This window comes from Spermophilus citellus, assembly GCF_964194105.1.
Source record: "Spermophilus citellus genome assembly, chromosome: 16".
Classification (NCBI taxonomy): domain Eukaryota; kingdom Metazoa; phylum Chordata; class Mammalia; order Rodentia; family Sciuridae; genus Spermophilus; species Spermophilus citellus.
This window is the reverse complement of record NC_138196.1, coordinates 67935102-68223459: the sequence shown is the minus strand read 5'-3', so window position 1 is coordinate 68223459 and position 288358 is coordinate 67935102. Positions and strand designations below refer to the sequence as shown.

Sequence of the window (288358 nt, the reverse complement as noted above, 5' to 3'; positions counted from 1 at the left end):
CAAAAATACCTCTTGTCTTTGAGCTTGTTTCATGAGGATTATTATTTCAGTGCTCATTTTTATATTTGCTTCTTAATTTGTTTTTGATAGGTAATTCACACATATTTTTCACTAGGCCATCTATGAAAATAATGTAATTTCTGGTATATTTATGTTTTTTTCACATGATGTGTTTGATGTTCTTTAATAAGTATAAACTATCAGAAAATTTCCCAAAGCTAAAGAATGAAATAGAAAGTCAAGTACAGGAGGCTTATAGGACCTCAAATATACAAAATTACAACAGACCCACACCCAGGCACATTATTGTGGAAATCCCTAACATGCAGAATAAGGATAGATTTTAAAGGCTGCTAGAGAAAAACAGCAGGTAACATTGAGAGGGAAACTAAGCCAGATCTCAGCTGATTCCTCAACCCAGACTCAGAGCGAGGAGGTTCTGAAATAATGTATACCAAGCTCTGAAAGAAAATGGATGCCAGCTGAGAATACTATACCCAGCAAAATTAAGCTTCAGAATTAACAATGAAATAAAAATCTTCCATGATAAAGAAAAGTAGAAATAATTCACAACTAGAAAGCTTGCACTATAAAACATTCTCAATAAAATATTTCATGAAAAATAAAAGTAAAAACCAACCAAGGGAGGAACTACACTAGAAGAATAGTCAATCAAAGAAGAAACTAATTCAAAGTAAAAACCAAAACTAAATCAAAATGACAGGGAATAAAAACAATTTCTCAATAATAACATTGAATGTAAGTGGCCTAAACTCATCAATTAAAATACATAGAATGGCAAATTGGATTAAAAAACAAGACCCAATAATATGCTGTCTTCAAGAGACTCACCTCATAGGCAAAGACACCCACAGAGTGAAGGTAAAAGCATAGTCAAAAAACATCATTCACATGGATCTCACATACAAGCAGGGGTTTCTATCCTCATATCAGATAAAATGGACTTCAAGCCAAAGTTAATCAGAAGGGACAAAGGAAGCCACTTCACAGTGCTTAAGGGAGCTATATCAACAACTCATAATGATCATAAACATTTATGCCCCAAACAATGGCGCATCTATGCATATCAAACAAACCCTTCTCAATTTCAATAATTAAATAGACCAAAATACAATAATACTGGGTAACATTAACATGCCTATATCACTAGTGGATAGATCCTTCAAACACAAACTAAATAAAGAAGCTATAGAACTAAAATATACAACTGATAGTTTAGACTTAACACAAATGTATAGAATATATTATCCATCAATGACTGAATACACTTTCATCTCAGTAGCACACAGATTCTTCTCTAATATAGACCATGTTATGTAAGACATCACATATGTTGGCATACAATTGTAATATTACCTTAGTATATTTTTAGCATCTGTAGGGTTGTTTTGATAGCTCCCTTTTCATTGATATTAATTTTTGTGTCCTTGCTTTTTTATTGATCAGACTTGTTTGGTTTTTATCAAATTTTAGCTGTAATATTTCTTTTCTATTTCATATATTTTTTTCTCCTACTCTTATTTTCCTTCTTATTAACTTATTTGAAAATAATTTGTTATTCTAGCTTCTTTCTGATACAAATACTTTAAGTTTATCCCAGAGATTTTGATATTTTAAGCTTTTATTATTACTTAGTTCAAAGTACTTTTTATTTACTTTTCTTGTGCTTTCTTGCTGAGAGCCATTGCCAAGTAGGAATGACGCATGGCATGACCCAGGTCATATTGCAGTGACATTGCATGTAAGGTGACCTTGCTCAAGGACCAGGGCGGATCCGGGTTTAGGGCGGATCAGGGTTTAGGGTGCTCCTTGGGTTTAGGGCGGTTCCAGGTTTAAGGTGTATCCTGCTGGGAATAGGGCGTATCCTGCTGCTTCAGGCGCCCAGCTCCTTGAGTTCCCCTTGAGTTCTTGCAGGATTCAGAGAGTATTTTTGGATACAGAGCCCAGTGGAGGTGTGGATTTGCCCAGAACGTGTGTAGAGTGCCCGTGTGAGTTCGGGAATAAAGAGTTGCTGTTTGAATCTACAAGGTATGTGGTGGCTCGTGATTTTGCCCAGCCAGACTGCGGCATTTTCTTCTTTGACCTGTGAAATATTTATAAGTGTGTCACTTAATTTTGAAGTACTTGAGATGTGTGGGTGGGCTTCTATGTACCTTAAGGTGATTGATTTCTAATCTAATAAACCATGCAGGAAACACAGTTTGCATGATTTCAAATTTGAAAACAAAGCAATGGAAATGCTTCATGGCAGTGGTTACATATGTCTCAAATGTCAAAACTCATCAAATTGCATATTTCAATTTATGAATTTTATTTTACTTTAATTTTACCTCAATAAAGCTGTGAAAAAAATGAGTATTAAGAAGTGTTCCAAAGACTTAATTTAAAATTTTTTATTCATATGTTTATATTTCACAGCTTCTTCCAAAGCATAATATGACCAGGTTGAAACTGAATCAAGTATTATAATATTCAGTCCTAATAAGTTAATTTTATCATTGCCATTATATTTGTTTCTATTGTGTTCTCAAATTCTCAGCCTTTTGTAAGTAGTTTCTGTTGCAAAGTTTAACATATGTACTTGTGTATGTGTATGTAGATACATATATACTTGAGAAAAAAAATGAAATGTTAACCATTTAAATTCCCATATTTTCACCTAAATCAGCATGAAGCAACTTTATATATATGTTAGGGAAAAAACAGGATGAAAAAAATCCATTCAAGTGTTTTATCAGGGTCATTATTTTTCTGTTGACAATAAGGAATTATTTATCTTGTTTTTCTTCATCTTCCTTCTCCAAAGGACTTTTTCAGTTTACTCTGTCCTTAGCAAAACTTGTACATGCAACTTGAAATAAATCTGTTTGACAATAAATACCAGGAGGAGGAAATTTGGACTACTGATTACAAACTACCAGCCAAACCTAAGTCTAACAGACCGAATTGTTTCTGTTGTTTACTCCAATTTGGTTTGTGGGAATGGGCCAAATAGAAATGAAATATTTATTGGTGATCAAAATAAAACATTTATCTGAAAAATGGAGGAAAATGGAAGGCTCTCAGAAGCATTGTATTAGTGTGACAAGTGACTGCACTATGAGACCAAGTCATGCTGCCCCATGCTGTGATCAGTAAGCTGAGTTCTTTACCATCTGTTCTTTGGAGATCCTGAGTTCAAATCTCAATGGGAGACGAATTAGGACGCCTGGGGAAAAGGAAAGGTAATCTGTAAACTTTGCCTTCTTTATGCTTAGGCAATAAGAATTCTTCCATACATTGCTTTACAAGCAAGATAGCACACCCCTACTCAGCTAATATTGAGCAAGTCAACCATTATTATAAATGGAGATCGATTTCAACTTACCCTGTATATTTCAATTTTCACTTATGATGTTTGGGACATACTGTATACACACAAAGGAAATATCACTGATTATAATAAGTTTAGTTTTTATAAACTAAAACTTTTTTATACTAAGTTTTAGTTTGTGTAACCATCAATGCTTTGGGGATTTTAAAACATTGTTCAGGTTAGTTGATCACATTTAAAACTCCATCAAATGTAATCCTACATTTTCCCCTAATGCCTGGCAATGGAGTAAATTAAGAATTCACAATAAGGTTGAAGTCACTTTAGTATTTAAATATAGTTTCAGATGTAATTTGAAGTCACTTAAGAGATGTTAGCACTTGGTGCTATCTAGACTGGACTACACTTCAGCTGAAGGTAAGGCTCCCAGTGAGTATTACAGGTGCTCAAGAAGAGGGGTCATGCATCTCTATATGTACATCAAGTTCTTTGCATCATATCTATTTTTATTTCATATCATTTCTCCTGGTTTTGGGAATGGAGAGCAGAAAGAATTTATGTCTCAAAAACCTCTTCAATAACAAAAGCATTTACAGAAATTATAGATGACATTTTCTTTCCCAAAACAAATGACGTCAAAATACAAAAGCCTGCTTCTGGTTTCCTTTCCTTTCACTGTCAACATCTACCCCCCGTAACTCAATCTCTTTCTCCTACCTCCATGCTACAAGTATGATTTCATAATAAATTAAATGATCGTGTCCAGACAACCAAGCTGGATCTTTCAAAGAAAATGTTTATTGTCTGTACAAATGAATACATAATTCAATTCCTTACTTAAGAGTCCTAAAGGAAGAATTTGATTCTCCACTTTCCTGGACTGTAGTCAAGACAACCTTGATGGCTCATTGGTATGTAAAATTTTCCTTCTGGTTGCCTATGCTAAGGACAAACATCCAAGACCCCTCATCACCTGGCCTTATTCTCTCTGCTGGGCTTATTTCTCACTACTTTCATAGACTAGGCTCCTGCCAACCTCTTTTGTTTTAACAAGTCATGCCTCTTCCTTCTTTTGTGATTTTGCTCAAATTTGTTCTTTCTAGAGTATTCTTGGGAACTTTCTAACTGTTTCGTTAATTGACATTCTAACAGCTGTTCAAGATCTAAGCCAAATACCACTTCACTAATGAAGACTTAACCAGATGCAACTTGTGAGAAATGATGTCTCCCTTCTCAGCATTTTGTAACTATATTTTAGCAATTATCTTATTGCAAGGATTTTAAACCTTACAATAACCAATTATATTAAGGCAAGGATTTTATTGACTTCATTTTTACTAACTTGTCTATTCCTTTATAGATAGGAAAGACTCAATAATTATTTAACTGAATTTGCTAAAGTAAACAGGTAAGAATCTAGTGCTATAAGTAGATAGAGCAGTCATCCAACAATTATTATCCAATACCTGCACACCACTTTGTGAAGCAAAATAGATGTGATTACTGCTTTCATAAATCACTGCTCAGATTTATGGGGTTTATGGGATTTCAGTTTCTTTATATGTAAAATACAATGTTTAGATTACACTACCTCAGGTTTTTTCCAACTTAAAAGACTCATAAGCAGGACATACTTTCTAATATTAAAGACCTAATATTAAGGTTAAATATCTGTACTATGTATTATATATAATACATATATGTGTTTTTTCTCATAGGTACTGTAATCTAATTTTTTCTCATAGGTACTGTATAATAAAAACATGACAGATCTGAAATTGGATTCTTTTGGTAGCAAAATAATTGTCACTTGCTGGTGAGTATGGTAGTCAAAACTATTATCAGTCATTTGATCCATCTTATTTAGAATTTGGATGAAAATATTGTCCTTCCCTTAAGGAATTAAGAATTTATTGGTGTAAAATCATTAAATTTGAAATTATCCGTGTTTTTGTCAGTTGTCTATAATCTTTGTATATTTTAGCTTCACCATCATATTCAAGTTCCCCTTTATCTAATATGTGCAGTAGTCACCCTTATCTATGATTTCAGTTACTTGTAGTTAACAGTGATCTTGAAATATGAAATGGAAAATTCCAGAAATAAACAATTGCATGCCATTCTGAGCAGCATGGTGGAATCTCATGTCATACTGCTGCATCCTGTCTAACATGTGAGCCATTCCCTTCCCAGCATTTTCATGCGGTATGTGCTACTGTCCTGTTAGCCACTTCACGGCCCTCTTGATTATCAGGTTGACTATCCCAGTATCTCAGTGTTTGTGTTCAAGAAACCCTTGAACACAATGCTTGGACTTAATTATAGCCCCAAAGAGTGAGAGTAGTGATACTGGCAATTTGGGTATGTCAAAGAGAAGTTCTAAAATGTTACCTTTAAGTGAAAAGGTGAAAGTTCTTGACTTAATAAGAAAAGGGGGACATTTTCTATGCTGATGCTATTGTTAGGGAACAGACAGATGAGGATGGTGGGAACATGAGGTTAAGAGAATAATTCTATAAAACGGGCCCACGGTGCTGACCCCCACATGTTTTCTTTTCCAAGAAGAAATTGACCTGCAGCCCTGGTCTAAGTAGACAGGACATGTCACATTCCTTAGCAATCTGACTGTTAACTAGGGGAGAAATGCAGGCCCAAGATAATGTCGATGGAAGAAACTCAGGAGACTTTTGTGACCATATTCTGAAACTCTGGGAGATAAGGCAAGTTCTTCCTAACCAAAAAATCTTTAAGAATGTATGGTTAAGAATCCAATTAGAGGGCTGGGGCTGTAGCTCAGTGGTAGAGCACTCGCCTAGCATGTGGGAGGCACTGGGTTCAATGCTCAGCACCACATAAAAATAAATAAATAAAATAAAGGTACTTTGTCCATCTACAACTAAAAATATTTTTTAAAAAAGAATTCAATTAGAACCAGTCAGTATGGGCCAAGGTGACCTAGAGTTGCCATGACAGTGGGGACTTGAAAATCTGATGTCACCTTTCTCTCAGTCAAGAGATGGACTTGGGATAGGAATCTCTGGAAACTTCTCTAGGATCCCCAATAAAACTGAAGTGCAAGAGAGGCACACTGTCCCTCTCCTTTCTAAGAGGACCCATTTCCTCCCTGGAGAGCATCCCTTTCTCTTTTCCTATCCCTTCAATAAACTCATTCCTGTTACTCTAAGTGACTTATCTGAAAACTTTCTGACTTGGTCACAAGAATTGGGGTTTGAAGAGCGGGTACTCATGCCGCCTCAGTTTCTCAGAAGACCCAAGCTCTGTAACACTGTTAAGAGCTATAATAAGAAAAAAATTGGGAAAAATCATAGTAGATAGTGGGTTTGGTACTATCTGTAGTGTTAGACAAATACTGGGGGACTTAGGATATATGCCCACAGATAAGCAGGAGGCTACTGTATTTGATAAAGAGCATTGGGAATGTTTCCAAGAGAAAATAAAGTAATATGTGGAATCTGTTTAACTTTGTTTTTAAATCACTTATTTGCAGTAGAAATTATACATGGCACCAATTTTTTAAAATTTTCCTCAACACTCTTATAAAAACAGTATTTGCTACCAAGAAATATGGTTAAAAAATATCTCTATAGCTATGAGATTTTCATTAGGCAATTAATCTGATTGTGTAAGATAATGACATCTTATCATTTTAAATCTTTTGAAGTACTTTAAAATGAAAAGGAGGCCTTTGCACACTGTTGGTGGGGATGTAAATTAGTATAGTCATTATGAAAAATAGTATGGAGATTCCCCCCGAAAATTAGAAATAGAGCCACTATAAGATCCAACAATCTCACTACTGGGTATATATCTGAAAAATGAAATCAGTATATCAAAGATACATCTGCACTCCCATGTTTATTGCAGTACTATTCATAATATCCAAGAAATGGAAACAACTCAAGTAGTGAATGGATGAAAACAATGTGGTATACCTACACCGTGGAATACTACTTAGCCATAAAAATTGAAATCGTTTCATTTGTGATGATACAGATAAACTTGGAGGACATTCTGTTAAAAGAAATAAGTCAGGCTCTAAAAGACACATGCTGCACGATCTCACTTATATGTAGATATGAGTTGATCTCATAGAAGTTGAAAATAAAATGGTGGTTGCCAGAGACTGGGGAGAGTTGGGAAGAGGAAGGGATAGGGAGAGGTTGATTGGTGGTACTAAGTTGTAGTTAGGAGTAAGTTCTTGTGTTACTTACTGCACAGTAGGGCAACCATAGATAGCCATAATGTAATACATATTTCAAAAAGTAGAAGAAAAGATTTTGAATGATTTTATTAAAAAAGGAATGATAAATATTTGAGGAGATAAATATGTTTAATCTGATTTAAACATTCTACAACATATAAATGCATTGAAAAAATCACATGCTACAACATTAAATTAACAATTTTGTATTTTTATACATCTGTTAAAATAGATTTAATTTTTAATAAAAGTGAAAAGACAGTGCATTTCCAGCTATGTTCTAACACGGATTATCTCCATTGCTTAAAAACTTCTAGATGACTTCAACATACTAAAAATGAGAAAGAAATTGTTGTGAGCTCTGTATTCTTTGAGCTAAGAAAAGGGAATAATGCAGATCCAGAAATGTGACATCCCTAATTATTTGATCCTGTTTGGGGGGATGTTTGGGGGGAGAGCTTTTGTTTTTTGATTAAACAATCTGGACCTTGCAGGTTCTCTGTGGAAATGAAGTAAAGAAGAAAAGCAGAGAAGGCGATGGGGAAGAATTTCTTAAGATCAAAATAAGATCAAGATTAATAATTATATGGTTAGCATTTAAATAGAACCCTTCTTCTATTCTGAGAAAATGATCAGTCTGAGTGAAGGAGGTGTGTCTGTTTATACAGATGTGGAACTGCTGTCCCAGCTCATTATCCCATCATGATTCATTTAAATCATACTCTCAAAGGGGAGTGATGTGTTGTATTTGTGAACAGGTGGCAGCTTCATCTACTCAGAGAGCAATTACATAGAACAGTATGAGAACAGTCAGGGTGCCAATTCTGGCAGAAAAAGAGGGAGAGAACAAATATGTCCCATGTTACAAAAGCAATGATGATTCAATTCTTCAACAGGACTATTCTTTAAAATAGTATCCAGTGAAATAACTCCCTGCCTAGGTGTATGTCATGTGAAATCCACCTGGATCCCTAATAGGGTAGGGTAGTGATTCTGTTAGTGCATGTAGTAGGAACATAACTTACCTCCATTATATTCCTGTTTTTTTTTTTTTTTTTTTTTTTTTTTTTTTTTGCTCTAGGGTATGCTGCTGAGACTCATTTCAAAGAGTGGTGACCCTTAATTGACAAGATTAGACATTAAAATTTGGAAAGCCCTGAGAGATCAGCTCACAACCTGGCTTCATTGTACCCTTCTTCTTTTGATGCACAAAACATTGTTTAACAAAGCCACTGTTTATAGGTAAAGGTATCTGTTCAGTAGAGATTTGCTTATTGAATTATCACCTGGAAGAGTCCAGAAAATGTCCATAGAGAAAGGAGAGACAAGTTTTGTGAATTCCAAATAGGACATTGTGATCAGAAAAGGTCTAAAAACTAGGAGCCAGGGACAATTTGAACAAAGAGGACTTTGCATGAAGCTGCCTACAGGTGGAGATAGAAGTCAAACGCTTTCCTGGAATCAGTAATAATTGGATCTGCTGACAATTTAAAAAAATAGCTTTCTCTAGTCCTTCTCATAAAACCCATTTATACTATAGTTTGTAAATTTTGGTAGGATATTAATTTATTTCATAATCTAAGAACATTTCCTACAAGCCCAAGATGAGATGAAGAGAAGGTATTATTTATTAGTCCTTAAGCCTGGAAATGATTTGGATGATGGTAAACAGAATAAAGATATTTAGATATTTCAGCCTTAACTTTTATTTTTTGATTTCTGTTACAAAGCTTACTCCCAGGAAGTGAACATATTAACAATAATCAAAATGCTGTACTTGCTGTGAACACTGAGGAAACAACAAAATTCTTTTATTTTGAAAAAAATATTTTTTTTCAATAGTTATTTGGGATTCAAATTTTTTCTATTCAGTATGTTGATTTTATATAATCAGCACCATCAGATTTGACAAGCTTAGAGGATATTTAAAATTCATCAGTAATAATTTTGGTTGAATTAATACTGACTTCACTATGATGCTCTCTGAGATTTGAAAAAAAGACAAATTTCTAATGAAATTTCCTTATGAAATGAGAGATGTAATTTCAAGTCTCTGATGACAAGCAGTTTCTTCTGCATTTGGGAATGTGGTAAAGCTAACTCTGGGAATAAACATCCAGCTGCACCTATCTAAACACACAGTTAGTCTGCCTGAGTGGTCTTTGGGGTAATCTGCATTAACTGAATGTGTTTGTGTTGTAGATGGTGTTGACTAGTTCCTTAATGTCTTATGTGAACACAAGCTTAGACTAATAAGTAACTGGTAAAGTTCCTTTACTATACAGATGTTTACACTTTATTGATATTACACTGCATTCAAATTTAATTTTCATGTCTCTGAATCAATTAAAATTTTTGTATCTGGCTTACATTTAAGTATTTTTGTCATTTCTGTTGTTTTAGATTTGAGTTTGCTCTTCCAAGGTGCTTCCCCCAAGTCTGGCTTGGCTATTTCTGCATAATTACAGACAAATCCCTGAAGTATATTAAAGATAGAAGAATCATAGAGAATTGAGACTATGCTCAGAGAATGTTCCTAATTTTTTTCAAAATTAGTCAGATAGGCATTATTAATATAGCCCTTTTATTTATCTATGAAATTAGTTGAAGAGGAAAGCTGCCGCCACAAATCATGAGCCACTCAACCAGGAACAAACTTTATTTCCGAACTCCCCTGAACGCCACCCACGCGGCCCTCTCAGGAACATCACACACCAACCTGAACTCCCTCCACTGGAACTTCACCAACCAACAGGAACTCCCCAGGAATCCCCATGAGAACTCCAAAGAAGTGGGCGCCCAAGGCGGACAGCAGGGGTCTATATACAATTGAATACACAGCCTGCTTGCCTCTCAACCTTTACTTCTGGCAAAATGCCAGGGGCCATTCCAACTCGGCTGTGGCTCTCAACAGAAAGCAAGATGCAAACTTTTAAAATTGTCAAAACTCTTAATTTAGTATTATTTGTGAATTTAATTAATATGCCACATATCTTTTTAATTAATTAAAATAAGGCTATTCTCATCTCTTTGGTAGTACCTATTCATCCCTTCATTTATCATTATCAACCATTAAGTTCTTCAGTCTGCTTTTATCTATCATTGATGGTCTAGAAACTATGTCTTCATTTTTTTCAAGTTTTAAAAATCTTTTCATTAAGTTCCATTTCAAATAATTAATCTTTAGTTACATTTGCCAATCTCCAGTCTACCATTTTGTTAATGCATGTGCCACTTATTTGAATTCTGTACACACGATTGCTTTGGCTATTCTGGGCCTCTTATGTTTCCAGATGAATTTTATGACTCTTTGTCCACAGTAGAAATTAATGCTGAAATAAACAAATAACAAACAAAAAGTAACAGACACTTGGTAGAAATATTTTAATTTTTTTTTTTTTTTGTGTGTGTGTATGTGTGTATAACACCAGAGCAGGGAACTTATTCTATGGAATATGTTTTTTCAGTAAAATGATTGTTTTATTTATCAAAGTACTTTAAATTTTGTAAACTGCTAAATTTTCTTTTCCTTTTATGTGGGAATGTGCATAGTGGGTATGGGAATGAGGTGAGAACCTTATAATTACAACTATTCCTTTCTTGGGTTTATCTGGTTCACCTGTCTTAATGTCTCAAGATATGTAGTCAATATCTTTATAGAGCTGGACTTAGGTTTTCTAGTTGGATTCTGTGATAAACACTAATACTTAGCTGCAATATTTTTTTCTTTGGGTAAATTCAAAGATTGGTAATGGGCATATTAATAAATTAAAGCATTCCTTTGGCTTTCATATATATTCAGCACTGGATGGACAATATTTTGTATATTTTGTAGGTTCTTTTTATCTTTTCAAATATATGTTATGAATATGCAAATGACACTTTTCTATCATTCCCTAAATGAATATGATTTCTTTTTCTTTTTCTTTTTTTAAAAATATTTATTTATTTACTTTTTAGTTTTCGGCGGACACAACATCTTTGTATGTGGTGCTGAGGATGGAACCTGGGCCGCACGCATGCCAGGCGAGCGCGCTACCGCTTGAGCCACATCCCCAGTCCCTCTTTTTTTTTTTTTTTTGTATTATAATTGCTTTTCCCTGTAAGAATTAACTGCATGGAGAACCCATGAAAGCCTTTCTTATTCATTATACAAAAATGGTTTTCATAAATACACAAGTGACAGCATTTTATATGAGTAATAAATACTAATTTCTACATAGGAGCACAACAATTTCCCTCAAAAATTTGAGGACTCTCAGAAATCAAGAACCTAGAAGTTAATAAGCCATTAACTAAACATCAATGTCTGCAAATTCAATAACTATATCTATCTAGTAAGTATATACTTCAAAAAATTACATTCTAGATGGCAACCAGGGTCTTTCAGCATACCTTGACTTCACAAAGATATACAGCACATATATTCTCACTTTCCTAGTTAGTCTCATCTGTAAGTTGCCTTTCAAATATATCAGGTTAAATGAACTTCTTAATCAGTTTGTGTCTCATAATTATTTATATTTGCATACATGGAAAAGCACAGGTTCCCAATTTCTTCATTTCCACGATGTATTCATAACCTTCTTTCCAACATTCCACTTTACTTTTTAATAGCAGTGAAAACAACTAGGATAACTAGTATTATAATATGAATACATGCATGTGTATGAATATACACAAACACACAGAGACACACACATAGTTTATAAAATTTTTGTGTAAATATTTCTTGTCCATTTTTAAGTGAACATCTAAAACTTTCATGAAAATTAAAGTCTGACTTAACAAATCACTGTTCTTCACACTAGAGATCCATCAAATAATAAAACACACTTTTAGTTCATTTAAATGAGGCAGTCGCTGTGGTGAGTCTGGAGACAATTTACTACCATGGAAGGCAGCCAGCTGATTGTGCCAGAGCATTCTGTCTCCGTAGTCATTGGAAATCTCTTACATGGCGATATGAGAATCTTTGGTGAGAGTAATCACGGCGTAACCTCAAGAAAAGGCTAGCAGTGATTGGTCACATTTAGAATCTATCAAGCTGTTTACAAATTGCTCCACTAATATATCTTCCATGAGTATAATTGGGAAGGAAGTCAGGCAGGCTAATGGATGTCTCCAGGATTTCCCTGTTCCCCTGAATTTGGCATCTGCCTCCATATCTATTTTTCTTCAGTTGTATTGTTACCTGCTGAAGATTTCTTTTTAAATGTATTTTTTAAATCCTCGATTTAAAAATAGTACATTGTTTGACTTATATCTAATTCCCATTTTATCCACCTATGTATGTCAAGATAAAACAAAATTATACAGCACTATATAAGATCTTTTATATTTTAACAATCTCAACCTGGGATGCATCTCTATTCTTTCTGTAGCTTGAGATGATTACAATTTGTCATTTCGGGCTTTCACTTTTCTAGAGCCAAATGACTGTTTTTTCTTAAATGGTTCACGAAATGATCATCCAATTTTATGATCACATTAATCAGAGTAATTTATACTTCTGGAATCCAGAACACGTGTAATGATAAGTACTGTGTGTTATGTTGTTCAATCTTCCGAACAACACCCTTGGCATAAGTTCCATTTTAAAGAGGAGAAAATCAAGGCACAGTGAATGATCTGCCCCACGTGTTCAGTGGCTCTCCAGTTCTTCTATTCGTTGGCTGATGGATGCCAAAGCTTTCTTTTTAAACAATGATTCTCAACCCCTGCAGTTGTCTGGAGCTCTTTGCTGGCTCCTCTCTATCATTTTCCTGCACTGATTTTCCCTGATACGATTCTGTAGTTATACTTAGTTCCTTCCCAATCCTCTTTCCAATCTAGTTATGAGTTCTTTTTCACCTCACCAATCCCTAGGGATTATGTGGGAGTCAACAGTAAGTCTGGGAGTACACAGGGCCCTGTTGACAGGTGCGTTATTAGATGGCCAGATAACTGGAAGCTGGGAAATTAGTCCTAATGCTTCTGACAGGGGAGGACAGGAAATTGTACTCCCTCAGTCCTGTTGATTGTAACTGCCTGGAGTTCTTGCTGGGACACAAGGCAGAAACAATAATTGTTGATATTTGATTTGCCTTGGTGGCAAACTAGAGTTGTATTCCATTGAAAATGTTTGTTATATATGAATATAACAGATTGTTTGGTAAAGGGTGGGAATAGGGTGAAGGGAGGGAAAGTTCACTTTGTTGTCTTTCCCTTCCTCCAAACCTGGTGTGAAATTCCACTTGGCATGCTTTCTAAAATTCATCCTGAGTAGCACACACAATGATACAGAGTGTATACAGGAAGCAAAATTCAACAGAGTACCTTTGGCTGCCACCCATGCTTACATAGAAGAGGAAATGGGCCATTATCCCACTCTCTACTTGCTGAACTTTGGCTACCATCACTGTGAGGACAATATTTATCCTCATCTCACTTCATTCAAACTACTGTATTGTTTTCAAGGCACAGTATGAGACAACAGGAATAAGACCCAAGCAAAACAAAAACCTTACCTACCACAGCCAGGCAGCTCTTAAGTCTAAGAGAAAAATAACTTTACTAAATCAGGTGTGCTTAATCATTGGTAGCATTTGGAGAAAAAGTGATTAATGATATGGGAGTGATAAACCTCCAAGATTTACTCCCTTGAGGGTCTATAAAATTCCTTAAATCATAAAATTTTTAAGTGAAAAAGGACACTAGTATTTGTCTAATTCATAGACAATTTTTTGAGTCTATGAACATTCTGAATACAGATGTACAGAAATTCATTACCAAGGGTATTAAATCCATAGCCTGGCATTCAATAGTAAAGGTCACAACCAAGACCTGGACCAAGGTCTCTGGATGCTGTAACATCCTTCTCATATTTTACATGCCTAAATATTGCTCTTCATGGTCGGTAATAGGGAATGTGAGTAGTTACGCATTTGATCATTGTTAGTTTTTGCTTATTCACATTTAATGTAACCCATTTATAAATTTTTCTACCACAGAATTTTAGTCCTGTGCCAAACTTCTCCATGATGGAGTGCAAACCATGCCACCTCCAACCTCGTTTATACCAACATTATTTCATTATAATTCAAATACTATCATTATACTCCCTCAACAGTAGTAAAGAGGGATTATTTCCATATGGAAGAAATGGGGGAAGCTCTCAGGGAGAGTTTTTTTTCTTTTTTGAACTCAGAATTCAAGAGGAGAGGAAGATTTCTAGAAGGAGTAAGAGGAGAAATATGAACATAATGTTTTATGTGCTCAGGTGTAGGACAATGCCTGACCCACGTGGGTATTAAGTGGAAAAAGCCAGAGTTATAGAAACCTACTCCACTAGAAGAAGAAAGAGGGAAGAAAGATGGAGAGAATTAAATGTGTGTGGGGGATATGTAGGAGAAAGAGGGGAGGAAACAGAGAGAGGAGGAGAGGAGGAGGAGGGGGAAGAGGAAGAGAGAGAGAGAGAGAGAGAGAGAGAGAGAGAGAGAGAGAGAGAGAGAGAGGGGAGAGAAAAGAAAAATCTGGAATACATCAGAGAGACAAAGCAGGCATTTCCACAATTAGTGACAGACTCACCCTTAGTGAGAAAATAGTTTGGTTTGTGAGTACATCTGTGCATTATGAAATATTTTAATGGGTCATTTAACAGTGAGATGATAGTCAAATTGAGGCTAGGTTCTAGAAGGATCTGGTATAACAGTGTGTTAAAAAGCATATATAACTACACTGCCTTTAAAAGTATAAGCCAAAAAGAAAAATCCTTTCAGAGAAATTCAATTGAATTTATATGATAAAGCCAGTGGCAGAAATGAACAATGACAAAAAAAAAAATACTAATACTGCAAGGCCAATTCAGTTTTGCTTATAAATCTAATAACATTCTAAAATGCCAGAATAATAGTATAATAAAATTAGTATCATTAAAGCCCCCATTTAACCAAAGACACAAAATTACTTTAAATAGCAAAATTAGTTCATATCTAGGGTTAGCATGCAGAAAACCTCAGTCCTGTGCTGATGGCTTGTTCTGTTGAACATTGGGTGAAGGGCAATTGTACAATGTGACATGACGGAAACGCTTTTGGAAATCAATCACAATGAATTCTCCAAGAAGCTCTTTGAATTTAAAACAGGGTGACCCTGTGTAAAACTAAGACTTAACCTTCTAAGTCTTAGTTTATTTAATCAGCAAAATGGAGATTAAAATGTTTAAAGATCTCTTTTTTGTGATATTTAATAAAATAAGTTCTGGAAAATATCTAGCTCAGTGCTTGGTGCACATAGGATGTGCTCAGGTATAAACTGTCTTTTTTTCTCCTGACTTCATGTAAAAACGGATATTCATTTTTTGTTTTTTTAAACTGACAGAAAAAGAAAACTCAAAAACCTCAGGAATCTGGGTTACCTAGTCAAATTGGGCTGGAGAAATAACTTTAATTTTTTTTAATATTTATTTTTATTTTATTTATTTATTTTTATGTGGTGTTGAGGATCGAACTCAGTGACTCATGGGTGCTGGGCAAGCACTTTACCACTGAGCTACAACCCCAGCCAGGTAACTTCAATTTTTAAGGATACTTATCTTTAATATTTTAAAAAAACTGCAAAACATTCAAATAGATTTGAACTGATAAATGCTCAGCTTATTTCCTGGATAATTCTGGAATCATCACTGGGCACTAAATTCTGTTCTCTGGGTGAATGAGGAGTTTTGCCCCTGGATTAATGTATTTGGTTGGTATAAGGAGCAAGAAAGGAGAATACAAAACAAACATATGTAGAAAAGGCAAATATATGATAACCTAATAGCCTACTTTACCTCCCTTTCTAAACAAAATAGAATCTAACTATAAAATCATGCACTGGCTTATTGATCATTTTCTAAAATCATAAGCATTAAATACTGAAAATTCATACTTTTTATAAAATTTTTATTAAATAGACATAAAATTTCACAAAATTTTAACTCCTCCCCATCCGTACTGTTCCTTCCCCCAAACACATTCAAAAGGAAGAGAAAGCCTACTTTACTAACAATTATCTGAGATTTATTTCACTTCTCACTATTGATTCAGCTTGGGTGAACTGAATGGATCATCAATAGGTTAATGTCACTCAAGGACACTGTAGATCTCTGAATACATTTCCATCACTGTCAAGGAAGAATAAATGTCCTCCACAGAGAGTGACATTTTTGTTATCTTGATCTGATTTTATTCTAAACCCAATTGTCTGGGGAAAAGGGTGTCTGATTTCTCACTGCAGCAGAACATAAGTGCTAGGTGGTTCATTGATAATCTTGTAGGGTTTCTGGTTAGTTACACTCTAAGAGGAACTAAACTCCTAATATCCTGTATGCCCATCAGATCAAGTTTCCCTGTAGAATTCGAACCTCTCTTTGTATAAAGATTCATATAAAGATTTCTCATTAAAAATAAATTATGATAACAATATTCCTATTAAATGAAAAATCAACTATAGTAACCACATTCATATTAAAATGCTAATTAAAATAATCTCACACTAGTTTTCCTCTATTTTTTTCAAGTTTGACATATCCTGAGTCAAATGAATTTTTTTTAAGATAATACCCTCTCAGAACCACAGAATCCACATCACTTTTCCTGCCAGAAGAAGCATCCCTCTTATGGGAAAGCCCCACCATGGGGAACATGATGTCTGAGCCACTGACTCATGCTGTGGTCCTCCAGCATATCCTGTCCTTTAAGCTCCCTTACCAAGTGCTGCACCATCCTGGAATACACACCAAACAGACTGTGCCATGCCATGGGCAGTAGCAATGCATGGGTTTCATTGGTTTTTCACTTGATATTGTTATTTAATAAATCAATTATTTTATTTAATTTTTTGGAAAAAAACTTTGATGGATATGTTTAAAATTATTTTTTTAATTTTTTTTTTTTAGTTTTAGGTGGATACAATATCTTTATTTTACATTTTTATGTGGTGTTGAGGATCGAACACAGTGCCTCATGCATGCTAGGCGAGCACTATACCACTGAGCCACAACCCCAGCCCTTAAAATTAGTTTTTGAGTTAGAATTAATATTTAATATTCCCAGACCTCCCTCCAGCCTCACCCCTGCCCTCACATGTTAAAGAAGCTCTTAACTTTCTGACTTCACTCTCAAGTTCTATTCAGATGGCCCTGTCCTCTGGTATCCCTTCCTATATACCCTCTTGCCTTTCGATAATGCCTTTTTAAAAATTTACACTAGAACAAACACAATTTGGAAAAAAATAAATTATTTGTATTTTATATTAATTTTATACAAATATTGCTTGAATAGCACTTTTCTTCATACATAGACTTTTTTGGAACATTTTAAAATAAATATAAAAAATGTCTAAAGGGCATATTTTAACTTCTGGGAGTCCTTTTTCTGTAATGTGAAAGATATCGTGCCTGTTTTCTTCTTGTGTCTGGCCCTATGAATAAAACCATGTTTGACTCTGCAGTCTAATTAATGGAGTTCATTTTCAGGCCAGGTCTCTATTGGCAGCCTAGGATGGATCAGGGCCAAATTTCTAAAGTTGGTTGCTCACTGAGTAGCCTAAACACACACACACACACACACACACACACACACACACACACCATCAGCAAAGGGGATTTAAGGTGGTAATTCTGGTGACAGCTTCATTGCAAATAGTAATTTCTTCTATCCTCCTGTCCAAAAGCTCTACTTTGAATTATTTTTAGGCATAAAAACTTGCTCCTGAGTTCACGCCCAATCACAGGAGACACTGACATTGCTGGATGCATCTCCTCTTACTTACTCAGATACTCGTATTTTAATAATTTTAAATGTAAATTAATTTCACCTTCTTACATTGGTTGTATAGTGTGTTAGGAAGGGTGCAGAGGTCTGCACTGGGCAAGACTGTTTCATGCCTCCACTCCATAGCTGCAAGACAAGGGCTGTTTGTTACTCAACCTCTGTAAACTTAAAAACTTTAGTATCTACCTCATGGTGCTATGGCATAGAATAAATGAGATTTAGCACACAGTCTAAGCACTCGTTAAATGGTACTTGACATTATTACTATTATTACTGTTCAAATTGTTAGGCTTATCTCCATGACAAAGACAAGGGCTATAATCAAGAGTATACTGTTTAACCTGGCTAAAACTAATTGTTGGTCTCATCTGACTTGCAGATATTTTAGCTCTGAAGATCTCTGAAATATTTATAGCAGCTAATGAAATTCTACCCAGGCTTTACAGTGCACAAGATCACAGCTTAATATCTCTCTGCAGACAACCATAGTCTGGATGATTTTTAATTTTTTTTTAAGTTAGGAGATGACTATGTTCTGTCTCAGAACATGAATATTTTTGGATTATCTTATAAAAGAAATGTTTTCTCTCTCATCATCATAAAAAAGCTATTAGAAATAGTATAACTAAATATAGAATTTTTAGATATATTACTGTAAATAAAAATCAAAGATGATATATATCCTTGGGGGGAATATGTTAGATAACCTCATGGAACAATGTTTCTGTAGCAACATGCACAAATGTATAAGCAAACATGCAGCTGTGAAAGTCTTCAAAGACAGTGAATTAAGGTGATGTGTTTTCAGACACAGTGACAAAGAATGTGGCTTTCAGGAGTTCAAAATAGTCTTGTGCATAATAGTCTGAAATTGAAACATTATACCAATAGGCAGAAGCATCAAAATTTATACAGAAACTTCTGAGATACACTGTCATAATGATGGGCCTTTCCCAGGGGCTTCTCAAAACATGATCAAATGGATTTGAATGCTCCTTAAATTGATTTCTTTGGAAAGCAAAGATCTGAGAGTCATTCTTCCTCCTTTATTCTTACCAGGTACACAAAAAATGTTTCTGTTTCTCAAGTGTCATATTTAGGGTTATAGAATATCAAAAATAGAGAAACTGTTTATAATATGATTTTAAAAATGTCATTCTATTTAAAACAAACACACACAATAGGGCAAAAAAGAGAATAACCTGACTGTAAATTTTGAAGATTTATTTATTTACTAAATTTACACCTAGTAATTGTACATATTTATGAGGTACCCTGTGATATTATATATATAATACATAATATATATAAAATTCTTAAATCAGGGCAGCATATCTAGCCCCTCAAACATTTGTTTCTTTGTAGTGAGAACATTCAAAATCCTGTCTCTAGGTTTTCTGCAATATGCAATCTGTTATCCTTATCCATAGTCATCCTACAGTGCAATAGAACACCAGAACTAATGTATCCTAACTAATTGTAGCAACATTCATGAACCAATCTTTCTCCATCTCTTCCCCCCCCCCCTTACTTCTCCCAGTTTTTGTTAACTATCATGCCGCTTTCAATGTCTATGAGATCAACTTTTTTAGATTCAACATATGAATGAGATCATTCAGAATTTGTCTTTATGTACCTGGCTTACTTCATTTAACATAATACCCTCCAGTTCTATCCACATTGTTGTAAATATTAAGATTTAATTCTTCTGTGGCTTAATATTATTCCATGGTGCATATGTATCACATTTTTAAATTCATTCATCGGTTGGTGGACACAGGTTGATTTCGTTTCTTGGCTACTGTGAATAGTGCTGCAAAGTATATGGAAGTGTGGATGTCACTTTGAAATAGTAATTTTATTTCCTATGGATATATACTCAGGAATCAGATTGCTGAATCATTCAGAATGGAATGGCAGCTTTGTTTTAATTTTTTTAGAAAAATCTCTATATTATTTTCCATGATGGCTATACTTACATATAATTTATATTCCCAACAGCACTGCATAAGAGTTCACTTCCCTTCATATCCTAATATCAATTCTAAATGTAGTGAGATGATATTTCATTTTGCTTTTAATTTGTATTTCCCTGATGATTAGTTAAGACCACTGAGCCTTTTTTCTTACACCTGTTTGTCCATTTGCATGTCCTCTTTATATATATAGAGAGAACATATTTTAAAATCAGATTTTTTTGCTATTGAGATTTTTTGCTATCTATATTCTAGATATTGACCCCTTATAAGATACATAGTTTAAACATATTTTCTCCTATTTAATAGATTTTCTCTTTACTTTGTTGTTTCTTTTGCTGTGCAGAAGATTTTTATTTGATATGATCCCATTTGTTTTTTTGTATACTTGTTTGCTGTTGATTTGGGTAAATCCTTGCCCAATCCAATGTCCTGAAGCATTTCTCCTGTATTTGCTTCTAGTATTTTTATAGCTTCAGGTGTTAAATTAATGTATTTTACATATTTTATTCAATTTTTGTATATGATGAGAGATTGGTTTCAGTTCCTTTTTTTTTCTGGCATATGGACATTCAGTTTTCACCATTTATTGAAGAGACTGACCTTTCCCCTAATGCATATTCTTAGCATCAATGTCAAAGATCAATTAACTGTAGATGTGTGGGTTTACTCCTAGACACTTTATTCTATTCCATTGATTTATGTGTCTATTTTTATGACAATACTATGCCATTTTGATTACTCTAACTCTGTAATATTATGAAATCAGATAATATAATGTCTCTTACTTTTTTCTTTTTGCTGAATTGCTTTGGCAATTCAGAGTTTGTTTTAGGGGGAGGAGTACCAAGGATTGAACTCAGGGGTACTTGACCCCTGAGCCACATTCCCAGTGTATTTTGTATTTTATTTAGAGACAGGGTCTCACTGAGTTGATTAGCACCTTTCTTTTGCTAAGGCTGGCTTTGAACTTGTGATCCTCCTGCCTCAGCCTCTTAAAATGCCTGGCAATTCAGAGTTTTTATGCATGTTTTTTACCAGTTTTAGGATTGCCTTTTCTGTTTCTTTGAATGATGTCTTTAGTATTTTGAAAGATATTTCATTGAATCTGTAGATTACTTTGGATAGGATGGAAATTTTAACAATATTTATTTTTCCCATCCATGAACATGGAATATCTTTCTATGTTTTGGTGTTCTCTTCAATTTATTTCATTGATGTTGTATACTTTTCAATCTAGAGATCTTTCATCTTCTTGGTTAAATTTATTCCTAGATAGTTCATTATTTTTGTAAGCTATTATAAAATGGAATTTTACTTTCTTGAGTTTTGTTTCAGATAATTTGCCATTAATGTATAGAAACACAACTGATTTTTGTATGTAGATTTTGTATCTCACAACTTTGTTGAATTTATTTATTAGTTTTTAATTTTTTTAGTAGTGTCTTTAGGATTTTCAATGTATAAAATCATATCAGCTACAAACAATCATATGACTTCTTCTTTCCTAATTTGTATATCCTTTATTTCTCTCTCTAGTATGATTACTCTGGCTAAGACTTCTGGTACTATATGAATAAAACTAGTAAAAGCAGACATTTTTTATCTTTTTCCAGATCTTAGAAAACATGTAGCGTTTCCTCATTTAGTGTGATACTAGCTATTAACTTGTTAGATATGTTCTTTATTATGTTCATGTATTTTCCTCCTATACTTAATTTGTTCAGTGTTTTTAATATGAAAATATGTTGAATTTTATCAAATGCTTTTTCTACATCTATTGAAATGATCATGCATTTTTTTGCCCTTTGTTCTTTTGATGTGGTGACTGACATTTATGGATTTGCACATGCAGAACCATCCTTGTATCTCTGGTGTAAATTCCACTTGATAATGGTGAATAATCTTTTAAATATGCTGTTAGACTTGGTTTGCTAATGTTTTGCTGAAAATTTCTATGATCCTCAGGGATATTGGCCTGTAAATTTCTTTTTTTGCTGCTGTTGTGTCCTCATCTGTTTTTGGTTTCAGGGTATTGTTGGCCTCATAGAATAAATTTGGAAAAATCTCTTCATTTTTTTAAAAAATAATTTGAGAAGAATTGAGATTTCAATGTATAAGTTCAAAGAAACACAGAAAGAATTGATATATTTAGAAGCCCTGAGCAACAGATTTTTTGATAATATGCTTCTTTTATGTCTTGCATTCTTACCTGTTAGCCAGAGATCTTTAACTTAAATACAATCAAGTGGAGAAATACATTAAAAATTGTATTCAAGGGGCTGGGGATGTGGCTCAAGCGGTAGCGCGCTCGCCTGGCATGCGTGCGGCCCGGGTTCGATCCTCAGCACCACATACCAACAAAGATGTTGTGTCCGCCGAGAACTAAAAATAAATATTAAAAATTCTCTTCTCTCTCTCTCTCTCCTCTCTCACTCTCTCTTTAAGAAAAAAAATTGTATTCAAATTTGTGAACTGCTAGGAACCCCAAATTCTATCTAATTAATTCAATCTCTTTGGAAAAGTCCTATCTATCTACCTATCTATCTATCTATGTATCTATTCCTTTAGAAATTCCAGAGCATGCTTTTTTTTCCTGAGATCAATGATTTCTTTTTGGTCCAAGAATATTTAATAACAAAACACCATCCAAATGAGTGCACATCCTTTAAAAAATGTTTTGCAAAACACATTTTCTTTCTTTCTGTCTTCAAGCAGTTAAAACCCACAAATGAAATCCTGGTGTGTATTTGGCCTGAAATATGCACTACATATTTTTACTAAATAACGTATCTATACTAAATAACACATCAATGTGTAATGTATTAAATCAGGGATGATAATTTACAAAAAGCAATAAGAAACCCAAAATGCAGCATTAGGCTTTATATTTTACAAAAGTTCAACCTAAAAGGAAATAGTTTGTATTTAATTTTTTCCCCCTAAAAACCTGTTGTTGTTGAATAAAATATACTCTGCATGAATTACTGTCATTATTAGTTCACATATTTTTATTCCAACAAAAAGTTATTTAAACAACTTTTGTTTTTCTTAAGCAATAAGACATGGAAGTTGTTGCCAAATCATAATGTGAAATAACATTAATTAATTCATATCACTAATCTAGGTCAGACTGAAACCTTTAATAAAACAGTAACAACTCAAAACTATGGGATTAAAGACATGACATTTAATGTTTGATAAAACTTGACATTTTGCCATAGATCCTAAGATAAAAAATACTTTCAAGTAAATTGTTTTTCTTTGCAATGGCAACAGGACCTGGAATTCTGTAGGGTCATCTCAATTTGCATCTGGACCCTAAGCCTTCTATCGTATCTGGGAAAAAAAAAAAAAATGTCAGTTTTCCTGATGCAATACTAATTGGCCTTCAACAATAATAGATGAAGTCCAATTTTTAAATAAGTGTTTGTATGTGGAGGTGGGGAGGAGTGGATATAACTGGTATTTAAGTTCTTTCCAGTATCAAAGTCTGGGATTCTTGTTTGCCTTTTCTCAGGTCGGACATAGGTCTCCGTCGTGAACAGTTAGTTATCATGGGCTGCCTTCATAGGATCAATTCAGGATTTTCAAATCACCTGGGCCAAATATGCACTCCGATTTAATCATCTGTGGGTTTTGATTATGAAAGAAAGGAAGGAAGGAAAGAAGAAAAGGAAAGGAAAGGATGAAATTCAGTATGCCTTGCAAAATATGTTTAAGGGATGTATGTTTTGTTATTAAAATCTTCTCAGACCAAAATGTAATCATTGATCTCAGAACAAAAACATCCTCTTGAAAACTCTAGAGGAGTAAAGGAAAGCTAGTGAAAACTGCCTGAAGAATAACTGTCTGGCTTCTTCATGAGAATAGTATGCTTTTGTTTTTCTTTTCTTTTTTTAACAATAGTTTTTTTTTTTTTTTTTTTTTTTTTTTTTTTTTTTTTTTTTGCAGTTCAAATGCATACACACAGGAGCACACACACTCTCAAAGCTATGGGGATGACAGCCATGTCAATCTGTTTGTATGATCTGTGGATCACATGCAAAGGAAAATCTGCTTCCATACGTGGAAAAGAAAGCCTTGCTATTATTCCTTAAAATTCCTGTAAATTACATGTTATAAAAGGGGACAAAACAAGAAAGGTGTATTTGAAATTCTTTCAGCAGTTGAACCAAGTTCATATGAGGTGCTGAAACCTGGAAATCATATGATGTGGATTGACAATCATTAGTATTTACTGAATGCCCATTGAATATGTAGCATTGTTATAAATTACTTTTCACCAGGCAGTGTGGTTTCTAAAGAAGATATTTAAAAGTTTAATAAAAACAAAAATAAAATAATAGTCACATAAAATACCTAGTTAATGATGACCCTCTTCAGAAAACTTGTTTAAAAATCCTGAGTTTGCCAACTTTACATATTGTCTAGAAAATTTAAGCCTAAAGTGGCACCTTCTCAAGGTCCATGTTATCTACGTCTCCAGAGCTGAGCAGCAGACTTCCCTCAGTCATTTGTATCATTCTTGCAACACATAACTAGTCAGTTTGATGAACAAAAAGTAATATATTCCCACCATAATCTTAACAATTTCATAAACTGTTAAGATGGATTGATATTTGCTATTATTCTTATTAATTAGTCCTAGAATTCTTTTTCCTTAATGAGAATTTAGCTATATTTATGGAAGCTAATTTTACTAATTTGAAAAGTTTCCATCTTTCCAAAGTGAATTTAACAGCACTTAAAACTAGAGAGAAAAAAATAGCAGCTACCTTGTTGAAAATATTAATTTGGTATTGTACCTTATAGAGAAGAGTTTTTTTCATATTAAAAAAAATTAATTACAGATTATAACAAAATTTCTTTCCTTAGGCTAGATTATAAAAAGTTCTGAGATATATCTTTGTCAATGTATAATGTACATATAAACACTATGCTGATAATTATGTATCTATGCTGATATTAATATATTGGGTACATTCAATTAACATAATATGTGTTAGTATGGTATTTTTATGTAATCCAGATTATTATATGATAAGAAAAATTCCTCCTTCTTTGAAATATTAGAAGGAACCCTCTAATTTTTTTTTTCCAGCAGAGTTGATTGATGCCCATAAATATATGGAATATATGCTAAAATAATTATCAAATTGTATAGAAAATTTAAGCATAAGGTGGCCAAATTCTCAGTTCCCAAGTACATGTTATTTAGTTCTCCTGAGCTAAGTAGTGGCATGTCTTCAGGGTCTCAGGATAATTAGGATATGTTAGAAAATATGAGTAGTCCACATCGAGGAAAGAATGTGGCCAGACCCTCTCACTGTGGCCTTGGTGAGAACCTTGGGTCCACTGTTGGGAAGTTCAGAATCCACACAAAAAGAGGTGGATCATGAGAGAAGGTATGTCCTTGTGAATCTCAGGAAATTAAAGTGAAGGCTGATGTTGGCTGCACGCAAGAGTGTCAGGATTCCTCAGCAACCAAGATGATCATCAGGAGCTTAAGGGGAAGATCAAATGTGAATATGTGTGTGTTTTTTTTAAAAACACATTATAGATAATTATCATTTTAATAAAGTCATCAACATTATTGAGTAACTCTTACTCAATATTCCCTTAGATATCACTATGAAAATATAATCTTAGTTTTTTGGCCCTATCTAATCTGAACACTTCAGCAGATTAGTTTCTTCTTTAATATTAGTATTCGTTATTGTAGTTCAGCTTACAGTTTGAAATATTTGACCAGGGTTCAAGAATAATGAAAGTGCTGCAGGCCCAACATTGGGCAACAATCAAAAAAGAATACACGTACAAGGGCCAAATCATTTGATGTCATAATTTCTGGGCCTGAAAATGAGGCAGTGTCACAGACTATTCTATGACATACTTTTGTTTGCTGTTTTTGACTTTGTTATTTCTCTTCTCTGCATGCAGGTAGACTGCATATCAACATTATTTCTTTGAGATGTGAAGTTCTACAAGTCTGTTTCCTGATATCATCCCTAAATGTCCCTTACTCATGTGAGTTTGACTTGTTTATATTATAATAACTTGATAGAGTTAATATTTTGTATAAAATATGGTGTTAATTGTAAGAAATTCATTCCTCCCCCCCCCAAGTTTCCCAACTGAACTCTGAAAAATCACACAGGCCTCTTTGGAGTCTTTTGTGTTAGATTAATATGGCACCAGTCGAATGAAATGTTTTATCATTAATTTTCTTAAACAATATGAAAAAGTACATGTTGATTCCTTTTATTCTTATCTAAGAACATACTATGCCAAGAATATTGTTGTACGCTAGCATTTTAACAGTGTCAACATTCTCTGTCACAAACTTTGTTTCTTCCAGTGTAGAGGGGAAATTTTTTTTCCCCTCTTAAATCATTTCTTTTCCTGTGAACTGCCATGGTGCTTGGGTTGGCAAGAGGGGATGGGAATGTGATTTTTCTTTCTCTTTTCCACACGCACATAGCCATACCTAGACAGACAGACAGATGGACAGACAGACACACACACACACACGCCGTACATACACACACCACATTAAAAACCACTACTTATCTGCTGTAATGACAGAGAGGAATCCTAGGTGTAAGAATATTTGCACTGCCCAGAGAAAAATGAACACTCTGTTCACTACTTTTCATATAAGGGCTTCTGTGACCACATAGATGCGAAACACAATTGCATGAAAGAAGTTGTCAGAGCTCAGTTTGCAAATTATTATTATTTATCAGTAGCCATACAACTTTCAGCAGCAATGGAGATATCCTAGTGCCAGTAAAAGAGTATGCAATTACATATGATTCTGAGAATTGTTCATTATCAACTTTGATTATCTCCAAACCTCAAATTAAATAATTTAAGATTAAAAGCTCAAGTAACATGATATTTAAAAATTAATATTCACAACATTTTAAGTATTCCTTAAAAGAGAGGTTGATACAAACAAGCTAATTTTATGCATTTTTCTGCCAACTGTAGTGTCTGAAGACCCTGGCCAACGTTTGAAAGCTCTTTTAACTCAGAACTCCCTCAGATGTTCTTTTATGATAAGGAAGAAAGGAGAAAGCTGAACAGCTTTGTGTGTGTGGTAATGAAAGAGGGTCAGAAACCACAGCCAACTTTCAAAAAAGAGCAAGACTTTGTAGAGAGAAAAGATAAAGATTATTTAGGGACATCGACCCTGTGATTGATCCACTATGACTGTTTTTAATGCTAGACTCAAGACTTCATGGAACAAATAACATGTTGACCCCTACATAATGTCATGACAAAGAACAATAATGAACCACTTACACAGAGGTGAAAAGGGATTTAATTTTAAATTATAGCGGCAACATTAGAACCAGACAATAAACTCTAAGCAGAATGGTTTGTCCTTTTTTTTTTTTTGCAAAGTACGATTGTACATACTGTGTTTTTCTCATTCGAATATCTCTGTTTTAATCATATAAATGATGATCTAAACAGATGTATTTTTTCTTTTTTTTTTTTTTGTACTGGGACTTGAACCCAGGGATACCACATCCCCAGCCCTTTTTATTTTGAGACAGGGTCTCATTAAGTTGCTTAGGAACTTGCTAAATTGCTGAGGGTGGCTTTGAACTCACAATCCTCCTCCACAATCTTCACAGCTTCCTGAGTCTCTGGGATTACAGGCATGTGCCACTGAGTCCCAATAAATAGATACTTTTGAGAGTGTCAAAGGTACTATTATTATTCTGAAGCAGAAGAAATTAATCAAGACTGACTAGAGGAAATGAGGATACAGGGCCACTCTAAGAATATATTAATGATGGAAAAAATATTTTATCATAGAATAAATGCCACTATCCACCCTGCAGAATCACAACAACCGTTTCCATTGATTACCGGAAAAATCTAAAAATAAACCAATTCAACTGGTGAATTTGATCAGCTTCAAGGTTTGTTGTCAGGAAGAAAAAGTGAATCAGTTTTTCACCCAAGTTTCTGTGGTCATGCTGAATTGTCTAGTATCTATCACAAACTGACTTGCACTGAAGAGATGAACTGGGTTCAAGGGATCAGGCTGCAACATCAAACTAAGAAAAAGGCAAAGAAATCATGAAATACACACAAACATGAATTTCTCAGATGAAGGGTGGGACTGCTCTGCAACCTCAAGGGTCCTTTTCCACTAGAAGGCAAGAGAGAGTGCACCCGGAATCTCTTTATTTTTATGGGGGTGGGGGGACACACAAAGGAGCTTTGATGGAATATTCTTCATCAAATAAGTAGAGGGATAAGGTTTCAAGGGGGGTGGGGTTGTCCAATCCCATTGGGTAACACCCAAGTCCAGGGCTAGGGCAAACTTCTTTGCTGAGCAAAGTTAGAGGCTGCTTTCTTTGCATAGACCAAGGCTTGTGGTGCCAGACCAAATACCTACCCTTACTCAAGGCAGAGAGAGGATGCTCAGCTCATGGGCAGGGCGGCCTCCCACAAGTGAGTATCTAGTAAATATCACAAATGGAGTCTCATGTATAACTATGGAAATACGTTATAAAACACTGAGGTAAATACAGGTCTATCAATAGAATGCTTCCACTGTGTAGCTTTTGTTTTATAGACCTATGGAACATTGTGGGAATTTGAATAAAAATATATACATGAATCTTCACACAGAATTCCATTTTGTTTCTGTTTGGAGGAGGATATTTGTACTTAACATTTTTCATCTAGTTCATCAACAGTTCTTTTATCTAGTCTAGAGAATAGCATAGTCTTAATAATGTTGAGAAATTATTCAGAAAAAAAAGAAATTTCTGTGGACATCATATTAAAGTATATATGTGTGCACAAATTGAGTTATTCCCCCAATTTCCTGCCTTAACGTTTAAGGTTGTTTTATGTGAAACTGTGGCATTTCACTGAAAAATAAAGTATCTCAAGTTAATTTATTTGATTTGAAGGACAATCAGTAAATGTATAATTTACTTTGTGCTTTGTTTAAATTGGCAAAACAGCAGAACCAGTTGTGTGCAGGGGTATAATCTGACCCTTCTTAGATATTCCAAGTCCACAGTTGACCTGTAATTTCATGGAATGAAATGAATACTGAAATAACCAGAACTGGTCCTGTGCTATATGGGAGAGTAGTTAAGCCTCTCTGGATTTTAATTTTCCATTCTGTACAAATAAAAGAACTGGATTCCATTATTACCTTATGTGCTTCCAGCTCTGAAATTCTCTGCTATTCCAGTGATTCAAAACACCAAAATCATTTTGTTGTCATCTGGCCATTAATCTCTAGAAGAATATCCTATTGACCTCGTAAGTATCAGAGAATGGCTTTCATTGAAATGCGCCAAAAACTAACTATCTTTAAGTGAATACTAGAAGAAAAAGCTTTGATTTGTGTTTGATCCTGCTAGGAGCCACAAGCAAATATACAATGTATGGCACCTTTGGTTGTAAAGTGACGCCAGCTAGCCACTGAGATGATTATGTTAAGATTTACATTCATATGCAAATTGGACTCCCGCTGTTCACCTTGGCCTGCTACCGGACTCATGTTACGGACTCATGTTACCAGACTCTTGGAGAGTTCCCATTGGTTGGGGAAGGATAGTAGGAGGAAATTCCGGGGGAGGTCCGGGGGGACCCCGGGGGGTTCCGGTCGGCGCGCGGTTCCGGTCGGACACCCTCGTGGGAGGACCGGTTTTTGACTTGCTGGCGCTGAGAGTGTTAGCGGCTTTTTCAAAATAAAGTTTTGTTCCTGCTTGATTGGCTCGTGATTCTGTGCCCAGCCAAGACTGCGGCATTTGGCGGCCCGTGCGGGGAACGCCTGAAGCTTAGAGGTGAGTAAATTGCTCGCCCCTGAGGGAAGGCGACAGGATGGATGACCTTCTCAGAAAACAATGTGTTCTTGTTTTGATTTATTTTGTTTTCATTTCGAGCTCCCTAGCCCTAGAATTTTCTCAGGCGAACTGGAAAAAATGGTTGGCTCAAGGTTTGAAGTTATTCAGCCCTGAGAAAGAGAAAATTGATACAACCATTGTCTGCTCCGTCTTTGTTTCATTCTGCTTCGGCTTTGTTTTATCCTACCTTATTGGGTTAGGTTATAGTAGATTAGAATCCAATAAAAAACAAACCGAAAAACTGTTAAGTAAATTGTTAGAGGTCCAGACTATGGTAGAAAAAACGCTAGGTCAAGCAAAAGAGAAGGTCTCTCAAGCTAGTCAGACAGAGGAGAATTTAAAGAAAGCAAGCTTAGAGGACAAGCAGCCATCAGGTGGAGAATTACAACAGGAGGTTGCTACCAACTCCGTTCTATCACCAGAGGGCGTAACTCAGCCAACAGCTCCATCTACCGCTGAGCGGCCCTCAACTACCGTAGTTGATGGACGGAATTCTGAGGCAGGACCCCAAAGATTAGCATGCCCTGTACTTGAGCAGGCAGGAGGGCAACGAATTCACCGTGCTTTAGATTTCAAAACAATAAAGCAATTAAAGGAGGCTGTAACGACCTATGGGCCGCAAGCTCCCTTCACAATAAGCATGGTTGAATCTGTTACCAACTTGGACATGACACCAGCAGATTGGGCTAACATGTGTCGATCTGTGCTAAACGGAGGACAATATTTGTTATGGAAGGTTGCCAATGAGGAATTTTGCATGGAGACAGCTAGGCGAAATGCAGAAGCTGGGTACCCTCAAAGAAATATGGACATGCTTTTGGGGAAGGGACCTTATGAGGGTCAAAGACAACAAATTGAATATGACCCTGGTGTGTACGCACAAATTGCTGTAGATGCAGTTAGGGCATGGAAAACTTTACAGGGGCATGGAGACTTACAAGGTCAATTATCTAAGGTAATACAAGGAACTAATGAACCTTATGCTGAATTTGTAGATAGACTTATTCAGTCAGCCTCTAGGATATTTGGAAATACAGAACAGGTAATGCCATTTATAAAACAACTGGCTTATGACCAAGCAAATCGTTGCTGCAGAGAGGTCATTAGACCATGGAGACATGAGGATTTAAACACATATATTAAATTATGTAGAGACATTAATGAACAGGGGCAAGTCTTAGCAGCAGTACAACAGGCTTTAGATGCCAGGCCAAGAACATGCTATAATTGTAATCAAACAGGACATTTTAAAAGGAGTTGCCCCATAAGAGGAGGGTTTAACAAAGCTGGATATCAAAGGAATAGAATACCAGGTATTTGCCCACGATGCCGTAGAGGGAGACATTGGGCTAATGAATGCCGTTCTCAAACCACCATAGAGGGTATTCCGTTATCAAAAAACGGACAAGGACCAAGTGTTTACCCACGATATCGTGGAGAAAGGTATCAAGCTCCATTGCCAAAAAACGGACTAGAGGGCCCAATGCCCCGGGGCCCCAAACCACAAATATATGGGGCAATGGAGGAACCCAACAGCCCCATCAAGGTAGTGCCCAGGACGCATTATCCATTAAATCCCTCATCAGACAAACTAGAGGGAGCGCAGGGCTGGACATCTGCGCCTCTGCCAGAGCAGTACTAACCCCAGAGATGGGAATTCAAATCATTCCCACAGGAGTAAAAGGACCTCTTCCCCAGGGAACAGTAGGCTTATTATTGGGACGCAGTTCTTCTACACTAAAAGGACTTATGATAAGTCCTGGGGTAATTGATCCCGATTATGAAGGTGAAATAAAAATTATAGCTAGTTCTCCAAGAGGTATATCAGTAATTTCACCAGGAGATAGAATAGCACAGTTATTAATAATACCCAGCCTGCATGATAAATTTTCCAGTTGTAATGTAGAAAGAGGTTCCAAGGGATTAGGCTCCACAGGTGTAGATTGGGCTATGCTGTCTTTAAATTTAGATTCTCGCCCAATGCTAAAATTAAAAATTCAAGGACATGACTTTAATGGGCTGCTGGACACAGGAGCTGACCTCAGCATCATATCTCGTCAAGAATGGCCAAAACATTGGCCATTACAACAAGCCACTCAAACGCTTCGAGGCCTAGGAGTGGCAACAAATCCCCATAGAAGTGCTATGGTATTAGATTGGAGGGATCCTGAAGGATGTGAAGGAACTATACAGCCCTATGTATTGGATCATCTTCCTGTAAATTTATGGGGACGAGATGTCCTAGATCAATTAGGATTGACATTAACAAATAACATCAATCCTAACGCGCCCACTACTAGGGCTAAACAAGGCTTTAGGAAAGAAAAAAGATTAAGAGAACAAGAACAAGGTATGACAGCACCTATTCAAATAGATCAAGAAATAAATAGACATGAATTGGGTTTTCAGAAAGGGCCACTGAGACAATCAAAATTACTTGGAAATCAGAAAGACCAGTGTGGGTTCCTCAGTGGCCCTTGACTAAAGAAAAGATACAAGTAGCCCATGACTTGGTCAGACAACAGTTAGCGGAAGGACATATACAACCTTCCGTATCCCCCTATAATACTCCCATTTTTGTCATTAAAAAGAAATCTGGTAAATGGAGATTATTACAAGATTTAAGAGCCATTAATAATGAGATGGTTATTATGGGACCTGCTCAATCAGGGATTCCTCAATTGTCTGCTTTACCAAAAACCTGGCATGTTTTAGTTATAGATATTAAAGATTGTTTCTTTTCAATTCCAATTCATCCCGAGGATAGTCCACATTTTGCATTTACTATCCCTGCACTGAATCATGAAGGTCCTGATCAGAGATATGAATGGAAAGTACTCCCTCAAGGGATGGCTAACAGCCCAACTATGTGTCAAATTTATGTTAATAAAGCAATCCAGCCACTTAGAAACCAAAATCCTGAACTACAAATATTTCACTATATGGATGATGTGTTACTGGCACATAAAGATAAAAACACATTACTAGAATGTTATGCCACACTTACAAATTTATTGAAAAATTATAATCTAGAGATAGCAATAGATAAAGTACAATTAAATCTTCCAATTAATTATTTAGGAGTTCTATTATCCTCAACCATGGTCCGTCCACCAAAAATTCAAATACGAGTAGATCAACTCAAATCACTTAATGACTTTCAAAAGTTATTGGGAGACATAAATTGGATAAGGCCTTATCTAGGCATACCAACAGGAGAGTTAGGACCTTTATTTGATATTCTAAAAGGTCCATCAGATCCAAATTCACCCCGCATGTTAACGCCTGAAGCAAGAAAAGTATTAAAAATCATTGAAACATATATGGAAAATATGCATTTGGATAGAATTGATATAAGTTTGCCTTTATTATTTATTGTACTACCAACAAAAAATATTCCTACAGGAGTATTTTGGCAAGAAGGTCCATTATTGTGGATACATTTATCTTATTCCCCTAACACTATTCTTACTAGATATCCTGAGGCTGTAGGACAATTAATACTCAAAGGAATAAAAGCAGCTAAGGGAGTGTTTGGGATTTCTCCCAATAAAATTATTACTCCATATACTATGGATCAAATTGATGAGTTAGCTAATGAGTTAAATACTTGGGCAATAATCCTGTGTAAAACTAGTGTTTCATTTGATAATCACTTACCATCTAATCCTTTGTTGTCTTTTTGGTCTAAGCATCCTGTAGTTTTTCCAAAAATGACAAGAAAAACCCCTATCATAAATGCTCCAAATATATTCACTGATGGGTCAAACAATGGTACAGCAGCAGTAGTTACTCCTGATCAAACTTTTACATTTTTAGTACCCAAACAATCAGCTCAAAAGGTAGAGCTTAATGCAGTATTACAAGCTTTTATGATGTTTAAAGATTCTGTATTTAATTTATTTTCTGATAGTCAGTATGTAGTTAATGCTATTAATTCCCTTGAAGATGCTGGTAGGATTTCCCCTTCCTCTACTGTTTTCTCTTTGTTTTCCGCTATACAAAGTCTAATCTGGGACCGAAAAGATCCATTCTTCATAGGTCATATCAGGGCACATACAGGATTGCCTGGAGCCCTTAGTATGGGCAATGAACTAGCAGATAAATCTACACATGACATACATATTTTCTCCACAATAGAAGAAGCTATAAATTTTCATAAAAGGTTCCATGTCAATGCTAATACTTTACAAAAGCGTTTTAAAATAACTAAAGAACAGGCCAGACATATAATAAAACAATGTCAAAATTGTGTGACATTTTTACCACAAGTTAATCTTGGAGTCAATCCTAGAGGACTAATACCTAACCATATTTGGCAGATGGACGTCACACACTTGCCAGAATTTGGAAAATTAAAATATTTACATGTTACAGTTGATACCTCTTCCGGATTTTTGATGGGCTCCCTTCATGCCGGAGAAAAAACTAAAGATGTTATAGCTCATTGCTTACAAAATTTTGCCACTGTGGGCGTTCCAAAACAGTTAAAAACGGACAACGGTCCTGGTTATACTTCCTCCTCTTTTAAACAATTTTGCTCATCATTTGGTATTACTCACATAACAGGAATTCCATACAATCCACAAGGACAAGGCATAGTTGAAAGAGCTCATCAAACTATTAAAATGTACTTATTAAAACAAAAGGAGGGAATTGGAAAGGGGTATATATCCCCCAAAGATAAACTTAAAATAACCCTTTTTACTCTAAACTTTTTAAATTTAGATTCATCGGGACTTAGTGCTGCGGAAAGACATTTGTACCCCAAAAATGTACATAAGCCTAAGGTACTTTGGAAAGATATTCTAACAGGACAATGGAAAGGCCCGGATCCAGTGATAGTCTGGAATCGGGGCGCTGTCTGTGTTTTCCCACAGGATGAACAGCAACCAATTTGGATTCCAGAGAGATTAACTAAAACAATTTCTACAGAAAAAGAAGATGATTTGACTCAAATCCATAACAGCTGACATCCAGAGCTCCAGCTTGGCTATTCTTACATCGGCGACAGTGATTAACCAAGGTGTTTTTTTTTTTTTTTTTTTTTTCAGTATCTATTTTATTATTGCATTTTTCCACATCATAAAGTTCTATTTTATTTTTGAGCTCATACAAACCTAGGTTAATGTTTTTCTGATCAGTTTTATTTTTTGACTGTGTTTTATTTTTTATTTATTTATTTATTTATTTATTTATTTTTTGACTGTGGAGTTTTTAAACATTGCAATGGAGATTTCACCTAAGTATAGTTACAAGGCCTTTATTTACTATTGTCTTATGTGTTGTATGTTGTGTGCACACTTCTGTTTTGTGTTGTATGTCTGTATGTGTGTATGTCCATATTTCTTATATGAGGAGCGCTCATGAAAAAATGGATCCGAATTTTTTCTTTATTCACGTGATTTATATGGTTTAATTTAAATTAGGTGAACAGCTGTTTATGATTGTTGTTAAAGATGGTTAACAGATCTGTTTGTTTACTTTCACCATTCCTTTTCATTATATTTAATAACTCTGTTCAGGATAATGTCTCTTTAGCATCATTGCCAGAATTTCCATCTCCATCCCAATTCCGGTGAAGACTGAGATAAAACCAAACTACAGCTTCTATGATAGCTATCACAGTAAACTGTATAAACTGATGCATCAATGAATATAACTCAACAAGTAATGCTCAATCAAGGACTTGATTTACTTTGGGAGGAAATGGACATATTGATAGACTCCTCCAATTTGAACTGCTTGCAGAACTTGCCTGGACTATATATCAGTTGTATACATTGTAAAATATCATCTGGTGCACCGAATTGTGGTACTGCTGGCATATCTTTGCTGATGGTGTCACCAGTGATGCAATTTCCTTGCCAGCTCACCCCATGTTTATTGTGGTAATACTGGCATATCTTTGCTGATGGTGTCACCAGTGACGCAATTTTTCCAAGGAGCCATCAATTGGCTTGGTGTCGTGGCATTTCTGTATCCTCCTCCCTTCTACTAGTGATGGTCTAAAATTTGGGGGCCAACAGAGGTGAGGCAAAGAACCTCACCCCCCCACTGGCACCAAGGCAAAATTTGGGGGCCAACAGAGGTGAGGCAAGAACCTCACCCCCCCACTGGTGCATAGGCCTATCCACGAGCATGGCTGAATGCTGGACCGGTAGTCAGCGACGGGTTGCTCTGATTACAGTGGATTCAACCTAAGACAGGAAGCTGACGCCTAAAGGTCAGTTCTCCCATGACGGGTAAGAACCATATGTTAAATTGGACAACCTACCAGGCACGGTCCCTAGCCACATTGCTTGTTGCTTAATTAAACAGAAGGGGGCAGATGCTAGGAGCCACAAGCAAATATACAATGTATGGCACCTTTGGTTGTAAAGTGACGCCAGCTAGCCACTGAGATGATTATGTTAAGATTTACATTCATATGCAAATTGGACTCCCGCTGTTCACCTTGGCCTGCTACCGGACTCATGTTACGGACTCATGTTACCAGACTCTTGGAGAGTTCCCATTGGTTGGGGAAGGATAGTAGGAGGAAATTCCGGGGGAGGTCCGGGGGGACCCCGGGGGGTTCCGGTCGGCGCGCGGTTCCGGTCGGACACCCTCGTGGGAGGACCGGTTTTTGACTTGCTGGCGCTGAGAGTGTTAGCGGCTTTTTCAAAATAAAGTTTTGTTCCTGCTTGATTGGCTCGTGATTCTGTGCCCAGCCAAGACTGCGGCATGATCCCACTCATATGTGAAATCTCAAAAAAGGTGAACTCATAGAAGTAGAGTAGAACCAGAGGAGGGTGGGGTGAGGATGGGGAAAGAAGAGGTATTTGTTAAAAGGTGAAAATTTACAGGTAGGTAGAAGAAATAAATTCTGCTGTTCTATTGAACAGTGAGGTGGAGTTAAGAATAATGTACATTTTAAAATAGCAAAAGGAAAGAATTTTAAATGTTCTTTCCACAAAATTGATAAATATCTGGATAGATGTGCTGATTAGACTGATCTCGATCATTCTGCAAGGTCTACATGTATTGAAACACCACATTTGTGCTTTACACATATAGTTATTATTTTTCAATTAATAACAAATAGTACTTCAAAAGTACATTTTGGCATGAATTTCTAATCTATAAAGAACATGCCTCTTTAATAGTTCTCTAAATAGCTTTGTGTTGGCTATTGACTGCATATAGTGCATTCTCTAAGTGGAGTGTTAGTATGCTGCATTTTTATTTATTTTTCAGATGAGAAAATATTCAAATTTGGCTTGGAAGGGTTTGTTTTCTGAAGAAATTTCTAGTAAGTTTCTGATTTTTTTTTCTTTCAAAGCCTCTCTGCCAGCTACAAGTGAGATTCCATATGTTGTGTGGTATTTAAAGAGAAACAGCTCTTGGAACTACCCAATTTCAGATGTTCCAAAGAATGCCTACCTAAAAAGGAGTTGCAAAATAGATTATAAAATTATTTTGGCATCATTTGCTGAGGAAAAATGGGTAGTATTTACTAACATTTTATCACACCATTATATTTAAAAGAAGGAAGCTAAGAAGTTCCCTAGTTACTAGAGCACCATTTAAAGCAATCAAGTGAACAGAAAGCTTCATTGTATCCCTTTATTTGTCTAAAATGACTTCTATAATGAATAGATACACCTGGCTATGTGCTTTCTAAGACCCTGATTTTTCTCTATTACATCCATAATTATAGTAGTTATTTACAATTTATAATTTGCAATCATTTACAATTACAAATGCATGTTAGCTTTTTTTTTTTAATTATTTTATTGTTGGTTGTTCAAAACATTACATAGTTCTTATTATACCATATCATGTTAGCTTTTTGATTTGGGTCTCTTGTAAGTATTGGGCCTCCATAGAAATTCCAGCTTGCTCCTATTATCCACTGTTCTGGAGACAATGAAGCCATGCAGGCACAGAAATGTGCCTCATCACAGTGGCTTCCCATAGAAGACCTACTTGCAGGTGCAAGTTCAGATGCACAAAACATTTATTAAATCAGATTCTATTGCTTCAGATTCTATTTACTCATCTCAATCTCTGAATTAGAAAATTGCTCCAAGAATAGATGCCTCCTTAGTATGAACATAAATTTTACCTGTCTCTCTTTTTAAAATAGTGCTCCCTGGATGGAATACTAATACTATTTCATAAAAATAATTAGTTTGAACTGTGTGCACAGGGATGCAATGGCCACTCCAGAGTGCTAAGTTAACTCTTCCCCCAACAACAAATAATGGAATGCCATTCTACGTATCCCAACTCCAATTACATTCTTTGGGTGTTGTGTACACATTTTCAAAGCATCTTATTTTTAAATACAGAAAATGCTGTGCAAAACCTTGAAAGTACTAATCCATATCTAAAGAAGAAGCATAAACTTCCACGTTATTCCAAATTGAGATTTAATCATAAAGATGTAACTTACCATTAACAGATAAAGAATAATCTATGACATTCTCAATATTGCAGAAACCTTTCTGATTTTCAAGTAAGAATTTAGCATAAAAGTAACATCCTAAGACATGATGAGAACACAGCTCTGTGCTCAGGACTATTACAAAGCAATGCTGACACCTACAGAGAATGTACGCAAATATCCAAGTTAATTGGCATATATTTTACTGATCTTACTGATAGGTGCTAATACTTTAAATTACCTTGATAAACAAAAAGTAAGTTTGATGTGCTGCATTTAAAAAGGGAATTTGGTTTATAATCAAAATGCACAGCTTTTGTTCTTCCAATAAACTTCATTGTTGTGACATTATTATTTAATTGTTGATATTTTAATAGTTAAGGGGAGAATCTACCTTAGCAATCCCATTGCTGTAGAATCATATGCTGGTGTGAACAATAACATATGTAAAATACACAGTGAGAAACAAACTAACCTGTTTATTCTTTTCCCTCCTGTATTTGGGTAGTATTTCTAGCGAGAAAGGAAAGTTTTCTTCCTCTCTCTGGAAGAGCTATGTTAGAATGTTCCAGAATGACTACCTGGGGATGGGGGACAGGTAAAAGGACAAACTATCCTTGCCCAGTATTATCTCTGTTGCCTCTTCAACACCATGTGGTAGAAGAACTAGTCTTGAAAAATTAAGGTACAATGTAAATGTAATTCAATGAATACTTTTTAGGTAAGTAAAACTCACTACTCTCCTAATGAGCATTAACATAAAAAGGCAAAATTCATATCTTGTATTTACCAAAAATTTAGCACTTGCAAGTCATCATGTGAAGTCTCTGACAATGAAGACAATTCAGAGTCCATTAACTGATTGTAATTTGAAGCTGAATATATTACCAGCAATTCTGTTAGAAAATATTCCACTTATTTGCATTAAAATACGCATTAATAACTTTGATAATGATAATTCAGTAGCTTTATGGAGAAAAAGTACAAAACTTTACTGAGAGGTAATGAATTGACTTAATGAATACAAGAGATATGCTCCTGAATAAAAAGATTAGGGTGGAGTTGACAATTACCTCCTAATTATTTTGTAGATTTTATACAATTTCCAAAAAGGAATTCTAAAAAATCTTCATGATGGTTTTATATCCTTACACTTTTTAGAGTTCACGGGCATAACAGGTAAGTGCATTTATAGCAAGATTTACTAACAAGAGAAGAGTGTTGGCAAATAATTATATGCTTAATAATATATATGTTAGATAGTATAGGCTATATGCCATATTAAACATATATATTGTGAAGCCAAAACAATCAGAAAAATGTAGATCTAGCATTATATAGACAGATACTCCCAAAGCACAATGTCTATGATTTAGAAATAGACCCACAAAATATTGTAAAAGCAAGAATATTAAATATAATGATATTAATAAAATTGATTTCCCAATTTACTAAATCAGGAAAAAATACCATAGAAAATGCAGAAAGTAAACCTCATATGTCATCTGATCTTTAGATATAAACACATTACAAAGAAAAATAAGATCACAAAGTAAAAAGTGAATTAAAGAACATAAAGATAGAAATGTCGTATATCACAATATATCGTACAAATTGAAAAGAAAATAACAGACGTAGGGAAAATATTTGGAATTATTATGAAAAAAAAAAACCACAAATCCTTAGAGGAAAAGAAAAAGTCCAGTTGAAAACTATGCAAAGATTACAAAAGATAATTCCCCAAAGAGCAATTAGCAAATGTTTTACAAATAAAAGACAAAAGTGTTCAACCTCACTCTTCTTCCCATTGTGACCCATGTTTTAGGAAATCTGTGTTATTGGCTTTAGCAAATGCTCCCTGTATCATCAAAGGCTCATCCATGGCTTATTTGTTCCCTTGGACTATACCTCTTCTTCTTCTATGACCCAAAATCCTACACATATTTTAAGAAACACATAAAACATCATGTCCTATATGGTGTCTTTTTCTAGTCTCCATAGAGGAAATGTCCTCTTAATAGTGAACTTTTATGACTCCTTCTTTAAATCTGAGATTACACTCACCCATACCAGCTTATATCTTGCATACTTATTTAATGTTTTACTCTATAGCTTAATTTATTAGGTTATTTTTTTTAACAAAGTTAGAGTATTCTTCACTTATCTGTAATTGACAGATTTGTCATGCCAAAAAAAGTAAAATAAAATAACGACAAGAAAAACAAGACGAAACCAAGAGTAGTGATAGTTTGACTAATATAAATAGAGACATTAACACATACAAATTAAGTTTCTTATGCTGCAGCAGAAAAAAAATCTGCTTCTTTCTCATGCCTGAGGGGCTTTTTGATGAAAAAAAAAGTCTTAATACATTTTAAACAGAAAAAAAAATATGTAAGACTACCTTCTTTTGATCAGTCCATAAAAGAATGAAACAAAAATTAACAGTAAATTAGTGAGAAAAAAAGAAAGAAAGAAAACTCCTTTTGGATTGGTAACATTTACAATACTCAGAAACCACACGTGGCTAGCGGCTGTTGTGTCAGGCAGCCGAGGCCTATGAGATGAAAATGACCGAGACCATTTTAATTGCTATGATTCTAATGATTGATGCCAAAAATAGTATCATTAAAATGTTCAAATAATGTGTTTTAAAAATTAATATAAAGTTAGTGATTATGTATTATAATTGTATACATTATGTTTAGTTTAATTGTATTTTGTTGACTATGATTGATTTTTAAAATCACTAATTACAAAATTGGAAGTGAGCCCAGCACCATCATATATGATGGAGGTTAACAATCATATAAATCCCTGCTTTCTTATTATACCTCTGTTTAGTTTAAAAACCAACTTTGGGGGCTGCTCAGGGGCAGAGCACTTGCCTAGCATGTGTGAGGCACTGGGTTCGATCCTCAGCACCACATATAAATAAATAAAAAATAAAGGTACATCAACAACTAAAAAATATTTTAAAAACTACTTTAAAAAACTTTAGGAAGCCAGACCTATAAGAATAATTCCAGAACTATTTATACACTCCATACCTAATAAATCTAATAAACTCAAAGTGGAAAGAAAAAGGATAGGAAAACAGGGAGAGAGGGAGGGAGGGAGGGAGAGAGGCAAGAAGAAAATAAAAAAGGAAGAGAAAGGGAGGGAAGGAAAAAGATAATCTGTTTCAAAAAAACAAAACAAAACAATTTCTCAGGGCGCAGTAGGGTGCATGCCTGTAATCCCAGAGGATTTGGTTTGGGAGGCTGAGGCAGAAGAATCATGAGTTCAAAGTCAATCTCAGCAATTTAGTGAGGCCCTAACCAACATAGCAAGACCCTATCTCTAAATAAAACATAAAAAGGGCTGGGAATGTGTCTCAGTGGTTAAGTGTCTCTGGGTTCAATCTCTGGTACCAAAAATAAAAAAATCCAATCCCTAGAACAGAAGTTTTAAGAGATTGTCAAAAAGTTTGAAATTAAATTCAATTAAATAAATTTACTTTGGAATAAAAATAGATACACACACACACCATATATATATATATTTATCTTATATATAATATATTAATATGATTATATTAATACAATACAATATATTACACATAGTATAACAAGTTATAATATGATACAATATAATACATATATTATCCAAACAGGATTTATTTGATTAGGGAAACTTACCTTTTCTTTCTTTCAGAAGAATTTTTTTACTAAACTCAGGTTTTTTGGAACATGGTGAAATATTACAGTACTAAAGAGTAGGTATGGAGTGTTCCAGATTTTTTAAATATGGATCAATTTTATAATTTCCATAGCAACAGTAGTTCTGATATATTGGAAGAACTATTTATAAATGTTGAAGTGTACAATCCATTTAAAGTATTATTTATACCAAATGCTCTGGTGCACACAATGTATTAACATATTCACTGATTAACCTTGGAAGGATTAAAATGTGAAAGATATAACATATAGGCAAAATAGGGGTGGGGGAAATAAAAGATTGGTACCCAAATTAAGAATCTAAAGAGAGAACATTTTCCATAAGGCTGAAGAAGGGGGACAGAGTTGACAGAGCAGCACAGGAAGCAGAAACATGCTCATTCCTCCTCAGAGTCTCTATTTAGGTCCAAGTCATGTAACACCTTCTATAACAATTCTTCCCTCATTTCCTAAAGTGGAAGCAATCATTTTTCATAGAACGTGTGTAATTTTTTATTTGTTCCCCATGTGAAGTATCACATTCTATTGGGATAGACCTGTTGCCCATTGTATTCCTTTGTATGGTCAATCTGGGTGAAAACCAGGCATCACATTTCTTTCTGTGCCTGTATTTAACTGTTAACAGATATACATTGACCTTAAGCAGGCAGGCATCATTATAAAAATTATGGCTATTAGAAGTAAAGTTTTCAGTGTGAGCAGTATACCAGGTGAGAATTAAAGTCATGCTAGATAGCTCTTACGAGCTTATTTTTGCATTTATACTTTACATTGAAATGCACTTAAATATTTAATATCTTGAGAGAATAATATTAAGCTTTGTAAATGCAGTATAATTGAACCATTCTAAAATTTGACCATGTAATTTGCAAAAATGTTGAGTGCAAAACATGTCAAATCCCTGTTTTCTTTTACTAATTTCTAATAGAACTGAAACTCTTTTCATATTGCCATTTGGGGGCTTTTAAGCATTTTTTTCCTTTCATTTTTATTCTCTCCAGTGTAGTTATGCAAGGTACTGTAATGGCTAATGAAATTTCTAGAAAATTTGAAGAAAAATTTTTGAATAGTATTTAAAACATATTTTCACCCTCTCAGACTTGAATTTATGCTGTGATCTAATTTCAAAATTGGATTAAGGACATTTTCTATGAGCATCACTGAGGTTGGTTTTATGTGTGTGTGTGTGTCTTTGTCTTTCTCTACAGTTCCTATAGACACTCAGACTGGACAAGGAAATTTATGTTGGCTGACAACTTCTGGTTCTCACTAGGGGTCGCAGGATGTCAAAAAACTGATCAGCCAACAAGGACGCAGCTGCCAAGGTCTGTCTGCGTAACACATACCATACTCTTTGCACAGTCTGGGAAGTGCCTCAAACATCAGGCCACATAGAACACCATACCCTACAACACATTACAGCCAATTAGTGACTTGACTCCTACACCCTATCTGTCTTTGAAATTAAGAGCTTCAGGGCTAGGGGGCCTTTGAAGGCCTAGCAGCAAAACAGGATCCTCTGAAGGACTGATTTAACATTCTCCAGAGCAAATGTTTCCATATAGTTGAGGTTATCTGAAGGCTTAGATTATTATCATATTTTCTCCCTTTTATGATGTGTTAGAGACATTTCATTAGCATCACAATGTTATAGGCTCAACACTTACAAAATTAGTATTTTTAAAGACTTTTACTCATTTTGCTAAAAACTAGAAAAAAAGGTAATTTTATTCTATCTTTATGATACTTTAGTAGTTTTCATAGGTACATATTAGTTTCTTTGCTAATCTCAATTTTCAAGTCTCATCTTGAAACAGTACTTCATATAGTATTCTTAATATTCAAACACTCATAAATCTTTGGCCATCATATTATCTAGACCACTAATACAACAAAACAATGCTAAAAACACATACAAAAATCTCTTATACTTGTGGTACAAAAGTAGCAATTCTTAGAACTTTTAGATATAGACGTCATTCTGAAAATTTACCCTGACATAAGGAATGTGATGAAAGGATTAATCTTATGGAAAAGTATGTTATGCAAACTGGGGAAGGTAGATTTTCATCTCTGGTAGAAATTTAAATGAACACAAGTAATCTTATGAATCTAAAACATAGTCATCATTTTAGCCTATAGCTATTGATCCTGGAAAGAAAATACAACCAATTTTGCAATTAAATAGTTTCTGATTTGCTAACTTAAAAATGATCACATTTCTCATTTTTATGCTTAGAAATTATTTATTAGAAATAACTCAGGGACTGAGGTCAAAACACTAAATATTGAATTAGACAGGAGCAAGGTAATTTGGGGGGTGGGAGGAGGAACACAATTTAGAAACTGGTCTACTCCGTTGTGCTTTTTGTACAGTTAAGGTCATTACCAGGCATGTATGCCCTCTGTTTTTATGAACTTCTTGTTCCATGATAATTTTATTTATCCTTGGGAGGGGGGCATGTCCTGTGAACTGAAGCATTTAATACTGGATTATTAGAAGAAAATAGCCAATAAAATGCCCCTCTACATATTGAATTAATTGCTTTACTAATTGCTTTCCTGTTTTACTAGTAATTAAGAGCACACAGCTTCAGGTTCTCTGCAAGTGGTCTGATGGTTTTAAAAGAGTACGCCATAAACTTTGCACTGATTTTAAAGCCAAGCACATGACAATTTCCATTTCACATAGCAATGGTTACTATAGAGCAAGAAAACAAAAGAGAATCAACTGATTTTATAGGTTTTCTAGAAATATTTAAATATTTTGCGATTCCTCCTCTAAATCATTCGTGTTTTATTTTAAAAGGGTGCTGTACTTAGAAATTATTCTAGCGTCAGAGTTTAATTACTTTTTATGTTGATGTTGGAACCCAAATAAATGAGTGGACTTTTTCGAATCTTTCTGAAGGGGAGAGAATGAGAGGAGAGAGAGAGAGAGACAGAGAGAGAGAGAGAGAGAGAGAGAGAGAGAGAGAGAGAGAGAGAGAGAGAATATGAGCAAACCACTGTTACAACCAGAATTTTTTTTTTTTAATTTTTATTGTTGGTTGTTCAAAACATTACATAGTTCTTGACATATCATATTTCACACTTTGATTCAAGTGGGTTATGAACTCCCATTTTCACCCCATATACAGATTGCAGCATCACATCGACAACCAGAATTCTTAATGCTGAGGAGTTAAGAGAGTAGGCTCAGCCTCACAAATCAACTGTGACCTCAACTCATAAGTGGTGGTGTTTTTAGAGGATTGATGATAACGTAGAAAGCACTGGGACTAACCTTCAATTGAATACATACAAACTAAAATAGAAAACCAAGGAAATCGTCCAGAAATGTCAGCACTTTCCCGCTAGCAAAAAAAAAAAAAAAAAAAAAATTAAAACACCACACCCATCTGAAATAGCTAGATAATTGAGGATCAAAACCTTGTCTGAGTAATTAGCTCTTGATAACCCAGCTCTTCTGTGTACCCTGGCAAGGCAAAGTGGATATGCTAGTGCTCTGCTGACCCGGAAGTTAATTAGAATCTGCTGTGAAGACAGTGCTTGCCCTCCCTGGCCTAGTGGTGCTTGGCTCAGTTGACACAATTTTCTTTTCTTTTTTTTTTTTTTTTTTTTGGTTCTTAAACATAGAGTAAAGCTGAATGAAGTCTTTTCTGGAAGGTAGAGAAGAAGGAAAACATGAAGGACATTGTCCCCTCTGAGTTGTGACCCCTTCAGTGTCTCAGGTTTTCAGAGCTGGTGTAGCTAGCTGAGAACAAATCATATTCACCCATTTTAGGGAACATTAGTTAATGTCCTTAAAGTGCTTTGAAGATGAACAGCAATAAATATATAAATAAACACACCTCAGATGTTTCCTATTGATTGGAGGTTGGTTTTATAGTGCAAAACTATTGCCTTAGTGGTTGGAAAGCCACCCAGAGTGAGTTACAATACCTGAAGATTAAGGTCAAGGTCATTAATTATTGCCACCTAAAAGCCCAGTGTAGCTTACAAAATAAATCTGGCCTGGTCCCGGAACTAAGCACAGAGCATAATGGAGAGTTTAGAAATACAGGAAAACTAGTGTTCTAGTGCAGCTGCATATTATGAATAGAGTTAAATAAGTTATAAAATAACTTGGTGATTTTACAATGCATCATAAAAAATGAAGTCACCCAAGTTTTAAATATACACAAACCAATTACCCAAGAACTCATTCGAGAGGTTAGTGAACAATGTCAGCTTTTTCCATGGAACTCATTTCACTATGTTGTGTTTTTATTATCGATCATTGAAAAAATGCTTGCTCTGATAAGTCTGTGCTTTCAGAAACTTATTTTGCAAAAGTAAATGGATAAAATTAGCTTAGGGTATTACTATTATTTGGACATTTTGTTGTTTGCGGGTAGGGAATGGAGAGATGGAATCTTTTTGTGAGTCCTGTTAGGAATCCAGGAATTCTCCTTTTTCATTCTTCACTTTTTCTTTCTACTTGTGAAGAAAAAAAATCTTATTTTCCCAGTCATTTCATAAGCACTCATTGCAATTTTCTTTCAGAGTCAGATTTGATTGTTTCTGTTCTCATGGATAGGCACCATTTGTAGGCCATAGGCCAGGACTTCATAAAAGACTGATCTCTTGTCATGTACCAGGCTCCATGCTGGGTGATTCAAATTCTTGGTATGCTCATACTGCACAATAACCATATTAGGTGTTGTCATTGATATTAAGTGTCCCCCAAAGGTCCACACTTCAACCCTAGTGTGACATTATTAAGAGGTAGTGGACTTTAAGAGAGGGGCCTTATGGGAGATCCTCAGGTCACTGGGGTGTGTCCTTCAAGGGGAGGGTGGAAGCCCAGGCCTCCCTCTTTCTCTCTTTTACATTCCTTGTCATGAGGCGAGTGGTTTTGCTCTTTCACAGACTCCCAATGTTATGATTTGGGTATGAGATGTCCCCCCAAAGAGCTTATGTTAGGCAATGTAGCAATGTTTGCAGAGGAAATTAGATTATGGAAGCTATAATCTAGTCAGTGGATTCAACCATTGGATGGATTAATAATTTGAAAAGACTATAGTACGGGGTGGTAACTATTGGCATGCAGTTGTGACTGCAAAAAGAAGGTTACGTGTGTGCGCGCAAGCGCGCCTTTTTTGGTTTGAATTTAGTCCCTGGCTCCGTGCTTGCTGTCTCTGCCTCCAGGCTGCCCTGACCTAGGCAGCTTTCCTCTGCCACACCCTTCCATGATGTTCTACCTCACCTGGTGTGCACCCCCCCCCCCCCATGGAGTTGGCCAACCGTGGACTAAACCTCTGAAACTGTGAGCCCAAAATAAACTTTCCCACCTTTAAGTTGTTGGTGGGGTATTTTGGTCACAGTGACAGAAAAGCTGACTGATATACCCTACCATGATGTACCTGCCTTGACACAGGCCCCAAAGCAACAGAGCCATCAATCAGGAACTGAAACCTTTGAAACCATGAACCAAAGTAAACCTTTTTTTTCTGTATAAGTTGATTAGTTCAGGAGTTTGTTGTAGTAATGAAACACTAACACATGAAGTAAACATTTTACTTTAAAAGTGAGGACAATCTAACTAAGAAAGGCTACATGTCCAAACCCATCTTACAAGAAGAATAACAAGGACGTAAGCAAGCTTTCTGATTTCAGACCTTGCTTTTACACTCAATGTATAGATTTTTAAAATTAATTTTCACTCATATTCTAACATTAAATGTTTCCAGTGCATAGAATATTAGAATATACTTAGATTACTAAAATGGAACTCGATTTATTTTTGTCAATAAAACCAAATTTATCCAGTATGTGCAAAGTATTTTGTAAAATTTTTAAAAATTCATTAATGGAAAATATATAGCTCTTATCCTCCCTGAGATAAATGATTTAAATTCAAGGCAGAATAGAGGGACTTTTGACTAGAATAAAATCCATGGAGTCAGGAAGGATATGATGCACTGAGGTTTGAAGGAAGAATGGTTTGAACTAAAGGCTATCAGCCACTATCATATACAGAGTTCTCTACTGATCAAAACTTGACAGCAATATGAACAGAAGTGCAGTCCCCTCAATCAGTGGGCAACTGAAAGAGTCAGTGGAAGGTTATATATTATGAGGTGATAGTACTGTGTTCATGAATAGCTTACTCATTTTAGCATATATTCTCCATCTTTAGCAGAGCACAAACTAATAAAAACTTTGGCAAGTGATTGGTCTTCAGAATTGGTCTTGTGGAGTTGGGTCTTCCTTTCTCATAAGAAGTTGATACTATTTTTTTGTAATATTTAAAAAATTCAGTTATTCTCATTGCATGGTATGTTTATTGAAGGTTTCAGTGTCTAATTTTTTTTTAATCCATGAAGCAGAATGAAATGAAGCCATAAGAAAGTGGGCATCTCTGTCCCCCATAGCGAGGGCATGGTAGTGAATTTGGTTTAGCAGACACTTCCATTAGTGGCCCGCACTCAAAAAAAAAAAAATCTAGATTTTTTTCCTTGGCTCTTATTTCCATCCCAGGAGGCATAAATGTGTCTTCTTTAACATGCAAACAAAAACTTTCTTTAAAATCTTCGTGGTGAAGCAAACATTGCCATCTGCTCATTTTATTCATAAGTGACACTCTATTTGTTACTTAAGAAATAGTGATAAGGACAGATTTTGAATATAGGGTCATACTAATTAGCAAGATTTGGAAGTATCCTGCAGTGGTGATACATAAAATAATGTATCAATCAAAAAGCCATAGTATAAAATTTAAAAAGAAGAAAATGTAGAAGTCAAAGTTCATGGAGGCTCAGAGAATCATTCCTTCTTGTAAGAGTATGTGAACCAGATGTACCTAATTGTATTCAGAAGAACAATAACATTAGTACAAAACAAGATTTTTTAAAAAAGCTTTAAAGTAATGTGAAATTGTCAGTATTTGCTGTATTTGATCCACAGATTAGATGATTTCATAGGAGTCAATCTATATACATACTACTTGGTTAACAGTTTTTAGTTCAGAGGAAAACGTGAGATCCAGGTGAGGGAGGAAAACTCACATTTGATTCCATATGAAAGTTTGGAAGAGTTTGTACTTTGAGTTTGCCTAGACATCATTTGCTTTGCAGGAATGAATATTCTTCATTCATTAACTCTGAATGAAGTTATTATTTTTCTGAGTAATTCTTATTTATAAGGGACATGAAGGGAATATCTTCATGTATTACTTGGTATCATTAACAGTCATTGCTGAGGGCCATTGCCAAGTAGAAATGACGCATCGAAATTTCCTTGCTAGCGTACCCCATGTTAAATGGATTTCGCTGTTGACATTGCATGTAAGGTGACCTTGCTCAAGGAAGGCGGATCCGGGTTTAGAGCTGATCAGGTTTGAGGAAGTATCCCGGTCCTTGGGTTTAGGGCGTTCCGGTTTAAGACAATAGGGGTTTTAGGGAAGTTGGAGGTTGAAGATTATTGCTGCCAGGATTAGGGTGTTCCTGCTGCTTGTTCCCGTTGAGTTCTCGTGAGATTCAAAGGAGATTGGAAAAAAAGCCTCCTGGAGTAGGTGAATTGGGCGGAGGAGAACTGGGATTGCCCCAGAACGTGTGTAGAGGCCGGTGTGAGTTCGGGAATAAAGATTGCTGTTTGAATCTAGAAAGCTGTGTGGTGGCTCGTGATTCTGTGCCAAGCCAAGACATTGGCAAGTCATATCTAGCTTTTCACAAATTGACCAGATTAGAAAATAGACATCTCTGCATGGTGAGGTAGCATATGCCTGTAATCCCAGCAATTTGGGAGGCTGAAGCAGGAGGTTTGAAACTTGGAGGCCAGCCTCAGCAATTTAGGGAGACCCTCAGTAAGACCCTGTCTCAGAGCAAAAAAGAAAAAAAAGAAAAGAACTGGGCATGTAAGTCAGTGGTAAATCACTCCTGGATTCAATACCCAGTAATGTCCGCTTTCCCCCCAAAATAAAAGACATTTCTCATTACCTATATCTAAAAGTCAACTTTATTTTAATTACTGTGATAACAAACTGGATATACCATTTGGCATAAAGTTTGCCTCTTGCTCTGGCAATGTTGGGTGACTTTATTCCTTACTGTTTCTGGAAGCTGATGAGTTCCTGTTGCATGTGCAGGGTGGGCAAGAGGGGTTCCCACCTAAAGACAAGGTGACATCAGGACATCTTACTAAGGGAATGAATTTCTCATTTTCATTTTCATGAGGAGATTGGATTCATATACTGCTTATGTCGGTGGCTACACTCTGATAGAACACTCAACTTCCTAATCATAGGCATATTCTTGAAAATTTGTTTTGTTATGAACAGGGAAAAATCTAGTTTTAATTTATAATCATAGCATCTAAGGAAACAAATGAATTTTAAATGTCTATATTTTTATTATTATAAACAGACTTAGATTTAATATTAAAATATTAAAAATAAATCAGGGTTTGAGGCCTAGGATATTGTGATGATAAATAAATATTCTCTGTAAGCATTTTAGTCATAAAGAAACAGTTCTATATTTTGCTCTGAAGTTCTAATAGGTAAATCATTCTAACTTTTTGGATTGCAAATTTATAAGTTGTAAAGGTAAGCAATGATGAATCTATAAGGAAAGCATAATAGATATCATATAATAAAGCAGATGTTCCTATACGGTACCATTGTCCTCAGACTAAATGAATAAAATGTATTCATTCCTGACAGAGTGAGTGATATTTATGGAAACTCCAGGTACAAGTTTTTGGAAAGTTACATATGATAAAAGAGTCTAAGGAGATATTTACAGACATTTAAAATAATAAGTGACCCTTTTAGGGTCTGGGGTAGCAAGTGGAGATACTGTCAGCAGCTCAAGAGCAGAGCTCCTCTGAAGGAAATTTTCAATTTCTGAGCTCTCAGTGGGCTAAGCAGGACACATTCTTGTTTAGCCCTGCACCAGAGCAACACTATTATTAATTATGCAAACATTTTTTTTTGGATGGGTAAAAGAATCTGAGAATGACTCAGCAAGAGATTTCAAATCCAATGCCTCCACCTGCTTATTGAACATTTTTTTTTTTTTTTTTTTAAATCTGCTGTCTGCTCTGTATCCTGGGGTTAAAAGTTTAAGATCTACAGAAAGGAGATCATGATTGCAGTGGTCTCAGAAAAAGCCCCTGTTTCCCAAAGAATAAGAAGTCAGTTCAATTCCAACTAGTCCTCCTGTTCTTTTAGTTTACATTGGAAATAGTTGATTCTTTCAGATCAACCTCTTGCTTTTCTTTAACAAACATAAAATCTGTTCAAATCTCCAACCCAATGACCAACTCTGTCAAAGGTGTGTGCTGCTTGGACACAGGGCAGCGTTTGTCAAATAAAGATGTAAAAGGCAACAGAAAACTTTTTACAAGTCCCTGCTAAAGCGGCAGTTAAAAAGATTTAGTTGGAAAAGGAAAGATCCCAATCACCAGTGCCTTGGAAGCTTGGGGGGAGAAGTCATCTCACCTATTTTGGAAACTACTTGCAGATGTGGGGAAACCTCGGAATTGCTCACACCAGGGGTTTTGCAGAGATTTCCTCTGTTTTTTTTTTTTTTTTTTTTTTTCCTTCTCAATTTCCCACAACCTGTGTTTGTCTTCAGTCTGCTTAGGCTGACATGTGGTTTACCTCTCGGCAGCCTGGTTCTACACACTCTCCTCCGAAGAAGTAAAGCGAGTGAAGCCTTTAGATACTGAGCAACTCTAGGCATGGGCGCCAGAACTGTCACAGAAAATTTGCTTCCCGAGTATTCCATCCAACTTCCCTTCCTGTGCCCACGTGAGCCCTAGCGCCAGCCCATCAGCAAGGTCTCAGCGTTTCCTGCTGCTGCAATCCAAAACTTGATTTTGGATTTTTTTTTTTTTAATTGCTGTTCTGAGGATCTTAGTTCTTAGCAAAACTTTGTTGGTTAGGAGACTTACAGTAATATGCTTTCCTACCTAAATCGCGATGGGTCAGACACTTTTCCTCCCTTCTGGGCTGCAAGAAGGTTAAACAGCAGCAAAGGAAAGAAACACACACTCGCTGTTTATTTGGGGGGAGGGGAAACAGATTCACCGCGGCTAAGTTGTCACGATCTCTCGCGCCACCCCCGGTCTGGCACTCTCAACTGACACGTATATCATCTATTAATTGCTGTTCGCGGACGCAGACACATAATATATTCATTTTTATCTTTGGTAAAATATAAATGGAATTGTCAGCGCACTAGCGTCTGTTTGTTTGTATAAGGCTATCAAAAGAAGTCAGAGAGGAGGCTGTGGCCCGGATCCTGACCCTGATTGTATGAATAAGTAAGCAGGATGCAAGTGATTGGGTTAGATGCTGCGAAGATTTTTTTTTTTTTTTTCAAGTTAGGAAGAGGGTAAAAAGACAGCCTGGGGGGAAAAGGCAAACAGTGCATCCCCAAATCCTCACACTTTTGCTCTCCTTGCAGCCAGTTGCTTTGCTGGCTTCTGCAGGCTTTTAAGGTCTCCCGGCGTAGAAATGCCTGCCCCCCACCCCCTTCCTTGGTCTCCCCTTTCAGTTCAGATGTGCTGATGTGCAGACCGGATTCATCTTCCCGGAGCGGCGGCGGCAGCGGGCGCAGAAAGCGGCAGCTCGCGTTCGGCCCCGGGGTCCTGACAGCGGCGGGGGCGCGGCGCCGGAGCCCGAGCTCGGGTGGCAGCTGAGCCGGCGGGGCGCCGCTCGGCGAGCCGCGGCCGCGAGAAGTTCTGCCATCAGGAGGAGGACCTGGCAGGCTGCGAGCGCCCGCGCCGCCGGAGCTGAGTTGGTCCGCAGCTGCCCCTGCCCGCTTCCCGGAGCCGAGCCTCCTTACCTGCCCTCCACCCACCCGCGGGCCCTCAGCCAACTTCCCCCTGCAACTAGGGGTGACAGGCAGCGCTTGCCCTCTTTACTGTCCCGACGGCATCCGCATGTCTCCGGACACCTGAACACCCTGGTCCGGAGAGGAACCTCCCAGTGGGGAGAAGAGCACCGGTCCCCCTGGCCCCGCACATCAACGCGGACCGCAGCGCCTACCCTCCCGGTCGCGTCCCCTCCTTTCCCTCTGGGGGAGGAGGATGGGGTTGGAAACGCTTTCCCCGAGGATGCTTGTGTGGCTAGTGGCCTCGGGGATTCTTTTCCACGGGGAGTTTTGGGTCTGCGCTGGCCTCGATTACGATTACACTTTTGATGGGAACGAAGAAGATAAAACGGAGACTATAGATTACAAGGACCCGTGTAAAGCCGGTAAGTGCCTCTCTCCAGGTTGGGACGGTGGCGCGCCGGGGCCCGCCAAGCTGGAATTCCTGATGCGTGGCGGTGGGAGCTCACCTGTTTCCTTCCCTCCTCTGCCAGCCCCTCTGCCGCCACTCCTTCTCTCCCCCTCCTTTCCCTTCTTCTCCCCACCCCCCAAGTGGCAGCAGAACGGCCGGAGTTGACTGGAGTTCTGTGCTAGTGGGATCAAATGCCTAGCGCTGCTCATCCTCTAGTTTTGAGTAAGACATCCTGGAGTTTCTGATCCCCTCACCCCACCCCGCCCTCTAAACTGCAAAACGAAACAAGTCATAAATACAGCCGGCTGCTGTTGGTTTAAAATATCAGCATTCAGCCAGCTGTATGCATCCAGAGGGGACAGAACCTCCTCTGTTTCAGGGCGCGGTTGCCCTGCGTTCGCAGATCAAGTGGGCAGAGGTTCCAAAAAAAGGTGGGTGGAGATGGCATCGCTACCTCGGAATACCTTCGCAGCGTCTTCCTTTGCCAGGAATTTCAAGTGTGTGTTCCAGGCTAGAAGGGGATTGTGACAATCCTGGAACAACTCCCTTCTAGATAGGGTTCCAATGCATTTGCCCATTTAAAATAAACCTCAACAAATATTTTTCCAAGTTACTACCCCACTCAAACTTGTGTCTTCCTTCCTGAGAACATCCCCCGGGTACTGCAGTTGGACCGCTCTGCCTGACTGCAAGCTTCGCGCCTCTCGGGGTCCCGGAACGCCGCGGTCTTTCCCCTCCCATGCACGCGACCAGCGCCGCTGCGTGTACCTCCTCCGCACCGGGCGCGCTTCCCACCCGCCTCCCGAGGTTGGAGCCCCGCCCGCCGCAATTGGCTCCAGCGCAGTGCCCAGGGCGCCTGGGGCTGGGCACAGCACCGGTCAGGGACTGGGGTTTCCCGGCTGCGTTGTGGTTGAGGTGACCCTAGCTCAGTGTGGACTGATAACTAACTTTGGAAAGAAGGTCACAGGGGTTGTTGGAGGCCGACTTGGTAATGTCATTTGTAAGCTGAATGAGCTTTCTGTCCCCATAGCAAGCAAGAGGTGTGGGCTGTGGTGAAGGGTAGAGGAAGAGAGTGAGCTAAGTATCAACCATATCTGATTTCTACTATGCCCTTCCAGATTCTGTGCTGAGGTTTGTAGGTGTGATTAGGGTTTCTTCCTTTACATAGGTAGGTGAACCTTATCCACTCTCTCTTGGGCCTGAAGGAAGGAAGTTCACAAGTGAAGGAAAATGCTGGAAATTCCCTGGTTAATTTTTACCTTTGATGACATACTGCTCTGACAAGGAGGGTACACGAGGGGATGTGTGTTGTGTTCGTGTTGTCAGACATTTCTTAGTGCAGCCTTAGTGAAGACACTTATTCAAAATTCAGAATAGTTTAGGGAAATTGGTCAGAATTGAATTAAATCAGAACTCAGAATTCTAATTTAATTTAATGTTACTTATAAATTCCCTTCTATCACCTCTAACAGTCTGTTTTCTCACCCCAAGTTTCTTGGGTCTTCTCTGATTGTACAAGGAGTCACTGTTCTGCTATGATGGTGATTAATGACCCAGCAACTCCCTAAATGTACCTTTTGGTAGGAAATAGATTTTGCATAATGTATGCAACTTGATGAAAATTGTGCATTTCTTGTGTGTGTTAATATATAAATGACGTACATATGAGATTGTCTAGGAAGACAGCTTTTTGATGCTCTGTTGTGTGAAAGATTCAACCCGCTCTCAATAGGAGCTCATATATATCATATATACATATGGTGTGTGTGTGTGTGTGTGTGTGCGTGTGTGTGTTTACTGGAGATGGAACCCAGGACATCTTGAATGCTAGACAAGTGAATAACCATTGAGGTACATCCCTATCCTGCACTAAGTATATGTAAACATACCTCAAGCATAGATGTTTATTTTCCTCAGCAAATAAACATCTAAGGCAATGAAAAAGAACTTTCAAAGCATCTACCTTTTATTTACTTTAGGTACAAGTTTATTTTGAATATAGCTATTGAAATCAAAGCAACACAAACAACAACTTTGAGTAGATAATTATTCTTCTTCCCTATCTTTTGGTTAGAGGTATACCTACGAGTGTATGTGTGTTCTATTTGTGTGTGTGGTGAGGGAGAAAATAAAATGGCCCAAGTGGAAGGCTGAAAAATATATGCAGAATCTGAGATCCCTTTAAAGGTGATCTACCTTGTATTTAAATTTAGTGAAATGAAAGGCTTTAATTTACTCTGTTGGCTGAAGAATGGCAAAATCTCAGTGCTTCACTTCTGGTACTGTATAAAATCAAAGTTGAAATAATAGGAATAATATTAGTACACTGAAATCCCAAACAAGAGTCAAAAGAAGTTCACTGAAATCAGCAAGGTGGGGACGGGTGTCTGAAAGGTAGTGATGCTAAAGCAAAAGAGAGGTACTTTCTAGGTGATTGGGGCACCTTGGGTCTGCCTTGGGTCATATAGCATATTCCGGGGCATGACTCATGCAATACAGGGCCCTTTCTGAATTTCTCTCATAGGGGACCCCAGTATTCCTTAAACTACACAGTGATGTGTTGTCATCCTGTCAAAAATAGTTTTATGGTTTCAAAACACTTCTGGGTACATTGTTTCAGCTGGAGTTCACAGAAGCCCAGTATGGTTGAATTTATCAATCTTCCCATTATACAGATAGAACCATAGATCATGTGTGAGGGTGAATGCCTTTGTTAATATTATTCAGAATTTAATTCTTGACAGCACAGTCTGACTGCATTTAACATTCAGAATTGCATTCATATCTAGATTTTTGGAGGCCTTCCTTGAGATGTAAAAGTAGAAATTTGTCCAGATTTTCCTGGAGTCCTAATAGACTGCAGTTACTTTCATATCTGGTATAAGTGAAGTAACTTAAGAACATAGTTTAACATTTTCCAAACCTAAATCTTTGAGGACAGAGATCATAACACGTTTTTCATGTTGTCAGAGGGGCGGATCACTCTATTACCACTTTTAGGAATCTAGTATGTTCTCAAAACCTTCTCATTATCTATAAACCGTTAATAGTCCCATCCAAAGACTCCTATTCCAAACAAGATCGAGTACACATTATCCAGAAAGAAGTATGGCTAATTATAATTTGTCAAAAATTGTGCCATCCTTAATATATTTGTGAAGTAGAATGAAATTATATACCTACCAGAATTCTGAGTTTAAATCCATAAAGCTATAGAACAGAAAGTTAGCCTTGTATTAACTTGAATGAGCTTTAATTTAGTTATTTTTGGTATAAGTTAAAGTATGCCATAACTTCAGATATACGGATATAACCAAATCCATTGGTACAGAACATAGGTACTTTATTATATATAAGTATCTATACACAAAGATGGAAATACTTCTAAGGAAAGTCTGGCAGACTTTCTTCAATGAAGTACATGGTCATCTGAATATGCAATCATATTCTCTTTTTCTCTCAGGTTTAGAAGGGTCCCAAAGGACATTAAAGAAGCTGATGCTGCAGAAGTTCATTTTAGAGCAGGGATTGAGGTGGTTTGTTTCATTGTTGTACTATAGCAATAAATGTTAATCTGAGGATTAATATCTGTGAAGAGTCTGGGTAAATTTAGTTTACAAGTTAGTCTTCTGCCAAATCTGTGTAGAGATTACCTAGAAAAACAGAGGCCTGATGAACTGAACTCTGCATGAATACATTTCCTCCCTCTCTTCCTTCTTTCTCTCTTTCCTTTTTGGAGTCAAGGTGATATTAGGAAATCTCAGGCAGTTGAAATATAATATCTAGTAGTGGAGATTGATTAAATTTGTGTTTTGAAAGCTTAGAAGTTTAGATAATTGATGAAGTAGAATGTTTGACCAGAAAGGGGGGGTCCTCTCCCTCCCTCCCCCTTCCCCTTCTCCCTTCTCCCCCTCACCCCTCCTCATCCCCCTCTTCTTCTCCTCTTCCTCCTCCTCATAGACATATGTGAGTACCCTGAAAAAAGGACTTTTCACTTCGAAGCTTCAGGTTAAATGATTTCTTTTTTCCTCTTGGAAAAAAAATCCAAGCTTGATTAAGGGTCAGTAAATGCAAGGTTCAATTTGCCCAAGAGGCTCTTGGCATCCTAGCAATTCTTTCTGCTTTTGTTTCAACCAGTGCCCTAGCGCCCTACTATGCTAGATCTGGGATAATTTTGCTATGTTTATAGTTTCTAGGTAGGGTGGTTTGTCCTTTTGGTCCTCGATGTTGTATTTTCTGGCTGGGCTGGCAACCTCTTGGATATGACATTTCAGAACTTGATGCTCAACTCCCTGTCTACTTTATGCCATCATGATTTTAAGTATCCAAACATTTATTCCTCCATCGGCACCTCTTCAGACTGCCAAGCTCTCATTTCAAAAATGCATTTCATAGAGCTGCTACTCCTAACCAGTCTCTTCTGTTTTAGTTTTCATTCCTCAGATCTTGAATATTTTTTTTTTATTTCTGCCTCTGGTGCCAACTCAGAAGTGGCCAAAATATAGTTTTTGCAAAAGGGATGGATAAGGCATTATATTCTGTATACTTGAACTCTGTTCTTCACTTGCCAGCAGTAACTCTGTAGCCCTAGTCTTGAGGGATGTTTCTGTTCACCAATGGCAGTTACTGTTATAGGTATGGAAAAGATAAATAATTTTAAAAAATATATTCCCTCAGGATAGGCCAGTACTAAAGTCTCCTCTCCTCTCCTCCCCTCCCATTCCCTCCCCTCCTCTTCCCTGCCTCCTCTCCTCTTCTCTCCTCTCCTCTCCTCTCCATAACATAGACTCCTGATCTGTTCTCACTTTTTGTCTCTGAAGAGGATTGTGTGATTTGCTAATAATTCAACACATAATTGGATTGTTTGTTTTATATACACACACACACACACACACACACACATATATATATATACATATATATGTGTATATATATATACATATATATATATATATATATATATATATTCTGTTGAGTTGTTTACATTCTTTATATGTTCTATATATTCACCACTTATCAGATGTAGAGTCTATGAGTATTTTTTCCCATTCTCAAGGTTATATCTTCACTTGGTTAATTATTTTCTTTGCGGTGTAGAAGCTATTTAGTTGGTTATTATGTTTATTTTTTTCTTTGTTATCTGTGCTTTTGATTAAAAAAAATCCTTGCTTAGATCAATATATGTCATTTATATGTTTCTACTATGTTTTACTATGTTTTTCTCTAGTCGTTTTTTTTTTTTTTTTTTTTTCACAGTACTGGGGATTGGACCCAAGTCTTCACACAAGCTAGGCAAGTGCTCTGAGCTACACTACAAATACTCAGCCCTTTTTATTTTATTTTGAAACAGTCTTGCTAAGATGCTCATGCTGGTCTTGAACTTGAGATCCTCCTGCCTCAGCCTATTGTGTAGCTAGGATTACAGGCATGATCCACCACACTCAGCTTCTTCTAGTAGTTGTATAGCTTTGGGTTTTACATTTAGGTCTTTCATCCATTTTGAGTGGATTCTGTATGCTGAGAGAGAGTGGTCTAGTCTCATTTTCCACATGTGGACTTCCACTTTTCTCAGCACCATTTGTTGAGCATGTTCTTACCCAAATGTTTGTTCTTGAAGTTTTTGTTGTCAATAATTTGACTGTGTGTGTGTGTGTGTGTGTGTGTGTGTGTGTGTGTGTGGTTTTACTATTAAATTCTCTGTGTTTTTGGCCAGTGTGTCTAATTTTATGCATGCTGTTTTTGTTTCATGAGCTTTTTAGTATATTTTCAAGTGTGATACTGTGATGTCTTTAGCTTTGTTCTTATTCTGGGTATTTTGTAGTTTCATACAAATTTTAGGATTTTTTTTTTCTATTTCAGAGAAATATTCATTGGTGTTTTGGTAGAGATTTCATTAAATGTGTAGATTGCTTTGGGTAGTATGAACATTTTAACTATTAATTGTTCCAATCATGAACATGAATGTCTTTCCATTTATTTGTGTCCTCTTCAATTTCTCTCATCAGTGTTTTACTGCAGTTTATTGTAGAGATGTTTCATTCCTCCTCTTAGCTACTTCATGTAATAGTGCATGGAATCTTTGTGGTTCCTGTTAAAGTACATGCCTATTTAAACCTACCTTCTCTGTTTAGGCTTCCTGAGTCCACAGTGAAACAATGAAAAAATATGCAAAACTTTTTGAAAGAGCTGACATGTAACTATTTCAAATAGTTGACATATAATTAAATATGTTTTCCTCTTCTCCTCATGATAGCTTGCTTTTCTATAAAAATCTCATAAAAGTCTAATATAAACACACACACTCTCTATACACACACACACACACACACACACACACACACATACACACACACACTCACATATATATGATTTCTTCCACAGAAACCATCAGAAACCATATTCTTTCCCCCATGGTGTATATATTAATCCTATTTTTGAATACCTTAGCAATTTTTCCTGATGTAAACTTGAAACTCACTTGCCTGTAGTTAAGTCTTTGTGGTACTGAAATAGTAATTTATTGGAAAGAGCATTTAATTCTTCTGGAACCAGGTAGATAGTATTGAATGAACCATCATTCATTTTAGAATGTTGTCTATTGTTTCAAAGTGCCTCCAACTCATTGGCTTAGAATTTTTAGAACTGGGACCCTCTGTAAATTTTTCTAAGAATGTGTAGAATGGACAAAGGAAAATAATCCATTTAAATGAGGCATCCCACATCCCTGGGACCACCTGGGGAGGTGGTGGTAGTAGTGGGGTTCTTTTGCTTCCCTAAGCTATACATGCACATTTTGCAACATCTTGAGCTCAGAGGTAGGCTGAGGATGGCCAGGTTTTGGTGCCTGGCAAGATTCCTAGGGATGTAGGAGCTCATCTTCTGGGATATTGGTGATGTTTATTACAGTTCTTTCATATTCTAAGATCTGGAATTTAATTGTGGAATGATCCTTCCTGAATTAAGGAGTGGAGAGTCTTATCCCCAACCTTGGGTCCAGCAGAATGATTTAGCACTGTGGTTTGGGGTGGTTTATTTCCTTTAGTTGTTTATTGAACGATAACACTTAGGGAGGGAAAATTAAAAAAAAAAATTCTTTCTAGCCACAGAGCTAGGGAATGAATTATATAGAATGTGTTCTTTCCCAGAAAGCAGGAGGAGGGAATCCCTTGCTTATTTATTTAGTTCTTGCCATTTTGAGCCCTGAAGATGGGATATTGACTATTGGATTTTGAGGCATTGTGGCTAATGGACTGCTTCTTTTTTCAGCTCTTTACAAAATGTATGCTTATCCTGTCGAGCTGTTCTAAAGAGCTCAACTACATATTTGTACTAAGTATTGTAAATTAGGTGTTAATTGAAATCTAGAAAGTGAACCAAGGAGGTGTTTATCTTAATCAGCTCTTCTCTTGCAATTTACATTTATAACTTACATTTATAAAGTATTTGCTATCATTTTAAAATTTTTTAAATGATAGTTATAAAAAAGAAAAAACATGCATTAAGTAGGTCAGAAGTACCTCCAAATATATTATCCCCCCACCAGATCTAACTTTATGTGTTACTACGCTGTGCAAAACATTCAACTCAGTGTTTAAAAAAGATTCCAACAGTTTAAAACACTCTGTGTCATTTTACTGGTGAGAGGATTCATTATGGATACTGAGATAAAGCCATATATTTACTATCAGCATTGATGTCTTCCATCTTGTTGAGTTTCCTCCCGATACCACTTAATTGATGTGATGGGGGAGCTGAGATGGACGGGTAACAGGGTGGAATAGTTTGCTCATTCCTTACATTTCTCATCCATGTTGAACTGTCAACACATGGGTTGTGTACCACAGAGTCACCTCTACTGGCTCCTGGCCTGGCTGCTGGTATCAGTGTCTTCTGAGTTCTTTCTCTGGCCATGAGTAGTTTCAATAGGATAATCTCAGGTTCTCATGCAGTGTTAGAAACCTCCATGTCAGTACAGCAGTTGACTGACCACCCTGGAAAGATAGAACTCTGTTCCTTTTCCCTGTTTTTTTTTTTTTTTTTTTTTTTTTTTTTTTTTTTTTTTTTTTTTTTTGACCACAAATGCCTAATAGTTGAGGGTTTATGGTTATTTTGTGTTTTGTACTCAGATTATTGCATTTTAAGACAATGAAGTATATGTGGTCATATGTAATTACAATAGCATAATGAATGTACACATATAAGTGTAACATTTCAGTCAGTGATGGACCACGTATATGACAGAGATCCCATAGATTACATTCTCTATAATCTATATCTCTTATAATAAGGTGTAGTAGTAGCTATATCATTTGCATAAGTACCCTTCATGATGTCTGCACAACAAAATCACATGGTGACTCATTTATCCAAACCATATTCCCATTTTTAAGTGACACATGATTGCACCTCATGGCACAGAAGCTAAAACCTTTAATATACCTCAGGAGGGACACCCTGAATCACTAGAAAATAGAAAGGGGGTAACACCCAAGATAATGTGTCCTGAAATTCCATGTACCTCACATTATCTAGAAATCATCTCCAAGATTCATGTCATATTAATGTGGGTAACATTTTAAAATCAAGGAAAATCTAGAGTCTCCTATCTTCACTGTATCCCCTTCAAGTAACATTATCATCTCTTTGGGGCATGCACAGAAATTGGGAGTCAGAAGAGCCCAGTGGCAGGGCTGTTATCACAGTGGGAAGGTGGTGAGAACTTGAATGTAGGTTTGTGTGTTCCAGATGCCTTTCTCTGTTAGATCCCATACGCTCGTTCTTCAGCCAACATGTATATAGTACGACTGTCAGTTGAGTGATGGTGTTTGTGCCATAGGAACCCATCCATTGTGATTTTCTTTAGAGAGAATATATCTTACCATCAACATCTTTGTATTTTATAAGCCATATACTGTGTTGTCATAGAATAAGACCAGTACTTTTCAATTGCATGGAGTAAATTATAGATGGGCCCTCCTCTCTTTTAAGAGGGTATTCTTTAAGTGTAGAGAATTATAAATGAAATACTCTAGTTATGTATGAAACAAATAAAAATGCATATGGCTAGTTCTAATAGACGTGAAAATATTTGAGCGCTCAATAATGTGGAGGAGACACTGCTACGTGTTTCTCCTAGTATATAAACTGTGACAGCAGGCTTTCCATGTCCATTAAGGCAGTGATTTAATTGGATTGCAATGGGTTTCAGTTATTGGTGTGTTGCTGGCACAGGCTCTGACGTTTTGCGTGGTAAAGTGTGAAGTTGTTTCACACTTTAGAATTGCTCTATGAATGTTCATTGAATTCGTGATTTTGAGCCCATGAAGAGTGTGAAGAACATTTTTTCAACTGCAGGCGATTCAGGAACATGGTTTACAGTGTACGTTATGTATGTAAATGATGTGTGAATGCCTTTGAGAAAACAAATATGTTGTGCAAAGGTTCTCAAACATCTTCGTCTTTGTAAATCTTATCTAAAAGTCTGCCTTACCTAAAAGTCTTAAGAGCAAATGCTTGAAAACTTTTAGGAATAATGGGTCAAGTAAACTTATTGAAACTCTAGTATGATTTCCTAAGAGTAGGCAGTCTGGCATATTCAAAATAAGTACTATCTGTAATGTTGACTATATTATAATTTCTTTGAAGAAAATATATTGCTTTTAGCAAATTACTGTGCTTTCTAGGAGGAAGAATTCCTGCTTATACTTGTTCTCTAACAAGTGGATAAGACCAAACTCTGGTAAAACAAATCTTTTCTTTCTTGTCCCTTTTCTAAATCTAACAACCAGGGAAATTTTTCATTGTATTTTTTCCCCCCATTTCAGAAGAACAGGTAGTACATATCCAGACCTGAGTGGAGTGTGGCTGGCAAGCTATCAGTCACCAAGGTTGGAATAATTGGGATTTGCCATCTGGAATGGGTAACGGACGGAATGACCTAAATCAGGGGCCTCCTGTTACCTTATGTTTCTGTTTAGAAAGAGATTTCTTCGGAGCAGTTTGCTTGGTAAACTAGTGACCAAGAATTAACACACAGAAATAAGATATTGACCAAAGGGAACACCTCCAGTGTATCTTAGGATTCAAATATTTGTCATGGGAATGATATTTAGCACACGTAATGGAACTCTGACATGGAGTGGGGCTTCATATGTAAAACTGTATACTTCAAAAGCAAGCATCCTATAATACATCTTATTTTCGTATTGAAAGATACTTGTAGCTAAGTGTTTTTAGATCATTTCCCTTATGTCACCCCGATAGATCAGAATTTGAATCCACAATTTTGGATTCCAGGTGCTGCCACAGTCTGCCAGTTCCTTTTCTTTCTTCCTTTTTTTTCATATGGATACACTTTGGCAAATTGGAGTTGGCTTCAAAAATTATTTTAGTGTTTCAGAGACACAGAATAATGATTTATGAAGAACATGGGCTTTGGAGTGAGATGGATGTAAACTCTAATACCAAACTAGCACTGAACAACCTCCCTCCCCCACAGAATAACTGTTACTTGGGTGAGTTATTTAACACTTTCATGCTCAGTTTTCTGATCTATAAAATGGAGCTAATATTATAACCTTTATGATGTAATTCTAAGATTTAAATGAATGTAAAGTGCACATAACTTTGTCTAGAACTTAGCAAACACTTTTATTTTTGGTTTAGAGTAGCATAAATACATAAGATGTAGAGGATTTTTTAAAATCACAATTGCTTATTTGTGGGAAGAGATCTTTATAAAAACGTTTATGGGATAAAGGTCTTTTTTTTCTTGCCATGTATAAAAACACATTCATTCTCAAGTACTCTAAAAACTTGCAATTGTGAAAGAATTAAACCCCTGAATAAGGCCTTTTGTTTGGAAAGATATCAGAGGTAACCCATGAAAACATTTTTATGTGTTATTCTTGACTGTGAGCTCATACAGCTTATATAAAATATATTGACAATTTTCTGTTCACATTGACTAAAGTGTGAATAGAATCTTAGCTATATAGTCTTTCAGTAATTTCTGAAATGTTCACAATTTGAAATGTTCAGATTTCATCTGCCATCTGGATTGACTCAAAGAGCTTACATACTCACAATCCATGTTTACAGAGAACCAAGTTTGAGCACATGGCTCTAAGCTGCAAATATTCATTAATTCATTAAACATTTATGGAACACTTACTATGAACAAAACAGATTAATCTTTGGGGTTTTGTAAGCATGAAATAAGATTCAATATTGTAGTCTTTACCTTACCTTTTGCTAGTAGATAATGACTTATGTATAATGGTTGTTTATATACTAATCACAAAGTTGTATTCTGAAGTTATTCAAATTTAATATTTGAAAATCAATACTGTAATAAATTATGATGACTAGATTATGTGTTCTTATAAATTTTTCCTGAGTCTTTCTTTACTCAAGATTTATGAAGAATAAAACTTTGTAGGAAGCATAGCAACTCTTAAGTAAGCATTTTGTGGATTTTGATATTTGGCAGTGACCTGGGATGGGATGTTACCAATAATTACTTATGCAATTATTTGGAAGTACTCTGGATTAGCAATTATGATTTCCACTTATTTTTTTTCTCAAATATCTTGATTTTGAAATTTAAAATTGCCATATTTTCTCATATTATCTACTAAGAGTACATTTCTGTTCTCCACACTGTATCCTTATCCTTAAATATGGTTAAGGATTTGTGGTTCTCTATAGTTATGGGACAGGAAGAGCAGAAATAAATGATAAATTAAATGAAAGACTGTTCTTTTTCTGGCATTGTTGTACTGTGGCTTTGAAAAGTAAATATAAGTTTTACTTTCTTTAAATAAACCCATTTGGGTGGTGATATGGCAACTGGAAAACAAACTGGACTGGTAGTCAAGAAATATAAATTCCAGTACTGGCTCTGATGCTGTATTTGTGTGTAACCCTGGGGATACATCTTAGTTTTGCTGGGCATTGGAAATCTCTAAGGCTATTCAAAAGTCCTAAAGCTTTCTAAACTGCTGGTGTCTCTGACATTGCAAGCATAGCTTCTCTGAAGCACAGCTTCCCTGAAGTAGTACCAGGATGTTGCAGGACCAATGGGCTACATCTTTGCTGGGAGGAAAGGGAAGGTGTCCACCCCTCTCCTGAAGTCACTCTTGCTAAGCTCTCAGGTCCTAATGTTCCAAGCAAATCATGGCAGCGACCAGGCTGGAACTGCAAAAGACCCTGTAGTTCCCTGACTTATCTTTGTCAAAATTAGCCTTAAAAACGACTATGGCTAATTTCCTATTTTTCTTTTCCCACCTCAATTCAGCAGTTAAAAAAAAAAATCTGCCCACAGTGACAAGGGATGTGGGTATATCCTATATCAGAGCATGTTAATATCATATTACCATCAGGTTGAAGTTTGCTCAATTGGAAGATGATTTGTATGCTAGGTTAGCAGGACATAGTTATGGGAAAAATCCAGTTTTCTCCAGGGTGAAGTCAGTGTTCATAATGGAGAGAATAAGAGCTATAGGTAAAGAATGTAAGGAAATTTTTTTTCTGGCTTAAAACATTTTTACCAGATATATGACACATTAAAATATATTCTTATACCAGCTACTTATTTGTATATAACATTGAAAACATTCTTTCACTTAACACAAGTGTATATGTTTAATTATCTCCATAAACCTTCAGTATATCTGAATTATCTAATAAGGAATTATTCTTTTGTCATTTTTACTTATTTTGTGTATAATATGCCATTTAAGTGAAGAGTCAAATTCTCAAATAAAGCATTGCCAAAGGAAGTTTTATTCCTGAGTTGTTTTTTTTTTTTATAGTGTAAAGAACAAAGTTCAGTTGAAATGAGTAGCATGAATCTAGGTGGTACAATTTAACTTGGGCCCTGAATATTGTGTAGGAGACCTAGATATGCTCTTGGCTCTTGGTCTTTAATTATATTGACTTAATATACCTGTATCACTTTTTAACATAAATCCTTTCACTTGTAACATAGGAATAGTGATACCTTGTTTATAAAACATGTAAGAATTAAAAGTGCAAGGTTTGCTGAACTGATATAAACGAATATAAACAATATTTTGCACCTGATATGTTTCAGGAATATACTTGAAGGATACACATGAGGTGTGCCCTTTTCTGTAATGATTTCATTATCTACAAGGAAAAAAAGCAGCAAATACTTTATCAATACGAAAGTTCATAAGCAAAATATTATGATAGCATTAATTATATTTGGGATAGAGAAAGCACCTTACAGAAAGAGATGATTGAATTGGATCTTGAAGTTCTATAAATGTTTTTACTGCTGTAAAGATGGGCTAAGACTTTAGAGTCCAGTAACTAAGATAAAAGTTAAAGCTGTGAAAGTTCATGACTTTTATGAAAGTGCAGGAAGTAGTAATTAGTTTAATGTGGACAGAACAGAGGATGTGTAAAAGTTTATGTTTTGGCAAGAAGTGATTCCGGAAAAGACTGTGTAAAGAATCTTTAATGTCCATGTTATGAACTTGATCCTGTGGCAGCAAGAAGAGGGTTTATCAAAATTTCAAAGCACACCATTGGCTCAATGAGTCTTATTTTATAAAGACATGAGGATGTGGAGGATGCTTTGGAGTAGGTGGTGAAGGAAGTAATGAGCTAGTGGGAGCAGGGGTTCTGTTAGTTTACAGTAAGGTAGAGGCAAGCACCTGTGAGTGCTTGCATTTAGACTGAGTCAGTAGAAAAGAGTCACTTGAGAAACCAGAGACTATCTGAATGGACACTGGGGATGGTTAAGAGAATAAAAGCAAAGGAGGAGTCAAAGAGAACTTCTTAGTGACTCCATACTTTAGTAATTGCATAGAAAGTGATCCAAATGAGCAAGATCAGAAACATGGAATAAAAAACCCAGTTTGTGTTTTTGTGAAGCAAATGAAATTGGTTTTCAGATCTAACTGGTTTGCACGTAATTATTGATGCTCATAATATTGATGAACATCATATGAACACATTGATGTTCATATGATGAACATATTGATGAACATAATAATGAACATACTGATGTTCATTATCGATGTTCATAATGTCCCCTCATGTTTGTTTTTCAGGAGTGTATTGGTTATATTTGGACTTTGGTTCCATATTGATTTAAACACAGTTTGCGAGGTCTCACCATTCAGATATTGATTGGAATCACACTGAATATGTGGATTACTTTTGAAATATAATTATGATATTTAACCTTCTAATCCATGAATATGGTATACATCTACATTTGTTTAGGCCTTCTTTAAAACTGTTCAATAAATTTTGAATATTTCTATCTGGAAATTTTTGACACATTTTGATATTTTATTAATTTATTTGTGTTTTTTGATGACATAATACACCCTTTAAAATCTTTCCTTTTAAGCCTTTATTGATGTTATGAACAAATTCATTTGATTTTGACATTTTTACCTATTATTTGAATCTTTGAAAATCCCTTATTAATTTTAATAATTTATATATTCTTCACATAGGCAGCCTGGTCATCTGCAAATAAATACGTTGTTTTGTTTCTTCTTTTTCAATCGCTCTGCTTTTAATTAATTTAAAAGTTTACTTTTCTTGCTTTATTGAGAATCTTCCAATGTTGCATAAAATTGATGATAGTTGAAGCTTAGCTTGCTCTTTTCCCAATTTGAAAGAGTATGCTTTCAGTTATTTATCAGTTATGATAAATTTGATATCATGAAAATATAGATAGCTTTTTTCAGATTAAAAAACTCCACATTAAAAAAGATCATATAATCATCCTTTTTTTTAAAGCTTTTAATGTGGCGAGTTGCAATAATTTATTTGCTAATATTAACCCATTTTGTATTCCTGGGATGAACATAATCTATTTTTTTCTTTGTATTGCTAAATTCTATTTATTGATACTTTGGGATTTTTGTTTTTATGTTCACCATCAGTTAAATTGACTCAAAATTTTCTTTCATTTACTCTTTTGGTTATGTTTCAGTATCAGAGTTATGTTAGCCTCATATATACTTGGGAATAATTTGTTGATGGTTGGAATTAATTGTTTTCTTAATGAATTTAAGAGGATTTTCTTCCCTTCTGTTAGGTTACAAAGAGCTTAGGACCATTTTAAACTAAATTCCCTGCTTGAATATATTTGGCTGTCATAATAACATCAATGTAGAACACAAACCTACTTGGAGAATGACTTTTGCTGATGAGGTCTCAGAAAATATTTGCTTTTCTTCTGTCTACTAAGCTTCAAGCTTCCATTTTACTTTTTGTCCAGGAAAAAGTGGTGTGAGTTTTTCATTTTTTCTTATACATTGGAGTCCCAGTTTTCTGAGGAGTTATTATATTGGACTTCCCAGCTTTGGCATACCTTAGACTGTGTCTTCTGTCCTTTGAGACCTATAGGACAATGGAATCCAATAGTCCTGCCAAGTAGGCTGGACAGAGGTCCTTAGCTGAAAGCTGACTTTGGCCTTCTGTTCATCTCTCTGGATCCTCTCATTTTCTCAGCCATACATATTATTTTTGAGACTTCTTTCATTTGTTGATACATTCGTGGAGTTTTAAAGTATATTTTCTGTAGCATTTTTAGTGATTCAGGAAGATCAGCCCCGGTACCTTGTCTGTCATTGGGGCAGAAGCAGCAATCTTATAAAGAACTACTAAATGTTAAACATCATCAGGACATTTCCTTACAGAACTTAAAATATGTGATGATTAAATGGATTTATTTGAAACCTCTTTATCATTACATATTGAATATAACCAAAAGATCTTCTATGAGACTATATAATATGTCTAATTTGGTTAACATAAGAATTTCTTTTTTAATTTTTTTAAATTCTAATTTGTTATATATGACAGCAGAATGCATTAAACTTCACATTACACATACAGAGCACAATTTTTCATCTCTCTGCTCGTATACAAATTATAGTCACACCATTCGTATCTTCTTCATACATGTACTTAGGGTAGGGATGTCCATCGCATTCCACCATCTTTTTTTACTCCCTTGATCCCTGCCTCCCCTTTGCCCTATCTACATTTTGTCTAATCTTCCCATGCTCCCCCTCTCAACCCTACTATGAATCAGCCTCCTTATATCAGAGAAAACATTCGGCATTTAGTTTTTAGGGATTGGCTTACTTCACTTAGCATTATATTCTACAACTCCATCCATTTACCTGAGAATGCCATGATTTTGTTCTCTTTCATTGCTGAGTAACATTCCATTGTGTATATATACCACATTTTGTTTATCTATTCATCTACTGAAGGGCATCTAGGTTGGTTCCACAGTTTAACTATTGTGACTTGTGCTGCTGTAAACATTGATTTGGCTGTGTTCCTGTAGTAGGCTGTTTTTTAAGTCCTTTGGGTATAAACCAATGAGTGGGATAGCTGGGCCACACAAGGTAGTTCCATTCCCAGTTTTCCAAGGAATCTCCATACTGCTTTCCATATTGGCTTCGCCATTTTGCAGTCTCACCAGCAATATATGAGTATTCCTTTTCCCCCACATTCTCACCAACACTTATTTGTTGTTTGTTTTCTTAATAGCTGCCATTCTGACTGGAGTGAGATGAAATATTAGGGTAGTTTTGATTTGCATGTCATTAATTGCAAAAGCAATCCTTAGCAAGAAGAGTAAAGCAGGTGGCATCAGTATAACAGACATTATACTACAGAGCAATATTAACAAAAACAGCATGGTATTGGCACCAAATAGACTGGTAGACAAATAGTACAGAATATAGGATGCAGAGACTAACCCACATAAATACAGTTATCTTATATTAGACAAAGGTGGCAAAAACATACATTAGAGAAAAGATAGCCTCTTCAAAAAATGATGCTGAGAAAACTGGTAATCCATACTCAACAAAATGAAATTAAACCCCTATATTCCACCATGCACAAAACTCAACTCAAAGTGGATCAAGGACCTAGGAATTAAACCAGAGACTCTGTGTCTAATAGAAGAAAAAGTAGGCCCTAATCTCCATCATATCGGATTAGGCTCCTACTTCCTTAACAAGACTCCTATAGTGCAAGAATCAAAATCAAGAATTAATAAATGGGGTGGATTCAAACTAAAAAAGCTTCTTCTCAGCAAAAGAAACAATCAGTGAGGTGAAGAGAGAGCCTACAGCTTGGGAGAAAATTTTTACCACTTGCTCATCAGATAGAGCACTAATTGCTAGGGTATATAAAGAACTCAAAAAGCTAAACTCTTAAAAAAAATAACCCAATCAATAAATGGGTCAAGGATCTGAATAGACACGTCTCAGAACATGATATACAATCAATCAACAAATATATGAAAAAATGTTCAACATCTCTAAGATAGGAATTTCACAGTGATCAAACCACCATTTGTTTTAGGTGATTTTTTAGAATATTCAGTCCTATTGTATATACATGATATACCAAGGAATTTATTGAATTATGTGTAAAGGCTTTATTATAAAGGTAAATCTTTTGTGCACTTTACTTGAACGGATTCAGTTCACATCCTGTGGGAGAACATCCGCAGATAAGTCAAGCTATCCATTGTGTTTTGCAAGGGTACTCCTTAAAGGAAGTGGCCTGCCAGTCACCTTCACTGACTTGCTGCTACCTTCAGGCAGATCTGGATTCTTTATAACTTTGTAGAAGGAATTTAACTAGGCTTTTCTGAAACTTGTCAGGGGTTTAGTTTGTAAATATGTCGTCTATATCTTTTGATGTTTAAGGCATTCTGTATTATTGATATTAAAAATCAAAAAGTAATTCATCAAAACAATCTCTTCAACTTTTTGAAAATCATTAACTAGGTCTTTATTTTTTCTTTTATTTATATGATATATGCTGATTTTTAAAAAACTTTTCCTTATGATATTTGAAACTTTCAATATACTACTTTAACTTCAGGGAACTTGTACATTCAACCAAAATTTCCAAAGTCACCTTTCAATTCCATGGCCTCAAAGGAACTCTCATTGTTTAATTTGTGGAAATGTAGCTCTGAATGTACTTTGAGGGATTATCATCCCAAACTCCACATATTAGAGATACTCTCAATGCTATTCTGATGTCCTAAACTAACCTAATTATCATATTCAACCTATTTCAAACAGGTTATGCAAATAGGTATAGTTTCTAGTGGTGACTTGTGAATATAAAAGGAAATTACCCTGAAACATTATGGTTTTAGCTAGCTTTGTCACTCCTGTGACTAAAAGACATGACAAGAACACTTTTAGAGGAGGAAATGTTTATTTGAAGGGGAGGCTGAACATTATGGTGGAAGGGTGTGGTTGAAGAAAGTAGGTTAGAACTAAACCACCAAGAAGCAGAGAGCAACTCCACTCGCCAGGTACAAAATGTGTACCACAAAGGCACACCACCAATGCCCACCTTCTCCAGCCATACCTACCTGCCTTCAGTTACCACTTAGTTAATCCTCAACAGGGGATTAATTCATTGATTGGATTAAGCCTATCATAACCCATTCATTACACCTCTGAATGGTTCTTACATTTTCTCACACATGGGGGACTCCTAATATCTAAACTTTAATGGTTATTCACTACCCACAGTGTGTTCTTCACTGCTTAATTAATGTTTTTTTTAAAGAATATTCCATGAATGATTCCTTTGAGTTAGGCATTGTTCTATGTTTTTTGAGACATAGAACTCTTTGCTAGATGAAGAGTAAATCATTTACATGAAAACCATTAAAGGGAAAGTTCAGGTCTATTCATAAATGTACTAGGAACATAGAAACAAGGAAATTGAGAATGCTGTTCTGAGGGTAACTCTAGTTATGGCTGGGCACAAAATCACAAGCCACTCAAACAGGAACAAACTTTATTTTTGAAACTCCCGCCAATGCCTGTATGCAGGAGGCATACACGCAGCGTTCTCCTGGACACACACACACACACACACACACACACACACACACACTGGAAATCCCTCCTCCGGAATTCTCTCCTACCGCACTTCCCCAACCAATGGGAACTCTCCAGGAGTCCCTGGCAGGCCCAGGTGGACAGCAGGGGTCTAATATCCATTTGAATGCAGATCTTAACATAATCATATCATCTCAATGGCTTGCTGGCATCACCTTTCAACCAAAAATGCTGTGCATCATTTTTACTTGGCTATGGCTCTTAGCAGTAAGAAAAAAAGTTCCTGGGGTTCACAGTGAGCAGGTATTAGTGCTATTCTCATTTAGCAGTTGAAAAACATCCTACTTTACTGGTCATCGGGTAGAAAACTGAGAAGCATTTTGGCACAAGAATGGAGAAAATTAGCCATAGACTAAGCAGTGCTCTAATTCCACCTAATAAAGCTAAAAAAGAAAGATAATAACAGAATTAATCCAAATGACTTGGAACAGTTGTTAAATATTCTCATTACACACATATGAATAATGACAACAAGAACAACAACAACAGTAACAAGAGAGGAAGCTTTCAAAGATGACAGTGAAGGTTATGGCACAGATTTATGGCTTAGGTGTTCGTAGTGTAAATCTATCTCCAAACTCATTAAGTAGTATGCATTAAATACATACATATTTTTATATAAAAATAAATAAAATAAAATACGTTTACTATTATTGTGTTCTGGGGAAAATCTCATTTGGTGATGCATTTATATCAAACACTAGATAGTTTTTTCTAATATGTTGTTTAGAATTAGTATGTATTTTCTATTCATCTGTGACTTTTTTTTTATTGGTTGTTCAAAACATTACAAAGCTCATGACATATCATCTTCCATACATTTGATTCAAGTGGGTTATGAACTCCCATTTTTTACCCCAAATACAAGTTGCAGAATCACATTGGTTACACATCCACATTTTTACATAATACCATATTAATGACTGTTGTATTCTGCTACCTTTCCTATCCCCTACTATCCCCCCTCCCTTTCCCTCTCATCTTCCCTCTCTACCCCATCTGCTGTTGTTTAATTCTCTCCCTTGTTTTTTTTTTTCCCTTCATCTGTGACTTTTTATGGCTTCTTTCTTTTAAAGGTCTGTATTAATATTATACTTAAGTTTTCCTCCATTCTCTATGACCTATAGTCTAGTGTAGTTAAAATCCAGTGTTTTAAGTAAATATTTTTCTTTGAAGTTTTGAAAGACCTTGCCTTTGAATATAATTTTATATTGATCACTCAGCCTCTTTCCTAAAGGCTTACCCCACGACTTCTGAAAATGCCATGTTTTATCATTTCTCTGTTCCTATCTGTATAAAGGTCTCTTGGTTTTGAATTCAGTCCCTCTTACTTGGTTAATTTGGTCTGGATAATACGCTAGCTCTCTTGCTTTTGTTCTCAGTTCTGTGAGGACAGATTGAAAATTGAGCCCTCAGATAATTCAATGATAAACTGCAATTTATAAACGATTTTTCTATGTAGATTTATCTATCACCAAATCAATATTTAATTTATAAAAGTTCCATGTTGTGTGTTACTCTTTAATAAGGAGTATTTTTTTACTCAGACAATGTTTCAAAGAAATTTAAAAAAGAATCCACCAATTTGGAGAAAATCTTTTCAATTTATGTCAATGATAAGGACTCATATCTTCAGTTTGTAAAACATTCTTGAAATTTAATAATAGAAAAAATAAACAACCCATTTAAAAAGGAGCACAATATTTGAACAGCCACTTTACAAAGACAAAAATGGATGGCAAGTAAGCACATGAAAATAAACTCAACATCATTTGCCATTAGGAAAATGCAAATTAAAGGCACAATGAGATATCACTACACATCTGTTAAAATATCCAAAATTAAATAGATCACCTGGCAAACTGAAAGACAATCTACAAACTACCTGATCATTAGTCCTCAAAATATCGAATAAAACCAGGAGTTGGTGTAGTAACTGGAATAGTCATATAGTACTGTGGAAACATAACAGTACAACATCTTTGAGAAACTATGTGGCAATCTCTACAGAATTCAAACATATACTGTACCTACAATGTGACAGTTCTTCTATTCCCATGAAAGCATACATCTTTACAAACCTTTTATGTTAATGTTCATAGAAATTTTATTTGTAATACTTCTAAATTGAAAACAACCAAAATTTTCATCCATAAGTGGATGGATATACACATTGTGGGAAGACTGTTCAATAAAATACTATTCAGCAATAAAAAGGAGTGGACTGCTAACACCTGCACAGCATAGATGAAACTCATAACAATAATGCTGATGAAAAAGTCAGACATCTGCCCATTAGTTGGTTTGGGGATGTGGGTACAGAAGTGGGTTATTTATAGTAAGGGGTTGCACAAGTCCATGAAAAGTACTTTTTAAAATGGTGTTCATTGGGGCTGGGGATGTGGCTCAAGTGGTAGTGTGCTCACCTGGCATGCGTGGGGCCCTGGGTTTGATCCTCAGCACCACATAAAAATAAAAAAATAAAGATGTTGTGTCCATTGAAAAGTAAAATATAAATATTAAAAAATTCTCTCTCTCTCTCTCTCTCTCTCTCTCTCTCTCTTTCTCTCTTTAAAAAAAATGGTGTTCATCAGGTTGATTTTGATATGGTTTCATGACCTATACTAAACTGACTGAACTGTACACCTTGAAAATAGTTCAGTTTAATTTACATTGATTTTACCAAATAAAGCTGTTAAAAGTTAAAAGTTTGATTTTTCTTGGATTTTAATTGAATGAAAATTGAACTGTTGTCTTCTTCATATTAAATATATATTCTTTACTTTCCTTTGGCCTGATCCCATATGTCTCATTTCACAAAGAATTTGATGTTTTGAATTCTCACTATTTATTATAACTCTCTGTATTTCCCATTTAGTTCTTATTTTACTGGGATATATTTACCTTGTGAACATCCCTTCATTGTCTCTCAGTACTGGTATGTCCTGCGTGAGGTCCTCTCTGGACTTAAATATCCACCCTCAACTTCTATAGAGGTGAGAGTTTGTTAAACTTAGCATCAAATTCAACTTTGAAGTAGGCATACATTTATCAAGAGTTATAAATATTAGAAATGGTTAGGATTAGGTACTGATGTGAAGACAGAGTATCTGAGTATTACACATGATTCAGTATCTGTTTTTGAAAAGCATTATCAGTTGGTTTTCTGACTCTCTAGTCACTCACTTAGACACCCCAAAATTCAGGGAGGCAGATCCTCAGTATTCTAGGAATAATTCTACTTGTCTTTTTAGAGTAATAGTGTCACTGTTAAATTCCAGAACAGAAGTAGCTTTATACACATTATAGTTCAGAAGTCAGCAAACTAAGACTCAATGCCTTTTTTTGTAAATAAGTTTTATCAATAAAGTTTTATTGGAACATAGCCACGCCCATTCTTTTATAGATCTTTTAAAGGCAACTTCCTGTGACCATGGCAGAGTTGAGTAGCTGCAGCTACTAGAAATAGTATGGACCTCTTGAAAAACTAAAATAATTATTTTCTGGCCTTGTAAGAAAATTCTTGCTAACCCCCGTGGTTAATTAAAATTGATGATAGCAAACACAGTACGTATGTGCCAGGCTGCTTTACTATTTTAGGTAAAAATAGTAAAAACATTTTAGGTAAAAGCATGAATTCTAGTACTCATCATAGGCTTATGAGGCAGACAGTGTTACAGTGCCTACAGAACAGATGATGTAACCAAGAAACAGAGAGTTTAAGCAATTTGTCCTAAGTTTTAAAGCTAAAAAGCAATAGGGATAGGATTTAAACAAAGGTGGCTGGACTCCATAAATGAAGGCTTTTAACATTGTCTCATACCACTGCTCCAACTGAAGAAATAGAAGAAGTGCATAATATTTATTAAAATTCAGCACATATAATGTATGGTGCATTTGTGGTGGACAATCAACTAATTGAGAAAAGCTGAGAATTAATTAAATTACAAGAAAAAATGAAGCATATTTAATTAGTTTTACATGAAATCTGAAATTCTTCAGATTTCTCCATGAGAAAATTGTTACTAGATATTTTGAAAAAAAATCATTTTCCCATTTAACAAACTGTCTCTGAGTTAGGTCCATATCCCAGAATATTGATTTTTATAAGGGAGTAGACTGCAGATTGAGGATTGTTTTGTCAGCTTGTCTGTTTTTTTCTCTCTCTCTCTCTTTTTTTAATTTTTGGTTCAGTGTCATATCCATGAAACTATTCCACCAAGGAATTAGAACCATTTCCAGAATTTTAGTTTCATAACTTGGAGTTTCCCTTAAAGCTGTTTTCTATTTTCTGCATAATTGTAGCAGAGAAATCAGTAAACATTTATTTCAGTAATTGTTTGCAACTAAAACATGTGAAACAAAACAGGCTCAAGAAATTCTGACAGCTTGCTTATTTTTCTTGAAACGATTTCAGTTTGGACACAATGTGGGGAAAGCTTTTTGACACATATTAGTTGTCTTAAAGAAATTTGAAATTGTGAATATACAATTTGGTAACTGTTTCTTCTTATGAAGATTTCACTCATGATCAAAGTTTTGCATAAACTACTATTGAAAGGTAGTATTTTATAAAACCACAATTTTATTTATTTTTGGATTTGATTCATAGTATTTTTTCTTTTGAGGCCCAAAATAGATACTGCTTTCAAGATGGGAAACATGAACTTTGTTCATCATGATATGTGAAAGCAATCCTTATTCATTATAGTCAAATATTCTCATAAATTTGCTAAGTATCTATGGACTATCTGAGGAATTAAAGAGTATTTTGCACTGTCTTGTCCTGCAAAGAGATTAAGCATGGTCAAGGGTAATAGAACAAGTATACAAATGCTTATAATAAAAAATGTAGCATAAGATTAGTTTCACATAATTCATTTATAAAATTCTGGTAAATCAAGCAGCATAACAGCAATTAGGTATTGTTCAGGACAATTATATAGGTCAATACAAACTATACCTTTTCAACAAACTCTGCCATTGAGGAAGAAGAAGAAGGAGAAGGAGAAGGAGAAGGAGAAGGAGGAGAAGAAGGAGAATGTTTACTAGTTTACCCTGGTAATACTTCACAAATAGGTTTGAGTAGATAGAAAGAATTAGAATATAATTAATATTAAATATCTTTAAGCACTTGTTTTTTTCCAAACAACTTTCTTATATCTATATGATTTTACAACAATCTATAGGTCATATACTATTGTTATGCCCATTTTAAAAATAATCTGAGGCTTAGTGGAAGTGAACGGCTTTGGTACCCAACTGGCAAGTGGTGAAGGTACTATTTATACCCACATCTTCCAATTCTGAAATATCTTAAGATTTGTATTATAGCATCTCTTAAAGGGAACAGCAGAAAGCCCTAAACTAATGTCAGTCTGCATGGAACTCAGGTAGAGGAAGCTAGAAAAGACTGCATGGCAGAGAGGGATTAGATTCTCAAGTTCTATAAATGCCTAAAAATATACTTGAGGTGCCATGGGACAAAGGCTGAGGAAGGACAGAATGTGGCAATAATCTAGGCCAGACATGGATGTGGCACAGAACAGGGCATTAGTAATGTAGTTGAAGGGAACTATTTAGATTCTGGCTGCATTTTAAAGGTAGAACCAAGTGAATATGTTGATTAGCCCCTTGCAGAGTTTTAAGAAGGAGAGTTAAGAATTGCTCCAAAATTTAAAACTTCAGCAACTGGAAGAATAAAATCATGATTTAACGAGATGGGGTCAGTGAGAGAGGAACCGGTCAGCTTTGGGTTTTAAACATGAGAGGCTGAGGTGTCAATTAGACATACAAATTGTGTTGTTAAGTAGGCAGTTGGACACATGAGTGCAGAGTTCATAGGAAATTCTGGGCTATTGATGTGAACTTGGAAGTCATTAAAATGTAGGTGACATTCACAGTGATGAGGTTGAGTGTCATCATCAGGGTAATGTGTGCTGGTTAAGAAGAGAAAGGGTCCAAGTACTTAGTTCTGGGACACACCAGTATTTTGAATCTTGAAAATGAGGAGGAACCAATAAGGAGTCTGATGTTAATGAAATTGCTTAGCTGACATGAGGTTACTGAATGTGGGGAAGCTGCTTGTTGAAACATGACTTCAAGCTGTGTGTTGAAACATGACTTCAAAGCAGCCTACAGCTTTTCCCTTGACTGTTGCTTTAATTAGCTTTTTGTCACTGTAACTAAAAGACCTGACGAGAACAATTCATAGGATGAAAATTTTATTTTGGTTCATGGTTTCAGAGGTTCAGTCCATAGTTGGCTGACTCCATAGCTCAGGAACTGAGTGAGGCAGAACATCATGGCAGAAGGGCTTGGTGGAGAAAGGCCTCTCAGGACATGACAACCAGGATATATAGAGAGAGCTCTGCTCATCAGGGACAAATACATATTCCAAAGGCATGCTCCCAGTGACATGTCTCCTCCAGCCTCACCCAATCTGTCTCTAGTTACCACCCAGTCCATCCATATCAGAAGATTAATGCACTGAATAGGTCCAATGTCTCATAATCTAATCATCTGATATTGAACATTTTTGCATTGTCTCACACATGTGCTTTTGGGGAAACTACATATCCAAACCATAGCAACTGTGCTCTGAGCCTCATGGTGTAAGAAGCACTGAGCTATCCAAGAAAAGTCCATTGTAAAACACTTTAGTGATTAAATATTTTTATCAGATGGAGTGAAGCAGTGTTTTATCCAGCTGTCATAATAATAATGAGAAGGAAGTAAGAATCACTATCCTCATTTTTATGTCAGGAAACTGAGACCAGAGAAGGTGAGAGGGTTGCAAGTGGCTTTACAAATTAATACCACCACAGTTTTTTTTTTCCTAGTCTCTGCTAACAAAAATCTTTTTGATAGATTTGTAGAGTGACATATTTTATAGCCAGGAAACAACTGGAGGCCAGAATAAAGCAGAGAAAAGTAACTGATGTTAAGGAAAATACCAGAGGAATATAATAGAACACAAACAGTGGCATGATCTATGGTGTAAGAAGTATTAACAGAAGGTCAGCAGACTTGGATACCAGTTCTGGTTGCTGGACATTCTGAAAGCCTTGCTATCAGTTTCTCAGACTAAGAATGTTTCTGAGAGCATGGCTTTCATTTAGGGAAAGATTTGCAAGATCATGAAAAGTGTCTGAGAGTACACAGATCTAGGACCATTTCAGAGACCAGGTTAGGCTCAGAGAGGTAACAAGGGCATATTTTTTCCTTAATTCTTTCAGGATTGTTTGAATTATTTATAATGAATATATATTACTTCCTTTATTTTCATAAAAAAATGAAAATGGGAAAAACTGTAAGACAAAATTTAATTGAATAATTTCTTAACACTAGTAGAAAGATGTAGCATTTACCCATTTGCTTTCTAAATCTTAGTTTCTCCTTCTATAAAACTAGGGAGTTTAACAAAACCAAGTCTGACATTAGCATCTTGTGATCCTATGTTGAGTCACACATTTCAAGATGTGGGGCCCTTTTATACCTACCAGTATATAAGCAAATTTTTGTATCAAGGTTTTCAAGAAAATTGGGTAACTATAATGTGATACGCGGTGACGTAGAATTATAATTCAGATCAGCAATACATAATGTAATCAAACGATGCATTACTTCAAATAATGATACCAATCACTTGAAGTAGTTACTGTTATTACAGGCAAGTGTTTAATTTGACTTATGAGGATATTGAGGGTTTACTGAAATTAAGTGACATGCTTATGATCATGTGGCCACTAAGTATTTGAAACCCAAGCTTGAGAGACTCTGATTTAAAATCTTAATCACTAAATTCATCTTCTGCATGTGTTTTTTTTTTTTTTTTTTTAGGTACACACCATCCTTGGTTTTTGTCAAGTTTTCTCATTTCCAAACCCCACTTCTTTTTTTCAAGTTAACTATGTTCACTACTCAGCATCTTTCCTGTGCCTTATGTGACATAGCCCACCCTCATAATTCTTCAGAATACAATGAGTTATCCCAGATTTAATGTTTCTGGAACACAAATGTCTTGCAATTCATGGGACTCGTGAATGTGACAGCATTTCTTTTTGCTCCCAGGAGACTTCAAGTCAGAGTATCCTTAAAAATGATATTGTCTCTATATCCAGAAACTCACCACAGACTTTCCGTTGGAAGCACTGTTGCAGTGGTTAACAATCTGGGAACCCCTCTATCTAGTTTCCTGATGTCTTTCTAGTCCCAGCACACTATTCAGACCTCTGGCTGGAGTCCCCGACTTCCATTTCTGTTCTAAATATCACTCATGGAACTCTCCCAGGTCTGACCCTCTCCTTTGTTGCTGTGGACTTCTCATTCCAAAACTTGATCTGGTTTGCTTACTGCTTTGATTACCAACTCAGTTTCTGTGACCCATGTGAATAGCTCTAACTGCCTCGGGGTGTAAGAATTACTTGGAGAAAATTTTAAAATTACAGATTTTGAAGTACAGATCAGAAATGAAAAACTGGATGCGAGAACCAGGACCTGGCAATCTATTTTGGAAAGAGTGCTTTCCTGCACATTCCGATTAGGACTCTTGGCCCAGGTGATGTCTTTACCAAAAGCAGGTTCTCAAGTAGATTTTTCTCTGAGTTTGAGATATTAGGGGTTTAGGTATCATTCTGTCATGGCACCTTGATTAAAAGCTGTATCATTGAGAGGGAATTATAACAAGAATAGAGTTTAAATGCCAGAAAATATATCTGTTTATACTTACAGTTGTGTAAGCACATCAGAATAAATTACATTTAGAATTCTATTTCCCACAGAGATGCTCATTTTACCATATAGTGAATAAAAAAGTTTGGGGTTGAGTTATTTTTCTCTTTCCTTCTTTAATCAAATGTAAACTACTTTAATTGTGCTTTGGAGTCCACAAGCAAGTTTTTTTCTTAATTTTTAAATTGTCATTGTGTCACATGTACTGGAATTACATGTTTATTCCAAGCAGTTTTTGAAATAAGTGATTTCAGCCAATTTCCCAGTGGATACTTATCTTATTTAAATAACAAATCCAAATAATTTTTAAAAATCTTCTTTAGTATACAATGAGATTGTTATGATTAAAAATACTTAATGAAAATAAAGTTATTTATGTTAATTGACTTAGTGAACAGTTAGTGTCTATAATGTTAAAAGTCTTATTAGGTGCTAAAGAGAAGCACAGATTGTCTTCATGTTCTTGACTACTGCCCATTTTTATTGTGGGTGAAAGAGTCATTTTAGTGCTGACCGTTCCTGTAAAATACTTCACACTACTTTTCTTCCAGAGACCGACTGCCCATGTAGATCACTTTTTGAACTATGGTTTAATTACAGAGAACTCCTTAAAGCACATAAAATGATATATAATTTATTCACCTGAGAAATTCAGGGCGAAGCTGATCCTGCTTAGGTATGAAAGTCTAGTTGAAAATATGTTAATACTGTGTTCCCGGGAAGAATCTCATATGATTGAGCCTTTGCTTTCTGTATCTTACCCTTAATTTGTAGCCATGAAAAATAACAGCTGTCTCATAATAACCATTTTAAAATGAGGTGCTACATAAAACATTTATACTTTAGTTTGTAATCAATTTATAGCATCCACTGGGGAAGTTACAAAACTACAAGACAGTTGGTGTAGTATCCCTTTCATTCTCTGATTCTTTTTTTTTTTTTGGTACGGGGGATTGAACTCAGGGGCACTCAACCACTGAGTCACATCTCCAGCCCTATTTTGTATTTTATTTAGAGACAGGGTCTCACTGAGTTGCTTAGCGTTTTTGCTGTTGCTGAGGCTGGCTTTGAACTCATGATGCTCCTGCCTCAGCCTCCCTGAGCTGCTGGGATTTCAGGTGTAGGCCACTGCTCGCAGCTTCATTCTCTGATTCTTTACCTTAATTGGTTCTATTGCCAACAGGAAATGATATTTAGACTCTTCAGGAATGTTTACTTACTTTTGGTATTCATTACTTTCACTAAATAGTATTTTGTTTGACTTTTTATCTATTGTTATATGTAAAGGATTCATAGGATTTGTTTTTCTGTTATTCAGAAAACTAAAGGTTCTACTAAAAATGTTATATTTATGCAAATTTGGAGATACCCTGAACTTATCCATGTTATTTTTTCCAGATTTTTTTCTAAGTAAAATGTATCTTAAAATTTTATAAATAGCTTTCTTTGGTTTTTAGACAAATACATACAATAATCAGAACCTCAATTTTTCTGAAGTAGTTTTAAGTTAAAAATAAGCATGTGAAAAGATAAATCTGTTTACAGATTCAGAATATCAGTACTGCTTATTGATGTAGTAGATTGGAATTTCTGCAGCAAATCAAAAGCATTTAGAGGAATGATAAGAACTGAGCAATAATTTGATTCTATCAAGTATAATTTACACTGGTATTCAAATGCATAGGATACTGTCACTTTAGAAAATTTGTGAGGGCATGATGGTTAATCCAGCTCATTGTTACCTGAGAGAAACCCAGTGATGGCTTTGATGAACAGAGGGATGCACCAGGATGCAGGGTGTGGATAAAGACAGTGTCCTTGTGAACAACTGTAGAAAGCCCCAGATTTTGCCCTCTTTACAGACTAGTGAGTCAGCCTGCCACCATTTCATAAATGCTGGCAGAAATTCTATTTTTCAGAGACAAAGAACTTTATTATGTTCAGCATAGCAAAAAAGTGTGAGCTTGATGTTTGTGTGCCTTTGTTTTGTACCCTCTGTCCTTTGGGTGTGATATGGAATGGGCCAGACAGATCTCATGAATGAAGAGGATTTTTATGACCACTGAGGACCCCAAGTTTAGGGAACTTTTATAACAGGTTCCAAATAAACCTGTACAAACTTTGTCCGAGAGAGGGAGAGAGAGAGAGAGAGAGAGAGAGAGAGAGAGAGAGAGAGAGAGAGAGAGAGAGAGAGAGAGAGAGATGTTACACTGATCAAACAAATTTGTCCACTGCCATATCTGGGTAGGCTGTTGTCTATAGAAAACTCTTGAACAAAAGACCTAGGACAAAGGACACCAATACTTTTGCTTAGATGGGCAGAAACCCAGCAGAACCTTGGAGAATCATCTCTCAATAGGCCCAAATGATGAATATGTTGATTGTTAAAACTATTTGTACCTAATTGCATCTGTCTGTATCATTCTTATCATAGGTGATATTGATGACCGACATTCTGGCTAAAACATAAGTAACTAGAAGTACAGAGAGTAGGTCACCATAGATCAGGCCCCATTCATACACATATACTATATCCTAAGTACATCAGCCTTTGTGACGTTCTTGGAAACATGTTGATTAATACAAGCTAGGGTATCCCTTATCCAAATGAGGCCAGAAGTTTCAGATTTGGGATTTGGTGTATTTGCCACACATAAATGAGATATCTTCGGATAAGACCCAGACTAAATACAAAATTCATTTATGTTTCATGTACACTTAATACAGTCAGCCTGAAGGTAATTTTATATAATACTTTTAGTGCTCCCATGTTTTGACTTGTGTCTGCCATGTGAGGTCAGGTACAGAATTTTCCACTTAGGGTGTCACATCAGTATTCAGAAATTTCAGATTTTAGAGCATGTATGATTTGGGCTTTTTAGATTAGGGAAGGCCAACCTATAATGGTCTGGACTGGAATTGTCTTTTTAAAAATGATTTTATTAGTGCATGATAGTTACACATACTAGTGGGGGTCGTTTTGACATAGTCATAAATGTTTATAATGAAGTTTGCTTCACTTCAGTCCCCAGGACTTTTCCTTTCCTCCTCCCTCCTCCTTGGTCCCCTGCCTCTACTCCACTGTGATTATCTGTTAACAAATATGGTCCAAGACAAAAGAAAGAAAAAGTGCCAGAGAAACACGGACCAGCTCTAAAGGACTATGTAAGTACTGAGAACAGGATTAAGTTTCTTTCTGCAGAGTTACATACTGTGGTTAGGATTGAAGGGTTATGATGATTGAATGATCTGATGAACTACAGATTTATATCTTTCTTTGCCAGGTATTTAACTGCCTGCCAGGAAGATGGCTTTTTTGAAGTGAATTTTGCATCAACTGTTCATATGATCGAAGTTATTAATGCTGAGGATTATTTACTCATCTGCCTTCAATGTTACCAACTAGAAAATTAATGCCCAGGGAACCTAGGAGACTTGCGTAGAGTTACACATGAAGAGCTAATCCCTTGCATCTCCCTCAAAACAGAGAGTGAGCACCAGAGAGCTCAAGAGCACACAAGACTGATCTCAACAGGAATTACGATTCCTCTATGTATATAAAACTCCATTTGTCACTGTAAATACCCACACAAATTAGTATTGCACTTGGGAACTGTCCGGAAGGTATGAAGCCTCATTCTAGTTTGTGAGTAGAGCTTGGCCTTAGTCTAGTAAAATATTAATTGCCATTCAAAATCACTTAAAAAGATGACTAGCTGAGATACAAGTACAGGGTTTCCTTGAGTGCAATAAACAATTAAGCCAATAATCATTTACCCAGTGAAACTTTCAAGTTTTGAGAAATTGGCCTCGTTTCATGTTTGGTGAAAGGCAGAGAGATTTAACTACTTTCATCTACAGTTGGAGGCTTTGGCCATATTGAGCTGAAAGGAATCTTGGAGAGCGTCCACTGGGATGATTTTCTCCTTAGAAACTGCAAGCTCGTGGAACCCGTGAGGCACAATCTCCATCCTCATTTATTATAAAGACATTCTGCTTTCACCTGTCTTACATCTGGCTTCTGTGATTTAGAAAACAAGTTTCAAAACAATATGATATTCTATAGGCGTTTAATCACATGCATTTATCACTTATGATTTGTATATTTTATACATTTGAGGTTTATATATCACCATAAACACTATTGTCCTTGATGATAGCATGCTAAAATATTTAGGAGGAGGTGCACTGATGCTTGTGATTTACTATGAAATGCACCAAAAATAAGTTGGATTGATGGGTGGATTTAGGATGGATACTCAGGAAGCAAGTATAGTAACATATTATGGTAGAATGTATGGAGGGCCTATGGGGTTTACTATACAATTATTTCAACTGTGTTACATGTTCAAAAAATATTTGATAAATTGTATTGGGAAAAACTTACCAATATAGTTCAGTCGGGTCATTTCTGTAGTTAAGAAAAATGAGGCTCAGAGAAAATAAGGAAAAACCATTGGAAGTGAGCACTAGAACCAAAAATATCTTTGAAGAACTTGTTCCAATGCTTGTCTTTACATTCACACTTGAGCATTTGACCAAGGTATTTTTACATCAATGTCAAAAAGATGGTGAATACTACTAAAAAGAAAAAAAGGCATTCTACAGGGTTATTGAAACTCCTCTTTTCATTGAGGCTCACCCGTCTCCACTTCCATTATTTTTCATTTTGGTAACATGTAGGAGATTTTGGGATTTCTTGTAGTTTAATACATTAGAGCTGATTGCGAATTTATATATTCTATGATATTTAAGGGCCCATTCTTTATTGATTTCTATTTACATATACATAAATGCATATAGTACAGATATGCAGGCAAGTTTTGTAGAAAAGGTTCATAAACGTTGTGTATATTCTCTTTGTATATATTTCATGTTTTGAAATGAAAACAACCAAAAAGGCTTTGCTTCTAGTTTTTGGCATAAGTCACCATGAACGACTGTCTGAAAAGGATTTCTGTTTTTTTTTTTTTTTTCTGGTATTCTACTAGAACATTTAAAGATCTATAGAGTTAAGACTGACATACATTTTAATTCTGGTTGTGGTACTTGTAGGTGTGAGAATTTGTGGGAGTTACTCAAATTCTCTGTGGCTTTTTCCATGGGTTTAAAGGTGGATAATAACTGCCCTATGGCTCGTGGTGTTTAATGAATACCATTCAGAATCCTCTTATTAGTGGTAACCTTTGTATTTATTAGTGAATGACCTATCTTTGTAATTGTATCACTTTGTATTTCTACTTTTTAATTTAATTTATAGTTGACAATAACTTTCACAACTGAATGTGCTTCTGAATATTAATAGGATTTATGATTGCCTTGTCCTATCAATAAAATATCCACAGTATAACTTTTACAGTTATTTTACTCAAAAGTACAAGTCATCTAAAAAGCACATTTCAGTGAGTTTATTTATTTCCTAATTCTGTTGTCTTTTAAAAAATTCTTTCTGCTTTCTCAACTTTTAGTGTTTGTTACTGCTTTTTAGTAATAACTATACATATTAATTAAATTACATAATAGTTTCCTCCCTAGAATTCTAAAATGTGAGTTTTGCAAAATTGTAGACTGATGTAAATCAAACTGTAAGAAATATAGAATTCCAAAGGAGTGAATAATTAAAATTTTTATCAGTGTAACTTTTAAAAATTACAGTGTAAAGATGCTACTTTTTCAAATTGAGGAAATAAAGATATTTATTAACTAAAAATATACTTTCAGACTAATAAAATTGTTATCTTGATAATTATTCAATAAATATATTTTATACATTTCAGCATATTTATACATATGATATAATGCTATAATAAGTAAATGCACATAAGATAATAGTATATAATTTTAAGGAAAACATCAAGGTTATAATTACTATAGTTCAATAGTTGTATAATACTTTGGTTACCATTTGAAATCCTTTATTAAAAATGTGATATAATTTCTAAGAATGACAAAGTGAGCTTATGGTATGCCATCGAAAATTTTAAAGAGTTGAGAAGAAGCTTTGAGATCATCTGGAATTTTGGATTTTTGGTTTTTATTACTTACTGCACACTAAAATAATTTGGGGGAGTTAAAAAAATCCTAATACTTAGGTTGTACTGAAATGAAATAAACTGGAACCCAAATAGGACCTTCAAATTCCTAGTTTTAAAATCCTCTCCTAGTGATTCTACTCTGATGTCACTTATAAGAACCATTCATCTGGGGGTTTGGGCCAGCATTTCAAGAGGAACCAGAGAATTGCTTTGGATTTTGGTGGCATCATAACTATTTACCTTCAGCATACAAACAGAATCTTGGCCTTATCTTAAACCAGTGGGTTTTGCCCATTCTTATCCTGCTTTCTTTTGGTTTCTTCAGTTTGTGGTTTTTCTTATGGGTTTGTGTTAGTAGTAGTATCATTAGTAGTCAAGCCTTATTTTCGTGGGTGAGCCTAGGAGGTGGAAAACATTTGCATTTCTTCAAACACTGGGGAGTGAGTGAGGAGGTTACACAGCTCCAGCTCCTGAACTAAACTAGTCAAACTGTCCATAAATAGAGTTCTTTTGTGGTGTGAAATAAGCACATGGTACTTCTAGTTGGTTATTTCAAGTTTTAGGCACTACCTATTGATTAAATTACATTTCATTTTATTCAGTAATAAAATAACATATTTATATTAAACTATTTGTAGTGGACATATATTGGGCTTTTTAAAGAAATGGTAAAACAAAAATTAATATATTCTAATTGAAGCTCATTTAAAATAATTTGCTTATTTTATTTATAGACAATAAAACTCATATATTACATATAATTAATTGAATCTTTGTATGTTATAAAATCATTTTAATGCAGAGTTATTATAATACCATATCATGCCATTAGGGTAGCTTTCAAATGATTGGCAATAGAGGAGAATGTGTTTCTAACCCATTTGTGACACATCCTTTGGACAATTGCAATTTATGCTAAACATTCATCACCATTTCTTGCTGTGGTGGGATGTGGCCAGACACAGATGCATTGCTCGTGCCTCTGGAAGGCCTTGTTTAAAACACTCACTCTGGGATACTACTGTGCTTCTTTACTTCCAGACTGACCCCTGCTCTAAGCAGTGTTGGGGCAATGCCTGGGCTGCCCGAGCCCTTGAAGTTCAAGGAGCAGCACCTGGACTTCTCATGATGGGAGGTCAGAGTCAATGTAAGTGACTTCCTAATTTGGGGGGGCTAAATCCCTTCAGCATTTAGATCTGTATGCAGTCAGCTAGCCTTATAAATGGTTATTTACAGTGTGTTTTAGGTCATCACCTTACTCCAAAATATTGCCATGGACCTAAAATAAAACTTTAGAAAGGCTTTTTGCAAGTAATGAGTTCTGTGTGTGTCTCTGGTAAAACACATTGTTCAAAGCTAGAATGCACTCAATATCTTTTTTACCCATCAATATTTTCAATCCCATGAAAACATTCCTTTGAGGAAATTGGTGTTACTTTGAAACTTAGCATCAATTAAGAGAAAGCATAGTCTAGTACAATAACAATTTTTTTGGATGTAGCTGAGTAGAGCTTTGTTTTCCAGGCATAAAGGCAGATATGAAAAAGTTATATCTTTGAGGATAGTTTTAATTTTGTAATAAAGAATTGTTACTAAGCACTGGTACAGCATCCTTTCCTTTCAGTGATGTTGACTCATGAATTCCCAATCATGTACCAATTCTCAATGATCTCAAAGGTAACACGCAGTTCGGTAAATTGTATCAGGAAGTATTTGATGTTTGAACCAATGGATGTAGAAATAGTGGAAATAATGTTCATTTTTGATAAGTTGCCCGGTAACTGGGTTTGAGTTTTTCCTTTAAGGAAAAATAATGAAGACATGATACTTTTATGAAGACAGAATTTTCATTGAAAACAAAGAGAAGAAAGTAATGAAATAATAGAAAATATTATAATACTATCAAGTTTTATTTTCACCAAGTCCTGAGGATCTAAGACTCCTTTCAAATTCTTTTGTAACTGTTATAAATTATACGGTAATGGTGTTTGAAGTCCAGTTGAAGATAATTTCTCTTATACAATTAGACTCTTTAGAATTTTTCTGTAATAGAATGCTTTGTATAGAAAGCAAAAAATTCTATAGTAAGTAAAGATTAAAATTAACTTCTTTATGTCTGTCTAATGGCTTGGCTCTAACTTCAGTAAACAAATTTGAACGACTAATGTCAAACAAATGAGTGTTTTACATATGTCTACTCTCCTTAATTGAATCCATCCTATAGCACATAAAAATAACAAGAACTGGAAAAAGCATAAAACATGTGGTAAAAAGCCAGGTATACTTTAGATTCATGTTCCTCTGCTTCCTGGGGGATCTTTTAAGTTTTCTCAGCATCATATCTAATTACCTCTTTTGTCTACCCTACTGGGTTGTTGTGGAAACCAAATGAGATTACATCTGTGAAAGTACTTTTACTGTAACATGCTATACAAAATTTGTTAATCTTTTAAATGTGACATTTAGAACAAAACATTTAAGATAATATGGGTATTATAGCCAACAACTTCATTATCTAGTTTTATTTTTTTAAATAAACAAGAAACAAAGTGATCAATATATAGTGGGCTAAAATGCAGGAGTAGCATCAAAATACTTAAGAAAATCAGCATTGGTTACCATGGCATGTCCTGAATCAAATTCTTTGTTAGACCTCCTTCCCTTCTCCCCTTTCTAACTCCTACTCCTTTCTCTTTCTTCAACCCCTATTCCTTCCATCCTGCTTTCCAAGGTGGTTAGGATTTTTCTGTTTGTCTTTTGACCTTAAGTTGTATACCCTATGGATCCTTCTTTATTGGTATTACATTACTTCAATATTCTCTTGGCAGATTTTATATAAAGAATTTTTGACATTTTCCCCTTGATGTTTTATAGTTAGACAAGGTGAAGTTCTAAGTTGCTGGACCAGAAAAAGGAGAGTGTTCTTTGGTCCCCAGTGAGTAATAGCACCACAGGTAGGTGCTGACAGGTGTGTATCGTCACACTTCAGTTGAGGCTGTTCTGTGCTTTGAGTCTCTTTAGCTGTCTCTGTCATACCATTTACAATTAACTCTTAAAAAAAAAAAAAAAACATACCACCACATGTTTAGCATGAAGTGGCTCAGACAAGGGTAGAAACAGAAAAGCAACGAATAATAAAGAAAGTAGACAAAATTTGAGAAAAAACACATAGAAATTGGAAAGCATAAAGAGGATAGCAGTCAAAGGTAAGCTTTTAAATGAGTGGAAGGCTGTGGGGTGAGAAAGAAAGACAAAAAAACCTCCTTTAACCAGCATTGCTCTAGCTGGTCAGGACTGACTTCAGAAAAGTTGGCTGGGGCTCTTGATTTCCAGGGAAAAAAGTGCACACCGGGTGACCTGTGCCAACACCACTGGGAAGGGAGAAAAAGCCAACAGTGGATGGAACACAGGAGGTCAAAAAACTCATTTATCTTGGCATTCCTAGTTTAAACATGATAAACTTATAAGGAATATTTGTTTTGAAACTATTTAAACTTATTAGCACCAAATAAATACTTGCTATGATTCTTCATTATTGGTTGTTTCTGAAACTTGAAGCTGAACGATTGGTTTAGAAATCTCCGTATTTGTGTCACCATTGTTTACCATTCTATGATTGCCCTAAGGCAGAAAATTGAGGCTGCTTTTTGTCCAGTGTTCTCTTCCCTCATTTCTTTATTATAATCATCCTTTCCACTCCCTCATTTTCTTCCCATGTGTCTGTCTTTCTTCTTCCTTGCTTGCCATTCACCCACCCCACTATTTAGAATGATTTCCTTAGACTTACAATTCCTAACATCACAATGTAATATCTTTGAAATGTTTTTCCTCAAACCTATCAGTCATGCTTGGTAACAACTCAGGAAATTCATGTGCCAGAATGAGTTCTCTAGTTGTCCCTACTACAAAAGGTCTGGTATGATAAAGATATAAAAGTTAAAAACAGTGTTTTTGATAATTTGGGTTATTTGTGAGTATCATCCTGTGATTTTTAGAATTTCTATGTATTTAAATACTGGAACTTTGGGAAGATGGTATTTAGATATATTTAATCTTTTCTGAGGGTTAGGATCTGGTAGTCAGCATAGGATCTGAGAAGATCAGCGTCTGTTCACTTGACATTTTTTTTCCTTTGCCTGGTCTTCCACAGTTGAGTGATAGTTGAGCTGCTGTAGTGAGCTGTTTCCCTCAAATAGGGATATAAGCTCGTCTTTAGATACATTTTTTGAAAATGCCCCCCTGACCACACATGGTGATGCACACCTGTAATCCCAGTGACTGGGGAGGGTGAGGCAAGAGGATTGCAAGTTTGAGGCCAGCCTAAACAATTTATCAAGACCCTGTCTCAAAAAAATAGAAAGGAGGAAATGTAGCTCAATGGTAAAGCACCCTTGTGTTCAATTCACACACACACACACACACACACACACACACACAAAACAAAACAAAACAAAAAAACCAACCCCCCCCCAAAAAAAAAAGAAAAACAATGCACCCTCTGAGCTACAGGATTATAATAAGGCACTTTTCCTTTCAGGTTTGGCTCGGTATTGAAATTGGGTAGGATTTAGAATTCTATTTTTGTCACCAGGGAAATATTTCACATGAATACATAATTCAAACATATGCAGTAGTCCCTGAGAAAAATGTGAATTTTACCCTAAAATATGATGATACTTTAAAAAATACCTGGCCTCCCAAATACAGTAAAAGCCTTTTTTTTTTTCTTTCAGTTTTAATCAATAAACAGAAATTGTTGACTTTTGGAATTAGGAGACCCTCAACATTTTATCTGTCAAGTTTTCAAAGTTCTAAGTTAAGTAATATTTTAGTCATAGAATATTAATTATTAGAAAAGTGACTGAAATATCAGTGTTTCTATGCTAATTTAGTGAAGTTTGGGGATAAGAAAATAATACAATTTAAGTGAAAGATTAAAATTTTGCATGCTATTGTGGGTCAATGAGATGGTGGCATTAAGTTTGGTGCCAACCTTGGTGCCATCCGTCATTCACAGACAACTTCAGAATCTGTGCTGTAGAATTAAGATACCAAACCTATGTGCCTACCTTCCTTTGTCTGTGTCTCTCTTTCTCTCTCCCCCCCTCCCTCCCCTCTTCTCTCTCTCTTTTTAATACACAAGTTCAGGTTTTATAGACCTTATGAAGAGGTAAGGAGCAGAATGGGGAAGATTTCTGATTAAAAAATTTTTCACATTTAAAGCTGTAATATTCACCTTCAATGCATTGAAAAGCATGAGTGAATTAAAATCCCCATGGAAAATGGACTTGGATATATAACATGACCTGCAATGTGCTCTGATAACATGGATAATGTTTTTTAATTTTCTGGAGAGAGACCACAGGGGAGGCTGATGCAGGGTAGGAAATGGGAGGCGACTCTGTCAGGAAGCAGACAGCAGAGGTGTGAGGCTTTAGTATCTTTGGGGTCTAATTTGCACAACCTTGGGATAAAGTTACCTGTGTTTCAGGGATCCCTGGCGTTGCCCTGGCCCTTGTAGCTGGCATTAGTGCCATGCATTATCTTCACTGATACTTAATCTGGGGTGGACAGCTGCCACCCAGGGTGTCCCCAAAGCCAGGAGCTGAAAGCAGGACTCTAAGAACTCCCAATCAGCCAGCTTTCCTGGCCTTCTCTGTTCTTCATTAACTTTACCATAATGGGACAGCATGGCTTGAGCTATTGAGCAACGGCAATTTTGAACTCTACCTACTAAGTCTTGATAAAGTTTTATTGCACTAGCTGAATGGCACATACTAGGTCCACATTTCTCTCTCTCTCTCTCTCTCTCTCTCCTCTCTCTCTCCTCTCTCTCTCTCTCTCTCTCTCTCTCTCTCTCTCTCTCTGTTTTAATCCATCACAACTCCTTTATCAAAAACAAAACAAAACAAAAAAATAGCTCTGCCATTGACTTTTCATGTTACTACAGTTTTGAAGTAAGTTTGATATTAAGCTGCATATTTAGAAATTAGAGCAGAACTCCGTGTACAGGAGGGAACTTTAAGAATTACAAAAGAAAAAGGTAATAGAAAGGGGGAAAACAGAAAAAAAATAGCAGCAACAACTAAAAAGAACTAAAAAATGAAATCAGCATTGAGGAGTGTGGGAAAATAAAAAAAAACCTCAAATTCTTAAAACAGAGAAGTATGTTAAAATTTCAATTAGAACTTTGCATGCTATAGAAGAAGTCTGCAGAGGATATTTATTCTTTTACTAATTTTTATTTCTTTAGACTTATTACATAGAAAAGTTGAACTTACTATTCTTATGTTTGATACTGATCAAGGAACTTTAAGCAAGTTTAAAGTAAAGCTCAAGTAAACATTTTAAAGATTATCTCTAAAACTTGTTAAGTGTGCTTAATTTCTTTTAGAACTGAAAGTTTTAGCTGTTTTTTTTTTTTTTTTCCTTTTCTTTTTTCCCCCCTCTGGCTGTGGCATTACCAGCCATAGGCCAAGTGACAACATCATTGTTTTTAATCAAAAGGATTAATAAAAATGTAAGAGGATTAAGCATTTCAGGTCTGGCTTCTATAGTTAATCAGAGAATATTGGTTTGAAGCCAGTATACTATACATGCTAATTGATTGGTACTTTGAAGTAAAATGGAAGATTACCTCCTCTGAGATGCTCAACTGGGGCAGTCTTTCTCAACCAGGAGCAATTTTGCTCCCAGGAAACATAGGTCAGTGTTTGGAGACATTTTTGATTGTCAAAACTGAGGGCGGAGTGGTTGCTACTGGCATCTAGTGAGCAGAGACCAGAGTTGGTACTAAACATCCTACAATGCCCAGGAAAGCTCTCCACGACAAAGAGAATAATCCGATCCCAAATGTCAGTTGTGCTAAAGTTGGGAAACCCTGATGTAGGATCATCCCTGTTAATTAGCTATGTGTCACTTGGTGTGGCGAAGAGTAAATGGCTGTTTTGTGCTGCATGGGATCTTTGCTGTATCAGTTCTCAGGGTGCAGTGTTGTCCAGAATGCAAAGGGATGCATGCTGCAGTTGTATGACCTTGGACATGTCAGTTAGTCTCTCATTTCTTTTTCTCTAAAACTCAGAGTTAAACAAGTTTAATGGTTTCTTTTAGCCCAGCAAAATCAGAGTAACTTGCCAAGTCATTGATTCCACCTGACTTGAACGTCCGCTACGTCAGACGATGTGCTAAGAATGAAACAACACAAAAGCTCTAGTTCTGATTTTTGAATGCCTGTGGTTTAGTTGAGGAGTTCAGCAGCTCCACAAAAGGGATCCTGCACCATGATAAGAGTCCTATTAAAGTGTGACCACAGGACCATAGTAAGGAGGGGAGCTGCTGTCAGTGATAAGGAGGGTGGAGTAAATGCTGCAAGAGAAGCTCTGACCTGGCTCTTGGAGAGGAGGAGAAACTCTAGGGAAAGGGATTTCCTGATGGAAGGAACAGCAGAAACAAAGGCTTAGGATTACAAAAAAGCAAACCCAAATCTTGGTATGTGGAGTAATGTTGAAAAGTTTCAGTGTGTCTGGGACATGAAAGTTACTGAATAAAAATACTCTTCGTATATTGCCTTCAACTAAAAAATTTTCCAAGTGAATCTTCAAGCTATGAAAAATCAGTGTTTCCACCTACCCTGGGTCTCACACTGTGGCCATTCGTTCACTTCTAATGTGTGCATCACAAGCACAGACAGCTTCAATTGCAGGCTGGGGATTCCTTGGGGCTCTATCTCTGCTACTTAACTTGTCTTAACTTGAGCTTGAGTCGCTGCTTCATAGCTAATACTGGGACTCATGTTGTAGAAAAGTCAGGTGTAACAGATCCAATTAAAAAAAAAAGGGAGAGAGAGAGAGAGAGAGCCTGATATTTTCCCCCATCAAGTTCCCTTGAAGTGACTGAATTTTAATAACCCCTTTCAATGCAGTGGATTTGGGTAATTAAAATTGCTGACTTAATTCACTAACTCAGGTGAACCAAGTGTAGCACCATCCCATTTAGTCCTTCTAAAGTAAGTAAAGAGTGTGATAGCAGAAAACCGACCACTGGCAGCACCTGTTTTTGGCTTAGGGTGAAAAATGTTGCCTGAGCTTGCTGAACAAGAGGTTCTCTGCATGACCTTAGCCAGCATTACACTCAGTTTTCTTTTGTAGAAAGTCAGAAACAGGACACTGAGGGAAAATGGACTTTCTATTGTCTGTAAAGAGGTGGAAGAATTTTACACAAGTTTTCCCTAGAATATCTGACATTTCTCCTAAGGAAGGGAGCTTAAGTGTAATAACTTTCTCTAGTTTTCCTTCAGACATCTCCAGATATAAAGGGAAATTATGTAGTAGGTATCACAGGGACTTGATGTAAGTCAGGAAATCTGACTTTTCCAGCCAAACAGCTGACTTTCTGTGATATTTTACTTCTTGATGTCTGAACTCCTTCTAGAAATAAATCTAATGATACCTGTTGTTCCTCGCTTAGGACTTATGAAGTAATGTCTGCAGAGTATATGAGAAGAAAAAGGTTTTATAACATAGAAAGAACATTTTTTTTCCACCCATTAATATCACTTTGTTCTCTGTTTATGTTATTTCTAAGTAGTCTGACATTTGGCAATTTCTCCTCCTGCCCCCGCATCAGAAGGTAAAAATCATGATTAACTATTCAGTATGAATTTGTCACAATCTCATTTAACCTAATAAATATCTCAGAAAAGAGCAGACTTGGCTGGAGTTAAATCGGTACAGCTTTACTAATTTGGCTACTAAAATAAGTCAATGCTTTTTAATCTGGGTTGAACTAAGGGGGAATGTTCAGAAATCAGGGCGTGGGTGCATTCTCCCAGAAACCCCTGGAAATCAGCTCCTTCTATCAGCTTGGTGAGAGGTAGAGGAAGCATAAATAATTGCATTCAAGGCCAAGACCTTCCCCTTTGCTTTGTACCAGCAGTATAGTAGTGGGGGGGGACTATGATGAAGAGTTAGTAGATAAGCAATCTTCAGTATGACACATGAGAATTTAAAATAGTGACCTTTTAAAGGCAGTTCTTTACTTAATAGGTGATGAACTTACATCCTTACATCTATTTTGTTTTGCCTTATAAAGGAAAAATCATTTACTCCATACTTTAAAGCAGAAGTGTTATGGTTTGGATGTGAGGTTTCCCCCAAAAGCTCACATGTGAGATAATGCAAGAAGGTTGAGAGGAGAAATGATTGGGTTAAAGCCTTAGCCTAATTAGTGAATTAATTGCTGATGGGATTAATTGAGTGGTAACTGGAGACAGGTGGTGTGTGGCTGGCGGAAGTGGTTCATTGGAGGCGTGGCTATGGGGTATGTTGTAACTGGAGAGTGGAGACTCTCTCTCTGCTTTCTGATCCTTGTGATGTGAGCTGCTTCCCTCTGCCACACTCTTCTGCCATGATGTTCGGCCTCACCTGGAGCCCTGAGGAACAGAACCTGACTTCTATGGACTAAGACCTCTGAAACCATGAGCCCTCAGGTAAACTTTTCCTCCTTTACAGTGGAGCTGGTTGGATCCTTTAGACACAGTAGCGAAAAAGCTGACTAAAACAAGGAGTTTAGTGAAATATATCTACACTCATTCATTTACATATGGTCTGTGACTCATTTTTGTGCTACCATGGCAGACTTCAGTAGTTACAACAGAGAATTTATGGATACACAAAGACTAAAATAAAATATTTATAATCAGGCTTTTTTTGTACAAAAGTTTTGCTGTTTGTTATGGTTTGAATGTGAGGTACCCCCAGAAGCTCCTGTGTTAATGAGAGGAGAGATGATTAAATTATGAGAGCTGTATTCTAATGGGTGGATTCATTCACTTGTTGGATCAATAATTTGAAAAGACCAAAGCAATAGAGTCAGCCAACTATGGACTGAGACCTCTGAAACCATGATTCAACTATAACCTTTTTCTCCTCTAAGTTGTTCTTATTGGGTATTTTGGTTACAGTGATGAAAGGCTGACTAAAATACTGTTCTCTGCATAAAAGAACCACAAATACTTTCCTTTCATCTTATTTTCTTTGTAATAATTGAGAAATTCTCATAAAATGCAGGTGTTGAGATAAAAATAATGTTTCTTATGATCTGAGAAAAATATGCATATAATAGAATAGTAACTGTAAAGTGATCTTGAATAATTTGTTACTTATATTAGTAAATGAATGACAATAATAAGAGCAAATTCTTATAAAATGTTCATTGGGTTTTAGGCACTATTCTAAGTACTTTTACATTTCATTCCCAGAAATTCTGTGAAGTAGGATAATTATTTTCTCTGTTTTGTAGGTGACTTTCTGTTGTTTGTAAATACAGTTGAACAATTTAATTTACAAGAAAAACAACTAAAATGTAATTTTTGATTTATTTCATGGGTTATGGATTACAAAGTATTAGTTACTTTTCTTGAGATCATAAAGCCAAGACATTGACTCTATTCCATAACTAAAATCTTAAAAATATAGAGAACAGTTTTAATACCATAGGAGAGTTGTTTTGAATAGTAATTTGATAGTTTTCAGTTCTGAATTTAATTTAATTTTCTTAAGCTTCTTCTGTACTTAATTTAATTTTTTATATAGTTAGATTTCTTTGGGGTTTACGTTCCTCCTCCTTTAAAGTTAAAAAATTTGAATGTGATTGAGGATTGCAATCTTTGACTTCATATTCTGTCCAGGGTGGTTCTCTATCCAGTAGCTCACTGAAGTATCACACTTAACACAAAGTGAGAGTGTGGCCCGAGGAAAAGATGAGCTCTTAGCAGACATCTGGGCTGGATGTATGGTAAGCAGACCTGTATGACATCAGTAGTGAAGTGGAAGGGTTGCCAAGCAGATCAGCAAGAATTTCCGTCGACTGGTAGATTTCAGCTGTGAGTAGAAGCACCAGTGGGGACTTTGCATGAAAAGCAGATAGATAATGGCTGGGTGTTATGGGAATAGTATGTTGCACCACTTATCTCTGCCTACTCCAGAAGCTTTCTTGGGCAAGCTCAGGAATACATGAAAACATGAGTTGAGAACCAAAGGCAAGAAACCCATCATCAGACAGACGACGTCAGAAATTCCCCCAGTTAGCACTCATGAAATCCTCCCCACCCTATTTTGTGAACCTATAGCACTGCTGTTTCAGCTCTTTGGCACGTTACTTATACTTTTATCTATGAAAATGTTGTTTAACTGTTCTTCATACCACCATGGATTCTTTATATTGAGAGATTCTCAGTATAAAAATTTTGTGAGTAGAAAGTGAGTATTCCTAAGAGAAAGAATTTCTCATCCCTGATTAATACCATAATTTACAAAGTTCTGTCTGAATAACTGCTTACACTAAAGCCAAAGGGAAGGTTAATAAATAAAGATGAATTACAGTCCTTTATTGGGGATGCCAATCAACATCTGCAGTAACCACTCCTAACTCTGAAAATAGAACTTAGCTGTGAAGCCAGAAATAAAGAATGGGAATAGAAAGTTAGTATTACTTTTGAATAGGTTGATCTAGCACTTAAACTTCAGATTTACTTCCTGTGTTAGAATTTGTTTTTAATCTATTGTTATTGAAGAGATTTAGAATCACGAGTCAGAAAAAAAAAATTTAAAACACTTAAAACCAGTAATGTGCTACATGTTCCTTTTGATTCTGTGAAGAAGACCTTCCTTTGTGTGCGTTGATTTGATGATTTAATTTTTTTTCTAAGAAAATAAGCTTTTCTGAATGTGGAATAAATTTTAATAGTGAAAATTTTGATATATGGAAAAGAACTATTAAAGCTGCAGTATAGATGCTAATCAGATATAATGCCATTATTCAATATACATATGCAGATTGAATCTCTCTTATCTGAAATGCTTGGGTGGCAGTGTTTCTGGTCTTGAATTATTTTTTTTTTAAATTTTGGAACATTTGCTTATCTATAATGAGATATACAGAATGGGATCCAAATCTAAACGCTAAATTCATGTATGTTTTATATATACCTTATGCACATAGCCTGAAGGTAATTTTATACAATATTTTATTATCTATAATCTATCAATTGATTGATTGATTGCAGCACTACTGATGGATCCCAGGGCTTCACACATACCAGGCAAGTTCTCCACCACTGAGCATCACCCCCCAGACTATAATGTTTTCAATGATTTAATGCATGAAACAAAGTGATAAAATGTTTTGTGGGAGCATCTTGAATTTTGGATTTTCAGATTAGGCATGTTTAACCTACACATAAGAGTTTATCACTTCTTATTAGAATATGAGAGCAGCTTTAAATATAGGATCTTGTTAAAAATTCTCTCCCTCTCTCCCTTCCTCTCTATTTTGGCATCCAACAATAAGAGTTTTTGGACAACTCTTTTAGGCAGTGAATCTAAAGGTTTGGCCAGCCCCATTGCATATGTGCTCATTCTGAGGTCAAGACCAAAGGGACAGCCATGGCCTGAAAAGTAGTTCTCACGGAATCACAGAAACCCAAGAAAGCCAAGCCAAATAGCACAAGTATATGCCAAGGCTCTGTTCATAGCACATGCATTAATATTCTATTAGCCAAACAAGTCACATGACCAAGCCTAATATCAAAGGGCAAGGCAACACAAGCTGCCCAACAGAATGTGGGATCCTGTGCTGCCACAGGATGAGTTTATTCATGTAATACTATTTTGTGAAAGTGGAAAATTTAGACTATTTATGCAATCTACTACAATATGATAATACCATCCAATTCAGCCTGTTCTTCCATTCTGCTGCCAGTGCCATGGTTTGTCCCTCTTAATTTCTCCTCACAGTAGTGTACAACCTCACCCATTCCCTGTGATTCTATTCTTGCCTGCATCCAGTGACTTATTTGCCCACACTTTAGAATCACCTTTATGCAGCACAAATTATTACTCTCGTGCTTAAGTCTTTAACTGTGAATCATGACAAAATATAGGTTCCATTTGCTCAAAAATATTCTTGTATGAGACATCACACCTTTATGCTCTATTACATGTGCAAAAAAAACCCACCCTAGCATGTCTCTATCTTATTAAGCTTTCTTTGCATGTTGGTAGCAGTGTTGATCGTGGTGCTGGGTAATTGCTGGGTTCATTTTGCATTAATTGTTCAGTAAGTTCACTTCTCTGTTCATTTTTATTCTCACAATTTTCTGAGATGTTATCCAGGGATACGGAGGGTAGGGAGGAGTAGACTCAGGTGTGGGCATTGTCTTCCAGTTTTCACTGGCTCCCGTTGAAGGGTGACGAGGTTGGTCTTGTGCCACTGCTGTTTCCTTAGCTGATGTCCATTTTGGAAATCATAAACAATGGACTTTATATTTATTATAAATAGACATTGTGTAAAAGTACCTTTAGACTATGTGCATAAGGTATATATGAAAGATAAGTGAATTTAGAGTTTAGATTTGGGTACTGATATCTATTTTGGAAACAAGAGATGATGTGCCTGGCTGAGGCAGATCCCACACTGTCACTGGCCTTGCAAATCCGGAGGTCTGCAGTCCATTCTATCTTAACTGTCTGTCATTCAGCTTTAATTTCAGAACTACTTTGACCTTGTTTTGGAGACTCACCTGGAAGTCACATGCAGCCCACTCAGCTCTTTTGTGTATCCTGCACAGGATGTGGAGAAGTATTCTGAATGCCTTCCCTGGCTCATGGGTTGAGCAATACTTGGAAGTGCCAACTTGGATTCCTTTCCACCTAGAGCGGTGGCACTGGCATTTTATTCTGACACAGCTGTGCCCCATTGGAGCAGGCTCACTTGAAAGCAAGTCTTTCCCTCCCAGATTTACAATTGCTCTCTGCGTTCTGCTTTTTCTGTTTAGCATGTGTGAGTTGCTCCCTGCCCTGATCTCTTTGCTTTTCAACACATGATGTGGGAGCTGCCTTGCCTGGTTTTCCCTGCTGTTCTTCTTATCCTTCAAATTGCTCTAAACTTCTTCTTCTTCTTCTTTTTTTTTTTCCTCCTTTATGTTTTACTGGAAATTTCTCTTGCTGTCATCCACCTCCTTCTCAAGGTGGCATTCATCCTCCCCCTTTTGAAGTGCAAACACCTGCTGGGAAACATGGAAATTTTTTTTTTTTTTTAGATATAATGTTTTCAAAAATGATTCTGTAACCTCCAATACATGATTTGAAATCAGTGCATTCATCCTGGCAAGTAGAAGCAAGAGGATGAGTCCTTTGTCAAGTTGAGATTCAAATGTCTTTCAAAAAATTCCAGAAAGTGGTACTTATTAATCAGACACAAAGACCTTACATCTGGCCTTAGGAGAATATCCCATGGAGCTAAAGGCAGTGATGACAACCTTCACTTAAAAAGAAAAAAGCCAGAGGTACAGACACAGATGTTTTCTCTGTTCTGTACCACGTGCTTTAATACCTTGGTGGGTTTTGTCCAACAGCTTTTTCCTGGGATCACCTCTTGCTGGTTCCTGGTAACTTTGTCCTTTTGTTAGGGCCTCCAGCAATTTAACACATTTTAACATGTTTGGCACAATGACCACAGGATCCCACAATAAAGAGATAACCATAATATTTCAGATTGGTTCCAAATATCTGTTAAGCCAACAGTGGGAAACGGAGTAAAATTATTAAGATTAATTAATCTCAGCCCAAGATCTGATCCGTGTTTCCTTTGTTATAGAATACTGCTGGGAAGAGCCAGTATCTGGGAGTTTATTTTGTTAGAGTGAATATTGGAATTATAAAAGGAATTTCTGTAATCAAAATAGCAGATAATGTTTCTTGAGTGCCTGAACTTTATATAAAATATTTGCAGTTTTAAAAACAATAGTATCCAGTAGTCATTCCACTTTGCAGATATGGAAACTGAGAATCAGAAAGTCGAAGTCACAAAACAAAAAAAGAGGTAGAGTTGGGATAAAAATCTGGGTCTGTCTGAGTCAACATTCATGCCTTTTCAGTTTACTGAGCTTCAGTAAATAGATCATGTTAGGAATTTCTCTGTGACAGAAAATCTTACAATAAATAAGCAAGGTGTAATGCTTAGTTACCTTAGGAACACACTAGGGAAGTTACAGTGAAGGAGTAAATATTACCTGTCTGGCCTCAGTCTCTCTTGCTCTAGCAGTATATAAATTTAACATCACACTAATTTAGCATATGATCTATGCTTAATCTTTTTAAACCATAGCATTATATAATAAAGCTCAGAGGCAGAAAACCAGACAAAACAAACATACAGCTTAGTGAATTAGAAGCTGAATACCCCATACCTACCACCCAAGTCAAGAAATAGAACATTTCTACTGGCCCCGGCAGCTGTTCACATGTCCCACCCGGGTCATCAGCCTCTCTCATTCTTCAGAATAACCACTGACTTTATTTTTATAATAACCAGTTTTGCTATGGTTTTATCATCAAAAGAGCATCCTAGACACTATAGTTTAGTCTGCTTATTTTAAAATTCAATGTCTTTCAAGTCTCTTCGTCTGCAGCTTCCTCCTCAATGTCTTTCTTTATATCATCTGAGGAAGAACTAGTACTCTTTATAAACTGGTATAGTTTACCATGATCTAGATTTTGCTGATTTGCATTTAATGTGTTCCTCTGCCTTCTAAATTCCCAGCAGTTGACAACCGCATGTAGGTGTGTAATCAGACTCAAATTATTCTTTTGGATGGAGATGTGTACTTTTATCAGGACATATATAGTGTCTAGTTTCAACTTTTTTTTTTTTAAATTTTGAGACAGGGTCTCACTAAGTTGCTGAGGCTGGCCTTAAACTTTCAATCCTCCTGCTTCATCCTTTCCAGTCACTGGGATTATAGGAGTGTGCCACCACACCCAGCTAACTTTTTTATTGTTGTTGTTGTTATCACTATTGGTACTTACTGCTTATAATGATTAATTAATTGAGCTTTGAAAAATGATGATGTTCTATCTTTCTTTCTAATATGTATTACAATTTCATAAACAGATATTTCCCCTGTTCTCTTCTTCAGTTACCCAGAGAAATACTTCATGTAGCAAAGGCAGGATAAATGATCTTTTCCCTTCACTTGATTTTTAAAGGCAACAAATTTCATTCTCTGTCATCCTCTAAAAGTGACCAATTAATGTTATTAATATCATTTATGAATTGATTAGTTTTAAAAAATCGATGTGCTTTAGATTCCGGCAGTTAAAATGATTAAAAATCTGTATTGCTTTATTTATAGTGTTTGATTTGTCACTTTGTATAGTTTTCTTTTTTAAAAAAATTTTTTTTGAAGCACTGTGGATTGAACCTAGGACATTGCTCATGCTAGGCAATTGCCCTGCCACTGAGCTACATCCCAACCCACATCTGTTTATTTTTAATGATAACATTCTTGGTGTGTTCATTTGATCCTTCCAACTCAAATTTTGGATCACTGGATTTTTACTTAATCCCTTTATTTTACTTTGGTTCTCAAGAACACAGGGAATGTTAGAATCAGAATATTCTGCAATTATTCTATCCCATATTTCACACATAACATCCTCAGAATAATAATGCTAGGTTACTAATTCTGATTACTGAAAACAATAATATGAAATGTCTTTGTATAGTCTACATCTATAACTTTTTTAATTGCCCACATTTGTAGTCATCACATATAAACTTTTCTTCCTTCCAACCCTCATTTCTTTATGTTCTACAAATGTTCCACACACTTTCTTCAGTTGATGTTCAAAGTATTTTGGTTGCTTGAAGTTTGTTCCCTAGTAGATTTTTCAAGAACAGCTAATAGTAACTATATTCTATGAGTTCTTTAATATTGATTGCAATTTGTATCTTTTATATCTAAGGCAAGTTTCACTGAGTATAAAATTTAGCTAACATTTTCATTTTGGGGGGTATCTTAATTATACTTTCCATTTTTTCCCTAAAATATGGCATTGCTCTCAAGGAAAATTATTTTCTTTCCCTTATATGTCATGTTCTTTTTATCTAGATGCCATGGTATTTTTTTTTTCAAATCCAGAATTTTACTAGATAATGTTTTGACAATGGAATTATAGGTTGATACTTTTTAGGTACAGTGTATACTCTTTGTATGCCTAATTTTAGGTATTTTAGTTTAGAAAAATTTATTTTGTATTACAATTTTTAGTATTTGTTGTATTATTTCCATGAACTGATTTAATAAGAGTGGGTATATTTTTCTTCATTTTGAAATATTGTCCCACTTTTTTTTAGCAGCTAATGTTTTATAAAAATACAGAGTCATTCTGATTCCTGTTTTATTGTATGTTTAGTTCATTAAAAATTTTTATTCTAATTAATAATATATGACAGTAGAATACATTTTGACACATCATACATAAATGGAGTATAATTTTTCATTCTTCTGGTTGTACATCATGTAGAATTACACCTGTTGTATAGTCATATATTGCACATGGAGTAATAATGCTCAATTCAATCTACAATTTTGTTTTTTTGTGACTCTTCAGTGAACTTTTCGGATTTCGATTTTACACCCATAGTTCTGAAATTTCTTGAACATGTGCCTTATTGTAAGTTTACTTTGTACAGTTGGCTAGATGAAGCAACCATTTTCATCCAGAGAGTCTGCTTCTTTAGTTTGCGGAAATTTACTCACATTATTTCTTCAAATTTTCACCTCCTTTTCTTAATTCTCTCATTTTATACCTTATATTAGTTTAATACAAGGCTTTATGGATGAATTTTATAATTATGCTTATCTTCATTTTTCTACTTTCCATGCCTTTGTCTTTAGAGGGTATAATTTACATATAACGAAAGACACCTTTCTGAAGCATACAGTGTGATGTGCTGACAAAGGTAAACAATCATGCACCTGCCCTGAGATCTTTGCAAAGGTTTCCTGGGCTCCTTTGCAGCCTGTCCTTTTCCTACCCTTGGCTCCTGATAAACACTGCTCTGATTTCTGTTCCAAGAGTCCTCCCTTAAAATCTCTGACTTTTTGTTCTAGTTTCTTGTATAGTGCCTCAACTTGTAGATCTTTTTTGAAGTACCCTTCTAATAAGTATTTTACTTAAAATTATATTTATTTATTTTTTCTAGCATCTTATTCTTGTTTCATGGCCTCGATATAATTTTATCTCTCTGTGAATATTAATTACTGCTTCCTGGATTTTGTTTCCTCGGTTCCTATTTCTTCTTTTTTTTTTGTTCTTTATGTTTTTTTTTCTTCTAATTTAGATATGTTTCTCAGATGTCTGGTGTCTCTTAACTGTGCAATTATATTAAGAACAAAGTGCTGAAGAGCTCTCTGGAAACTCTGTGTGCATAGGTATTCTTGCAGACTTCCCTCCTGAGTGATGGAATGAGTAGCTGGTAATTCATTGGTGACACCAGAATAATCTTTAAATGTTTTTCTTTGTTTTTTGTTTTTTCCGGAGCGGGTAGATCTGAGGATCCAACTCCTCTTTCAAGAAATTTTGAACTGTGCTCGCTTCGGCAGCACATGTACTAAAATTGGAACGATACAGAGAAGATTAGCATGGCCCCTGCGCAAGGATGACACGCAAATTCGTGAAGCGTTCCATATTTTTTAATGAAGACAAGGTTTATCAACTTGAAAAGAATATAGTCAACACAGAAAAGATGCTTAAATCCCATGAGCAATCTATTCAAGAGATATGGGATGTCATAAAAAAACCAAATTTGAGGGTCATCGGGATAGAAGAAGGCACAGAGAGACAAACCAAAGGAATGGACAGCATATTAAATGAAATAATCCTAGAAAACTTCCCAGAGATGAAAGATGAAATGGATTGCCAAATCCTGGAAGCCTACAGGACCCCAAACATTCAAAACCATAATAGACCAACTCTAAGACATATAATTATGAAGATAGCCAACGTACAGAACAAGAAGAGAATATTAAAAGCTACGAGAGAAAAGAGGCAGATTACATTCAGGGGTAAACCAATGAGGTTAACGACTGATTTCTCATCACAGACTTTGAAAGCGAGAAGATCCTGGAACAATGTATTTCAAACGCTGAAAAATAATGGATTCCAACCAAGAATACTGTATCCAGCAAAATTAAGCTTCAGATTTGACAATGAAATTAAAATCTTTCATGATAAAAAAAAGCTAAAAGAATTCGCAGCAAGAAAACCAGCACTGCAAAGCATTTTGAGCAAAATACTACAAGAAGAGGAATTAAAAAATACTGCCCAAAACTAACAGCAGGAGGTGTCTCAATAAAGGGGGAGGAAAATAACCAAAAAGTAAAACCAGCCAAACTAAAATAAATAAATAAAGAAGCATGACTGGAAGTACAAATCATATCTCAATTGTAACCTTAAATGTTAATGGCCTAAACTCACCAATCAAGAGACATAGGCTAGTAACCTGGATCAAAAAAACAAATCCAACAATATGCTGCCTTCAAGAGACTCATATGATAGGAAAAGACATACACAGGCTGAAGGTAAAAGGTTGGGAAAAATCATACCACTCACATGGCCCTCGGAAGCAAGCAGGAGTGGCCATACTCATATCGAATAAAATCAACTTTAAACCTAAGTTAATCAAGAAGGATAAAGAAGGACACTATATCCTGTTAAAAGGAACCATCCACCAACAAGACATAACAATTATCAATTTGTATGCACCAAACAATGGAGCTGCAACGTTCATAAAACAAACTCTCCTCAAGTTCAAGAGTCAAATAGACCACAACACAATAATTATGGGTGACTTCAACACACTGCTCTCGCCATTAGACAGATCCTCTAGACAAAAACTGAATAAAGAAACTATAGAACTCAACAGCACAAAATAACCTAGATTTAACCGACATATATAGAATATATCAACCATCATCAAGTGGATACACATTCTTCTCAGCAGCACATGGATCCTACTCAAAGATAGACCATATATTATGCCATAAGGCAATGCTTAGTAAATATAAAGGCGTGGAGATAATACCATGCACTATATCTGATCACAATGGAATGAAATTGGAAATCAATGATAAAAGAAGGAAGGGAAAATCCTACATCACATGGAAAATGAACAATATGTTACTGAATGATCAATGGGTTACAGAAGACATAAAGGAGGAGATGAAAAAATTCTTAGAGACAAATGATAATACAGATACAACATACCGGAATCTATGGGACACAATGAAAGCAGTTTTAAGAGGAAAATTCATTTCTTGGAGTTCTTTCCTCAAAAAAAGAAATAACCAACAAATAAATGAACTCACACTACACCTCAAAAACCTAGAAAAGGAAGAGCAAAACAACAGCAAATGTAGTAGAAGACAAGAAATAATTAAAATTAGAGCAGAAATCAACGAAATTGAAAGAAAATAAGCATTGAAAAATTGATAAAACTAAAAGTTGGTTCTTTGAAAAAATAAATAAGATAGACAGGCCCTTAGCCATGCTAACGAAGAGAAGAGAGAGAACTCAAATTACCAACATACGGGATGAAAAAGGCAATATCACAACAGACACTACAGAAATACAGAAGATAATTAGAAAGTATTTTGAAACCCTATATACCAATAAAATAGAAGATAGTGAAGATATCGATAAATTTCTTAAGGCATATGATCTGCCCAGATTGAGACAGGAAGGCGCACACAATTTAAACAGACCAATAACAAAGAAAGAAATAGAAGAAGCCATCAAAAGACTACCAACCAAGAGAAGCCCTGGACCGGATGGGTATACAGCGGAGTTCTACAAAACCTTCAAAGAAGAATTAATACCAATACTTTTCAGGCTATTTCAAGAAATAGAAAAAGAAGGAGCTCTTCCAAATTCATTCTATGAGGCCAACATCACTCTGATCCCCAAACCAGACAAAGACACTTCAAAGAAAGAAAACTACAGACCAATATCTCTAATGAACATAGATGCAAAAATCCTCAATAAAATCCTGGCGAATCGAATACAAAAACATATCAAAAAACTTGTGCGCCATGATCAAGTAGGATTCATCCCTGGGATGCAAGGCTGGTTCAATATACGGAAATCAATAAATGCTATTCACCACATCAAAAGACTTAAAGACAAGAACCATATGATCATCTCGATAGATGCAGAAAAAGCATTTGACAAAGTACAGCATCCCTTTATGTTCAAAACACTAGAAAAACTAGGAATAACAGGAACTTACCTCAACATTGTAAAAGCTATATATGCTAAACCTCAGGCTAGCATCATCCTAAACGGAGAAAAACTGAAGGCATTCCCTCTAAAATCTGGAACAAGACAGGGATGCCCTCTATCACCACTTCTGTTCAATTTAGTTCTCAAAGTACTAGCCAGAGCAATTAGACAGACAAAAGAAATTAAAGGCATAAAAGTAGGAAAAGAAGAAATTAAATTATCGCTATTTGCGGATGACATGATAATATACCTAACAGACCCAAAAGGGTCTACAAAGAAGCTGCTAGAGTTAATAAATGAATTCAGCAAAGTAGCAGGTTATAAAATCAACACGCATAAATCAAAGGCATTCCTGTATATCAGCAACAAAACCTCTGAAATGGAAATAAGGAAAGCCACTCCATTTACAATATCCTCAAAGAAAATAAGATACTTGGGAATCAACCTAACAAAAGAGGTGAAAGATCTATACAATGAAAACTACAGAACCCTAAAGAGAGAGATAGAAGAAAATCTCAGAAGATGGAAATATGTACCCTGTTCATGGATAGGCAGAACTAACATCATCAAAATGGCGATATTACCCAAAGTTCTCTACAGGTTTAATGCGATGCCAATCAAAATCCCAACGGCATTTCTTGTTGAAATAGATAAAGCAATCATGAAAATCATATGGAAAGACAAAAGACCCAGAATAGCAAAAGCAATTCTAAGCAGGAAGAGTGAATCTGGAGGTATAGCGATACCAGAGTTCAAACTGTACTACAAAGCAATAGTAACAAAAACAGCATGGTACTGGTACCAAAACAGGCAGGTGGACCAATGGTATAGAATAGAGGACACAGAGACTAATCCACAAAGTTACAACTATCTTATATTTGATAAAGGAGCTAAAAGCATGCAATGGAGGAAGGATAGCATCTTCAACAAATGGTGCTGGGAAAATTGGAAATCCATATGCAACAAAATGAAGCTGGACCCCTTTCTCTCGCCATGCACAAAAGTCAATTCAAAATGGATCAAGGAGCTAGATATCAAATCAGAGACTGTGCGTCTGATAGAAGAAAAAGTTGGCTCCGATCTACATATAGTGGGGTCAGGCTCCAAATTCCTTAATAGGACGCCCATAGCACAAGAGTTAATAACAAGAATAAACAAATGGGACTTACTTAAACTAAAAAGTTTTTTCTCAGCAAGAGAAACAATAAAAGAGGTAAATAGAGAGCCTACATCATGGGAACAAATTTTTACCCCTCACACCTCAGATAGAGCCCTAATATCCAGAATGTACAAAGAACTCAAAAAATTAAACAATAAGATAAGAAACAACCCAATCAACAAATGGGCCAAGGACCTGAACAGACACTTCTCAGAGGAGGACATACAATCAGTCAACAAGTACATGAAAAAATGCTCACCATCTCTAGCAATCAGAGAAATGCAAATCAAAACCACCCTAAGATACCATCTCACTCCAGTAAGATTGGCAGCCACTATGAAGTCAAACAACAAGTGTTGGCGGGGATGTGGGGAAAAGGGTACACTTGTACACTGCTGGTGGGACTGCAAAATGGTGAGGCCAATTTGGAAAGCAGTATGGAGATTCCTGGGTAAGCTGGGAATGGAACCACCATTCGACCCAGCTATCGCCCTTCTCGGACTATTCCCTGAGGACCTTAAAAGAGCGCACTATAGGGATACGGCCACATCAATGAGTATAGCGCCACAATTCACAATAGCTAGACTGTGGAACCAACCTAGATGCCCTTCAATAGATGAATGGATTAAAAAAATGTGGCATCTATACACAATGGAGTATTATGCAGCACTAAGAAATGACAATATCATAGAATTTTCAGGGAAATGGATGGCATTAGAGCAGATTATGCTAAGTGAAGCTAGCCAAGCCCTAAAAAACAAATGCCAAATGTCTTCTTTGATATAAAGAGAGCAACTAAGAACAGAACAGGGAGGAAGAGCATGAGGAAAAGATTAACATTAAACAAAGACGAGTTGGGGGAGAGAAAGAGAGAAGGGAAAGCATATGGAAATGGTAGGAGACCTTCAATGATACACAAAATTATAAGAGGTTATGAGGGGCAAGGGGGAGGAGGGGAAAAAGGGGAGAGAATTGAACAACAGCAGAGGAGGTAGAGAGGGAAGAGGGGAGGGGAGGGGAGGGGGGATAGTAGGGGATAGGAAAGGTAGCAGAATACAACAGTCACTAATATGCCATTATGTAATATTGTGAGTATGTAACAGTTGTGATTCTGCAATCTGTATTTGGGGGTAAAAATGGGAGTTCAAAACCCAATTGAGTCTAATGTATGAAAGACAATATATCATGAGCTCTGTAATGTTTTGAACAATCAATAAAATAAAAACAAAAAAAACAACAAAGAAATTTTGAACTGACCTACCGGTTTTTAACCTCCCACCTAATCTCTCTTCCATTATACTTGGAGTTCCCAGCTCTTAAGCCTAAGACTCCAAAGGGAAAATTGGCATACTTCTTCATTAGGCTGAAGAGTTGTCCTCCTTCTGCTCTAATAAATCACTTATTTGCCCTCTAATTACTTACTATATGGATTATGAATGTTTTTTTTATTTCATTCAAGATGGTGTCTATTTTGGTTTCTTGTTCTGTTCTTTGATAAATGGAGGTTTTTGAGAGTAGAAGGAAGGGTATGAGAGTGTATTTTTTACATCAATCTTGAAATGAGAAGTCTGCAGCTATTTTCTTAATATAGTTATAGACTTCTTGTACACAAACCACAGTCTTTTGCAGCATTGGAGAGAGTAAATGTATTAATGTATTAGTCTTGCTAGAATTTTTTTCTTTTAACTTTCATCATTCTCATTGCTCTTAAAATTTACTTCTTTTGTGTATTCTCATGGGGTTAGAGTATATATTGCTACTGGGGATTGATTTTAGGGATATTTTGCCACAGAGCTACATCCCCAGTTCTTTTAATTTTTTATTTGAGACAGGAGTCTCACTAATGTGCTTAGAGCCTTGCTAAGCTTCTGAGGCCGGCTTTGAGCTCATTCTCCTCCTGCCTTAGTGTTCTAATCCACTGGGATTATAGGAATGCACCACTATACCTGGCTCATCCATACTACTTCATACACATGGATGTAATTCAGATGTTTATCATTATTTTTCTCCCATCTTTCTATCCATGGTCATTCTTACTGTAACATCCAGTTCTGAGCAAACTGTAGGTCTGTGTATTCATCTCCTGTTGTTATATTTTCATTTTCACCTGCTTGTCTACTCATTTACATACAGCACACACACACACACACATAAAATAAAATCAAAATTATCTTCCTTACTAGATCAGCTTCTCCTCTTTGCTGTACTCTTTCCATGACACCACAATTTTCCTGTGCAATCATGCTTGACATTTCTTGAAGTATCTTTACCTATAGCCTATAAATTTAATTGGCAATTACATTATTCCATTTGATTCTTTCTTGAAAATTGTATGTGACTGCACTCAATGTTTTCTTTCCCTCACTGCTGCTTAAATCCAACTTGAGCAATTTTTCCCTCTTTATTTTAAAAAGAGATATGTAACAAACATTTTTATACTAACATAGCCTGAAGTTGGGCACTGTTGCCCATGCTTTTAAGTCCAGCAACTCAGGAGTATGAGGCGGGAGAACTGCAATTTTGAGGTCAGCTTCAGCAAATTAGTGAGACCCTATCTCAAAATAAAAAAATAAGAAAGGACTGAAGATATAGCTAGGTGGTAAAGTGCCTCTAGATTCAATCCCCAGTACCAAATAAAATAAAATAGTCTGAAATTCAAAAAGATGTAAAAAATATATAAAATATCTTTATGTTATAAAATATATGATTAAATATATGCAATAACAGATATGTAATTATAGATAATTGCATATGTATGTGTCTTAGGAATTTATATATGTATATATACATACACATACATATATACACCCACTATAAGTAGAAATTGTTAGAGAAATTGATACATTTATGATGGTGGAATTTGTTGTAATAAAAGGAGAAATCAATTTCTTAATTTGTTCAAGAAAATAGTTTCTTGTTAATATGCCCGGATAAAAAGTACATTGTTCCAACAAAATGCCATGAGATTTTTTTTTCTGCTCCTGTGTTGTTATAAGGAAAGGCATGATGTGGCTATGTGACCTTTTACTTATCTATACAATCTATTTTATTAAGAGTAGAATGCACATGGTCAACCTCTTGACCTAGTTCTGTGTTGGACAGGGCCAGTCTTACTTGTATTCTGGAAATATTTACCATTTGGGGAGTGTTCCTTCTGGTATCTTACATCCTATCATTTAACCAAAAATTTCATATATTTATTCAATCCCATTTCTTAGAATTGTTCATTTTATTAATTCTATGTAGATTATAACTCAGCATTTAATGATTTTGCTGTCTCAGAGGTTTTATGATCACTTTACATCATTTAGCTATCAGAGAAGAATATATATTTTGTGTGTACTTTCTGTATATTCAGGTATTTATAATTCAGCCAAGGCTATTTAAAACTTAAAATGGATGCTTCCTTGCCACTTCAGTTTGCAAGACATAATTTGGTTCTGACTCTTGGTCTACTGTCTTACTTCTGAACACAAAACATGTGCTGAATGGGACTTTGCTATTTTGTAAAGCAGAGGCAGATTATTCCCCTGTCTACAAGACAGGCTTTGATAAGAGGTCAGTGTTCTGATGTCCTACAGGAGAAATAGTTTGTCCTAATGATGAGTAAAGTATTCCAGTTTAGGAGAGTAGAGCTAAATTGAGGGCAAATGTCATTTGAAAACATGAAGAGAACATATACCATGAATGGATGAAGTACAACTGCAAGTATTTGTAGCAAGGTTTAAAAATTATGAGCCGGAAACATAAGATAAGGTTGTTTAATGAGCAATAAGGATAAGGCATATTTAACAATTTATTATTGCTGAGATTTAGTAGTTAATCTAATTTAGCATTGTCCCTTAACAAATTATTGGGATTTTAAGAGTGCTTAGAAGTAATCCAAAAAGAGGAATTGTCCAAACAAACCACTCCTAAAACAAGGAGTAAATATTATTAAAATAGATAAATGTTTAATAGCTTTTATTTTTCTGGATTATAAAACATGATTATTTAAATGATATTAGAATTTATGCTTTTAGGGTTCTTCCAATTTAAATCTAGTTCCTGGCTAGGATATTGACTAGCTATAATCTGGACTCAGTTATTTTTCTTCTGTTAGTTCCTAATAGAAATAATTCAAATAACTGAATATGACTAGTCACTATTTTCTTTCAATTTTTGCTTTTTAACTCATTTTTCCCTCAAAGTTGTGTAGGTATTATTGATTCATTAAGATGGAGATGGGAGCTCAGAGAAAGAGTAAATCACAGTTTCTGTATCAGAGACAACTGCTGATACCCTCCTTTTCAGATTCATTTTTGGCCATGACTTTGCAAAAGCCTTAATCTCCCAACAACATTAGCATTTACGGTTTATGAAAGAGATCTGACCACTTTACCTCTTTGTGGCTTCATTACACATTCTTCTTTGTGGAGTCCCTCTATCCTCCTCACTTCTTTTCCTGGCTAACTCTTTATCTTTCTCTAAGACTCCCTTTGAACACTATCATCACTTACAGCAGAAAGACTCCCTTCTTTGTCCATCTGAGGCTGAATTAAAAGATAATGATGCTGGGCTTCCATGACTTGCTTTATGATTTATCTCTCACTTTATGATATTACAGTTATCACTTGTCTGTTTCCATTATTGGGTTGAGACAAAAGTTACAGACTATCTTTGTTCATCAGAACATAACTTAGCTGAATACCTTCCTGTTCTAGATAGTAGAGTAGTAACTGGGAATATATGTATAATTATGGACTATATACTTTGAAAATTTAAATGTGATTGCTTCTTCCATTATAAAGCTGAGTTCTATATGATTTTCATACTCATAGAGAAATTGTGAGAATTGGAATAATATAAGTTATATGTGTTTATACCGTAGGAAGTTTACTCAATAAAAGAGTTGTGGTTTTTTTTGTGTGTGTGTTTCACTAGTATGTTTGATGATGCAAATATAGATATTTTTCATCAGGACACCAAGATGTGTAGTTTATAACTGGCCCTGGATCTCCTTGAGCACCATTTAATTTCACATCAGAAAGATACTTTTGCTGAGAGAGTAATTTTACTTAAAGGTTGGAAAAAGTAGGAAAAATGTCTCCAATTAAGAAAGGTGAGTAGGGACATCCAATAGAACATCCCTTCATTCTTTGCAAATATTTGCAATATTTATCTGGGTACCTGAGATCAAAATTAATTGCACTGCAGGATTGGCTCCATTATTCATTTAGTGAACTCAGCATATAGGAAAGAATCAGCTTGCTCATGCAAATAGAATAATTGCTTAACTGAGTTTTTATTCTTTACAACCTGTTTATTTAAAAACTTGAAACCCTATATTCAAAACGAGAAGATTTAAGCTTTCATGCAAAAATATGAAAATGTTAAATTCTTTCAGAAGTCATCTTCTTGATTAAAAAAGAAAAAATTGTGTTATTGGTTGTATAAACGGTAATGTTAGTTTTCTTATGCTTTTAGCATCTTCATAGAGAACTTGGGAGTTTCAAATTTTATAAGATCCCAATTTCTCCTCTCTTGATAGTATTTTCCATTTTTTGTTTATTTTTGATACTCCTGTTATGACTTTTCTTAAGGATAGATTAAATGCCTGTAATAGAGAATGCTTCTTTAAAATGAAACTGCTTATCTCTTTAAAAATTGAACCTTGAAAACACCTATGTCAGGAAGTATTAAGTAAACCATAAATCTGACTTCTAGCTATGGTAATTTGGAAATTGTTTCCTATAGTCTTTCTAAGCCACATGCACTTTTCGGAAAATGTGAAGCAAAATACTTATTATTGATGTCATCATATACAGCCATGGAAAAATGCATGCATCATGTAAGTAAAGCTGCGAGTGTCGATTGGAGTCATTTTTTATTTCTGACTTGTTTCCTGTGTATTTTCTTGGGAATTGCGCATGCCCAATGTGTGTCAGCAGCTGCCCATTGTGATGTTACTGAGTATAGCTATTCCACCTTCCTTTGGGGATTGCGCCCCTTTGTGCTTGTGCATGTGTGCTTTTAGTAGTTTTACCTAAGTTATTTCAGGCTTCATGGACTCATCAGCTATTTGGGATTAACCTGTTGTCTGGTATATTTTTATAATAAAAAATTAAATATGTATTTGGAGGCATATGAAGTCTTTGGAGATGCTCTTTATTTGATCTCAGAAGTTGATTTTAGGCTATGAAATATAGAGCAATTTTTAAAAATATATTGCCTTAAAGTTATTTTTGTACATGGTTTTATCATGCTATTGTTTAGAAACTCTAAAGGCTGTCCAACGTACTTACAATAATATTCCCACTCCTGGTCTCTCAAGGCTTATGATGACTGGGCTTATTCTAACTTCATCGTAAATCTGACTTCTAGCTATGGTAATTTGGAAGTGTTTCCTATAGTCTTTCTAAGCCACATGCCCTTCTTGTGTGACTCAAAATGCTTAAGTCTCCATTCTGTATTTCAATTCTTGTAGCATGGGACACTCTCTGAACCCAGGATCTTTGCACATGCTCTTCTCTTTGCTTTGATCAATCTTGGTTCATTTACTTATTCCATTCTCATGATTCAGGTCTCGATTTAAGTATTACTTTCTCTCAGAGAGGCCTTTCCAACAATCTAAAATAACCCTTTGCATCCACTAAAAACACAGAACTGAGTGTAGTCATCTGGGAAGATCAAGTCCAGGCAAGAAGTTTGAGCAATCTTAACAATTAGGAAACAGAATTTTGTAGAGCCAGCACATAGACTAATTTACTTGATTGTACATATATAAAGTGGCACCTGAAAATGTATTATTTATATGTTGCATATGATCATTTTTAAAGTTGCTTGCACTTTCTATCTCAAAGAGTAGACCATAAAGACCTGGAATTTATCTGTTTCTTTTTTTTTTTTTTTTAATAGCAGCCTTTGCATCTTACACAGTGATTAGCATCTTATAAATAAACAATATAAGGAAAAGAATGGATGATAAAAAGTCTTTTCACACATGAAGAATAAAGATATAGAAGGCCACATTTAAGAAAATATGTGATTCCTTCTACATATAAGAGAGATCATTATAGAGTTTTAAACAGGAGAGACCAAGGTCTGAATTTTAAAGTTAAAAATTGGAGAATGGATTTGAAGTGGGCAAAAGTAAAACTATGAAAAACTCATTAAGAAAATCTGTGCAGCCTCCAGGAAGAAGATAGTGATTTGGATTCTAATGGTGGCGGTCAGTGGGATAAAAAGAAGGTAGAGAGAGAAGGTGATGGTGTGGTTTCTGCAGAGGTATAATTCTGACATGGGGTTTCTGTGTTTGGGGTGGACACCAAAAGATTTTGGACATGCTGTGTGGAGGATGTCAAGACATCCAGAGATATCAATTAGGCAGAAGATGTAAGTTGGGAACTCAGAAAAGTGGATTTAAATGAGGAAACGTGGCAATCTTCGCTATCTATGCTCTAATACACAGAACTGAGTGTACTCATCTGGGAAGTTCAAGTTCAGGCAAGAGGTTTGAGAAATCTTACAATTAGGAAACAGAGTTTTGTGGAGCGAGCACATAGACTGAGGAAGAATAGTCAATAATGTCGGAGGAAAATTTGTATTATGAGTTGCTGAGAGAAGCTTGGTCAGCCTTGCCTGAGACATGGAGTTAAATCACAGATTTCTTATAAAGATTGAGAATGTGTGGATTATTGGGTTTGAAAATAAAACAAGAAATGAAGGGTTATAGTCCCTGCACTTTGTGCCTACTGAGAACATACGGTTACTATTTTCATGATTTTAATATATTATGAGTCAATGGAAGACACAATAAATAGAGTTGATTCAACCAAAGTACCTATGTTAGTGCCTCTGAATTTATATCATTAGGGGAAAAAATAGATATTTTTGAAAGGCCAAAAGAGCTAATAATTGAAAGGGAAAAAGTTACTGTTTTTTTTTTGTTCCCAAATTATAATAGACAGAACATGCCCCAATAAAAAGCAAGAATGAGTTGAAAGAAAATTTGAGATGTTATCTAGCTTTCATTGCTTATGTTTTTGTTTTAACTTCAACTTTCCTTATTTATATTAATTATTATACTGGTACCAGTTTTTTGAGCATCTTTGAAACAGGCATAACATGTTTAAAGAGGTAAACTCAAAATGAAGATCTGAATAAGATGTTAAACCTTTTTTTTTTCTTTTTGTGAAGTCATAGTAGTAAAAATATTAGGTTTGATCTTGTGCTACCAGTGTCAAGGATAAGTGACTTCTGCCTGTTGACGCTAAACCTTGACTTCAGGCTTTAGAGGGTCCAGTGTGGGAGGCAGGTCCAAGTGAGTGTGCATCAGATGCAAACTCTGATTTTTATTGTCATTGTTCAGGTTCTTGCCCAACCTGCAGTTTTTAGGAACCATGAGGTCCGGCCAGATGGACAGCCTGTGCTTCTCACTTAGTTTGGCTCCCCCCATGCCTCCCTTCTCCATCTGGAGTCTGGTTAACTTTGCCAGCACACTGCAGCACCAGGAGCTAACTTCTACCTGCCTCCACGGCTGTGCTCTCTCAATGGAGCATCTATTTATATATCACCTCATGCTGTAGCACCCAGATGGTTATGTTGTTGTTGTTTTCCTTTTGCAACGATGTTAACTGCAGTGGTATTTATTCTTCATTTAAGAAAAAAACAAAAACAAAAAACGAACCTTTGAGATAGGTCATCTATTTGTTCTCTGTCATGCTTTTTTTTTTTTTTTTTGTACAAATGAGAGTGAATTTTGCTCCATCTAGCCAAGGACACAATACCACTTACACACTTCTTTATATCTAACAGCAGAACATAACATCCCTTAAATCTTTTTTTTTCAACTTTTATGAAGGAGAAACTATTTCTGAAATTCTAGTATGCATGCGAGAATTTTATGATTGAAATTAATTCCATTGGAGGTTTCTTGTAAAGTCACAGGGATAAGGCTGAGATCCTAAGGCAAAGTCTCTTGGAATAAAGGGTTAAAATATTTCCTTGAATTTTTACTTTCCTTGAAATGATCGTTGTTATCAAACACTGGTGTTCACCTAATTTATCTATTTTAAACTTTATTTGGGTGCCTGAGAACCTTAATTTGGACACCATCTTATTGGTTTGACTTTTAAATTCAATACTTATTTTTATTAAATCTTATTTGAGATCTTTAAATCTTCAAATAATGGTTGACTTCTTTCCAATATTCACTTATTGGATCTGTATGAGAATGCTGCAGAGAACCACACCACATTACCCACGAAGGATGGGGGATGCTGAAAGATATGGGGAGAGAAGGGCTTTAGGAATGTTAATGTGTAAGTGTAAATTTATGTGTAAGATTCACCCTAATGATTTGAGATGAGTAGAAAGGATAAGTACAGTTGGATGGAGCAAAAGAAGATACTCTTATTCTGGAAAACATTGATGGATTCATAAAAAGATAAAATGAAAAACAATTGTGACCATGAGTTTAATAATAAATCTGGGAGTGAGAAAACAACGAACTAAGCAGAGTATTGGAGGTGTGACAGTCAAAATAGGAAGAAGACTGTTGAGACTGTTCTTAAGATAAAAAATTCTAGACCATGATTTTGCAAGGAACCCAACAGTTTCTTCTCAAGATGGTCTTTGCACTATTTTATGTTTGTATATCATGTTCTCTTACTTTAATCAGAGAAAGTGGGGGAAATTGTATTCTTTGCAAAACTCAAGATTGAAGTTGGATTCTGTAATTTCAAAATTTTATAGTAAGGATTGAAGAATAATAAATTAACAAGAAAAGATAATCCATGTGAAACAGAGAAGCGCACGATATCATCGGAAAACTGAAAGGTCCTCCAGAGTCTGTAATTCATCATGAACTGTGAGGAGCAGGGGTGAGAGCTCAATAAATGAAACATCCTATCTGGCCTTGGGAGGAGAACATTGTCTCCATGGTGATGCCTCAGGTTTACAGAGTCCAGCAGCTGTGCTTGGTTTCAGAATGAACCTGATGACATGCAAAAATGTGGCTGGGGAGAAACGGAGGGGAAGACATGGAGATACCAGTGCAGCGGCACACTATTAAAAATATCATCAGTCATTGCAAAAAATGTGTCATTTAAAAACTTATCTGTGCTCCCAACTGTGTGGTCATGAATGTCTACGGAGAATCTTGCATGTGTCATATTCGGCCAAGATTTGAAGCTAACAGTGGCAGAGCCCCATTAAGATTCTACCAGCTAGCGGGAGGCACATCTTAGCATACATATTAAAACAAACTAAGTGCTATAAAGGAAAGATATTAGAAAAGAAATTATGGCTAAACTTTTAGGCTATGGAATCAGACCATCTGGGTTTGAATTTGTGTTGGGTTTAGTGGTTGAATTTCTGTGAGGCTCAATTTCTTCAGTTTTTTTTCAAAATGTGGGGGAAATGACTTGACTTATTGGACTATTGTGTGAAAATCTTTGCACCACACTAAATTTGGCACTTGTTACAAACAGTAAATTAGCTGTGAGGATAATGTTATGAGAACAACATTTTGATATATAGGCAAGAGTGCATCAAAACCTCAAAACCTGTGTGTGTGTGCGTGTACACATTCACAATGTGCAGAAGAGCTCTGATTTAAATTATCACACAGATCAAAGCTCTACTTCCCACCTAGATGCTTATGAGTTGTGATTCTAATGAGTCACTCAATTTCTCCTATTTTTCAGTACCTCAGATGTTGTAAATCCTACCTTCAGAGGTTATGGTGTGAATAGCAAAGAGACTCCCTAAAAATGCAATAAAAATAATAAATAATTCTAATTCTGTCCATCTCAATTATCCTTGCATAATTTTCAACCCTTATGTTTTTCATTTTTAATATATGAAATTATGTTTGATATTATCTGGTTGTTATACTCAGGTTATTCAGGTTTCCAAAATTTTATTTTTACTCTGTCCATGACTTTGTTCCTATAGGTTAGAATAATCAAAATCTAAATATAGTTCTATCATTTTAGAATAGTATGTAATTCCAGGAAGACAATGTGTTTCTTTATAGAAATATTCAGATGATTTTTTATGAGATAGCATTTATTTATTTTTTAAAGAAACTTACATTTCAAATGTTTACAAAATATATCTAACAATATCCATTTACTATGAAGTCAGATTTAGAGCCATTTCAACCTTATAGAACAGACCAGGGTTGAAACTTGCAGTAAACAGGGACACAAAAATCCAACACAAATCCATGTCACAAAATCCCATTCTCAACGAGGCACTTTATTTTTGGAATTTCTACCAGACCCCTATTGATTCTTTCTTAGTATACTATTTTTAATAAAGTTACTTATTAGCTTTGCTGACCCACATCACATTGAATCTGAGTACTAAAAGAACTTAGTTAAATTGTTTGTAGGTAAGTACTCATAGCTAGAGAAATGACTCACATAGTCAGCGGGAGACGGTGACCTTCATGTCAACAGGGATATGTAGTCCTGTGGTTTTCAATAATCTGTGCTCATGTTGCCTACTAGGAATCACTGCAAAAGAATGTTAACTGTCTACTCTTCATGATCACAAATGTACGTGTGCTGTGTTGTATTTCACTGTTGCTGTCTAAGAATTTGATGTAGCATGTCCATATACCCAGAATATTAAGCAAAATCTCAGCCTTTACAGAGGCAGCAGGGAGGATGGGGATTTGAACTTAGAAAGTTTGGGGATGAGAGGAGATCATCTGCAAAGCCCGTGGTCATGGGACAAGAGAAGGCCGACAAGACTGAGGCCAAGGATAAATCCAGATTGAGGAGCAGGAGGTGCTCTCTACTTTAGCAAAGGCTAGTTAAAATGCTGATCTGTGAGTTCTCTCTTTACAGAGTGTGTTCTCATAAATTGGAGGCTAGGATCAGGTAGTGACCTTTTTTTTTCCTAACTCTCTAATTAATTCGAATGCATGTGATCCCAGGTACATACTTTGAGAAAGAACACCTAGGTAAATGGAGATCTTTGTTGAGGATTTTGTGCAGAGTGATATTCGATGTATTCCAGAAGGATAAATCTGTTGGAGTGTCATGCCAGAGGTCAATATGAAGACTTCTAATTAATTCATCTAGGAGGTTATGGAGTCCTGGCAAGACACTGACAGGAGCATTAGAAAAGACACAGAAGGTACTAGGGGTATGGAGAGGGCAGTCAACAGAAAGATTCACTCTAAATACGGTAGAGCAGAGAGGGATAAAGAAATGACAAAGCTCTCTCTGGAAAATAAGTTTTAGAGGCAACAAATGAATTTATTTTGGATTATCCTTTATCTGGTTGTAATTAGATTGATTTCTATTTACATTTACTCAGGAGTCAATAAAGGCCTGGATTTGAATTACACCTCATCCCAACTTAGACAAGTTTCTTTATGTCACTGAACTTGAGCCAGTCTCTTATCTGTAAATGGGGTGGACCAATCTCGTAGAGCGGCTGTGGGCACAGAGAGCAATTTTGGCATCTCTTCTAGAAATTGTGAACATCACAGGAAAGCTCTTTATGCATGCTTTCATTGTCTTTGGTCCCAGAATACTGTTGGTAGAAAAAAAAGATTTTAGTTTGTTTTTGCATGATTTTTTTCTTTCACAAGACAGAATTTATAGACTCTAAGCATAGATGGAAGTTTCTGAGGGTTGTTTTGACTATTTTTGAGGCAATGCTATGTTAGTAACCATCATACTGTATACCTAAAGGACTGGAATTCTTCTCATAGTACACAAACTCCTTCTAGACTAGAGGGTTTCACAGTACACTTTTCTGTGCTCAGTTCTGCTTTGTAATTCATACCCTTGATTGCTTAATTCATCAGTTGTCCACATGGGAACCCAAGCTAGTGACTGATGAGAAATTATACTGAAAAAAAAATAAAGTGCTTTTTCACTGCTCTGTAGAGAAAGGTTTTCCATTTCAGGTTCAGTCCTACTTTTTGGACTAAGGAGCATTTTTTGCAAAAAAATAGTTTTATTAGACATAGAAATATTAAAATGAACGTGAGGTATTGGCTCTCTGCCAAAGAAAACTTAAAGTAAATTGAGCCATATTCAAAGATAAAGAGTTTTGTCTTTTTAATTTCTTTTAAGGAAAAATATTTAAATCCTAATGCTTTCTACTAAAATGTCATGTCAATCTTTGATTTCAAAACCACAATCATAGTTCATCTTTTGAATTAAAAGTCAGAATTTCTTTCTCCATGTGATTGTAGTAATAGTTAACAATGACCTACATAGAGAACTTCCATACTTTGGGTCACAGAAATACCCTTTGTGGTTTTGGAAAGCTACTTTCATTGCTGCCTGGGTGGTGAAAAGGGAGAATATAAATGTGTATGTGTTAAGCCTTGGAGACCCTGGAAGTGTTTTGAGCTTGGAAAAAAAAATTCACATTGCAATATTTTGCATTTAGCAAAACTCAAAACATATTTTGAAAGCTGCCTTCTTCCTTAAGTTTATACCTCTGGGTATTTTATGTCATATTATTGTTATTTCTTATTCATTACTGATATTTTATGAGAGTTCTCATAATCATGGACCTTTTACTTTGAACCTAAATTTTTTTTTCTTGCCAATGTTAAATAGTATCCTAGTCCAGAAATTCTGGGTTCAGTTTAAATTTTTGAATATGTGCCTTGATGGTTAGCCAGGCAGCTTCAGTCATTTCTAGTAGTTGTATTTAATTATATTGAAATGCTTAATTAGTCTATCTTATCATTATATATGCAGTTTAACCTTAACATGTTTCAGTGGACATTTTCTTACAAATGACCCTAAGTCCATGATCCTAATCTGTTAAATATCAGGCTTTTCTGTATTTTTTTTTATTTGGTACAGTTGAGTGCATAACATCAGAAGAATTAATTTGCACAAGCATTTTAAAAAGTGCTTTGTACATGTTGCATATGTTTAAACAGACTCCAGGGTCAACCATCCTAGCTCTGAATCAAGTTCTGAGAAAAAAAAAACAGGAAACAGTTTGTATTTCCATAAAATGAATACAAGTTATGACAGCAGAGAGTGTCATAAACTAGTTGTGTGTGTTATTTTTTTCATTGTTGTTGTTATTCTAAAGGATGACCTCACAGAATTTATTGAGTCTGCCTGAGAAAATTTTTGTCTCCCTTTGAGGGCAGTTTTGATGTCCTGATAATAAACAAGAAGACAACTTCAGAATTATTTAACACTGTAATTGAATAGACTAAAAAGTTCATGTTGAAATTTTGAAAAATATTAGCTGATCCTTTGAAGAATCTTGTTTGTGTATTATGTTATCACTAGAACACATTCTTATTGTGTTAAGAAGTTGTTATTCCCAGCTAGAGTCTTACTTTGTGTGAAGTTGTACATAATTTTACAGAAATCTATAATCCTCTGCAACCATAAGGGATTTTACTAACATTAAATATGCAAACTAAGAAGGATTCTGGATATCTCGTGACTTTATAAGAAGAACACACTGAGCTTTTAATGAGTGCTCTCAGACAATTTTGAATTAAAAATTTTAGAATATTTCACTCTTTGATTTTGCATATTAATATTGATGGTTATCAGGTAATAATATTTATTCTTTATTTTTGTGCTTAGAGATGCTCTATTTTAGAAGAAGCAGAATTTAAAATTTTGTAACTACTGCTGTCTCCTTAAGGCACCTTCCTCTCTTTGATTTCTAACTATGCTAGAAGGAATACAGATATATATTCACAGTGGTTTTCAAAATGATCCAAGGGGAATCTTCTACAGTATTTGACTGAAATATGACCAAATATAATATTCCTGAGCAGAAAATTCTTTGAGATATTTAAAGTATATTTAAACTATTTTAGAGAATATTACTTTCCATATTCAATACTTATTCTTTCCTGGCAAGTGAAAGTTACAGGAGGAGGTTGAGTTTAAATCTTTTTTGTTTTATAGGAGGCACCAGAATGCTATAATTTAAAGTAGACATTATAATGGTCATATATGGCTGCACTCCAAGAATATTTACCTTTTTCATTTTAGCTATTCAAATTTCCTGTTGTAGAGTACACTCCTAATAATGTAATCAACACATTATTTTAATGATTATATAATTACTCTCTTTTGAAGAATACATAGTATATCTAATGTGAAATTGGTTCGATGGTGATCTAATATCTATCATGCTCAAAAGGAATTCATGAGACTTTTGTTCCCCTAAGGTCTTACTCTTTGGTTGACAGCATTAGATTTTCTTTGGCTGGTCTAGGTGGCTTGGCTAGTGGTGACATCCACACCCACATCATTGAGAAGTCTAAGCAACTATTTATCATGCCCTTTTCAGGCTACATTTACAATCAAAATTGGTCAATTACCATGAGGTACCCAAGGGAAATACATGAAGCCAAACTTTGGATCATCCTCTAATGATTCAGTCAAGATATCCTGTCAGAATTGTGACTCACTCTAGTTCCTTTGTACAGAGAGCCCAAAGTACCCAGGCAGTAACCAGAGCTTAAAGTTCGGTGGTATTGCCATCACTTCTAATAGAGAAGCTCTTTGGGGAGTTACCAGGACCTCTGAATGCTAAGAGTCCAAAGCAATGGGAGAGGAGAAGCTGAGATTTCTCAGTGAGTCTCTTCCTCATGGATTTATAATGTGATGCTAACCCATACTCAGCCATTAGATCTTTGCTAAGATTGTAGGTATTTCCTTCTTACCCACTTTTAAGGGACTGCATATTGCCCTCATGTTCTACCAGAGGTGAGATAGTGTTTGCCCTATCCCTGTTTGGTAGGATCACTGCATGGAATTCAGTTTTCTTTGAGATGCCAAGGTAACATCTGGGTTCAAGAAAAACTATAATTTTTGTCAAATATCAGTGTTTTTAAATTGTGATTAGGGTGGGAACAACATTCTCTTTTACAAAAGTAAAACTATCTAAATAACTGGTTTTGATTTGATATCTTGCATTTTGTGGGAGATGCAGATTTAAATTTAAAAGGCTTCCTTTCTGTAATAGATTGTGTGAGCTAAGGAACCTACCTGGAAGTTGTTCCATCTATTTACGTTAATCCCACTTATATAATTAGTTACCTAAAAAATGACCAATAGGTGGGTTACAAACCCAGCAGACAGACTATGAGTTAAATCTGGGCTGAGACTCTATTTATTGGTTCCCATATGGTCCACTCTACTAGGAGGCCCAAGTTGGCTCTTCGGGTCTCCAAGTATTATTGTCAATGACTCTTTCTCCCTTTGTGGAAGGACTGAAGAATCATTATCATGTGTATTAAAGGGTTGTCCTTCCTTAGGCATATGAGTTACAGGTGTGAAACCTGGCTCACATCCTGCAGCTGGAGGAGGTATTTTTTTTTTTGTGGGGTTGGAGAGTAATCATCCTCAATTTTCTGATCATCCTGTCTTCAGATTTTTTTGATTGTATACATTGCAACATACCCTTGGTTGAATATCTATCTGTTATGCTCCTTAGATATTTTTTCTATTAACTATATCATCACTGTGTGAGAGTGAGGGTATCTTGTGTGCCTACCTTGCCATGCCTTATGATAATTGTCTTCACCTGGCTTATGATAATTGAAGATCACTCTACAACCTTTATTTTTTCTGGATTCTGTCATTTCCATTATTTAGCAACATCATATTATCAGTCTTCACCTTCAAAGGAGTGACTTTGAACTTCTCTATGATATCAGTTCTTCTTTCACTAGTACATTCCTCATTGGTAACTGGTTTATCTTCAGAACTTTACTATGTAGCTTAGTCATCAAATGTCTTTTCTTACGGAATGATGTCTTTCCATTGAAACATACTTCTCTCTTTCATTATTGTCCTTAGAGTTACTATTTCCCCTCTATTGCACACGAACCTGATAACACCTCCCCAAAGCATTGCTTTTTCCAGTCTTTCATTATTATAGATGAATATTTAACAATTACACTGTTATTATATTGCTGGATGCTATTTGTGCTGTACCTATAACCCAAGATGACGTTCTCATGCCCAGTTTGAAATCTCCATTGCTAAAATCTTATAATGCCTGCTTATGTGTGCCAATATTGCTACCACTGTCACAGATTGGGTTGCTCAGAAAGCAGACTATGATGAAGGGAAGAGTTCTTGGGGTCACTATTTATAAATTTGAGGGAGGGGAAGGAAGCAAGATTGGAAGAAGATATTTGGCTATAATGTAGTCTCAGTGATGGTTTCAAACAAATTTGGAGTTCCAATGCTAGAATGATCCCAAGTTGGGTAGAGAGAGATATACTCTTATATACACTCCTTGATCAGTCATTGGATGCTGGCTACCTACAGGAAGTGGCTTTGGCTATAGAGGAGGCAGCATTTCAGCCAAGAGGCTGACAGTTGAATTTTTTAGACAACAACTTTTCAGTTTTTAGGAATGAATTTTTCCCTCTTGAGGTTAAATCTGGGCAGCCCATCAAAGCATCCTCTAAAAAACACCGTGGAAAAGACTAATAGTAGTACTTTTCCCTCTTCCTCGCCATCTTTATAAGGGCACTAGAGACAGAAAATATGTAGGTTGGTGAACGGGGAGATAAAGAAATCTTTTCTTCCATATAATATCATGCCCAGACATATTTACAAGCATTTTCTGCCTACTTTTTAAGAAAAAAAAATTTGTGCTTTTATAAAAAGTACATCTGAGTGACCGGGAAAAAAATTGTCTCTCAGATCATTTTATGAGGTCAGTATAACTTTGATTCCAGCCTATACAATGAAATGAAGAGAAAACATATTATGGGTCAATTTCTTTTATAAATATAAATGCCAAAAAGAAAAAGGAGCATAAGGGGCTTCTTTGACCTGATGAATGATCTGTCAAAACTTTTTTACTAAAAGCATACTCAGTGATAAAATATTAGAAGTTTTCTTTTTAAAAGTTATAAGACAAATATTCCTACTATTATATTCAGTATTAAGGTTTTAAGAATTAATATAAATTAGTTTGCACAAGCACACACTCATACTCACACATACTGGAACTGGATTTGGTGAACACAACACTACTTTTGGATGATAAAACTGTCTTCATATGAAATGTAAGAGGTCTATTAGAGTCAATGGAAACATTCATATCTGGTGAATACAAGATCCAAACATAGCATTTTTTAAAATTCTTTTTTTGATGTTGATGAACCTTTATTTTATTCATTTATTTTTATGTGGTGCTGAGAATCGAATCCAGTGCCTCACACATACTAGGCAAATGCTCTATCACTGAGCCACAACCCCAACCCAAAACAGCATTTTATACATAAGTAACACTTTTTTCTAACTAAAATGTTAGCATTTAATACAGTAACAAAATCTTAAGGTTTAGCAATACATAAGATCTGCAGGGAGTAAAAGTTAAGCCTTCATGAGAAAATGTAAATAAAACCAAAATAAGTTGAATACGATCAAAGGTATGAAAATTAAATGCGTTTAAAATAACAATTATTTCTACATTAATTTACAGAGTCAATGCAATTCTAATCAAGACCCCAACAGGATTTGTCTTGTAGCTTGACTATATGCTTCTCAAATTCAGAAGGAAAAATTATATTGCAAAGAGTAAGTGTAAAATTCTAAAAACATGGGTGAGGGGATAAGGGACCAATCCTATTAGATATAAAGATTCCTAAAAAGTAACTGTTACCTTATAGCATGGAATTAAAGGCTAATGTGCCAAAGAAACAGAAAAGAAGGCTTAGATGTATGATGCATACTATAATTTGGATCCAACTGTCCCTCAAAGGCTTATGTACTAAAGGATTGGTTGCCAGCCTGTGGCTCTATTGGGAGGTGGTGACACCTTTAGGAATTGGGACCAACGGGGAGGATGTTAGGCCACTGGGGTCATGCCTCTGAGGGAGATGTTGAGACCTTGGCCCCTTCCATTGTATTTACTTCCTGGCTGAGCAGGTGAGCAGGCCTCCTCTCACATGAGTGTCCACCATGATATATGGTGCTTCCCTAGGCCACAGAATGATGGGGCCAAACAACCTGGACTGAAGCTTCTGAAGCCATAAGCCAAAATAAATCTTTTCTCCTTCTGCTTATCTTAGTATTTTGTCACAATGATGCAAACATATCACAACATGTATGTGACAGAGATGGCATTGCAAATATTTGGAAAAGGGCTAGGCATTCTTTTGCAAGGCTGGGAGACTTAGTTATCCATGCAGAAGAGGAGAAGTTTGAGCTATTTTATATTTTGTATAAATAAAAAAACAACGTGGAATAAGACATCCATGTGAAAGATAGATTCCCATATCTCCTAAAAATTCTAAAACCTATCTCAGAAAAACGTGCTGCTTAAATATGACTCAAAAGCACAAAATATGAGAGAGCAAATGATTACAAATTTATTGTGTGAATATTAAATACATTTATTTAAGTTAAATATATTAATTTTATTATAAACTAAAGTCTACATTGGGGAAGGCTACCACGATGAGAGAAAATTAATATCCAGAGTATATAAGAAGTACCTACAATCCAGCATAAGATAAACTAGCCAAAGAAAAACATTCTAAAGAATGGAAACTGACCATTCCCCAAAGAGGAAATTTTCTAAAAACCTATACAAATACCACATCTCACAAGTTTCTAGGTAGTGTTTAATCAGAAATGTCTAAAATCTATTTCTCTTTATACATATATTTGCAAAAGAAATGAGCTGATTTCCTAGCATCCTCCAAAGGTGCATTATTATTATGGTTATAAATCATAGATTTAAACATATTTGATAATGTTTCAATCCAATCAGTTGTTATTTTTGTTAATATGCAAATTGTCCTAATTTTGGCCAGTGGAAGCTTCTTCAGTTTTCCCTGAATTCTTTAGCATAACACTTTGATCTTTGGTAGCTTCATAGCTTTCTGGTATTATAATGTACCCCAGGCTTCTCTTATCATTTTCTGCCACAGGCCTGGAATCAGTTATTATTATTATTTTTTAAAGAACTCTGACATATACACACACACACACACACACACACACACACACTTATCTATCTATCTGGGATTGAATTCAGGGGCACTTGATCACTGAGCCACACATATCCCCAGCCTTTTTTGTGTGTTTTATTTAGAGACAGGGTCTCACTGAGTTGCTTACCAGTTCACTGTTGCTGAGGCTGGCTTTGAACTCGTGATCCTTCTGCCTCCTTCTCCTGAGCCACTGGGATTACAGGTGTCTACCACTGGGCCCAGTAAGAACTCTGACTTCTTTATGAGGAAGTTTTCTGGGTACTAGTAGTGTTTAATATCATTGATCATATTGGCCATTTATTGTTTTTAGTCTTTTATTTTATTAGTTAGAACTAGGAAATGCATGTATATGTAATTTTTAGTTCTGAAATGCTTCAAAACTTTGTACTGATAATTCCCATTCTAATTTTACTTCACTTCCCCTTTCTCATAGTGAAAATCCGGGTTATCAAATACTATAGACTTTCTCTTTAATACATTCCCATCTCAGAATTGCAATTTCAGCATCATCAGTCACCAGTAACAATATGATTATTGGAAACAGTTTATTTTTTAAAAACTTCTCCTGTTTTTAGGGTTTATCTCAAGGAAGATATATAGTCAAATCATTGTTTTTTTTCCTCAAATAATTTGGAATAATTTCTCTGTTTGGTTATGCTGCCAGATACATGATAGTTTCACTTGTTTCTTTGCGTTAGATTGTAAATGGAATTCTGCAGAACTCTCCCCAAAGTATAGCTATTCTCAGATTGGTCTGCTATGCTTCTCAATGATTATCTCTTAGTATTTTTGACATTTTCTTGTTTATTTGCCTATCAGGACCCAGTGGCCTTACTTCTCTGTTGACTTGCTCATATGTTGATACTGTGTAGTTCTTGTAGCTGGTATGGGGTCGGCAGAGTTGTAAATGGTTTATTCCCATCCGTTTTCATTTGGGGCCTTTTGCAAATACCTCACAATCTATTTACATGCTGTGTATTGTGTGTCTTGGTTTTGTGTTGGTGGATTTACATCAGGATTAGTGTTATGGTTTGGATTTGGAATGTTCCCTAAAAACTCGTGTGTTAAGGGTTTGGTCACCAATGTAGCCATGTTCAAAAGTGGAGCTTTGGGGGAAGTAATTGGATCATGAAGGCTCTGACTTCATCATTGGATAAATCCATTGACAGCTGAATGGATTACTGGGAAACGAGGGAAAACTTAAGCAGGTGGACATAGTTGGAGGAAGTAGGTGACTGAGGACATGCCCACAAGGACTATGTTCCATCTCTGACCCCTTCCTTCCATCTTTTTCTCTTCCTTCTCTGCTTTCCTGCAGTCATGAGCTGGGCAGCTTTCCTCTGCCATACCCTTCTTTCTACCATGACGTTCTGTGTCACCTGAGACTTATAGCAAAGAAGCCAGCTGACCATGGTCTTAAATCTCTGAAACGATAAGCCAGAATAAATATTTTGTCTCCTATGTCATTCTTGTCAGGTGTGTGGGTCACAGCCAACAATTAGAAAATATTCTATTATTATGTTGCTGTTGCCTTTGATACCTATATTCAAAATCTAGGTTTGCCTAACAAAAAGTTTATTCATGCATATATATGACCCAGTTGACTGAAATCCTAGGTATGTATTCTGGATAAATCCTGGTACTACACATAGTATTTTTTAGAAATTGTATTAGGGAAAATTTTGTTACTATATAAATTTCTATGTTAGAAAAAAATACAAAATTTTTATATTCATGTAAAAGAATAACCTAGAAATTTTAAGAGTCTACAGTTAAATATATATCATGAACAAGCATAGTATATTTAATATTGGTCAAAGTACAATAATTGAAAAAAAACAGAGTTTGTTGATATTAGTTTAAAATTTAAAATCACAGAGAAAAGAAGAGACTCTATATATTTCTGCTGAAGGATATAAGAGATGGAGGAGAGCAGAAACTTGGATGGGAGTGATTAATATTATATTTATGGTGCTTATTATTATGGAGAGAAAATGGGATTCTAGGAACTAGAAGGGGTACATGGATTATGTAAATTTTTTTCTAATAAGATCTCAGGCAAAAATTTCAAAATTTTGCAAAATGGTGAGTATGCTTTTCTCTAGAGTTGAAATATTGCATGATTTTTAAATACAGAAGTTAGACCAGTCTGGTTGGTTGAATATATTTATGTGGATAATAAAAGGATGTCCAATCACAGATGGTTTATGTTAGACATAAAAGCCAGGAAAAAATATAGTTCCAAAGGCCAGTGTTAACAGGACCTGTCCAAACTCTGTTCATGTAGGAGGGAGTTCTGTTCAAAGATCTAATGGTCTGATACCATTAAACATTGAAATCATGTTAGTATAGATGCCAGGAAGCATTGAAATAATATAAGTAAACTTCCTTGTTTTGATCCCACACTCAATAGGTACTCTTATATGAGTATATATTTTTTTTCTTCACATGTATTTATCTATGTTGGGAGTATATTGGGCAGACACCCTGATTGTTCAATCCTCTTCATAATTATGTTTCTTAATATGAACAGACATTTTGATTATTTTGACAGCAGTGTCTTGTGAACTTTCTCAGGGATGTCTGCATTTCCCAGTATAATGGATTCTGGGGGACTTGTGAGATAGAATTTCTGATTCAGCCAGGCTATATATAGCCAAATCTTAATTTGAGCAAAATTATTGAAGTTAGATACTATGTTTGAGGCTTCTTCCTGGAAACATCCTTCTGTTCTATGGTACATTATTTTTGAGTTTTATAAGGGCTTTCTTGTGAAGTCACAAGTCAAAGGTTGTTACAGCCACAGTCACAGAGAAAAAGTCATTCAAGTGTGCAGCGGATTGTAGTGATGGACTGTCATTCAGAGACATTCAGGATTATGTGTAATTAGCACCAAAGGTACAGAACTGGTAAAACCAGACACCCTGGGAGCAGTTGCTAAGGCAGTATGACTAATTCTTGCAGTGAAATCTATTTTTAATATTCCTTGCATTGATTCAAGTACCTAAGCCTACTGTGATTTTTTTGAATAGTAAGGAGAAGGCTAAATGGCCAATTTAAAATTGACTTTGAATGACTTTTAATAGAACCTACTTGATGTGCTAAATCACTAATCCTCAAAGAAAGGGACTTTGTTTCATTTGAATTCCCAGTTCCTAGCAGAATATCAGGCACAAAATATAAGTTTGATAAATTATGATAATATGTCTCTTAATTTTTCAGGATAACAAAAACAGATTTTCAACATTTTTAAGGCTATTATGTTTTGGGGGGTATCTCTTTTATTTGTGATATTTTAAAAAACATTGTTTTATAAGCCCTCCAATTTTTCTGATTAATTGATTTCATTAATTGTTAAAGGGAATCAATGCAAATGGAACTTTTACAAAATTTTAGCCCTGATTAGAAAAATACTATATGTTTAAAATTCTTCAAATGAGACAGCAACAATTATAATTATCTGGAAGTCAATTACAGAAGTAAATGATAGTCGCCTTCATTAGCTATAGGAATTTTTTATGCATCTAGTTTTATTAAAACGATTATCTTTCAGCTAACCAGATATTTATATAGTTTGTGGCATTCACTATCCAAAATATAGTAATTATTTGAAATTTTTAGATATTATGATATTATATTTTAACTAGCAAATAAAATGCATACAAATCTGAAGGTTTTGTTTTTTAAAAAATTATAAAAGTATTCCTTTGACAAGTTTTTGCTGTGAATAATTTAAGAGAAGTATAGTTCTACCTCAAATACAAAGATTTAAAGAGCTGAAAAGCTTAGAGTCAAAATGTGAATTTAACATTAATTAATTAGTAATACTGCAGGGAGATAAGAGAGTTGGATGAGCCAGATTTCCAATTTAACATCTTCTACAAAAAATGTACAATTCTCATTCTATATATTTAAATTTTAAAATATCATGTTAAGGGCTATGATTTGTGGCATTTATGAAGATTTTATTTAGTTAATGTGAATGAATATCTTTGGATCTCAACATCTACTTTCTTATCTTATCTCAAACAAGTCTTGACATAGCACAACAGATTAACAACTTTAAAAGTCCAGAACATAGTTCTGCATAGTTTTATCTGTATCAGCATACAAATTATGATGAGTTCTGTTTTCTTTTAATAAACACTTTCCCTGTACATCATTTGTACTTTTCAAGAAAGTATATTATCACCAATGTCATTGCAGGTAAGATTATTTTGCAACTATGAAAAAGTAGTGGCAGCCTGGTTCTTCATTTCTCATCAGAGATTCTGTTTTAGTTGAGATGTATAATCAATATGACCTCAAATGGAAACTTTGACTTGATGTGCCCCAGTCTGAATCATGTAACCCTAAGAAATGACCCATCCCCTGTGCTATCAAATTGCTATATGAAGTAAAGGGTAGACATAGTCATATGATGGGCAATAAGAGAATGGGATGTTTTAAAAAGTAAATTCTATCAGAAAGTTATTAATCTAATTACTATACATCATAGAATATTATAAGATTCAAAGGTCACAAATGTCAGGATGAGGGTACTTATGAAACACCATACATTGAATAGTAACAAATTAATAGCCCTTCATGGAACATTTAAAGTAAAGCTTTGAACCATTGGGAAAATATCTAGAAATACATCCTTTCTTTTCTTTCTTTTTTGCTTGTTTCAATGTAGATAAAAGACTCTTTAGTTACCTTATAATTGTTTAAAGTGTCATAATTCTACAAAGAGAACAAATAGAAATTAGTGTGTGGAGTCAACTTTTCAGGATGTCAATGAGATTTTAAATTTCAGAAAGTTTCTTTCCCTGAGCACATGTAGCTTCCTGACTGTGCAATGTGAGATATTAACCAAAGAAAAACCAGCATTTTACTTGTGCCCAAAGGAACTCTTTTACAAGGTAATAATAACCAGAAAGGTTGGAATGTAACTGTTTCTCTCAACCTATCATAACATAAAACTAGGCTACTTGAAAAGGGAGAAAAGTGGGAAAGTAGATTCTTCTGCTTGTGTGAAGAGGTGACCAGCCAGAGGGTAAAACAAAGCTAGAATATAGCACATAGTCAATTTGCATAAACAGTCATACTTACAGGAAGAGATCAAGATTTACTCCAAGAGCCAGTGTCAATATTTAGAAAATAAACAAACTTAATTAAAAAAGAAGTATCAGAGTTGACTCCTGCTCTGGCCACGAATGTATAAACAATTATGGACCTAAGGGAATTTAAAAAACAAGTGTTTGCTCTGTCCTTACAAGATGTCTGAGGTGGGGAATCTAAATAAACCAAATCTTTCTAGTGGTTGGTTATACACTCAATATTTGAGTCATTGTAAGAATGGCAGTTTTCTAAAAAGTTGTGAACCACAATAATTTATTTTCTTAAAGTACATGAGAGAAAATATTAGACCATACACACAGAGAAGTTTCAATATTTATTTTTATGTTTCTTGATCAAAGTACTTTGGGTTAATGTTTTCTCTTTTGAGACAAAGCGTTCCAAATGAATATTTGTGGTATGGGTGATATTTTAAAAATTTCCTGAGAAATCCTATCCACAGGCATTGTGGGCAATAAATACAGATTGAGATGATGTTTCAATGGATCTTTTGTTATGGGAAAAAATTTTGTTTTCTGACTTAGGAAAGATATGTTTATTTGAAAATGTAGCGTTTAATCATATCTATAGTGTACAATGTAAACTGATATTAAAACAGAAGAAGCACATTTGGAAAAGACAACTTGCAGCTTTGTGTTCTATGTCCAGAATAGAAGGCTCAATCTAAATTTATCTTGAAACAAAGAAATAGACAAAAAAAAAATGACTTTAATGTCAAATGTCCCCACATTCTGGAGGATAATCCTTGCTAACAGGGTGTATATATATATATATATATTTATTTTTCATTTCAGACTGAACATCTGATTTTATATTGAGTAGTATTTTATATCCTGAGTTAATAAATAATTGAAGAATCCCATTTAGAGCAGCAGTTTTGTGTTCTTTAAAGCCACTTTTGAATTTGGAGTATATTTGGATAGTTTCTTTTATTTTTCTTCCATAATCAATGATCCAGTCTCTTTTATACCTCCACAATGCTCCAAAATACCTATAATTGGTAGATAAAAATATCTTGTTTTGAAATGTCCAGGTGAGTCATGTTCCTAGATGCACCTTCCAAAATCCAGTTTATAAAACATAGGGAAACAATTTTATTTAGCTCAGTGTCAGTATTTCACTATAAGCACTCTTTTAAAAAAAATGTAGGAGGAGGGATAGTAGAGGATAGGAAAGGTAGCAGAATACAACAGTTACTAATAAATTTCACATTTATGTAAAAATGTGGATGTGTAACCGATGTGATTCTGCAATCTGTATTTGGGGTAAAACTGGGAGTTCATAACCAACTTGAATCTAATGTATGAAATATGATATGTCAAGAGCTTTGTAATGTTTTGAACAACCAATAAAAAAAATAAAAAAATAAAAAAATGTAGATTAGATAATTTTGATGCATGTATATGGTAGTGTATAGTAAAAGTTGAAATGTAGATTTTTGAACAAAAATCTATAAAATATTTTCAATAAAACATTCCATGGAATGTTTTATGAATAACCACTAAAATAATTGGAATGTAGTTTCCTTTTTATTAATATAAATTTAAGAAACCTATATGCTACATGAAAATGTTCTTATCCTTAGGAGTATTTCTGAGAGTTTATATAAAATACATTTTAATTTATTTATGTATTATATCAAGAGATTTTTAAATTTTCAATAATTGTTTCTCAAACTTGGAATTTATATTCATTTCCATGTGTATCATTTTGGGGGGAAAACTTATTCTGTGCATATGAAATGCCAACAGGAAATTATTTTCTCTTTTAACTGGTGTAACATTATCTCTAAAATGTATACATTAGAAATTTTGCCAAATCTTACTTTCCTAGGGAGTTTGCTTAGTGATTGTCAATCATGCAAAAATAGTTGGCTTTTGAGCCTTCATTGTTGCCTTTGAGAAAATTTTCTTTATGCTTTCCTTGTGAGTCAAGGCAATCTTGTCAGACCTTCACATGACACCAGTCTTCTTCCCTCAATCCAATATCAATAAAAGCTGAGAGTTTAAACAGAAGATGGGAACATGTGAGGAGCAAGTGCTTTGGGTGATTGTTGAGTCTTTGAGCTATCTTTCCAAATCCCATAAATCTTGACAACTGGTTTTCTAGCTCAGTTATATATTTCTTGATCTTCAAAGTGTGGTATTTAGAGAAAAAGGAACACATTTATCATTACTACACTTAATAATATGTATTACTAGAATGAAAAAAAGAAGGAAAGCTGCTTTTAAATTGTTTTTAAAAAACTATAGGATTAATTCATTTTGAATAGAAGAGCTTTGAAGTAACCATTCTTTAAAATGGTTAAATGTCTATTATTTTGGTTTAAGGCAAATTTGTCAAATATGTAGTACACCAAGTCTCAACTTGTACCCCGATCCATGGTATACTTCCATTCCACACTGTTTAACCCAAAATATATATATTGAAGATCTATTTATTTTTAGGTACTCTGGCATTGAGGGATTTAAGGTGCTATTGCACAATAGGGAGACTATAGATGATGATAGTATACTATATATTTTAAAAGGCTAGAAGAAAAGATTTTGGAAATATTTACCATCAAAGAATGACAATATGAAGATAGAGATGTTTAGTCTGATTTAAACATTATACAATGTCTACATATATCGAAATATCAACGGCTACTCAGTTAATATGAACCATGCTTTTATGTATTGGTTAATATAAGTTTAGCTTATTAGAAAAAGAAATTAAGGTGAGAAATACACACTTTGTGTTGTGATTAGTATTTTCAAAATAAGATTGAGGAATCACAGAATGAAAACATCATCATGAAATCTGGTGAGTTGGCCTGTAATTGACCAAAGTACCATCAGGACAGGAGCAGTGGAGATGCCTAACTCGGTGGACTGGGGAAGAGGGTATTCTGGGAATTTCTCTGTAGGTAGTACTTGAGGAGATCCTGTCTGGCCTTTTATGTAATACTTGCAAGTAATAACTATCTATCAGATATTTTAGTGTTAATTCAAGTAAGTATATTCATTCTCTTGAAAATATAAGTTTGCAAGTATTTTCCCTGCAGTATACTAAAAGACTTTACCTTTTTTAAAGACCAATAGTCTTTACTTTATGTGATTCTATTGGACAATCTACTGTAAATCTCTCCCCAGGAAAACATGTGATCCCACTATTTACAAACTTATACATATTTTGGCATTCAGTTTCTCAAAAACCATAAACTTGAAACCTCCTTAAAGCTGATCCCTGGACCCCAACTTCAGGATTGAATGGCTAATAATCACTGGGTAATCAGGAAATGGTTGCAATAGACATCTTTTAAAGCGAGGTATAGGAAGTCACAAGCTTAGATTGCTTTTTCTCACCATATATTATTCTATAAAGTGTATTCTATAACAAAAGCACACTCTCTCTCTTGGTCTTGGACTCTTGAAATTTTTGTAGTACATTGAAGGCAAATGACCTTTAGGAGAAAGAGGGAGGGAAAAAGTCTGTGGTTTTCCATGAAGTTTGAAAATTGTTCTTCCTGACATTTAATTTTGGCCTATTGGTTAGTCCCAACCCTGCTTTTGACCATAGGAATCCAAGAAGAATTCCAGATAGTAAATATTCTAATTGCTCTTGAATATTTCTCTAGTATTGTACCATATAACTGGTTTCCCATATTGCTCTTAGTTCTGATCTCACTAACCTCAAATCACTGTATTAAAAGGGCCAAATAAATGATGGCTCATACTTTCAAAACATTTTCTCTGTAATTTTTTTTTGATGTAAAATACATAGAAAATACCAGATATAAAGGAAAAAATTCCAAAGTGGAATGTGTATTTCAAATATCTCTTTACATTTAAATATCAAATCTATATTATATTATAATGTGAATTCTAAATGCAATATAATATAAATTGCCATGTTCCAGCAAGCTATTCTAGTGCATAAGTAAAATATTGGTGCACATAGAAATAGAACACTTATATTTAATTAGAGGTGAATTATGGAAACCTTCAAATGTGTGCAACATAAAGAAGAAAATATGCATTTTAAACAATGGGATAGGTGAAAAATTCTAACGTATTTTTCTGTTGATAATATCAAGTTTTAAAGGTTTAAAGGGCTTTATCATGGCAATTGGTTTTCTCTCGAAGCAATTTATGGTGTATTCAGAACTGCCAAGCTATTCTGAAGCGATTGGTTTAGAAATAGTAACGATAAATAAAATGGGTTTCTGTACTCCAGAACTGTTTTTTCTTCTTTTGTCATCTGGCCTTGTGCCTTTTTCTTGCTCCAGAAGTCATGGTTATGCTTCTGTGAAGTGAATTAGCCTTGGATTGCTGATCTGTGTTTGATAAAATCCATCAGGGTGTGAATCTGACTGCTTAGGAAAAGTCACTAGGAAACAATAAAAATCTAAAACACATTTGAAATGTATGTTACTGGTACTACGTTTGTTATGTAAAATATGTTTCTAGTACGGAAAAACCTACACTTGGTTGAGGGCTTTGGTTTTCATACCATCCAGCTGACTTGGAGAAGAGTAGAAGTTTATTCCTGATGAGAAAAAAAAAATAGTGCTGACAAAGATGATGACAAGGATAATTATTTGTTGTGATTGGGAGCTTGTTAAAAATGTAAAGAATCCAAGGCTCTTCTCCAGACCCCATATCAGTTTTCATTTTAGCCAGATTTGCTGTGATTCTTATGCAAAGAAAGTTAGAGAAGAATAGTTTCAGTGTCTTTAGTTGCTTCAGCATTAAGAGGAAGAGATGGGCTGAGTCTCTGCCAGTCAGTGCCCACAGCTATTTCCACAGTCATACAAAGGATGGAAGTTCTAAATAACTAGCAAACTAGGATTTACCTTAAAACAGTGAAAAAAAGAAGTAAATATGTTTTATTTCGAAAAAGTAACGAAATCAACAAGCAAATCAACAAGCCCTACGTTATAATTGGAAAAATATTTAAATTTAGGTAGGTTATCTGTTTCTTTGGGTGTCTGGCTTTAGGAACATTGAAGCTTGATCTTTCCTGCTGCATGTGTATAAAGTGGAACTTAATTTTGAAATCTGGATTCAATTTTAGGCAAGGAGACCAACCTCTTAGTATAATAAACTGTTCGATAGACTCTTCATGGCTTTGTTTCTATGACAGAAAAAGATAGCAAAACACCTCTTGTATATCAATTATAGTTTGTCATTCCACTGGCACTAGGTCAGACCATTGGCAATAGGGCAGAAGAGAGTGGTTAAAGAGAGAATTAAGAGTTCAAGTTTAAGAAAGATTTTTTTTTCCTGCTAGTGAACCAAATTCTCTTTTCTTCCTTTCTAAATTTACACATAAATCTAAGTCCTTCTTATCTCATGTCATATCTGTGTAAGGGAAGTAAACTGGGTGTTTGGTTAATTCAATAAATTTATCATCTCCTCAAGTTCAGGAATCAAATAGACCACAACACAATACTTATGGGAGACTTCAACAAACCTCTCTCACCATTGGACAGATCCTCCAAACAAAAGTTGAATAAAGAAACTATAGAACTCAATACCACAATCAATAACCTAGACTTAACTGACTTATATAGAATATATCAACCATCATCAAATGGTTATACTTTTTTCTCAGCAGCACATGGATCCTTCTCAAAAATAGACCATATATTATGCCATAGGGCAACCCTCAGTAAATATAAAGGGGTGGAGATAATACCATGCATTTTATCTGATCATAATGGAATGAAACTGGAAATCAATGATAAAAGAAGGAAGGAAAAATCCTACATCACATGGAAAATGAACAATATGTTACTGAATGATCAATGGGTTACAGAAGACATAAAGGAGGAAATCAAAAAATTCTTAGAGATAAACGAAAATACAGACACAACATATCGGAATCTATGGGACACAATGAAAGCAGTTTTAAGAGGAAAATTCATCGCCTGGTGGTCATTCCTCAAAAAAAGAAAAAAACCAACAAATAAATGAGCTCACACTCCAACTCAAAGCCCTAGAAAAGGAAGAGCAAAACAACAGCAAATGTAGCAGAAGGCAAGAAATAATTAAAATCAGAGCGGAAATCAATGAAATTGAAACAAAAGAAACTATTGAAAAAATTCACAAAACTAAAAGTTGGTTCTTCGAAAAAATAAATAAGATCGACAGACCTTTAGCCATGCTAACGAAGAGAAGAGAGAGAACTCAAATTACTAACATACGGGATGAAAAAGGCAATATCACAACAGATGCTACAGAAATACAGAAGACAATTAGAAATTATTTTGAAAACCTATATTCCAATAAAATAGAGGATAGTGAAGACATCGATAAATTTCTTAAGTCATATGATTTGCCCAGACTGAGTCAGGAGGATACACACAATCTGAACAGACCAATATCAATGGATGAAATTGAAGAAGCCATCAAAAGACTACCAACCAAGAAAAGCCCAGGACCGGATGGGTATACAGCAGAGTTTTACAAAACCTTTAAAGAAGAATTAGTACCAATACTTTTCAAGTTATTTCAGGAAATAGAAAAAGAGGGAGCTCTTCCAGATTCATTCTATGAGGCCAACATCACCCTGATTCCGAAACCAGACAAAGACACCTCAAAGAAAGAAAACTACAGACCAATATCTCTAATGAACCTAGATGCAAAAATCCTCAATAAAATTCTGGCGAATCGAATACAAAAACACATCAAAAAAATTGTGCACCATGATCAAGTAGGATTCATCCCTGGGATGCAAGGATGATTCAACATACAGAAATCAATAAATGTTATTCACCACATCAATAGACTTAAAGATAAGAACCATATGATCATCTCGATAGATGCAGAGAAAGCATTCGACAAAGTACAGCATCCCTTTATGTTCAAAACATTAGAAAAACTAGGGATAACAGGAACTTACCTTGACATTGTAAAAGCTATGTATGCTAAGCCTCAGGCTAGCATCATTCTGAATGGACAAAAGTTGAAGGCATTCCCTCTAAAATCTGGAACAAGACAGGGATGCCCTTCTCTCCACTTCTATTCAATATAGTTCTCGAAACACTGGCCAGAGCAATTAGACAGACGAAAGAAATTAAAGGCATAAAAATTGGAAAAGAAGAACTTAAGTTATCACTATTTGCAGATGACATGATTCTATACCTAGAAGACCCAAAAGGGTCTACAAAGAAACTACTAGAACTAATAAATGAATTCAGCAAAGTGGCAGGATATAAAATCAACACGCATAAATCAAAGGCATTTCTGTATATCAGCGACAAAACTTCTGAAATGGAAATGAGGAAAAACACTCCATTCACAATATCCTCAAAAAAAATAAAATACTTGGGAATCAACCTAACAAAAGAGGTGAAAGATTTATACAATGAAAACTACAGAACCCTAAAGAGAGAAGTAGAAGAAGATCTTAGAAGATGGAAAAATATACCCTGTTCATGGATAGGCAGAACTAACATCATCAAAATGGCCTAGTAGGGCATTCTACTGACATGTATAACTAATTAAAACAAATAAAAAATTAATAAAAAGAAAGTTATAAAGAATAATAAAAATAAGAATAATTACAAACCAAGTAGAAGTAAGGAGATAATAAAAAAGAAAATACAAATTAAATGTGAAACAAAAATATAATAAAGATCAACAGGATAAAGAGATAGTTCTTCAAAATTCATAAGGTAAAGTTTAATTTTTAAGATTTGTTCTGATTAGTTATGCATGACAGTAGAATGCATTTTGACACATCATACATATATGGAGTACTCTTCTAGTTGTACATGATGTAGAATTATACAGGTCGAGTAATCATATATGCACATAGGGTAATAATGTCTGACTAATTCGACTATCATGCCTACCCACACCTACTCCTCACCCTTTACTGCCCTCTGTCTAGCCCATAGTACCTCTATTCTCCCCTACCCCCTTTATTGTGAATTAGCATCCACATATCAGATAAAATATTCAGCCTTTCATTCTTTGGGATTGGCTTAATTTGTTTAGCATAATATTCTCCAAGTCAATGCATTTACCAGCAAATGCCACAATTTCATTCTTCATTAAGGCTAAGTAATATTACATTGTGTATATATACACCACTATTTTTTTATACATTCATCTGTTAAAGGGAACCTAGGTTAGTTTATAGTTTAGCTATTTTGAATTGAATGGCTATAAATATTGATGTGGCTATATCACTGTAATATGCTAATTTTAAGTCCTTTGGGTACAAACCTAGAGTGGGATGACTAGGTCAAAGAGTGGTTCCATTCCTACTTTTCTGAGTAATCTCCATACTTCTTTCCATAGTATTCGCACCAATTTGCAGTCCAACTGGCAATATATAAGTGTACCTTTCCCCCTACATCCTCACCAACATTTATTTTTGCTTGTATTCTTGATAATTGCCATTCTGACTAGAGTGACATGGAATCTCAGTGTAGTTTTGATTTGTATTTCTCTAATTGCTAGAGATGTTGAACATTTTTCATATATTTGTTGATTGATTGTCTTTATTCTGTGAAGTGCCCATTCTATTCCTTTGCCCATTTATTGAGTGGGTTATTATTATTTTTTTTTTTTGGTGTTGAGTTTTTTGAGTTCTTTATGTATCCTGGAGATTAGTGCTCTATCTGAGGTGTGTGTGGTAAAGATTTCCTCCCATTCTGTGAGTTCTCTCTTCATGCTATTGTTTCCCTTGCTGTGAAGAAACTTTTTAGTTTGATTCCATCACAATTTTGGGGGGGGGTACTGGGCATTGAACACAGGGGCACTTAATAACTGAGCCATATACCCAGCCTTTTTGTATTTTATTTTGAGACTGGGTATCACTGAATTGCTTAGCACCTCGCTAAATTGCTGAGGTTGGCTTTGAACTCACGATTCTCCTTCCTCAGTCTCCTCAGCTGCTAGGATTACAGGCGTGCATCACCTCATCCCATTTATTGATTCTTGATTTCATTTCTTGTGCTTTAGAAGTCTTATTAAGGAAGTTAGTTGCTAAGCTGTCATGGTGGAGATTTGTGCCTACTTTTTCTTCTATTAGGCATAGAGTCTCTGTTCTAGTTCCTAAGTCCTTGATCTACTCCGAGTTGAATTTTATGCAGGGTGAGAGATAGGGGTTTAATTTCATTTTGTTACATAAGGATTTCCAGTTTTCCCAGCAATACTTGTTGAAGAGGCTGTCTTTTTTCCAGTGTATGTTTTTGGCACCTTTGTCTAGTATGAGATAAAAACTGTAGATATGTGGTTTTGTCTCTGGGTCTTCAGTTCTCTACCGTTGGTCTACATATCTGTTTTGATGTCAATACCCTGCCATTTTTGTTACTATGGCTCTGTAGTATAATTTCAGGTCTGGTATTGTGATGCCTCCTGCTCTACTCTTCTTGCTAAGGATTCATTAGCTATTCGGGCCTCTTATTTTTCCAAATATATATCATAAATGTTTTTTCTAGTTCTATGAAGAACGTCATTGGGATTTTAATAGGAATTGCACTAAATATATATAATGCTTTTGATAATATAGCCATTTTGACATTTTGACATCCAAGTGCATGAGAAACCTTTCCATCTTCTAAGGTCTTCTTCAGTTTCTTTCTTTAATGTTCTGTATTTTTCATTATAGAGGACTTCTACCTCTTTTACCAGATTGAGTCTCAAATATTTTATTTTATTTTGAGGCTATTGTGGATGGGGCAGTTTTCCCAATTTCTCTTTTAGTGGATTTATCACTGATGTATAGGAACACATTTGATTTAATCTTATATTCTGTTACTTTGCTAAATGTATTTATTAGTTCTACACGTTTTCTTGTGGAATTTTTTGGATCTTCTAAATATAGAATTTTGTTATCAGCAAATAATGATAGTATGAGTTGTTCTTTTCCTATTTGTATCCCTTCAATTTCTTTCTTCTGTCTAATTGTTCTGGCTAGGTTTTCAAGGACAATGCTGAATAAAAATGGTGAAGGAGGGCATTCTTGTCTTGTTCCAGTTCTTAGAAAAGCTTTCAATTTTTCTTCATTTAGAATGATGTTGGCTTTTGTTTAGCGTATATAGTTTTTACAATATTGAGGTATGTTCCTGCTATTTCTTATTTTTCTTAGTGTTCTAAATGGGTGCTGTATTTTGTCAAATGCCTCTTCCTCATCTATTGAAATGATCTTTTGAGTCTTATCTATAAGTCTATTTATCTGATTAATTACATTTATTGACTTATGTATGTTGAACCAACTTTACATCTCTGGCATGAACCCCACTTGATCGTGGTGCACTATCTTTTTAATGTTTTTGTATGCAATTTGCCAGAATTTTGTTGAGAATTTTTGCATCTCTCTTCATCTCTGTTCTGAAGCTTTTTTTCCTTGATATGTTTTTGTTTGCTTTTGGTATCAGAATGATACTCTAGTTTCATAGAATGAGTTTGAAAGGGTTCCTTCCTTTTCAATTTCATGGTATAATTTGAGAAGTATTGGTTTTAATTCTTCTTTGACGTTATTGTAGAACTTGGCTGAGAATCCATCTGATTCTGGGATTTCCTTAGTTGGTAGGCTTTTGATTGCATCTTCTATTTTATTGCTTGAGATGGATCTTTTAAAATTGTGTATGTTCTCCTGATTCAGTTTTGGTAGGTCATATGTCTCTAGAAATTTGTCAGTGTCTTCAAGATTTTCTATTTAATTGGCAGATAAATTTTCAAAATAGTTTCTGATTGTCTTCTGTATTTCAGTAATGTCCATTGTAATATTTTCTTTTTCATCCTGAAATTTAACTTATCAATTTTATTTATTTTTTCAAAGAACCAAATTTTTGTTGTGTCAGTTTTTTTTCAATTGCTTCTTTTGTTTTAATTTCTTTGATCTCACCTATGATTTTAATTATATCTTGTTTTCTACTTCTTGTTGATTTGTTCTTCTTTTTCTAGGGCTTTGAGATATAATATTAGGTCATTTATTTGTTGACTTTCTATTCTCTTAATGAGCTCAATGCAATGAACTTTCCTCTTAGCACTGCCTTCATAGGGTCCAAGAGATTTTGATATGTTGTATCACTCTTCATGTTTACCTCTAAGTATTTTTTAAATTTCATCCATGATTTCTTATGCTATCAATTAGCTCTTCAATAACATATTATTTAGTCTCCAGGTGTTAGAATAAAAAGTAGAAGCTACTCTATCATTGATTGCTAACTTCATTCCAATATTTCATTCCAGTGACAGAATATAGGGTATTATCTCCAATTTTTTATATTTTCTAAGAGTTGCTTTGTGGCATAAGATATGGTCTACATTAGAGAAGGATCTGTGTGCTTCTAAGAAAGTGTATTCATACTTTGATGGATGGAGTATTCTACATGTGTGTTGAGTCTAAATTATTGATTATATTACTGGGTTCTATAGTTTCTTTGTTTAGTTTTTGTTTGGAGGATCTATCCAGTAGTGAGAGAGGTGTGTTAAAGTTACCCAGTATTATTGTGTGGTGGTCTATTTGATTCTTGAAATTGTGAAGAATTTGTTTGATGTACATAGGTGCTTCATTGTTTGGGGAATAAATATCTATTATTGTTATGTCTTGTTGAGGTATAATTTCCTTGAGCAGTATTAAATATCCTTTTCTCCTCTGCTTAACTTTGACTTGAAGTCCACTTTATCTGATGTGAGGACTGAAACCCCGTCCATGTGAGTCATATATTTTTTCCATCCTTTCACCTTCAGTTTGTGAATGTCTTTGTCTATGAGGTGTCTCTTGGAGATAGCATGTGGTTGGGTATTGTTTTTTTTTAATCTAATCTGCCACTCTTTGCTTTTGATGAGTTTAGGCCATTAATGTTCGTGATTATTGTTGATGTATGATTTGTATTCCTGGTCATTTGGTTTATTTATAATTTTTAATTTGAATTAGTTTCTCCTTTGATTGACTATTCCTTTAGTTTAGTTTCTCCCTTTGTTGTTTTTCACTTTTTAAAAATTTCACCTTCATGGAATAATTTATTGAGAATATTCTTTAGTGCAGGGTTTCTAGTTGTGAATTATTTTAACTTTTGTTTATCATGGAAGGTTTTTATTTCCTTAGCAAATCTGAAGCTTAATTTTGCTGCATATAGAATTCTTGAATGACATCCATTTTCTCAGAGCTTAGCATATGTTATTCCAGGACCTCCTAGCTTTGAGGGTCTAGATTGAGAAATCAGCTGAGATTTGAATTGGTTTCCCCCATAATCTGATATATTTTTTTCCTCACAGCCTTTAAAATGCTATCCTTATTCCGGATGCTAGGCATTTTTATTATAATATGCATTAGTATGTGTCTGTTGTAATTTTGAAAATTTGGATGTCCCGTAAGCTTCTTGTGTTTGATTTTCCTTTTCATTCTTTTGATTTGGGAAATTGTCTGATATTATTTCATTAAAAATATCCCAATAAATCTTAAATTTGGTCTTTTCATGTTATCCCATATTTCTTGGAATTTCTGTTCATGGTTTGTTATCATATTCTCTCCATGGTCAACTCTATTTTCAAGATTATATAATTTGTCTCCTTTGCCTGAGGTTCTGTCTTCCAAGTGATATCATCTGTTGGTGATGCTTTCTATTGAATTTTTAAAAATCATTCCATTAATTTTGAGTATTTCAGCTTTTTTTAAGAATCTCTGACTCTATTAAAATGATCTTTCACTTCCATTTCATTCATTATACTATCCTTTACTTCACAAATTAGTTTAACAATGCACATTCTATACTCCTTCTCTTACATTTTATCCAGTTGGTGTTGATAGATTCTGTTATTGGAGTATGTTAGTTTGCTTGGGGCAATTCATTCCCTTGCTTTTTCATGTTGTTTGTTTTCCCCTAAAACAGTATGGATCTGAGGCAGTGCAGTTTCTACCCTGTAGATTTATAGTGTCCCTGAACATTTCCAGTACCTCACTATTTTGGAGGAGACAAATAATAACAACCAATGCAAACAATATACAGCATTAAACCAAATAGTTCCTACTATGACTTTTACAATGTTAATTATTACAATAAACAGAAGTGATATGATTAGTTATTGCCTATAATAAAAACAGCAAGTTTGCAAAAGGGTTTACAATTTCATATGATGGACATTGAGAGAACAGAAGTGATATAGGATGTGATGATTGTTAGGGAGGAGGAGAGAAACCAGAAGTAAAATATTAAAGGAAAAGTGAAAGAGAGAAAAATAGAGATTGGCTATTAGCAGAAGAAAAGAGAATCAAGGGAAACATAGGTAGGAAGAAAATATATATATAATAAAATTTTAAAAAGTTAAAAATAAAAGAATACAAAACAAAACTAAAATATACTAATCAAATATCCTAATTCATAACAAACTGATCCATGAAAAATAAATGTCTTCAAAAATTCTAGAAATTAGAAAAAAAATGAAATTCTATAAATGTCTGTACCATCAAGGTCACAATTAGAGAAAAAAAAAGTAAATTAAAAAATTAAAAATCTTGATTAAAAGTTGAAGAATTTATTCCATTTGCATTCAAAATATGCTCAGCTTCTCTTGTCGACAGTTTTGGGTGGAGGGTCTGGAGAGTGATACTCCACCCTCTGGATTGCTGGAGTGAGAGAGGTAATATCATGAATTATCCTGCAGAACATCTTTGAGGTTTGTTGTGCAATGTCCTTGGTCTCTAAACACTCTGTACTGAAACATGCCTTGGGCCTCCCAAAAATGTGGGTTTCCTTAATTCCCTCATCCCTCCACTATGCTCAAGAAGAGACAACTCGGGCTGGTGCTTCTGGCCCAGCTGCGGCAATGGTTGTGGGGCTACTGATTTTTTTTTTCCTTATTTCATCATGTCCAACCTCATGTGTCCCTGGTCTAGTTTGAATGTCCAGTTTAAAATCCCAGTAAAGTCTATCCCCCACTTTTTTTGCTCACCCACCTTGTAGAGAAGCTGTTTATCTGCTTTCTTGGTTTCACTCCATGGAACAGCTAGGAACATGACCACCTCCTATTCTACCATCTGCCTCAGTCTGGCTGGGCACAGAATCAAGAGCCACTCAAGCAGGAACAAAACTTTATTTTTGAAAAAGCCGCCAATACTCCATACACCGGCAAGCCAAAACCGGTCCACCCACGCAAGCGTCTACCGGAACCGCCCCCCCCACCTCCCCCGGAATTCCCTCCTACTGTCCTTCCCCAACCAATGGGAACTCTCCAGGAGTCCTGTAACATGAGTCCCGTAGCAGGCCAAGGTGAACAGCAGGAGTCCAATTTCCATATGAATGTAAATCTTAACATAATCATATCATCTCAATGGCTAGCTGTCACCTTACAACGGAAAGTGCCATGCATTATATTATTTGCTTGTGGCTCCTAGCAACCATCTTGGATGAATCCTGATTTATTTATTATCAGATTTTTATCTGATATTTTATCCACTTTAATAACTTTGAAGTCAGTTGCTGGTGAATTATAAGCTTTATGGCATTTTGTATTACCTTATTTTTTCATATTTCTTTTGTTTGTGTTTTGGGTTTTCTGCATCTGGTAGTATGGATTTCTCTTCCATTCTTACACATGGTTATTTTAAGGTACAGTCCTCTTGTGAAGTGATGTAGTAATATATATTGAGACCACTCATAGGTGTGGTATTCACAACTTTTATGTTAATTCTTTCTGGTTTTTTGCTATAGAAGTAGATATCTATGAATGATGCCTGAAGAACCACCTATCAATTCCTGCTTGGGACCTAGTCATTGATTTGTGGGTTTTGTCTCTTCTATACTTTGTATTGAGATATCATTGGAGTTTGAGTGTGGTTAATTTCTGTATGGATCAAGGAGAGCTCTTTCCTGGTTGGGTTTGGTTCAGCAGCAGAGTCTCTACCCTATGAACATGTAGTGCTTACAGGTGCCAGCACCTTACAGAAAAGGGGACAACTTGAGCAAATGAATAACTAGTATGACATCTACAACACTAATTACCACAAAAATCGGGAATGGTAAGGTCAGCAATTGCCAACAGCTAAAATAATGAATAACCATGAACTAGATCTGATATTGAAGTAAACACTCGATGTCAAGTATGCCATCCACAGTACTAATAATTGCAGTAATATTAATAGTGGGGTAAGAGTTATATAAACCAAACAGTTCTAAAGGATTGTAAAAGTACATTTCATTCAAGGAAAAGAAAATGTGATGGGGAACTAACAGTGTTTATAATGATCAAAATGTGAGCAGAAAGAATACAGAAGAGATGTAACAAGTAATGGCTTTAAAGAAGCACAAAAGACAAAAACAACAGAAAAAAAAGTAAAGGGAAGAGAACGAGAACAAGAGAATCTGTCTCTAAGTGGGAGAAGAAAGGAGAGAAAGAGAAACAAGAGTAACAATAAAGCCAAAGAAAATAAACAAAAATTCTAACCCTCAAAACACAAGGAAAAATAACTATCATAAAAAGTGCTAAAAAATAAGAAAAAAGAAACAAATATGAGTATGTATATACATGTATATCCACAAACCAACCAGCAGCATAGCAAGAGGGGAATTGGAGGGGGGAAGAAAGAAAGAAAGAGTGTTAATAAAAAATGAAAGAATTGTCTCCACTGAGGTATTCAAATCTGTTTATGGGGATTGATGGTCACTGACTCTGGCCTATTACCCTTTCCATTTTTTTCTTGGGTTATGTTTCAGGAGGGGGGCGATGGGGGGGGGGGAGAGAGAACACCAAGGTCTGGTGTTGTAACCCCTTCTTCTTTTTGTATTGCTCATGAAACTGCCAGTTGGAGTGGCCTAAAATTGAAGCTGGTTGAAATAGTTCTCAGCTTCCCTTTTCAGCAGTTAAAGGTAGTATGGAATGGGAAGTATTGTCATTTAGAGTTTTGTGCAGGCACTCCCAGGGCCGGACTACAGCAGAGTTCCAAGTGGGATGTTCTGTTGGCTGGAGATGATCACTAATCAGTCCTTAGGAGCTTTGTTGGTGGTATTTACTCTGGAGAGATTAGATCAATACGCTCCTAAGACTGGGAAGATGTGAATCTCTGTTGAGTCTAGATTCCAGAAGTCTCCCAAGAACTTATTCACAGGAACCAACCCTCCATGGATCTTACACTCCAGTGCCCAAATACGCTGTCTGCCCAGGCTTAGACTCTGAATGTATTCATGCTTACCTGTTTAGTTTCCCAACCATCTTCAGCTAGTCACATGAACCCTCAGACTCAAAGTGAAAGTAATTTGCATTCCCCTCTGTATTACAGACTTGAATTTTTCTGGGTACAATCTTCTCTGTGCCTATTTCACTCACATTCTGCAAGGTACACCCTAGTTCACATATAGATGCTTTCTGGGACAGTATGGCAACGTTTACTATGATCTCCTGAAGCTCCCTGTCTCAGCTTTCTTCTTGCCAGTGGAGACACAGAGCACTTTTAAAACACCAGTTCATTGTGCAGTCTCTCAGCCACACTCAGACTGCTTTTGTGATCTACAGGTTTCGCCACGCCAAATTTGTCTTTTGTGTTTCTCTCTCTTCTGGGTGAACCAGTGCTTTTGCCATTACTGCTGCCACAACTATCTTGGATCCAATGTATCTTTTCTTGTTCATTGTTCAGTGTACCTGGATTTCTGAGTCTCACACAGACTCTAAGTGATATGAAGTTTTTAGTGAGTTTCCCCTTTCACCTATGTCTCTAAGAAGCAGTACTCCTGGTGCTTGATTCCTGAGCCACAGAGCATCTAGAAATGCAGCCTTCCTCTAATCTGCCATCGTCAGTCTCCTTACTGTGTCATGTTCAATTTATATTTTCTCTTAAGTTTGTGGTGCTCCCTAAAGTTATTCTGTTTTGACATCTGGCAGTACTAAGGGATCAATTGGGTTAGTTTAAACTTAAAAAAGGAGGCTGTCTAATTATTTTATTCCTTGAAAGAGAAATTTTTATTTTAGTTATAAGCAACTCTCCATTATATTATCATGGTCTAGTGATTTGCTTTATAAAGTAGCATGAAGCATTTTATAGTCTTTTTTTCCAGGTTGTAGTAATGATTTTGAGGCTCCTGAAAATATGAATTATGTTATATTTCTCTGTAAAAATCAAGCCCTGGTACCTACTTGTTGCCTAAATAAATTGACTTAAGTATTATTTTTGATAGTAATGCATCATTTTACAGAGACTCAAAGGCAATACCATCTTTCGAAAAATGCATCATAAATCTATGAAATGTGATGAATGAGTTGCTATAAAAGCACAATATTCTTTTGTCTCGATTGTACCTTGTTTTATGAAATTTTCATAGCACATGGTTTAGTTGTTATTCCCCTTTCTACCTGTTATTGAAGAACTGAAGCTGGCCACAGGTATCCACAGAAGATGTGGATATTCTTAGTTTTCACATTTTCAGATTAGCTCATGATTGTTAATTTTGCTTTCCTTAGGACTCCCCATAAATCAGTGACCATCTTAATCAAGGAAGTCTTTCCTTCTCTTGTCACAAACAGCAAAGAAAACAAACAAACAAAAAAATGGGCTCATCTCTTTGTAATATGTGATTCATATTATATTGTAACAAGTCCAATACGTTCAGTTAATATTACTTTAGTAATGTTTTTCTAATTAGTTTTGTTTACATTGATTTGACCCTGAAATATTTTACATTTTAATTCAACTTTTCTTTTTTTAGCTGTATTTTGGGGCGATATTGCCTTAGATGATGAAGACTTAAATATCTTTCAAATAGATAGGACAATTGACCTGACACAGAACCCCTTTGGAAAACTTGGACATACCACAGGTATGGCTATTTGAGTAATTTTTTGCTCATTTTGAAGAATACAGACTCTTGGAATGCAATGAATATTTTTTTGATCATATTTAATGTCCCATGGAACAACTTTGATTTCTTGCACAGAAATTCGTATATCTAGAAATTTTACTTATAGTTTTCATTTTATTAAACTTATTGTAGTGTTTTACTACGTACCAGGCATGTTTTAAGTGATTTGCAGATATTAACTCTTGAATCTCATAACAAACCTATGAAGGTTGGTACTAAAGTGATTACAATTAACAGATGAGGAGACTGAAGGTTAGAAGGATGTATAGCTTTCTTATTGTCACAAATAAGTGGATGGGTCAGGAACAGAATTCAATTCTTGTAGGACAAATTTCATACTCTTCTGTTGCTTCCCACTTGGATATTCAGTTTCAAAATGTAAATTATTCTTTAAATAATTATGTAGATTCTTCTAAATAAGCTCCTATGTATCTACCGGTATGGATATGTGAAATTTTTATATAACTTTTTTGAAAACCCCAAGAGAGAATTTCATTTTAGTTGTTCTTAAAATTTGAATTATGACCATATAAGAATCGAACGCTATTAAAAATTATTTAAATACTCATATTAAAATATTTTTATTAAAATTTAAAAATTAGTTATATTTTCATGTTATGATTTTTAATCTGTGTTCTATTTTGGAGAAGAATTTTAAGGCTAAAAGAATAGAATTTCTTTTTGTAGTTACAGCTAAAAAATGTATTTGATGTCATTTCTCAGTGCATTACCATCCCCTTTATTAATTTTGTTTTTTTTCTTTTCCATGGAAATCAAATACATAGTTCCTGTCTGATATCTATTAGACAAATATATATATATATATATATATATATATATATATATATATATTAATAAATATATATATATATATTAGACCTAAAAAGTTGTTACTGTAAATCAATATCACTTTGCCCAATTTACTGCTTTCGCAAATTTTTTATTGTGGCAAATTTCAAACATGAAAAAGTCAATAGGATAGTGGAAGTAGAAACATCAGCATGGTATGTCTTAGATTCAACAATTGTTAACAGTTTACTACATTTGCTCTCTGTGTGCACACACATGTACAAATGTGTACAAAACATTTTGAAATTAATGGCAGAATATATAAAACCCTTAATATAGGGTGATTAGTATACATTTTCTAAGAATAAGGACTTTGTCCTATGTAGTGAAAATAGCATTATCACATTTAAGAAAATTATTTAAAACAAGAAATCTATATGATAAACCTTAAGGAATTTATTGAAAATAATAGCACATACTATTTAAGAATAGTATGCATGGCCTTTGTTTTATATATAGCGACCATCTTTTTTGAAATATGCACCAATGTGGGGAGAATGGAATCTTGCTTTACAGTGGAATCATAGATAGAACATTCCTGTTCAACTTGTCCACTGGCAGATTTTCCAGGTGCTGTATCCCATTTAACATTGCCATGGAGGCATTTTATTCTGAAGAGTGAAATACTATGACTTAGCAAAATCCCAGATTTATTGGAAGTTGTATTTTCAGCTTATATTAAAATTTTCATTTGCTTTAAAAATTTAAAAATTTCTAATACAATGATTTAATTTTGTTATTTAATTTAGAGTTAAATTCTGAGGTAGTATAGTTATAAGAGATAATAACATTATATTAAATATGCAGACTAAAACTTACTCTGTTAATAATGGAAATATTTATTGTAAATGTATATATGAAAGGTACACACATTTGAAAATTTAGTGGTAGCTTGAACTACTTAGAGGAAGTTTTAAAAATGTGAGATATCCTATATATTATTTTTATTCTCTTTTTCTTTCTTGTTAAATAATTTGTGCTAACTATATTTCTCTTCTCCTAATTTTAAAATTTAATTTTTTCCTATAAATATTTAACTTGCATATTTTCATTGTTTTTGAATATGTGGAAAAATAACCATTTCCCTTTTTCTATTTCAATAAATTTTCTCTGCAGAATTTTATTTCAACAGCTATAAAATTATTAAAAATGACTTAAAATATTATTCAAGACACTATTGCCTTTGTCTTGAAATGCTGTTTTTCCAATTTTATAACAACTCTAGTCATTATAATTATCTTCATATTAAAAAAAGACATTTCTTTTTTTCTCACAAAGTTCCTTTATATGTCTATTTACAGGTATTTTAGGTCTGTATAATATAAATACAGTTGCTACCTAAGGGTCATTTTAAACACATAGATGACATTCTTTAAAAATGTTTCTCGTAACTGCTTAGGAATGAATACATTTCAGTATGACCTCATCTTTTTAAAATGTTTAGTGAAAAAATTTCAACAATTTTTCTCAAGATGCATAGCAAAAATGTGACCATGTCATGCAAATAATTAGGCAGATTATTTCTCAGTGAACAAGCCTTATAACTTATTTGCCATATAAGGACTTATTTGATTTTTCCTTTAAAAAGCTTACATGATAGTAAATTTTATTATAGTATATTTAGCTTTAACCTAGGCTGTTATATTTAATATTAACTAATTTCGAAGGCATATTGATATTGGAAGGAAATTGTCCAAAGTCTTGGCATAGTTTGTTGACTTCATGAATTTCAGCCTTTCAATTTCAGCCTTTATGAACCATAGATGCTCAGTGGTCCAAATTCACCTGAATATGTTCTGATGTTACTAGTTGTTGTATTGATTGTTTGCTCAGTGATACCTCTTTTTTTATTTGTCTGTTAGAATTCAAGGAGATTAGGGGATATAGGGGACAAAATTGAGGGCTGCATTTTCTAAAAGCCCTGGAATGAGATTTTTCTCAAAAGCTCTGCTTTCTGATTTAGGACAGAAACCTATCTTTTAAAGTCTTTATCAGTAATTTTTATTAAAGACATATTTTCTTAGTTCTCTTCTCTCCTCTTCCTTTTGAACTTTAATATTCTTTAGATCTGTTTTCATAAATTTTATAAATTACATAATGTAATGGAATGCATTTTCAATTGAACACCATTTAGGTTCTTGTGATTTTCTTCTAATTCCAAATTTATTCCAAAATAAAATTAATTGGAGAAACTTGATTTTCTTAAAATGACATTTTTAAAAAAATTAGTTGAATATATTATAAAATATATTAAAAAGTTTTCAAAAATTATCAAAACTTTGGAGCAAAACTTGTGCTACTGGATATAAAAATATCCAGTTTGCATAGAGGAAATAGCTGAAATACAATCAGTAGAGCAGAACAACTTGCTGTTGTTATTACATATAACATTATGTGATGTCATGGTCACAGTGAAGAAAAATTCTTCAAATTATCAATAGATGAATGAATTGTCATGATGTCCAAATAAAGTCATGATTCAGATTGCTCTCTAAATGCCCCACACATCCTTTATTTTTAGTTAGCAACATTTGTTGCTGTGGAATTTTTACCTTACACAACGATTCATGGATATTCATAACTCCAACATGTTAAGATCAAAGAAAGGATGTCCAGAGGAAACCAGTATAGCATACTACTATTGTTTATTTGTGAGAACTTGAAAATACATTGAGTGTAACTCAAGTGTTTTCTTGTATTCTTTAAGGTGGACTTGGTGACCATGGTATGTCAAAGAAACGAGGGGCCCTCTATCAACTCATAGACAGGATAAGAAGAATTGGCTCTGGTATATCAATGTTTAAAGTTGCAGACGCTTGACTTGATGTACAGTAAATATTATACTCATAGAAGTTTGGTTAATTAAAATCAGTGTGCCATTATGACATGAAGCTTGTAAAGAATATATGCTGAGAAAGAGTCCTTTCTTTATTTAATTTTGTTAGCCAATATATGATACAAGGATTTTAGAATTTAATTTGAAAAATTTGAAATGTTCTTTTAATTTATTTTAAGTTTCTATTTTAAATGTATTAGGTATTTATTTTGTTTATACTTATTTCCAGTCAATTGAGTATCACAGTAAGATATTTTAATAAATCAAGAAGCTATATCAATTTTAATCAAATGGAAAAATATCATACCTATTTCTTTTTAAATAAGTCGCTTAAATTGACAAACTAATTTCTTACATTGAAAAGGTAATGTGTTTTTGATCATGAAGCATACATTTAAGACATTCAAAGAAACTACTTTCTGGTTTTATAATTAGTAAATATTTATTGAAGTTATTAAATGCTCTTTTTGGATTTTAGTTTTTTTAAATCCTTTATTCATGCTTATATTCTAACATCTCTTAAATTGATGGATTAATAATTAAATTTTTGAAGTGCTTTCAAATAATAATTTTCCTAAGCAAAGATGCTTTGCCCCAGGACAGACAGGGAGCATGCATTTAATACTTGTTGTGTCAAAACATATTCTAGTGAAAAAGCATTTGTATCAACAATGATAGACGAATATAAAAAAAAATCATGTAAATTTATGAAAAACAAGACAGTAACTGAAACTATTACAAAAGGCCACCAAGAAAAGTCAGACTAGACTCGGAAGCTTCTCCAGAGAGAATGCATTTTATATGAGCCTGCTCTTGAGGTACCTACCTCTGAGTCATGCTGATACGTGGAGAAGAATTCAGGGGAAACTGGAATGGAGATGGCTGAGTATTCCCAGGAGTCAAGACCACATTTGTCTTTATGTTATTTTGTTGATTATCAATATAATGTAATATTCATAATTTAGACCATATTATAGAATATTAATTTTGATTTAAAGTATGAGGGATTTAGCCAGAATAAGAAGACTCTTGAATACCACATGACTTTATTAAACAATATATATTTTATTATTTTGGGGAGAATTGGTAGTGAGTTAGTAAAATAGAAAATATAAAACCATTTTTCTATGGCTTATATGCCTGTGTGAATTCTACTTGCTGTATACAGTTGTATGAAAATTCTTCAAAATTTATTTATAGAGCATTAAGAAATAGTATTTGGATATGAAATACTTAAATATTTTAGTGCTTTTCTAAGCTATGTAAGATAACTAAAGTTTTTTTAAAAATGAATTTTGACTTCAGGCATATTTATTCAAATATGTAAATAAGACATTTCAACTTTTGTCCTTTAAGAGGTAAATGATTCCCTGACAGAGGACTTCTGTTTCACAGAATGTTTTAAATGTCACTGCAGGCTTGGAGCAAAACACCACAGTTAAGGGAAAAGTACCTCTAAAATTCTCAGGGCAAAATGAGAAAAATCGAGTTCCCAGAGCTGCTACATCAAGAACTGAAAGAATATGGCCTGGAGGTGTTATTCCTTATGTTATAGGAGGCAACTTTACTGGTAAGATATTCCCAGAGTGACTGTTTTGATAAAGAAACACAATTACCATGCAGATTAAGTGTGCATTTTTATAGAATAGGAATATAGCAACTATAGTATTCAGTCAAACTTGGAAAAACACTCCCTTAACCTAGGTTACTAGCTTAGAATATCTCTGAAACTTGGAAAAGAATATCTTTACCCTAAGAGTCTAAAGAAATGTTCTGGTTTTTAAACTGAGCTTCAAATGCGCCTATTAAATCTGGAAGCTGATCTCTCTTCAACTGACAGGAAGAATGTATACACCATCTATAGAGCCTTGTACACACATATTTGTAGAGATAGAGAGCCTTGACCTTCTGATTATAAAGTGAGTGTTATTCTTAATAATGACTCATCTGGGGTGCTATAAGCTAGTACTCTTTGTTTAGTGATAACAGTGGCATTCTGAATTGCCGGCCTACCTCAGGACGGAGGAGCCAGCACAAAGCACTCCTCCCTGGAGTGGACACCATTGTATTAAAGTCGTGCCATTTTTTTCCAGGCAGCCAGAGAGCCATGTTCAAGCAGGCCATGAGGCACTGGGAAAAGCACACCTGCGTGACATTCATTGAAAGAGGTGATGAAGAGAGTTACATTGTATTCACCTATAGGCCTTGTGGGTAAGTAGAACCAGGGAATGATTGAAGTTCAGATGGAAAAAAAAATTAAACTCCACAAGTAGGATTTCTTTATTAATATTTGCATAGAACTTTGGCCATGAGAAAGTCTGAGTTTTACATAAGAAAATATTATATATTAAATGAATATATTCTGGGACCACAGAATTTTGTGCCTGTAGGGCAAGTGGGTTCCTTCCTCCATCACACCACTTTCTAATACTGGCATTGCTGATATCCACTCACCCAAGTTCAGAACTTGAGCGTACTTGTGCTTCTGGTGTGCTTCCTCTGAAATCTATTTTCACCTCGTCCCACGTTAGTGCCCTGGTTTGCTCACATCTTCAGCATCCCATGCTTGGGCTATTCTTCTGTCTTACCTCATCAATTTTCTGCCAAACTAGAATTATTTTCTAAATGTATTGGTCAGAGCAAGATTCTACATTTTCTGAGTGTCTTAGATATTCCCTCCCACAGTAGTGTTTTCCAGATTTGCTTCTTGCAAGATAACAACTACTTTCTCAAAAATAATATGTCCCATGCTTATATAATTAATTAAAATGAACTCTAATATTATGTATAACTATAATGCACTAATAAAACAAACCTCAAAAAGGCTTCTGTAAATTGTGAAAATGCTGTGCTATATTTTAGTAGATATTTTTACAGCAGTGTGGCAATGAATCTCAGTATTATTTATTATTATTATTATTTTGGTACCAGGGATTGAATCCAGGGGCATTTAACCACTGAGCCACATCCCTAGCTATAATATATATAAAATCTTAGAGACAGGTCTTTCTGAGTTTCTTAGGGCCTAAGTTGATAAGGCTGGTTTTGAACTTGTGATCCTCCTGTCTCAGCCTCCTGAGCCACTAAGGATTATAGGCATGTGCCACCTACCCAGCTCACTAAGTTGCTGAGGCTAACTTTGAACTCATGATCTCCCGCCTCAGCCTCCTGAGCCGTGCTACTGGGATTACAGTGTGGGCCACCATGACTGATGGTTTTATCATTCTTTTGAAATGGTGTTGCTACCTTTAAATCTCATAAAAAATCATTTCAATTGTTAAGGAGTTTGGAAGTTGGTGTTGTACAAAGTGTTTAGGGCCAATGAGAATAAGATATGTGTATGTCAAACACTTAACACTCTCATTGGATTTCATATTGGGTCTTTTATGTCGTCAAAGCTGTGGCACTAAATAAATAAATGCTGTGGTATTTGGTTATTCAGATTAGAGAAGAAGTTAATTTATGATATACATTTTGAATTCCCATGTTGTGTTACCTCCATAGTATGTGCTGGGATGTTAACATTGAACATAAGGCATTCTCTCTGAGGAGGACATAGATAGGCAGATTGGGGGGTGTGATAGTCAAGATTCTTATTTGCAAACACCAGAGATGAGCTAACTGAAGTAGGAAGAAGAATGTCTCAGAAGGTTATTAGGTAATAATTAGAATCACATGAATGGAAAATTGGAGAGAGAGGCTGTGGGATGAATCAATCTTAGCTCCCTCCTGCACATCTGAGATCTGCTCTTTAAAGAAATATCTACTGTGTTCTACCATATGCCAGGCTGTGTTCTAGGGGCTGGAGATAACAGGAGTGTCAGATGGAGAGTCCTATGTGCCCATAGAGCTTACATTCTAGAGTGGAGATGCAGAGATGAAGGAATGAAATAAGTGAAATATAAAACATACCATTAACAACAGGTTAAAGAGAAAAAAAAAAGAAAGTGGAGTGGAGGTGGCATTTGTCAAAGGACTTAAAAATCTTAGGGTAAAGAGGCAACTGGGTATCTGGGAGAACTGAGTTCTTGAGGAAGAATGATAAGCAACAGCTTGTCTGCGTTTTCAAGGCAGAGTAAGGAAGTAAGCATGACTGGAGTTGATGCAGTGACAGGAGGGCTGATTGTAAGAGACGAGCTCTGTGTGGTAAGAGATTTGTGTGCGGAAATTGTTTAGGATCTTCTTGTATTTTGTAAAGACTTAAAAGAACCTGTTTTAGTCAGATTAGCAAATTTATACTACGGTAAACAAGGATACCTCAATCTCAGAGGCCTAGACCAACAGACTTTTATTTCTTTGCCCACGATGGCTTAGCTGTGGCTGCGTTACAGCGGTGTTACTCTCGCATCCAGTCTTTCTGCCCATTGTTCTCCCTCCAGCAGATGCAATAGAGACAGTATGGTCAACCATGTGTTGGCTCTTAAAAGACTCTCCCCAGAAATGACACAAACAATTTGGGCTTCTGTGACATTGTCCAGAGCAAACCACATGACCAAACCCAGCATTAGTGGGGTAGGGAAATATAATCATCTGTTAGAGAAGGGTAATGGATACTTTAAACCATTGACATAATTTACCGCAGAGCTATTGCAGAATAGTATAATCTGATTTGATGTTTTAGAAGCATCTTGGTGCTAAGAAAACTGCTGCAGGAAGGCTAGAACTGAGAGAATCATCAGTTAGTAAATGATTTCAACACTCCATGTGAGATTCCATGGTTGGACTGGGGTGTTAACAAGGAAGACAATGACAAGATGATTGATTCTGGATATAGGCTGAAGGTAGAGCCAACAGGATTGACTGATTGAGGACAAAGGGAGATTCAGGAATCCTGGCATTACTCAGCCTGAGCGTCTGGAAGGTTGGAGCTCCCTTTAACTGAGATGGGTAGGTGAGAAGGTAGATCGGGGTTTCTTGGAGAGGAAAACTAGGAACACAATAAATTGAAACATTTATTATTGTACAAATGCAGACATTAAGAAAGTTGGGTGACTATTTGAGCTGGTATTGGACAAATAGTGCTATCTCTGGACTAGCCCTGCTTTAAATCCTTGTGATAAATCAGTGAAGCGAAGAGATGAAGGTTCTTGTCCTGATGACTACCCCATTCTAATGGTGGGCACTTAAATTTTAGTGGCCTTTTATAGGAGTTTATCATAGAAAACAAGAATAAAAGAGAGGAAGGAAGGATGAAGAAAGGAGTTATTAAAAAATGTAATGATTAAACTAAAAATAATTGGAAATATAGCTGATGAAAAGGTAGAAGGCATTCCAACCTTTTAATGTTGGAATGTCCCAAAGGATTATCTTAAAGGAAAGTGTTTTGGTCTGCCAAACCAAGGTGAAAATAGGGAATAGTATACTTGGATTATTCCCTATGATTAGAGAGAGGTGAGAGTTTCCTATGGGTGTTGAAAGCATTTCTTGAGGTACCAGATAGACCACAGGATGGTCAAGTTGTAAAAGTGGCACACAAATTAGAAGTAAAAATTTGATAGCCATATTGAAGAAAATGCCTTCAAACCTGGATTACATTAGAAACTAAGATAATGTTTGGGTATGATTAAATCACATTTTTCTAAATTGCATGTTACCCTATCATTCCATGCCTAATATTTGTCTAAGTACATATTTAGTTAATCTGAATGTAGAATTCTTTGTCCCTAAGAGCTCTCGTTAGTCAGGAATCAAAGCACCACATTTTTCTTGTTTCACAGGACCACTGTAAAATAATAACTCATGAATAAGGCAGTGTGAAATCTATTTTTCCTTTCCATTATGAAATCCCATCTTATTATAGGAAATTGCTATGGGTAAAATTATGCTAAAAGGGTGTTTTAGGATTAAATAAATTGACCACGTTGCTTTACTGTCTCCCAGAATTTGTTTTGCAAAGTGCTGTCTTCTCTGACTATAACCAGCAGAAATGACTCAATGTGAGTAATTTAGTGGTTATATAGTCATCAGATATTTCAGTTTCAATACTACTGCCTTAAGGTATTAAATATTTCAGTTTTAATCTCTATAATATTTGCACAAAAATTGTATCTCTATATCTATTACTTATTAGGTATGTAATAAATATTTTTTTGTAAATTATTTTATTGTTGGTTGTTTAAAACATTACATAGTTCTTAATATACCATATTTCACAGATTGATGTAATAAATATTTGAGTATGTAATAAGTATATATGGATTAAAATATTAAAGAAAATTCTCAAGGCAAAAAGACAATTCAGATTTTCACCTTCCCCACCAATTTTCTCTTTTCTATTACTTACTTATTTATTAGGCTTAATTTACTGCTATACTAGATTTACACATAATGAGTACTAATGAGTTCATCTAGCTCAGTTAAAATATGTAGACACTTAAAACCTAATTAGAATGAATGAACAAATAAATAAGTAAATGAATAAATAAGTTAAAAACCTACAGAAATAATTTGGGTAAGAAAGAGACTGACACAGGAATTTATATTTGTGCAAAATCAAAAGCACCATCTAATGTACTTACCCTGGAAATTAAAATAGTAAAATTCTTTTTACTCCTTTGTGCAATTAATTTTTGACAATTTTTCTTTTAATTTAATAAATCAGAGGTGTTTGACAATGTCTCATGCACTGCAGTTCCCAACTACTCAAGACCAATTATTTAGTGCTCTCTAATGCTATTTAGGAGAAACATCGTATAGACAAGCTATTTCAATTCAAACCTGATTATCAAAGTTTTAGATATGATTTTATTTGCATTTATAATTATAGCTACTATTGTTATATCACCTAAAATTTGTTTTAAAGGGTGTCCAATGTATTTATTATTTATAGAGTGTGTGGATAAGAGACTTCCAGACTGTTATGCACTCATACATACATGTGTGCACAAACACACACACGTAAATGAATAAATAGAACTTCTATTTTGGATAGAAAAACATTCTATGTATATACATTTATAAATATATAAATATCAATAATTCAATGAAGATTTGCAGGAAGGTATTTCTGGGTGTTTCACATTTTTTTTCCTGATAATCCAGGAGATTCTTTTAGACAGTGAGATTAAAAAAAATCACACTCAAATGTTAGTCTGAACAATAGACAGAAATCACAGAAATCTAATACTTCTTTGAACTATTAACTATTGTCAGCGTTTTTTTTTTTTTAATCAGTTTTTGCAGACAATGCAGGATGCTATAAGAGAATACTATAGGCTTGGTGACTTATAATGAACAAAAATTTAAATTTCAGCTTGGAGCCTGGGCACTGCAGATAGAGTGTCAAATGAGAGACCACGTCCTGGTTCCTTAGGTTATTTATTTATTTATTTATTTATTTATACTAGTGATTGAACCCAGGGGTGCCCAACTGCTGAGTCACCTCTCCAACAATTTTTATTTTTTATTTTGAGACACAGCCTGGTTATTGCTGAGGCTGGCCTGCGATCCTCCTGCCTCAGCCTCCAGAATCACTGGGATCACAGGCATGTACCACTGTGCTATGGTTCAACACAACTCTTCACAAAAGTTCCACCATATTGTAATTTATCCATTTTTCTCTTCCACCAACATCTCCACTTTCTACTTTATTATAGATGCTGCTCCTACGTAGGTCGGAGGGGAAATGGACCCCAGGCAATCTCTATTGGAAAGAACTGTGATAAGTTTGGGATTGTTGTTCATGAACTGGGCCACGTGATCGGCTTTTGGCATGAGCACACACGACCAGATCGAGACAACCACGTAACCATCATAAGAGAAAACATTCAGCCAGGTGAGAGATTTTAGGGTGTGTAAAATTATTATGTTTTGTAAACAGTGTTAAATATGTGGCAGAGTCAATATGTTATTTTATTAAAAATCACTCTTGGTGGTTTTATATTTTTAATTTCTTTTAGAGACTGATTTCCTGCATTTTCTAGGCTTTGTTTGTTAAGGTCTAACTGTTTTCTTTCTAAACGTCTGTACTTTTTCAAGAATAGATGTGAGCTATTGAACAATATACTAATATTATTAAATGATTATTTTATTTGAACTGTTTTTGTGCTTAGATCTATAATTTATATTATAAGATTTAGAAAGAGCCCAGGGTTTGCCATGACATGCACGGTAACCACAGGCATCTACATTTATCATGTATAATTTCTGAAGAAAATTCCAGTGAAATGAGTCATTTCCAGGATAGTCTACATAGTTTCTTTGAGATTTTTCTCTTAAACTTGACTTTGCCAAAGACAGACTATTAAGAATATTTTTAGTAGTTGAAATATAATTTATAATTAAATTTTAATTTTCTTTTAAGAGTTGGTATATAATAGTTGCATCATTGTAAAATTTTTTACTTAACTTTCACATTTGCAAAGATCAGTAAGTACATTTCCATCTCTACCCCCCCACCCCCCCCACCCCCCCCAAAAAATCTGTTGTTTGGAATTTTTTTATAAGATAGTATGCACTTTTAGCAAAAGTAAAATAAAAATTTGATCTTATTTTCTTGTTCATGGGCAATTTTAAGTTATCAATGTTGAAATTCTTATCATTTTCTATAATTCAGAGTTGCTTTCTTTATTTGCTCATTATATATTTGGTACCAATTAATGCTGAGGCACTATTAGACATTGAAAGGTACTGTCATGGAAAACATAAAACTTTGTATCTACACAAATGATTTCAAGTGAATAAGAAAAGTACCTGTCACATTGAGAATACTGCAGAAAAGAAGCAAGTTGTAACAAATGTGCATTGGCAAATCCAGAGAGATGTCACACACAAATATGAAATTTAGAAATAAAGTAAGAATATTTATTGCAGGTGGACCAGAAAAGTGGTCAAATTTGTAGGCTGAAAATACATGATCTTTTTCACTTAACGGTTGTGGTGGCATGTTGAACTATGAGTGAGAGTTAGTTGACAACTACCTGGGGAGGGTGGAAAATCTTTTCTGTGAATCTAAGAAATTTAGATTGTATCCTGTAGTTACTGGGGAATAAGGGAAGGGTTATAAACAGAGAAAGTTAAGATTTTTAAAAGAGGAATTCTGTAACCTGTAATAAACATTAATTGGGGGTGGGGGAAAAATGAGCCTCAAGTGAGGGAAACCTATTAGAGGTTTGAGAAGTGGCTGTGTTCTCAATTAGGGTAGGACAGGGCAAGAGGAAGAAGAGAGTCTTAAAATGTTTTAAGAGGAACATAAGGAAAGATCTGCAAAAGCTTTATCTTCAGACAACACGATGAATTGTGATATCATCAATTGAAAAAAGAAACACTGGTGAAGAGGCTTGGTTCTGAGAAAAAGAAATAAAAAATACTGATTCCATTTAACACATCCCTCAATTCAAAGACCCTTTGTATGATCCTCCTTTACTAGACAAAGGAAAGGTGAGTTTGGGCTTTAGTATGTATCTAGAGATAAACATTTTGTAGTGGATTTGACCGTCTAGGGAAAAACTGAGGGAGAAGAAGAAAAAAGTGGAGCATAGAAAATGAAAAGCAACAAGATTTGAACAACCTTTAGAAGAGTGTCCACCAGAAGACCAAAGGTGTCCTCTAAGAGGTAAAAGAAAAAATCAGTGGAATGTGATGTTCCAGAAGCCAAATGAGGAAATCAATTCAAGAATGACAAAGTGATCTGTAGAGCTGGATACTAAAGAGAAGCAAAGAAAATTTATACTTCCCCCAAATAGAAGCCCTGGCTTGAACCATCCATCAAAGTTCATATTTATGCTTTATATCATTGAGAGAAAAACTTAAGAGGAAACAATATTTCTGAAAATTAATTCAACTATCAAGGAAATGAGAAGCTTTCTATTAACCACTGCTATTTTCTTCTATTTGCCAAATATTATGTGGAATCCCCCAAATACTCTTATAAAGTACATAACTTTCAAAAATGATTTTACCATTAAGAGGGTTTCTGATTCAACATAAATATTACCTAAAACAGGGAAAAATATATATGTATTATTAAGAAATAGATTATGATACCTTAATACCTGACGTAGTTGTAGGAAAATTTTGATCAAATACTTTTTTGACTAAACATTCAGGTCAATTGAAAATAAAAGATATTTCCAGAGATTTCTTAAGTAATTGGAACTACTGTATCAGAACTACTGTACCAGTCTGAAAGCATTCATGTTAGAGATTAGTTATCAACAAATTATGAGTTTCCCTAACTCAGAGACTTAAGATCAGGTGTTTCTCAAGAGCTCCGGGTAATAAAAACAAATGCTGGTTTCATATTTACATGCAAAATTGGTGACTATGATTAAGAGGTAAATTGGTATGAGGATCAAATTTATATTAGAAGATACGTTCAAGAAAGAAGCTACCACTTATTTTAATTGTTAAGTGTGGGTCACCCTGTTTCTATCACTGATTCTCCCCTTCTTGCAAGAAGCAAGTCTAATTTTCTTTTGTTTGGATTGTATGTGGCTATGTTCTTTTTAACTACCAAACCCCTCTGTTTCACATGTTTAAGTGATAAGTTATATGCAGGGAAATGCATTTCTGAATTTGGTTATGTTTCACTTTCAGAAAACTTATGAAATTTTGCTTTAGCTAGAGAATCTATTCTCATATTGTGTTCTAAATTGAAATCTTGTTGATGGGTCACAAAATCTGGTCTATAGCTTTTTGAAAATTCCCTCTAGAATGGGATATGCTATAATATGCTGAAAATTCCTTAGGAAGACAAGAATTTGAATGAAAATTCAGGATAATTTTTAAGAATGTTTTCTAACACACATAGATATATCAGATATTTGTGGAATATATATTTCACTATATAGGCTAGATAATTAATTTAAAATTTTTTATGGTGTGAATTCATTCGAAGATGCACTAAAACACTTTAGCCTAGAACAGGGTTCTATGGATCCAAGTTGTTTCCTTCATCCCTAATGCTCAAATGAGTATTGGTTTCATCATCATGTAAGAGAGATGTTATATTGTGAAATCACTAGATTTCTTTACTGCCTTTTGGAAAACTTTTTATTTAATATTTTTATGTTTAATAGAAATATGACAGGGGACTAAAAACCTAGTTATAATAATGGTATGATCATTTCATTCCCAGCCCTATATGAATTTGGAATTCCAGTACTTCACCTTTAAATAAAATGTTTCAAAGCTTTGCAAATTACATAAATAACATGACTTGCATCATCTTCGACTGATTTAACAGTGAAAAGGGAATCATTGAAATGTAAACTCTCTTGAAAGAAATTCTTTGGTTTGGGAACTATTGATGTAGACCCATGTATTTAACTCTTTTTTTTTCAAATTTCAGGAAAAAAATGTTGCCTTAAAAGGTACAGACAGGCAGTCGAAAATCTCTTAAAATTGAAGATGTCCTGAAGTTAAGATAGCAGATGTGCAAAGGAAAAAAAAAAGTTCTGAAGCATATTATTCTTGATTCAAAAGCTGTCAAAGTAGAAACTTCTTTTTCTCAAGGGGAACCTTGTTTTATTTTTGAATGAAAGTAGATTTGCTATTGTTTTATCACCAATGATGAAGTCATGTAGCTATAACCTCAGAGTTGTGTTTATACTAATATTGTTTTTGTGTCTTCCCACAGCGTTTCTTAGAAAGGATCTAAAGCAAATAGTCAGATAATTTTTGTGGGTCCTGGCAAACGTAGTCATGAGAAAAAGATGGGAAACACATTAAATAAAAGCATAACTTTACAATCACTTCTACTGTACCCAGAGAAGCAGTATGATTTTAAAGAAACAAATATTATACGGTGTTAACAAGTATACACAGAAAACAAACCCAAAATATCCTTCTGGTAATTTCCTTTCTGCAGAACTGAACTCATTGTTCAAATTCAGTTCTTTTGCAACTTGCTCTTTTAATATGATATCGGAGTGCAAATGATTTTTGCACACACCTGGGAGTTGGTATGTAAATACAATCAGCAAAAAGATCAGTCATTTAGTCAAAAGCAGATGCAGGTCTAGGAAGCGCTCTTATGTTCTTTTAGTTAAAAGGCTTCTGTGCTTTTGTTTATCCCTGATTCATAGGTCAAGAGTACAATTTTCTGAAGATGGAGCCTGGAGAAGTAAACTCCCTTGGTGAAAGATATGATTTTGACAGTATCATGCACTATGCCAGGAACACCTTCTCAAGGTTGGAGTCTCAGGTTATACCTTTTGACTTTTAATCCCTTTCTCCATGTGGCCTCTCACAAAGCTATGTTTGACATTAGAACCAGACCATCTTCCAATATCGCTGCCTCCTGTCAGAAAGAAAGTAGAAAAATAATGGTTAACATTCATAGCTAATAGTAGGCATTCATTTAAAAGACATTTTACATTACCTATCCAATTTATAAATTTAAAGTGATCGTTTTAAAATGATTTAAACAATTTTATATTCATAAATTATAAAAGAAAGTGCAATTAAAACCATTACCAAACTAATCAGCACATTAAATTGGCAAAGCATTGCTTAATGAAATTCAGGCATTCCTAAAGCAACAGGTTACTTTATTGTTGAGTTTGAATTATATTCTCTAAAAAGAGTGTTTTGTAATGTAGATTTTCATTTTTAGTACTCAAGTACCATTTATGGCCAAAAATTGATATTACTAGATGGATTCTCAAAGGAGGTGGTTAAGACGATATTTTACTTCCACGTAGTTGACAATTACAGTTCATCAATTGCTAACCTTAAATTTATTCCATTAGTAACTGAATGCTGTTTTTAAAGAGATAATACATTTGGGTTTTGATCTACTTTACTCTAAAGATGATGCCATCAAGCAAATAGTTCCCAGGTAAGGATCTGGAAGAATTTAAGCACTGACCTCCTTCATCCCTTCTTCCCATTGACATCAATTTTACACTAACCTTCCTGCCCATTTCCATTCATTCTTCTTGCCCACTTATGTCCATGTCACATTTCATTAGCATCTATTTTTAAAAACCAGATTAGGAAAAAGAGAAAAATATTCAAATGTATTCCTATGCTCTAAAAACAAATTTCTTGGTAAAAAGTAAGATACATGTTAATGACCCCTTAATACATGAAAACATTTTAAAATTATCTTTATCTGGGCAAGGTGGCACATTCCTATAATCCTAGCAACTTGAGAGACTGATGCAGGAGGATCATGAGTTCAAAGCCAGCTCAGGAACTTAATGATGCCCTGAATGCTGAATGCTCTAAATAAAATATAAAAAGTGCTGGAGATGTGACTCAGTAGTTAAGTGCCCCTGGGCTCAATCGTCAGTACCAAAAAAAGAAAAAATAAATCTTTTTTAAAAGTCTGAATGTCAAAAATTTGAGAGTTGACTATATTTAACATTCATAGATTTAAAAGTCATTACCTTCTGAAGATATATAATATTTATTTTTGTGCAAATGTGATAACTATCCAGATACTAACTGTTCATTCCTGGATTTGAATTTAAGTTTTTGTAGATATGTATCCAGAAATTTGGCCTGAAATTAACCCTAAAATTTTATTTTTAGGTCAATGCTTGATTTTTACATGTAAATATGTAAGAAGTTGATCGTTGCATCCCAGTTCATCCAAGACACCGTTCTCACTCTGTTGAATTAGATTATTTAGAATTAACCTGGGATTTAATGCTTTAGAGAAGAGGAAGTGAAAGAAATTTATCTCCTCTGTCCTTCATAGGATGAATCTTTACTAAGGATTACCATATGTAGCATATTAGCATATTCTCTTAGTCTGTACTACTTTGATATTACATTGCATTTTTCCCCCCAAAACTACTCTGTTCTTGCTGCCTGCTTTCAATCACCACCAACCTATCTTTGTATGGTATGACAGCTAGCTTTGACCTATGATTCTGTTTCAAAACTTCATTCTTGTGGATATTCAGATTTGTGACACCATTTGTTTAAAAAAAAACTGTCTTTGCCCAAATGAGTATGGTTATGGCACTCATGTTAAAGATAATTTGACTTTATATATGAAGTTTATTTCTGGCCCTTGTTATTTCATTGGTCCGTAGCTCTGCAATTATGCCAGTACCACATATTTTGGTTGCTATAGCTTTATAATATGTTTTGAAATCATTCCTCAAAAGTCAAAGTATGAGTTCTTCAATTTTATTTCTTTTCTTAAAATTATTTCAGCTTTTCATTTTCTATTGAGGTTATAAATAATTTATAGTGTTTTTTTTTAATTCTGCAAAAAAAATCTCTTTGGGATTTTGATAGGGATTGTAGACTGGGTAATATGATATGTGAACAAAGAATATTTCTATTTTATGTGTCTTCTTTAATTTCTTTTTAAAAATATTTATTTTTTAATTTTTAGGTGGACACAATATCTTTATTTTATTTTTATGTGGTGCTGAGAATCGAACCTTAGGAATGCTAGGCAAGCGCCCTACCACTTGAGCCATATCCCTAACCCCTCTTCTTTAATTTCTTACCACATTGTTTTTTTTAGCTTTCATTTCTTTGGTTAGTTTTATTTCTCAGCCATTTTTTAATGCTATTATAAGCAGAACTTTTCTACTTAATTTCTTTTGCGATTGTTCTGTGTTACTCCACAGAAATGACTTTCTTATATTGATTTTGTATCTTTGTTTCATTATTAGTTCTAACGGTTTTTGTAGAGTATTTATGGTTTTACACATAAGAACATGGCATCTGTAAACAGAGATAATTTTTACCTTTCCAATTTGGCATGCATTCTATTTATTTTCTTCTTTTCTCCCTCCCTTTCTCTTTCCTTCCTTTCTTCCTTTCATCCTCCTCCTTACCTCTCTCTGTCTCTCACTTTCATTTTCTTCTTTCTCTAGCTAAGACTTCTAGTACTGTGTTGAACAGAAGAGGTGACAGATGATAGGTATCCTTGCCTTGTTCCTGATCTTAGTGGAAGAGCTTGTTTTCCACCATTGAATATGATATTAACTCTAGGCTTTTCTCATGTGGCTTGTGTTATGTTGAGATAAATTCCTTCTATTTTTAGTTTATTGAGTACCATGAAAAGAATCTCATCATGATAAATACTTTGTCATGTAGAATCTTCACAAATGCTTTTTTTGTTTTTATATCAACTGAGATGATCACAGAATTTTTGTTCTTCATTCTGCAGATGTAAACATATAAAGTTTTATAATTTCTTCTGTTCATAACGCTTGTAGATTCCGAAAAGAATCAATAAAAGTTTCAATTGTTTTAATGAGTGTAGATCAATAGCAGATCTGGGAGAAACAGGGCTGGACCCATGAGGTTTTAATGTTCATGGATATTTTGTAATGTAGATGTTTGCATACTGGAAAATTCTAATTTTTCACTAAAAAGTGAGTTATAATATTTTGCAAAATTTTATTTAAAAACATGGCTATTTTTCTCTTTAATTGTAGCTACAGTGAATGAATAATGGAGCTTAGTTAGTATACTCCCAACTGGATGTGACTCAGGCCTGTTCATTGGATTTCACTGAGAAGATCCATTAAAAGTCTGTCTTGCTCAATGGCCAGGATGTAGGGAAGAGAATTTTTAATTTCTTGATGATGACAAAGAAAGAACACAAGAATAAATCACTTAACCTCTTTTTGAATAATTACTTCTTTAGGCAGAATGAGGCTTCAATGTCCATGGATATTTTGTAACATAGATGTTTTCACACTGGAAAACTCTCATTTTTCAATAAAATATTTCATAAAAATATTACAAAGATATGAAATATTTTCACCTCCAAAATATCATTGACCATTTAAAATGGAATCTTTTTTTGAAAGCTGGAAAATATTAAAAATTTTCAAATATTATAAATTTATTTTTGAAATAGAAAATAGTGACATCAGTATGGAAGGACTTCATATATTGTAGCACTTTATTAATTTAGAAATAGCTTTTCTTAACACTACCTGGTAATTTAGCCTTTCATTTCCTTTGCAGTGTCCTCTCCAGGGTAGAATCTTACAACTATATGCAAACTCTCACTTTTAATGATCAGTTCCCACAAATCATTAATCTTCACCCACATCTCAGGTGGTATACACATAGGATTTTGTAGATGCTTGGATCTGGTTTTAAAGAGTTCCACTGTCCTTATTTGAGTTATTCAAGTTAAATCTAATGTTCATCACTCTTTCTTTTATTAAAAACTAGAGAAGTTAGTCTTAAATTACTCAGATCATGTTACTCTTCTGTTTACCAACTTTCTACAACTTTCCAAGATTAACAGTTGTCCTCCAGGTAAGAGTTAAATTCTCTGGCTGGTGCTCAAACTTTCAAGATCCTCTCATCTCCGAGCTATTGTGTTTCTTGTTCTTTCTCTTGGGGAACACTCTACTCTCAGTTACATATATAGCTCTGACCTTCACTTCTTGTATGTTTGGTTAAAACGTCAAATCCCAAATAAGATTTTTTTTCAATCATCCTCTTAAAAAGCCAGCTATCATAGCTGCACAATCAATATCCAAAATTTTACCTTTATATTTTCTCCCTAGCACTATCACTACCTCAATTATGAATATCTTGTTTAATGCCTTTCTCCCGACATTAGTCTGTTAGAATCATGAAGGTGTGACTTTCTGTCTGTTTTATTTGATGTATAAATCCAGACCTAAAACGGTGCTTAGTAAATATCTCCAAATGGGAGAATTAAATAGACCTGAAAATGTTGTTCTGTTAAAGGAACGTCCTATTGGTTATCTTAATTTGAAAGATATTTTATGATTCTATTTCTTAAATTTATGTACTGTTTTTCCACTTTTTTTTAATCCATATACACAGACTCCATACTTCTCAACTCTTTGGAATAGTCTCTCAGTCTATTTTGACTTTTAAGCTTACTACTTCTTTTTGAGTTATAAATGTTTGATATATATTGCAAAATTAGAATGCAACTTTAGTGCAGTGTAGCCAGAATATTAAATGATGCATATTAAGAAAAATAGCAATTCTCCTACCACAACCTTGAGTCCAAAATAACTCATTATCTGTAGTTTAGCCTTATTAGGACATTGATCAAGCTATTTTTGCTTATTTATTTCATAGTGAAAAAATTTATATATATGTGTGTGTATATGTATATTTACATATGCAAAATTACAATATTTTTGTTTTGCATGGTCTTATCTAAATCTCAGCACTCTATTTTTCCTTGTTCTTGTAACATATGCTATAATAATACTGAACTTCTCCATTCTTTTGGTTAAATTAGTAGTTTAACTAAAAAGAAATTAACTTTTCATTTAACTCTTACAATTTCAGTAGCTTCAATTATTTTTTTGGAGGTTGCTATTTTTCTTATTTAATAAGGAAGAATTGTTTTTCAACCTGGTAATATTGTGGGAGACCCAAATAAAAGTCTAGTTGGAGACTAAAAAGTATTTCATATTATTACAAACATGTGATGTACATTTCTAAGGAAAAAGTGGATGTTATCATTGAACGTGAGGCACACACATTTAACATGAACCTTTTTGTCCTACCTTGATGAAAGTACTTTGAAAGCCTCATACTACATAAAACTCAAACTGGCATATCTCCCCTATGATTAAAATTGAGTAGGGGGGAAAAAAACAGCCTGATGTTTGTTAGGAGTTTTAATTTGGTGACGTAGGTGTGGTTTGCTTCTGTTTTTTTTCCAGGGGGATGTTCCTGGATACCATTCTCCCCAACCGTGATGATAATGGCATACGTCCGGCAATTGGTCAGCGAACCCGATTAAGCAAAGGAGATATTGCACAGGCAAGAAAGCTGTATAGATGTCCAGGTATTGCACAAAACAAACACAGAGGCATGCCTGGGCTTCATTATGCTCTTCCAGATGCATAAGCCAGAATTTAACTCTTGTCCTTCTCTGTGCTGGCAAAGGGTGTATATAGTTCAAGTGATCCAAAATGAGATAGAACAGAACTCTGGAGTACTCAGAGCTATAAACAGAAACAGGTTGCTAGAAATCAAATGGTATATTTTTATTTCTTTTAGCTTTATGAGTAAGAGTCAAATAGAATGATCATCTGATCACTGTTAAGTAGTATCGTGATTTTGTAGCTAAGTGCTATTTCTTGCTCACAGAAAAAGATTATCTTTTCAGAATGAGATCCTATAGGATCTTTTCTTGCCAGAAGCATTATTGATGGTATGTAAACTAAAGTTTTATCAGTAGGAATTTATAAGTTTTTTACAAAAAATAATTTCTAAGCATGTTGCTAGTGAATTACTGAGTAAGTGTATAAAATGATGGCTAGAAGTTCATGATTTCAGTATGGGCAATGGCATTATTGTATTGATATTTCTGCTAAAAGGAGTTTCCCCTCCATTAAATCACATTTGCTAAGGAAAATTGTGAGAAACTATTTTTTTCCCAATTTTATTTTTATTAGTTTAAAAAATTTAGGTCCATTAAATTTTCAGAGTGAAGTTGAGGTCTTTGAAATTTAAGTGAGTACATAAAAACTTTTGTATCTTAATGATGCAATATTGAAAACTTCAAAATTTTTCTTTTGCACATAAACATTTCTGTATCATATCTACAGACATTTCTACTTAATGTTAATTAGTTAATTTACTTCATGTTATTTAGGTTAAATTCATATTTGAATAATGCCTTTTAAAAATATTTATGTAGATATGTAAAATACACACATCTGTGTGGTGCTGTTTTATTATTTTTTTTACCACAGTTTATGATAGGAAAGATAAATTTATAAGACAGTTACTACTTGGAAAAAGGATATGGCGATCCTTTACTAATTTCTAGCAACATTGGACATATGCTTTTGTACTTTTAAAAAGAGAAAGATGATGTGATTAGTCATAACTTCATAAATGAATTCCTTGAAAATCTCATTTGGTTGTCTCTTTAAATATGTGTGTATGTGTGTGTGTGTGTGTGTGTGTGTGTGTGTATGCATATATATAAAAAGCTCTCTGAGATGCATTTGCACATTGACTTGGAAAGTCAATGAGAATACAAAAATAATTGAACTTATGGCACCATAATTTAATTTTCAGCCTATGGATCTTCATATTTCAGTTATTAAAAGAACTATCATTACAGTTTTCACTTGAGATTTTAATTGTATAAAATGCATCAATGGGTCATAATTAACATACGCACTATTTTGTTTAATACAGTATATCCACACTCATAAAAGCACTATGATCTGTGAGAAAGACAATTTGTATTTATAATGCAGTACACAAAGCTGTATTACAGTTTATGAATTTCACAGAACAAGGGAGAACTAAAAGATAAATGTTACACTGCATGCTCCTTTGGAATTTGCCTTATTCTTACTCTTCTGTTAGAAATTGCTCATCAGCAGAGTTCATGAAATATATTTGACTACTTTTCTTGCCAACATTGCTTCTCATCTGGTTATACTCAAAACTCTAGTAGAAGTACATTTTATAGAGCTATTTCTTAGAGTTTAATCTTAAAAGAAACACTGACCTGGTAAAGTATAGAGTAAGATTTGCATGGTTGTGGCTTTTAGGGTCTGTGGTGAGTGGTAAGTGATATGACTGCCTGCAAATACTGTTGCTCCTTCTTAAATAATATAGAGAATGGTTAAAAATTTTTATAAGATAGTGAACAGTGTATATTTTTAATTAAAATAGTAACAATTACATTTATGGGAACCTATAGGTGACATAAACCTTGAAATCCATTATTATATTTATCTATATATGCTCAAAGTATAAATTAAATGGATGTATGAAACCTTCATTTTATTATCAATATATACTTATCATGAAAAAGCTCAAAATAAGACTAAAACTAGATTTTTAAGGTGATGCTCCAGAGGTAAATTATAATTTAGAATTATTTTCATTGTGATTTCTTCCTCTTAGTTCTATAGGTAGGCAAGAAAGTCTTCTTATGAATTACTGTGTAAAGAAAAAAGGTGATCCCTTACAGCCCTGGTACTGATGTAGGAGACATGCTGGATCACATGGTCCCAGAAGGGTCATGGGAAGGAAAGGTGGAGATGCTCAGCATTGAGAGAGGATAGATTCCTGGATTCTGCTACCAGACGCTCAATCCTGTGTCCTGATGACTTCCAAGCCTTTCAAGCAGTAAGGCATCTTAAAGGACACCCACCAAGGCTACTTGCCAGCTATCATAGTAATTAGTATCCTGTATACCATTTGGACAAGAAACATCAGTGGGGGTAGAGACTAGGTCATTGTTAAACTCTCCTTTATCCTATCAATTAGCAGTTTGCTTGTGAAGGTGATCCTTTCTAAGATATGTGTTATAGCATATCTGCTTTTGTCAATGATTAATTTATTCTCTTATTCTCTCTCTCTTTTGGGGCCTCTTTCTTATTTTCCCTTGAGATTCTCATTTTCTAGGGGAATTCTCTACTCTAATATTTACATTACTTTCTTTTTCATCTTTAAAAAGTTTTACTCTTCTCCTACAATCACTGGTAGAAATCAGCATTTTTTTTCTTCATTCAGTTTTCTTCTGTAATCCCATAACCTTTTGCTTGTAATTACTTGGTACTTGGACTAACTATAAATGGTAATATTTTCTCTATAGGTCTTCCATAGCTAAGTCTGTCCGGCATGTGAGCCAGTTTTCCATTACTTTAACAAATGCTTGAGGTGATTATTTTATAAAGACTAAAGGTTTACTTTTGGCTGATCATTTTAGAGGTTCCAGCCTATGATTTATTGGCCCCATAGATTTTGGACTTGTGGTGAGGTAGCACATTATGGCAGGGATGTGTGGTGGGACAAAGCTGCTCACCTCATGACCAGGAAGTGAAAAAGGGAGAAGAGAGGGCTGTGGTCGCGCACCATCACTTTCAAGGACACACCTTCAATGAGCTGAAGACCTTCCACTAAACCCCACCTCTTAAAGGTCTCCCTCTTCTCAAATAGCACCATATTGGGGACCAATCCTTTACCACAAGGGCCTTTGAAAAACGCTTAATATCCAAACTGTAGCATCAAGCAACATAGTAAAATTTAGAAAAAAAGATATAAAATAAATTTATATCTAATAATAAGCTTTTGAAAATTAGAATCTCTCTTGTAATATAAACATATAAGTATACTCACATTTTTATGCAAATAACCTGTGTCCACAAATTCACTTTTGATATGCAAACAATACATATATAGAATGTACATATGTATACATGTAAATTTATGTGCAGGGTGAAGGGATGAAAGGCCTGTTTCAACATGCATGGGGTTTGATATAGTAGGAACTTTCAAAGCGTTTTAGCACTTTTTTCGTTTATTTCTAAAGTTGATATAGGTATATTTTTTAGTTACCTAAACTATAGTTATTTCTGTACTGTAATTCTGTGATTCTCCAAGAATGCAGATAGAAAATTCTTCTATAATTGCTTTTAGATGTATGGTTTTTGGCTAAAATATACTGTCAACACTAAAAAAAAAATTCACTTAGTCATTTTTCTCTATTTATTCGTGATTGTATCTATTTGTCTATCAGCAAACCTTCCCTTTTCAGTGGATGGTAGCACAGGACCCCCAGTAGCCCAAGTTAGACAGTGGGATCATCCTCACTCCATTCTTTTGTCTGCCTCTCTTCCCATGCCTACTCAATCTCCACCCTTTTGTTTCCACCCTCTTAGAATCTCAAATTCCTACAGTGAATATTTTGGGTACCATCCTCTCTTGTTTGAATGCTGGCATGCCTCCTGTTTATCTCTTGCCTTTACTCGTCTATCCTTTCAGTTTTCTGGCCATGCTGCTGTCCAAGTGACATTTCAAAATGCAAGTCTTTTCACATGCGTCTTCAGATTAAAGGTTAAATTCCTTCTCCATGCTTCCTTCAAAGTTTGTCCCACATCTCTTCCCTCACCCTCATGTCTAGATACTGATTTCCCTAGAACTTAGTTTCTCACCCTACATCCATTAGCCTCCAGTGGAATCTCTTGCTTTGGGTCTCTTCTGTCAGACAGAACCACCAATAATTGCCACCTGTTGAAATCCTGTTACTTAAAAATGCCCTGGTCTTCCAGGACTCCTGCAGTGGTAAATTCATTATTCGATCCTTGTATTTGTTACTCTCATGATTGTCAGTTACTTGTCGTTTCCCACACTAGACTGAAAGCTTCTCAAGGATCAGAGTTGGGCTTTTCTTCCTGGTATCTGGAATCGGATAGAAGTTAGGAGCTCAAGAAACTTGAATGAGTGAATGAATGAATGAAGCAGCTTTCATATGTGCTGGGAACTGCACTGGATATTACAGACATGGAAGGGAACACAGAATTTATATTCAGATAGCAAGGGAGGGACTTCAGAGGAGGGCAGTAGTGCATGGTAAAGAAGTAAATCTAATCCATAAAGGATGCTAGAGTAGAGTCAGGAGTAATTGATCTGCTGTGTATTGGATGAGAAAGGCTTCCAGGAGCTGATAATTGTGCCCTGACTTGAAGTGTTTAGGCTTGGCTACACAGTTGCTACAAAATATATTTAAAAAATTTTCAACAACTTATCCTACTATAATTTCTCAGATGATTACTTAGGATTCTTTTTTTTCCATTTCCTTTTATGAAAATCATTTTGAACCAAAATTTTATTTATGATGTTTAAAAATTTTTAAGGAGCCCAGAATTTATGTATGATTTTAAAGCATTAGGTACTACTAAATTAATAAGATGTTTTTATTACTTCTTTTAAGCTAGAATTTATCAATTTTTTAGAGACTGGTTATTTCAAATTATTTTGCAGTTGTCTGTTTTCATTATCTTTAGTAAAATACAGAATATGGAAAAGAAGATGATTTTAAAATTTGGTATTTTTTGGATGCTATGGACATTTGACAGGAAATATATTTGTAGATGGATGTGCAGTCCTTTGATCATGTTATTAAAAGATGAGAATCTGTACTTATTTATCAATAATGCACAATCTAAATGGTGCTTATACCAAAATTTTCTATGTTAGAAGAAGGAAGATATGTATAGGTTATTTAATTGAAATGTAAGGTAAGTCATATGATAGACTTTTATATTTAACTTCCAAATTGTGTTTTAAAGTAATGTTGATTTAGAATACTCATCATAATAATTTACCTCTTTATATTTTTGAACGCTTTTATTTTTCCAAATATACTCAGAAATTCTTAGTTGTAGTTTAAAGACAAATTTTTACCATACAGTTCTAGTCTTTCTGCCAGTGGGAGAAGTGCTAAGATGATTCAGGGCATAGTAACATTTGACCCCTACAAAACAACCTTATGAAGTCTATGTGAACAAAATAGACGCAAGAGAAAACTGGATCTAAGGTTTTGAACTTTGAGTGTGATGATGTAATTAGGAAGTGACAATGTCAGTACTTACATTTGTTTTCTCATCCACAAACCTTGTCGTCAATGTGTAGACTGAGTGATAGAATTGAATGGTGCCAACTATTCTTTGTTAATTTTTAAAATTACTTGAATAGTAAAGATTTTTTTTATAACTGAACATAACTCAATTAATGGCTAAAATGTCATGTGTAGTAGGGGATCTTTAACTTGGAACAATCACATTTATTGAGGAATGTTTAGAAACTTTAATAATAGATGTTTGTACTAGGATTGAATTCAGAGGCATTTAAGGACTAAGCCACATCCCAGCCCTATTTTGTATTTTATTTTTTTAACTTTTTTATTTAATTTTTTTAATTTTTTTATTGGTTGTTCAAAACATTACAAAGCTCATGACATATCATCTTCCATACATTTGATTCAAGTGGGTTATGAACTCCCCTTTTTAACCCCAAATACAAGTTGCAGAATCACATCGGTTACACATCCACATTTTTACATAATACCATATTAATGACTGTTATATTCTGCTACCTTTCCTATCCCCTACTATCCCCCTCCCCTTCCCTCTCATTTTCCCTCTCTATCCCATCTGCTGTTGTTTAATTCTCTCCCTTGTTTTTTTTCCCCTTTCCCCTCACAAACTCTTATATGTAATTTTGTGTAACAATGAGGGTCTCCATCCATTTCCATACATTTTCCCTTCTCTCTCCCTTTCTCCCACCCCACTCGTCTCTGTTTAATGTTAATCTTTTCCTCATGCTCTTCTTCCCTGTTCTGATCTTAGTTGCTCTCTTTATATCAAAGAAGACATTTGGCATTTGTATTTTAAGGATTGGCTAGCTTCACTTAGCATTATCTGCTCTAATGCCATCCATTTCCCTGCAAAATCTATGGTTTTGTCATTTTTTAGTGCTGCGTAATACTCCATTGTGTATAAATGCCACAGTTTTTTAATCCATTCATCTATTGAAGGGCATCTAGGTTGATTCCAAAGTCTAGCTATTGTGAATTGTGCTGCTATGATCATTGATGTGGCAGTATCCCTATAGTATGCTCTTTTAAGGTCCTTAGGGAATAGACCGAGAAGGGCGATAGCTGGATCAAATGGTGGTTCCATTCCCAGCTTTCCTAGGAATCTCCATACTGCTTTCCATATTGGCCGCACCAATTTGCAGTCCCACCAGCAATGTACAAGTGTACCCTTTTCCCCACATCCTCGCCAGCACTTGTTGTTGTTTGACTTCATAGTGGCTGCCAATCTTACTGGAGTTAGATGGTATCTTAGGGTGGTTTTGATTTGCATTTCTCTGACTGCTAGAGATGGTGAGCATTTTTTCATATACTTATTGATTGATTGTATGTCCTCCTCTGAGAAGTGTCTGTTCAGGTCCTTGGCCCATTTGTTTATAGGGTTGTTTATTATCTTATTGTTTAATTTTTTGAGTTCTTTGTATATTCTGGATATTAGGGCTCTATCTGAAGTGTGAGGAGTAAAAATTTGTTCCCAGGATGTAGGTTCCCTGTTTACCTCTCTTATTGTTTCTCTTGCTGAGAAAAACTTTTTAGTTTAAGTAAGTCCCATTTGTTTATTCTTGTATATAACTCTTGGGCTATGGGCATCCTATTAAGGAATTTGGAGCCCGACCCCACAATATGTAGATCGGAGCCAACTTTTTCTTCTATAAGGTGCAGAGTCTCTGATTTGATATCTAGCTCCTTGATCCATTTTGAATTGACTTTTGTGCATGGCGAGAGAAAGGGGTCCAGCTTCATTTTGTTGCATATGGATTTCCAGTTTTCCCAGCACCATTTGTTGAAGATGCTATCCTTTCTCCATTGCATGCTTTTAACGCCTTTATCAAATATAAGAAAGTTGTAATTTTGTGGATTGGTCTCTGTGTCCTCTATTCTGTACCATTGGTCTACCTGCCTGTTTTAGTACCAGTACCATGCTGTTTTTGTCACTATTGCTCTGTAATATAGTTTGAAATCTGGTATCGCTATACCGCCTGATTCACACTTCCTGCTTAGAATTGCTTTTGCTATTCTGGGTCTTTTGTTTTTCCATATGAATTTCATGATAGCTTTATCTATTTCTACAAGAAATGCCGTTGGGATTTTGATTGGCATTGCGTTGAACCTGTAGAGAACTTTGGGTAATATTGCCATTTTGATGATGTTGGTTCTGCCTATCCATGAACAGGGTACATTTTTCCATCTTCTAAGATCTTCTTCTATCTCTCTCTTTAGGGTTCTGTAGTTTTCATTGTATAAATCTTTCACCTCTTTTGTTAGGTTGATTCCCAAGTATTTTATTTTTTTTTGAGGATATTGTGAATGGGGTGGTTTTCCTCATTTCCATTTCAGAAGTTTTGTTGCTGATATACAGGAATGCCTTTGATTTATGCGTGTTGATTTTATATCCTGCCACTTTGCTGAATTCATTTATTAGTTCTAGTAGTTTCTTTGTAGACCCTTTTGGGTCTTCTAGGTATAGGATCTTATTGTCCTCAAATAGTGATATTTTAAGTTCTTCTTTTCCTATTTTTATGCCTTTAATTTCTTTTGTCTGTCTAATTGCTCTGGCTAGTATTTCAAGGACTAAATTAAATAGAAGTGGTGAGAGAGGGCATCCCTGTCTTGTTCCAGATTTTAGCGGGAATGCCTTCAGTTTTTCTCCATTTAGAATGATGCTAGCCTGAGGCTTAGCATATATAGCTTTTACAATGTTGAGGTAAGTTCCTGTTATCCCCAGTTTTTCTAGTGTTTTGAACATAAAAGGATGCTGTACTTTGTCAAATGCTTTTTCTGCATCTATCGAGACGATCATATGGTTCTTATCTTTAAGTCTATTGATGTGGTGAATAATATTTATTGATTTCCGTATATTGAACCAACCTTGCATCCCAGGGATGAATCCTACTTGATCATGGTGCACAATTTTTTTGATATGCTTTTGTATTCGATTCGCCAGGATTTTATTGAGGATTTTTGCATCTATGTTCATTAGAGATATTGGTCTGTAGTTTTCTTTCTTTGAAGTGTCTTTGGTTTGGGGATCAGGGTGATGTTGGCCTCATAGAATGAATTTGGAAGAGCTCCTTCTTTTTCTATTTCTTGAAATAGCTTGAAAAGTATTGGTATTAATTCTTCTTTGAAGGTTTTGTAAAACTCCGCTGTATACCCATCTGGTCCAGGGCTTTTCTTGGTTGGTAGTCTTTTAATGGCTTCTTCTATTTCTTCCTTTGTTATTGATCTGTTTAAATTTTGTATTTTATTTAAGAACAGGGTCTCACTGAGTTACTTAGCACCTCGCTTTTGCTGAGGCTGGCTTTGAACTTGTGATTCTCCTGCCTCAGCCTCCTGAGCCTGGCTCTGTACTTCTTGAATTATAAGCAGACACTATGTCATAAACACTTAATTTTTAAATCGCATGTTATATTTTGTTTTGTTTTTAAGACAGTCTTTTTTCATTCAGGACATTACTGTATAAATTTATTAATTATATGTATGTTTACATATACATATATATTACATATATGTGTGTGTACATATATATTATAAACATATATGCATGTGTATACATACACATATATGTACATAAAATTGTTTTAATTTCACTTTAGGAAATACTGTCTAAGCATTCTCTGTGGCTTAAGGGGCTTTAAATCATTACAGAATTTAGTTTTAAACTGCTGAGAACTTTAAATTTTTTCACTGAAACATTCTACTCACAAATTATGTGGCACTTGATAGAATCTTAACACATTTTCGTTTTTCCAAAACCTTCTTATATTATGGCAATTGTCAAGTGCCCTAGATGATTCATAGAACAGTGTTAAATTATGTATTTTGACCTTGAGTATTTTAATTTTGTACTAAAGTTACTTTTATCTGCTTGTTCATCAAAATAAACATTGCATACTGCTTCTTGAAATTTATTTTGTTGTGCAAACATAATATATCTTTTCTGAATATTTATATTGTAACAAACTATTTTTACAGCTCTGTTTTATGATTTTAGAGTCATTATCTTTTCTTATTTAACACAAGATTTCCAGGACCATTTATAATTTATTGAGGATTTGATGAGACAAGAGTTCACCTGCTGGTAGCTCTGACTCTGTAATATGGTAATATCTCAGTTCTGATTGCAGTCTCCTTCAGAAGGAAGGAACTGTTATTTCAGATTGTTGAGTGAAGGTTATAAAGATGACAGGCTGCACCAGAGAGATCATTCTTGAATTAGGGATCCTTGAAACAGCCTAGGTCATGTGCTTTATACCATGTCTCGCAAGCAAAACACTAGCAAAACCCAGAATAAAATGGTGCAGATCACCAACTTTGCCAAATACGGGTCTTGATTATGTGTAGCTGATCACTTTTTATTTTCAATGACTGATAATTATTTTCAAGTAACAAGACGAGCTTAGTAGGAGAAAATATAAATTGTTTTTATAGCAATTTTCTACTTATGATCACAGAAAGACAAAGTAAAATGTTTAGATATTTTGGAAAATTTGAATTTTCCATGATATTTTTAATCTTTCAAAATTTTTTCTTATTTTGGAACATTGTACTTGACATTTTGATATCACCTTTACTGAAGATTTATTAGTTATCATTTACAATGTTTTCAATCTTGAATGGTATTTACTGTTAACCTCAATTCACTAGAATATATTAATAGACTGTTCCGTGTGGTCTCAGAGCAGCATCAACTTGGTATCTACTGGCCTCATCCTGAATATGGGTGTCTTTTAAGTTGGCTACTGGTTTCTTGAGAAAGAATGAGAAAAAGTCCTATGAGGGAGAACTTTATAAATGTCAGTTATTTATTTCATAATCCTATTTTATAGTTAACTCTAGTGATGAGATTAAGTATACCAAAATTCTGGTAAAAGAAATTTTAAAATAAAAATACATAGTCTTATCTAAGACATTGTTAGGGATATCTACGTTCTTCATAAAAATTAAAGAATAATCTTATGTATTCTTTCCTTTCAGCATGTGGAGAAACTCTCCAAGAATCCAATGGCAACCTTTCCTCTCCAGGATTTCCAAATGGCTACCCTTCTTACACACACTGCATCTGGAGAGTTTCTGTGACCCCAGGGGAAAAGGTAGTTCTATTTAGTCTCATATACTGAAAAGGTTCATCATTTTCAAATATAATTTGCTTTATCTTTTGTTCTTCTTTCATTCAAGTATTCAGAAAAATAATAATGGATATTGCTCAAACTCTGGGAATTATTGGAAGATATAATTTTAAAATTTGTAAATGCTATAAAAGGGTTGATATAATAAAATTGTATTCTCAGACATGAAATTAATTTCAAAAGCAGCATTAGAAAGATAACTATGAAAATATGAAGAAATAAACACCTAAATGTTCAATTAAGGCAATTATAATAAAACTTAGAAACTCTTTTCAACTATTATAAAAAAACAACAACACTGAATACCAAACCTGTAACATGCAACTAAAGCAGTACTTTGAAGAAAATTCATAGGCTTAAATTTTTACATTAGAAAAGGATAAGACCCAAAATCAATGAGCAAGGTATCTACATAAAAGGACTAGAAGAAAGAGCAGTAAAATGAAAGGAAAGATATTAAGGAGGGAAATAATAAAAGACAAACTAATGTTATGAAAATAAAGTGGTAGAAAATATGAATAAAGTTGCTAGTTTGAATTGATTTTGAAAACAGAAATAAATGGCAAGAGATCAAGAAGAATTACAGAATTATTTAATATTTTGAGAGATTATTGTACAATAGATGCTTTAGACACCAAAATGAAAATAAAAATATTTTGAACATTATGCCAATAATTTAAAAGTTGTCAGATGTGGGCAAATTCCTACAAAATTTTACCATGTTTTTACTCAAAAGAACTAAAAGCAACAAATAATTCTGTAACCATTAAAGAAATTGAATTACTAGTTATCTTAATTATTAGGGTTTTTTTTTTCAGCAATGAAAAGTCATGTTCAAAGTGCTTCATTAGTAAGATAAACCCAACATTGAAGGAAGAAATAAGCATAATCTTATATATATAAACTCTTCCAGGAGATAAAGATGTACTCTTTTTTAAATTTTAAAAAATTTATTTATTCTAATTTGTTATATATGACAGCAGAATGTGATTCAATTCATATTACACAACTAGAGCACAATTTTTTATGTCTTTGGTTGAACACAAAGTAGAGTCACACCTTTAGTGTTTTCAAACTTGTACTTAGGGCAATAATGTCTGTCTCATTCCACTGTCTTTCCTACCCCTTGTCTCCTCCCTTCTCCTCCCACCCCTTTGCCCTATCTAAGTTAGTCTATTCCCCCCACGCCCACCCCTCATCCTCATTATGAATCAGCACCCTTATATCAGAGAAGACTTTCGGCATTTGGTCTTTTGGGATTGGTTTACTTCACTTAGCATGTTATTCTCCAGCTCCATCCATTTACCTACGAAATGCCATGATTTTATTCTCTCTCATTGCTGAGTAATATTCCATTGTGTATAAATGCCACATTTTTAAAAATCCATTCATCCATTGAAGGGTATCTAGGTTGGCTCCACAGTTTAGCTATTGTGAATTGTGCTTCTATAAACATTGATGTGGCTGTGTCCCTGTAGTATGCTATTTTTAAATCCTTTGAGTATAGACAGAGGAGAGGGATAGCTGGGTCAAATGTTGGTTCCATTCCAAGTTTTCCAAGGAATCTCCATACTACTTTCCATATTGGTTACACCAATTTGCAATCCCACCAGCAATGTATGAGTGTGCCTTTCCCCCCACATCCTCACCAACACTTATTGTTGTTTTTAGTCTTAATATCTGCCATTCTGATTGAAGTGAGATGAAATCTTAGTTTTTGAAAGGAAAGTGACCACAACACTCGGAGTGACCAAAAAATCTTTATTGCAGCAGTGCAACAAAGAGAAAAGAAGGAAGGAAGGAAAGAGAGAGAGAGAGAGAGAGAGAGAGAGAGAGAGAGAGAGAGAGAGAGAGAGAAGAGATGAACAGGGAGAGAGCAAGAGCAAGAGAGAGACAGAGAGTGCGCGCAAGAAAGATAAAGAGCAAGAGAGAGAGAGCAAGAGAGAAAGAGCAAGAGAGAGAGGGGCCTGGCAGGAGGGAGTTTTTATAGCCCAAATCTAATGGGGCCTCTGGGTCTGCAAGCTGCCTTGTTGGCCCAAGGGGGGTTGAGTGCTCAGCCTTGAGCGGGACTTGACACAAACAGGTGATAAAGGACCAGATAGAGGGGGGTTTGAGTGTGTGGGCTATCTTGCAGCCAACATCTGTTCAGCCTGCCCTGCAGACAACACAGTTCAGCCTGCTCTGCACCCAACAGTTTTGATTTGCATTTCTCTAATTGCTAGAGACTGAAATCCATATGAAACAGAAGGAAATCAAACCCCTATCTATCTCTTACCATGCACAAAACTCAACTCAAAATGGATCAAGGACCCAGGAATTAAACCAGAGACCCTTCACCTAATAGAAGAAAAAGTAGGCCCTAATCTCTATCATGTTGGATTAGGCCCCAACTTCCTTAATAAGACTCCTATAGCACAAGAATTAAAATCAAGAATCAGTAAGTGGGATAGATTCAAACTAAAAAGCTTCTTCTCAGCAAAAGAAAGAGTCAGTGAGGTGAATAGAGAGCCTACAGAATGGGAGCAAATTTTTACTATACGCACATCTGATAGAGCACTAATCGCTAGGATACATAAAGAACTCAAAAATCTCAAGCACACAAACAAACGAATAATCCAATCAATAAATGGAACAGACACTTCTCATAAGATTATATACAATCAATTAACAAATATATGAAAAAATGTTCAACATCTCTAGCAAGGTGTACTCTTATTATTTATGTTATAAAACCTTAATACCAATCCTGATGAGGACAGCATAAGAAAGGAAATTTGTATCCCAGATTCACATGTGAATATGGATATAATTCCATCAAAACTACCAAATCAAGTGTTGATATATATGCTTGTATGCATATGTGTTCATGCATCCATAATGTATCAGTAAAATATATGTGTGTATAAACATTAGATGAGTATCTAAAACCAAGAGAAAAATTCTAATGATTTAATAACAACAGTAGCATACCCCAAGCAAACTAAAAGAGTAGGATACTTTCTTAATTTTACAGAATCAACAAAAATTATCACAAAAATCATTTTTATTAGGGAAACTGTTTCCTTTGAGGTAGGCTAAAAAACAAGAATATCTACTACCACCATTTCTTTTTCAATATTTTGTTGGAAGTAACAGATCATGAAGACAAGAAAGTGGAGTTAAACACACAAGAATTGCAAAGGAAGGCAAAATTTTCTTTATCATATTTAGTTTGTTGGGTATAAAATTTGAAATTGCTAGAAATTTGAAAATTGCCAACCAGAAGTAGCATTGTGCTTATATGTACCTTAATTTAAAAAATTAATCCATTAATTTCTGAATTCTATTTTGAAAGCTCACCTCTGGTTTATATTGATACTCATATTTATTTAATATTAACAAATGTGTATTGAGATTAATCTTTATTTTCTACTAGTTATTACATGACTTTGATCCTTTAATTAATCTGGAAAGTCTTAAACATATTCATTAGTTTCAGTGAAATGAAACTACAGTTTCATTACAGTTAAAAATATTCAATATTCCTGTGATAATTGAATATAGTTGAAGAATATCATGTCTCCAGGGTTTTGTGTTATTCACAGTATAAGTTCTTTGAATAAAATACCTCAAAAACATAAGTTTTATGCACAAAACATTAGATATAACTTGAAATCCATGAGTACAAGCATAGGTCTTTATTTAGCTGTTTTTAATTTAAGAATTGTAATTCTGTCTCTGTTTTAATGTACTTATAAGTGTGGACCAGTTGCTATTTATGTTCTTTCAATAATTTCTTGAAAATATATTATGAAAATTATTTTTAAAAAGGAACTAAAGAGCAAATTTTAAATGATGGTAAATTTTGAGAGGAAGTTTAAAACAAATTTTTTTAAAAGAAAAACCTGTAGAATCTGAAAAATTTGGGATCAAGATTTATCAAATTAAATCAGTTCACAACAACAAATTAATATTTGGGAATTAGTGTTTATCTTAGGCAATTGGAAATACTCATACCGTTAGCATTCAAGAGTAATTTATTTTTTTCTTGTTTGTATGATTACCAGGAAAATTATATTTTCCATAATGTTGTAAGTAGGAATAAAAACAACAAATCTGTTATTCTTTCTCTTATTTTTCTTGATTTTATTTATGCTAATTACTGAATAAATTGGTTGTTAAAAGTGGTCAATGAACAATAGTAATTTATATTTATACCTTGTATTTTTGTTTTATTTTTCCAACATTTGAGTTTATTCTTTTTAAAATAATTTTTAGTTTTCAATAGGCCTTTATTTATTTTTTTATTTATATGCAGTGCTGAGAATTGAACCCAGTGCCTCACACATATGAGACAAGCACTCTGCCATTGAGCCACAACCCCAGCCCAAGTTTATTCTTTTTTTAACTTAAATTGGAAATCTAAATTATTAATTTCAAGCATCTTTTCTTTTCCAGCATAAATAGTATAGGAGTGATAATTTACCTCTAAGTACTACTTAATTGGAATTCCACCAGTTTGACCTATAGTATTTTTGTTATTTTAAAATTCTAGATATTTTATGTGTTCTATTATTTTTTCTTCAGCACACATATTTTTAGTAACATTTTTTAAAAATTTCAAATATGTTTTTTCCAGTTTGCTTATTAATAATTTCTCTTTTAGTCATCTTTAAATGAGGGACTACAGTCAATATGCTTCAGTCATTGAAATAGCTTCAGGCTGGTATGACCTTGGAAGTGACCAATATCCATGAAATAATCTGTGCTTTAAGAATATATTTTGTGCAATGGTTGGGTGCAAAATTATATATATATAATATTAGTTTTTCTAATTGTATAGTTGAAATAGTCTCAATATTATTGTTTTTGTCTTCTTGATCTATCAAATAATTAGAAAGGTGTGGCAATATTTGTCACTACTTGGTAGATTTCTTAATTGCTGTTTACAGTTTTTCACATCTGTTTTATACATTTTATTCTATATCTATCTATGTACATATATATAAATTTAGAGTATTACTTTAGGATATTATATCTTCCTCTTAGATTGTTTTTATTACAGGGTGAATCTCTTTATCTCTAGTCATGGCTTAGTTTACCTCTATTTTTTCTGTTATCAATAAAGCTACACTTTATTTTGATTAATATGTTTGCCTGGTGAATCTCTGTCCTGCTTTAAAGATTTTTTTCACTTTTTGACCCTTTGTTTCAGGGGTGTCTCTTTTAGACAGCAAACAGTCTGGTCTTATTTTTTATTTCATACATGATGACAAGTTGTGTCCTTAACTCCAGGGATAATTCACAGTTACCTTTAAGTGATTAATAATGTATTATCATTTCTTATTTGCACATTATATGTCCTTCCCTTTTGTTCGTTCTTTCTTTTATGCTTTCTTATGTATTGAATTATATTTTTATCTGGTTAAATTTTTCTTTCTATCGGTTTGAAACTTTTAAATATATATTTTATTATACAACGATACCTCTTTCTACCAGCTTGCTTATTTAACAGTTATATTTATTTAGTGTATTTACCTTCTTCTCAAAACATAAAAGGATCCTTTAATTCAGATTGTCTTCAATATGTTCATGTTTTGTTCATGCCTGTTTTTTCTTCATATAAAAGAGGCATTATTGTCTTTTTGCAGTGAATATTTCTTTTTTAAAATATTTTTTTTAGTTGTAAATGGATACAATACCTTTATTTGTTTATTTTTTATGTGGTGCTAAGGACTCAAACCCAGCGCTTCACACTTGCCAGGCAAGCACTCTATCACTGAGCCACAACCCCAGCCCCAGTTTCTTTTACAATGTGCAAATATTTTACCAATTTTTAAATTGTGTATAAAAGCATATAAGATTAACCATCTTGATCCTCTTTAAATGTACAGTTCAGTTATGTTTAGTATATGTACTCACATTATGAGATAAATCTCCAAAATGTCTTCATCTTGCAGATCAAATCTGTACTCATTAAATAAGAAATTCCCTTTTTCAACTCTTGCCAGCACCTGTCAACCACCACTATACAATGTTTCTGTAAACTTGACTACTTAGAAACCTTGAGATATCTCATATAATTAGAAGCATATAATATGTCTCCTTTGCAACTGACTTATTTTGCAAAGCATTATTTCTTCAAAGTCTATCCATGTTGGAAAATGACAGGATTTCTTTACTTTTAAAGACTGAATAATATTCCATTGTATGTATATACTGCATTTTGTTTTACCATCATCTGTGGGTGGCCATTTGGAACTTTTTCTTTTTTAGTTGTATAGAAATCATTTTCTTTTCTCAAAACTTCAAAGTGATCAGCTAAAAATATAAGCAGGACTAGAGGTGTTCGAACAAGAAGAAATACATTAAAATGAAATTTATTTTAGAAAACTGAAGATATTGCTGTGGGACTAAAATAAACAGAATGACATATCATGTCCCAAGATATAAAGTTATGGTATAGTCAAATTTTCAATTTTTCCCAAATTAATGTATAGTTTTAATATAATACCAAAAAATTTCCATTAGCTTTTTGTTTCATACTTGAACCAAATTTTTCTAGAGTTTATTAAAAAATAGAAGAGTTGGAATAACTGAAGAAAATTTGAAAACAATGTTAATGAGGTGAAGTGGTCTGCACTATATACGATGGTAGAAAAATGTTATGAAGCTTCAGTGATTCAAATTCAGCTGTAATGTCAAAGGGGATTCTGCATCAATGAATAATCCAAAAAGGGCAGAATTATGCCTGTGAGAATAAAAGACTTATTTGCTTATTTATTTATTTATTTATTTATTTAAAGAGAGAGTGTGTGTGTGTGAGAGAGAGAGAGAATTTTCAATATTTATTTTTCAGTTCTCGGCGGACACAACATCTTTGTTGGTATGTGGTGCTGAGGATCGAACCCGGGCCGCACGCATGCCAGGCGAGCACGCTACCGCCTGAGCCACATCCCTAGCCCTTATTTGCTTATTTAAAGAGATGAGTTTTCAAGTGAATTTGAAAAAATGGATTTTTTCAATAAATAGTACTAAAGTTATTTATAAGGATTTGAAAAAATTAAAATTTTACTCATATTTCAAATTCTTTCTAAACAAAACATCAGAAACTTTTTCATATTCTGGGGAATATACCTTACTTTCATAAATTGAAAATAAAAAAATATATATAACAATTTATTTTGGTTATTTACATAAACTTTTTTTCTACAAAAACAAAAATATAAGTCAGAATGGAACTTATAGCATATAAAGAGAACACTAGTATTATTCATTGGTCTTATTCTATTGTAAGCCAATAAGTAAATATTCACATCACAGTAGAAAATGACTAAGAGAACAGATGCATCATTGTAAATAGATGCTCATTTAGTATATAAAATTGTTTACCCTCTCTTTATCAAGGAAATGATGGAACAAACAATGATGTGTTATAAATTGGCAAAGATAGAGTGATAATACCAAGGGATCCTTGATGGTCCAAACTCTAGGAAGTAGAAATTAAATAACCTTTCTGAAGAACATTTGGTAATCTGTGTCACATTAACAAAAAAACAAAACATACAACAACAAAAATCCCAGAAATTTATCCTAGAGCAATGATCTGAGTGTGTTCAAAGATAGTTATTTATATTAATGAAAAATCAGAAACAAAAGCAACTTTGAAAACTAAAAGAAAACATTGATTTGAGAAAATGTTTATAATATGAATTTTTAAAAAAAATGGGCTCAAAATTATAGGAATGAAAATATTTAATTTATAAATTACATAGATTAGAGGTAAAATTATAGAAGACTATATACCAGATTAATTCATATTTCTACTGGGTAAGTTTACAAATATATATTTTTATTTTTCCTTTATTTTGTACATGCAGCATTTTATTTTTTTAGGTCTGTCTTTTACAGCAATGTGAATGTACTTAATGCTACCGAACTGTACACTTAAAAATGGCTAAAATTATATATTTGATGTCATGTATATTTTGCCACAATTAAAAAATAAAGTTGTCAGTTCACATATGTCTTTCTAGGATTGAGTCTTCAAGTATAAAAATTCCTGTTTGATCTAAGCCTATGCTGGATGTTGCACAGTTCATGCTGGTTGAAATCAAGAATGTACAGCTAAGAATATGGCTGTATTTTGCTGATGGGAACACACAGTATTGATTCTTCTGTCCCTTGGATCTGATTGATCTTTGAACAAGGGCAGATTGCTTATGTCTTGAATAGAACTAATATATTCTCTATTTTCTGTCCAACTCATTTAAAGGCTGTCCTTTGACTCTTTTCTTTTTGCAAACATTTCTTTTTGATCCCTCATCTATGTTTTATATCTATGGGGTCAACTCACAATAATTTATATTGCCAAAGGCACCATGTAAATTCAACAATCACCATATATATTTTTGATTCTATTAAAATAGATAAATATTTTCTGATGCATAAAAATTTTGATTCTTTTTTTAAAAAGAGATGTATTTTTCTGATGTGCCAAATAAATCCTTCCTATCAAGAATCTCACAAATTAATAATAGTCATATAATTGCTAGGATGAAAAATTACTGAAGAAAGCAAGATGCAACTTGGGTTCTGAAGAGAGCTCAGATTTTATTGGGAGATTCTAGCATGATTGAAGAGTTGGAAGACGGGGTGGGGGGTGGGTTGTAAAGAGTTTCAAGGCACAGGGAAAGCGAATGTGAAATGCAGGTAGACTTCAGCACGCCTTGGGGAACGTAAGCTAAAACTGGGATGCTTTTTCAGGACACAACTGTAAGAAGTTAGGAATGAGTAGAATAAATCTTATGTGTTGGAGATTGTGAAAGAGAAAGTGGAAAAGGTGGATTTGGACTCGAGAGTTTTTGATAACCAGGCGTTGATGGGATCCAGACTTTACTGAGATTCATGTGACTATAAGTATAGAACATGCTGGAGACAAGTGAAGCTAAAAACCACTGGAAAAGCTTCTAGGCAGGGGTGTGCATTTAGGAACTAACTAGATATGTGGTAGGAGTGGGGATTAAGGAGAGGTATAAGGAAATATTTTGGTGACTAGTAGGTGATGACAAAAATCAAAATCAAAATATTATCACATGAGTTTAAGCAATAAATTGTTTTAATACCATAATCGCACTCTTGTTTCTATCTCTGATATAAATAATTCCTGATTGAAATTTGGGTCTCCCCAAGGTTCCACAACTAGGCTAGGGTCTACTTGAGGTTATGCAAATAATCTAAGGCAGGAACTTCAAGGAAAGCCCCAAGTTCTTCTGTCCATTCTATGAATTTTGAGATTCTCTTATTTTAATATCACTATTTTTTCTGTGAAACTTTAAAATCACATTTTTATATTTCCTAGAATAGTTGACTTCATGAAATTGGATGAAAATTTCTTATATTTCTTTTTTCAAAATGTATGTTGTGATGGATGCCTGAATATTTACCATGAAATGAACATCTTAATGCTTTAGGATTCTCTATGTATTTTTCTACATGTGATTGGATTTAATTTTGATGGGACAAATCTGATAGGATGATATCTGAGATGGTAAGAAGATTCATTTGATATAAAGTTTAAGTAAATTAGCAAACTGAAAAGCTTGAACTTGAACCCAAGGTCTTTTGATTCCTACTCCAGAACAGCTTTTTTTTTTTTTTTTTTGAATTTTTAATATTTATTTTTTAGTTTTCGGCGGACACAACATCTTTGTTGGTATGTGGTGCTGAGGATCGAACCCGGGCCGCACGCATGCCAGGCGAGCGCGCTACCGCTTGAGCCACATCCCCAGCCCCAGAACAGCTTTAATTGTAGGAAGAGATGTTAATTATTTCTCCATTTACTACAATACAATTTCAGATCTGAACAAAAATTTAATGTATTAATTATTAATTAACATTATAATATGTTATAATTATTAAATATATAATTAATACATAATGATTATTTAATTATAACAATTATTGTAGGGATTGACAAACTTTTCTGGTGAGTAAATATTTTTGCCTTTAGAGGGTAGATAGTCTTTGTTCAAATGCTCATTTCTAGCATTGTAGTGCAAGAGCAGACATGGTTGATATAGTAAGGGAATGGATGCAATAATACTTTATTCACAAAAGTAGGTTGCAGGCAGATCCTGTACCAATCTCTGATCTACTCCCCATGAGCCTTATTTCTGAGAGAAAAAGCTGTAGTCAATCCAGAAAGTTTATTAGACTTGTTTAGGTTTCTTTGGGCTGGAACCTAACAATCTATTTCATCTTGTTGCCTTTGAATCTAATCTCTCTCTATCTAAAGAGCCATTTAATAATCAATCCGGTTGGCAATGTCTGCATCTTCCCTCTCCTCAGCTCTAAAGATGTAAATGTTATTGTAATTGGCCATTTTATGGTGCCCATGGACTTTGTTTAGGTAATCGATAATGTCTTAATTGCATGGACAAAAGTTAGTCGATTACATTTTTCTCCGGAGACTTGCAGACATCCAGTCCCTTGAGCTGTTGCTCTGTCTTTCTTCAAGATTCTTCACTCTGCAGCTTTGTGAAGCAAAGTCTTTAATAAGCAAATTTAACAGCAATTGTATCACTTTAACATTGCAACTAGACTCCTAACAGATCACAGGAAACATGAGAACTGTTCTTTGAATCTCCTCCATCTCATGTTCCAAGGGAAGATGGTTAATTTTAACTTGATACTTATATTTACCATCTGAAATAAAATATTTGTATAATTGTACTATGTACTATTCATTTTATCTTTCTTTGAAAGATGCAATATGTTTGCATAAAATAGCATAATATGAAACAACAAAATATTTTCCAAGTGCTTTTGATTTGTAATGCAAGTATGAATTCTGCTGGCAATTTTAGTCAAAGGCCAGAATTTTACTTCTATAGTCAGAGCCTGGGAGATTTGATTTTAGAAAACCTATCTTTATTACATTTTCTACTTCTAAAGGACTCTGTGTTTTATATTAGTGTCAGGCCGGTTTTGTTCCTCCACGGTGCTTGGAGTTTAAACTAGAAGATTAAAAACAAGATAGGAAACTTTTCTGCTCAGTTATCCCCTTTCCTGTGTGTGTATGTGTGTGTGTGTGTGTGTGTGTTGTGTTGTGTGTGTTTATTCTAAGTATTCGAATATTAACTATTAACAATCCAACCATGTCGTTTTTAATTTGGGATGAAATTTGATGATATACATCCAATTCATCGATTTTTTTTTCTCATGCAGGAGGAAATTGAAACTATTTTCACACCATTGTAAAAACTCCCCTTTAAGCAGAGAGAGGAGCCACAAAATGATCCATGGTTATCTTTTTTGTGTCTGTATTCTACTTTTGCTGTCTCCGCTATAACAAATGATAACAAATGAGATCATATGGAGTTGAAACTCTGGTGGTTGCTATAGGGAAAATATGAATTCAGAATGAAACTTAATATCAGGCAGTGGTGGTATTCCCTATTTGTAGCAGACTTAAAGTAAACACACAGTTAAGTGAAAAAGCCAGAAATTATTCTCCCACTGTATCCCGAGAATAATCTGAGGTTGCATGGGAGAAGAAAATATTTGGGTAACTTGGAAAAAATAATTTAGAAACTAAAGCGTTTTGACAATCAAGTGTTGAGGATTTTGAAAAAGAAAGAAAAAATGATCAGTACTTTACCCTTGGATACTTAGGGAATTAAAAAAAATTTCCTGTAGTTATAAATGTACAGAATGGGGCTGGGGATGTGGCTCAAGCGGTAGCGCGCTCGCCTGGCATGCGTGCGGCCCGGGTTCGATCCTCAGCACCACATACCAACAAAGATGTTGTGTCCGCCGAGAACTATAAATAAATAAATAAATAAATGTTGAAAATTCTCTCTCTCTCTCTCTCTCTCTCTCTCTCTCTCTCTCTCTCCTCACTCTCTCTTAAAAAAATTCTCTCTCTCTTTCTCCTCTCTCACTCTCTCTTAAAAAAAAAAAAGAAGTTTAAAAAAATAAATAAATAAATAAATAAATGTACAGAATGCCTTTATTTTGTTTACTTTTATGTGGTGCTAAGGATCAAATTCAGTGCCTCACATGTGCTAGGCAAGCAGTCTGCCACTGAGTTACAGCCCTAGCCCCTATTTGGGAAATTTTTTCAAACAGTCTTTGAAAATATTTGAAACTAAAAAATTGAAGGAAAAATAGATAAGCTTCAAAATGGAATGATAAAAATAACTATTAAAACTAAACACTAATAGTAACAACTGAATAAGTACTAATTAAATAATAATGCATGCTGTATTGTATTTTAAAAAGTATCTCTTATTTTTTCATCCTTGGTAGTATTTTGTTTCTTAGTACATTAATTAAAAAGTAGATGTTAATCTATATGAACAATTGAAGCTGTGCACCTAGATAGAAGATGCTAAGAGAAATTTTTTTGTGTGATATTGTGTCTTCATACTAGAAAGGAGTAGGCAAGCTAGGATTGATTTGCCATAATTAGTACTTAAATTTTTGTCAAATATTGTGTTTAAGAAAGGGAAGAAGTATATGTTTTCTTCACAGTATTGGTAGGATTTTTCTGTAATATAGGTTCAGGGTTATTGATTTTATATTTTATCTCTTTCATTATTCCTTTAGATTTTTTATAATCAGCATTTTCTTTGAGCTCTTTGAATATTGTTATAAATTATTATTTTATAATAGAAACATTTCAAATATTCATAATTTGTTGCATTTGGGCAAAGTCCATTTCAATGTCAACAGGGAAAAAAAACAGGTATACTATGAGCCATAAGCATATTAGATAATTTAAGCAGAACCGAGTTAGAATGAGTTTTGAACACACAAAATGATTTCCAAACGAATTTTACTTAATTTGAGCACATTTCTAACATTAGATTGATTGTACTTTTGTTGTAATCAAGTAAATAAAGAGTTAATTCTTTGAAAAGTAAAGAACTTTTATGAAGCAATGAAAAAATTATCTTTCCTAGAATTGCTCTTGAGTTATCTTTACAAAAAGCAGCATCATTCCAAAACAAAGTACAGAATAAAGGTCATGTACAAAATCTAACTTGAAAGGCTTTGAATACGTATTCTTGGACCTTAAGAAGAGTAGTGACATATGAGTTTGATTATAGTTTCAAGGAAACATTTAAATGCTAGGACTGCATTTAAACATTTCAACATACACAATGATATTACGTTCTGGGAAAATGGCACCCAGTGGTTATTTTAAACATAATTATAGATATCTGACTGTTTGTCTTTGAAATAAATTATTAAAAAGAAGATATTCATGAAAAAAATTGGAATTATTCATAGTTTAAATCATATTTATCATAGAAAATTCATAATAAACTATTCAAATGAAGATTTGTTTTATTTGTGCAATTAATTGTTCAAATTCACTTTACAGAACGTTGGGTTAATTTAATTCCTTCTCGTTATTAACATTGTGCTTCTATTGGAATTATTAATGAAAATGAGAAAACATGGTTTGGGGGCATTTAAGAAAAAAATATTAGGGTGATTAAAATATAGAAAAAAGAAAGAAATAGCTGTAAGTTCCTTTTCACTGTAGTTTTGGTTCCTTCCTTCCCGGATTCAAATTACAATCATTTTTACTTTGTTGTTTTCCTCCATCTTACAGATTGTCTTAAATTTTACCACAATGGACCTATACAAGAGTAGTTTGTGTTGGTATGACTACATTGAAGTAAGAGATGGGTACTGGAGGAAGTCGCCTCTCCTTGGTAAGTGCTTACTTGTCTCCTATGTGGTTACACAAGTATTCTGTCCTGTATAGAGACCGTCTGTTCTCTCAAGGGTCATCTTAGAGTTTAAATGTATGTAGTCTACATTGCTTTTATTTCGACTACCCTTTTCCAAACATACTCAGAGAAATGAATACATTGATTAATTGACTTAAATTAACTACAAGTGGATATTTGGATCTGAATGTAATGCTTGAGCATAGCTTTTTCATATATTAGGGTTATAATGATAATTCTTCAGTATGTTCCTGTTTTTTCAGCTTAATAATTGTGATTTCTTAATTTGTAATTTTTAAACATTTATTTTTTAGTTGTATGTGGACACAATACTATTTTTATTTTATTTTTATATGGTGCTGAGGATCACACATTTTGATGAAACAAAAAACAAGATCAGGTGTGAATATATTCTGTGGGTGTTCTGTGTTTGCTGAGGCAGTAGCATGTGTTCTGTCAGGTATCTGATAGATTCTTCCTGTGCCAAGCATATTAGTTGTTTCTATAGACATTTCTGGTTTTTCTTCCAAGAGTTTTTCTGTGGCTGAGAAAACAAAAACACTTGTAGTTTGTGTCATTAGCTGTAGCCAGATTTGGTCCCCATGTAAATCTGCCATCAGTGCTTAACCACAGACCACACTATTAACTTGTATGAGGTGGTTTACTCTTGCCCTGTTTAACTTAAGAGGTGAGAGCTGTTGTGAGCGTGTGTGCTTCTATGTGGATATTTTCTTAATTTTTCCTTTTTTTTTTTTTTTTGAGATTGTGGCTTCTTTTATTTTTAGAAGTAGCTTTGTTTAGCCATGTTGATGTGTTAGACAGATTTCTTTTTTCTGAACATCCAAAACCTGCTGAATGGACACTCTTAGATTAAAAGTGACAGCAGCCTGAGTAAGTTGGAGATCTGTGGAAATGTTTAAAAATAGGGAAGTAATGAAGAATTAAAGTAATGTGAACAGTCAGGTTGAGGAAAACATTGTCTTGTACGTTTAGTCTCTTAGCCTAGATGAAGCCATATGTTATATACATTTGTGTATTCCAAAGGAAACATTTCATTAAGCTCATATAAATCTGAAGCTAAAATTTGAGTTATGTCCACCAGACTGACTCAGTGTGATATGGTCTTCATGTGAAAAGATTTCTCCACCATTTCTTGTAAAACTTTAGCCCTCAGAGTGCTTGCCCTATATTCATCTGGAAAGGTGTAAGAATTATAAAAACTCAGGAATTATAAAAAGTCCATATCCTCTGAGCGAGAGATTAATTTTAACAGATTTTCCTGGCAATTTTCATGCATACTATAGCTTAAAATGCACTATAGGAACCTCTAATTCATTTTGCATCTTGGGAAGATATTGTTCTTTCTTTTCACTGTTAATAAATTTGCTTTATTTAAATTGGCTACCAGTTTTCTCATATTAAAATTATGCATGATGTCATTTTCAGAGGCACACAAAAGTAGATAGAAATGTCATGTGTTTATAGAATTATTTCATGTGCTTTGTCACATTTAACCATTTGTCATTATGTGAGTTCTTAGAACCCCAAGGTAGACATACAGTAAGCAATGAATTTTTGTGGAAGGGTTGCATAAGAAAGGAAGAAACAATAGTTAGTATTGCATCTATTTTTCATTATTTTTACCTCTGGATATGCAATTAGAAAACGTCACATCACAGACTCAAGTCTTATAGTAATGTTGGTTATTCTGCCTATAATTCCACCAATTGCAGCTTTATAGATGAGATAGTGTATGCAGTAAGTTCGTCGGAGTATCCCAGACGTTGTCCTGATGGGTTCTCATTGACCCTGGCTAGAGAACCAACTTCTGTTTGGACCAGGAGCACATTTGTCAGCAAGTCACTCTCCTGCTTACTGACCAGATGGAGACTTGAACCAGTGTCTCGAGGGACTTGTGTCTTTTCTGTTTTTCACCTTGATGTATCATGGGTCCATCTGTAAATATCCTTTTTGAATTAACTCTTCTTACTACATGTGATGATAATACTGACATCAGTTGTTTGATAGTTTATAAATATATATGAAGAGAATGTTTTATTAACCTTTATTAAATAAATATTAAGGCACTATTCTGACTCTGATCACTAGGGATAGAGATACTTGCCAAACTAGGTTTTATATGTATAGTTTGTAGCTAATGTAGAAAGCAAGTAGAACACAGAATCATATTTATTTTGTGCTCTTTATTCTTTCATTTCTTTTAGGTAGATTCTGTGGGGACAAGGTGCCTGAAGTTCTTACCTCTACAGACAGCAGAATGTGGATTGAGTTCCGTAGCAGCAGTAACTGGGTAGGAAAAGGGTTTGCAGCTGTCTATGAAGGCAAGTCACATTGAAGTTAAGAAATGAATGTATTTTAGATCTCTCAGCTAAGTGTCCTTTTTTTCCCCCCAATTTCATTAGAATGATTTTGTGACCATATTTAAAAGTTTTAAATTATAACATTTTGTGAACATGCATTTCAATATTCACAAATTATTTTTATAAAAAAATTCTCCAGACATTAAAACTGTTAAAAACAGCCAGTTTTCTTGTATCAATGATATAGTAACAACAAGATGTGCTCAGAGAGGTGTGGGAGAAAAAATCCAAATGGCACAAAGTGTTTAAAATTTGTTTCACAATACTATTAAAATAGTATGAAGACATTATTTTCCTTTGTCCTGATTTTGTACATATTTGGTCCCAGCACTACTGAAATAGTCTATTATAGGAAACTGCACAGAAAGTAATTGTGCACATTTCTAAAGCATGCTTTGTCTAAATCAGAGAGTCAGCATTCGAGGAAGAATTTATTGCATGCTTTGTCCTATGCTTCTCTAAAACAATAAGATAGCATTGTGCTTCCTGGCTTTAAAAACAGCCCCTTACTCACCATGTGGTAGACAGTGGAGACCCTTGCTTGTATAGGAGTTTAGGTAATTTCCAAGACAGAGATTTTTGCTTCCCTTAAACTTTTAAGTGAATGGAAGCATTTTGCTTTAAAGATTAACTGCACAGTGGTGAAGAGGATTATTTGGATGAAGCCACAGATGTTGAGCACATGATGCTAGCTCACTGCCAGAGGCCCATTCAGTTATGTCAGGGTGAAGCTTGTCTGCTGATGAGCTATTTTACCTGCGGTCAAAGCAGTTCAGGAAATCATAGAACAAACTCACATAGAATATATTTATAAAATTCCTAAAGGCTTATATAAGTTTAAGACATATTTATTTTTTCAGGGGTGAAAATGTGACATAAGAGTGATCAACAATTATATATTCCTTGACTGATAGTGATCTACTGTTTATAGTTAAGAGAACTACATGTTTTACCCTCTAAATCTGCACAACAGTATAACCAGCCAACTCTGATTTTTTTTTTTATAACCTGGTTTTTATGTTCTTAGTTACAGGAACTGAACTTCAATATTGGCTTAGTAGAAAATGAAAATGAAGTGCCATGTCTAGTTCTATTTATTTACTTATTTTTGCTTTCTTCAGCTATCTGTGGAGGTGAGATACGCAGAAATGAAGGGCAGATTCAGTCTCCTAATTACCCTGATGACTATCGTCCGATGAAAGAGTGTGTGTGGAAAATAACGGTGTCTGAGGGCTACCATGTCGGACTGACCTTTCAGGCCTTTGAGGTAAAGTCTTTTAGGTGACCTTCATGGGGCATCTTCTCCATAAATGACAGTGGCATTTAAGGGAATCCTCATTAAACCAGTAAAGAAACAGAGAATCGGCCTTTTAATCAGTGAAGAAACAAAGGATCAGCTATAAAATGTAACATCAAGAGCGAAAGGTTTTTTAAAATTTTTTCTCCCTTTCCTCTTGCTACAGACTTTTTTAAGAAGATTAAAGCGAGTTTACATTAACTTCGCTATTTGAATTAGGATGTTTGAAGTGCTGACAATAGGGTTTTTTTTTTATTTTTGACAAATGTGTGGGCTTATTTCACAAGACTACTTGGAGGGTCCATTAAGTAATAGAACTTTTATTTCCCTTCTAAGAGGTTAAAAGGTAGACAATCTTTTTTGTTGTTGTTGTTGGGAGAAAAATCCTTTTTTTTTTTTTTTTTTTGCTTTTTACCTGTTAACACAGATCATTGTTTACATCAAATATAGAAATTCAAGTGTTCTTAGGAGTTTTCAACTTCATCAAAAATATTTGTCAGGAAGATCAGAGGCACCATTTTATTATTAGATGAAGGGGTAGAATAAACTAAAGATGAATCAGAATTCTGGATCAAAGTCAGGGTCTCAAATGACTAGGCCCAAGCTGGTTAAAGTGTAATGTTTCGTGGAACAAGAGAAACTGAAGTAGTGATTTGAAGATAAGAAATGGGGGAGTTTTCCAGGGACTCTAGAGCATGTTTGAATCAAATAGTCACTTGAGAAATAGAGGCCAAGGTGAAGAAGTGAAGACGAACAATGAGATGGTGTTGGATCTAGATGCCATGATTGAAGATTCTCTCTACGCTGATCAGAAGCTTGATTTACTGTGTAAGTTGTCAAAAGGCAGTAAAGGGCCCTGTCTATCAATAGCTAGGTTGCTCTTGCCACTGAGGGCAATGATCAGGGTCCAGGCTGTGGATCTATAACAGGAGCCTCAGGGGAATCTAGACATTTTCATAAGCCCAGAGATCTTCACACACTCTCTGTAAGCTGGCGTTCTGTATTTCTTTTGTACTTTTCTCTATCTTCTTCCCCTTCCATGTGTCATTTAGTTTCCTAGATATATTTCTCAACATGAAAAAAAAATGTCTCTGCTTTGATCAGGATGTTGTAGTTTATGCTCAAAACTACTTTCCATTTTTGGAAATCTTGGTTCTGAAATTATCTGACTCACATTTGAGTTTTGTTATTTCATGGACACATAGGAGTGCAAATATTGTTTAGATAGACTAGTTAATAAGGAACTAGGATTGAATGAAAGATTTTCACCTGCAATTCAGACTGGAACTGATTATTGAAAAATTATCTACCCAATGGTCATATTACCTGTATTTGGGGATATTTCAAGAATTAAGACATTAGCTGTCTTTCAATATATAACTCATTCAATTATGGAATTCTCTCATTACAGAAATGATGTCAGACAAGGCATTCATCCCATGCACCTAAGAACAAGGAAAGATGAAATTACTGGCTTGGCTGTCTGTGCTTTTATTTTATTTTTTATGTATCAATGCAATAACAGTGATATTCTTCAAAAACAGGATAGGTTATGGACAAATAGGAAGCATTTGCAACTAGGCTGTTCCTGACATGTCATTTAATACTTGTTGGCCAATTAAATGAATGCATGATTACTATGCTTTGGGATTGAGAAAAGTCAGGTAATAGTCTGACTGATAATACATTTTGTTTTCTACAGTTTCCTGTCCTTTCTTCATTTTGCCATATATCCATTATGTTTCTGCCTGTTTCACTTAGATACTGGGCATATTTCAATGCGTAAACACACCAAACTCTTTTATCATCCTCATTACAACCACTCTTCCTCAGCTCAGCTTAGTTCTACCTCAGCATTTGGTGTCACCATTTACCTAAGAATATCCTTAATTCTACTTTTTTTTCCCCTTAAGCCTCCTCGTGAGGCTCTCAGCATATTCCATTAGCTTTGTCTTCAAATTATGCACATACATCATGACTTCATAACAGTTTCTGGCTGCCACCCTGTCCTTGTCCTCACCTCTTCTTTTGGAACTCTTGCTAAGCACCTCAGGTCTCAACTCTTTCCCTACCTGCCCTGTTCTCTATAGAATGGCCAGAATGACGCTGTTGCAAGTTAAGGTGGATGGTGACGACATTACTTACAATCACCTTCCTGGTTTACATCAAACCTAGAGTAAAATCCAGACTCAATTATGGAGCAAGACACTCTGCAATTCAGTCTTAAATATCCTTCTTTCTCTTCTTATGTCAGCTAGCATCCAGGACCTTCCTATGTCATGGCATTTGACACTGATATTTACCTACCTCTAGATCTTTGCTCTTATTCCTTCCTCACATCATTCAGATCTCTGTTTATTGCTTTTTTTTTATACTGGGGATTGAACATGGAAGCATTTTACCACTGAGCCTCACACCCAGCACTTTTAATTTTTTTGTTATTGTTGTTTTTGTTTTTGAGATAGAGTTTCACCAAGTTGCTTAGGGCCTCACTGAGTTGCTGAGGCTGGTCTTGAAGTTGGGATCCTTCTGCATCCAGCCTCCTGAGTTGCTGAGATTATAGGCCTGCACTACCGTGCCTGGTGTATTGCCTTCTTTAAAAATACTTGCCCACAATGCTTTAAAACATATTCTTATCCTACAGTTTTTAAACCATCACTCTTTCATTTTATTTTGTTATATTTAAAACAATTGGAATTTATGCCATGAATCTGTTTGTTTACATGTTTATATGTTCATTTATATGTTTATATGTTCATTATTAGTTACAGGAACTGAACTTCAATATTGACTTAATAGAAAATTAAATTACCCCTACCTCCTAATACTATCACCTTGGGAGTTAGGATCTCAATGGTGACATTCTGGGTAGAATATCTTTCTCCTTAGTTCATACCTTTCTGGGAATTTATGCCATAGTTTCATCTTTCCCAGTATGACCTGGATTTCAATATAAGTAAAGAACATAAGACTAAGTATCTTTGTTAATGAATATGGGGCATCTTTGAGAAGAGGACCTTTTTGGAGGGACCAAATATTTATACTATTTGAGAAGTGCTTTGGCCTGAATGTTTGCATGCCCTGAAATTTATACTTTGAGATCCTAATTCCCAAGGTGATGGTATTAGTGATGGTCTCACTAAAATATGATTGATCACCAAAGGATAAGGATTTTACCTGTTGCTGATGCCTATATCTCCAGCACTAATGACTTCAAGATTAATAGTTGATAATAGAACAGATGGAAAGATAGATGTAGGTGTTTGAATGAAAATTAATGAAGTTTCATGGATGGAAATTAAGATCATCTTTTAGTATCAAAAGTATGTAGGTTTCTATGAAGAAGGATACAATCCTAGACAGATAAGTTAGATTTAGATCTTGGAGGACCTGGTAGGCTATGTGACTGAATTCAGGCTGGAGATCCTGAGTCCTCCCAAATCTGAAACTGATAAGGATTTAGAGTTGCCTAAATCTTGATATAGAAACTGAGCTTAAGCCATTGACCAAGTATCACACCAGCTAGCACTAAAATTCATGTACACTTGATTTTATTTGAAAATTTGCCTATTCAGTAAAATTTGTGCAAGCCAAAAATAAATATTCATCATGTTTTTTGGATCATTTAAAGTCACGCATAGAGCACTTAACATGGATATTACCAGCTGTGATGTGCTTTACTGGGAAAACGTGTGTTAGATAAGCCTCACTCAGGAATGAGTCATAGCGTTGTTGGCTGTGAGTTTAGTGTTCATGAATTGCCAGTATATTAAGGTGTCCTTAAATAGAAACACACATAAAACAAGGCTATGTACTGATTGGCTGATAAAAATTTTATGACTAGAATCTTACAAAAACCTAACACTATAATTTCCTGGGAGCAATGAATCAATCTGCTAATTCACTGTTCTCAGCAACTTTATAGAACACACTAACAACACACTGTAGTTATCAATAACCAGTTGAATATATTTTCTTAATTGTCGTACCATGCCTTAGATGGTTTATTTAGTCAGTTATCTGTTTACATACTTATTTTTGTTTACACATCATGTTTTAAATTTGCATATTATGTATTTTATATTGAAAATACATAATCAAAGATAATGTTATCCCAAATTCTCAATGTTTCTTGATTTTGCCTAACAATTTTTATTCACTTAACTGAGTCATAAACTTTTTTCAAAAACTGTCTTACTTTTCTCCTTTATTCTCTGTTACTCTAAAAAGGCCACTAAGATAAAACTCATCATTCTGTTGAGAGCTACTGTAAAAACAAACTTATTAGATCTCCTTTATGGGAATTTATGCCACAGTTTCATCTTTCCCAGTATGACCTCGATTTTAATATAAGTAAAGAACGTAAGCCTAAGTGCTTCTGTTAATGCTTATCAGGTATATTTGAGGAGAGGACCTTTTGGGGGAGGGACCAAATATTTATACTATTTGAGAAGAGCTTTGCATGTCCTGAATGTTTGCATGTCCCGGGATTTATACATTGCAATCCTAACTCCCAAGGTGATGGAATTAGAAGGTGAGGGGGTAATCAGGATGTGATTAGTATCTTAGGTTCCCGTGTAGTCAAGAACCACGGCAGGATGTGATTAGGTCATAAGGGTGGAGCCCTGATGAATCTGATTACTGAACTGGTGAAGAGGGCCTAGAGAGCTTCTACCACAGGAGGACATAGTGAGAATGTGCTAACTTGTAGAGGGCTCTAACCAGACACTGATCTGCTATTGCGTTGATCTTGGACTTCCCACCTCCCAAGCTGTCAGAAATAAATTTCTGATGTTTATAAGCCACTCTGTCTATGGAAGTTTCTTATAGCATCCCCAGTGTGGAGTAAGGTAGGAAACTTTCTCTTTTCTTACGGGATGCAGTATTTTAACACTAATATATGGAAGTAAATTTGTATATAAACTTAGATTATCTCTGAAATTAATTCAAAGAGTTCATCCTCTGTTCAGCAGAAGTGTTACTTATAAGATTATAAGCCTTAAGTACTCTTTTATTTGAGAACTTTCAGTATGCAGAAATAGAGAAGAGAAAAAAGTTTTGGAGACTGGGAATGTTTACAGGAACAACTTCAAAGAAATGTCAATAAAATAGAAAAGAAGTGAAATAAACCTGGAGCTTACTTTTGTTTAAACTGAAATCCTCACATACATTAATTCAAGAGGGATTAAGTTTGAGGTACTTGTCAACATTGCTACACATTCTGATTTGAGGATTCTTTCCTTATGAAAACCAGAGATGTTTAACAGCCTTAACCATCGTTGCTACAAGCTTCAATGTTCCTGCATACAACAGGTTTTATCTTATTATTTGGTAAATTGCCCAACTAAAAACACTCTTTTAATTTCTTTAAATATTTGCATTAGCTTACAATAAGTAGTGGTCTTTGTAAATGAACTAAGAAGCCAAGATAAGGATGTCTTAGTTATGTTCTTTTATTTGCTATGCAGTGTTTTGGGGGGTGTGCAGCTAAGATTATGTATTGGTTAATGACTGAAGAAGAGAAGAATTAAGAAGCTCTTCAGAAATTGTAATTTAGGCTACAATTGAACTCTGAAAGGTTTGCGTTTGTTACTTTAAATAAACTTGCCTAAGTTCACAAAATTGGTAGCATTGTGATTGAAACAAAGTTCCCAGTCTGTGTATTTATGTCACTGAGTCCTGGTAGCCAAGAACCACCATAGTATTCTTCAGTATTCTTTCCTTGTATCCAATGCTGTTCCCTCCCAAATGTCTTCATATGTTTTGGTATCTGGTATTGCCCATGGTATTGCATGTCAGTCAGGGACACGTCTACTTCATTCATTGATGTTACACACTGTCAAGTACATACTATTTGTGCATAGAAGTTATTAGTAAAACTATTACATTCATGAGTAAATGTAAAATGCTTGTGTCTTGAAGGAAAACAAAAAAGGAAGTGGAGGCATTTAAATAAAGAATCCACATGAAAACAAACTTAACCAAGACCCAGGATGTTGCTTTTAACATTTTGAGTATATTTTCCCCCTTTTACAACTGTAATCATGTATTAATATTAACTCAATATCAAATGCAACTACTGATAAATATTAATTTTATAGAATAACAGAATTAAACATAATTATTTATATTAAGCCTTCCCCCTTTTTGTTCAGGATTCTGTTTGTTGATAGCATTAATTCCTGGATTTTACATGATTTTTCTCACTATTAAATTTAATTTAATATTTAATGATAAATGCTTACTTGTATTGCTTGTAATAGTTTCCTTAACATTTTCCTCAAGAGCAAAAAACAACTTTAACTTTGTTCTGAGTATATATCATTATGAGTTATATTACCTATAAAAGTTGCATTATTTTGATCAAAACATTACTTATATTTGAATGTATAATTTGATTAGATTTTAAAGCTGCATTATAACACGATGTAATAAGATTTTTACTGTAGTAAAATATCTGTGACATGAAATTTACCATCATAATCATTTTGAAGTGTATGTTCAGTAGTTTTAAGTACATTTCACATTGGACAATCAATCTCTAGGACTCTTTTCATCTTGCAAAACTGAATTCTATACCCACTAACAATAGTTCCCTCAATCTTCCTTCTCCCTTCTCCCCTCTCCCAGGCCCTGGCAGGAATAATTTTCTTCTGTCTCTGTAAATTTCTGTTCTATGTGTGAGTCTAGGTATCTCCTATAAGCAGACTCACATATAGCATTTGTTTTTTTCATAATCGGCTTATTTCACTAAGCATAATGTCAAGTTTCATCCATATTGTAACATATATCAAAATGTCCTTCCTTTTTAAACCTAAATATCAATTCATTGTATGTATATTTATTCACCTGTACAAGGACTTCCATCTTTTAGCTGTGAATCATATTGCTGTGAGTACAGATATACAATTACATATGTTTATTTCTATATACACTATTTTGTATAATGTATGTTGGATGCAAAGTCTGGGTCCTCTTGGACTGGCTTTCCTTCCGTGTTAGAGTTCATTTGCAAGAACAGCTCAAGAAACTCTGTACAAATTGGTGGTTTTAAAATGAGAGGTTGACCACTTTTAGCCCAATTAAATTCATTTTACTTTTTTGCTAAACGGTAAAAATCACTTTTTTCTTAGTTCTCTAACTGGCTATTAAAGGTAGAGATCCCCACTGAGTAATAAAATGTAACACTAACCCCTCTGGCTGGCCTTTGGTGGTGTTATTCCTTTTTTTGTGTATTTGGACCTATTTCAAGTATCATTTAAATATCAGTTTTCTGAAAAAATGTTCAGAACTTACTATTACTTTCACTGTATTCTTTATGACATATTGGGTCTGTTCACTTTGTGATAAACTTGCCACTTTCATATGTAAATTATGCTCTGATTACATTAAAGTGTGTAATAAATCAGCATCATTATTACAAAACATATTTCTTATGTGTGTGATTGTGCATGACATTGCACCTGACTCTCAGCTCTTTGAACTGCATCCATGTTTTAATTCAAGGAGAAACTGCTTTTTCTTTTTTATTTATTTATTGCTTTTATATACCATCAACTTTGTTGTTCCTTTTTTCAAGAAGCTTAGTGTTATTGGCATGACATCAGTGGACTTAATTCACTTTGTATCTTCAGCACATTTATTCTATATATTCATTGATGAAGTGATATGGCACAGGTGGAGAAAATATTGCACAAATGGCATAAAAATGACTCACAATTTCACTTATGCTTTCATTCATCATGTAGGTGCACTTGATGAAGAATAATTATAATTAATAGCAATGAAGCATATTCATTGTACTTGCCTTCCACACAGGATTAAACTGGAAAGGTATACAAACACCATCATTCCAATCTTTGAGAAGAGGTCTAGGGTTGGTGTTGTGAGGCATAATGCATTTCTGAATATGTTAAGTTCATATAGATAAAAGGCACATTTCATTTCTAAACAATTCGATCAGTAAGACACTGTTATGTGAGTATGCAGTCCCTATTTCTCCTGTGTTACCTCCTAATACGAGGTACATAATATTTAGTATATAAATAAAATGAAATCCATAAGTAGGTACTAGTGTAATTAGTCCTAAAATTAGACATTTTTATACATTTACCCATGATATCTGAATATCTACATTTTGTGTATCACATATTTAAGTATTCAGGTTTAACTAAGCAGTGGATATATTAGAAATTAAAATTGAAAGCGATTTATTGTTTATTGATTAAAAGGACAGAGTGTGTGATGAACAGGGAAATATCAATTTCTTTTTAATCATTGAAAATTTTTTTTTCACTTTCAATAGTGTCTATATTGTTTGCCTGTGAGTAGCACAATTTTAAATGCAACTGTTTTCTTAAAATACTAGTTGAAAGACCTTTGAAATTAGCTTACTAATTTTTATTCTAGCATGCCTCTTAATATGAAATAATATGATTTAATTTTTATTAAAGGACCTTCTCCTGCAAGGAGTTTTTTTCTTATCATTTTCAATTCCTTTCCTCTTCCATCTTGTTTTTTTTCCCTCCCTTTTCCAATATGATTTATGAATTGGGGCAGTTTATTCTATATTGCTCTGAGCAGCTGAGGATCTATAGTTGTTTTTTTATCTGCATTCTTGTTACTGTTTAGTGTTGACTTTTTTCTTTTGTCTTTAGGAAAAATGTGTGCATTTATGATTCACATGCTCAGTGAGCCCCTACCTGTTGATATCATTAAGAATTGCTACCACTACCCCATTCCCAATTCTTATACTCCTTACCTTGTTTCACTCATATTTTTTCATGGAACTTAGCACTTTCTAATATATTCTGATTTGATTGCATATTTTTTGATTATGTACGATTATTTCTTTTCTATTTTTACACTAGAAGAATGTAATATACAGAAGGGCAAAGTTCTGGTATTTTGCTAAATGATATACACCAAATATTGAGAAGGGTACTAGCTGAGAGTAGGTCCTGAATGTTTGTTGAAAGAATGAATGAATTCTCTTTTGTGGTTGCAGGAAAGAAAATGGCAAATGTAGCACGTACTCTTAAATCTAAATCTGTGCTTCTAGTAAATTTATTTCCTGGTTGTCTTTATGCTACTTGATATGAAGACTATCACTGGTAATACATTGATGGATTTGTAAAAGGAGTTTTCAATCAACTATATAAGCAGTTTCATGCATTCAGATTGTAACTCTCTGAATGAATCTAATTCCAAAAGAAATAGAATTTCTGATATTAGTTTCATAATGGGAGAACTCCATCAACTAATGAATTATATGTTGAATAGTAGTTGACAAGATGTAATAGTATTAATGGTTTTTAAATTATGGATGCCTTTCCTTTATAGCTTTAAATACCTAATAAACAGTTGAGACTTCAGGGATAATACCCAATTTTTATGAAAAAGAAAGTTAAAAGTAAAAATTTTATTCGGAATTTGTCTTATTATTTTTATAGTAATTTGTACATTTTTTGGTCTGTTGTTTTTAGAAGTTAAGGGCCAAATTGTTCATGAACAAGAGTAATCTATGAAGTGTCAGGTTCATGAACAAGAGTCAGGCTGACATTCTGATCTAATATTTGCATTTAGTCATTAATAAAAGGGAAATTATGAGGGTTAAAAAGAGTGTGTCAATGTAAAAGGGCTCATCCAGACAAGACCATGTTACCTTGAGAAAAAAGAAAGCCAGCCAAATATGGTGGCACATGCCTGTGATCCCAGAGAATTGGGAGGCTGTGCCAGAGGATCACAAGTTCAAAGCCAGACTTGGCAACTAAGCAATTTAGTTAAGACCCTGTTTTTGTTTTTGTTTTTTTAAATAGAAACCACTGCTGATTCTATAAGATAGAAGTCTTTCTATACCCAGCCATGCTAATTATGGATAAAGAATGTTATACACAATGAAATACTGTCATCACATATTATCAGATTTTCCATTCAGATTTTCCTGCTGGTCCTAACTCACATGGATATATTTCCATACAATTTTAACTTTTAAAAGTCCTTTATTCAAATGCAACATGTGCGCTTGTGAGAAATACTTATTGCACTCACTTAAGTAACTTTTGTATTAACAAGTCAGTTCTATGGCACTGAGTACATAATACTCTTCCTATAAAATTGTTTATGTATTAATGAGGTCATGTTCACAAATTTTTATTATTGTAGATTGAAAGACATGACAACTGTGCCTATGACTACCTGGAAGTTCGAGATGGAAACAGCGATAATAGCCCTGTGATAGGTCGTTTCTGTGGTTATGATAAACCTGAAGACATAAGATCTACCTCCAATACCTTGTGGATGAAATTTGTTTCTGACGGAACTGTGAATAAGGCAGGGTTTGCTGCTAACTTTTTCAAAGGTAATTTGCAGTAATGTGCAAACATGAGATTCTCTTTTTCAGGGAGAATTGTATTATTTATCTTAAAGTTGGGGAAAAACTGGCTTGTGGTTGTATTAAAAGTTGAAGTATGCTCTGTTTATAAAGATATTTGGTGAATTTTGATGGGAAAGGTAACTAGTGAAATATTGGAGTTTGGAACTTCATAGCACAGGGTAGAGACGCTAGGATGGCTACCATATGTTCTTTATGAAATAGTCAAAATAACAAAATTCAGAAAGGAAGAAAATATTTATAGTACATGAATACATGTAATAAACAAAGGATCTGTAACCAGAAGGGAATTTATTGAGATGTAGTTGACACATCAGTTTATCTCCAAGTGCCAGCATGTCTAAAGAATCACTTCCAGAATGGTGTTCTTCCACACTGGAAAGAATTTACATCTTCTTTAGCAAATTATTCTGATGCCTAAAATGTCTTTATGACAAAGGATTGTTGCTGATCAGCTTTAATTTTGAATTGCATAATTGCATTTTTATCTCACATATTTGATGTGTTTTATGAAGGTAAAATGAAAACTACTTTTGTGTAAATAGAAACATCAAATATGCCTATGGGAAATTCGTAGACATTTATATTAAGTGTGTCATTGTTGAATAAAATTTCCTATGAGTGGAGCAAACAATTATCTCTACACTGCTTTTTATAGGATGAATGAAGCAATCAATATGTATATGTCAAAATTTATTGATAGACATCTAAATATTTTCCTTATTTCAAGAACAACAGTAAATGAATTATCCCTGAGAGTTACTTAAGTATTCATCATATGAATTGAAATACAGAAAAACTTGATGCTCTAACTATATGAATTGATCAAAGTGTAAAATTTTTTTCTGTATGTGTTATATTTCACAGAAAAAAATTGGGCTGCCAAACATTTTTCCTGTGATATTTATGTATATTTGGTTATCAAAAATACTTAGTGTTTTGCTGATAGATAATTTCACCAGAGGATCTTTACAATTTGCCTAATTCACATTAAGTTATTTCTGGAAAGCAAGATATGAAGTATTCTGTTATATACATTTTTAAAAATAGTATCTATTTTTCAGACATTTTCATATACAGTTTAAGTAGCATATACATTTGTGAAAATATTGAATTATTATGTTATGCATCAAAATGTCCTTATAAGAAACAGTGAATATAAGTATTTATAGTAAACACTTTAAAGAGATCCAGTCAACTTCTGAGTTTTTTATTTGTTAGAATATTAATTTATAACATATTTGCCACATAATATTTCTTAATAATGATATTTTTAAAAAACTTTTTATGCCTGTGAATGGCAAATTTGAGGCCAGACTCAGCAACTTAGCAAGACCTTCTGCAACTTGGCGAGACCCTGTCTCAAAATAAAAAATACAAAGTAATGGATTTTTACTCAGTGTCAGCGCACCCCTGGGTTCAATCTTCAGTATAAAGGAATAATTTTATATGTGTGTGTATGATGCTGAAGATTGACCCCAGGCTGGTCTCGTACATGCTAAGCTTGTACTCTATCACTGAACTATATTTCAGTAGCCCCTAGAATCATTTTTTTGAGATTCATCTAGCAAATTATACTATGAAATTAATAGGGAAACTATGCTTTTTCAGTGAGTTTTTCTATTTCATTCTGAATAACCTCTAAGATTTGACAGTCTCATTTGACCTGAAATTCAGGGAAAAAGAAAAACCCACAAACACACACACACTGTGTCTTGGAGAAGGTACTGTTCCATTGACCCTGTCCTAGTTTTCTCTTGGTTCTTCCACAATTCTTAGGAGGTTACAGACATGAGCCTTCTGTGTGATCCATAAAGGGCTTATACATTGTTCCTGCTCCTTTCCCAAAGAAATGAATCGTCTTTGTTTTATTTAGAGCCAGTAAGCATCATATTTACAAAAATTTTTGCACCCTACCATGTAAAGACAAAACGCTCTACTTGTTCTGTATCTCTCACCATTTTTATAGAGGAGGACGAGTGTGCCAAACCTGACCGAGGAGGCTGTGAGCAGCGCTGTCTGAACACTCTGGGCAGCTACCAGTGTGCCTGCGAGCCTGGCTACGAACTGGGGCCTGACCGGAGAAGCTGCGAGGGTAGGGCTGGATTGCCACAGTGCTGCCTGCCTGGAGACCCCTGCCCATCCCTTTCCTTCATGTATTCTCATTCTCTTGTCTCTCTCTTTCCTTCATGTTCACTTCACTCACAGTCAGGGCTGCTGTGAATCTTTGCCTGGATTCTTGTTAGAGATCAGTCCCTTTCTCCTTGGTCACCAGGCCCATAATGGATGGATGGATGGATGGATGGATGGATAGATATAGATAGATACATACATACATATTGATTTCTATCTCTATCTAGATCTAGTTTTGTATCCATCCCTCCATGCATCCATCCATTGGTCTATTCATCATTGTTTTTATCTTTTTTTTTAACATAGTCTATGAATGTCTCCCTTATTAAGATGACAAGCCAGAATCTGAACCATCTTTGTATCTTTAACATCTAGCACAGTCAGAACAAAGCATTTAGCATAAAGCTAAATGCATATTTTATGAATATATGATTTATTAAATCATCACTTGTCATGGTTTTCTGCATTTTCCCTTCACGATCTAATGTGAGGTTTGCCATACAGTGTTTTGTTCCCATGGCTTAAGATCCCTTTCCTAAGAATTTAAAGCTCCAGATTCACACTTCCTGCTTAGAATTGCTTTTGCTATTCTGGGTCTTTTGTTTTTCCATATGAATTTCATGATTGCTTTGTCTATTTCTACAAGAAATGCCATTGGGATTTTGATTGGCATCGCATTAAACCTGTAGAGAAGTTTGGGTAATATCGCCATTTTGACGATGTTAGTTCTGCCTATCCATGAACAGGGTACATTTTTCCATCTTCTGAGATCTTCTTCTATCTCTCTCTTTATGGTTCTGTAGTTTTCATTGTATAAATCTTTCACCTCTTTTGTTAGGTTGATTCCCAAGTATCTTATTTTCTTTGAGGATATTGTGAATGGAGTGGTTTTCCTTATTTCCATTTCCGAGGTTTTGTTGCTGATATACAGGAATGCCTTTGATTTATGCGTGTTGATTTTATACCCTGCCACTTTGCTGAATTCATTTATTAACTCTAGCAGCTTCTTTGTAGACTCTTTTGGGTCTGTTAAGTATATTATCATGTCATCCGCAAATAGCGATAGTTTAATTTCTTCTTTTCCTATTTTTATGCCTTTAATTTCTGGAGGCATAGCGATACCAGAGGTCAAACTGTACTACAAAGCAATAGTAACAAAAACAGCATGGTACTGGTACCAAAACAGGTGGGTAGACCAATGGTACAGAATAGAAGACACAGAGACTAATCCACAAAGTTACAACTATCTTATATTTGATAAAGGGGCTAAAAGCATGCAATGGAGGAAGGATAGCATTTTCAACAAATGGTGCTGGGAAAATTGGAAATCCATATGCAACAAAATGAAATTGAATCCCTTTCTCTCGCCATCCACAAAAATTAACTCAAAATGGATCAGGGAGCTAGGTATCAAATCAGAGACACTGCGTCTGATAGAAGAAAAAGTTGGCTACGATCTACAAATTGTGGGGTCAGGCTCCAAATTCCTCAATAGGACACCCATAGCCCAAGAGTTAACAACAAGAATAAACAAATGGGACTTAATTAAACTAAAAAGTTTTTTCTCAGCAAGAGAAACAATAAAAGAGGTAAATAGAGAGCCTACATCCTGGGAACAAATCTTTACCCCCCACACCTCCGATAGAGCCCTAATATCCAGAATGTACAAAGAACTCAAAAAATTAAACAATAAGATAACAAATAACCCAATTAACAAATGGGCCAAGGACCTCAACAGACACTTCTCAGAGGAGGACATACAATCAATCAACAAGTACATGAAAAAATGCTCACCATCTCTAGCAATCAGAGAAATGCAAATCAAAACCACCCTAAGATACCATCTCACTCCAGTAAGATTGGCAGCCACTATGAAGTCAAACAACAACAAGTGTTGGCGGGGATGTGGGGAAAAGGGTACACTTGTACACTGCTGGTGGGACTGCAAAATGGTGAGGCCAATTTGGAAAGCGGTATGGAGATTCCTGGGAAAGCTGGGAATGGAACCACCATTTGACCCAGCTATCGCACTTCTCGGACTATTCCCTGAGGACCTTAAAAGAGCGCACTATAGGGATACGGCCACATCAATGATTATAGCGGCACAATTCACAATAGCTAGACTGTGGAACCAACCTAGATGCCCTTCAATTGATGAATGGATAAAAAAAATGTGGCATCTATACACAATGGAGTATTATGCAGCACTAAGAAATGACAAAATCATAGAATTTGCAGGGAAATGGATGGCATTAGAGCAGATTATGCTAAGCGAAGCTAGCCAAGCCCTAAAAAACAAATGCCAAATGTCTGCTTTGATATAAAGAGAAAAACTAAGAACAGAACATGAAGAAAGAGCATGAGGAAAAGACTACAGTAAACAAAGACGAATCGGGGGAGAGAAACGGAGAGAGAAGGGAAAGCATATGGAAATGGTAGGAGACCTTCAAGGATACATAAAATTATAAGAGGTTATGAGGGGCAAGGGGGAGGGAAAAAAAAAAAAGGGAGAGAAGAACAACAGCAGGGGAGGTAGAGAGGGAAGATGGGAGGGGAGGGGAGGGGAGGGGGGATAGTAGGGGATAGGAAAGGTAGCAGAATACAACAGTCACTAATATGGCATTATGTAAAAATGCGAATATGTAACAGATGTGATTCTGCAATCTGTATTTGGGGTGAAAATGGGAGTTCAAAGCACAATTTGAGTCTAATGTATGAAAGATGATATATCATGAACTATGTAATGCGATAAATAATCAATAAAAAAAAATAAAGATGTTGTATCCACGGAAAACTGAAAAATAAATATTAAAAAATTCAAAAAAAAAAAAAAAAAAAGAAGAATTTAAAGCTCCCTCTTTTTCACCTTCCCTCCTCCACCCTCTTACAGATCTTCATTGACAGATGGAAGAAACTGACTGCTCTTCCTTCCTATGGTCAATTTCTATTTTATCTCTCTTTAAAAATTCTGCTAAATTTATCTACCTAGAACTTGTAGTAATTTACTATTATTTGTATTCATGTACTAATTTATTTTTGGTTTTGCTCACCAAGAAGCAAGTCTCTGGAAAGTGAGCACCTTGTTCTCCACTGTGTCTGTAACAGGATGAAAGTGGCAAAAGCAGCAAAACTGTTTGCTTAAGGAATAAGTGTCACGCCCTTGATGGCCTATTTCTTAAAAAAAAAAAAAAAATCAGTCTCCCTATTTCTTCTTGTGAGTTTGAACTTTGTCTGGCTTTCAAAAGTCTCCATCCTACCTGTTAAACTACTAATCCTCCTCTCCTAGAATGAAAATGACATAGTTACAAAGTAGATGCAGTATTATTTCAGAAGAGAACAATGCATATCAATCATAAAAGAACATGACCATTATTTATATGTGGGTCCTAGAAACAAACATTTTACTTCATGGTCATTTGCCAAAAACTGATAAAAGTGAATGTTCAGGTAGTACTTTTGCATACTTATAAATATGGCAATATATATGCACATGCATATGTGCACAAAGGCAAAGAAAGAGGCCAGTTATCTTTATGTAACTCTGGACTCCCTAGGAGTTAATTAATTATACTGTGCACAATATATGTCCTTTTCTTTCAACTTGCTTTTGGAAAACATGATTTTGCAAATTTTGGTATCAATAGGAAAGAGAAGAAATATAAATAGATCATCCCAAAGGAAAGAAAACCAGTTGTTAAGTAGATTTTTTTGGGGAACAAGTATGTTCTGTTTACCACAATTTATCTTGCTTGTTAGCTTAGATAATAGCATTACTTGTTTTGGAAAAAATAATCTGAGAAAATAAATAATTGATTTTGGTCTTATTGCCATGAAACTGTATTATGATATCTATCTATCGATGTACATTTCTTTCCTTAATTCCCACAACAGCCTTATCAATTCTTGAAAAAGAAAATGTTTTTTTCTTAATTCTATAGTAGCCAAGACACTATGGTAGTCATTATACTCATTTAAAAGTTAAGTAACCCATTTTATATTGCTTGACCAACTTTCAAGTGATTTAAAATGTGGTAGTACAGTCATAATTTACTTTGTTCTAAAGCTATAAGATAGCAGTTTATAAATGGGATTTGATGATTAAAATAGTTGTATTAAAAGCTAAGGAGCAGAGAGTGCAGTTATTAGATTTTGAAATCCTGAAGATGGTTGAAATTTCACATTGGGATGCTAAGGTACCAGTGGAAAGGAGGGGTCAGAAGGGGGTGATGTTATTAAACATACCTTTTCCTTCTTTTTAGCGGCTTGTGGAGGACTTCTATCCAAGCTCAATGGCACCATCACTACCCCCGGCTGGCCTAAAGAGTACCCTCCCAACAAAAACTGTGTGTGGCAAGTGGTTGCACCAACTCAATACAGAATTTCTATGAAGTTTGAGTTTTTTGAATTAGAAGGGAATGAAGTAAGTGAACCATACATACCATGCATTTGAATCATACTTTGGGAATTACTAAGGCAAACTGGCAAAGATTTAAAAAAAAAAGAAAAAGAAAAAAAGGATCTATTATAATGATGTAGGTGTTGTAATGTTTCTTTGTTCTGTTGCTCATTTCTGCAACTGATTATAATTGTTGTTGATGTTGGATGATATTTTAGACAATTTCTGGGAGATTGAAAATCAGCCAGAGGGAGTTTTAACTCAGCAGATTTAATACACACTATTTTCCTGATTTATTAAATAATTATAGAGTATTTAAGGTCAACTTCGTGCCGCATAGACTTTCTTAAAAAAAAAAAAAAATCAGGATCCATACAAAAATGCAAGTATGGGAGAATGTGGAACATTTTGTTGGTAGGAATGAATATATTTCGATTAATGGAGAATTAAGAGAAATAATAATTAGAAGGAAAAGTTGGAGTTTGAAAACAAGAAGAGGCAAAGATTGATATGCATAAACAAAATTATGTCTAAAGCCCACAAATAGTCCCAATAATCATTGTCCCAGGGACAGTGATACATTGTAGTTCTGTTCTCTTCTCTGTGTGGCATTTCATTACGAATTTTGCTCCTGGTTCATTGATAAGGGAATGGGCCGGGGATGTGGCCCAATGGTAGACTGCACACCTACTGTGCTCACTGGCTGAGTTCAGTGCCCAGCACTGCAAAAGAAAAGAAAAGGAATATTTATTTTTTAGCCTCAGTAACATATGTACTTAGTTGACACTATCTTTTCTTTACAAAATATAGCATACATTGCAAAGGTACAGTTTTCTGTCAGGTGGTCACATTAAAATAAGTGAGATCATTTGTTTGAAAAATCCTTTGTGCTAATACACACTAAATACACACTAAATTCAAATGGGATGTCAAGCTTGGAAATAAGAACCTTTCAAAAATTTTCCTGGTCAACGCTGATTTAATTCAAGAGAAAAGGTGATAAACACTTGTTTTGTTTGATCGTTCTTACTTTCTGTTCTTATTTTTTTCAGCTTTTCAGTTTTGCTTACTCTTCAATGAACATGATTCAACACTTCTAAACATGATAAAATTAATTCATAAAGATTATTGTGTCTTTGTTATATTTCTGTCAAAACACAAAGTGTGAGAACAAATATATCTGGGATAATAATTGTGGGGAATATTTGTGGATTTTACATATAATTTTGCTTTTATATACTTATCTTTGCCTGTTCTTTTTTTTAACCTCCTATTTTTTCCTTCTTTTTAATCTGTTTTCTGTCTATAGTAGCCAAAGTACTTCTGTGCATTTAAAAAATCTCTTTCTAGGGTTTTGTGACACAATAGATAGATGATTTTGTTCCCCTTTAAAGGAGACTAAAGTCTGAATTTATATATTTTAGATAATTGTAGAATCTTAAAACTCAATGGACCTTTTGAGATTATATTTTAACATTATGTGTGAGTTGTATGATGGGATACACTGAAGTTTATCCTTTTAATATATTTTTTCCAAATGGAACATCTTTTTCCTTTTGTGACTACTTCAAATTTGGGGAAATGTTAAAATGAAGACAAAATTTTTATGGTATTTTTGGAAAAGCTTTTATTGAGTTAAAATTCTTGAAAATGGGATTTCTCTATCAATTCCTGTGATTTGATATGAACTGAGTATTGAATGATTTTTACTCTCATAGTTTTCCCTAAAGCTATTAGTTGCAGCAAGTGAGATATTTTGAATTCATTAATTGGTACATGTTTCTGAGAAGACTAGAGAGGGATTTATATTCAGGATGAAGGGGGGCAGTGATTTACATAAATGGGGCACTGTCTTCTAAAAGCATTGTTCTCATAATAATGGTCATAGTTCACATAAGGACCCTTTACAAACTTTATTAACATATCCTAGAACTCTGTTAATAGTGGTGGTACCATGTGAGAAGCCATCACAGAATTCTGCATGTTTTCTGAATATCTATGCTGTTATGATCAGAGGCCTGAGCAAACATTTGAATTTCAGAATAATGGGTTAAGTTTAAACCTTTATTATTTTCTTCTTTATACTGAGATACCAAAGGAAAGTCAATGAAAAGAACTTTAGCCCTATAAGTATCCTCCTATAATATACTGAAGACCTCTTTAAACAAAAATCTCAGTTTTAACAAAGTAAGTAGAAAAGTTATCTCATTTTTCCTAGCATCATTTTGCTTATTTATCACCTAATTAATATCACCAGTAATTTGAGTTGACATAGTTCAAAGAACACATCATGCCCCAGGGTTCAATCATGTGCATTGTTAAACCTTTCTAATTACACATTTATGTAATAAGGTCATTCATGTAAGATGTGTTCTTTAGAATGTGCCCTATTGGAACTTTGGAAAAGTGTATCATGGAACATTTGAGAGCCATAAATTGCTTAAGACTACCTGGCACTCACTTGCCTTCTTCCATTTGGGTATTGTTAGTGTATTACATATAAATCAGAATGAGTAGATCTCAATTTGGTATATATTCCTGCCTCCATTCCACTGAACAGAATTGCTATTGGTTTGTGATTCAGCTGCAAACCTACAAATACTAAGTACCTACAAACTTGAAAAAATTAAGAAACATCAGTAATTTTCGTAAACTTGAAAGGAAACTGACTTTTTTTATTATATACCAAGGGTCTGTCTTTCCCTTTGAAAGTGAGTAATGGTGTTGTTATGATCAGAATGTCATGTTTCCATGACACAGAACAGGACTAAGCCAGACTCTGTCCACCCCCATACTCCATGTTTGATAACTATATTTTGGACAAGTTATATAAAAAAAATTCTGAACCTCAGTTTTCTCATCTCTACAATGGAAAGGATTATTTCTGTTGCTAGTGTTTGATAGACTCAATCTACTAATATTATGTACATGACCTGTCATGTTTTGTAGAAAATAGAATACTAAATAAATACTTTTGCAGTTCCTTTTGAAATTTAAAGCAATTTAAAAAAAAGAATCAGAGAATGAAGCCAGGAGTAGTGGTGCACACCTGTAATCCCAGCAGCTCAGGGGGCTGAGACAGGAGGATTGCAAGTTCAAAGCCAGCCTCAGCAACAGCAAGGGGCTAAACAATTCAGTGAGACACTGTATCTAAATAAAATACAAAGTAGGGCTGGGAATGTGGCTCAGTGGTCAAGTGCCCCTGAGTCGAATCCTTGGTAAATTAAATAAGTAAATAAAAATAGTTTTTAAAAAATGAAAAAGTGACAAACTGCTGCTCTTCTGCCCATCACCACCATCATCTCAACAAATATTCATCTGAATTCTCCTTATGATTTTGTCTTTTTTGAAAAAATATATTCACTTGCTACAAAGAAACAAGCATGTCAGTGTATATACAATCTAGAAGATTATTCTCTATCTTTCATACTTTTTATCTCAGAGTTGAACCATGTTCTTGATTTTCTTTAACCTGTCATTTCCAATTTGACTACCATGGGAGCAAACAGGTAAAAAACATGATATACTTCTCAAATAAATGTCAATCATCTGGTACTATTGGTCTAGTGACTAGGACCACTGTGGTTTTTATCCAGGTATGCAAATACGATTATGTGGAGATCTGGAGTGGTCTTTCCTCTGACTCTAAACTGCATGGCAAATTCTGTGGCGCAGAAGTGCCGGAAGTGATCACATCCCAGTACAACAACATGAGGATTGAGTTCAAATCTGACAATACTGTATCCAAGAAAGGCTTCAAAGCACATTTTTTCTCAGGTATAAGTATTAACATGTTGTATGTGTATGTTACTGATGTTCAACATGGATTGGCTTAAATTTATGATCTTTTCTTCACAGTTTACTGTTGATAAACTTGGAGGCACAAAGGATGCATGATGATTTATCCTAGTATTAACATCTTTTTTACATAAGATATATTTAAAAGGAGCACTGATGAAAGGTTGACCCAAAATGATTAGATTTTATATAAATAAAGTCTGGTACAAATAACACAAAAATAGTGATATAATACTTCCAAGCAGTGACTAGTTGTTACAGGTATATGGGAATAATGATACCAGACTACCAGACAGTGGAATATTTTTCAACATTTTTTTTTGAAAATGTGTTCTTAGTTTTAGACTCTTTCATTTTGCAGCATATTTCTTCTTGTTATTGCTATATTTACATTCTTATTTTTAGGCCAATAACAACATCATATTTTGCCTTGTTGCTACAGGCATGATTGTAGAAAGAGACTGAGAAATATGGAATTATAATTTTATTACAAATAACATAGGATGGGGTATACTTAATGTTTTATACTTCTGCGTTTGGAAATTGGCAACCAATTCAGAATGCAATAAATAAAAACTTTCCCAATTTTACAAAAACATATAGAAACGTGAAATTTCCCTAGTTTCTCAATCTCAGAATGATTCATTATAAAAACAATATTTCAAAACTCCAAGAACAGATAATACTGTAATAAACCTCAGTATAGGAATCTATTCTGCCTTTGCACAAAGCTAGCAAATAATTTAAAGCAACTAAATTTCAATTATGCTTTAATATTAGGTAATTTGGATTGAGTTAATTTGAAGTCCATTTACTCCAGTCCCCCTGAGTTTAAAATTAATGAGATTTACAATGTCCAGGGTTTGTTTGGGATTTGGGGGGGTAATTGAAGTTAATGGTTCACAAGCTCCATTGAGTTCCAATTCAGACATAAAAGTGCATTCAAAATACAGTGGGTCTCAGCTTACTTGCTCTTGTTCCCTTGCCTTCTCACAGATTTAATTACCTTTTAAAAATTCTTCTTAGGCATTTATTTAAGATTTATATTCTTAAAAGTAGAATGTGAATATCTTATTTTAATAAAAGAGACTTTCTTAGACTTTACTATTGTATAAATATCATGGACATGGTAGAGACAAAGCTACTTACCTCAAGCCATCTAAATAGTTATTTTAAAAAGTGAAATTATGAAGCAATTCAATCTTATCATAACATTCAAAGTATTCCTTTGCACATTACCTTGGTCACATACTTCAAGATTCTTTAAAATGCATACTATACATACTGAATTCAAATTATGATTAAATTTAACAATTCTCGCAACAATTAAAATCACTTTCTGTTATTTTTGGTCAGACAAAATTTTCCAAATTAAAAAGCCAGATTATTTATCTGAATCTTTAGAACACTACTAGTGCAATATAAATGTGCTTTTTAAATTCTTAGAATACAAACATGAATGCAGATGGTACTTTTATCACTTGAGAAGATAATAGGTTTTATTGTTTTCTCTGTGTAGTGATGCTTTGCAGTATTAGCTGAGTATCTCAATAATACTCAGCAACTTATTTGCTATAAGTCATGTTCACTAATACAATCATTTAGAAAACTATCTGTTTTTAGTATTTAAACACACACACACATGCTACATGCAGTATTTATTTCATTTAGAAGAATCTAGCTAATACTGATGGAATGAAGGTAGTTAAATAAAATGAACAATGAAGTGCAGGAGGAAACTAAACTCTGGACATTCATATTATATTGGTATGTTCATTTCTATGTTTATTTGAAAGATGAGCTGCTGAGGAGTTAACACATTGCTCAGGGTCACAAAGCATTTAAACCCTATTCTGTCTTGGTTCACAGACAATTCTCTTAACCATAAAAGCAGATTATGACCTTTGCAAGGGGCATTAATAATGAATGTGTGCCATTCAACATCCTTATGACCTGAAAAACAATAGATATGCTTTTCATTTCTTTATTAGATTCCTTTTTTGTAAAGTGTGAAATAATCATCATTAAGTATAAATTTTCAATGTTCCTTTTGATGCATTGAAAAGACCTCTTATTTTGCCATATTTATATTTAAAATATTATGGTTCTGGATGATACCTATTGTACACCTTATTTCCTGGGAGTTTCTGTCAGTGGGGAATGTATGTGCTCAAGAAAACAGAAGGTAAAAACATTCTATTTGTAGTAAATTACCATTGTGGTACCATAAAGAGATGGATGTAAATAAGGATTTAGATAACTAAATGATCTTAGACTGATAATCTTTCAAAATTATAACCTACAAAAGTTCATCATTTTAATAAATAGGTTTATTCACATTGAAAATATTATTTAATAGTTCTTATAATGCTTTAAGTGTCATAAAATAATTTATCAAAACTCATATATTTTATTGTAACTAAATTTATTAGAAAGTAACTATGTAAACCACGGTCATACTATACTTCACAACAAAATTGAAGGATTTTTTTTAATGTTAAAATCCACTATTGGGGGATTTTTAAAGTGCATTATTAGTTTTATTGTCACAGATTCTTTAGAAAACAATCAGGCATAGAGAACAAGAGTCATTAACAGGACTATCCTGTTTGTCTCAGAAATCCCATTCTTTTGGGAGACTCTCATAAATATCCTCACATCAAGAAAGATTTAAATATAATGAGATACTGATAGAAATTTGGACAAAATATTGTGACAATTAAAAAAATAGCAAGTTACAGCAAATAGACTCTTGTGCCATAAATATAGTTTAATGACTAAACGGTACAAAAAGTTGTAGATGATAAAATATTAATAGAAATCTAGGTATAAAACTATGCACTGTGCTTATAACTAAGCATGTGATTTGATACAAACCTGAAAGTTAACCATTTAAAAACACTGAAAATACTTCTGCTAAAGTGGGAAGACAGTGCCTTATAGTAAACTCCAATTTATCTCAGAGCATTTCTCTAATTTAAATATAAAGTAACTTTTGAAGAAAAATCCTTAAATAATATTTCTAACTATCTGTTTCTTAAAAAATATTTCTAGATTTGCAAAACATTTCCTGATGGACTTTGATCTTTTCTAAGTGAAGAAAATTTTAAGTTTTTATATTTATTGTTATTCAATATTAATATAAGAAAAAAAATCAATAGAAGTGAATCAGAACAAGTTAATTTGTAATTATCTCATTACAGACAATAAAATAAGAATCTAAATATATTTTATGGGAACTTAGTCTTAAATAGTAACATTTATAGCCAGTGTTTTAAAATTTCAAAAGTAGTTATGGCTTTATATAATCTTAAAAAGGGGTATAACATAACATGTTCAATTATTTTCTTCTTATTCTTTTCCTAATAACAATTACAAAGGAATTCAATAACAATAAAAAAACAGTATTTGGTGATAAGTTATCCCACAGTATTTGGAAAGGAAAGAAATTTGAAAATAAATTTAAACTTCCTTGAAGTCATACATAACAAAAGAGGTGAAGAGCTATATTTAAATTTTAATGTGTGCAATGAAATAAAGTACTTATAGTGCTGTTTCTAACATACCATTTATCTAATAAAATAACCATGTAGATTGTATCTATTTTTACACATAACCTCAGATTTTTAAATAAGTATTTTTTTAGATTTAAGAAATGGAATCAAAAGGATGTTTCCAAGAACTTATTAGCAGAATAATTAACATCAATGATTTCTGTCACTTCCATGTTCATGAAACTAAGAAACCCTTATATATCAATTCTAATTAAGCTTCATAAATTAGTTATGAAAATGTCATAGCTTGAAATGTGGGAAGTTAATGGATTTTATAGCAGAAAAGCTTTTAACCTGCTCTACAAAAATCAAAGTGTGATGCACTGTAATGATTCCAGAATATATTTTCAGAACAAATGAAGGAACTAATATTTAAGAAAATAAAGAAATTGGGAATATCAAAATAAGGCTATTGGGATATTAACTAGAATTATAAGCCTATTCATTTTTTTAGATAATTCAGAATATAGTAACATGGGCATTTTCTAGAAGATATATAATCCAAGAATTGCTGAAGGAGATTTGTTATTAGATTAATAATAATGATTTATTTTATATGCTGATAAAATAAAACTCAATTTTATGTGATATAATTTTTGAACACAGGGCTTTAAGCCTGCATAGGTATACACAATACAGTTTATCTAGTTTAAGTGATGAGGCAAAGTTAGCTATATACCTCTCAGAACAAAGTTATTTTTCTTAGAATAGGTTAAGCCCAAAGAAGTATTAGAAGAAATTTATGCATGCGAAACAGCAACATTTGGAGAACTTGACGGGATTTTTAAAAATTCTCTGTAACTTTCACAATTTGGAAATAACTTTAGGCAGTGGGCATTGAGCATGGGGTGCACCTTTGTTAGGCAACCCTGTACAATGAAAAGACTCAGTAATGACTTCTATGATAATCAGAACACCGAATTTGAAAAAAAAAAAAAACTTTCAATAGCAATCTCCCTCAGGGATAATTTAATGGGAATGTGATCTAACTATTATTGATAGACCTAGTGACTTGCTTAGTGACAAAAATAGAATGAAACTGAAGTTTGCCTTCTCCCAGTTCATTTTGGTCTATAAAAATGCAGAGTAAGATAAAATAATTTTATTTCAATATTTCTAATTATAAATTCAAGTGGTTTTGATTGACACACTCATCTTCTCTCACACATACTTCTTCATAAACATTGTTTTCTTTACACAATTTTTCTCATGGAATGGTTGTTGATATTTGTAGATAACATTCAATCTAATATTACCCTAACAAATGTATAAACATTGGTGTGATTAATTATCAGTAATAATGTAATTACAATATTCCTACACAGTTTTGAATCCTTCCAAGTTTTCAATATTAGTAAGATTTAATATTTGCATATTTATGGAAAGAGCTATAGTCAGTGTTGTAGCTCTCAGAGTTTATCTTCTTCGCTCTCTAAAGGTGATAATTTATTGAATAGTTTTATGTTGTGTGTGCTGTGTTTGTGTGTGTGCATGAGTACTGTATGTATCTCTTAATTCCAGTCCTGAGGATTTGGTTTGAGAATATTTGCTTTCCTATATGTTGCTGTTCTGTTGCATGGAATGTTTACTTCTTTTTCCTACAGATAAGGAAGCTTTCTGCAAAGAGAAAATTTTTATTTTTGAATCTTGCAAGAACTTGTTACAGGTTGCCACTTCAGTTCCAACCAGTATGTATTATTCATAGACTGATGACCTCTGATAGTCTCAGAGGTATGCTACAGGCTCTGATGGGAAAATACCACCTCCCTTCTCCTAATAATAGAACTTTTCTTCATCTAACACAGAATGGAAAACAGACATGTCCATTCCCAAGACTGGGGCTCGTTTCCATCTACAGAAGAGAAATGTGTTTTTTTTTTTCTCTTCACAAAATATTTGTTTCTCCTACTAATAAAAACTATTAATTTTTCTTCATTGTGTGTCTACTCTATGAAAATGCCAGAAAATTTCAAATGAATAATTGATTGAATTCTCAATTATTTAATTGATTATGCAGACATTTTAAGAAATGTTGAATACTCTGCATCCTCCTCCCTTTCCCTTTTTCTTGAATTCTTCGTTCTGTGAAAAGTCTGTGAAGTTAGGTCCTGAGAGGGGAAAAGGGACAACATTAGTCAATCATGATTGTTAACGTTTCCCCCCCCCCATACCCTGCTAGTTTGATGACCTTTCATAAGTAAGAAATACAGAACATATTGGTGGAATTCTTCTTTTATGATATTGTTGTTTCTCACAAACAAAGAAAATCCAAAACTGAATTTACTTTAATTAGAATAGTTAATTAATTATCTCTATTAAAAATATCTTCAAACGACTCCAATGTATTCACTATTTTCTAGACAAACTATTAAGTTAAAAAAATATGGGCTTTTTTTTTTGTCTGCATGATGTAAAACATCTGGCTCATTTTAAGTATTCCAATGATTTCATGAAATTTTCTCGTTTCATATGACCATTTGACACAAGGAGCTGTTTTAGATGCTACCTTTCTGGACATGATAACTTGCCTCTGCTGCTTTTAGTTACAATTTTGATTAGTCCAGTTTTGCATCTTGGCTAAAGCATAAATTAACCCATAAATATATTCTAGCAGCCTAATTGATGACTTTTAACTTTCATGGGACCTTGACTAAAATAAGAAACAAGCGATGTGGGAATGGAGGGAGGCAGGAAACACAGACAAACTGGGAAAGTAAAAAATAACAGATACTTAGAAAATAATGACTACATAAATAATCATATAATAATAATGCTTCATCTTCTAGTTCTACAATTTATCCTGTTTTTCTTCTTCTCCTCCTCTTTCTTCCAAATATTATTTGAAAAGTTATTTTTTCAGCACAATAGAAATAAGAATAATTGGTTGAAAAAAAACTATTAAAATATGATTGGTTTTACTTGGAATTCTTTCAGTTACCACTACTACAGCTCAGCTATGTCCTATGAGGTCCTGAAACTAATCACACTTGGAAAGATTAGCTAGGGAAATGATATTTCTACTAGAATGAAGTTTGATGTGTTGGAATTATTTTGACTATACCATGAGTGTGGATTTAAACACTGTATAATAATACATGTGTTCTTTTAACATTTTGGTGCTTCCCATGAATGGCCATCCAGACAGGTACCAATGAAAGAAGGAATCAGGCAACTTCACCCCCACAGGGTGGGTCCTTGAGCGGTCCATTGTTTACCAGTCAGTTACAAAAGGGAACAAATGTTCTCTAAGCTACTTTGCTTACAATGGTTAGGTTTTCATATCATTCTCAAAAGTCTAGTTGACCATAATATATTCTGAAGTTCATTCTATTGGGTCTTATTTTAAATACAACAAATCATCATTATATAGACATTTTCATAAGAAGTGTGTTTCTATTTTAGAGTAATTGTACCACCAGAAAAAAAAATTTAAATAGTCCTTTTTCATTTAATGAAGAAGATTTTTATCTATATTCACTCATGAGGAAGGCTTTCTCTAAAGCTTCTTATGATAAAATAACATATTTAAAAAATTTACTGCTGAACTATGTGAATTAGGAAATACAAGCAAGTGACCACATAGCAATAGTAAATATAATTTACCATCCATCCGTTCTGTTTTTATCATTCATAATTCATAACCAATAATCTTCAGTGTTGACAGAGTTAAGGGAATGGGGTTTAAGATATGATAAATTGATCTAAAATTAACTTTATGATGTTAATTCTCTATTAATTTCTGCTTTCTTATGCAGTTTGGTGTTTGTTACTCTTTTAGAGATTAATTATCTTTGTTTAATTTTTTTTGCTTAGTTCCCATAATAAGCATTGAAAGAATCATGAAAATGGCAAGGATAGGCAGAGAAAATATAAATCACAAATTTACTGATTGTTACATATTCTTTAAAGACTGGAGAATACCTGTATGTATTTGAAATATTCTGCCAATGTATGAATGTATCCTGTAAACTGTGTGTGCTTGTCATGCAGTCAATCTTTAAAAGTGGAAAAAGTAGATGCATCTTTCAAAATTGCTAGCAGATTATTTAATAAAAATAAACAAAAATATATAAAAGCCAAAATCGCAAACTGTTTGTCATGTGAACTCACTATTTCTCACCAGCAAAATCAGCTGACAGTGAAAAATTTGAATCATCTCACCTCTGACATGACTGTACTGTGTCCTTTTTGTTCTCTGTGTGTGGGAGTGATGAACGTCTGAGTGATATGCCACCGTATATGTGTGTCAGGAGCAACCTGCCAGTTTGGCTTAAAGGGACATGCCAGCCATGGGATGACAGCTGAGTAACGTAGTGTGACAGCTGATGCCTGTCACTGAATCAACTGCCTGTTAATCTAGTTTGGCTTTCTCCCTGTAGTGAATATATTGACTATTTCCTAAAGCTCATATTTCCTATTTTAACCTTTACTTCTAGCACACTAAAAGCCTTTTTAGAGGATGACTTATTAATAAACTAGTCTGCCAGAGTAGATTTGTTTAAAATATAAATTAACTTTCATCTTTAAGATGGTCTAACGATGTCTTTTCTGTCTTGGAATGTTTTGAAATGTCCAGATTCATTAATGCCAAGCATATCTGCAAAGTTAATGAAAAAAAATTAACTACAGTAGTTATACTGAGTGATTTTTTTTAAAGCAATTATATACAAATCTTGGAAACTTGTTTAGCCTCTGTCCGTACACCATGGTTAATATAATGAAGGATTTGACCACTACGTAAATGCTGTTTCTTGCCTTCATTAAAGCTACTAGTGATTTTAAATTCATTTCTAAAAATTCACAATCACTGTGTAGATTAATTGGGAAAAGATCTGTTGACTGTTTTTTTCCCTACTCAAAAGTTTTACTCCAGTATAGAAGTGAAAGAATATTGTAAGTTGTTATCCTAGCACAAGTATTCTCAGAAACTCATTCCATGGTACAAGGCTCCTAGCTAAACAAGAAAAGGGTAAAACTAAGACACCTTAAATTTCTATTTTTTTTTCATGTTGATCACAGGGGGAGTTGTGACTTAGTTTACCCTTGGCCATTGCTCGCCTCAATAAGTGATTGTCCTTTAAGAGCATTTTTTTTTTTAAAGCTACTTACTAAACTATGGGGTTTATTTCCTTGCTCCTTGCTAGACAAAGATGAATGTTCTAAGGATAATGGTGGGTGTCAGCAGGAATGTGTCAACACGGTGGGAAGCTACATGTGTCAGTGCCGTAACGGATTTGTGCTGCATGAGAATAAACATGACTGCAAGGAAGGTATGGAAAGAAATGTCCTTTTCTTGACAACATCTCAAATTTTATGTGATTTGAAAAACGTTCTGCTTCTAAGGAGAGTTAATCATATCAATGAGTTTAATAATCAGAGGTCAAAAATAAAAATTAAAAAAAATTTGTGAAATGTTTATAGATCCCATATAATATAACTGGAAACCTCATTATATTACCAAAAGATTTTACATGTCATGTGTGGGCACCATTAGAGTAACTTGTATATGAGATACATAAGTTGCTATGAAGCCATCTGGTAGCCAAAAATCAACTTGTTATCCTCAGGCTTTATGGAATAGACCTTACAACACTATCCGTATATAAACTGAACTTCTGAAAAATGTTTTAAATTTGGTGTTATAGCCCTCCCCCAAATTTCTCATACATGAGCTTCATGAGTGATGTGCCTTAAATATCAGACATATCAAGCTCAAATGTCTACCAAGGGAAAGACATTTGAAAATGGTACATGCCATTTAAAGTTTTAAGTCAGGATTTGGCCAGAAAATAAAAAGCAAGCATACTAGTAGCACAATACTAGCCTGCCAGATTTTGTTTCCAAAGTCTTAAAAAATTCCAAGATTTTTAAAAACAATAATTTTATTCCCCTCAGCTACTGTGAGTTATATGGAAACAGGAGATAATTATTCAGGTCTTATTTCTTCCTTTGAGAGTCTATTCTGGAATTTTCTACTTAAATTGGATTTATGCCTATTTCAAAAAAGAGAACTATTAAAGAAGTTTTTTTTTTTTTTTATATCTACTCATCATTCTGTGTATGTACATTGGAAAGACCTGACTAAAATCCCAGTTAGATAATGGACTTCTTGTATATACCTTAGAATTGTAAGTTGGCAAGTTTTCTTTCTTTCTTTTTTTTTTTCTTTTTTGAAGAAAATGGCATTGTACAGGATCATATGCAACCAGGAATTTTTTTTCTCTCTGCTTTCCTGTATGAGCATATTTGTAACTTGGTAGTATATGCTATTAAATCAACAGTCTGGGCAACAGGCCCAGATTTTTTTTTTTCCTTCAGAAATGGAAGGTAATTCAGAGAAAAACATGAAGCAGCTTTTGCAGAATGTGCATGTGACCCATGTCTCAATGATAACAAATATCTTCCTAATATTTTAAGTAGCTAATATTTCCAGAAGTAATTTTATAGAAAACTTCCATTTAGATAGAATGATGTCCAAGTACCCTTTAATAAAATTAGTTTTTATTGCCAGGGAAAAGGTTGAATTTTCTTTTACTGTTGCTGTAGCATATGCACCTTATATAGTTTGGCAGTAAGCCTGTTTACTCTGTTGCAGGCTATTGTAAATCAGGTAGACTCCATATTTCATGTGGCAAGGCAAAAACAGGGATGATGGAATTTAAGAAACCCTTTCCATAATGGGATCCAGAATTTTTCTTTCTTTCTTGTTATTTTTCTTTCCCACCCCCAGGGTTGGGATGGAACCCAGGGCCTGCTTTTGTCTTGCTACATAATCCTCATTTGTTTGCCAGAAGCTGAATGTTACCTGTATCTTCTTGATATTCCTCCACATTGAAAATCCAAATCTTCCTATGGAGAACTATTGTGGTTAAGATGAAGGTGTAGATTAAAGAATGCAATAGTGGCAGCAGTGATAACATCAATTGCATGAATTTGTATTGAGCATGGACCCTTCTTGTGTGGCCCTGCAGTATGCTGGTATATTGTTTATATAGTAAATAATTTCCCCAAATAGATTCCTTACAAAATTTTAGAAAATCATTTATAGTTTACAATGAGATACACAATATAACAAATAATTTCAGCCTAAACCAGGATCTCTAGGGTATAGCTTCACAAATTACATACAGTGAACACAGCCTGATGACATCAAATACTTTGAAACTTGATACTAAGTGTGGAATGGTCTCGTCTGAACTGATAGAAACATAAGAAATTTTATGCTAATGGAATGAGATATTCTTTCTAGTTAGTTTAAAAGCTGTCTCCAAGGCTAAGGAGCTAATTTTTTTTATCCCTACTGCTTCATTTTGCTTTAATGAAATTGAGGTTAATTTATTTTGGCAACTAAAACTGTGACTTAGGTTTTTAAGTCTACACTTCACTAAGGGAGAGAGAAAATATAAATATATAATTTCTAAAATGCTTTAATAATATTAATTAGATGAAAGTGATGTTCTGTTAATGGGGAAATAAAAAAGATTTTAAAGTGGCATAGTTCATTGATTTTTGTTTGTAGCAATGCATTACATATTTGCAAAACCCAATGTTGATATTCTTGATTGTCAATATATGTTGCTCTATTAAAGTCTGAGTTTATGGATCCAGCAGTTTAAAATAGGAGTTCCTTTTATTTTAGGCATTTATCTGATTTGTGGCAAACACTTAATTTCCAGTGAGTCAGACAACAAACATTGCATGATTATGCTCAGCAACTTATTTGCCAAAGCAGATGAATATGATAACAGAGACCAGAGTGATGATTAGCTAGTATTCAGAAAGATCTTTCCACAGAGCAGTGGGCAAATAGGCTGCTTGTTTTCTGGCCCAGTCCTGGGCTAGATTCCACACTGACTGATATTATCGTTATTGGCACAGCTGAGTGTGAACAGAAGATCCACAGCCCAAGTGGCCTCATCACCAGTCCCAACTGGCCAGACAAGTATCCAAGCAGGAAGGAGTGCACATGGGAAATCAGCTCCACCCCCGGCCACCGGATCAAATTGGTAAGTTAGCCTATTTTTTTTCTATTGAGCTGTAGACCCATGTCTTTTGAAGCTAGCACATGGTGGTGGGGGGGGGGGGTTGTTTATTCAATTGAATTGAATCAGTAGATAGCTGGGAAAGATTTTTCTTCTCATGCTTACTTACACTAACCAATTCTTGATTTCCTAGATCAAGGTGACAGCTATGTTGTTCTCCTCTAAGGATTCTTTTACTTTATACTTTAGAGGGCATTATCAAAGTAACTACAAACAACAAACTTTATTACCTAATGTTACTGGTAATGATGTTTCCAAAGGGGAGAATAAATGAAGGAACCAAAAAAAAAAAAAAAACAGAAAGAAAGAAAGAAAAGGAAATTCATTAAAAAAACAGAATAACTGGGTCAAATGGTAGTTCCATTCCCAGCTTTCCGAGAAATCTCCATACTGCTTTCCAAATTGGCTGCACCAATTTGCAGTCCCACCAACAATGAACAAGTGTACCCTTTTCCCCACATCCTCACCAGCATTTGTTGTTGTTGGACTTCCTAATGGCTGCCAATCTTACTGGAGTGAGATGGCATCTTAGGGTGGTTTTGATTTGCATTTCTCTGACTGCTAGCGATGCTGAGCATTTTTTCATGTGCTTGTTAATTGATTGTATGTCCTCCTCTGAGAAGTGTCTGTTCAGGTCCTTGGCCCATTTGTTGATTGGGTTATTTGTTATCTTATTGTCTAATTTTTTGAGTTCTTTGTATACTCTGGATATTAGGGCTCTATCTGAAGTGTGTGGAGTAAAGATTTGTTCCCAGGATGTAGGCTCCCTGTTTATCTCTCTTATTGTTTCTTTTGCTGAGAAAAAACTTTTTAGTTTGAGTAAGTCCCATTTGTTGATTCTAGTTGTTAACTCTTGCGCTATGGGTGTCCTATTGAGGAATTTGGAGCCCGACCCCACAGTATGTAGATCATAGCCAACTTTTTCTTCTATCAGACGCCGTGTCTCTGATTTAATATCGAGCTCCTTAATCCATTTTGAGTTAACTTTTGTGCATGGGAGAGAAAGGGATTCAGTTTCATTTTGATGCAAATGGATTTCCAGTTTTCCCAGCACCATTTGTTGAAGATGCTATCCTTCCTCCATTGCATGCTTTTAGCCCCTAGCTATTCCCCTTCTCGGTCTATTCCCTAAAGACCTAATAAGAGCATGCTACAGGGACACTGCTACATCGATGTTCATAGCAGCACAATTCACGATAGCAAGATTGTGGAACCAACCTAGATGCCCTTCAATAGATGAATGGATAAAAAAAATGTGGCATTTATACACAATGGAGTATTACTCTGCAATAAGAAATGACAAAATCATAGAATTTGGAGGGAAATGGATGGCATTAGAGCAGATTATGCTAAGCGAAGCTAGCCAATCCTTAAAAAACAAATGCCAAATGACTTCTTTGATATAAGGGGAGTAACCAAGGACAGGGTAGGGATGAAGAGCTTGAGAAGAAGATTAACATTAAACAGGGATGATAGGTGGGAGGGAAAGGGAGAGAGAAGGGAAATCGCATGGAATTGGAAGGTGAGCCTCAGGGTCATACACAATTACATATAAGAGGAAAGGAGGGGTAAGAGAAAAATAATACAAGTGAAGAAATGATTTACAGTAGAGGGGGTAGAGAGAGAAAAGTGGAGGGGAGGGGAGGGGAGGGGATGGGGGATAGTAGAGAATAGGATAAACAGCAGAATACATCAGTCACTAGAATGGCAATATGTAAATCAATGGAAGTGTAACCGATGTGATACAGCAATCAGTATATGGGGTAAAAATGGGAGTTCATAACCCACTTGAATCAAATTGTGAAATAGGATATATTAAGAACTTTGTAATGTTTTGAATGACCAACAATAAATTTAAAAAAAAATAAAATAAAAAAAATAAAAAAATTTAAAAAAAACCCAGAATAATCATTTACTTAAACACAAGTTATACAACTTAATATATTCTACTAGTTATGTCAATTCTATATGCTTCCTATACAAAAAATGTATGCTTTCTTACAATAGAATGGATATTATCTTATGGTGTGTAAAGTATCATTTTTGTATAATCTATTGTCCTCTAATAAGATACTGATATTCCTATATTTTTCTCACATGTTATTCTATGTGAGTCTTTTAAATATGAACACAAAATTTGTCTTCCCTTTTACATTTTTTAAATTGGTTGTCTGATAGTAAATATTTCATTATAGATTACAGAATCTATAAATTATGCACTTTAAAGAAATAAAATAATGGAAATATAGAAAATTAAACTATTTCCTACAATATGCTATTTTTGGAAGCCAAGGAAAATGCTAGCTAGCAAGGATTAGGACATACTGTAGGAAGCACTATAGTAATGAACAAAAAATATTTTAGGAAAGAGGCTACCAATCCAAGGTAGTTCCCTGGACCATTTGAGCCATAAGGTTAATTTGTAATTTTCCTGTTTGGATCTTTCCATTCAGTGAATTTATTTCATTTCATGTTATTTTATTAGCCAATAAAAGAGGCTTTATTCAAATATGGTATTATGATAAAAATCAGAGACAACAACAAAACATTCATATCCCTAGTATGGATTTCCATCCATCCATTTGCTGTATTTGTGACTGAAATGAACTAGTGTCTCTGTCTGAAAAATCACTCACAAATATAGCAAATGGAGGGAACTCCATTCCTCTCAGCTAAACGCTGAGATGATAGCCCTGTAGGAACTCCATTGCTTTCTAGTCCTGTCCAAGGTCCTGATTGAGAGGACAATTCGCTGAACCTTATGGGCTGAAATGTGGAGGCTGCATCTATTCAGCAACGCAGCCAGCTAATTCAGTTTGGAAAATAGATTTTCCTGATCGCATGAATTTATGTAGATCATAATTTTGTCAGAGTATTCTGAAGAAGTTCCTCTTATGTTGTATAGAGAATATATACAGTATCACTTTTGGAAGATATTTCATTGAGTGTAGAATTCTAGGATGACTATTTTATTTTTCTTTTTGCACTTCAAACACCTTACTCCAATGGGATTTTCAGGCTTTCAAAGTTTCCAATAATTTGTAAATTTTATCTTTATTCTGTATAAAGAATAATTTTGTCTATGGGTACCTTCAATTTTTTATTTTTATTAGAAGTTTGAATATAATGTGTCTGTTTATGGTGGGTTTGTTTAGATATGTGTCTGTTTAGTAATTTTCTAAAAGTCACCTTCTCAAAGTTCTCTACAATTTCTGCATTCTTGAAATTCAAAAGTTTTACAGCATTCTTCTGCACCACTGTGTCTCTTCTTCCAGATTCAAAGTAAATGTTTGATATCTTCCAACAACACTTGCATGTTGTCTTAATTTTTGTCACTTGTTTTAAGTTTCAGTAATTCCAACTGATGTTTCTTCAAGTTCAGTGACTGTTTCTTCAGCTATCTTGAATCTCTATGAACTTTTTAAAAGCACTCTGTATTTTTTACCTTGTTCTTATTCATCTTTCTAGTATTCCCATTTAATTCACTGTTATAGGTTCCATCCGTGTTGGTCAATTTGGGCTACAGTAGACAGAGTGACAGAAACTTATTTTCTCACAGTTCTGGAGATCAGAAATTGCCTATAGGGTTGGTGTTTAGGGGGCGCTTCTTTTTTCCTGTTCCCCTTTTCTCTTTATGCATGTGTAAGGAAAGGATTTTAGTTTTTCTTACTCTTCTTATGAAGACATCAGTTTTATAGGATTAAAGCTCTACTCCTTTAAATTAATGTAACCTAAATTACCTCCCTACAAGTCTTAGCTCTATGTATGGTCACAAATACAGTCAAGCCAAGAAATGAAATATTTTAGCAAAATGTTCTTTGTATGATTGGTGAACACTGGTTTAATTTCAGAGAAAAGATTATCTGCCACGGAGTTTCCCCCTTGTTTTGATCTATCAGTTTCACAGTTGTAGGACTTACATTTGTCTTTAATTCATTTTTATTTTGAGTTGATTTTAGTATTTGGCATGAGAGAAGGGTCCACTTTCATCCCTCTGCATGTGGATATCTGGTTTCCCCAACAACATTTATTTTTTTTAATTTTTTAAAATTATTTTATTGTTGGTTGTTCAAAACATTACATAGTTCTTAATATACCATATTTCACAGATTGATTCAAGTGGGTTATGAACTCCCATTTTTACCCCGTATACAGATTGATGTGTCACATCAGTTACATTTCCATTGATTTACAAATTGCCTTTCTAGTGACTGATGTATTCTGCTGTCTATCCCATTCTCCACTGTCCCCTCACCCCTCCCCTCCCCTCCCCTCCCCTTCTCTCTCTCCATCCCCTCTACTATAAATCGTTTCTTCCACTTATATAATTTTTCTCCTACTCCTCCTTTCCTCTTATATGTAATTGTGTATAACCCTGAGGCTCACCTTCCAATTCCATGCAATTTCCCTTAACTCTCACTTTCCCTCCCGCCTATCATCCCTGTTTAATGTTATTCTTCTTCTCCAGCTCTTCGTCTCTACCCTGTCCTTGGTTACTCCCCTTATATCAAAGAAGACATTTGACATTTGTTTTTTAAGGATTGGCTAGCTTCACTTAGCATAATCTGCTCTAATGCCATCCATTTCCCTCCAAATTCTATGATTTTGTCATTTCTTATTACAGAGTAATACTCCATTGTGTATAAATGACACATTTTTTAATCCATTCATCTATTGAAGGGCTTCTAGGTTGGTTTCACAATCTTGCTATCGTGAATTGTGCTGCTATGAACATCGATATAGCAGTGTCCCTGTAGCATGCTCTTCCCAACAACATTTATTGACGAGATCATACTTTCCCCATTTTGTGTTTGCAGCACCTGCATCAAAACTCAGTTTGCTGTAAATTAATGGATTTCTTTCTCAGCTCCCAATTCTGTTCCATTGATCCATGTGTCTGTTTTTGTGCCAATACCATGCTATTCTGAATGCTACAGCTTTGGAGTGTGTTGAAGCCAAGTAGTGCAATGTCTCCAACTTTGTTGTTCTTACTCAAATTGCTTTGGGTATTTGGGGTCTCTTCTGATTCCATACAATTTTTAGAATTGTTTTCTCTAATTTGTGTGAAGAATGTTATTGGTATTTGATAGAGAGAACTTTTTGAATTTGTAGATTGCTTTGGCTAACATGGATATTTTAACAATATTAACTTTCATTCCATGAACATGGGATATCTTTTCATTTATTGATATCTTCTTCAATTTCTTTCAGCAGTGCTTTATAATTTTCAGTATAGACATCTTTCACCTTCTTGGTTAAATTTATTCCCAACTGTTGTATTTGTAGCTATTGTAAATAAGATAGTTTCCTGTTAGTATATATAGAAATGCTCTTGATATTTATATATTGATTTTTGTACCCTGAAATTCCAGAGAATTAATTAGCCTAACAGTTTGAGTTTTTAGTTTGTTTATTTTTGTTTTGTTTTACTATAAGACCACATCATCTGCAAACAGGGACAGTTTCACTTCTTTCTTTGTGATATGTATGCCTTTTATTTCTTTCTCATATTTTATCACTCTGGCTAGGACCTCCAGTATTATAGTGAGAAGAGTTGGCAAAAGTGGCATCTGTTTCTTATCTCAGATCTTACAGGAAAAGTTTCTCATTTTTTTCTCCTGAGTATTATGCTGACTATGGGTTTATCATATATGACTTTTATTTGTTGATATAGATTTCTTCTGTAATATTTTGTTGAGAGTTTCATTATGAAAACTTTGAAATTTTGTTAAATGCTTTCTATTTATCTATTGAAATAATCATCTGGGTTTTGTCCTTTATTATGTTAATGTGATGTATGACAACTATTATATGCTTATATTGCAGTATCCCTGCATTATTGGGGGATGAATTCTACTTGATCATGGTCAATGATCTTTTTAATTTGTTGAATTATATTACTAGTATTTTATTGAGAATTTTTAACATCTATGTTTATCAGGATTATTAGCCTTTTGCATAGACTTATGAATATGAAATTCAGTCTTAACAAATGAAAATGTTGCTAATGCTTCCTTTTCAGAAAGATTCTTATTTAGAGGGTCATGTAGAAAAATGTAACAACATTTGTAGACTATACAATCTGTGTTGCAACAACTTAATATTGATGTTTTAGTGTGAAAACAACCACGGAAAATATATAAAGAATGTATTCTCTTGTGTACCAATAAAGATTATCTTAAAACAGACTGTAGGTCAGATTTCTTCCATGGGGCTATAGCTTGTGTTCCCCAGAGTTAAGAATTAAAGAAAGTCAGGAAAAAGAATTTGTAATCAGACTTATAAGTGTTTGTGTTAACTTTCTCTGAAAAAAAATTACATGAACTGGGAGGATAAAAACATCTAGTCTTTATGTTCTGTAGAAGGCAGAATAATGACTCCCCAAAGACGTCCATGTTCTAATTCCCAGAACCTTTCATGGCAAATGGGACTTTGTAGATGTGATGAAGTTAAGGATCTCAAATGGGGAGGTCGTCTGGATACAGGGTCCTTATAAGAAGGAGGTGGAACATCAGAGAATAGAGAAAATGCTACATTACAGATCTTGAAGCTGGAGCAAGGGGTATGAGCTAAGAAAGGCAGACCTTTCTAAAGGCTGAAAAATTGGAGGAAACTAATTGTCACCTAAGATTTCTAGAAAGAAAGGCCTTTCTACCCATTTTAGACTACTGACCTCCAAGATAGTAGGAGACTATATCTGTGCCATTCTAAGTCATTAAATTTGTGGTAATTGACTGCAGCAGTGACAGGAAATAGATACAATAATCCTGAATGTGATGTGTGTGTTTATGTACTTAGTCATAAAATAATAACTACATGATAATTTTTCAGTACGATCAAAAGTACTTAATCAAAAGATGGCTGAAAAAAATTCTTCCTACTATAAAAGAAATAAAGTTCTGAATGAATAAGAACAACGATCTGATCTATATTCCTGGGTTTATCCTATCTTAATTTTAAGAGATTCAAACAATCTTTTAAGTTTTGGGCAACCTTTTTTGTATTTTAAACTAATCTTCATTAAAAATGAAAACAAAAACAAAGTTTTAGGCTAGGATCATCTGGCAATAGACTAATGTGCTAGTGTAGTTTTATGTGATTTATCATATCTTATTAGAGTTTTGCTAAGTAACATACACTTGCAATGTACAGTTTCAAATATGGAATATTTAAAAAGCAAGGCATCTACAACTCTCATATAACTCTTTACTATAAATCCATAAAAAGTATATTTAATCATAGAAGATTTGTGGAAAATAATGGGGGCTTTTTGAATCAGAAGATTGGGGTTTATATTCCAGTCTGCTGTTTTTTCCAGTGGCCTCTAATCCTTCAAATATCTTGTGGGAAACCAAATGACAGTTCTTACTGAAAAACAGGAAAAGGTGAAAGATGTCTGGTACTAAGAGCTCTAAAGCTTATCTCTCCACTGCTCAAATTGCGTCATCTCTTTAATTCTCTTAGTTTAAATGTTCAATCTAGGTAAATTTTATTTATGCATTATACGTAATCATTTTATTATCTCTACCTTTGTGAATATATGTAGTTATTCTACATGGCCTCTTCCTTTAACTAATGCCTGTAGTTTCAATAAAAGAACCTTTACAGATGCTCATATGACCAGAGAGCATATGGAAGCTTGGCCAGTGGCCATCCAGGTAGATTAGGCATGCATGGATGTTCCAGAAAGAGAGTTATTATTTCCACAGCCTATAATAAAAGTTGGATTTTATTTTATTTTTTTTTTGAATTGGACTCTTAACCTCTTAGTTTGCCTTATGGGAAATGCATTAGGATTTCTGACTAGAGCTCATCGTTATCTGCTGTATTTAGCCCTAAAACCTTAATTAGTAACCCTAAAATCATGGAAATATAATCATGGAATGCATGTGCTTTAAAATTTTGATGTCCAAATGCTTATGAAGTCTTAATTTGAATGCTTAAGAATAGAATACTTAAGTAAATAATGGCAGGGAGGAGATGTTTTGTCAGAAGTAATAATTCCTTACAGCTACATACATTCAACCTTGTGGGTTATACTGTCCCTATTGTGTACCTGAAGGACCTTTTGGGAATCTGAATGTCTTCTGAGTTATGTCTCCTCCTGGTAGCTGGAAAATTTCAAATTCTATAACACTTAGAGATTCATAGTTCGTCATGTGTCACAAAATAAGGTTAATAAATTGTGTGTCAAACATTATCATTGTGGACTCCAAAATAATCCAGTTTCCCAAGGGCTCCTGAAAATACCTTTCTGTGGCCTAGAGGTATTTTTTAAATTAAGGTGAAGTCATTATATATGGAGGTCTCTGTATGTGGGTGTTTCTGTGGCATAAGGACCAGATTTATGAGACATCAGCATGTGAGTTAGGCATGCCTCTGATTGTGTGTGGTGGCATTTTAGGTCAGGCTGACTTTTGGAAAAGGTGCACACAAATCTTTGCACTTGACAGAACAAGCTGCTACCTATCCCAAGAGGAAAATTCACTAATACGTTAATGAATAAGCATTGTTTGTATCACTTGAGCATATGTCAGCTATGGAATCTTTGACTAATTTAACTCCTGTAGACTCAATCTGATTCCATTAGTAATTTGATAGGAAGCTGCAGCCATTTGGCTCCAGACCAGGTGTCAGTATGGCCCACAGCCCAGCTCAATGCCACCTTGTGTGGTGTTGCTCCATTATTTTAAACAGATGTTGTTATTTACTCCAGACATCCTGCATTTCATTAGAGAGTGAAATAGTTGCTGATTCATCTCATTCACTTAGTTTCCAATGGCCCAGTGAATGGGTTGAACATGTGTGGTCTGCAAATGCAGAGGCACATTTAATAAACTATTTATGGGATTATACTTTAGAACAGAATTATCCCCATCCTTCTTAGAATGTTCTTGTCTGTATAGTAGGTTGCCATGTTCTTTCTATAACATGCTCTTTTTTATCACAAAATAAGGTTAAGAAATTATGTATCATACATTATTATTGTGGACTCATTATTTTCTCCTATGCCCTGGTTAATATTAAATGCTTCTTTCATTACTTCCCCTACTCCTCTAAAGTCAGATGTGACAGTAGGTGGTATGATGTGATGTGGCATAAATCAGCACTGACAGTCAATTGTTATGACTATCTTCAGTAGACTGGAAATAGGACCACAACACAAAATTTTATTAAATAAATCAAAACAATATAACAATCAAAAGAGATGATTACTCAACATGCAATGATTTTCAGATACTGTTGTTTTCCTGAAACAATGTTTTATCCTCTTAAATAACATTATTCTTTTAATTCAGAGACTTGGTTTAATATGTAATAAAGAATTAAATGGGTGCAGTTGAGTCAATTTTCTGGAAGTAGTTTCTTACTAGTTTTAAACTGACATCAGAATGTGCATGTAAGCCAGGTGTATTGGTGCATGCCTGTAATCCCAATGATTCACGAGGCTAAGGCAGGAGGACCCCAAGTTTGAGGCCATTCTCAGCAATTTTACAAGACACTGTTTCAGAATAAAAAGAAAAAAAAGCTGGGGATATGGCTCAGTGGGTAAAGTGCCCCTAGCTTTATTCTTTAGTATATCTTTAAAAATGAGGTAACTGGAACTGATTGAGTACCCTCTCATGAGAAACAGAAAACCAGAAATTTTGGTTGGCCATGTCTACAACATTTTCCTACAAAGTTTGCTATAAACATAAGATGGGTGGAGAAGTAATTGACTGACATACTGCTCGAGACATCCAGACATCCATTCATGATCTTCTACAGCATCTATCCAGTGTCTACTGTACTCCAGTCTAACAGATTGAAGAAATTGGAGATTATTAATAAATTAATAAACTCCAGTCTAACATAATGGAGAAACTGGAGATTACAGAAATTGTAGATTATTAATAAATTAATAAAATGAACTCCTTCAGGGATCACCTGCTTTGCATATTGTGCTTCAGGATAATGAACTCTGGTGAAGTTTTCTTACTTACTGTTTTACTTGTTAGTTTTTTGTTTCCAGTGAGAATCTTTGTGTTACATTCAATCTTTTTTTGTTCTCTCCAGTCCTTTTGGTGAAATGAACTGAGCATTCCTTTTGGCCCATAATAAATTACATCTAATAATGACTTTTAATGTTTATTGGCTACCACAGGTTTATTTATACTTTTCAAGTTGAATTCATAAAAGAGATCAGTCCTCTTCCTTTCCTTTGCTCGCTTTTTTAAGCAACCTCATTACTTTCTCCTACTCCCTAGTTAACACCAAATGCTTCTTTCATTACTTCCCTTATTCCTCTAAAGTCAGCTGTGACAGGTGGTATGATGTGATGTGAAATAAATCAGCACTGAGAGTCAATTGTTTTAACTATCATCCATTAGACTTAAAATAGGATGACTACACAAAATTTCATTAAGTAAAACATATTTCAAAAGTTTATTGTTCAAATATTGTATTTGGTAATTATAGCAAAATTAATAAATTTTGAAGCATATTTTGTATTTATTTTCTTCATATTTTTTAGCTTTGCTTTATAGACTTAAGTAAGAATGATGGTTTACTTTTTCACTATATGATGTTTTTTCCCCAGGGAAAGGAATAAGCCTTAATTGACATCAGCAAATAACCTGTAATTCCTGAAGTTAATGAATAGCTTGGGCAATTTTATTTTTAATCCATCTCAAGTAAACTTTGCTTTGATTTCTAATGTATTGTATATATATACATATTTAGTGAATTTTAATTTTAAATTTGCTAAAACTCACACATAAGTATCACTGCATGGAAAAATAAGAATTTGTAAATCATACAAGTAATAGCAATGCATACCAAACTTTCCAGCATACCAGATAGTAAAATAAGTGTGCCATCTACCTGAAAAATGAATTAAAGTTATTCTAGCCTTATAGAATTGTCACATTAGTGTTTTTTAATACTATGGTTTGTAGGATCTAAATAAGAAATATATAGTAAAAATTCCCTTTGTTTTAGTTATTCTATAAAGATTTATTGCATTAAAATTTTGTGAAAAGGTAACAGTTATGGGACTTTCTTATGGGCATACATGTCCAAAGGTAGAATAATGTTCACAAGTTTACAATCATCAAAACCAGAAGTGATCAATGTTTTAACACAATTGCATAAAATTTTCTGATGTATCCTTTGGATTAAATTTAGCATAAAATACCACTTTGTTATTATAAACTGTTTCAGTTCTGTGTAGATGAAGATTTATTTACAATTGTAGAATTATTTGCAATACTTGCAAAATAGAATTTCACATTATATTATTCAGCTTTCCATTACTATAAAAAATGATCAAGAGAGTCGACTTGTAAAGAAACAATGCTTATTTTAACTCAGTTTTAGAGTCTCTGGTCAATTGGCTCTGTTGCTTTTGTGCAAATGGTAAGGTGACACACCGTGGGCAGCAGTAGACATAGAGTAAAACCAATCACCCCATAGCCAACTAATAGGCTAAGGTCCTACAATCTACTCTTAGGGAAGGTCTCCAAGTGAACCTAACATCTCCCACAAGGCCCAGTCTCTAAAGGTCCCAATACTTCCCAATAGTGCTACGCTAAGGGCTAAACCTTTAATACATGGTTGTTCCTTTGAACATTCAAGATCCAAACTCTCATGCACGGTTATATTATTGGACTCATTATGTTCTTTCCTAGAGATTACATATTCTATTGATTTCACAGTCCTTTGAATAATGTGCTTTATGGATTGGCTCATTTGTATGCCCTGAACATATTTTACTCATATGTATTTTAGTTCCAAAGAAAAGAATTCAGTTTCAGTGATTTGTGGTTTTATAAAATTTTTTTTCTTTCTTTTTTAAATAGGCCTTTAGTGAGTTTGAGATTGAACAGCATCAAGAATGTGCTTATGATCACTTAGAAGTATTTGATGGAGAAACAGAAAAGTCCCCAATTCTTGGACGACTATGTGGCAACAAGATACCAGATCCCCTTGTGGCTACTGGAAATAAAATGTTTGTTCGGTTTATTTCTGATGCATCTGTTCAAAGAAAAGGCTTTCAAGCAACACATTCTACAGGTCAGCAAATTAGGGTTGTGCTTCTCTTGTCTGACAAAGACCCAGGTTTCTTTTCTGGTGAATATGTATATTTCATTAATAGGACTGTAAATGAATCTCCAAGCAGAGCACAGAAAAATCTCAAAGTACTATGTGAATTTTTTTGCAAGAATCACTCAGTACCCTACTTAAATATCTTAGAAGAAAAAAATGTTTAGTTTGATTTGTGATTAATATAGTACAGTCAAGTAGAACTAACTCTAAATATTTGTATAATGAACTTCGTGTTAAATTTAGTAATTTGACTTATGTGTTACTGCTAACAGAAATCTGTAGTTTGGTATTGAAAACTCATACAGTGTCTAATAACACACCAGTTTAGCTACTTTTGCATTAATATGTTTTTGTAAATAAGTATGGGATTATCTCTGTTTGATGAAGTCCATTTTTTTTTCTTTTATTTGTTGCACAACATGATTTCCTTCCTAATTCTAAACTCATAATTTGAGTTTCAGAGATTGAATTTCAACTGTATTTTTCTTAAGAGAAAAATAGAAATTTGAGGTAACAGTTTATAATAAAATTGCTTGTGGTGTGAATACAATTTAATTATATGTTTCAGAAATTGTCTAGGGAATATCCTTTATTTTCATTCAGTTTGACAAAAAGATTTTTTTTTTAAATTGTAGCTATTTCCTAAAGTCATTTAGCTTATAGTGACACCTAGTGGCATTGACAATGCACAAACAATTGACACATTTCCAGAAGAGACTTTGTATAAAACAATTAATAATATACAAATATAAAAATAATAATATACTGTGAAATACTTTCAATGAAATTATTTTCTATTTTCTTTGTTTCTCTTTGATTTAGAGATTTGTTTTCATTGTCTGATATTATTTTTTAGTCTATTTTTATTGTGAGCACTAATTTATACTGAAGTCTATGAGAAAGTAAATATCATTTATGCTGATATTATTGGACCTCTACAAATAATACAAATTAATTATTTCTCATGTATTAATATAAATGTGGTTGGAGAAAAATCTCTTATGAACTGTGGCAATTTCATATTAAGGATTTTCCATCTATTTGACATTTTTGTTTAAACATATTTCTGATGACTTATTTAATACTCATTAACAAGCATAGTTTTTAAAAGGTTTGAATCCTATTATTTTATCGATATTGGAGGGGGCATACTGGGGATTGAACTCAGGGGCACTCGACCACTGAGCCACATCCCCAACCCTATTTTATATTTTATTTAGAGACAGGATCTCACTGAGTGGCTTAATACCTCGCTTTTGTTGAGGCTGGCTTTGAACTCACTATCTGAGTAGCTGGGATTAAAGGCATGTGCCTCCGTGCCTGGCTCATCAGTATTTTTGAAAACACAAAGTTCATGCCATTTAAAAAAAATTCCTGCCCATCAGTTTCTATGAATATAGTATAAAATATGCTGTCAAAAATTATTGAAATACCTAATGATAAAGAAATTCAAAATTGCCTGTTTATAAACATTTCTTTTTTCAGTTTTATAAAATCTTACTTTTACAGTGTTTCCTTTTATCCTTTATAAATTGGGAGGATTGACCTTAAATTACGTTCCAGCGTGTCGATACCTTTGGGTCCTGGTCCAAGTATGACTTACCTGGCAGGGAACTTTGGAAAAGGTTATTTCTTTGAATCTCAGTTTAATCATCTGTGAAATAATAATCTAAAAATTTTTTACAGCTGTAAAATTCCATGACTATTATTATTTTTCTATGAAGAAACTCAAAAGTTGCATGATTAATTAGATTTTGTTATTTTTTAAGTTTTCTTCTCATTTAGCTAGCTATCTTAGAATTTTCTGGGTGCTGTATATGTGCCAAATATTCTGATTATACTGACTGATGTTTATATCTTCCAAGTTCACTTATTTTGTAATCTTTCAACAATGTGTTTTTTTTTTTTTTGCCTTTGCTTTGACTAGACAATGTGCCATGTTCATATTTTATAGGAAAAAAATCAGAAATCTGTGGTAAGGACAATATAAGAAATTCCTGTCTGTGGACAGCTTGTAGTCTAAATTGAGTTTCTGGGTTTCTGTTTATCTTTAAGTTTTTGCTGACAAGACAGCCCAGTCCAGTACCATATCTGTCAACTTTTGCTTCATGTGTAAAGCATTTTTGCATTATGTCCTGCCTTCTAGAATACATGTAACTGTTATAGACAAGTCCTCAAGTATACACTTTAGTTTACTTAAACTTCTGTGTACAATTTCAATTTGATCTGCAATAAAAACTTCTAATACTGTAACTTTTAAAACCAGGCGATTAGAAATATTGTTCTAACATAGCTTTGTGGCTACTTTTTCATAAGTTATACTACCCAAGTCCATGAAAAATGAACTTTGTTGGTGAGAGTTCTTGTTTCCTCTGACAGTTGGTTCAGATTTTCAGTCCGAGTTTGTTTTAATCAGGTAACAACTGGTATTATTCCAGCCTAAATCAAACTAATTGAAAGAAACAAATTTTGAAGTAAGAAATACTGTTCTCTCAGAGGGGAGAAACTTGGAGAGAAAATATATAATTTTTAAACATGGCATTGTCTGTTAGGACGTCGTTTTTGTAGTATAATGCATCATATTATTTGTCAATGACATTTAAAAATCCAATAATGTATGATTATGCTCCTTGGAAATTATTTTGATCAAAATCAATTCAATTAGAATGCTCGCTAAAAGCATTTGTAGGTCAAATTACAGCACCTTTTCTTTAATGTAATACTTTACCAGGAAGTAAACACATCTTTCCAAATTAAAACGAAGCCCACCCCTTGGCTTCTCTTCCAGTTATCTTTCTTATTCAGCTCCAATTCCATTTCCCAGAATTTTGTGAAAGACTCTCTCTCTGGCAGCTCGTAAAGTACTTTCAAAGTATTGATTAAAAAAAAAAATTTTGCTGACATACTGAACAACTGGTTTTAGGTTTTTCTGACTTGATAAATGAATAGGGATATTCGCCAAAAATTTGTTGACTCTATTTAAAAATCATCTTTTCAAGGGACCCGTTAATTGCTGTTGACCAGAGTTTGAATAGCCATGGGGAATCTTTAAAAAAATAAATAAAACACTCAAGCAATTGCCCTCAGGCTGCCTATCCTGGACTTTCTCTCAGGACATATTAAAATCACACGTCTTGTACACATAATGTTCACATATTCATCCTTCAAATGTTCTTCATCTAGGCTAAATTCTCTCTCTTTTTTTATGGTAAGAACATTATTTTCAGATTTATTAGTATAGCAGTGATCCGTGGTATTGAGCACTGAAACAGATGAAAAGGGAACTTAGTGCAGCATTTAAAAATATCCTTAAGTGTAGTTTAAGGCATTTTATTTTTTTACTTCCCCCAAGGCAGGCCAGTTTTTAGTCAAATGGAGTAATGACACCTTCCTGTGATTTTTAGGTTCATGAAGACTTGGGGAAACCTCTTTCCCCATTTTGCTCCACTGCTTGCTTCCTTCTTGAGTTCTGTTCCAGGCTGGGGCTTGCAGAGGACTGCCTCTTTTGGATGCTTTTGTTTCCCTGCCTTGTGTCTAGGAAGCAGGCACACACAAGCAAGGGCCCCCTCCACATCTCCTGATGCTCCCTTCAGGTCTTCCTGGGCAGTTTAGTGAAAGCAATGCAAATGCTAACCCTGCAAGACAAAAGAGACCTGTCAATTATACTGAACTTGGAGAATAGGTAGAAATTTTTTTAAAAACCTACAAATGAGATTACAATCTAGTTGACGTATTTTTGTATTGAATTCAGAAATATTTTTCACAAAATGGTTTTACTGGCCTGCAAAAATATAATTTTTCTTTTCTGATAGCAGATTAATAGTGTTTTGAATTGTTGGTCAATATTTGTGACTTTTCATTTCATACCTGAATCGATCCCAGTTTACAGATGATAGCATTTAAATGTTCTTACCAAGAAAAAAATAATGATGATGATGATGATAGCTTAAAATATCAATTACTTTTAACTGTGTGCCAGACACCATCCAAGCATTTACAAATATAAATCCACCCATACATGTGTGTACTATGTATGATCTCCATTTTAAAAGTGAAGTTGTGAGAGGATAGAGCTAGCTCAATAGTAGGACACACGCTTAGCATGTGGAAGGCCCTGGATTTGAATCCCGTTACTAACCATATTTCAAAACAAAGAATAAAATTACAAATGAAGTTGTGGGACAAAGTAGGCAAAGTGTGGATTTGTATCTGGGCAGTTTGACTGTGGTAGTCTGTCACAGGAAGTGAATAATTATTTATAGAGTTCCTGGGATAAGAAAAACATTGTGTTGGAAAAGGGAGGATTCTTGGCTTCCAGTTTGCCAGACAAGGGACATGAAATCCCCAAAGTGATCAGAATTCCAGCCTTCAGGAGTAGTTTCAAAGATGCCTTTCTTGAGTGTATACATCTGTAACAGTAGCACTATGTCAATAGATAGTGCAAGATGGGCCACTTATCATTTGCAAGACAGAGGAACAGTTATACTGACTGTAGCCACCTTCCCCCACAGGCGTGCTTGTGATTAGAAACCCAGTTGGAAGTTTCTTTCAGAATTTATTCACAAGAAGGTCCCTGAAGGAGCAGTTGTCTGTGATAGTGCCCTTCAGTGCATGTAAACCTGGCTGACTGGGTATTCATGCCTTAGCATTCAGAAATATATTGTTATTTAAAATCACCAAAGCACAATATAGGTAAACCATACATATATAAAAATGGGAAATCCAAGTAAGAATTCATCTGCCTGATCCATCTTCACTAAGGACTATCTCGCCCAACTATGTGTTCTGGTACCCAGTGGTTTAGCTTCTCCAGATTTCCCAAATGGGATATTTCCTGGGTCTTCCCTAGTTTTATTACTGAAATTCCAATTCCCAGGAACCCTTTCAGTCTTTGGAAACAGGGACAGAAAGAAAGTCTTTCTCCTGACACTTTTCTGAGCCCATCTTTTTCCTCCCTTCCCTTTCAGGTTGGCATGTGTCCGTGGGCACTGTGGCCTCCCATGGCCTCTCTGCTTAATCTCTAGTTATAAAGTTTGGGCTTCTACCTACTAAAGATTACTGAGAACATTTTTATAAACCTCTTACCTTCTAAAACAAGCTAAAAGTTTGTATGTTCACTGACTTATTTCTTTGATGTATTTTCCTCTTGTGACAAAGTTAATAACTAGAAAATCATATGCTTATTAATATCTCTCTAAAAAAGAAGCCAAAAGGAGCATTTAAAATATTTCATTATAGCAAGCAAACCAACTGTAACTGAATTGGTTCTGGAATTTCAAAGATAAGTATAATTAATTATGCCTGTGTTTTTCTGGATCTAGTTAGATAAATATTTCTAACAGTAAAATAATATGGTGCTATATATGTTGTGTAGAATTTTTATGTAGTGTGTGTGTGCGCACACACACGCACACATGAATTTTATATATTCTGTTGAATTTTAGATCATTTCTTATTCTGGATTCTGGGTTCTGACATTATTAAAGTTAAATTCAAATTAAGACCCTGTTTGTTATTGTTTGTTTGTTTTAACCATAAAAGGAGTTACTTGAGACTAAAAACTATTAGGTCTAATCACAACAACAACAAAATTATTGAGAGTTATTATGTGACAAGTAGTCTTTGAAAAGATTTTATGTGTAAATCCTAAAAACCCATTAACATCGGTGCCAACAGCATCATCTGTATTTTACCCTTGAGAAAACAGTGTCTCAGAGAAGGGACAACACTGACTAGATCACAGACTTTGTAGGTGTTGGAGCTTACATTCCAACTCAGGCAGCCTGTGCTCTCATTTGTACTTAGGCTATTGGGTTGTGGAAATTACATCTGATCCTGGAAATGGAAACAGAAGTTGGAGAATGTCAGAATACACTGAAGTTGAAAATTGGACCAGTTGAAGCTCATTTTTCTAATCCCTTTTTCTTTCCTGGTAGAGTGTGGTGGACGATTGAAAGCAGAACCCAAACCCAGAGACCTATACTCACACGCACAGTTTGGAGATAACAACTACCCAGGACAGGTGGACTGTGAGTGGTTGTTAGTGTCAGAACGAGGCTCTCGACTTGAATTGTCCTTCCAGACCTTTGAAGTGGAAGAAGAAGCTGACTGTGGCTATGACTATGTTGAGCTCTTTGATGGTCTTGATTCCACAGCAGTGGGACTTGGTCGATTCTGTGGATCTGGGGTAAGTACACCACCAAGGGGATACTGTAGACAAAACTAAAAATGCCTATTAATTGATGATTGCTGTGTGTAACATTTAAAATTTGCGATATTTGTGCAAAAAGTTATATTATTAACAGCTTGAAGAAATATAATGAATGTGCCTCTTCCACCCTCCCACTTTTCTACTCCTGATGAATTTGCCTGATTATATTAGCCAAGCAGATTAATTTAGTAGTTATACTTTCTGGTTACTTCCATGTTCTAACTTTTTATTGCGCAATAAGTATTTAAATACTCAATAATCTCAAAGCATGTTCTACCTTTTTATTGTGCAATAGGCATTTAAATAATAATCTAAGTGCAGTAAACTTAAACACATAAATTTAACAATTTCATCACCTTCCTCAATTAAAGCATTAACAGAAAGAATATGCACATCATTCTAATTGACATTCCCTTTTCAGCTGATATTCTTGGTGGGAGTGGAGGGTCAGCTGCTGGTATGTTGGCTCAGTCTATGCTCTAGGAATATTGTTCATTTCACAGTGTCTCATGTACAAGTGCAGAGTGCCAGAAACAGGCTAGAAAAGGTCACCATGAGAAATGAGAACCAAAAAAAGAAAGATTAAGGTTTTCTCAATGCTTCTTTCCTGGGATGCACTGAATTAATATTGAATAGTCTTCTGAATACATATTCTGTTGTGAAGATATCAGTCCCAATTTTTTGAATGTCTGCCAGTATCTATTGCCTAAATAATACTGTTGAACTTTTGCCCAAATAACAACTGAAATAAAGAAAAAAGAAATTTCTTGCTACTTAAATTATTAAAGCAAAAATTAATTGAAGATTTCAATTCTAGAGTGGCTTTGACTCAGTAATTTGTGAAACAAATTTAATATCCCTTTACCTTTTCTGACCTCTCTTTATAAATATATTTTAAAAAAAAACTTTCCTTAAGGGTTTGGGGAAGAAATACAAATCTAGAAAGGAAAGTAGAAACAGGCTCATGCAGGTTTGAAGCCCAGCTATAGCATTGACTAGCCTTTTGATGTCTAGCATAACATTGTCTTTTCTCAGTCTCAAGTTTCCTCATCTGTAAAAGGAAGCAGTCAATCATATTGATTTGTCAAGGTTGTTGGGAGGGTGGAATTATATGCCAAAGAAAAACACGCTGAAACATGCATTGCCATGAAGAAAAAGCAACTCATTCTGTTGTTTTGTTTTGTTTTGTTTCAGCCACCAGAAGAAATCTATTCAATTGGGGATGCCATTTTAATTCATTTTCACACGGATGACACAATCAACAAGAAAGGATTTTATGTAAGATACAAAAGCATAAGATATCCAGAAACCACACATACCAAAAAGTAACACCAAAACCTCTGTCAGAACATAAAGGATTGTGCACAATGGAGAGAAGACATAGACATATTTTTAAAAAAAAAACTGATGATATTAGCACAAATGTTTTTATATAATGAGTTTGAACAAAAGAAAACTATAAGGTCAGAATGATTTCTGTACTAGAAGACAAGCTTCCAGCCAATCCTGTTTAGCAACAGGAGGATATTTGAACTCCGTGCTTGATGTGCTGTTAAAGCTGGTTGAGGGGCATCTTGTGCTTCAAGGGAGACTCTACAAGCTTCTGTTCACAGCTTGAAACAGATGCCTCACAATTCAGACAGTTCAATTCAGGGGCTGTGACCCTGCAAATGTTCCTTTTGACCATTTTTCAAGATTTGGGACTGATCTTGCAGGTCATAAACTGGAAAAACCTCCTCTTAGCATAATTGCTCTGACTTTGTATCACTGATACAATGTAAACCAGATCAATATGAGCTGATGTGAAATGGGAGTCTTTGAGGGTGGTTTGTACTTTAAGTGTGTGTGTGTGTGTGTGTGTGTGTGTGTGTGTGTGTGTGTGTCCGTCTGTCTGTCTGATGTTTGGAAACTGGAATATTTCAGCTTCATTATTTTCACTTTCAGGCCAGCTTAACCTCTTTGAAACACAAATGATCTTGAGACCACTTCATTGTTCTTGCATTTTGACTAGTGTAAGAGGTCAAGTAGTGTCAATTAAAGCCAATGCTGATCATCATTTATTTAATTACTGGAAATGCCCAGTTAATTGGTGAATTCAGTTCCTTCTGTGTAAGTGCTGCCTTTTTACACCAAATCCAAGAAGCCTGTGATGTCTTACGAACCTTATGAGAAAACTTCCCCGGGGTGTGCACAGGATTCTTCTAGATGCCTGCCTGGATGGACCACACTCAAGTTACTACTGCTGCTATTGTCTGTTTTTCATTGTTGACCTATTATTGTTGTAGTTATTATTGTTGATATTGTCATGGTTAGTGTATTTAAAAAAATTAGATGAAGTGGAAATAGGCCTTGTGAGAATTGAAAACTCTTATTTTATTCCCTCTGTCTCTCTCCATCTCTCTCTTCCTGAATCAGTTTAAAAATGCAATGTTGGGGAAAAAAATGAATTCATTACTGAAAGATTTCCTATGGTGCTATTGCATAAACATTTTTTAAAAACACATTTTGACCTTTGAGCCAACCACCTGTAGACTATGAATGTCTCCCTGTGTCTGGCTGTTAGCATTTGAAGACTAAAGACTTGTTAAATATACCAAGAGTATATCATTGCCTGGGCAGCCCTTGTCCTGTGGAACAACTTCTTATAATGCCTTAGAATTCTTGCACATGATCAAACAGATCCTCCTAGAAACACACCTCTGAAATGTTGAACCTGATAGTGTATGTGAATCAGTAGCTCCGTGAGGAAAATCCATTTCTGTGACTGAGACATCGGACGTAAATATGGTGACCTGCTTTTGTTGTAGAAAATGTAATTTTAGAATGAGTTTTCTGCTTTACAGCCATGTGTGTTTTTAATATTAATGTACGTATATGTGAGACTGTCTGAGTGAGTGAAGCCACAAGATGGTGAAAAAGTAATGAGATGGTTGAAAAGTTAAATTTATTGTGCCAAGTTCTACTATAATCCTGTTTGAAGTAGCACCGTTCTTAGGATTCATGGACAAATAATGGGAACTTCTAATTATTATCAACCCCATTAAAGAAAGACTCTTTCCTTTAGAGAACTCTATTTTGATGTTTTTGGATGTTGATGTAGATTGCTCTATGAAATAGCTTTGTTTCTGTTACCTGTCCATGAATGTTCAGTGTTTAATAAAATTGGGTATATTTCTTTATTTTTACAGAATTAAACTATACACACAGATGTAGCTAATTTGTTCTTTCTCTCATTGTTCTCCTGAAAAGACGTTCCCCTACTCAGAAATTGTAAAGTGTAAATACATTTTTTTTTAAACGTAGTTTTGATCTCAATGACTGTTACTTTAGAAATGTGTAACTATTGCCTGCAATGTAGATGTGCCTCTGCTTGGAGCTGATTTATTCCAGTAACTTCCACTATTTTTTCACTGATCTCCAATTAGCTAAGATATGCCAGGAATGGAGAAGAGAGAAGAAGGCATTTACAGCAGGAGAGTTCTACACTACTCTGAGCCTGTGCTAGGCACATACACTAGCTCCTTCTAAACTTCATACTACCCATTGAGGACTGGAAACATTGTCATTTTGTAGTCAGGACCTGAGGCACCAATACATTATGCCACTTCCCAGGGTCACAGTGTAAAGTTAGATGTAGAAACCCAGCTTGTCTGATATCAACATCTGTACCCAATGTAGTTGAATCAATCTCAATATATACAAACAGTAGGGTTTTTGAATGATGAAACTTTTTCACATAAAGTAAATTTTAGGGGTGAATTAGAGTAACACTTTCAGGGTAAAGATATTGCTCCTTTTAGGAACAGCATGAAAAGTAGAATGTTAACTGTAGATGTCGTTAAGAACCAGAATTAATACTAAAAATTTAAAACAAACACACTGTAGTTTGAACCTTTTGTTAAAATGAATATATTAAATTATTTTACATGGCATGGTAGGGAAATTATAGCATTCTATTTTAAGAAATAGTCTGAATATTCCAGTTGACATTAGGCCACAATGAGCTATGCTCAACCCCATTGGGAAATTATAGAGGTTTGTAGGAAGCATATTGTCATAACTTTAGACCTTCAGTGTGCATATTAATTTTATTGTATATTATGTCAGATATGAGTTTACTGCATATAATTTTTACCTTAATTCAACATTTGCCTTACGTGTGTTGTTAAGTGCAGACAGCTTCATTGTTATTTTGTTAGTAATTGTTAGACATTGTTCTAGGCATTTTATTAAATTAATATTGTAAATTATTATGAATCCCTAATCAGCATATTGGTTTTGCTTTATATTTGCAAAAGTTCTAACTCCTGTGCAATCCTCAGGACTATACACAGAACAAAAACAACAAAAATTCTGCTCAATATGATTTTTTAAGTTATTTTTAAAAGTTAATTTAAAAAATAAATATTACTTTTAAGGTGATAATAATAAAACAATTGCACAAAACAACTTTTTAAAGGCAATGGATGAGAAATAGTAGTTGTATTTCCAAAGTCCCCAAATATCCCGTGTCTTCCTTGGTTGACTTTTTGCTATCTTGAGCTAATTTTAATGTGTCACAGTATCAAATTTAAAGCTTGTTCAATTTTGTTAAATATTCTAGACTCTCTTACTTGGTTTCTATTATTGCTACATTTTTGATGGTAAACTTCAAATATCAAATTTTGTTCAGTATAAGGAAAATCCCCCAAAGCATCAAAACTAATTTTATTTTTTAATGGGTTAAAAGGTATTTTTAAAAAATCATTAAATTTCATCCATATTTATATTTAGTACAACCATGTGTGACATTAAAAGTAACTTACTTAAAGCAATTACCAAAATATTTGGAGACTTATTTAGTGTTATGGGAATAAGATTTGACTTTTGGAAAACCTTTGATATCACTTGTTAAATCTATCATGGGAGGTAGAAAACAGGAATAATAATTATATTCAAAAGCTTTATAAAATTTGAATTTTAATGCTTTCCATTTTACAAGAACAGACATGTAAGATGAACATATCAACGAGAAAAATGCAATCTGTAAATGAAACTTTTTAATGCTTTAATTCAAAGCAAATGGTTTCCGATGACTATTTACCTTTTGGTCTTTTAGTGATATTGTTATAAAATTTAGAAATGTTGTCATTAGCTTAGGAAGCAAGTGATGGCAAAGCCAACTTTAATACAGTATGAAGCAGCATTCTTAGTTTCCAAAAGTTCTTTTGACATATACTTTTCTCATTTTCCATCTTTTAACTTGCCAGTCAATCACTCACTGAGCCTGAATTCATGCTGATTGTCTGACTTAGGTGCAACCTTGACATCATACTTCAGGGACCAACACAGGAAGATTTCTAAGCAGCTGTAGAGCCCTAAGCACATCTCACTATATATAAAACCTTTCTCTCAATTTTTTAAATAAAAAATGAATACAATAAGCAACACTTTTAAAGACTTGCAAGTGAAAATATAATTGGAAATATATAAACATTGTAGGATGATTATAATAGATAAATGACTATTACAAATAGTCTTTCCATATGTGTATTCCCATACAAATATGCTTTCCATATGTGTCCAAAGCTCTGTTAGTGTATCTTCCTGAAAAGCAAGTGTTGAAATTTAGTTAATGACAGTAATTTCAATCAAAATATAAAAATGAAACTCTATTCCCTCATGACATTTTTATGGTAGAATCAGTTCATCTCAAAAATATTAGTGACACTGACAAAATAGTGTTGAAAAAATTTTTTAATTTTTTATTTGTATATGACAGCAGAATGCATTAGAATTCTTATTACACATATATAGCACAATTTTTCATATCTCTGGTTGTATACAAAGCATATTCACAACAATAAGTGTCTTCATACATATACTTTGGATAATAATGTCCATCACATCCCACCATCATTTCTAACCCATGCCCTCTCCCTTCCCCTTCCACCCCTCTGCCCTATCTAGAGTTTGTCTATTCCTCCCATGATCCCACAGCCTACCCCACTATGAATCAGCCTCCTTATGTCAGAGAAAACATTCGACATTTGGATTTTTGGGATTGGCTAACTGCACTTAACATTATCTTCTCTAACTCCATCCATTTAGCTTTGAATGCCATGATTTTACTCTCTTTGATTGCTGAGTAATATTCCATTGTGTAAATATGCCACATTTTTTAATCCATTAATCTATTGAAGGGCACCTAGGTGTTCCAAAGTTTAGCTGTTGTGAATTGTGCTACTATAAACATTGATGTGGCAGTGTCCCTGTAGTATGCTCTTTTTAAATCCTTTGGGTATAGACCAAGGAGAGGGATAGCTGGGTCAAATGGTGGTTCCATTCCCAATTTTCCAAGAAATCTCCATACTGCTTTCCATAGTGGCTGAACCAATTTGCAGTCCCACCAGCAGTGTATGAGTGTACCTTTTTCCTCACATCCTCACCAACACTTATTGTTGTTTGTATTCATAATAGCTGCCGTTCTGATTGGAGTGAGATGAAATCTTAGATTAGTTTTGATTTGCATTTCCAATCAAAACTACTGTAAGATTTCATCTCATTCCAGTCAGAATAGCAGCTATTATGAATACAAACAACAGTAAGTGTTGAAAAATTTAAGGTATGTAAGGGGTTTATTTCAAAGAATGCCATTAAGATTATCTAAATAGGAAGATCATCCAGAAAGTACAAATAAAGTGAGAGGATCATAGATAATAAGCTTAAGTATATAAAACTACCCCAAAAAATATTTAGTGGGTGTACCCTAGATGACTAAAACTCAAAGTAAATTGCAGAAAAGCTTTCCACAGGGATCTAATGCATGTATCAAAAGTCATTTCATAGCATTGTGTATCTATTGTTTTAATTTCCTAGTATTAAAAGGTTCCCATAAGTTTTGTTATTTTCAAAACAAAGGGGATAGTACATCCAATGTATTTTGTTTACTTATTTATTTTAATCTGTTTATTCATTGAAAATATATTTGCATAATGCCTACTAAATATGTGAAGTAGTGTATGAGTTAAGATAAAAAAGAAAAATCACAATCTTTGCTTTTATGGATCTTAAATTCTAGTTGGACAGATAAGCATTGAAAAACATCTTCAAAAGTCAAAACTGAAATAATAAAACTATATATGTATTTTATCATCATGTTTGGGACTTAAATATATATTGTGGTTTGTATTTTGAGATAAGCATTAAACTAGGTCTTCTTTCCATAATCTTAACTGTGCATTTTTAATAATTCGGTTGTCATATAAAATTAACTTTATTTTGCATTAATTACTTGCACTTTTAACCTATAAATCCTTCTCATGATGGGCAAAAGGGGCTTTTGTAAATAAAATAATTTGTCAATAACATACCTAGTACCAGCTCCAGTTGTTGTTGATAATATGCAGTTCCTCTTAAGATGTAGGTTGAAACACCCAAGACTCATTTGTCTAATCAATTCGGATGGGAGGAAAGGGAAATTTTAAATAGCAAGATGATAAAATTCTTGTCTCACCATTTGCTTATCTTTCAAGACAACAAATAAAATTTATTTTTATTTTTTATTTAATTTTTTCAGTGCTGTGCAGTGGTAAACCTAAGCCTTTACCACTGAGCTATATTCCTGGTCTTGAATAATTTTTAAGTGTTAGTAAAGACCCTGGGATGCCCAACTCTCTCAGAAGCATGAAATACCCCTCGGGAAGCACAACATACCTGCAATCTAGGCAGCATTACATCCATAGGTAATATTTGAGAGACTATGATATTACACTAAAAAATTCCAAAACATTCAGGTAAGAGTAATCCAAATAGTAACATCCTTAGATTTTTAAAACTTTGAATAATATAATAATCATGTTGAGTAAAAAGAAAGCATATTGAAGTGATTAACAAGAGGGAAGATAAAATATGCGGAAAAGGCATAGACGCTCTCTAAATCCTGAGAAGAGTATTTGAAAAAATAAATTGAAGTAATAAAATGAAAAAAGCAGAAATTGAAATAAAAATTCAGATTAGAAACAGTTGATGATATAATTTATGAACTGTAAGAATCACAAAACACAGCAGAGAGAATGTCAAAAAGATAAAATAGATATTTGAAGAGATGAGGAAGAGAATGTGAATGTTCAATATATGTTATTAGTAGTTATAGGAGAATGTAGAGAATGGAGGAAAATAAAATATTCAATATAAATATCTGATATGTCCTGGAACTTTTGAAAGACATGTATCCTTACATCAAGGAAACACAATAAGTGTTTCCCCAAAGTAAATAAAAGTAAAGACAAACCCAGACATATAATACTAAAATTGCTTAACACACAATTAAGAAAAATTAACACAAAGTTAAGAAAATTAACACAAAGTTAAGAAAAATCTTAATCAGGAAAAGATTGCTTAGGAGGAAACATTTTTAGAAAGATAGCAGGTTTTCCAACATTAGAAGACAGAAAATAGTGAAACTAAAAACTAAGTCTTCAAGATACTAATGTGAAATAATTTTCAACAGAAAATTTACATCCTATGAAACTACTGCTTACAAATAGGAACTAAATAATACCAATTTCAGATAACTATAAACTAAGAGTTTATTACTCACACCTCATCACTAGAAAAACAACGAAGGAAGAAATTTTCTTCTGGAAGAAAAATTGAAACAAGAATAAATAACCTACAAGAGGGGCTAGTAATCAAAGAATTAGTGATTATGTGTCAATGTAGAAGATATTACTACTATAAAATAATATTAATGACTAATTTGTAAAGAATGTGAGACAAAAAATAAAATAATAATTACATGTACAACTAGATGGTTAATAGAAGATGAATAGTTCTAAGGTACTCATAGTTTTTAAGAGGACTAACTTTTTATTTTAAACATACAGGGGAAAATCATATGGGTATCACAAAAATAGAAGTAGGATTTATAGCTTCTAAACTAGTAGAGTTTAGAATACAGAATAAAAATTTTAAAAAAATAAATATTAAGGATAGCATAAAGAGAAAAAATAGTAGAAAAAGCAAGGGAAATGGAAACCCCATAATTAGATGAGATAAGCAGTAATATGTAATATTTAAAATTTGAAACATACTTGTTGGGCATTTTGCTAAATGTCTAACATAATAATTTATTAAATTCTCACAGATACATTAATTAGATTTTATTGTCTCCATTTTATGAGCAAGGAAATAAATCAGATATACTGGTAGTCTCAATAAATAAAAGTCCTCTAAAATATCTAATTTAAGGAAAGATATATTCAAGTTCAATTACAAATTTATTCAAAACATTTTAGAAGAGATGGTTATAAAATGTCATACCAGAAAAGCTGAAAGTGAACCAAATAATGTCTGTCAAATTTGAAAGGTAAATAGAGCTGGGTTTTCTATGTTAATATTAAAGAAAATTTTAAGTTGTCAAAGATCATTTGGGATAAATAAGTGACCTACAAAGATAAAATAAACAATACATCCAGAAAATTTAAAACAAAATTTGAATGAATGTAAAAAACAAAGCCTCAAAATATATAAGATTATAAAATCATAAAAGCAACCCATGATAATAAGCAAAGATAGTAGCAGATAATAAGTTTTAATGTATTGAAATATATATATCCTTCAAAGGGCCAGAACCCAGATTATATCAAGGAAGCTTCAAATCCAATAAGATACAGATTACCCAATAGATCGAGAGTTCAAAAATTACACCCAGTGAGCCAAAATGATATAAAAAATGTTTATTGGTCTTTTGGTACAAAGAGTTCAAGAGTTAAAGATATCGCCTGGTGGCACATGAATCCTAAAATACTATGTGGCCCTTTACAGAAGAAGAAAACTAACCCAAATAATAGATAAATGTGCACAGAATATGTCTAGGCAGAAAAGAATATGTCCGGGTAGAAAGAAGGGGATCAGAATGGTCAATGAACAGGTAAAAACCACGCTTGATATTGCTGGCATTTAGAAAATTTACATTTAAAAAAATAAGAAACTCCATATTCATTAATCTATAAAAATAGCCTTTATCAAATGTTGGCAAGGATGGATAGCATTAGGAACGCTTGCATACTGCTGTCAAGAATGTTACACTAGAGATATTATGGATAACTGCTTGATCATATGTAATATTTAATGGTGTTCTTTTCCACTGACTGTAAATGTCATTCCTTGGTATGATAAAACTTTTGCACACTTACTTAGTTTTAAAGAAACCAACTGAAATGCCTGCTGTGGGCTCCATGAAGTTGCGCAGGCTGCAGGAGCCTGTCATAGCAGCACAATAGAATCAGGAGGAGGATCTTCCTCCAACAGCAGCCTCCAGTACTCTGCACTCATGGAGCTTCACATCAGGATGGTGAAGAGCAAATCTGTAGAAGGACCAGCTCCATTAGCAACAGCAGGCAATGAAAAACAATGGAACTTAAGAGACAATAAATAGATAACTGGTACATATGATCAATAGTATGAGAACTAGAAATTTGTATTGTATAACATGTTTTATGACCTTTAAATTTCCATTTCAATAAATCCACAATCAAGAATTAAATATTGGACCACTTATAAAAATGAAACTCTATATATACCATGAATTATGAAAAGCTAAAACTCTCAGCTAAAGGGATAATCTTCTTCACCTTTTTTTTTTCGTTTTCTTTTCCCCTGTAGTTTATTCTCAACTAATTATTTAAAATACAAACAAACAAACAAACAAACAGGCTTTCAATAGATTTTTTTTCTAATGTTTGTTTTTTGGAGACAGGGTCTCACTAAGTTTCTCAGGCTGGACTTGAACTCATGATCCTCCTGCTTCGGCCTCCGAAATAGTTAGGTATAAGTGTGCACTGATTACAGCTTGAAGAGATTCTTAAATTGGATATCATAAATGATGTGTGTATATGTATGTATGTATATGTGTGTGTGTGTGTGTGTGTGTGTATATATATATATATATATATATATATATATATATATATATATATTTATATTTTAATTCAGATCCAGTATTTATAGAATGTGTCTGTGAGACAAGTATCATTATGGGGATGTTGAATATAAGTAACTTTTCCAAGGCCATATCCAGAAAATGTAAAACACAAAATTTGTTTTGATAAAGAGATTCTGTCTAAAGAAGAGTGTATACATAGCTTCATTTTAAATTTACAAAGAAAAAATTAATTTGGATTTACATTTTGCTGTTTATATTGTGATTTTGAATGATACTATAGTCAAACCAAGTCTCCTTTAAAAACAAGAAAAAGCCACTGAATTTCCTATCAAGTATAGAGTTCTGTAGTTTCCTATCAAGTATAGAGTTATGATTGACTACGTTGCTAAAAACTAGTATACTTCATCAAAATCAAACAGAGAAGTAGAATGGCATTAAAATAATTGAATTTTGAAGATGTCTGAAAACTTTCAGAGGAGCCAGGACTTGAGGAGTCAAATGCACTTATAGGAAAAAAAAATCTTTTAAATTTAAACCAACATTCTATGCCCCACTTTTCCTTTCTAGATATTAACTTATCCTTGATACCAGGCAAGAAGCTATGTGCAGAGCTTAACTTTTAATCTTTGCTGAACTGTACTTGAGTGAAAATGTTGAATCAAGAACTCATTTAAATGCCTAATTTAAAACATATAACAGTGAGTATGGGGAAATAAAATTTTTTGAAAAAGCAGTCATTTTTTGGAGAAAAATATTAGAAAACCCTAAAAGGGAATATCACATATTCAAGAAAAAACTGATAACAGTGTAGTTATTCAGAAACAAAATATGAATAAATTTTAGAAAAAACCTGATTACCAGTGTAAGATGATTAAGAATAAATAGAGTTAACAACTCTGTTTTAGTAGCATCAGGTAATTATATCCCAGATGCTGAAAATCCACATAGAAATCCACAATTATTCTAGTTTTAGCTCTTCACAAAGGATTGTCCTAGCTTTAAGGAAATAGCATTATAAAATTGGTAATTTTATTGATCATATTTTTCCTCAATGTATTTTTCTGCCTGTATATTTTTAACAAAATATAATTGTACTTTAGTAAATTATGTAAAAAGTGTTACAAATATCCCAAATTATGAATGATTTCTATTAGAATATTATCCGTGAAGAATATAAAGATAATGTACATTTTGTGCTATAGTTTCCTTCAAGTAACTTTGTGCAGGCAAAATGAATCAATTTAGAACTGTATTATGTTTCAAACATATAGATTTTATTATAAGATAATATCCTTTTAAAAGCACTATAGTTGAGATTTTAAAAATTATACTGAGTGTACTTCTCTGCATGCCACCAAATGAAATGATGATTGTATTTATTATTATACTGACTCTTTCCTGTAAAAAGTTTTGAGATTTTTGGAAGCAGGGATTTCATTCAATTTTCCTCGTACTTATATAGAACTGTACAATAAAATCCCTCCAACATATATTGACTATATTAAATTGAATTGCAATGAGGTTAAATTATACTAAATTAAAGTATCCCAATGAACTAAAAAATGTCTTTTCAGGAACTACCATCTATTTAGTACTTGTCACCTGGAGATCTGGAATATTTTCTGGGTAACAGTGATATGAAATTAACAAACATTATAACTAATACAGAAAAGGACTTGGCATTTATGATAATCAAGATGGAATGCATTGTCCTTTTATCCTCACAATCATGTTTAGCTTAGATCCATTACAGAATTGTGAAATAAGTGTTTTGAAAATAATAAAGAGAGTTTTAACAGGCCTGATAGTTCATGCCTGTTATCCCAGCAATTCCGTATATTAAGGCAGGGAGATTATAAATTTTTAAGTTCAGCCTGAGCAACTTATCGAGACCCTGACAGAAGAAGGATGAGGGCGAGGAGGAGGAGGAGGAGAAAGAGGAGGAGGAGATTGGATGGAGAGCTCTTGGTTTCAATCCCCAATACTACAAAAAACGAATTAATGAATAAATAAAGAAGTAAATAAATAAATAAATAATAAAATTGAAAAATCTTAGCTCTCGTCTTTTCTGTTTGCCGATATTTAAGTCACAAAAGAACAAATTGGGATAAGAACCTAAGATAACTCTGTAGAAAATCTAATAAATTTGGTTTTCATTGATAACAAAAAAATCTATATTTTAATTTTAAGCAAGCATTCTTCTTAACTGTCTTAAACTGTATGTATGAAAAGGAAGTATTTTTAATTCCTTAAAAATATCTAAATTAGGAACCTGTAATTGAATGCAAGAATATTTTTTTAATAAAGATGTTAAATTTATTCACATTTTGCTTCATTTAATACTTTTTTCCCCCCAAATAAGATCTGTTTTGTTCTTTTAAACCTCCTGGAGGAAATAGATCAGGATCTCAATGTTAATGTGAAGTGATAGGAAGTCTGAATCATAGAGAAAACTCATTATTACTTTAACTTAACTTTCAGCAAGCCTGAAGTTAATTTGTCATAGATTTTAGAACATCTGTTTATCTGCACTGAATTGTAGCAAAATTATCAGATTTTTTCTAAAATTAAGGGAAGACTGAGAATTAAAATATTGTCCAGTGATAGAGAACTAGGACCAAAAAATCTCAGTAAAAAGGAAGCAATTGATACAACTTTGGCAGCAAACAAATATCATTTATTTAGCCAAATTAGTCATTTTAGGATATCATACTGACGTGACTATGCATAAATCTACCACAAAACAATTAAATAGTTACCATATGTCTTCTTTTAAGATGTGTCCATTCAGATCTCTTGCCCAGTTTTAAATAAGATTTATTTTTCTTTATATAATATTGTTTGCATTCTTTATATATTACATATACTGATCTATGTAACAAACATTATAACTAATACAGAAAAGGACTTGGCATTTATGATAATGATATATGTTGCCGAAATATTTTCTCAGAGTCTACATATTCTCACATATCCGACATTTTTTTTCTTTTTTTTATGGGTAGGTGCCTCTTATTTTGATGTAATCCTATTTGTCTATTTGTACTTCTGTTGCCTGAATTTTTGGAGTCAAATTTAAAACATCATTGATTACCAGAACAATCTCATATAGTCTTCCCTTTGTTGTTTATTTTAGTAGTTTTATAGTTTCAGGTCTTATGCTTAAGTCTTTAATCCATTTTGTGCTGATTTGTGTGTATGGTGTCAAAATGGGGTCCAATTTCATGTTTTTCCCTAGGAAATTTTCCCAGCATTGTTTGTTAGAGACTCCTTTTCCCATTGTATAATTGTTGGTCACTTAGTTAAAAATCAATTGATTATGTATGTTTGAGCTCATTTCTGAGCTTTTATTTCTATTCCATTGATCAATGAGTCTATTTTTCTATCAGGTACCATGACAATCTGTGTGTGATGCTTCCAGTTTTGTTCCTTTTATTCATGATTGATTTCAATATTTAAGTTTTTTTGTGTGCTTTCATGTGAATTTTAGGATTTTTTTCTGTTTCTCCAAAAAGTAACATTGGAGTTTTCATACAAGTTTCATTGAATCCATAGATTATCTCAAATATACGATATTTTAACAATAATATTTTTTCTAACTCATGAATATGTGATATCTTTCCATTTATTGCATCTTCTTCAATTTCTTTTATTAATGGTTTATAGTTTTCAGTGTGCAGGTTTTCATCTCCTTGGTTATATTTATTTCCACGTGCTTTACTGTTTTGTGACTGTAAATATGATTATTTTCAATTTTTTTAAAGTTTTTGTTGCTATAGAAATGATATTGATTGTTGTATGCTAATTTTGTATCCTGAAACTTTACTATATTTATTAGTTCTAACAGAGTCTTTGGGGGAATCTTTAGGGTTTTCTCTATTATAAGATCATGTCATCAGCGAATAGCAACTACTTTACTTCCTCCTTCTCAACTTGAATGCCTTTTGTTTCTTTTTCTTGACAATTGCACTGGCAAGAACATTCATGTTGAATAAAAGTGGTGAGAGTGGACATCCTTGTCTTATTCCAAATCTCCGAGGAAAGGGCTTCTATTTTTCACATATGAGTATATTGTTAGTTGTGGCTTTTTATATGTGAATTTCACTATGTTGAGATATATTACTTTTATGCCTAATTTGAGATACATAATTAGAGAAATAAAATTTAAAACCACAATAAGCTATTACCTCTTTCCTGCCAGAATGAAAATTATGACAAAGAGAAAAGATAAAATTGATGAAAGATGTGGAGAAAAGGGAACGTTTGTGCACCATTAGTGGGAATGTAAATTAGTATAGCCATTACAGGAAAAGATGTTTCAAGGGTCCTCAAAAATTAAAAATAGAGCTGCCATATAATTCAGCAATCCCATTACTGAGTATTTACCCCAAATATTTGAAGATGGTATGCCGCAGAGATGTCTATATGTCCACATTCATTGCAACATTATTTATAAGAAACGTGCTGTAGAATCAACCTCCAAGTATCTATCAACAGATGAATAGAAACAGAAACTACCATATATACAATGGAATGCCACAGTCTGGCTGGGCACAATTCAGGAGCCACTTGTCAAAAGAAACTAACTTTATTTTTAGAACTACAAACGCCAAACAAAACAGCTCCTCAGGAAAAAACCCTCAGAGCCCAACTGCCACCACCGGCTTCCACAAGCCTCTCACCCCCACACAACCCTCACCACCTCCCACAATCCTCCTGTTCTTGAGGCTGATTGGCTGGGTCACGTGGGCGGAGCCAAAGAAGTCCCCCAATGAGCAGCTGCGTGGAGGAGCCAATCAGCTAGATGTTGCTGGGGCCGCTGTGAGCCAATCATCAGCTGGCAGTCTGAAGGGCAGGGAAACAGCCCAATGAACATCACCGCAGAGGAGCCAATCAGCTAGATGTTGCTGGGGCTGCTGTGAGCCAATCATCAGCCGGCAGCTGGAAGTTTGCTGGCAGCTGGAAGTTTGCTGGGGCCCCTTTGGCTGTGGCTCTCAACAATGGAATATTATTCAGATTTTAAAAAGAAAAAAGTGTTATTTGTGACCACATAGGTAGAATGGGAGACCATTATGCTAAGTGAAATAAGGCAGACACAGGGAGACAAATACTACATGTTCTCACTTTTACACAGAATCTAAAACAATTTAACCAAAAGAAGAGAAGAGTAATTATTGGAAGCTAGGATGTGGGCCAAATGGGAGATCATGATCAAAGGGCTTAAGACTCAATTATCCAGGAAAAATATGGTTTCTTTTTGAGATACATTGCATACTGGGCATATAATTACTAATTTACATTTTACAATTGCTAAGAGAGTAAATTTCAAATGTTCTTATCACAAAAATGATGACTTAGAGCTTAGACAATAATGTCTTAGAATATGTTAATTAGTTCAATTTGATTATTTCACATTGTATTCATAAATCATAACATCATATTTTACCCCATGTATTAGTCAGCTTTTTGTCACTGTGACCAAAATATCTGATAAGAACAACTTTGAGGATGAAAGATTTATTTTGCTCACAGCCTCAGAGGTTTGGTCTTTGGTCTTAAATTCATGGTTAGCATGCCTCAAAGGCAGAGACCTCATGGTGGAAGGGCAGGGTCATGGGAAGCAGCTCACCTTCTGCCAGTCAGGAAGCAGAGCGAGTAAGAGGCCAGGGACAGACATTGTTTGCAAAGTCATGCTCCCAGTGCCCTGCTTTTTAAGCTATACTCAAGCTGTTTATAATTTTCATCACCTCCCACTAAGTCCATTCAAATTATTCATCTATCAAATGATTAATCTACTAACATGTCAGAGCTCTCAGAATCCAATCATTTCACCTCTGAACATTGCTACATTAACTAACATATAAGAACTTGGTAAACATTGCAGACACAAACCATAATATTCCCTAAATGCATATGACTATAATTTATCAATTTATAATTAAAAATCTAAAAAATGGGTCAACTGATGTCACCAATACGATGATTTGTCTACTTTTTTCTCATATCACTTTTGAAAGCTCACTGTTCATTTTGCTGGACAGGACTCTCTGAGCCTCTTCTGGTTCTGAATGCTGCCTGATTCATGTATCATTCTGAAAAACTCCAATAAACTGTGAAGCAACACATAGCTGTTGAACAAAAAGAAGAAGAAGTAAAGCACCTAGTGTGATTAAGCATTCATCTGCATTCAGTTCAGGAATTGGAAACATGTTGCATATGTTAAGCAGAAAGAGCACTAATTGATGTGATTTTGAGAGGAAAGAAGGCTTGGCTCCTAACTGTTCTGTTGGTATAATTTCCCTGGGATCAAAAATAAAAACTTGACCTCATAAGAAAACCACTACCTGTGCCATAGTCTGCAATTTGGGAAACCAGAAGTCTACCCATTGATGTTCTAGTTCAAGAACACTTGACCATTGCAGATACAAAGGGATTCCCATGGCCATTAGTGCCTCTTCACCCTTTTGAACCTGGAGAGCTGATGATGTACTGTTGCAAAAAGTCATGATACAATCATGACCAAGATGCTGGTGTAAAACAGTAGCAGGAAAGTGGCTTCTACCTCCTTTTTGCACTCCCCAATTCACACAATTGTTTCTAATTAGCAATATGTAATTAAAAAAAAACTTGCAAAGCATCTTAGGAGATGTAGTTTTTTGCATTCCCAGCAGTATACAAGTTTGTGAAAAGAAATGGGAATAGATGATCACCAATTATTATGCACCATATTCAGGACATTTGTAGTTGGCAGGTATTAGTTATTGATTGCCATGTAACAAGCTACCTTAAAGTGAAGCAGCTTGAAATGACAAATATTAATTTTCTAATAATTGACATGGATCAGGAGTCAGGCAAAACCATCTGCATGCCTCTGCCTCAAGGTCTCTCACAAAGCTTCAATCAAGATGTCCACTGGGGTTGTGATCTCACCCGAAAGCTTGACTGTGAGAGAGATCACTTCCAGACTCATTTATTTATGAGCTTTGGCAGCATTCTGGTGTTGTTTGCTGTCTATTGGCCAGCGTCCGCCCTCAGTTCCTCACACGTGTGTCTTATCACAGGAAAGCTCACAACATGTCAACCAGCTTCTTTCAGAGAGTGAACAAGAGACTGAGAGTACTATCAAGGTATGTAATAGAGCCTTTTAATAACCAACCTCAGAAGCAACATTTTATCACTTGCCATATTCTGTTCTCTAGAAGTTTAATTGCTAGGTCCAGCCCACAGTCAGGAAAGTTTTGCACCAAACAGGAATCATTTAAGTTAACTTAGATGCTGCCTACCATAGCATCTAACACCTTTAATTCATGTGATCCTGTTCTCCACTTAATTTTCCTTGTCATGTGTTTTTTATTTTCATAGGAAAGAACAACATGAAATTAGTGGTTTTCTGTTATTATTTTCAATTTGCTATGCTAACCATTTTACACATTAATCAAAAGCACTTAGGACACAAATAGTATGTTCCCCCAAATTATTTTCTCTTCTATGAAAAAACTTGTCAATAATAATTTACCTGTTTTAAATATATATTTATATACATGTAATAATATATTAAAGGAAAAATTATATTTATAAACATTATATAACCCTCTACTTTAACTGTATTTCTCTTACTAAATATTGCTCTTATCCTCCTTTTCAATTTAGCCTCATTTTTTTCTTCTTAAAATCGTTTACGAAAAGATTTTCAAAGAATTTACAAACAACACGCATAAATTAAAGTATTTGTTACATGTTTTGTAAAATTAGTAAAATATTTTTTTTAATTGTAACTTTGCATAATTCAATTTCACCTTGAATTTTTAAAAGTACCTTCAAAATTAAAAAAAAAAACTTAAATTTAAAATTGTCATGTTTATTTTCAGTAATCGACAAATGTCTTTCAATTTCAACTGGGGAATTAATTGTATTTCAACTGAAATTCACCTGATGGTAGCACATTTTCTGACACAATTTCAGGAAAAACAAAAATCATGGAAAGAAAGTTTTTAAAGGATTTGAAAGCATAGCTTTAGCCAGTCTACTATAGATGTTTACGACATATTGAACCTGGAAAATGTCAAAAGAAAGGGTTTTAATTTCCCTTCTATTTGAGTCTCAGAGTTCATTTAAAAAAAAAGAGAGAGTTTCTTGTAGTAAACACATGCTGTTGCCATCTAGAATAGGGCTAAGGCCAAGTTTCTGTGTTTTCTAGCTTCCTTCCACCTTTTCTTATGCTTCTTATAATGTTTCTGAGCCAAAGAGAGAGAAACACTGCATTTGTTATCACACAATTTGCAACGAAGTGCTGTTTCTGGTTATAAGACAATTTCAGTCCAGCTGTTTTTAATATTGCAAAAAGCTTTTTTAAAAAAAACCTGGAAATTACTATAGCAAGGAAGCAACTTAACCTTGAAAAGTATCAGAGCCAAGACTAAAACAGCTGAGGGCAAGAGGAAGTGAAGAGAGGACACAGACTGGGATCCCTTTTCAGGAGATTTCTTCTTCTCCATTTCCCAGTTGCCTCACATTTCTGCAATCTTCTACTGATGATTTTTTTTTTACTCCATTTAATTCTTGAAATGGAGTAAATAGGAAAATCTGTTTAAATCAACTTTAAGTCAAATTTTCTTTTTCTAATAATTTAAAAATATTTAGAATGATTTATAAAATTATTGTGACAAATACTTTTGTTCAAATACCATGTTCTTTTAGGGTAGGATATTATGGACTCGTGTTTACTTAAAAGTGGTTAAATTCATTTTAGACAATCTACAACTTTTACCTCGCTGGGTTAAGAGACAGATGTTTTTCAGTCTTAGGTGTGAGATGGCAACTTGCTTATCAGTATGATTTCTAAAAGCTCTTATTCCATTCCACAGTCTCTTTTCTTTCTTTGTTTTTTAAATTTTATTTTAATTAGGTATATATGACAGCAGAATGCATTTTATTCATTGTACACAAATGCAGTACAAATTTTTACTTCTCTGGTTGTACATGATGTAGCATCATACCATATATGCACTCGCACATGTACCTAGGGTAATGATGTCCATCTCATCCCACCATCTTTCCTGCCCTCATTCCCCATCCCCACCCTCCCTCCCCTTTGTTCCATCAGAGTTCCTCCATTTTTCCCTTGTCCCCCCCAATCACAGATCAGCGTCCACTTATCAGAGTATTTGACCTTTGTTTTTTGGGGATTGGCTTACTTCACTTACCATGATATACTCCAACTCCATCCATTTACCTGCAAATGTCATAATTTTATTCTCTTTTAATGCTGAATAGTATTCCATTATGTATGTATACCAGAGTTTCTTTATCCATTCATCTATTGAAGGGCATCTAGGTTGCTTCCACAGTTTAGCTATTGTGAATTGAGTTGCAATAAACATTGATGTGGCTGAATTACTATAGTATGTTGAGTTAAAGTCCTTTGGATATAGATCAAGGAGTGGCATAGCTGGGTCAAATGTTGGTTCCACTAAAAGTTTTCTGAGGAATCTCCATACTGCTTTCCAGATTGGTTATACCAATTTGCAGTCCCACCAGCAATAAATGAGTGTGACTTTCCCCCTACATTCTCACCAACATTTATTGTTGTCTATATTCTTGATAACTGCCACAGTCTCTTTTCTTGAGTCATGCCATTTTAATTAATAGAAAATGTTAATATTATTTATTAATAGGTATTAGTACATACATATTTATTATTAGATAAACAATCTTTTAAAACTTATGTCACAGGAGAAATTATGTGTTTCACAATAGTTTTCACCCTGGTGCTCAAGATGCATTTGTTCTTTCTCTATAATAAAATTATTTCCTCTCCATTTTATATTTCTTCCTCTTTATTCCATTTTCTTTTGCTCAATTGCTCTTTTATTTTTCTTTATTCTATATCTATAAGCATCTACTTTTTTAATTAAGTATAATAAAAATCAATATCTTAGAGACAGAAAAATAGTTATATCTTTTCTTAGTATAAGTGGCTTCAAATTTTGGGGACAAAAATATAATGCTAGTCTATAAATATGTATTATACTATTAAAGCTAAGCAAATGCTTCATTAAAATCAGTACAAATAAATTATAATAAACGGAATATGAATATATAACATATAAATGTGTATAAAATATCTGGGTGCATGTGGGTACATGTATATGCAGTAATACAAAATATCCAAGCTGGGAAGAGAGGGGGAGTGGGTTGAGGGGAGAGTTAATACAGTGTCACCAGGGGATAATGATCTTGTTTCGGCAAGGATAGAATAGAGTATTGAGAGCAAAAGTATTTCTTTGAGATATGAAATCTGTAAAATTTGTGGGTAAATAAAACCTACTTAAACTTTTACTATATGTTTTATTGTAAGTTCATTAATTTCCATCTTTGTTGTTGCTTGTTTCTATGATACTGGGGATTGAAAACAGGGGTGCTCTACCATGTGCTATGTCCCCAGCCCTTTTCTTTTATTTTTTTTATTTTGAGACAGTTTCTCACTAAGTTGCTGAGCCTTGAAGTTGTGATCTTCCCACCTCAGCTCCAGAGTTGTTGGGATTACAGGAATGCACCACCATAGTTGGCTATCTGCCCTTTCGAGAACTTTTTTGATCCTAAGGATTTTGAATTGAATGAAATATGTTTCCTTGGAAAGCAATATTTTGTTAAATGTAATTTAAGATGGAAGAATAGAGGTCCAAATATATATACATATATCTATGTTTGTGTGAATAGATGCATCTATATAGATGCATATATAATACATATACAAATTCTTTTATTTATAAACATATACATATGTATCTATATGTGTACAGATATATATATATATATATATATATATATATATATATATATATATATATGCATGCATACATACATATGCACACATACACTCTCTTTTGAAAAAATTATCATCTTGGGAAAAATACTAACTTACAGTCAATTTAGGGAATAGGTAAAATGATCGTTTTAGTACTAATGTACCAAAAGTTAAATTCTGAAAGAAAATATTTATCTTAGATTAAGGCAGAACTTTAGAGAAATGTTTGGATACAAGTGTGGTATTAACAAAGTGTCCCCAGGGAAAGCCTGGGAAAGAGCAGGAGAGGTTGAACAAGAAATGGGTAGAAATCAGTCAGTAGGTAAGTTTTCAGGCAAAATGTGGAAAATAAATTATATTTCAGAGTGGTTTTTGCTGAGTCAAGGGATTTGGATGTTCGCAGGTTCGTTGCTTAGTCATTAACTGAGGAGCCATCTGAGGGTGGTAATGTTGAGGGTTTACTCTAAGCACTCTGGTTCTGGATTTTCTGAGTTACTTGTGAGAAAAACAGGTACACAGCCCCAGGCCAGTCCTTAGAAGACAGTTGCAGGTCTGGGATTCTGGAAATAAAGGCTCACAGAAGCAATAAGAAGGGCTAACAAAGTGTTTAAAATAAATTCAAGGGTATTTGGGTAAAACATCAGCTGTGTACATTGACACAATCTAGATTTTTGTGTCACTGATGAAATCCTAAACCAATCTCTTTCAAATAGTTACTTATACAGTAAATGGCAAATAACAAAAGCTATTATTTCTTAAGATGTATTGTTTGTATTGTAATGTATGCACAGAAAAATTTTACATTCTAAACACTAAGATATGATCATGGAAAAAATATTTTAGAAGTTTTAATACAAATAAGTAATGGGCATATTAAGTAATGTTGATATAGTTTTGGGAACTTAATTATGCTGTTCTTTGTATTAAGTCTTATTTTGCTTTATTTTAGATTCATTTAATATTAATATTTTACCACATTCAACTTCTCTATCTTTGCACATGTGTATGAGGAATTCCCTAGTGAGTTACACCTATTATGGTACTTTATTTCTTATTTACTTAGCATTTATCTCCTGATAGGAAAGGCCTTCTAACACAAAGATCAAGCACAATTATATTATTCAGAAAATCTAATGTTGATACAATGATCTTATATAGTCATTGATCAAGTTTCTCCAGTCACCCTTAGGAAAATAGCTGTTATATTTTCTTAAAAATTATTTTAATTAGGTTTATATGACAGCAGAATGCATTTTGATTCATTGTACACAATTGCAGCACAACTTTTCACTTCTTTGATTATACACGACAGAGCATCACACCATATATGCAGTCATACAGGTACCTAGGGTAATGATGTCCATCTCATTCCACCATCTTTCCTGCCCCTGTACCCCTACTCTAAGGATTGATCTTACACCGGTCAGAATGGCAATTATGAAGAATACAAACAACAAGAAGTGTGGGTGAGGATGTAGGAGAAAGGCACACTCATTCATTGCTGGTGGGACTGCAAATTGGTGCAACCACTCTGGATTTATTGCAGCTCAATTCACAATAGCTAAACTGTGGAAGCAACCTCAATGCCCTTCAATAGATGAATGGATAAAGAAACTGTGGTATATACAAACAATAGCTGGTTGTCTTTAGGGAAATCCCACTATATCTATCTATGTATGTTTCTATCAATCAATCATTGATGTATATATAAAAGATAAGTTATCCCTACAAAGCAGCTGTAAATAATGATCACGAATTACTTTGAATTGTCCAAACATTTTAAATTTTGTGTAAATTTCTCATGATAATTTATTTTTAATTTAATAATTTAGAAAAGATCAGGTCTATATCTAACTAATAGTGTATTGGAGTCGATTTTTTTCTTGACTATTTGTTCTTTTTAAAATTAATTTCTAAGTGAATAAAATTTTTAAAATATTATTTCCTTAAAAGTACTCATTAGTTTAGTGAAAAGTGAACCAAAATCCTCCATTATATAATTTCATACAATATTGATTAAACTTTTTCCATGTTCCAGGCTATTTTAAGATCTTCAGTTACACTAAGTCTTTTAATCCTCAGAATAATGCCAAAAGATAAATACTATTATATTCTGCATTTATGAAAATGAAAAACTGGTACATCTGAAAAAAAAGGTACAGTCCACCACTATCATTCTGTTTCAACAACCTTTCACAGAATATAATGTAGCTTTTCTACTATGATGTTCATTTAATATAGAATCATTTTTTTTTTGTTTTTGTTGAGGACTTTCATGCACTGAAGAGCCATATCTGTGTGAATCTAATGGTCATTAGCCAATTAAAGATTAGTGAACATGTGTATATAAAGTAAGCTTGAGAAAAGTATTAATAAAGTCAAATTTATATTAAAATTTTGTATTTGGACATAATTAACAAAGTTTAGATCAACTGGAATAGGTAGATTATTCTGTCATTACAGACACGTCATATTGTGAAATCACTTAGAATATGGGAGAATGTCAGTAATATCCTTAATATTACAAAAGTTAACCATCAAGTAAATTTAATTTCTCAATAGAGTATGAAATTATTTTAAAATGTTATGTTAAAGCTATTTGATAACAGCTTTTGAAACAGTTTTCCTTGTTTCTTTTAGTTTTGGTTATCTATGTTCACCATTCTTAGTTTCTATTAACATGAAAATTTGAATTGACTTAAATAAATATTAGACGGGTATATTGATTTTCATTAAAATATGAATTAGTATGATAATGTTATAATGCTTTTGGGAATTCCTTGGTTCTCAGTCATTTTCATCTGAGACCACCTCGCTAGTTTCCCATCCTTAACTGGAACAGTCAACTTTCACATTAACATAGCCAACTCAGATTACCTTATGATGTTCCAGATCTGATATCAAGCAACTAACTAGCTATTTCAAAGTCATATCCAATTCAATCAGTCTAAATGGAAATCAGGATCTTGCCCTGTAAATGTGGTTCTCCTTTAAAGTATGTTGTCTTCATCAATTATGTATTTCACCTCTCTTCTACATGTGTACGCTGAATCTAAGTACCATATGCGAAATCCTCTTCCTCTTTACATTCCATGCACAACTCATTAACAAGCTCTATCACTATCACCTTCTAAGTTTCTCGAATCTGTCCACTTATCCCTACCTCCTTTGCTACAGTCATCTCTTATTTGATCATTTGCAAAAACTCAATAATGTGACCATTATCTGAGATCTTTATGAAGATTACCTTATTTAACCCTTCCTCTAGTAGGCTAGTACTATGATTTTCCTGGTCTCACTTGTAAGGTCACATGGTTAATATCACACAACCACTAAGTAGAAGACCTGAAATTTGAATCTGGTCTGTGGGGCCACTGAATATTACACTCAGCAATATTGAACCTAATCTAGAGCAACAAATATTTTGTTGACCTTGGATTGTAAGAATAATGTAACTATTTTAATGAAAGTGATCTTGCATCTTCAATTCAGCCTTATGAAATAAAGATTAATTCTTCTTCATATGGAAGTTCCTTAAATTATACTCTGGGTAAGAGAGCTCACTCTATTGTTTCTATAAGAATTACAGGGAATCTGATCCAGATCTTCTTTCCTTCTATAACCTGACATTTTACTTAACACAGAGGAGGAGTTTGGAGAAGTTTGAGGAGTAAAGAGTTAACATGTTCTTAGACTGCACCTGTATATATCAGCCTTCTTAAGTAAGCCTTGGGCAAGTGCTGCATCTCAGTTTACTCATGGTTGTTGAATGTTCTGACAAGAGCCTGCAGTGCAGCTCTTCTACCCCTGTAGATTGGGGAAGTACCCACGGGGTTTAAATTCTAGATGAACAGGAGACAGACATGACGTCTTGTTTTGAAAACCGAGGGGATTGAGGTGCATTTGCTTCCAATGTCTATCTCACACTGACACAAGGATGGACTGTCTGCAAATTTATTTCATGGGGTCCTTTATTTCAAAGTTGCTTTATTTTTCTAGGGGATGTTCCATTATATAGATATAGTGGATGAGTTAAAAATCAAAATCTCTACAGTTGGGTTGAGACCAGACCCAGAGTTCCAAAGTCCTGAAAATACCAGCTGTCCTAGAAGCTCTTTAGAATAAGTTTTTTTTCCTTCCTTCCTTTCTTTCTTTCTTTCTTTTTTTTTTGTCTCTTTGGAATAAGAAGTATTTTTGTTTTAAGTCAGCAATGTGTACTGTTTCAAATATTGGCTGTTGCTTTTCCTCCAGCTCCAAAGTCTACCGAAGAAAGCCAGCAACTCTCAATGACTTTCCTTACTACCAGTTATGATAATTCCCAGTAGCTGCTTTCCCTGGAGTTGGTCTTGTGTGTCTCACATTCATTAGCAGTTTCTTTGTCTTTAAGTAACTCACAGAATATGGCAAAAGTATGGTGGGCTTCCGGGTGGCATTCAAACAAAACCCTATGTGCTGCAGCTGTATATCTTCTAGAGATTTTTTTTTTGTCATTGTTTGTGGCGAGCCGCCATTACAAGATGGCGCTGGCCTTGTGGTGGTCTGTGATAAACAACTCCTTCTTTGGGAGAGTTGGCACATGGTTCTTTGACACCCTACGAGAAAGCTCCACGTGGCAGCTTCGCATTGGGTGTTTGGATACTTTATTAAGGCTGGGAGGGACTTCTGGGAGATTAGAAGAACTCGGAGATTAGAAGAACTCTCGAGAGCTTGAATAAACAGCTGTAAGAAGATTCCCGGTGTTGCGTCTTCCTTGCGGGCAAGGGGGTCGCGACAAGTGGTGCCGAGACCCGGGAAAATCAAAACTTGCAAGTCGTCAGAGGTGGTGCACTGAACAGTCCCGGTAAGTGGGACCCCACAGTCCCCGTGGGTGGGACCCGACAGTCCCCGTGGGTGGGACACGACAGTCCCGGTGGGCGGGACCTGATAGTCCCGGTTAGTGGGACCCGCAATCAAAGCGGAATCAGCTCCTCTACAAAGACAGAGAGAGCCTCATATTTTATTGCAGCTGCACTGTGTACTTTTCTTTTGTTTCTGTGTACTTTCGTTTTGTCCTCTGTATCTGTTCTGTTGCTGTGTCATGGGTGTCACATCTTCAAGCCCGCTTCTTCTGGCACTAGACGGCCTGTTACGTTCCAAAGGCCTGAAAGTGAAACATAGTATCTTACAGAGATTTTTGCAGAAAGTAGATGTTGCTGCACCGTGGTTTGCATATTCGGGCAGCCTTACTATGCCTTGTTGGGATAAATTGGGCAAGGATCTTGACTTTGCTTGTGAGCAGGGCATATTGGAGGGTGGGGTGATTCCCCTTTGGAAGATAGTCCGTAGTTGCCTCACAGATGGCAGATGTCATGACGCACTTGCTAAAGGACAGGAGGTTTTAGAAAAGTTACTTGAGGAGAAATCGGAGACAGCAGGCAGTGAGATATCTCAGGAGGATGGGAGTGTGCGGAGCGTGAAACAGGGGAGGAGACGATTATCTCTGACAAAAGGTGAGGTATCTCGGGAGGATGGGAGCGTGCGGAGCGAGAAGCAGGGGAGGAGACGCTTGTATCCAGATCTCAGTGCGCTGCGCACACCCCCATGTGGAAGCGGGTCAGAAGAAGAGGAGGATGAGGAGGAGGAGCTTGGGAGGCTGTCTCGCCAGCTAGGGAGTTTAGCTGCTGGAGAAGGGAACGAAGATAGACCGGGGCTCAAGAAATGTGATCCTCCGGACCCACCGCCGTATGGTGGGGGTGTTTCGGGGAGGGCTTTCCATGCTCAAACATGGAAGGCTGTTAACGCTGAGATGGGTCTTGCTTATCCAGTTTTTCAGGATGAGAATAGGGGAAGATTTTCGGAGCCTTTAGATTTCAAAATTGTGAAGACCCTGGCAGAGTCTGTACGCACTTATGGGGTGGATGCCGCCTTCACATTAACTCAGGTGGAGAGTCTGTCTAGATTCTGTATGACTCCCTCTGATTGGGCTAGCCTTGTTCGGGCTTGTGTTTCTCCGGGCAAGTATTTGGACTGGAGAGCATTTATGCTAGAGGGCGCAATAGAGCAGGCCGCCCAAAACCATGCAGCAGGACATCCTCATTGGGATAAGGACATGCTTTTGGGGCAAGGTAGATTTGCTAATCAACAGACAGGATTCCCTCCTGAGGTATATGATCAAATTAATAACATTTGCATTCGGGCATGGAAGTCACTTCCAAATAGAGGAGAAGTGTCTGGTAATTTGACCAAGATTTTACAAGGCCCTACAGAACCCTTTTCAGATTTCGTAGCAAGGATGGTGGATGCTGCTGGAAAGATTTTTGGGGATCCTGATAGAGCCATGCCCCTTGTTAAGCAATTGGTCTTTGAGCAATGCACCAAGGAATGTAAAGCAGCAATCGCTCCTTATAAGAACAAAGGCATAGAAGTATGGATGAAAGTGTGTAGAGAGATTGGAGGGCCTTTAACTAATGCAGGTCTTGCAGCTGCTGTCCTTCGGATTGCAAAAGGGGGCAATCCTGCCGCCAGAACATGCTTCCATTGTGGTCAACCCGGTCATATCAGACGTGAGTGTCCCAAAAATGTCAATTTTACTGGACCTCCTCACGGTGGCCCTTCCACTGGCCTTCGATCACCGGGATTGTGTCCAAGGTGCAAAAGGGGGAAGCATTGGGCAAAAGAGTGTACATCAGTGAGGGACATCCATGGACAGCTTATTTCAGCTGGGCCAAAAAACGGCCGACGGGGCCCCCGACCCCAGGGCCCGCAAATATATGGGGCAGTGGAGAATGTCACACCCGAACCCGAGACATGGCCATCTCTACGCCATCCCATGAAACGCGGAGAGCCACTACAGGTGCCGCGGGATTGGACCTCTGTTCCACCTCCAGACTCGTGTTAACACCTAAGATGGGAGTCCAATTGGTGGAAACTGAGTTCAAAGGGCCTCTACCACCTGGCACTGTAGGTTTGCTAATTGGACGTGCATCTTCCATTTTGCAAGGTCTTCATGTTTTCCCTGGAGTCATAAGTCCTGATACTGTAGGGATAGTAAAGGTTATGGTGGAAGCTCCAAAAGGCATTGTGTCCATCTCCCCAGGAGATCGGATTGCTCAATTACTGGTTTTGCCTAGTTTACATGATCATTTCCCTGCAGACTCAAAGTCACGGACAGGGAATGAGATTGGTACCACCGGAGGGAATTGTGCTTATTTGTCACTAGATATGAGTAATCGCCCTACTTTGGAATTAAGCATAGAAGGTAAATCAATTGTGGGCTTACTTGATACAGGTGCAGATCGTAGCATCATTGCACTTAAGGACTGGTCTAAGGGATGGCCAGTGCAGACTTCTGATCAATCTCTGAGAGGACTTGGATATGCCCAGGCTCCTCAGGTTAGCTGTAGACATCTTTCCTGGAAGGACCCGGAAGGACATCATGGTACTTTTCAGCCTTATGTACTTAATTTACCTATCTCTTTATGGGGCCGTGACCTGATGAAAGACATGGGGTTCACTCTTAGTAATGACTATTCCCCAGTGTCCCAACAAATTATGCACGACATGGGGTATAGGCCAGGTTTAGGACTAGGAAAACATTTACAGGGACGTAAGCATCCTGTACAAGGTCATCAAAAGCTTGACAGATTTGGTCTGGGTTTTTCCTAGGGGCCGCTGAGGCTCAAATACCCATAACATGGCTCACCGAGGAGCCTGTTTGGGTGCCTCAGTGGCCTCTTCCCTCGGTTAAACTGGCAGCAGCCCATGCTCTAGTTAAAGAACAACTTGACTTGGGTCACATCCAACCCTCTACTTCTCCATGGAATACTCCCATATTTGTCATTAGGAAAAAATCAGGGAAGTGGCGCCTACTGCATGATCTACGAGCGGTTAATGCTCAAATGCAACCTATGGGGCCCATTCAGAGAGGGCTGCCTCTGCTCTCTTCTGTTCCTCAAGGCTGGCACATTATTGTTATTGACATTAAAGACTGTTTCTTTTCTATTCCTTTACATCCTAAAGACTCGCAGCGTTTTGCCTTTACCCTTCCCTCATGTAACCACGAGGAACCAGATCAAAGGTTTGAGTGGATAGTGTTGCCGCAGGGAATGGCTAATAGTCCCACAATGTGTCAGATGTATGTAGGGAAGACACTTGTGCCCCTCAGACAAAAGTACTCCTCCATCAAGATCATTCATTATATGGATGATGTATTATTGGCTGCTAAATCAGAACAAACAGTTCATGAGGCCTATGACGACCTCGTGAAGTTGTTAGCACAATGTGGGCTGCATATAGCACCTGAAAAGGTTCAAACAGGAGATTCTATTAAGTATTTGGGAGCAACAATTGGGTATGACAAATTACAACCACAAAAAATCACCATACGAACTCAGGATCTTCAAACTCTAAATGATTTTCAAAAACTGCTGGGAGATATTAATTGGATACGAGGATATTTACATATTTCTAATGTTGTACTACAGCCTTTGTATGCTACTCTTAAAGGTGATCCAGATCTTACTTCCCCTCGTAGCCTCACCAAAGAGGCTAGAGCGGCCCTTATGACAGTAGAAGAAGCTATACAACATGCCACTTTATGCAGGCTCCAGAGTGATAAACCTTTTCAATTATGTGTGCTTGCCACTATGCGGCAGCCTACTGGAGTACTATGGCAAGATGGACCTTTGCTATGGATACACCCACATGTATCCCCAGGAAACTCCTTAGAATATTATCCTGATGCTGTTGCAGCATTAGCACTTAAAGGGATTCAACAAAGCATTCAATTTTTCGGACAATCACCTTCTTCTCTTATTATACCCTATACTAAAGCTCAACTTAATGTTTTGTGTGCTACTCTAGATAACTGGGCTATTCTATGTTGTTCGTTTCAAGGGGATATTGATAATCATTACCCTTCTCATCCGTTACTCCATTTTGTTAAGGAACATCCTATTATTTTCCCTAAAGTAACTTCATCCAGTCCAATTCCGGGGGCTGTTAATATTTTTACTGATGGTTCCAAGTCTGGAATGGGAGCTTATGTCATTAATGATTCTCCCCCTGTCCAGCATCAATTTGCTCCTGGAAATCCACAATGGGTAGAACTGCAAATTGTTATTGAGGTGTTTAAACAGTGTTCTTTTCCTTTTAATCTCATTTCGGACTCCATCTATGTGGTGCAAGCACTAAAAATCCTAGAGGCTGTGGAAGCTATTAGTGATGCCCGTAATGTATCTGCTTACTTTAATCAGCTTCGACAGCTTATCTGTAGCCGCACTGCTCCCTTTTATCCAATGCACATCCGGGCTCACACCTCTCTCCCTGGTCCATTATCACAGGGTAATGCCTGTGCGGACTCAGCCACTCGAGGTCAATTGATCTGTTTGGCTTCCTCCTTAGAAGAGGCTAAATTGTTTCACCAAAATTTCCATGTTAATGCTTTAACACTGCGCAGGCGTTTTTCCATTTCTAGAGCAGATGCTCGGCAGATAGTATTGCACTGTCCCCATTGTGTCACATTTCTTCATCCCCCTACTTATGGAGTGAACCCACGGGGGTTGAAGCCACTGGTTGTCTGGCAAATGGATGTGACACATATACCTGACTTTGGTAACCTCAAGTATGTCCATGTTTCTGTTGATACGTACTCTGGAGTTATTCATGCTTCTGCGTTATCAGGAGAAAAGGCACGTAATGTCATCACTCATTGCCTGGAAGCCTGGGCGGCGTGGGGTGCGCCCACGTCCCTTAAGACTGACAATGGACCTGCTTATACTGGCAGACAATTCACGTCCTTTTGTTCTACTATGGGAGTGCAACTTACTCATGGTCTGCCTTACAATCCTCAAGGACAAGGCATTGTTGAGCGTGCTCATCGCACCTTAAAGGAAACTTTACAAAAACAAAAAGGGGGAATAGGAGCTGGACATACTCCTAAAGACTGCTTGTCCTTAGCTCTCTTTACTATTAATTTTTTGAATTTGGATATTCATGGTCGCTCTGCGGCCGATAGACATGTGTTCCCTCAGCCCTCTGTGATTGGCTATGTTAAGTGGAAAGATGTTCTTACGGGCCAATGGAACGGCCCCGACCCCGTGCTGACATGGGCACGAGGATCCGTATGTGTTTTTCCCCAGGATCGCACGGAACCATTGTGGGTCCCTGAACGCCTGACAAGAAGAGTCCTGACGCCAGCTACTCAGCAACAAGAATTACCACAGCAATCCCGTGATGAGGATCTTCATTCTGCTGAGTGCCCTGGCTCTGGTGCTGATGCCGATGACACAGACGACACCAATGCAATGGTGGGCGGTGGCACGGGCTTGGCCAATGCCGATGCCGGTTCACGGTAATTCCAGTGTCCTTCCCACTCTTTTCTCTACCTCGTGTGAGATGTCTGCGCCCTGTGCCTCTCCTAGAGGGGATGTGGAACGCATTTACAATCAATCTCAAGTTAATCTCACAGGAGTGTTTTGTTTTAGCCTTGGGAACGCTCATTGTATCCGTCTTAAGACCAAGAATTTGACTAACTGGGACAATCCATTGCAGTCCAGTCAAGTCTCAGGGAGCATTCTCAGTACTGTATTGGGCCAAGTAGTCTCAGGGGAACAATCAGGCTCAGGAACCTCCGTAAATAGCTCTGCTTTAACCACAACTACCTTGGCTAGTATCTCCGAGGTACTAATTCCAATGCCCCCATATTCTAGTGGACTTCCTTATGCCACTCATTTTAAGGCTTCTCCTTACTGTACCCCTAATCTTGGTTTCCCCCCAACATTCACGCCTTGTCAGGATTATTCTTGGGAGAAACGTCAAGTTGCTAAAGGTTTCTCCCTTTCCCCCTCTCTTAAGAGGTATGTTTATGACTTTAGCAACAGTGCCAACTCCTCTACAGGAGTGGGTTGGTCCTGGTTTCAATGGCTGATTTCCAACACAAAGGGGGCTTCAGCTGATATTTCTGCACTGGCTCAATTGCTGGGAGCCAAAAGTTGGTTGGCTAATGTTTCTGGCACTGTTTACGAGAGTGAGCGAGGTAGTAGACTCACATCTGTTTCGTTCAACTCTCTGTTGGATAATGCCACATTGCCCCCTGCAGCGGTTTGTGTTCAATCTCCGTTCTTACTCCTTTTGGCTAATGACACCTCGTCAGAAATGCTGGATTGTTTTAATGTTAATTGTTTCTTATCTGAATGTTGGGATGGTTCTTCGGCTGTAGCAGTGGTTATGAAAATTCCAACCTTTGTTCCAATCCCAGTTATTGCGGACCCTGATAAATTCCCCATTGTTGAGCTACTTAGAGTCCGCAGGGATTTTGGAATCACAGCTGCTATAGTGACAGCCGTGGCGGTATCTGCTGCTGCAGCGGTCGCGGCCGGAGTGGCCATGGCCAATCAAGTGCAGACTGCTGCCTCCGTTAATCAAGTTGTTCAACAAACTTCTATGATACTTGAGTCCCAAAATGCAATTAATCAACATATTTTGTCAGGGATCTTAGCTGCCAACCAAAGAATAGATTTACTCCAAGCTCAGGTAGAAGAATTGGCTGATTTGGTGCTTTTGGGCTGTGTTGATTAACGTGCACATTTATGCATAACCTCTGTCAGATTTAATGATTCCAGGAATGCCTCCCGTATCATCGGAGAATACTTGGCCGGAAATTGGTCCATGGCAGCGGAAGACATGATCCAGTCTCAACTAACCCAGATAGCTGTCTTGAATAGTACCCACGTTGATCCCATAACGTTGGGTCAATTCACTGATTGGATATCTTCTGCCTTTTCCTTTTTTAAAGAGTGGGTGGGGGTAGGCATTTTTGGCGCAATGTGTTGCTTCGGTATGGTTCTCTGCTTGTGGTTTCTCTGCCGCCTTAAGGCCCGCAATGCTCGCGATAAAGCTATGATTATACAAGCACTTGCAGCTTTGGAAACTGGCAACTCACCTCAAGTTTGGCTTGCACAAATTAAACAGTAAACCTTTGACATGGTCGTTGCACCCCAAGTTTTACGGACATTGCACTGGGAACGACATGTCCTTCCTTGTTATTCTCCTAGTGTTGGAAAGCCCTTGCACTCTGCCGGCTTTACTGCCATTGCACACAGATGGGTTTCCACGCTAGTACTTTTCTATCGCTCTATGACCCGTGCCTTTCTTTTAGGGTGTTGCCAACTTGTTTGTCGTTGTATTTCTATACAGCCACAGTTCAGCCTCAGAGACCTAATCATGACTGGCTGAGTAGATACCATTAAACGCCCTGGCAACAACGAGCTGATCTTGTAGTACCCAGAGACGGGCAACTTTCACGCTTGCACTGCAACCTAAGACAGGGGAATGGGGCCTCCCCAAAGACGGGTAAGCAATGTAAGGGCAGTGAACGACCTAAGACAGGGGCTACTTGATTCCCTTTGACGTGCTATAAACAGAAGGAAAAAACTGCTGGCAGTGGATTCCCCCCGGCCCCCAGGGCTTGGATCCAGCCCTGATTTGTATGCACGTCAGGGAGGCCAGCTCACAGGGCCTTAACAGCTTTGTGGTGTCTGTTTTCATATTCAGCCAATAACGGTCATGTGGGAACGTCCTGACCTGCTTGGGTCTGATGAGGTTCCTGGTTGAAGGCTTCGTATGAGTAATGGCGATTCACCTCTACTCTTGCCTGTTTTGTTTTTAGTAAACGAAGGGGGGAACTGTGGCGAGCCGCCATTACAAGATGGCGCTGGCCTTGTGGTGGTCTGTGATAAACAACTCCTTCTTTGGGAGAGTTGGCACATGGTTCTTTGACACCCTACGAGAAAGCTCCACGTGGCAGCTTCGCATTGGGTGTTTGGATACTTTATTAAGGCTGGGAGGGACTTCTGGGAGATTAGAAGAACTCGGAGATTAGAAGAACTCTCGAGAGCTTGAATAAACAGCTGTAAGAAGATTCCCGGTGTTGCGTCTTCCTTGCGGGCAAGGGGGTCGCGACAATTGTTGTGGTTGACACTTGAAATACAACACAGATGCCAGATGTACTGATTTGCAGCTCAGAATCACGTTTCATACTCCATGAAGTTGCTATCCTATGCATCTTCAAATCATAACTTGATAGGTAGGAAGAAATACGTTGTAGGTAAGTTTTAATTTATGTTCTACTTTTTTTTTTTAATTCTGTTTGAGTATCCTGGTCTCATTGCTAAGGGTCCCAATTTAGATAAAGACGTTAATCCATGATCTATAGCATTGACAAAGCAAGATAGATAGTTGCAGGAAATTTGAATATTTTCTCACCTCATTATCACTTCTGAGCCAGGCAGTTGTGATAACTTGATAAAAGCATTGTCAATAACTGTTCTCACTCAGACAGAAGCAGTTTTGAGATTTGTACTTATCTAATACCTCATCTGTTAGTAAAAATATTAGTTTGTAGTGGTAGGGGATATGAAAATATGTAAAAGTAGGACTGTCTTTTAATATAGAAGTAGAGATTACTTCTATATAGAAATGCTTGCTTCAGAGATGCAAAAGAGAGGAGCCCCACAAATTGCAAGGATATTCTCCATCCTGGGAATAGAATGCATCTCTCCTGAATGTATTGTTTAGTAGGAGAGCTGGGGAGCTGAGTCCCCAAATGCTAACAGTTATTAAAGAGCTTTACTTTGACTCTCCCTTTTGGCTTCCAATACATATAACCTGATACTTTTTCTTAAAACTGTTGCAGCCAGAGAAGACTAACAGTTGTTAGAGTATCTGGAAATGGAGTCTCATAAGATGTAAAATTCTGCCTCAGCCTATAACAACAATTAAAGTTTTTAGACAAAACTTCCCAAGTTAGAAAGGAGCAATGTAACAAGAAATGATCAGACAAAATTTCACACTGCCAAAACAGCAGCCTGTACAGATATTATGAAATTGCAAAGAAGAGAGGAGGTCAAGCTGAACATTAAATTGTTGAAATGGAAGAAAAGAGTGAAATAATCAGAGCAAAAGGAGAGGGAAAACATAAAAAGATTAAAACC

At 34.7% G+C, this 288358-nt stretch overlaps 1 protein-coding gene across 2 annotated transcripts; it reads left to right on the top strand.

Annotated features, from left to right (window-relative positions):
- Window positions 1-52799: 52799 nt before the first annotated feature.
- TLL1 (tolloid like 1) lies at window positions 52800-259917 on the top strand. Of its 2 annotated transcripts, XM_081269025.1 has the most exons (22): window positions 52800-53625; window positions 152391-152501; window positions 156100-156180; window positions 157646-157798; window positions 158322-158439; window positions 163824-164002; window positions 168255-168360; window positions 173820-173944; window positions 184484-184599; window positions 198242-198344; window positions 200588-200704; window positions 201865-202010; window positions 212205-212400; window positions 214403-214528; window positions 218826-218986; window positions 222559-222739; window positions 227919-228002; window positions 231459-231584; window positions 234193-234320; window positions 246197-246410; window positions 252380-252630; window positions 253849-259917. In XM_081269025.1, the coding sequence occupies exons 1-22, from the start codon at window positions 53457-53459 to the stop codon at window positions 253981-253983; spliced, it is 3126 nt and encodes a 1041-aa protein (XP_081125151.1). In that variant the 5' UTR covers window positions 52800-53456; the 3' UTR covers window positions 253984-259917. The 2 variants fall into 2 exon arrangements, with proteins under 2 accessions (XP_081125151.1, XP_081125150.1); XM_081269024.1 differs by lacking the exon at window positions 227919-228002.
- The last annotated feature ends 28441 nt before the right edge of the window (window positions 259918-288358 follow it).

Coding starts and splice junctions, on each gene's coding strand:
- TLL1 (XM_081269025.1), top strand. CDS start 53,457: ATGGGGTTGGAAACGCTTTCCCCGAGGATGCTTGTGTGGCTAGTGGCC. Junction 184,600..198,241: donor CTGTGACCCCAGGGGAAAAG/GTAGTTCTATTT, acceptor TCCATCTTACAG/ATTGTCTTAAATTTTACCAC. Junction 198,345..200,587: donor GAGGAAGTCGCCTCTCCTTG/GTAAGTGCTTAC, acceptor CATTTCTTTTAG/GTAGATTCTGTGGGGACAAG.